Raw genomic sequence first — 285073 nt, 5'->3', positions numbered from 1 at the left:
GACCGAAATATCGCCGGCTGCGCTTTGTGAAAAGCAACTTCGACGATTAGTCGAAAGTTCGACGCGCTGCTCGCGTCGCGGAAGCGCGTCATTTAGATCGCTTTGTTTAATCGGCGATATCCCCTCAAGACTCGCGATATGGATAACTTTAATACCTCTCGAGTGGAATCGATGATATTGGTGGATACGTGCGGCGGCGCACTTTATCGACAGAAAGAGAGACGCGAGGTAATCATCTGGTCGACTCGATACACCGACGTGTAGATTCGTGTCGCCTCTCTTTTTCCCGGGGCGAAGTGTACCAATACGTAGACTACAACGCGTCGATCGCTCCGCTCGTTCGAGCATTCGCTGACACGGAGTTGATAATACGAACATTTTCTCCAGCGCGCGATAAATCCCGCCGTACACTGCGATGTCGCACCGCGCTGAATAAAAGTCGCGAGAGAGTCAAAGCTCGAGCTCGCTTCCGGCAGACAATCGTAGACATCGCTCGATGCAAGAAATGGAGGAACTATCCATTAGCGCGTAAAACACTAGGGCAATTTTTCGATCAACCCTCCATCCCCAGCCCCCGCATATTGCTGACGCAAAACGGTCAAACACAGCCGCATGGAAAAAGAAAAGAGAGCGAGAGAGAAAGAGGTCATATCGAGCCGCGGAAAAAAATATCGCGAAATTTCATGCCTCGTAAACGAATCAGTTTCGTCGTCGCAGCCGACGACGTCGTACGGCATCGATGCGCGCGACCCGATACGAAGCCCGATACGACGCGCAGGCCAATCGCAGTCTGCGTCCGTTAATTAGCGCAGGTGGATACGAGTGCGGAATATTTAAGCGTACGGTTTCCACGGTGTGTTGCAGCTGCTCAGGCGAAAATCCTGGGGCCGGAAGACGTCTATGTGAAGAAGGGTAGCACGATAAGCCTCACGTGCACCGTTAATGTGCAAAGTACACCGCCCAGCAGCGTTTCCTGGCATCACGGAGCAGCCGTGGTGGATTTCGACAGTCCCAGGTACAAGCCGCGAGAATCGAGTTCTCAGCTTTCATCCTCTCCCTCCCTCCCTCCCTCCCTCCCTTCTCCCCGTCTCCTCGCCTCTCCTTCTTTCCGAGCAACGAGTACACACGTTTCCGTTCGATCGCGAACGCGCTCCGTTCCCGTTGCCGGAATAGCGTATAACTGAATCCGGGGGATCCCCGGCCGAGGGTTGTTTCGCAAGCTCCCCCGCGCGCCTCGGCGAACGCACGTTCCGTGCAAGAGCGAAGAGGCTGATTTTTCGGGTCGCCGCTCGCGGCATGGCCGATCGAGCGGAAAGCGTCCCGGTATCTCACCTTTAATCCGTCCGTAGCCCGACCGTAGTTCGTGCAAAGAGAAGCGTCGGGAGTCAAAAAAAGCGAGCCGCCACCCTTGATCCGGCAATTTCGCCCGGCATTAGTTCGAATATAACTTTGCGCGCGGAACGAAAATAGCTTACGTTCGCTTACTCTCGCGTTTCTTCCCCTCCCGCCCCTTCGCTCTCTTCTCTCGCTCTCTCTCTCTCCCCCCCCCCTCCTCTCTCTCTCTCTCTCTCTCTCTCTCTCTCTCTGTTTTGTTTTTTCTCTCTGCGCGGTGATGGCATCGCCAAAGATTAATACAATGTCACTCGTAGTTAGTTGCGTCAGCGTCATAAATAAAAATATCGCGCGAGACGAGTTTGTTTTAAGCGCGACGCGAGCGCGATCGTAATTTCTCGCGTCTTCGACGCGCAGGCCATACATCAATTTTACGGAGAGGCACCTGGTGCGAATACGCTATTTTTTCTTTTTTGTTTACATCCGCGCTCGCGTGCGCCGGAGCGTCAGCAAACAAGAGCGGCGCGTCGATCGCGACGTTGTAACGCACGTCGCGCTCGTTACGGCCGCTTTGTTTCCGCCTAAGCCTCGTCTGCAGAGGGAGAGGAAGAGAGAAAGAAAGAGAGAGAGAGAGAGAGAGAGAGAGAGAGAGAGAGAGAGAGAGAGAGAAAGAGAATTAATGATAAAGTAGCAACGTGTGTGACGAGAACGGCGCCAAAGTATCTACGATAATTCAGTGTTCACCGCAGGGGCGGGGTTTCCCTGGAGACGGAGAAAACGGAAAGCGGCACGACGAGCAGACTACTGGTGACACAAGCCAGATTGACCGACAGCGGAAATTACACCTGCATCCCTAGCAACGCGAACCCAGCGAGCGTAATGGTCCACGTGCTGAATGGTAAGCGATTCTTTTTTGCGTGCACGCTGCGGCTCGGACTTATCCGGGGCGTCCCATCATCCCTCGCCCGCCGACGTGCAGCCGGCGGGCGAAGCATCCGGATATTCGGTTACTCGGACGGGGGAGGGGGAGGGGGAGGCACAAGGGTGCACCGCTCTAATGACATATCGCGATGGAAACGTCCGAGTATCCGCGGTATGAAAATTTTCAGATAACCCCCGCGCCGTCGCCGCGCCGTGCCGAGAACTTCCATATATCACATGTATTATCTGCCGAGCCGGTCTGCCGGCCGCGTCGCGATAATTTACGAAATTCTCAACGAACAAACGCGCGGAAGCTCGCGCGGCGCGGCCGGCGACGACGAGGCGAGATCGTTTGTCCCTGCTTCGTTGTTTTGTTCAACTTTCCGGCGCGTCTCGCGCGTCGAATAAGCCGTCGCGTCGCCCGAGTTTGTCGCGGTCTCTCCCCCCGCGCCGGTCGCGCGGCCGCTTCGCGTGACCGACGCGAGGTGGCGGGTCGGCGCGAGCGGAATTACCGCCGGCGATTGAACGGACGTCTGAGATATCGGGAGTTTAGGTTCGCTTTAAAGATCAATTAGTTCCTATTCAGTAAACACGAGACACACCGCTCTCGCAAACGCCGGACTCCGCTCTCCGCTCTCCGCTGGTGGAGCGAAGTCGCCGGCAAGTTCTCTCGCGCGGCAGTTGACGCGTTCTAATACGACTCACTTATGCAAACGAAGCGCGGCCGTTTTATCCGGCGGCTACGACGCGGAGCTGTATCGGTTAAACATTATTGAATAGCCCACGGTAATTGCTTCTCGCCGTCGTCGCGGTGTCGTCGAGATTGCCGTCGAGCGCACCGCGTCGCGCGCAGGTACGACGGTATAGTTTGCAGTTCCTTTGATTTATTTGCATAAATTGCGCGTCGAGTCTTCCCCGCGCTCGCGACGACTGCGACGACGAGTAGCGCGGGCGCGCCGATACTAGTGGATTTTTCTTCCCCTCTCTCTCTCTCTCTCTCTCTCTCTCTCTCTCTCTCCCCCCCTCTCTTTTCTCTCCTTTTTTTCGCGACGAAGGAGTGCGCGCGCGAGAGTTGATTCGAGCCGCTGCGTCAGGTGCACGCTCTTCGATAAACGTCGCGTGCACACGCGCACTCGAGAGACACCGCATAACCGGAAAAATCGCCGAGCGCACCGACGTATAAACACTTCCATGTCGGCGTGTAATGCCGTATTTTCACGTCCACCGCATCGCGCGATTCGATTAGAATCCGCGGCTGACCGCGTGTTTTCGATTAAACAGCGATCTCGGAAGCCCTGCGCGCGTGCAGCTCGCGCTTTGGCTACCGTGCGACCCAAGGGGGAGAGGGAGGAAATATAAAAGGGGAAAGAATGCAGAGAGCCGATATATTAAAATACTACTGTCGGCGGCTGTCGCACAACATCGCGAGTTCGTTACTCGACGAGGGACGAGAGTCAACTCTCTCGCAAATCGAGTGCGATTCTGTGTCTCGGTGATTTATGCAGTTTACTCTCATTTTTATCTTTTATCAAGGAAGGTAGACGGATATTATGACTGTTTTTAATTCATTTTCACATCCCGATCCATCTGCTTTACTCGAGGAGATACATATTTGGGGTACATTACAGCACTCGTAATTATGCAGTAATTAGTTGATGTATTATTCTTGTATGGCAACTCGGCTCCCCCCCCTCTCTCTCTCTCTAATTCATTTGTTGCACAATATTAATACGAAGGATAACAAGCTTCTCGCGCTTCGTCCACAAAACAAATGCACGTCGCTCCTGCTGCAGGAAAAAGGAGAAATCTGAAAAAGCGTCTTCATGTCGATGAAGGAGCATCTTGGCTAATGCATGTACAACAGATTTTCACATACACACACACGCGCACATCTTCTCGCAAACCAAAGAAATTCGATATGCGGATCTTTTCTACGCAATTACGCTCTTCTCTTTGTCGATCAGTGTGCGCTCGTGTTGGCTAAGACCGGTCCTTAACGACCTCATCCGTCCTTAAGAGCCCCGTTAAAGCCGTTCTTTATTCGCGTTTGATCGATCATCATACACTTGTAAACACTCAAGTAGCCTCCTTAGAACGCCCCACATTCCATTATATCGTCGGGCAGAGCCGGGCGCGGCGGGTCTTGAATTTGGCCAAAACGCTGCTTCCTTCCGCAAGCGGACGATGGAATTTCGAAATTCCGCGCGTCATCCTTCTTATTGTCAGACAAGGCAAGCAGGGAACGATAGAGAGATGGAGAGCGAGCGGGGGAGGGGGAGGCGCTTCTTTCGGGAAGAAATCTCTTCGATGAAGAAATCTGTTGAAGCTCGGCGCCCCCCTGACGGGGGCGGCGAATTGTTCCGGCGGCTTCGCGACCGCGCCGCCTGACAAATTTCGCGTCGATAAACGCTCGCGCGCGCGGCACACAAGTTCAGTTCAGAGACAGGAAGCCGGCGAGCTCCTGAAGTGTGACATTCGAAAGGGACGGGGAGCGCGCGTTCATTCATCAAGTATCGAAATCCGCCGTCATAAAGTTTGACAGGCTCGTATATTGGAGTCGCGCGCGGCAAGTACTCGGCCCGGCGCGGCGCGCACGCATACTCTCGCTTTTGATCTATTGTCAGCCGGCAGCGCTCGCGATAACACATGTAATATCTTGTTTGGCAAGTTCACCAATCCGAGCTGTCAATCATTGCGAGCCCGCGCCGGCCTGGCACGCGTCTCTCGCGAAACTCGCGCCGCAACTGCAGCTGTTCCAAGTCAACCGCCCGCCTCCCTCGCCATCGCCATCGCCATCGGTATAATCGACATCGATTTTTAACAAAGACACCGGACGCCATTGTCGGCGTTTTTCCACGAGGGCAAAGTTCCGGGCGATCGCGCCCGGAAAATAGCAAAAAACAGCGATCCGTGCGCATCGCACGTATATATGGGGTGTCTGGAAATTCGAGGCACTCTCTTGCCGTGTACACAACAGGTGTACACACGACCTCCTCGAAAACGACTGAGACTTGTTGACTGTTTCTCAGCGACGAGCAGGAGGAAGACGCGCCTCCTCCCTTTGATATCTCGAGATTTCACGCTTAGATGACTGAAATATCAAAGAGACGGACTTGTATTTCCGCGCACGTATTTTTCCGTATGAACGCGCCTACGTATATATATATATATATATATATATATATATATATATATATATATATATATATCTCTCGGTGCGGCGCGCTCTCGTCGTTCGACGACAAAAGGCCGCGTTGTCGCGGTTGTCAACGTTCCGCGATCCTCGTCTCGACACGTTCGAGACGAGACGCTGCCGTCGCGCACATCCTGGAGTGATGACGCGAGTGAATTTATCGCGTCTCGTTTCCGCTGCGCTCTCCGAGCCTGATTGGATTAATGTTTTCGGTTTCAAGCAGCCCGCCGGGCCGGGCCGGCCAGCGAAAATCAACAAACGTCCCCTCTCGGCGAGCCCCGGACGGCGGAAGAACGGCCGCCACGTGCGCTCGCGCGCTCGCACGGCAATCGAATTGCAGAACTTAACAAGCTTTCTTCAACGTTTCTGCCTCGCTCGCCACGCTTGGCTCGCGCGCGCGCGCAAGCTCTCGTCCTGGTCCACCCGGCCTCGCTCGGCGGCCCGTACACGCGCTCGCCACCCCTTCGAGCCATCGAGACATCGATCGCGCGCCCACCACTTTCATGCGGAAACGCCCGATGAGAGCGCGAGCGAGCGGGCGGACGCGCGCGCTGCGCGGCCGCTTCCGGTGGCGGATGAAAATTAATGCGGCGCAGTTCGTCTGCATAATTAATTTACAAGGCGCACCGGTCGGCGGTCGGCGCATTGGCCATCGACGTTATTTCAAACACAGCTGATTACTCTGCAAAATTGACCGCAAATTTCAATTATTTCCCGATAAACCCGTACGCGCGACCCCGGGGCTATCCGTTCCCCGGCACGTACTATCTGCGCATTAACGCAATTACGCGTGTTGACCGTGTCGCCGCCGCCGCCGTCGTGGTGCGTCGGGCCGGTGTCATTTTTCGATAACCGACCTAGGTAAACGGCCTGGCACGGCGATGGCAGCGGTAACTTTGCCGAATGAGATTTTCAATTTGCCCGTAAATTGCGGCCTTTTCGGCCGCCGCGCCGGCCGAGCCGAAACGCGGCGGATCCGTGATTATCTTTATCGCCGGTGGACGTTGCGAGCGAGCGCGCGCGTCATTGTTGTGCGCGAAATCGTTGTTTCGTCGGGGCTGCCCCCGACGACGACGATGACGACGGAGCGGTTGTTATTGTCAAACAGAGCGATATTTCGCTCGGACTCGAGCGTTTTACAACCCCCGGCTGGCGCGCGCCGCACCCCGTCGCGTGAAACGCGCGTCCCCGCCGCGCCGGCCGGCAGTGTCGTTAAGTGGAAGTCGTCTTTATGAATCTATCGCGGCCAATTGCACCGCGTAAGCCTGTCAAGCGGACGTCGCGAATAATGTTGCTGGGAATATTACTCTCTTCGAGGAAAGAATGCATTCCCTCTCTCCTGCGGGCGTTTCTTAATCCACGATGTTTCACGGAAAACTTTTTCTTACGCCAGAGCTCGCATGCACACACGTACAGGGTGTTTATGAAAAAAGGTTCCGGATTTTAAGAGCAGGTGATACTCACAAAATGAGAAGGAAATGAGTCCTAATGAACATGGGTCAAAAAATTAATATTGACGCAGTTGTAGACAATTGTTTATATTTTAATTGAAGCAAGTGTCCTCCTCCTATTTTTACACTACTATTTTTACACTACTATTTCTATACTACGTCTTCGTAGTATAGAATTACGAACCCTTTAAAAAATTCCCGATTTTGTTCCAACCATTTGACAGGCATTTTGTATTCTCTGATGTCGCTTATCCATGTCGCTTATCGTATTACGAATTTTTTAGGGGTTTCTTTAAACACTTTTACTCTTCATCGATAAATGACGTAGACAAATTACATGAGAGAATACAAAAGGGCCAGAAGCGAGTAGGTCGCTTGCTTAAATCAATTAAAATAAACAGTTGTTCACAATTCGAACAATATTAATTTCTCGACCCATGTTTATCAGAACCTGTTTCCTCCGTTTTGCGAATACTATCTGCCGTTAAAGTTCTGAATCCTCTTTTTTTCTCTGCGGTGAAAAGTCGCGGAGCAGAGGAACGAGCAAGCAGGTTCACGTCGAGATTTTTTTGATATAATAAAGGGTCTAGCAGAGAGAAAGAGAGAGAGAGAGAGAGAGAGAGAGAGAGAGAGTTTGGTTTACGAAATATTCACGCTATAAATTTAAAACACGTTGCACAGTTTCCCGGAACTACTACTCACGTCATAATGCACGTTGTTCCACGTTGCTGTTTGTAACCACGTATGAATACTTTGAAGGTTCATTTTAGAGGAAAATGCGTGAGAGCGCCTGCTTCATTGCATTTTATTTTCCCGGTTATTTTATCCACGAGCCGGAGCCGCGGGATTGCCGTTAGGCCAGAAAGTTCCTGCTTAGCGTTTAACGCGTTATACGAGCGATTAACCTACATTGTGAATCTAATTAGGGCCGCGCAATTAAACTCCTGCGTTATGTAGCTACTCTAAGATAACATTCAATGTAACGAGTCCGACGTAGTTTATTTCGGATTAGCTGCCGGAATAACGGAATTTGTTTCGACGCTCGCCCGCCTTAATTTTCCGCGCTGCCACAAGACGTTTAGCAAGGGGACGCTCCGGTGAAACTCTTTCAGTCTCTCCTGCGTGTCTCGAAAATCTTTCCCAGATACTGCCATTTCCCTCTGGAGTTCGTTCCGTATTCGCGTCGAAATGCAAGTTGAATAACAAATTCTTCTCCATCACACCCGAGTAAAAGTGCGTATTCGATAATTAGTCCGCTGTAATTAATCAGTCGTTGCGGTAGGAATGAACTGCTTAACTGCAACTTTCACTCTTGATTCGCATACCTGAGGAATCTGTAATATTTTTTTTTTCCTTTTGCCACCTCATTGGAGCTCTCTTGGACGAGCAAGCCTTAAACCGATATTAAACGCGTGCTACTTATTTGTCTCCGAGACGGAAAATTTGCATATTACTCCCCGGCGAGATGTCTCGCGTGTCTCTCACGGTAGATGCTACGTTCGACGTATAATTAAGGACCTTAAATCTCTGGAGAAGAGAGACTCCCCCAAATAACCGAGGGAAGATTGACTAAATGCGGTTTGCACATTTCTGCTGCAGGCGAGCATCCGGCGGCGATGCAGCATGGCGGCAGCTGCGGAGTGGCCCCGACCATTCTACTCGCTAGCATCACCCTCATAGTCGCGAATCTGCTAAGGTGAGCAGCCGTGTTGTGAGCCGCGCATCCTAAAGAGAAAATTAATCAAAAAGAAAGTCAAACGTTACAGCAGCCTCGATCGGGACGGAGCCTGAAGTGAAAGCGCGTGCGCGCGACGACCTGCTGTCGCGAATGTCGGCGCTGACCGCGTTTGGAAAATCAAAAAAAAAAAAGAGAAGGAAAAAAAGAGCGAAAAAGAAAAAGCGGAAAAAATCGCTCGGTCGACCGCGCGCGATAGATCGGTTTCGCGTCGCGCGTTGTTGCTGTCGTCACACGCTGTGCGTCGAGTTCGTCGAGTGGTCGGAAGTGACGACGATGACGACGACGACGACGACGACGACGAGAGAAAATCACAGTGCGGACCAAGTGCAGTGGACCAAACTCTCTGTGAGGGACGCAGTGACGTGGCGGACGATCCTTAGCACGTACGTTTTTAACAGACTAAGAGAGGGGGAAAAGAGAAGGGGAGGCGAAAAAGGCGAGGAATAAGAGGAAAATAGAAATCCTCCTCAGACTGTCCTCTCCCGTTTGCAAGAAAAACCGCCGTGCAAGATGCGCCTCGGCGCGTGAAACATCCAGAGGATTATTCGCGACATTCTCGACGCGATTCCGAGGAGTGTCGTCGCCCGGACGAGGTTCTCCCGCCCTCTTGCGCTTTTTCTATTATTAAATCGGCGTGTTAAATGTCGTCTCAACGAATCGGCTCAACGAAATACACCGCGAACGGACGAACGGCGGAGGAGAGCCGCGATTTCGTTGCGAGAGCTCTTCGGACTCGCCGGCTAATGAGAATAATTATTACAATTACGAATATCTGGCGTTCGTAACGATCCAACGATCGGCGAGACTAGTCGCGTGCTGATTATCAACTGGAGGAAATAATAGCTGAGATTACTGTACATAAAGCGAGTGATGCGAGAGAGAACGTGCAGGAGGGCTCGCCGTGTGACCCCTTGTTGTACAGTACAATGCACGTGCGAGGATTGTCACGTGACCAATCAATCGTTTCCCGTTGTTTGGTCCGGGCAACATTGTACATAGCTTGTATCATTGATTATTTGTATGTACGACGTGGACTCGAGACGCGAATTCTAACTCACTCACTCTGCGCGAGCCCGATGTTGACGTGCGCGCGCGCGCGCGCGCGCGACGAGGTATTTTCTGTACATTTTCTCAATTGCACGCGTGCTCGTAATTTTGGCCAGATTCGATTTGTTCGGTTGTTGATTTGACTCGTACGAAATTCTATGCGCAGATACAATACGTTCTCGTCGTCAGGAACGTTTGTGGATAGTATACGGTAATATTGTTGTTCCGCGGGAGAACGACGATCACGAGATGACTGACGATTTTTTAGGTGTGATAGTAGATAAATCTATTCTCGATATGTTTCTGTTTGCTTATTGCGAACGATGATTCTGAATGCCGAACGAGTGCTCGCTAGAGAGCAAGAGAGATGGAGAGAGAGAGAGAGAGAGAGAGAGAGAGAGAGAGAGAGAGAGAGAGAGAGAGGAGATCGAGAGGTGTCTTACTCGTACGATAAACAAAAAAACGCTGCTTTTACACAGGATCAAATGTTTCTCCTGCAAGTATTTCGTTCCACCCCAGATATTCGCTCGAGCTCAACACCGAGTAATTTCTATTGAAAGATCAAAACTCGTCGGAACAAATTCCTTCCTCGATCGAGGTGTAATCGTAATCAAAAACGGACATCAACGATCAACGGGCAATGGACGTTAGATTAAAGTGTACTGAAGATGGAACTCTTGCGTATGGATAAGCGAGTATGGGAAAAAATACGTACGTATATTTAAATAGATGAGTAACAAGCGTTCGTTATGTACTAAGATAATATTATATGTCGACATGCGGAAAGTATGACTCGAGAAAGAGACCGAGTTGTAAGTATATAAAAGTTACAAGAGGTTCCTTTGCAAAACCACTACGTAAGGGGAGAGTCGCCTTTTTTCGCCGCGAGTCCTTCAAATATCATCCTTTCGCAAAATGTTGATGAATCGTTATTGTTGTTCCGTGTTTAAGTCTCACGATGTATCACTTGCAAAATTCTCGACATCGTGAAACGTGAAACTTTTGTTTGTTGCACGTTTAAAATATTTGTTTATATTTTCCCTCAAAATATCAGCGTGGATATTTTGAATATCCACGAGAGAATTTTTTTCAGGGAAATGACAAAAGAGAGAGAGAGAGAGATAGAGAGAAAGAGAGAGAGAGAGAGAGAGAGAGAGAGAGAGAGAGATAGAGAGAGAGAGAGAGAGAGAGAGAGAGAGAGAGAGAGAGAGAGAGAGAGAGAGAGAGAGAGAGAGAGAGAGAGAAAGAGGACTTGCTGCACACGTTTTGCAAGTGAACCGAACAAATATGTGTACATAGCCGTCGTGACGCATTGTTAAAATTCAAAAGTTTAGGTCGACGTTTAGTTTCGGCGATTAATTCTAAGTTGCACGGCGACCTTTGGGCTTCGGTGTCGATTCGATCGCGAGTCCTGTATTTTCTTCCGGACTTCCGGACTTTACTTCTACGAACGGTAGAAAGAACACTGCCTGATCTTATTCGTCTCTCCGCTCATTTCACGAGATCGACGAAAACTTCGATCGCTGAAACAGTCTGAATCAATTTTTCTTCCCGTGATTTTTCCGGTCCAAACCTCCTTCTCGTCTCGAGACGAGAAATTACGAGAGAGAAAGCAAGACCCTAGATCTGATCACGTAGTAATCCATTGCACGTAAATATAGGGACATAGCGGTAAATCATTAGGCGGTAGGTTTATTACGACATATAATGTAACACGAATAAAGAAATATATCATAATGATTAACATATTAAGATACGATTTATCTTAGAATTCATAGATTTTTTATAACGTTGTAGCTCGGAAGACACAAGTTAGGATCTATCTGCTGTTGGAAATCGTCGAGCGTTTCTGGAACTTTAGACTGTGACGGAGTTAAAAAAATCGGCGGAGAAATGTCGCGCTACCATATTGTTTTGCGTGCACTTTGCGTCATCGGTGATTTATGTTGATGCGAGTTGATGCGAATTATACAAGTGTGGGAGAGACCGATCGGCGCGCGATCGAGGCGCGGTGGAGAAAGGACAGTTGATTTTTCCTTTTCATGGACCGCAGGAATCGCAGGTATCCGACGATCGGTACGTCCAACGCAATCAGAATGTTTAATCAAATTCGATTCAACCAAAATTTATTCATTCGCGATATTTCCCGTTTCGGCGTTTTTCGACACACGAATTCCGCCGTAATTTCTCGCAGCAAATGTGGCTCAATTATAAGATTTAATAATGCATTCCTGTGCGTGTACGAAGGGCGATCAAACAGAAAAATATCGAGAGAGAGAAGTATACCTATTCGTGAAACCATAGATAATCGATATCTCGCGATTCGCATATTTACGGAATGTTGCACATTAAATAGGTAAGACTAGACCGCATTGTACATAAAATTCATAATCGATAATGTATCATGTTATAGGAGAACTTAAGGATAAATCAAAAAGAGAGCAAGTTTAAAGAAGGAAAAGGGGGAAGCGAGAGAAAGAGAGAGAAAGAGGCGATATAGAATATTATATTGTAAAAATATTCATCGACGTGAATACACTGTTTCAATAAATGTAATGATGATATAAAACAGACAGACCCATGCTTTGCTTCTCTCCCGCTCGACGTCATTTTCGGACGAGATTTATGCCCACAATATCACGTATTTCGGAGGTTTCGCGTAATACTGCCGCGATTTTCCCGCCTGTCGGAATTTTCGCCAAGGCTAGAAACTATTGGTGCACAAATTTTTTATCGGCCACGGGGCGGATAGAAAGTAGAATGGGCACGCGCTAAACTACAGGCTGGACAGTCTGAATTTCTCGCTTAAATAAAAGGAGCAACTTCTGCAAAAACAAATGCGGTCGGCAATAATGTTGTCAGCCACAGGCACTTGTTTTTTTTTATTTTGTTTTTTTTTTTTAGAATTTGCTGTTTCTACCCAAGCGAGAATTTTGAACCATTCGCCGCAACGAGAGCTGTATTTACTCCAGCCCCTGACTCCTTCCATTTGTATTAAAATGTATTATAAAAATATCGTACACGTGCAGTGTGTGCTCTAGCATTATTCAATGAAATCGTCTAACGCGTACGTTACACAACGGGACGTGAAATATATATTTGGAATTTTTCTAAATCAACCCATTCAGCTGATTGATGTGCGGAGCGACGTCGTTATTAGAAAAAAGAAGAAGAGAAACAAAATAAAAAATGTCACTCGATTTGACACCGATTGCGCGCGTTTAGGTATTTAGAAAACAAAAATAGCCCGTGACATCATAATGCCCATTCACCGGTATGGTTGCGATGATGCCTGGTTTTTCGTTATATTCGGAAACGGTTGTTTCAATTAGTACACGTGATCCATACGTTCCGACGTTTCCTGATATGTGCGCGCGCTGGCTGTAGTCTACCGCGTCCTAGTTTTGCATATAGCAGCGAAAATATAGCAGCGCCGAGGAAAAAGATGTTCATACGCATGTACTATTAAAACGTGATAAGCACCTCTTATTTGTACCGCGCGAAGCGCGTACACGCTTCGACATTCGTCACGGAAAAATTAACGGAATATCGCGGAAATATTTATAACGCGCACACACGTACACACACACACACACACACACACACAAAGCTCATCCTTAATTTCTTTAATAGCTTTTAAACTAATTGCGCCTGCGCGCACCATATTGCCACGCTAATGCAACATCACGCATTATAATTACGTGCGATTAAAATTAAACTGCGAATACCAGGCCACTCTGAAATATTTGGACATTAATTGCGTGACGCGCGCGACGTAATAATGTAGAAACCATCGCGCAAATGAGAAAAAGAGTCGTCGGGCCGAAAGTCGGGGGCCGTCTCTCTCTCTCTCCGTGTCTGCGCGCAATTGTCGCCTGAATTAAACAAGAGGTAGGAAAAAAAAAAAGGAGCGCGCGACGTATCCTCTATTTTTAACGGATGCGGTCAAAACGTGGAATCGCAAGCGGCGAACAGCCATCGGCCGACTTCCGCGGGCGTTCGAGGGAGAAAAAGAGAAAGCGAGCGGCGAATTCGAATATTGTCCCGCAATTTTTCTTCCCCGGTGCACGTGTGCGACGTTTCGCGCCGCGCCGCGCGCGCTCGGACGGGGAGGACAAACTCCGCAGGAGCATAGTTAAACGCGATACGTGCGCGGTAAGCCCCAGCCATCTACTACGTGTACACCCGGCTGTTTCCAACTTTGCCGCCGCGACAATTAACGAACGGGCCGAGCGGCGAACTGTCGCGCAATTCGCTGCCGCCGTCGCCGCAGCGGCGGCCGTCAAAACGAGACACTATGAGAATTTCCGAAATCGAACGGGCGGGACAGCGGCGGCCGGCTGGATCGACAGAAGCCGAAATTGGCGAAGGAGGAAAATGGCGCTTGGTAAGCGTATCTTGTCGGGAGAGGGAGGAAAAAAAAGGAAGGGAAAAAAAATGAACGCTCGCTCGCGAGGGAAGCGAATATTCGACGCGTGCGCGCTCGTCGGTGTCCTCTCTCTCTTTTTATTTCGTTTTTCTTTTCTCTTTTCCTTTTTTCTACGTACACAGCGCCCGCACGCCGTGGGGCGGGACTGTGTGAGTGCCGTGTCAGAATTTGGATACGCGTCTGTCCTGTTTGACGTTTCATACGCGAAGACGATCGCGATCGATAGTGTCTCTCTGCGAAACGAGGCACGTTGTGCGCGAATGGACGCTTCCCAGCGACCTTTTCGCTTACTGTCGGACTATTAAAACCCTTTCGCATCGATGGTCGCGATGTCGCTTGCGACGATCGCAAAACTCGCGGCGCGGATTCGCTTGATTCGGGAAAAGCTGAATGGCACAAGGAACTTTGCACTAATTTTGACCGAGGCCTTCAAACGAGCCTTCAGGTTCCGTCAGCCTGCCACGGTGCTTTGTGCTTGCGGTTTGCGCACGTTGAACGTTCTGGCTTCTCACCGCCGCGTAGCGTGTGCAATTTTATAAATCTCCCCTTACCTCGCGCGCGTTAGAGTGAAAATGTCGCGTAATGCGAAAGTCGTACGACACGCTGTTCCTCGGAAACTGCTTCAGCCGGCAGTTTACAGTGAAAATTTCAGCTCGCGTTCGCCCCGATACAAAAGCAGTATTTTACACGGTGCGTTTTTATTTCCGGCATTTATAGTGTCCCATAAAGCCGTGCAAAGGCATACATCACCATAACCCGCACACACGTGAGCATAAACGGCTTTTCCTGACAAAGACAAACTACCGAGCGTATTACTATGGAAAGAACAAGGACGCATAACGCCGGATACGCGTTTCTTCTTCGGCAATGCGCCATTACGGTCCACGTCCACGTCAGGCCGGGCTTTTAGATTTGCATTCACACGGGACTCCATGCCGCGCCGGCTAATTTCCGGTCGACTCGCGCGCGCGCACCAAAAATTTGTTCCGCCGCTGAAAAAAGGTATGCATATATAAGGTGTTTGAAAAAAAGGTTCGGGACTTTAAGAGCAGTACTCATATAAAATGGAAAAAAAAAGGTCGTTCTCATGACATCTGACAGTATTAACTTCTCGACCCGTGTTTGTTAGAGCTTTTCTCCTCCATTCTATTATCTGCCCTTAAAGTCCTGAGCTCTTTTTTCAAAACACCTTTATATATGGTATATTTGCCATCTTGTGCAGCCGTTAAAGCGCGATCCCGTTTCATTGTAACGAATAACCCGGGCCTTCACCATCTCGTTGACCCCGCGCGCAACCGTGTACAGAAAGCCGGGGCCGGCTCTCGGCTATCGAAAAACAATTAAACGAATAAAATATCGTTCGACAGTTCGACAAACACAATTCGACGGAAGGCTGATATTTTATCAGCTATTCGAGCAGCCAGCCGGAATTTCGTATACTCTGCGAGAGGGACGTAACACGCTACGAATTAAGAATTCGCCGTTTCGTCGGGCGTCCATTCGAACGCGACTGATGAGCTCATTTTACATGCTCGAGACAGCTGGATCGTTGGGTGTGACTTGAGAAAAATGTTCTTTTAATTGTACACTCGTTAATCTTAACAAAAAATGCAAAAAAAAATTAAAGAGAGTCTGGAAGAAAAGTATACAAGATTTATATTATCTTATATGACATTTTTTTTCTTCTTTATTTTATGCTTTTGTATTAACTCGCTCTAGAGGAGATATTAATAATGACAGTATTAGCATGTTTCATACATGGAAACTAAAACTTTAGAGAATGCCTGAAGCTTGCCGGTCGATTGTAATTATTCGCGTTATCAGCACGTGAGTTGGGCGCTTCTGATGAAGTCCCGGAAGTAGTAAACATTAGTTAATACATCAGGTTTACCCAGAACGCAGGATGTGACCCAAGAGAGGACACCAGAGAACTCGCCGTTGACGATAAGAGGACCGCCGCTGTCGCCCTAAGAAATCGTATAATTTTTGATTAGTGATTCGTTCGAAATTCCTTACTCCTCCTCCCTAATGAGGACACATATACGTAGGCAGTCTGAAAAGTTCTCAACCTGACACATACATGGCATTAGAAACCGTCAAACTATAATTGTATTGGAAAGTGGCATCCCTGATATAAACCCATGTAAAATTTTATTCGATCTGTCAAGTCATTCGAGTAGTAGCACCAGTTGAAAAAGTTTTGTGCAAGATGGGTGCTAACAATTGACCAAAAACGCATTCGAATGCGTATTTCTTCTTCAAGCGTGTTTGGCACATTTTAGTCGTTTTAAGCAAAATAAAATGAATTTCAAGCGTCGTTTCATAACTATTGATGAAACTTGAATCCATCACTATACACCAGAGCGAAAACAACCTTCCAGAATCACACTTTAATAATGGTATCGAATTATCGGAAAGACGTTGGAATAAATGTATTGAAGTTTCAGGAGATTATATTGAAAAATAAAACATATTTCACGGCAAAATAATTTTCTTTCATTGTTAGGCCGAGAACTTTTCAGACTGCCCTCGTACGTGTGCGTAATTATTTTCAGATGCAACGAGCGTAAGACAAGGTAAGATACTCACATCACAGGCTTCTGTCCCAATTCTGTCCAGAGTACACACATGTTTTGTATTGGTTGGTGGATTATTGTGACTGTTCAAGCATTGTTCCTGGCTCAGAACATTCACATCGACATATTTAAGCATCAGTGCGGAGCGTAAATTTACACCGATCCTTCCGCATCCGTTTATCGTACCGTAATATTTACTAGTAGTGTGATCCTTACTCGCTAGAGGAATCGGACTCTGATAGTTGTTTGGTTTGACCGGCGTCTTCCACTACAGAGACAAATATCTTCGATCGTTACACACGCCCATTACATCTTCGTACTTCACTAAAACTGGATACTAAAATCAGAAGTAGACATACTGTGATCACAGCGACATCGTTCTTCCAGCTGGTTTTTATTGTATTATCGTACTCGGGGTGCAAACGCATGCATCTGATCTCGTGTCTCTCGCCGTCCACTAGCGGGACGATGGTCCCGGTAACGACAACCTGCGTACCGAACAATTTAGACGAATCAAACAGAAGAATCAAAATGAATTGATAGATGGCGATGCGAAATGCTAGAATGGAGAATTGTCTGTACCGCCGTTTGACATTTCCACATTACACGTGTATTTCTCAATCCAGCGAATAATTTCTGGTAGCAACTGCCATGTACGTACCATTTTTTTGTTATCGTTTTCATCCATGAGACAATGAGCAGCAGTGACGACATGGTACTCGCTGATAAGATAACCCCCGCAAACAATAAAATCGTCAACTTTAAGACCGACTTGGCGCTTAAATTGACCGTACGAGGCATATTTGTCACCCACGATGGCTTCGGGATCGTCGCCATAGCCTCTGTGTTGGTAAAAATTAAATTAAATTAAAAATTTAATTATTTATTATTTTGTCTGAAAATGTGTCGCACTCGATAAAATAAAAAAGATATCTACATATTATTTCACATATATATATTTTTTTACGAGATATATCCTGAAAATATATGTGCATGGGAAAATTTACATATTTTAATTTATTTCAATATATTAATACTTCTTTGCAATTATTTATACTTTGTCCGAAAATATGTCACATTCGATAAAAGATATCTACACACTACTTTATATACTTTATATATTTTTTTATTTTATATATTTTTATATTTTTTATAAGATATATTCTTAAAATACGTGTACGTGGAAAAATTTACATATTTCGATTTATTTCAATATTAATATTTTCCTCTCCCATTTAAAATTTCATAAAATACAGAAGATGACACACGCCAAATTACTTATACGTAAATATTATTGATTTTTTATCGAGTTTTCTTTACTCACGTCTTGCGATGATGCCAACGACGAGCAAAATAGTCAATTTCATCATCTCGACCGTCGTAATAGAAGAATCGGATACAGAACAAATTACAAACTAGGTACTGGAACTGCAGCTACTCTACGTCCTTTTTTATAGATACGCGGTACCTGTGCTTAACCTTGTACAACAACTGTTTTTGTTTGCATCCTGTTGCACTGCACATATTATCTATTTTCTTCATTCAATTGCTGACAACAGTAGCAGGCCTTATATTTGCTCGATGCTTCAACTGCCTCTTCAAGGAAGAAACGTTACCTCATAATTCGAAGTATTATATATTTCTTTCTCGTCAGTAAATGAATATCATATTGCTTAGTCATACGTCTGTTTTAATTCTACCGTAAATGACTAAGGATTTTATTCATCTGCATAAATTATTTCGTTTCATAAGAAAGAAAAATAAAATTTAATCTTTAATAATGCATAAAACTAATACATAAGACATAAAGTCAAAGTTTGTTTCGTAGTTTATAATAGCAGTAGTAAATCAAAACGTATATTATTTCGTTATCAGTCTGACTTTCAAAATGCCTGAGAGAGTATAATATTATAATTATAAATGCAATGGTAAATATCACTCTCTGCTTTCTTCTGCTTCATTACACGGAGAGACACTCCGAAACGAACACAAAGGAAGAAATGAGTAATCGTAAATGAAACGTTATACCAAGCGTCTTCTGTATCCACTTAAATAAAAATTGTATTGAAGGACATGCTTTTTACTGCAAATTAGCATTATTATAACATAATAAATCAAGAAACCATTTCCGACTACCGAAAAACGATTAAACGAATAAAATATCGTTCGACAAACATAATTCGACGGAAGGCTGATATTTTATCAGCTATTCGAACAACCCGCCGGAATTTCAGGTACTCTGCGAGAAGGACGTAACACGCTACGAATTAAGGATTCGCCGTTTCGTCGAGCGTCCATTTGACTGATGAGCTCATTTTACGTAGGCAGTCTGAAAAGTTCTCGGCCTAACAATGAAAGAAAATTATTTTGCCGTGAAATATGTTTTATTTTTCAATATAATCTCCTGAAACTTCAATACATTTATTCCAACGTCTTTCCGATAATTCGATACCATTATTAAAGTGTGATTCCGGAAGGTTCTTTTCGCTCTGGTGTATAGTGATGGATTCAAGTTTCATCAATAGTTATGAAACGACGCTTGAAATTCATTTTATTTTGCTTAAAACGATTAAAATGTGCCAAACACGCTTGAAGAAGAAATACGCATTCGAATGCGTTTTTGGTCAATTGTTAGCACCCATCTTGCACAAAACTTTTTCAACTGGTGCTACTACTCGAATGACTTGACAGATCGAATAAAATTTTACATAGGTTTATATCAGGGATGCCACTTTCCAATACAATTATAGTTTGACAGTTTCTAATGCCATCTATGTGTCAGGCCGAGAACTTTTCAGACTGCCCTCGTACATGCTCGAGAGAGCGGGATCGCTGGATATGACTTGGGAAAAATATTCTTTTAATTGTATATTCGTTAACCTTACTGGGAAAAAAAAATTAAAGAGTATCTTAAAGGATGCACAATATTTATTTTGTATGACACTTTTTTTCTTTATTTTACGCTTTTGTATTAACTCTCTCCAGGGGAGATGAAAATAATGACAGTACTAGCATGTTTCATGTGTGAAACCTAAAACTTTAGAAAATACCTGAAGCTTTGCCGATTGATTTAATTATTCGCGTTATCAGCACGTGAGTGGCTTCTGGGCGCTTCTGATGAAGTCCAGGTAGTGCAAAACATTAGTAAACACATCAGGTCTACCCAGAGCGCAAGGTATAACCCAAGAGACGACACCAGACAACTGGCCCTTGACGAGAAGAGGACCGCCGCTGTCGCCCTAAGAAATTGTACAGTTTTTGATTAGTGATTCGTTCAAAATTCATTAATCCTCCATAATGAGGACACATATATGTGTATGTAATTATTTTTAGATGCAACAAGCGTAAGATAAGACACTCACTTGGCAGGCCCCTCTCCCAATCTTGTTCGAAGTACACATTTGTGTTGGATTGGTTCGTGGGTTTTTGTGACTGTTTAAGCACTGCTTCTGGCTCAAAATTTCCGTATCGATATATTTAAGCACCGCTGAGGAGGGTAAATTTATATCGGTCTTTCCCCATCCAGGTACTATACCGCGATATTCGCCAGTGGTGTAATCTTCAGTCGCTAAAGGAACCGGACCTTGGAGCTTGTTTGCTTTGACCGGCGTCTTCAGCTAGAGAGACAAGTATTTTTGATCGTTACACACACGCATTACTTCGTATTTAACTAGAACTGGGTACTAGAATTAGAAGTAGACTTACTGTGAGCACAGCGATATCGTTCTTCCAACCGCTTTCTTTTGTATTCTCGTACTCGGGGTGCAAACGCATGCATCTGATTTCGTGTCTCTCGCCTCTCAGTGCCGGGGCGGTGGTCCCAGTAACGACAATCTGCGTTGTCCGAACAATTTAGACGAATCAAACAGAAGAATCAGAATGAATTGGTAGATGGCGACATGAAATGCAGGAATGGAGAACTGTCTGTATCGCCGTTTGATATTACACGTGTTTCTCGATCTAGCGAATAATTTTCGGTAGCAACTGTCATGTACGCACCATTTCTTTGTTATATTCTTCATCCATGAGACAATGAGCAGCAGTGACGACATGGTACTCGCTGATAAGACAACCTCCGCAAATATGATATCCGTCTACTTCAAGGGAGACTTGACACTTAAATTGACCATCGGAGGCATAGTTGCCACCCACGATAGCTTCAGGTTCGTCGCCACACGCCTCTGTGTTGGTAAAAATTACATTCCGCAATTATTTATTACTTTGTCTAACAATTTGCCGCACTCGATAAAATACCTAAAAGATATCTATATATTACTTTACATATATATATATATATATAATACCTAAAAGATATCTATATATTACTTTACACATATCTATATATTACTTTACACATATATATATATAGATTTTTATTACGAGATATATCCTGAAAATATGTGTGCGTAGAGAAATTTATAGATTTCAATTTATTTCAATATATTAATACTTTTCCGCAATTATTTATATTCTGTCCGAAAATGTACACTCGATAAAATATCTAAAAAATATCTACATACTACTTTACTATTTTATATATTTTTTTATTTTATATATTTTTATATTTTTCACAAGATAGATTCTTAAAATATGTGCACGTAGAAAAATTTCAATTTATTTCAATATATATATATATATATATATATATTTATTAATATTTTTCTCTCCCATTTTAAATTTCATAAAATACAGGAGGTGACACACGTTGAATTATTTATATGTAAGTGTTATTGATTTTTTATTATTGAATTTCCTTTACTCACGTCTTGCGATGACGCCGACGACGAGCAGAATAGTCAATTTCATCATCTTGACCGTCGTAATGCAGGAATCGGATCCAGAACAAATTGCAAACTGGATATTATAGCTACTTTGCGTTCTCTTTTATACGCGGTACCTGTGTTTAACCTTGTACAACAGCTGGCTTTGTTTACACAATGTTACACTACACATATTACTTATTTTACTCATTCAATTGCTGATAACAGTTGTAGGCCTTATATTTGCTCGATGCTTCGACCGCCGAGAAAAAGATATAATTATCGTCTCACAATTTGAAGTACAGTATATTCCTTTTCTGTCAGTAAGTGAATATAATATTGCTTAGTCTTACATCTGTTTTACCGTAAATGACCAAAGATTTTATTCATCTATATAAATTATATTTCATAAATATTTGCATAAATATTGCATAAATTATTTCGTTAAAGAAGAATAAAATTTAACTTTTAATTATGCATAAAACTAATAGGACATAAAGTCACGTTTGTTTCGTAATTTCGTAATAGCGGTATTAAATAAAAACGTATATTACTTCGTTATCAATCTGACTTTCAAAGTACCTGAGAGAATATAACATTATCATTAGAAATGCAGGTAAATATCATTCTTTGCTTTCTTTTGCTGGATTACATGGAGAGATATTCCGAAACGGAAATAAATGAGCAAATGTGTAGTTATAAATGACACCACCACCAAAGCGTCCTTAACATCTATTTCAATAATGATTCTATATCAATCAAATATATATAATAGAGATATCGATGATGGTATTGACACGCGCGTGGTAACTGAAAACTTTGGAAAATATTTGATGTATAGATTGCCGGTCGATTATTCGAGTTATGGGCACTTGGCTTGACACTCCTCGATGAATTTGAGATAATGGAAAACATTAGTTAATACATCAGATACACCCATAGCACAGGGCGTGACCCAAGAGACGATACCACAGAGCTCGTCGTTGACGATGAGAGGACCGCCGCTGTCGCCCTAATAGAAATTGCACATTTTGAATCAATGACTCGCTCAATTCATCTCTTCTTCCCGATGAGGATACGTAAACGTGAGTATAATCATTTTCGGATGAACCGAGCCCAAGATAAGGTGAGACACTTACCTGGCAGGCACCTTTCCCAAACTTCTCCAGGGTGCATACTTGTTTCGGATTGGTTTTCGGTGGATTTCTGTGGCCGTTCAAGCAGCGCTCCAAGCTCAAAACGTTCACTTCGACCCACCTAAGTACCGGCGAAGGGGCTGAAGTTACATCGGTCCTTCCCCATCCACTTATTAGACCGCGATGTTTACCAGTGGTATAATCCATACTCGCTAGCTTAATCGGGCCTTGGTAAATGTTTGTTCTGACCGGCGCTTTCAACTAGAGAGACAAGTATTTTCGATCGTTGCACACGCGCATTACACCTTCGTACTTAACTAGAACTGGGTACTAGAATTAGAAGTGGACTTACAGTGAGCACAGCAATATCGTTCATCCAGCCCTCTTCTTTCTTACCAGTGTAGTCAGGATGCAAACGAATGCACTTGACTCCGTGTCTGTCGCCACCTTTCCCCGTGTTAATGGTTCCCGTTACAACAGTCTGCGTACCGAACAGTTCGAACAAATTAAAAATAGAAAAATAATAAGAAAATATAGAAAAATATATATATTATGTAATATAATGATATATAATAAGATATGATTAGATCGGTGTGCATACAGATTTTAAAGACCTTTTCATATTCAAAATTCTGTTGGATATTAGCAGAGTCTGTTTTGATTATATAATTTTTGTAAATAATAGGATCAGAATGAGTTAGAAAACATCGATGCCAACGGTCGAAAAGCAAAAACGTACTGCGTCGCCAATTTTTATATATTATATTTGTATTTTTAAATTGTATCTATGAAAATATCAATAATTGAATCATTTAGCAGCCGGTAGTAACTGCAATTATTTACGTACCAAACCAATCCTATGATCAGGTTTCTCAAGACAATGGGCAGCAGTAACGACATGGGTTTCAGAGATGAGACATCCCCCGCAAATATGTTGGTCAAATACCTGGAGAGAAACTTGACATTTAAATTGACCGGGTGTGGCCACGTTACCTCCTACGATAGCTTCCGGTTCATCGCTATATGCCCCTGTAGATGATAAAGTCCGTAATAAATTATTTTTACTCCGTCTGGGAACATTTAATTTGTCTGGGAAAATTTAATAGATAAAAAAATATCTGATCATTCTTTTATACAAGTACCTCCATTTATGTTATATTTGCATAATTTTACACATATGTAGTGATTAATTGTTGGATGCTATCTCTCAAAGACGTGCCGCGTGAAAATCACATATTTTATTGTAATTGACTACGTGAATTTCAGTGCCTTCTTTCTCTCCGTCATTCCGTAAGACAAGTGATACAAATATACATTGATTAACTTTGTTCCTACACAAGTTATCGATTTTTGATTATCGAATGTTGTTTACTCACGTCTGGCGATAACGCCAACGACGAGCAGAATAGCTAACTTCATCATCATCGTCGTAATTCAGGAATCGGATCCAAAATAAATTGCAAACTGGATACTGTGGCCACTCCGCGTGGCTCTTTTATATGCAGAACCTGTGCTTAACCTTGTACAACAGCTGGCTTTGTTTGCACCGTGTTATACACTGCACGTATATTGCCTATTTTACTCATTCAATTGCCGATAACATCTGTACGCCTTATATTTGCTCGATGCCCCAACCGTCGAAAGAAAGATGTGACTGTTACCTCACAATTTAAAACATATATTTCTTTCCTGTCACTAAATAAATATCATATTACATATCGCTCAGTCATACGTCTCTATTTTAATTCCACTTTAAATGAGCGACGACTTTATCCATCCGCATAAATTATTTCGTTTCGCGCGAAAGAAGAATAAAATTTAGTTCTTCGTAATGCACGAAACAGAATACAGAATAAAATATTGAGTTTCGTAATATATAATAGCAGTATTAAATTCAAACGCACATTATTCCGTTATCAGTCTGACCTTCGAAATGCCTGAGAGAGTATAATATTATCATTATAAACGCAAATATGGTAAATATCACTTTCTGCTTTCTTCTGTTTCATTACACGGAGGGACACTCCGAAACGAACACAAAGGAACACATGAATAATCGTAAATGAAACGTTACGCAAAACGTCTTCTGTCTTCTACTTAAATAATAATTGTATCGAAGGATATGCTTTTTACTGCAAATTAGCATTATTACAACATAATAAACCAAGAAACCATTTCCGATTATCGAAAATCAAATTAAACGGATAAGATATTGTTCAACAGTTCGTAAAATTTAATTGACCAAACGATTGATATTTCATTAAACATTCGATCTACCCTTTAGCATTTTATTTGCGAGACATGTGCGCAGAATAAAGAGATTTAATTTATTAAAAAAATGTTCAATTATTCGTCAAAATTAATACAGTCACCTATAAAGTAACACTCCTTATACACCATGCACTATGTACCAATTAGTTTTCCACACTTTGTAATATGATTGCAAACAAGCTTATACGACAAATCGGCCAAATTTAACAAGTCATAGCATTGATCGGAATGTATAATAATTTACAATTTTAGAACATCACACCGCGGAAACGCTGGTGGCCAAACGTGATTTATCAAAAGAAGCTCTACACTAGCCATTGGTCTTTATAAAAAAAAGTAGAGTCGGAAAAAGAAGCATGCCTAAAATTAATTTTGTTTATTTATTATGATATTTTTTATTGTTTATCTCATGCTTTTATATTAATCATAGGAAAGATATTCATCATAAATGTACCATGTCTTACACATGGTAATTGAAAATTAAAAAGAATGTCTGGAATATAAGTTGCCAGTCGATTGTAATTAGTTGAATTGTCAGCACATCATTTGACTTTCTTTAATGAAGTCCCGATAATCGTAAACACTCGTGTATACATCAGGTGAATCCCCACCGCACCGTTTGGACCAAGAGACGATGCCACAGAGCTGGCCGTTGGCCACAAGAGGACCACCGCTGTCACCCTAAGAAATTGCATATTTTTAATTAGTGGCTCGCTCAATTGTTTCTCTTTCCCAATGGGAATATTCATTTTCAGATGCGTATACTCATTTTCAGATATACGTAGTAAAGTAAAGCGTAAAATAAGGTAAAACACTTACACTGCAGAAAGCTTTGTCAACTTCCGCCTTAGTGCACATATGTCCCTTAGAGGTTTGTGGATATGTATGTTCCTTCATACAGTGTGCCGTTTCCAAAATCTTCATTTCGACACATCTAAGTCTGAATATAGGTATATTCCACCTTTCATTGATCAATCCCCATCCACATACTGTACCCCTATAATTGCCAGTGGCGTAATTCATATTCGCTAGAGGAATTGGAGCTTGATTCGCGTTTATTATGATCGGCTTCACCAACTAGAGAGACAAGTACTTGAAAACATTGCCTACGCACTTTACTTTGCACTTATCCAGAGTTAGATTCTAGAACTAAAAGTAGAACTAAAAGCTTACAGTGATCACAGCGATATCATATTTGTAGGCACCCATTGGATCACCATTGTACTTAGGATGTATACGAATGCATTTGATCTTGTGGGTCTGGCCGCTTATCATCCAGTTGATGGTTCCTGTTACAACAGTCTGTGGGCCGAATAGTTTGGACGAATTAAATAGTAGAAATACAATAAACATATATATAATACAATGATATAATAAAATCTACTGTAACAAAAAAAGTATCATAGTAAAATTGTATTACTTATATTATAGTATAAACTAAGAACAAAATTTTATTACGGTATAAGATTTGTGTACAGACTTTTTTCTTTTTTAAGACATTTCATAGTTTCTATTTCGTTGAATATCGGCAGTCTTATATTTTAATTGTACCATTTTTTTTTAATAACTGTGTCACAATTAATTAGAAGATAAACGTGTGAATTGATGAAATGGAAAAGTTCCGCGTCGCGTTAATTCTTATATATTATATTTGGAACATATATCTATGAAAAAATCGTTAATCAAGTGGATCGATTTTCGATTTCAATGTCAATGTACATACCATGTCATTAACGGAGTGGAGACCTTCAACACAATGAGCAGCGGTAAGAACATGGGTATCGCTAATAAGACTTCCCCCGCACATATGACCACCATTCGTTTGAAGAGAAGCTATATATTTAATTTGACCGAGCACAGCGTAATCGCCACCCACGATAGCTTCCGGTTCATCCCCGTATGTCTCTATAGGTAATAATCAAGTCTATTTTTTTTCGGTTAGAGGTGTTTTATTCGGTAAAATAGAGAGAAGATATCTATTAATCTTTTTATGTAAGTTCTTCCATATATGTTACATTTACATAATTTCATACATGTATAATAATTAATATCTGTAATTATAGAATAATATCTGTCAGAAATGTGTCTCATGAAAGTCACGTATTTTAATTTAGCACACATATTAATATTTTCTTTTTCTTTATCGTTTAGAAGTCCGTAAAACAAATAATATAAAAATACGTTGGATAACTTTCTTCACACAAATTATTGATTTTCGATCATCGAGTTTTATTTACTCACGTTTAGCAATAGCGGCAACGACGAGGAGAATAGCTAACTTCATCATTTCGACCGTCGTAGTTCAAGAAACGCGTCCAGAAAAAGTTGCAAACTGGACACTGTAAGCTATTCGGCGTTCCCTTTTATACGCAGTATCTGTGTTTGACTTTGGCCAACAGCTGGCTTTTTGTTTGCATCATAGTTCATCGCAAGTATTATGTATTTTATACATTCAATTGTTAATAACACTTGTAGACCGTATATTTTCCCGATGCCACAGCCGTCAATATAAAGACGTAATTATCGTCTTGCAATTTGATGTATATTTTTTTCCCGTCAGTAGATAGATATATTATATAGCTCCGCATAGCATCAGTCGAAAGGTAATTTTAGAATATCACACTGCGGAAACGCTGGTGACAAAACGTGATTTATCAAAAGAGCTCTATGTTGATCGTCGGTTTTTATAAAGTTTTTAAACAGTGGAGTCAACAAAAAACATGTCCAAAATTCAAATTTATTTATTATGATATTTTTTATTATTTATCTCATGTTTTTATATTAATTATAGGAAAGATATTGATCATAAATGTACCATGTCTCACACGTGGTAATTGAAAATTAAAAAAAATATAAGTTGTCAATCGATCGCGATTAGTTGGATTATCAGCACATGTCTTGACTTTCCTTAATGAAGTCCAGATGATAGTAAACATTCGTGTATACATCAGGTAAATCCCCACCGCACCACTCGGTCCAAGAAACGATACCACAGAGCTGGCCGTTGACAATAAGAGGACCACCGCTGTCACCCTAAGAAATTGCATATTTTTAATCAGTGGCTTGCTCAGTTTCTCTTTTCCAATGAGAATACGCATACGTGCGCGTATTCATTTTCAGATGCACATAAAGGATAGCGTAACGTAAGGTAAGACACTTACACTGCAGAAACCTTTATTAACGTTCGCCTGAGTGCATATATGTTCCTTATAGATTGGTGCATATGTTTGTTCCTTCATGCAGTGCTCCGTGCTCAAAATATCCATTTCGACCTTTCTAAGTCTCACTGGAGACTCTCTCGACAATTCCTTAAGATATCCCCATCCGCATACTATAGCCTTATAGCCACCAGTTTTCCCATAATCCATATCCGCTAGAGGAATCGGAGCTTGATGCGCGTTCATTTTGATCGGCGACTTCAACTAAAGAGACAAGTACTTTAAACTGTTGTCCACGCGCATTACATCTTCGCATTTAACTAGAACTAGATTCTAGAACTACAAATATGCTTACAGTTATCATAGCGATGTCATTTGGCAAGCCATCCTTTTCGTCGCCAGTATAGCCAGAGTGCATACGAATGCACTTGACCTTGTGTTTTTCGCCTTTTCTCAAGTTGATGGTTCCGGTTACAACAGTCTATGGGCCGAATAATTTGGACAAATTAAAATAATTTTAAGTAAAAATCTAATAAAGAAACATGTATAATATAATGATATAATAAAATATAATATAATAAAAAATGTGTATTATAATAAAAACATATTACTTGTATCATAGTATAAATTAAAAACAAAAGTTTATTACGATATAAGATTTGTGTACAGACTTTTTAAGACCTCTCATAGTCTTTATTTCGTTGAATATCGACAGTGCTATATTTTAATTGCATCATTTTTTTAAATAACAATGTCACAATTAATTAGGATTCACATTAAACATGTGAATTGATGAAAAGGAGAAGTTCCACGTCGCATTAACTTTTGTATATTATATTTGGGATATATATATCTATGAAAAAAATCGATAATCGAGTGAATCGATTTCCGATTTCAATGTCAATGTACACACCATGTCATCAACGGAATAGAGATCTTCAACACAATGAGCAGCAGTAACAACATGGATATCGCTGATAAGACTTCCCCCGCATATATGAAGACCACGTACTCGAAGAGAAACTATAAATTTAAATTCACCGGGCGTGGCGAAATTGCCACCCACGATGGCTTCCGGTTCGTCGCCGTATGCCTCTGTAGATAATAATCAAGTCTATTTATCAAGTCTAAGTTATTTTTTTTTATTTCGTTTAGAGATGTCTTATTCGGTAAAATAGACGGGAGATATTTATTCTTTTTTTTATGTAAGTTTTTCCATATATGTTACATTTATATAATTTTAGATATGTATAATAAATTCACATGTGTATAACAATTAATATAATAATTAATATCCGTAATTATAGAATAGTATCTATCAGAAATGTGTCTCATGAAAATCACATATTTTAATTTAGACGATGTATTAATATTTTCTTTTTTCATTTATAGGTTCGTAAGACAAGGAATATAAAGATACACTAAAAAATTTTGTCTCTGCATAAGTTATTAATTTTTTATTATCGAGATTTATTTACTCACGTCTGGTAATAACGCCAATGACGAGCAGAATGGCTAACTTCATCATGTCGATCGTCCTAATACAGGAATCGGATTCCGATGAAATTACAAAATGGATGCTGTAGACTACTCAGCGCTCCTTTTATACGCAGTTTCTCTGTTTCACTTTGGACAACAGCTGGCTCTTTGTGTGCACCATAGTTCACCGCAAGTATATTGCAAGCATTATGTATTTTTACACATTCAGTTGTTAATAACACTTGTAGACCGTATATTTGCTCGAAGCCTCAGGCGTCGATACAGAGACAGAGTTAACGTCTCACAATTTAAAATATATTTTTTTCCCGTCAGTAGATAGATAGATATATTATATAGCTTCTTACAGCATGAGTCAAAACATAGTTTTGGAATATCCCACCGCGTAAACGCTGGTCGCCAAACATGATTTATCAAAAATAACTCTATACTGATCATTAGTCTTTATAAAAACAGTGGAGTCGGTAAAAGAAACACGCACACAATTTATTCTGCTTATTCATTATTATTTTTATTGTTTATCTTATGCTTTTATATTTAATTAGAGAAAAGATATTAATGATAATTGTACCATATATCACACGTGGTGATGAAAATCTTAAAAGAGTGTCTGGTATATAAGTTACCAGTCGATTGTAATTAATTATATCATCGGCATATGTTTTGACTTTCCTTAATGAAATCCAGATAATAGTAAATATTCGTGTATACATCAGGTAAACTTCCACCGCACGACTTGGACCAAGAGACAATACCACAGAGCTGGCCGTTGACCATAAGAGGACTACCGCTGTCACCCTAAGAAATTGCATATTTTTGATCAGTGACTCGTTCAGTTTCTCTTTCCCAATGAGAATACGCATACGTGCGAGTACTGATTTTCAAATGCACGTAAAGTAAAACATAAAGTAAGGTAAGACACTCACAGTGCAGAAACCTTTATTAACGTTCGCCCGAGTGCATATATGTTTGTTATTGGTTTGTGCATGTGTTTGTTCCTTCATGCAATCCTCCGTGCTCAAAACATTCATTTCGACCGATCTAAGTTTCAGTGTAGAGTCAATCAAATCTTTCAAGGTTTCGCCGATTAATCCCCATCCACATACTATACCCTTATAATCGCCAGTGGCATAATCCATATTCGCTAGAGGAATCGGAGCTTGGTATGGGTTTGTTTTGATCGTCTTTTTCAACTAGAGGGACAAATACTTTAAAACGTTGCCTACGCGCGTTATAACTTCGCATTTAGCGGATTCTAAAAGAACCAGAAGTGAACTTACAGTGATCACAGCGATATCATTCCTCCATGCATGTTTTTTTCGACCAGAGTAGTCAGGATGTGGACGAACGCACTTGATCTCATGTCTCTCGCCGCCTCTTAACAAGTCGGTGGTTCCCGATACAACACTCTGTGTGTCGAATAGTTTGGACGAATTAAACAGTAGAAATGTAATAAGTAAATATATATAATAATATAATGATATAATAAAATATAATGTAACAAAAGAAATATATTACAGTAAAATTGTATTACTTGTATTATAGTATAAAAAAAATGAAATTTTATTACAAGATCCGTATACAGATCTTGTAATACTAAATCTAACTTTTAAAGATCTTTTATATTTCCGGTTTCATTGGATATTGGCAGTGCTATATTTTTATTGTATCATTTTTTAAATAACAATCACAATTAATTAGAAGATAATCGTGTGAATTGATGAAAAAGAGAAATTTCGTCGCGCTAATTTTTATATATTATATTTGAAATATGTATCTATGAAAAAGTCGATAAGCGTGTGAATCGATTTTCGATTCCAGTGTCAATATACGTACCATGTTTTTAACGTTATTGGGATCTGCAACACAATGAGCAGCGGTAATGATATGAGTATCGCTAATAAGACTTCCTCCGCATATATGCGCATCATTTACTTGAATAGAAACTGGAAATTTAAATTGACCTGGCCTGGCTAAGTTGCCACCCACGATGGCTTCTGGTTCATCGCCGTATGTCTCTGTAAGTAATAATCATGTCCATGATTATTTTTTTTCTATTTTGTTTAGAGATGTTTTAAGCGGCAAAATAGACAGAAGATATTTATTTACTTTTTTTTACGTATGTTCTTCCATACATGTTACATTTACATAATTTCATAAATGTATAATAATTAATATCCATAATTATAGAATAATATCTGTGAGAAATGTGTTTCATGAAATTCAGGTATTTTAATTTAGTCCACGTATTAATATTTTCTTTTTCTTCATCGTTTAGAAGTTTAGAAGTTTGTACGACAAGTAATATAAAGATATACTGAAAAACTTTGTCTCTACATAAGTTGTTAATTGTTTATTACCGAGATTTGTTTACTTACGTCTGGCAATAACGCCAATAACGAGCAGTAAAGTTAATTTCATCATCTCCTTCGTCGTAATTCAAGAGACGCATCCAGAAAGAATTGCAAACTGGATACTGTAGACTATTCAGCGTTCCCTTTTATACGCAATACCTGTGTTTGACTTTGGACAGCAGCTGGTTTTTTGTTTGCACCATAGTAAACCGCAAGTATACATTACATATTTTACAATTCAATTGATAATAACACTTGTACACCGTGTATTTGCTTGATGCTTCAGCTGTCGATAAAAAGATGTAATTATCGCCTCACAATTTGAAGTATATTTTTTTCGCGTCAGTAGATAAATATATTACTTAGTCATATATCTGCTTTAATTCTACGTTAAATGGGGACGATTTAATATATATTATACTTATTTGTACAGATTTGTTCGTTTTGACGGGAAAGAAAGTAAAAATTATTTCTCGATTTACGCGATTTCGCGTAAAAGTAACACATAAAGCGTAAGTCACGTTCGTTCCATAATATTAAGTTAAAATGCATATAATTCTGCTAACAGTGTAATCTTCTGAAAAAGTAATGTTATCATTATAAACGCAATGTAAAATATCATTCTTTGCGCGGTGGAACATCATTTTATCAATTAGTCCTAAATGTTTTATCGAAATCAAAAGTGAAGAAATGTGTATTATGTTGTGCATCATAGCAATAATTCTGTATGTCCGGTTTCCGGTTATTGAAAAACAATTAACCGGATAAAATACCGTTCAACAGTTTGTATTCAGGTATAATTGAGCAGATGGGTGATATTTTATCATCTACGTGGGTAACCCTTTAGTATTTTATATTTGGGAGACATGCGTGTAAAATAATGAGATATAATTTATTAAGTCTCAAGCATCCAGTTATTCGTTAAAAACAATAGTCACCTACAAATTAACACTCTTTATACACGATGCATTTGCACCAACTAATTGTCCACACTTCGTAACATGATCACAAGCTAGCTTATATGACATTAGTCAACATAGCTTCTTGTAGCAGACAAAAGAAGGTCGACAAGAGAAATACGCATAAAATTTATTCTGCATGATATCTTTATTGTTTTATGTCTTATGCTTTTATATCAAGTCATATATTATGGCAAAGATATTGATGATAAATGTGCTATGCCTCATGTATGGTAATTGAGAACTTAAAAAATGTTTGGAATATAAGTTGCTAGTCGATTGTGATTATTTGAATCAATACAGGTCTTAGCTTTCCTTGATGAACGGCAGATAATGGTAAATATTCGTGAATACATCAGATATACCCATAGCGCAAGGCACGCCCCAAGAAACGACTCCACAGAGCTGGCCATTGACAATAAGCGGACCACCGCTGTCACCCTGAGAAATTGCATATATTTAATTAGTGGCTCGCTCAATTTCTCTTTTTCTCAATGAAAAACACGCATACGTGCGCATCATTTTTTTTTCAGATGCACCGAGCGTAGGATAAAATAAAACACTCACATTGCAAATGCCTTTCCCACTCTTCTCTAGAGCGCATATATGACGTACAGTGGTTTGAGGATCTGTATGTTCGCTCATGCAGCGCTCCGTGCTCAAAACGTTCGTCTCCATCCATTGTAGATACAATGAAGCTGATCGCGAATTTTCGCTAGTCTTTCCCCATCCACTCACTGTACCGCGATAATTACCAGTGGCGTAATCCAAATCCGCTAGAGGAATCGGACCTTGGTACGCGTTTACTTCGATCGGCCATTTCAACTAGAGTGACAAGGACTTGAAAGCATTGCCTACGCGCATTATATCTTCGCACTTAACCAGAGCTGGATTCTAAAGCAAGAAAACTAAACTTACAGTGATTATAGCGATATCATTCGCCAAAGCATCTTCTTCGTTACCAGTGTAGCCAGGATGCGGACGAATGTACTTGATTTTGTGTCTCTCGCCGCCTTTCCAATTGATGGTTCCCGTTACAACAGTCTGTGAGCCGAATAGTTTAGTTGAATTAAACAGTAGAAATGTATAATAATAAGGGCACGTCACATAATATATATAAAATAATGATATAATAAGATACAATGTAACAAGAAATGTACTATAGCAATAAGATAAGAATAAAATTTTACTCTTTCCCAAATCGCCAATTCTTATATATTATATTTGAAACATGTATCTGTGAAAAAATCGATAATCGAGCGGATCTTTTCAATGACAATGAAAAATTACGTACCATAGTATTGACATAATCGGGATCATCAACACAATGAGCAGCGGTAACGACATGGGTCTTATTGATAAGACATCCCCCGCACATATGAAAATCATCTACTTGAAGAGAAACTTGACATCGAAATTGACCAGGCATGGCGTCTTTCCCACCCACGATAGCTTCCGGTTCATCGCCGTATGCTTCTGTAGATAGCAATAAAATTCGCAATTATTTCTTTTTATTTCATCTGAGGATGTTTTATTCGGTGAAATGGATGGAAGATATCTATTTATTTTTTGCATGAGTAATGTGTGACATTTACTTAATTTTACATATGTATAATAATTAATACGCACATTATAGGATAATATAACTTCGTGCTTCAGCATAAGTCATTGCTTTGTGATCATCGAGTTTTATTTACTCACGTTTAGCAACAGTGGCAACGACGAGCAGAATGGCTAACTTCATCATCTTGATCATCGTAATTCAGGTGTCCAGAAGAAATTGCAAACTGGATGCTATAGATTACTCGGCGTTCCTTTTTATACGTGGCACTTGTGTTTGATCTTGGACAACAGCTGGCTTTTTGTTTGCATCATGGTACATCGCAAGTATGCATTAGATATTTTACACATTCAATATTGTTAATTAACACCTGCAGGCCTTATATTTGCTCGATGTTTCATCGTCGATGGAACTGTAAAGTACCTGTCATCACAATCTCACAATTCGAAGTATATTTCTTTTCTGTCAAATATTACTTAGTTACATGTTTGCTTCAATTTTACGTTAAATAAGGGATAATATAATGTACATTTAATATATTTGTACAAATTATTTTTTTTATGGAGAAAGAAAAGAATTACTCCTCAATGCGTAAATCTAATGTATAAAATATAAAGTCACATTTGTGTTTCATAATTTATAATTGTAGTATTGAACTAAAATGTACATATATCATTTTATTATCAATCTGATCTTCAAAATTCCTGAAAAAAATAATATTTTCATTATAAATAAACGATAAATATTATATTTTGCTTCCTTCTACTTGATTCCACGGATAAATGCTGTGAAACAAACGAAGGAAAAAACAGGTAAAGGAATAAACAAAATTAATTGATTTATTGCTCAATATTTATAGAACGAATTTGATACAATATTTAATTTTTTGATATATTTACTGTTTTAAGGGATCGTGATACTTTCTTCGTCATTATTTACTCCGCCATCCAAGAGAAGGGGCGAGTATCAGTTGTTTTATTAATCAGTCCTAAATTTATTGGAACCGAAACGAAGGAAATGTGCGTGCCGCGATCTGCCCGTAAAAATAGTGTGACTTAAATCGCGAGGTCGCTGTTTAAGTAAATTGTTTAGAAGTGATAATCGAGTAACATCGATTACTCAAACGACGCGCAAAGGATGAATTTCAACGACCGGCTGATTAATACTGTTAAAAGTCAATCAAACCGATCCGTTCGTGCGACGTACAAATCGAAGTGAATCGGATTGTCTCGACGAAACACATCCCGAATGCAAATCAACGCAAACTCCAATGCAAATTTGTTGAAGCTGTATACCATTAAAATGTGCATATATTTCAATTAAATTTGTACGCCCGCCGGTGAGCGACCGAGCAATTTATAATCGCCAAATTGTTTTCTACGGACTCCATAGAGCAACACGTGTCTTAATTAAATGCGTATTTCTCACGTTTCCGTTATGAATATAATATCCGCGAATATGAATGCATATAATATTGTATAAACGCGTGTTATATTCTCGCGTGTGCGCGCGCGCGAATGTGTGAGCGCAAAATTCCGACGCGACAGGGAGGGACACTTGAATGGTCGCGAGTGCGTAGAATCATCTCGAGAGCTTAAAGGCATGTCGCGAAGACGCAATTAACGCGCATATTTTCTACGACCGAGAAATATGCCGGACGCGCAGTAAAATATTATTTCCGGCGTAGCTGCGTGCGATCGTGAGCGCGCCCTGCTCCGCCGATGTCTTTGTATTATTGCGTCCTAATTTAGCAGGATCGATATTCAACTTAATTGCGCGGCACAGAGAGTATTGCGTATCGCAACCGTCGGCGGATTGTCGTCGGCGACATTCATGAGATAACTCGTCGATCTCCTCGGGTGTTCAGTCTTCAGATCGCGACTAAGAGACTCGACGTTTGCCGATTTGGTAATTAATTACGCAACGCTACTGTCCGGCATGAAACGCATTTGTGCGTCAGTGAAAAAGATCCACTTTCATCTTCATCGCGCAGATTGACGCGCAGAGCGAAGCCCGACGGGAAGCGTAGGTTCACCTCGCCCTTGGCATTTCATAAAAATGTACTCCGCAAAGTGATCGCTCGGCTGAGAAGAGCGTGCGGCCTGAAAAAAATTCCCTCGTTAACTCATTAACGTCGCCGCTGGCGATTTAATCGCGCCGCGACGATGTCTGTACATTCAGGATTACGCGCGCGACACTTTTGTCATGATAATAGGCCAACGTCGCGGGAAAAGGCGTCCAACTGTTGCCATTTCGTGCACTAACGAGCTCGAGCTCATTATGTGACACCGGAGGTGTCTTAAGTCAAATCCACGGCGCCTCGCGGTAACTTTCCGTCCTGCCGAAGGCAGGAACAAACCGATGTAGCGAGGCCGTTTGACGTAGAATCCTGACGTGCATACGCGTGCGCGTGTGCGTACGTAGCATGTGTAATCAGCTGTATGTGTAATGTCGCGTTAGCTCGCACGTTCCATTCACGCGCGTCGATCGCGCGACGCGCGGAAGAAACGACGCGCGATTTTATTAGCGCCGCGAGTGAAAAACCACTCGTCCCGCGAGCTCATTGTTACCGATATGAACTTTGTATCGCCCCGGTGTGTGAATTTAACGCGCGCATCCACATATCACGGGGAACGGAAGCTGTGAGCCGGCTCATTAATCATTATCACACACGCGCGCGCGCGCGCTTCCTCGCAGCCTTTTAATCAGCACGAAGGTCCCGAAATGCCGCGAGTCACGGCGCGGCAAAAATCACACCGCATTTTATCGGCGCGCCCTGTAAAAGCCCGCATTTTCAGCCCGAATGTATCCCCCTCGCAATAAACTTGACGTACGTAAACATTTTAACTGGCCCAGCTTTTCGGGGCAATTTGCGTGAAAAGGGACGCTAAAAGCGAGGTTGAACGCGCGCTATTGGGAGGCTACATTCGTTTGGTCGGCCGTTGTTTATTCGAAGCAACAAAGTTGAACCGCCCGTTGACAAAGCAAGATCGCAAACACTTTTTACGGCGGAAAGCGGCCCCTTTTTTGTTTCGGTCACGCGCAGGGGCGGGTCCGCGGAAATTAGCCGCCGTTTGTCTATCCGACTATCGAAATCTTTCGACAAGGCGCGCGTTGAACGCACGAACGCGCGACGAATTAAAAAAAAACCGAAGGCGGGAGGGGGAGGGGGGAGAAGCAGGAACGAGGAAGCAAGAAAAAGCAAAAAGGGGTGGGAAAAGTAATAAAAGAAAAATGATGCGTGAAATGTGCAACGCGCGCAGGGCGCGCGGAAAAGTCGGAGAAAGATCGGTTGCGTTTTCGAGCGAGCCCGGCTCGGCTCGAGCCGAGCGCGTATAAAATTCCGCGCGCGTTACGCGTCGCCGCGCGGGGCGTGTGTGTCCAATCGAAGCTGCTTCACTGCGAAATTTCGCGTATTATTCCCGTCGCGCCGAATTTTCCGCGCTCGCTCGTTCGCTCGCGGGATCCGGCCGTATCGACATGTCTCGCGCTTTCAATAGCGCCCCATACGACTCAATTAATACGCGCGCGCGCGTCGATCGTTGAGAGCTCGTCTCTCCATCCCGCTCTAATTTTGTGTCAAGCAGCAGAGATCGTGTTCCCTCGAAGAGAGTCACAGAGCGACGCGCAACGCGAGACTCTTCGGCTGCGTGTCGCAACAAGACGCCGGATTCGAGCCGCAGCGGCTTTCGTCGAACATCCGACGCAATCGAGATCGAGTTCACGACGATAGACGGTCGCGTGAGACCGCGAGAATATTGAGAACGCGAGGCCTCAAGTTCGCACCTCTTATGGATGAATTTCATCCGACATTCGGGCAACAAATGTCCAATCCGCTCGGAACAGCCGGGACAAGCCGGCGGATCGTCCCAAGCTAGTTCATAACGGACCTCTCGATACTCGATACTCGTCGAGATATTTAATAAAAGAGACACGAGGGAGAGACAGAGAGAGAGAGAGAGGGAGCGAGAGAGAGAGAGAGAGAGAGAGAGAGAGAGAGCAATCACGATCGGGCTGATCTTTAATTTGAGCGCGGCTGAAAGACGGGGAAGTGGAAGATACGTGAAATTTATCGTCAGCGGCCGATGCCCGCTAACGAATGTGTCCCAGAAGGCTGGAACGGCTGGACAATGCAGTTTTCCAATTTTCATCCCCCCACCCGGCCGGCCGGCCGGCCAGTCGAGCCCCTGTTCGACCTGGCCTCGGCCAGCTCTCCCCGCACCCCCGCCCTTTATCATCCGCTCAGCCGAACAATCATAAAGCATGTTGATTCACGGTCCCGCCGTAAATTTAGTGTTATTTTATTCTTGCTTCGGCGTCGCTTAAGCGCCACTTTTAACGATCCCCGCGACGGCGCGCGCGACGCGCTCCAATTGCATCGAGTCGCGCGGCTCGTTAGACGCACGCGACTCGTTCATTTTTCTACGGTTGTCCATCGCGCGCGATCAGGAATGCGTCCCTCTCGGCAGCCGCCGATTTAATTGCACATCGTGCGATTTAATTAATCTACCCAGCTACCCCGGCGAGTTTCTCTTTGCACAGCACGGATTAATTGCCTTGCCTCTGCGGCAAGGGGCGCTTGAATTAAATAGGATATTGACACTCCGTGTTGCGGACATCATACGTACGTGTATGTGTGTGTGTGCGTGCGATAAAAGCACGCGTACAAGGACGAATCAATCAAGTCCCTGCAAATTGTCAGCTCTTAACGTCCTTCTCGAGAGAACACTCGTCTATTTGGTCCTTGACAGCGCTGCGTATTGTTACGTTTATGTTTACGCGTCGAGGATCGACTTGTCATTGGAGGGGAATGAGGTGAAATGTATTTCGCTGATTGTATTTTAAGGAGCGCCTCGAAGTTACTCCGTCTCACAGTTGGACTCTCTTTCGACGAGAGAGGAGAGTCGCGCGTCAGCGGTCCGTAAAAGCGCTAGAAAAGTTTCAGGACACGCAAATACTATAATTTGGATCTGGATACACGTCGGGCGTTACGCTGACCGTAGTCGGCCGAGTTTTACAGCTCGTGCTGTTCCCCGTGCCGGTGAAGTGACAGTTATATACGGTTACATACCGGGAGAAAAGCTGAACTAGTATTCGTCCCGGCGAGACGGCGGGCAAGTGGAAGGGATGGCTGAGACAGGACGACAGGAGCCACGGCCGGGAAGAGTTACTACCACTGCTACTACCGATGCTCCTGTCCGAACTTGAAAAATAATTCAGCACGAGGTAATGTCCTGAATATCAAATGCGCATAGGGCGCGCCAATTTCAAAACAGCCGCAACTCCCGCAGGGAAGCGGGCGCAGCCGGTCGCGCGGCATTTTCATTTATAAATTCGGGACACTTCGCATTTAAGTCAAATTACAATCCTTCCGCGAGAGAGAGCCGCGCGGAAAACATCCGGCGGAAGCCGAAAATAAAACCGAATATCCGGAGGGAAGGTAAATAAATATGAGGAAAATTTCCTCCGTCGATTCTCGCGCGTCATGCGCGAACTTGTTTTGCCGCTTTTTGCAGAAATTTTTTTGCGAAATTCGGAAACCGAAACGATTTCTTGTAACATTCCTCGAAATTGGAAATATATTCCTCGGCTTTTCGCCGAGTCTTTCTAAATTTTCATGCATTTTTTCTCCGGGACGGGATGTACCTGTATGACAATTTCGAAAGTTGTTCCCGCTGCGCTCCTGCGGGATTTCCGGGCGAAATTAAAGTAGCAGCGATCATTAAGTCGACACAACGCGGCAAGTAATATTCAGCAGTAGCGGCAGCGGAGGACACGCTCCGGCGTACGCCGTCACGTTCAGTGGTAAAGGAAGCGTATAGGTACGGGCTGAAGTTCAGTAGTAAATGGCGCGTTCTCCCTTTACGACGTCCATAGACACTATTCAACCATAAAATTGTCAGATACTAGTATCAAGTTAAGCATAAAATGTAACTCTCTCGCTTGGCAAAGCCTCGGCAGTAGTAAACGTCGAAAGATAGGCGAATTTTATCATATCTCAGCTGAATCATTTCAAAATTCGAACACGCACACACACACACACACACACACACACACGTGCATGCGTCATCGGCTGGCAGACGCGTATCCTCGGCGATTCTTCCTCGTCCTTCCGCGATCATTCAGATCACACGCAAGCGATCAAATACGCAAGCTTACCTGTCGCGCGATGTGACTCTTCGCTCATCCCATCTGTAATTCATAACACATCAAGAGAACATAACGTCGCGAGAGAAGGAGAATGGAAGAGGGAGCTAACGGCGCGGCAAAAACGGTGGAATTGCGAATTTAGGAAGAATTATGTTCTGAGAATTCGCGATGCGTGCGACGCGAGAAATTGCCGTTCGTCAACGCAGCACGTTCGCCCCCGCACCTGACAAATTCGCGCTTGCGTGTAATTTTCTTTTACATATTGGAACAAGCTTGAATAAGCAAGCAACATCTTACTTGATATTTATAAGAGAGCCGACGCATAATTCAACGGCGCCTGTGTCACATGAATTCACCCCATATCGACGTGCAGGCCGCCGAGTAAAAGAATTGATTATACACGCACACGCGTGTCATCCCCCGCGTTATAATCGCACGTGTGCGCGGGCACGGGGGCGCAGTCATAAATTCTCGGTGACGCGCGCGGCACCGCAAAATATCGCGCGTGTATCGAGACACGCCGTGAAATGCATAACGTGCGCGCGCGCACATTTTGTAATTAAAGTATATACAAAATATGCCTCGTCACGCCGCGTGTAATTTTAAACGCACGAGCATTTCGCACGGCGATTATGCGCCTAAATACATACAGACACGTGCGTGCGTACACACGGCGCGCTCTGCCACGCAATGGCCCGATGAGAGCTTTTTTCTTCTGAGCGCACACACGCGGGACACGCGGACGAGAGTAAATAGCCTGCGACGCGCGCACCGCGTAGATACACTCAACCGCGACTGGAATGTTTCATGAAATTCACGGTATATTCTTCGCGTGCGCCATCGGCATCGACGGAAGGATGTGCAGCGCGCGATACGCGATATCAAATTAGCCGCGCGTGCGCACGCGGCCGCTTTAATCCCATTGACTTTGAAAGAGCCGCGCGCTCAAAGAAACACCGTGAATTACGTGAGGGCGCAGCGAAAAGAACGTTCCGGGACATTGAGATCAAATGGAGTATCGCGGGTCATTTAATGAATTATTTGCGCGGGCGCGCGAGCGAGCGAGCTTAAATTTACGAGACGGCGCACGTGAAATTTTCCGCGAGACTCTCGCCTTTATTTCCATCGGCGTTTCAATTAAACTCCCGCGAGCCGCTCGTCATCTTCTTGCGCGCACTCGTGGGACCGAAAACGAGTGCACGTGAAACGCCCTGTAATTTATGTAACAGTTGTCGCTAATTAGTTTGAGCGTTGGAAATCGCCACCGCTGCAGCGGGGCTGCGGTGTGTTTTTATCGTCGATCTCATTTGAGCTCGATCGATTTGAGCGCGATCAATTTAAGTGCATTCCTAATTTGGGAAATCTGTGTTCGAGTGTCCTCTTATCAAACTCTTTGTTCCGGGAAATTGAAAATGAAGAAGTTGGTGATTCCTTTATTATATTTCACACGTACCGATTGGAGACTTAATTATGTGGACTTTTATATTCCGTGAGTGAACACATTTTTTTGTGTGTCTTTATTTATTTATTTATTTATTTATTTATAAAAGATAAACGAGTATTACCTCTTGGTACACAAGCTAGTAAAGGTCGAATATTGATTAACATTAAACGTGCGCATAGATCAATTCAGTTTCAGATTACAATGTTGATAGAAAATTACAAAAATTACGGGAAAATTATATGGGAAGAGCAGGAATATTATCGTCGACAAAATTTCCGTGAGGGATCTCAATAATTATTTGCAGGTATATGAATTCTATTAAGGCGATTGAATTTACCATAATTTGTACGATAATGCTGGGTATGATAAACATTGCAGAAGCGAAGCGATCCTGGAGATACATGAAGTTTAATCTCATTAAGGATAGCAGGATAGCGCTTAATACAAGAGTGCAACATTTTAAGTGAGAATCCAGGAGTTCACGTCGCCTCTCCAAAGTTAGCAAGTTGTGTCGCAACAATTCTGATCTGTCAAATCATAACACGCCAGAGGAATATGATCATTCATGCAGTACTTGGCTAGACGAAGAGATCGGTATCCTCTCTATTAGAAATTTGTGCGATAAAAGGCGATACGGAACAATATTCTATAATAAATGCGGGCGCCCGAGTGCAGCATACAAAGTATTAAAAATTGTCGAATTGTTGAAACATTTGAAAGCTCAGTGATCAAACAAAGCCGAGTGATCCGAGGGCAATGGCGACAGCTGTTCCGCTTCATTTTTTTATTTCAGTCAGTTTCTCCATCGCGATACAGCTCGCTTCGAAACATTTCACAATTCTACAGACTACCGTTTACACTTAACTACACGCTCTTAAGATGCTTGAGAGAATTAAATTAAGTTCCGCAACTTGACATTTTGTACGCCCGCACGGAGAGAGATGCGCGAACTACCGGAATTCGAGTGTCGAGTCTCGCAAAATTCGAATTCGATTCGTGCCTGAATCCTTCGTCGATCGAGTTCGAACTGTTCGACGATTCGAGTCGCGGGCGCTTGCATGCTGATCGCGCAGCCTCGACCGAAAGCCCAGATTGCTAATTATCTTGTCAATTAGATATCAAGTCTCGACGACTCGACCCGGGTGGAATTTCGTCAATTCGATGCGACTCGACTGGACTCGCGGGGAAAATCCTCGACTAGCGCATCTCCGTCCGCGCGATACACGCCGAAAGTGATTCTTATCGTAAACGGTCGCGCTGAAAATCCGTGCGTTACGGATTTAGTAAGCACGTCGCGCCTGGAATATACACGACTTATCAATATGCCCTTAATGGCTACAAGAGTTCATCTTACGATGTAAATCGGCTTGGTCGCGTTTTAGGTATTTTAGGTTTTACGTCTCAGCGGCGTGGAAACGGCAAGAAGTAAGCGTGAAATACTGTCGGGGGTGTGCGCTAGAGCAAGAAAGTTTGGCTGCTGCGCGCGAGTATTAGAAGCCACGAAAGCGGAAGCAGAAGTCCGGGCCAGTGCCTGACGTTACTTCCGGCAGAGACGTATCCGGCGTCACGTTGCATGGCTTCCATGCGTTCCCCTGTAACAGAACGGCGAAGAAGAAAAGAAAGGGAAATGTCAAGTGTCAGAGTGGCAACGCTCGTTTCGACTCTCGGCCGCTCCGGCCCGAGCTGGCGCCGCACCTTTAATCGTTAATGCACGGATATTTGCAGTGTTGAATTAACGACGGCTTCACGTGACACCGTCTAATGAGGAGATAGAAGCGTCGTATCGATAGAAATCGCGAGAGGGAGAGACAGAGAGAGAGAGAGAGAGAGAGAGAGAGAGAGAGGGAGGGAGGGAGAGAGAGGGAGGGAGAGAGAGAGAGGGAGAGAGGGAGAGAGAGAGAGCAGACGTTGAAAAATTGCGGTATTCGGATATTGAATCTGGATATCGCGCGGCGGAAATCTTGATACTTTTTGAGAATAATGACACTGGCCACTCGTAAATCAACGTCGCTCCAAGATTACGGGATTATGGGTTCTCTCGCGTTACAAGGGATCCATTAATTATTGCCTTGTTTGAAGGATGTCGATACAGACTTCCGCGTCGTTTCCTCACTCCCCGGCGTTTAGACGCGGCGCGATGTCTCCCGAGGCACGAATCGGATCGAGAGACTACAACGGCAGCCGCCGTTGCTGCGAAATTTTCCGACAAACGGCGATTTCGTAGTCGCGCGGAAGCGCGATGTTGCCGAACAAACTCGCGCGCGGATATTAATCGCGATGGATAGCCGGCGGCGTAATTAAAAGTTTTTGTCACCGGCCTTTCGCTCTTATCTCGCCCGCGCGCCCGCGAACAGTTTCTTTTTTTCCGCCTCGATACGATAATCCTCTCTCTCTCTCTCTCTCTCTCTCTCTCTCTCTCTCTCTCTTTCTCTCGGTCGTTTCTGCGCGATCGTTCAAACCGCTGGCACATTGCGCGCAATGCAAATGATACATACTCGGCACTAAAGAACACGCGCCGCGCGAACAAGCGCGTTGCAAGCGCGTTGCAAGCGCGCTGCTAGCGCGCGGCGACGGTAACGGTTTTGCCAAGATTCATTCCGCAATATTTCCAGCGAGGCGCAAACAACGCTGACCGTAGTACACGCCGCGGGCGTGTGAAGACCCAGGGAGTAGTAAATATTTCAATCGAGCTGCCATCGCGTGCATAAATTATTGCCGCCGCCACTGGTGGAGCGGCAGACCTCGGCGGGGTTCAAGGCTCGAGAAGAAAAAGCGTTTCGCTCTTTGATCTCGCGGAATTCATTTTGCGCTCCTCATTTACGCATCGGGACGCCCCTATACTCGATCGCGTCGCTGCCCGGCGTGGAAAGTAGTTAAAGTCTTAATGACGGGGAAACCTCAATTCCGAGACCACATCGACCCTTTGAAGCTTAGATCTCAATCGCGCGCGGCTCCATCTTTATGGTTCTCCACGACCATTAACGGGAGCGAAATCTCAACTTTTCAGTGGAACCGGTAACAGGTACTTTATTTGCTGAAATTACGCTTTTAACGACTCCTTCTCTCTCTCTCTCTCTCTCTCTCTCTCTCTCTCTCTCTCTCTCTCTCTCTCTCTCTCTCTCTCTCTCTCTCTTTCTTTTTCTCTCTTTTTCTCTACCTCCGCGTTTCGTTTTCACTCTCTCCTTTTCCGATTACGCAACGCTGATCCTTCAATAACAGGCTTTATAGCGCACGAAAACTTACCCGACCATGTTACCTCTCGACCTTTCGTTCCAGAGGGAGAATATCGATAAGCGTACGTGTGTGATGCTCGAGAGCACACGCAAAAATGCAGGGAATAAGATTTATTTTCTAACTTACACGTCTCGCGCTACGAATGTCTGTAAAGTCATCGTGGAATTACGAGAAAAAGTGGAATTTCTCAATTGCGAATAATTCATATTGCATGAAATACGTGCAAAAGTTCGGCCCGCGATTGGCTCTCGTCGTTCTCTTATACCGCTCGATTGCTCGCAAGCTGTTCCTCAACCGAGGCAGCGCAATATTATTGCGACTTGATTCGAGCGGGCCGTAATAGTAATAGGCCACGTGCGGGCCAGCCAGTGGCGAGATTCCATCTCGGTAAACTGCGTGCATTCAGTAGCATGAAGTATCGATACGCTCGGCCACACCGCATGAGCACCGCGTCATCAATATTCCGCAAACGTCGCCGGCCGGGGACTACCGTACTTACTAATGACAAATTAATTATCAATTTCTTCATACGCGTAACACGTGCGCATCGTCAGATGTAAACTCGCCGTCCCTTCAATCGCGACGCGCGTTTAATTGGCCGGAGAGATTCATGATTGAATTTATTCATCTTATCGAAATGCGTTAACTACGTCAACCGCGCGCCGTCTCTCTCTCTCTCTCTCTCTCTCTCTCTCTCTCTCTCTCTCTCTCTCTCTCTCTCTCTCTCTCTCTCTCTCTCTTTCTTTCTTAAACGTCGCTCTGCCCCCGCATTTATGCCATTTTATATTCGTCGAATATTGTTTGCAAGCAAATTTATCTGATTGCAGAAGTTCCGCAAAAGTTCAGGAGGATGATAGAGTAGAGATGAGGAGAAAAAAGGAGAAAGAGAGAGAGAGAGAGAGAGAGAGAGAGAGAGAGAGAGAGAGAGAGAGAGTTTACTAGGTTAATAATAATCCTCGGATTATTATTTTATTCTTCGAAAATACTTTTTGTTCACTTAGCGCACCTCGAGTGGAAAATTAAGTGCGTACAAAAGAAAAACTGAGATCCAACTATGAGAGGAAAAGAAAACACGGTTTGCGAGCAATTTTTGCGAGCTTCTGCAATCAGATAAATTTGCTTGCGAACAATATTCGACGGATATAAAAAGGAATAATGATGGCTGACACGACTGAGCCTACCAGAGAAAAGGAGAGAGAGAGAGAGAGAGAGAGAGAGAGAGAGAGAGAGAGAGAGAGAGAGAGAGAGAGAGAGAGAGAGAAGTAGCGTTAACTAATCGCTAAATAAGAGTCGACTCATTATCCTCGCAGACACCTCGCGGCGGCAACCTGTTGAAAATTTCACTCGTTCCGCGCGATCGCGTTTCACGTCGCGCGATCGACGCGCGTGCATAACGCGCCGGGCTAATTATCAACACGCACACACTTGGGCGCGGATCGCTATCGACCCGCGCTATCGCCGTGGCCGTATCAATGGCAATCTCCAGAATCCGCGCGGCAATGTGTCGCCAAAGCATGCCTGCGTATAGCCGAATATGCCCTGATGCCGAGGTATTCGTACGAAAGCCGCGTCATTAACCGTCATGAATCGCGCGTGCGATAGAGAGGCGACCAATAGCACCGCCACCATCACCACTGGCCATCCGTGTTAGCGTCTGGGAATGCGACACGTGTGTTACGGTGTGTTACACGTGGCACGCATACTCTTGCAAGCGTGAGCAAGGCGCTCGCAAGCGGAAGCGAAATCCGCGTCCCGCGGCGGCGACGATCCGCACCGCCGTGGTTTCTGATCGCGTGCGTGCCTGCCGGCACTTGACGGTCAATATCTACTTAGCACCTGCTGCATGGACAATGCGGAATGGATTTGACACGTGCCCTCGACCGCCGTTCCGGCCTGTGACGCGCCGGCGACGCCCGACGCGTTGATTTCTCCGCCGGAGGCTCCGAAACTCCCGGACGACGGAGGGAGGGTTTTTGTTGGCCGAGAAAGTTTCGGAAATTTTCGTACTTGTTGTACGGAGAAAGTTACACGTCACGGATTCCATGGGTTTTAATTTACAGTCAATGTTTGATAAGAGCCTGTCCGGTGTAACTCGAAAGCAATTTATTGCAATGACTTGGAGAAAAGTGTACGCACCACTTGATTACAACTGTGGCGCTTTATTATTAGTTTTTGTTATTATTAGTAATTTTTCATTATTATTTTTAGTAATTTGTCCAGCTGCCTCCGTTATCAATAATATTGCATCTTTCGACTAATTTCGTGGCACACATCAAGGTAAGAATCTCCAAAATCAATCGAATTTGTCAAGCCAACTTCTCGATCTTCTAAATATTTCTTTCCTCCACGAAACTTAAGCTCCATCAGTGCCGCGAGCTGAAATAAAAGATCCCGAGGAGATTATCTAAAAGATATCTAAAAATCCGAGAAACCCGAGGCGCGTAACTTTCTCAACACAGTCGCCAAATTTTCCGCCACCTCATCGTCGAGATCCGCGGCGAATTCAGCTTCGCTCCGAATACGACGCCGGCTTTTCATTACCCTCGCCGAGCGTTTCCGCGGCGTGTTTAAGTTCTCCGAAAGTGGAAGGAAGAAAAATAACGGCCGTCGATATAATATAAAATAACACGAGCTTAATTATAAGCCGAGAGAACTGATACTCTCGGCTTTAGCCCGAGCGCGGAATGAAAAATTAATTTTCAATCTGCGATACCGGCCGGCGCGGGCGGTATGAGGATCGCGCGGTGTAAGGGTCGCAAATAATTTCCCTCGTGAGTCAATAATTTTTTCGGTATTACTCGGCGACTCGGAGCAGAGTCGGCTCGGCAAAGGCCGAGTATTAGCGGGCGCGCTTGATTACGCGCGCTTGTGCGGCATCCGCAATGCCCGTTTTCGCGCTGTGTACAATTATTCCGGCTTGCACAAGCGACGTCCGTTTACCTCAGCGTATCCGCGCGATTACCGTTCTCTCTGCACGGCTCTCCCTCCTTTCCTCTTTTTCGTGCGGCGAGTGTATAAGCACGTAATAAGCGCGACGACGCTTCCGCGAACACGCCTGCATTATAGCCGCGTGAAGTCGCAATGATATACGAGCGCTGCAAGTTCACGAGTAACTTGCACTTTAGCTCATCCGCCGCTTTTAGCAGCTCCTTAAACACCGCCTCGGGAACTGTCCGCCGGCCGCTCTGAGACTAACGTCCGAGGCTGCCTGAAAGAATGCTAAGTTTCGGGGAAATGGGGATTTCCGGTTTTAATGGATTTACGATTCACCGTCCCTCCTTCGCTTGAACTTGGCGCGTAGCGAAAATTATTGTTTTCGGCCGTCGAGGTTGCCATTGTCCGACAGCGGGGAAATTGAAAGATTATGTATGAATCTCTGGTTGGAATTTCGGTTAATTCCGGCCATTTATTTCACACCGATTTCAACATCGGTTCGAAGAGATCGTTTCTGAAGAAATATCCTGTATATACATTTTTTTAATTTTATACATATCGAGTACGAAATTTAATAACATCGTACATTATATTAAGGGACGACGGCGCGAGGGCGGGGAGAGAGCGCGAGATAAGAAGCAGCAGGAGCGAGATCCAGGAGAGCGGAGAGTTTGGAGCCGGTATAAACGACAGTCTAGGGAACCGTTAGGTATTAAACTCCCTGCAAACTTCCGCAGTCCGTCGTGCTCGATATATATTTAAAATATCCTGGAAGTACCCATGAATCGTCCAGACTGAGCCGGTGACGTAGCGAGGCACCGGGGATTCGCAGGGTGTCGGAAAGTGATATCATAACTCGCTGCAGCGAGGCGGCACGTCCTGCGATTTGCGGGGCGATATTTAACGTCTGTTTACGTCTCCGTCGTTTCTTCAACGTCGCCACTCGATCGTCGGCTCTTCGATGTTCCTCGAGCGATCTCTCACGCGAGTGCAGAACACGCGACATCCAGTCAGCGAGCACAATCGAATCGATCGCGATGAGAAACGTTCGAGCGAGACTGACAGGCGCGGACGAATACACGCGTATAAAAAATACGTCTTACTTAAAACGCCCTCGAAAGTCCACAGTCGGTCTCAAGGAGCGGTGAGAATGGAACGAGCCCGAAGACAACCAAGAGGAGAGAAGAAAAAAGGAAACAAAAAGAGCCGCGCCTGAATCGAGATAGTGAAATTAAAAGAGGTCAAGAGAGAGAGAGAGAGAGAGAGAGAGAGAGAGAGAGAGAGAGAGAGAGAGAGAGAGAGAGAGAGAGAGAGAGAGAGAGAGAGGGAAGAAGGGGGAGAGAAAAAGAAGAAGGAACTTTCGACGGAACCCTCGACCACCCTTGGCACTCTCCGTCTGCCGCAATTCTGAGCTGGATAGCCGCCGCGAAGCAACGAACGAACGAACGAACGAACGAACGAACGAACGAACGAACGAACGAGAGAGGAATATCCCGCCGCGAGGTGCAAGCCGCGCGAAAACTCGGCGATGTGCAATTAGGAAAATTGAATTCCGGCGTAATTAACTTTCTTAATTAATGGAATCGCGGAATTGTATCTTTAATCTGGCCGATCATAAGTGCCGTTGGCAGGCGCGGGAACGTCGGGCCAGTAACTGACAGGAGAGGAGGAGACAGAGACAGACAGACAGAGAGAGAGAAAGAGAGAGAGAGAGAGAGAGAGAGAGAGAGAGAGAGGGAGGGAGGGAGGGAGAGAGAAAGAGAGAAATAGAGGCAGAGTCAAGGGGATGAAGCGTTCAGGACTCTTGGAGCAAGAGAGGAGCTACAAAGAGGGTGCCGGCGAAGGGGTAACGGGGGGTGAGATAAGAGGGGATGCAGGTGGAACGGGAAGAAGCACACAAGACTGCCGGCGCAGGAGAGACGGAGTGGGGAGGGGCGGGCGTCGACTGCGACAAGGATGGGAAGTCGCTGTAAGTTTTGATATATGCGCGACGTTATTTACGATCGCATAAGAATTAGCCGAGACGGCCGCCAAAGCCGCGTCCGACATCGGCGAAGACCGGCGCAAAAAGCACGGCTGATGCCGCGGACTGGCACCGCGCTCCGGGCGTTTTTGCGACGCACATTGGCTTCCTCAAAAGTCGTTAAATCCCGCGCCGCTTGCGACAAATCGCGCGCAAATGGCGCTTCTTACCGGTCGCGCGAATGTTCGGTGGAAACGTTCACGGATACTTAAGGCGCGCGCGCGCGAGAACGAGAGGACGAAGGGCCGCGCGCATTTGGTGCGGCGGCTCTCGTGATTTAGTGAGGTCGGTAAGTTAAGGGACGAAATCTGTGTGTGAGTGCCGTCGCGCGCGCAATCGGAGTGCCGGCGTTCGATGGGGAATTAAGAGGAGGAATGAATCCGCGCGCGGATTCGGAACATTCTCGGCGCGAGTTTGCCGCTAATTCGCGACTGCCGGCAAGGTCAAAATGACCTCCTCGGGTCCTCCTTGTAATATCTCTGAGAAGAATCACTCGAATTTATGAGATTTCATACCTTGTAGTTGTCATGGACTCTTCCTGGTTGAGTGAAAAACGAGCAAAGATTTTTACTCCTGCCTAGGACATTTTTTTCGAAAACCTCTCCGCCTCTCTCTCTCTCTCTCTCTCTCTCTCTCTCTGTCTCTTCCTCTCTCTGTCTCTCTGACCGGTCCAGTAGAAATGGGTCGCGTTAATCGTCGGTAGTTCTAGTGTTAATACGACGGAATCTCCTCCTATCTTCCTCTTTCTCTCTTTTTTCTTCTTTCTCCTCCATCGCGCTGAAAAAGTTCTTGTCGAGATTAAATTGTTCTTGTACGCTATAAAGCGCGTAAGAGGAAATATCGCAGGGAGATTATCCCGGCCGTGTTCTACAAGTGAACTGAGAAACGTACTTTCCACTTTACCCTCTTATCCGAGACAATGCATTAGGGCGAAATTATCATTTCCTTCCTCTTTTCTTGCGCGCGCACGCGCGCGCGCGCGTTGGCCATCAATTTTACCTGGCGGATAAATGTTGGATCGCCTTCCCCGAGGAAGAGTTAAATAAGACATTAAGGCGGATCGCTTTCCGCCCCCTCTTGTTTACGAGCTCCGAAAAAGGCCCGCGCCCTCGCGCAGCGCCGGTCATCTTTAATTAATTATCCGCCGCTAATCCGTTCCGGCGTTTTGATTAACGCCCGGCGGCCGCTGATTATTTCACGGGATGACCTCTTTCCGGCTGTCCGCGTTCGACGTGAATTTCGAGCTGCTTCCTACGAATTCCCCGGCGAAACGAGACACCGCCGTATTTCGGGAACGCGTAGCGCCAAATCGTTAATCGAATCAATGCCGTTCCAATAAAATCCAATAAAACGCCCCGCCCGCGTCGTCGACTCTCGCCGCGCGGATTTCCAAGTTCTCGCCGGCAATGCGAAGCTTTTTATCGGTCTTAACCCGACCCTCTCTCCAATCTCGAGAGTGGCAATAGTTATGAGCTCGGTTCCCGATTATCGGGTCGGGTGCCAATAATTAATTGCAGAATCACCGATTATTAGAGCCCCGCGCGCCCCTGCGGCATTCCCGAGACAGCTGGGGAGAAAAGTTTCCTTCCGCTCTCCGGCTCGTCCATCCGCAGGATTGAATATAAACTTTCGGCACGACCTCGGCCGGATCGACGTCGATCTGTGTGTCGAGAGAATCGTGGGTGCGATAAACCCTAAACTCTTGCGACGAATCTCGCAAAAGTTTCCGCAAAAGCGGAGGAAATATTCAGAAAATAACGTCGCGACGTTTCGCTGCTCTGATTCTCGATCTACAATCGGCCACGAAGGATCACGGGTTAAGCTCCGAGGGAAGAATCGCGGTAGATTTCGTTTACCGGATCGTGTAACGAGTAAATCCGGAGTTTTCGGGTGAAGCGACGCGATTACGTTCGCGTGCCTTCATAATACGCGAAACAATGCGCAGGCAGACCGGCGGAGAGAACGCACGTTGGCTCGCAAAATTAGAACGACACGAAGAGAGCATCGTTTCGTGTTCGCCTCAGAGAAATCCGCCCTCTCCCCCCCCCCCCCCAGAGAAGGATTACTTCGTCCCTGATATTACATTCCTCTCGCTCATCGGCGAGTCGTCGATTCGCTTAATCAATCACGGTCACGCGGGATTACGCTCGCGAGGCGCGAGTGCGCGCTCGAACGTGGTGTTTCCGCTCCGTCGCTCTTTCGCGCGCGCGCGCTCATAAAAATGAGCGCTGTCTCGTTTAATCCTATCGCAGCGGCGCACTTCCTTGGCGGCGCAGCTCGTCCGTGCCGATAAACTGCGCGAATTCGCAATCTGCGAAACTGGGAAACGAGTGGCCGGACTTCTGATTTATCGTCAGCTCTCTCTCTCTCTCTCTCTCTCTCTCGGCCGCTCTCGCGCAACTGCGTATCGCGCCCGCCGCGGTTGATGCATCGCGCTCGCGTATGAGCGAAGTGCTATTGCAAAGTGACTCACAATCAGGCGGAAATTCAGTTCCGCGATACGCAGTGCGAGTGAATCGAACTCGGCCCTCTGTCCGCCGCCAATTTTTCCGCGCGCGTCCACGATACGCGAGTTTGCATATTGCGCGCGTCGTCATGATCGTTGCCGCTTCGCGCCGACTTTGCGCGGACTTTGCAGCGCGCAGCGCGCGCCGCGAGCCGCGAGTCCCGCCGATTGTCGCGCTTCATTGGTATCGTTTCTGTCGCATCGCGAAGTAATCCGGCGCGCACTTGCGCGCAAATAGTCGGCTTAGCAAACAGCGACGCAACGTGCAGATATACAATTTATACGCCGGCGCTGCCCGCTCCGGCGCGGCGAATTAATTCCACATTCTCGTCGGAGATTTACTCCGACGTATATGAGGAAGCTGCACGGAGTCGTAACTTTACAGTATTTACAGTGTGTTTACGACCGCATAAATAATAATAAAGGATTTCGCGCGGGGCCACGTCGAGTGTGCTATTACGGTTTCGCGTTTGCGCGCGCGTTCGCACTTTTGTATTATGATATTATTAAACGGCGATAAAAACGCACTTCTTCCCCCAGTGCCGAAATGAAATCACGAAGCGCTCTTACGAAATGAGTCGCGTTCTCTGCGTCAACGACCTTCTGCAATGCGGTATTGCACCCGCCTGGTATACAAGTTTCCCGGATTTCCCCGGATACAACATGGATTCCGGAAATTGGAATTTCCAAAACTTCTCCGCCAATATTGATTTCTCGATCGCAACACCAATCAGCCACCCCATTCTTATCCCAAACATGTATGTCCTTTGTGTTTGATAGAATCGAAACGGAAATACTGTGGAAAGTATGGCGCTTCCTTTTCCAGCCGGTACTCGCAGGAGTGTGATGTTTAAAAAGTGCAACGTAGGGAATAAATTCCACTTGCTCTGCCTAATGATTTCTCAAAAAGAAAGAAAAAGAAAAAAATTCTTTCTACGTAATGTGATCTAAACAGAGAGAGAGTCTTATGTTTAAAACAAAAATACAATATATACATTATTTTACTCAAAATATTTCTAATTTATTTCAGAAAGTGCCTGAGAGCGAAATAATAGAAATAGTCATTTGTTCTGCTTAATGATTACCCCAAAAAATTTTTCTTTCTGTGCGATGGGATCTAAAAGCTTCATGTGTCTAAAACTTATTATATTTAATATATACATTACTTCACCCAAAGTATTTCTAATTTATTTCAGAAAGTGCTCGGGAGCGAAACGCTCGAAACAGTCGAGGCGCTGAGAAGCCTCTCAAGTATTGATTTATATTTGCAAAATGTCCGCGACTGTTCAAAGCGTTTCACGCACGCATTTCGTCGAGCAATAATTCTCGAAAAAACGCAACGTACTAGTGGGAGGGAGAGGAGGAGGGAGGGGAGGATTAGAATGAGCGCGCGCGAAAACCAGATGAAATGACATTATTACTTCACACTCGGGCAGCATCCGAGGTAAGGCGCGGGGGGAGGGAGGGGGTTCTCCTGATCCTCTTCCATTATATGTGTGTGCCAGTCCGCGATATTCACTTCCATATCGCCGCGCGCGCGCGCGCATGCGATATTTACGTCGATATACGCTCGTAAAAATCGGGCGATGCACTTCGCTTAGTTACGCGCGGACGGCGTTTCCTTCGGGCGCGGCGTAAACCGCGTAAATCCGCAATCTACGAGGCCGCGAGTCGCCTAAGTTCTGATTTATAGTCGCACGGGGCGCGTTTCGCGCGGATAGACACGGGGACAGATAGCGAAGGGCGCACACGCGCGTGCAGCAGCTCGCCCGGGGAAAAATGCGACGACGCCGGCGACGCCGCGCGCGCGCGCGCCGTCCTCGGCTGGCACGGCGCTTCCTCGCAATAACCTCCGAAGGGAAATTCACGATAATAGAGACTACCACGTGAATTTCGCATTCAAGTGTCCCCGCGATTCTCCCCGGTCTTCGTTTTCCCGGAGCAGCTCCGCTGCCGCTACTCCTCCGCGGGTTCTCATCCTTCTCCGTGTCGCGCTTCCAGCCTTCGTACTTCCAGCCGGCACGTTCTCGTACACTTTTCATTTCCTCGCCGAAGTCTTCATAATTTTTCTACCTTCATCTTGTCGCATTTCCCAACTTCTCTCGTCGTTATTTCCCCGTCGCCGACCGGCCGGCCCCGGCCGGCCGTCGAGTGCTCGCGCTCGCTCACGAGAGACTCGAAAGCGCAAACTTGCACACTTAGGCGGAGCGCTTCGCGAAAGGCTGCGAGGACTACGTCTGAAAAGGATGGCCCATGCCACAAAGGCATCCGATCTTTCTTTGGCTCGACTCCTATCGGAGAAAGCTAGACGAAGCTGGCGTGACTGAGGCCAGCGGAAGGCGAGTGTAGAACTGTCCTTTATATGCCTTGTCTTGAAACCTCTCATAAAAAGTCTACGTACATAAGTCTACGGTCGAAACACAATCTCTGTGCTCTGTGCTAAAGAGGCGAGAAAAAAAATCGATGGTTTGAGAGACCGGGAGAAAAAAGAGTTGGGGAGAAGCTATTCTCTCTCTCTCTTTCTCTCTCTCTCTCTCTCTCTCTCTCTCGTCTTGTTCCTCTCGCGCTATCGATTGTGCTTCAAATAGTAGTGTGCTTCGCTTATTCTCTCCTCCTCGTATCTCTAATTCCGCACTCATTCCCTCGATCTTCAAGAGAAGAGCGAAGAAAAAAGCGAAATGGAACGTGCGACGAAGGTTAAGCGGGGAAAAGGAGGGAGGAAACGCGAGGAATCTCCGTTTATACATCTCCGCTTTGCCCCGCAAGTTTCTTCCTTTCTCTCAAACTCTACTTCTTCTTCGTCACCGTCGTTCTACCTGTGAACCGCAATTTCTCTCCTTCCGCGATTCGTTCGTTCCTCGTCCTCCTCGGACGCGTTTTCCCTCCTGCCGCCGTCTCTCGCCCCGGAGTACACGCGGTCTTCCGTCTTTTCCAACCCGCTCTTTCGCCCCCCTCCCCCCCCCCGCCGTCCCACCATCCTCCCTGCCGCTTCCGCTCCTTTTCATCCTTGCCGTGGCGACCGAGGGGCTGAGCTAGACAAATAGCTCCAGCGTGAAATACCGCCGCCTCTTTAAAACTTTAAAGTGTTTCGAGTAATCCTAAGGCACGACTTTACATCATGGTTGTACCCCGCGGAGGATACACGCAGCAGCGCAGGAGGAAATGGAATATCGGTGCGCGCCCGTGGAGGACTTCCGGCTACGCCCGTGGCACATCCGACGACAGCGAGATTTCCCGGAAGAACGCGCGAAACGCGTGAGTGTGCGCTGTTGTTATATCGTTATGTAACGCGAAATGTCCGACACGCTTCTATTTCACTTTCCGTTGTCTTACAATGCCGGTGCTCTGACCCGTTCTACCCCGCCCGACATCGTCATTTCGGGGTGTCGTTTGCCATCGTCCAACGATGCCGTCGAAAACTCGGCGATTTTCACAACGCGCGAGGAAGAATCCGACAATCGACGATTAATCGTGTCGATTATCGACGGACAATCTTTCCCAGCCGCGCGTTATATTCTCATACACGTAATTATTCTTACAGACGCAGTTGCTGTTGCTTCCTCGTCGCGATAGACCAATAGAAGCGGTGAAAGGCCGAGACTAACCTTCCTCAACGACCAAGGTGACAGTGGCTGATCGACCCTCCGTCGGCCTGCATGAGTAGTTCCCGACGTCATCCTGCGTCACCGCCGCCAAAGTCAACACAGACACCGTACGTGCCGCACCCCTTTCGGTCTCCACGTTGATCCCTCCGCGCGCTGCCTGGATCAAGAGTAAGCGAGTGAACTCGGCGATGAGGTGAGTAAGAGGAAATTTTATATATCCGAGAGAGACGGCGGGGAGGCAAATCTCGCTCTTTTCTCCCAAGACCAATTTACGACCGCGTTTCCCCGATGCAGCCAGCGAGCCAGCGAGAGAGAACGATACACACAATAAGGAGACACGCGTGGAATCGATGAACCGTCTCGTAGCTCGGGTTATTCTGTGCGTTCATGCCCGTATTATCAACACTCCGCCGTGTTACGAGCGTGTCTGTTCCGCGTCACGGCATCGAGGAGTGACAAAAGTGCTGAGGAGCACCTTCTCAAGTGGATTTTCCCTCAGCTGACTTGAAACTGCGGAAAATAAATGGTGTCTTGTCCGTCGGGACACAGCTAAAGTTTCAAAAAAATATTTTCGAATCGCGAGCCTCCCGCTGGAGGGTTTCCCCGGCGTGTCCGTTTTTCGAAATTTTCTTATAAGATAAGAGCGTACGCATTTTTTACATTCAGATTCGAAGAAGAAAAAGCGAGACGGAAAAACAAGGCTGCTTCGTGCTTGCGGTTTCCTTGAAATTTTGGGAAATTTTCAAGTTACAGGAAACCTCTTTAAGACTCGCGGAGAGACTGCCAAAAATCCGCCGAGAGAGGGGTCGAAGGGATTCCGGAGAAAGATTTTGGTTGGATGGCTTTTGTTAGGCTGGAGAAAACCCCTGCTGGAGAAAAATCGAACATCCGCGCGTCTCCGGAGATATCGCCTAACGAAAGCGACAAATGACGAGGAGAGGAGCCTCGAGCGGACGGATATCTGTGTTTGGAGAAACACAGCGCGACTCGCGCGCGCGTGTCGAGGCCGACGGGATAAGGCCGCGTGAAGCCGACAAAACCGCGTCTACCCGGCGGAATCGATCAGCAGCCTCGAGCCATCGCCGTGGTCGTTGGCGTATCGCGCGGAAGAAACAGCCGACGCAGAGGCTACCACGCAAACAAAAATGTGGAAGACGCGCTAGGCCGCGGGGAGGGGGAGGGGGAGGGTGATATGACCCATATCTCTCCGTCGCGTCGGGGCCGATGATATACGAGCCCCTTTTTCCCCGTCCTTCCGATTCCTGGTCGTCAAACAGAAATTTCATTAGAGCGCCCCGCGTATCCAGCTGAGGCTGCATTACCTGGAATGTTAGGAGTTTGTTATCCCGAAGCCATTGTACACCCCTGATGGGACGGGTCTGATACGGCGACAATATGACGCATCTCAGGGTGATCGTCGAACCCGCCGGCACCCTTTGCTCCCGGGGACCCATTATGTCCGCCACCGGCGCGGTACTCTCATAACCTGGAAGTCATGTACGGACAAATATCATGCGGTGGCCGAAGCAATTGAATGACCGTGTCGTGACGAGATTACGCGCACATCCCCGGCGCCGGGGGTGGCCGCCCGCGCTGCTGCTGCTGCGCAACCTACTTACCTACCAACCTACCTACCTACCTGCCTACCTACCACCCTCCCCGGCTCGCCGCCGGCCGAGGTCCGGGATTTCCCGGCCGTGTCAGAGCCGAAAAATTCCAGCGAGATCTCTTCCGAGTTCCTCGGACGGGGAGCGCGAATTTTTCGCGCCGACGCGACGCGCGCGACCTTGACGCGGCGTGAAAGAATCATGCTTTTTGTCGTGATTATTATTTTTATCATGTTGCTAAGTTATTACTAGATTGCAGACCCGAAGAACGATTTGATCGGCACGTTTCTCTCAGAGCACTGCCGGACGTGTTTACCCCTTTATATCCTGAATTCATTTACCCGAGGCTTCGTTACATTTTTGTGCAATTAAATTAGGCCTTTAGCATAAGAAATTACAAACATAAGGAATAGGGAAATACATTTTACAACCATTCAATGATTAAATTTTATTTTATCTTGCGAGTTTAACCGACAGGAATGCAGAGTAAGACACGGAGAAAAAGTTCGGAAACATGAGCGGCACTTTGAAGTTCCGTCAGGATATAAAGGGGATTAAAACAGTTGATTAATAAAAGTATTTTTGTACACTGGAATTTACGGCGTACTATCAGCAGCAGCGTGCGAGACCAGAAAAGATAATATCTTTAGCTACTTACGCACTTACACACACACACACACACACACACACACACACACGCACGCACGCACACACGCACGCACGCACGCACGCGCGCACGCACGCGCGCACACATTAGTATAATTCGCAAGGAAACTTCCCCTCGAGTGGCAAACGAGGGCCGCGAGGACGTTACGCGTCGGCGAGCGGCGAACAAACGGCGACGCAGAAGAACGCAAAGGACCTCCTGCAACTTTTTAATTGACAGCGTCATAGAGAGCGTAACGTATCGCGAATACCCACTAATTGACGCAATCCGTCCTCGGTTTTAATATCCCGACCAGCCGGATTAACGCACTAGACCTTCCCCCCGGCGGGAAGAAACGTGGGGCTGGGGGGGAGGAGAGGGCGGGGGCAGAGGTGGGCGCTTTGGCGCTCGCGCGCGCCATCAAGGGCACTCGACGAATGTTATGCAATGATTTTAATTAATGCCAGCGTTATATCCACTTTCATTGCGCCGGCGCTCCGCCGCCGACGCGGCACAAAGTAGAGTACGCTGAAGTGGCAAAAAACGTGTAGTAACACGTAGCTCGCACGTAGATGCACTGTCACAAGCTTGTACATTTTAATTTAGAAAGCAAGGACAAGCACTCGTTTAATGCGCGAGCCATGCACCGGACGCGCGGCCGTTGTGCGCGCGCCGCGCATCGACCTTCACAAAGTGTACCGTAAAATTAGCCCGCCTTGAAAACTCTCTTCGGTTCCCTATTACACATACGATAAATTGCGAGAGAGCCTCCCGTTACAGATCCCTCGCGCGCTCGCTCGACATAACGAAGCTCGACATTCTCCTTTTATGACGCGTCGTATCTGCACACGGCGGCTGCCCTTCGTCTTTACCCGCGGATATTGCGCGGTTCTCACCCTACTGGCGAGCGCGGCGATGCACCCCGAAGATGCGGGGGTTGCAGCGGAGATACGGCGTGCGCGCGGTAACAGCGCGTGATAAAGTCGCAAACGAAGAGTCATGCGCGAGATGCGTCTTGTTTTCATTACGGACGCGAAAAGGAAAAAGGGAGAGATGAAGGATCGCGCGCGCGCGAGGAAACGTATGGAATGCCAGTTGTCGTGTGTAGGAGAGCGGGAGGGAGGGAGGGAGAGCGCAGGACGAGATATTGTCCGAGATTGTGACTCGCCATGTGATGACTTTGATCATGACCGCTCTCGAGGCGGGCGTTCTCGCGGAATAGATTAATAATTCGCCGTCGTGCCTTCAAAGGGCACAAGAAAAGTGGCCGAAAGTGAGAAGCCCCCGGCTTCGCTGTATAAAAATATCGAGACACGTATACATTATTCAGCACGAAGACCGCGGTCGAGACTCATTTAACGGGCCACTCGTATCCCCTTGGAACTCTGAACTCTCGCTGGTCGACGAAGAAAAGGATACGAAGAAGCCGCGGTGGGACCGCGGGATTAAGGATAATCCTATTAGACTTAAATGAATCCGGCGACGACTGCGTTCCCTCTAGCGAAATATTATGTTATGCTGTTATTACTGTAAACTCGCCCGCAGCCGACGTTTCTTTCCCGTGCGCGCGCGCGCGCGGTTCTGCTCCTTTTGTTGCCAGGAAACTTTGTGGATAAATTCTCTCCCGTGATCCGCGCGCGCGCGCGCGAACATTCGTCGAGTTCTTGAGCAATCCTTGAGCGTGGATTCGACGTTCCGCTATGTGCGAATATACCCAAGCGTTAAAATGCGATTTCGGCTTCTGCCGGGCTCTGCCTGATTTTCCATACACGCTCTTCCTGACGCCGCGCCGTCGGTTCGCCGCGAGATTCGATGTTACGGCCGAGTTGGGAAAAGCTCGCAACAGCTGCTAATTGCGAGACGAAAAATCGCGCCTCACTGTCGGAACGAACAAAGCGCAGCGGCACTTAGTCCCGATTTGTGATCCGCGGCTCTGCACACAATCAGCTTCCTCCGGCGATACTTTAAATTTCCAAAATGCCGCTGACGTGTCGCGTGTCGTATTGCGAGCAAAAGCGATCTCGATTAAGATCCGCGCCGAGGACAAAAATTTATCGCGCCATTACGTCGCATTATTATTCGCGCGCACTTCCTTCCTCTCGCCTTTCTCTCTCTCTCTCTCTCTCTCTCTCTCTTTCGTTCTCATTGTCTCCTTCTCTCTCGCTGCCCTTATTTATTCGTTGTGAAACTTCGACAATAAAGTCGGCAGCGATCTGTGTGACCATCTTTAAGTCCCGCATATACCGCGAGCGAGAACGAGAGGAAAGTTAGCGCGAGTGTATATTTATTAGCCGAGTGAAACTGCGTGGAGGGCGTTCTGGGCGGAAGCACGTCGCGATACGAAAATATTCGCAGAGTCGGAACTTGGCCATTAGGTTGATGGAGCTGTGAGGCGGCTGAGGAAATATTTAACTGTGTAATATCGCGGGTAATAATTAAGTTCATCGCGCTGGCGCTGCTCCAGTTCGAACGTGAAAATCAAAGACGCTCGGGGTGAATTTCGAGGAGAGACGGCCGAGAGGAGTCCGCTGTGTGTCAGCGGTGGAAATGGAGATCCAGTGTTTACGTAACCGGGGATGCTCGTGGATGAGGCGAGATACGGCTCCTCGTAATCTGTCGTCCTAACGTAAATAAAAAGCAAGCGCGAATTCAGGAACGTCAAATACGTCAAGGTTGGAGGACGACGTAGCTGAAATAAAACGACGTTCCTTAAAAGAATTATGAAGCGGCTGAAGAAAGTTCGCAAGAAGAATCGACGACGGATCACGAGCGTCAAAGCCAGGGCGATGTCGCACTTATCCTTAAATGATTGATGTCGCCCGGTTACCACGCGGAAAAAAAATAGGAAGTCGCTTCTAATGATTTTTTAAAAGGTGTTTGGTGTACCGGGACGAGACACGTCTTTCTCAATCGTGACAAGAACATATCGCAGTGTATTAGTTTATTTATGAAAGATCTGACACGCGCGGTATGTCGGGGCTAGACTTATCGCTTCCCGCAATTTTCACGCTGATATCCTACGCAGCGACCGTCGTTTCTGTTACAATTATCATATTTCTCGCCTCCGGGCATCCGTTGGACGAGATAAATAAACTCCACGTAATATCGTCGCGATACCGACACTCGCGTGGTCCGGCGGTGGAAGGTGATTAATTTTCCACTTATATAAATGAAATTCACTCCTCGAGCTAATTTGTTTTCCTTCGTCGTCGTGCGAAAAAGAACTGCCGTCTTGAGGCATCGAGAATTCACAGGACGCGAATAAAAAGCGAGAAGAACTAAAGTGAAACACTTCGGGACTCGTACGCGAGCACGCGATATGTAAATACGGCGATAAACTTCCATATAATACACCCGTTGGAGTTTTTATAGATGATTACAACGTGCGAGAGAAACAACGCTGTTTGCAATTCCGGCCGGATGTTCGCTGTCGGCCATCTGTAGCGATAAACGGGCGGCGTTCACAAATTTCGAACGTATGTTGTAATATCGCTCGTAAAGGTTCAACGTGATTTCTCGCCTATAATATCGGTCGTCCCGCAGAGAGGTCGCGTTCGATAATTTCCGATATGGGCAGTTTTAGGTGCTCTTTCGGGTCTCCGACTTACATCCTGAAATAAACCGCGGTCTCCGTAAGAGGAAAAAGCGCGCACAAGATGGATACGTCACACCGTAGGAGATAGAATGCGATGTGAGAGAAATGACGACGATAAATGTACAGCGGCGATACGCTCGGCGACACAAAGTGTCGAACGACACGAGCGATTTGACAACGGCGACTTGGACAACAATGATTTGATAAATTGGCAACCGATAAATCCCGAGGCACTCTCGGAGAGCCTCGATGCGTTCGGCCGGCATTAATCATGTCACATCGCAAAACAGAAGTAATGGCGACAGTGAAAGCTTACATTTGTAATGATTGTATTACAAGAAAACGCGCTTTCCTAGCCTGATAATTATCAGTAAGCTTAGCGCGTTGTAGTCCGCGGCTGATTAATCGAGCTTTTTCCGACTGATGCAATCTTAACGACGATTCAACCAGTGCTTTCGGTTCCGCTACTTTCCGAGCGATAAAACAAAGCGGAAATTGCCGGTCGCCGGCGCGATGAAAGTTATATTTTTAAATCCACCCCTGCCTCTCCACCGCGCAACCGGATCGATCTTTGCACTCGAGGGCATCCCGCGCATTCATGTCGTCGAACATTTTTATCGCAAGATAACGTTCTCGCGCAGGACTCGCACGACGATATCGGCGCGACGGTCGGTGGACTCGAGATGAGAAAGGAGGAAAAAGAAGAAAAAAGAACGGGTCTTATTTCGCGAGCGCGATTCGCGTAAGTTCGGGCGAAGTTTTGATTGCATAATTGTACGCTCGCCCGAGTTTCCGTGTCGATCAAGAAATTCATAAAACAATTTGCATGATATCATTTCGAGCCGCGCGATACAGGCGCCTCATTTTACGCACGCCGTGCACATCCGATTCGGCTAATGCTGATTATGCGGGAAATTAATTATGCAAGTCCGCGCAAAATATTATCGCTGATATCACAGACGTCGTAAAATAAGTTCGGCGTCGGCGAAATTAGAATCACAACAAAATGCAAATGCGCAAACGCGTCCGTATAAATTTTTCATTAATTTCCATTGTCCCATAATACGAGATTCGATGATAATAATAAAAGAAAAATGTCTCTTTCCCTCTCTCTTGTAAAGCGAAATTTCACAAATCCGGCAAATAAATAAATAAAAGGGAGAGTTCATTTTCATGTGAAAATAAAAGTTACGCGTATGCACTTTTATCGTTTCTCTGCAATTCAGCGGGCTTTTATCCGCCCGCTGGAAATCTTCGCCGCCGCTATTGCCGACGCAATATTGTGTTTAGCATTAGCAGAGAGAAGCGCATTCTCGTCGTGTCTTTAAATATACGACCGATTCGATCAGCGTGTGGACTGGAACGTCACGTTTACACGCGCGCGCGCGCGGGGGACAAAAATACACGTCACGTTCGTGATATAACACTTACTTATGCGCGTCTGTTGAGAATGCGGCTCGTCATATCCCTCCGGTTTGTCCGGATCTGAAAATAAAAGAGCTTTTAACGCCGAAGGCAGCCGCGTATCGTCGCGAGGCGAGGTAGGGGGAGGGCACAATTGCGAATTCTAACGCGGGAATAAAAGTGTCGCGCTGGAATACGGCAAATCCGTCCGTGGTTCGCATCGCGCGATCTCAAGGATATCCGGCGGCGAGGAAGATATCTTCCAGCAATCGCGATTGCCCGAAGATAATTCATGTGTAACTAGGGGATGAGTATGAAATCCATACAGCGGAATGATTAATTGTCCGTTCGTCAGCTAGCTGTAGGAGATTGTAACGAGATATCGCCCAAGACAGCTCATTACGACGTACGCGGATATAATTGTGAAGCAGCCGCGAAATGCGTTTCGTGGTATTATTCTGGTGTAATTTCTTTTTATTGCGCTACATTCAATGCCGAATATTATGAAAAATGAGTATCGTTCCGCTGTTTCAGACCCGACCTAAAGATATATGCATTTCGCAGATTTTCAGCGCGTTTCAAAACGCACGCGTTACCGGGAAAGAGGGGGCGCACATTTTATCCTGATTAAAATCGTACTGAAATCTAAATCCGCGTCAAAGATGCGCGATTCGCTGTGAAAAATATCGAACCGCGCGGAAATATCGATTTATCATTGTGAAATAAACTGTAGAGTATATTTCGTTGTAGCGGCGATACGATTCCTTTAAATTCGACGCCGCATATTATGAAAAATGAGTCTCATTTCGTTAGGTTCGCGAGGTCCGATCTGAAAATATGTGTGCATATTTCGCGGATTTGTAGCACGCTTTACACACGTGTAAAATATACGCGGTGTGCGAGAGCCGTGCGCTCTGTACTAATTAAGACTGTATTTAAATCTGAATTTTCCCAGCTGCAGCTGCGTGATCGGCGCGGAAGGCAAAAATGTCGGATTTCGCCTGGCGTGAAGCTCGCAAAATGTAAAGTGGAACGACAATCACCTCGCACCGAGAGCTGCACTGCATACATGATCTTCGGCTCCGTATTGACCTGGCACTCGTACTTGCCAGAATCCGTCTTCCTGGCGTTGTCCAGCCTGAGAGTCCAGGCGTCGCTGCCCGGCGTGTGCTGGGCTCCGAATCGCGCGTCCGAGCTGAACGCAAAATTTCCCGAAGTAAGGATATGCAGGTCCTTGCTCCTCATCCAGGAGACCTGAAGTCAAAAGCGCGAGTTATTGGATTACCGGACGAGGAGTTCCTCGCGAACTCGGATCCATGCGCATCCTCGAGGCTCTCCCATTTTTCCGCGACGGCCGATCTTAATCCGATAGACACCCTTGAGCCGTCCGGACCGACGGATACGCGTGTGTGCGCGCTCGTTTGCACCACGAACGGTTTTCGCGCGTTCCTTCGTCGAGATAACGATCATCTGCAAGGAGAAATCTCTTCTCGATAATTCGCAATCGGCTAACGACGAGTCAGCGCGACAGCTTCGAACGAACGCCCGCGAGTGTGCCGCGAGGCGCGTTTCCGCGTGACGTTTCCTCAATCGAGCGCGAAAATACTCGAAAGCGAAGCGCAGCGCTTAGACGCTACTACCGTGACGCCGGTACAAAGTGCGTAGGTAATTGCACACACGCACACACACTCGCGATAACGTCGGCGAGCGTAAAGCTGTGTCATTTATCAGGCTGGCATCATTTGGCCGATGCGCTCGACCGCGCGCGCGCGCGCGCGAGCGCGTCTTAAAATCCGAGGAGGCCCGCGCGGAACGCGCACCCATCGCGCGTAAATCAAGAGGAGCGAGAGAGGGAGAGGGAGAGAGAGACATCCTCGGGCCGACTTATTCGCCTCCGTTCTCGCGGCGCCTCGCGACCGCGTTACTCGAACACGTAACATGTCGTAATACATAATAATACATTACGACGCGATAATAATAAAGTTAATGGAGCGGAAGGGAGAACATGCGGCACAGAGGATGGTAATGTGACGATGGCTGTAATGGCGCTAATGGATGTTCGATTAGTCGAGCGGCACGCAATTATTATTAATTATCATCGATACCGTACCAGTAATAGGATATTAGCTGCGACGAGTATTCCTGCCTCCTCTCTCACTCTCACCCTCACACATTCTTTCTCTCCCTTTCTCTTCCTCTCCCTTGTTCTTCGACTCTCTCCCTTCCTCGTTTAGAAGCGTTTCCCCATCAAGTCTCAATTAAGATAAAAGCGAATAACGAACGCGCGACGTTCGTTCTTTTACGCAAGGATTGCACGTGTCGCAAAAGGAAGAAGGAAAACGCGGCATTATCGCTATCAGTTTTGCATGTTTGCCGATAAAAATCCCTCTCCCTCAACCCCTCCCGACTCTGGCAATCTGTGAATTATTACGATATAATAAGCTTCGTTTCTTGCGCGCATTCTTTCTGTGACACGACGGTTTTTACAGCCCTGTTTTTGTGTCATTTTTAAACAGGGCAATGCGACCGTGCGCTGAGCGCGCGCAGGACTCAAAGGATGTATCCGTTTTAAGCCAGCCGAGCGCTACGTAATTCTCTCTGATTACCCATTCTCTTTCTCGCATTTTTCCCTCGTTGTATTAACGTGAAAGTCTCGCGCAACTCACTTCGGGCACATTACCGGCATTAATGAATTTCAGAAAGGATCAACCCTCCAAGTCTCATCTATCGACATTCGCGAGCACGTCGCGCGCGTGTATATTCGCGCCGCGTCGGCGCAGCGACTGCCACGATTCAAGCGCAGGATAACCAAAGCATTATAAAAAAATGGCCGGGGGACTTGTGATTTCACGAAGAAAGCACATCCAAATTTACATAACTGCATTTTTTACTTCCTCCAAGGGGGGGAGGAAGGACGCTTGACAAAACACTGAAAGAAACAGGTCGACACACTTTGTAGGTGATTCGATTTCCTATCGCACCAAGACGCCTCTGCTTATCACCGCTCGCGCGATTGTCCAGCGCGTTCGAGACTTCCGTTTCTCCGATTTTTATTATCGGTCCTTTCCCACCCCCTCAAAGTCCAGCGGGACGCCTTCGGTTTTACGAGCGGGATGTTCGCCCAATGACGAGCCGAAATTTTTGCAGCGAGTGCAGCGTCGCGGACGAAAGGTGCAATCCGATGAATATGGTTACCGGACAGTGTGTGCCGCGCGGCTTATCCGATTCTCATATTTTTCGACACTCGGCCGGCCAAACGGTCGGATATTAGATATCCGGTTATCGGCTGGTAGTCATTTCCGGTCTATATCCAGTTACCATTTTCCCATTGGCCATTCCGCGAGATGCCTCGGCGTGTATTAGCTTCGTCGAGGAACGCCCGGGAATAAATGATGGGCCCCCCGCAGTCCCCTTTCTCCCTCCCTTCCCCTTGCCGCGGGCCAACCCCTATGATTTGTTGCGCCGCGCCTCGTCGCGGCGAAAAAAACCCATCGATTTGCGCGCGGCCGCAAAAACGTGAGACGTCCGCCGCCGACGCGGCTTAGAGCGGCTTTTAATAACGTGTATCGCAAGCAGCGCCGGGGATTCCCCGAACGCACCGCGCCAATTTCTGTTTAACCCTCTTGTCTCCTCGAGCTCTTCCGGAAAGAAACCGCCCGCGAGAGTCTGAAAAAGCTGCGACGCGCGAGCGTATCGCGCGTGTCCGGTCTTTCTATTTTCTTAGTGAGCGTTGTTGCGTTCTTTTAGCGAACAGAACTGCGTGCGATCGATCGAATGTTGGCCGCTTCGACATCTTCTTAGGTAAAAAGTAACTTAAATCTTGCAATGCAGCCGCGGTTAAATAACGCTCGTTTCAACGAACGGATGCGAGATGACACTCGCGACCGATCCGCAGAATAAAACTCGAACATTTTCCTCTTGCTTTAACGATCGGTAAATAACGTCGGCATAATTCCGAGTATTTTCGCAGGGATGGTCAGTAAATAACATCAGCAAATAACGTCAAACTTTAGGCGAAGAGAGGACGATTGAAAAGGTCACGTTGGCTTGACGATGATTTGCTGATTATTAGAGTGACAGAGGAAAATGTACTCAGATTGTTTTCTCTCTCTCTCTCTCTCTCTCTCTCTCTCTCTCTCTCGATCGATCGATCGATCGATCGATCGACCGCTCGTGTCACGTTTGTGGTTATCTTTGGCTCTGTTGTGCGTCTTGCAGGCTGGATTTCGGCTGGAATTTCGCATTCTTTCGCTTCTGACGTCATCGATCCGCGATCCGCGATCCGCGAATAGCCGGAAACCTCAAGCGCGGCTTTAAGACGCGTCTTTTATCCTTTTTTATTTTTATTTCCTCTTCACTTTTTATCGAGCTCTCTCCCCCGCGCGACGGTATTAAATCATGCGGATTTCTTTGATTCATGACGACTAGCAGTGCCGTCGAAATACAATCGAGAACGTCCCATCGACGTGACATCGAGACTGCGAGGAGTCCAATAATCTGGACGACAAAAAAAGGCAATGGCGCGGAGTCTCGAATATTCCGTCGGCGTGGCGGAGGGAACCCGAGATTTATCGTCGTTATTAAAACAAGCGCGGTGATACACGAGCGATCTCTGGTCGAGCGAACGTGGACATTATTCAAAAGGAACAAAAGAAGTCTAGATTAATCGGTAATTAAATCGACGGCGCGGGATACCGCGGTCTACTGATACGCACGCGCTGCCGCACGACTTGCCCGCTTCTCTCCCGATTTTATCGGCTCGATTCGCCGCTTGATGTATTTGATTATCGGCTGTCGCTCGCTTTTAATAAAACATCTCGCTTTACATCTCATGAGCGGTAATCCAACGCCAGCTCGCGCTGGATCGTCATTATAAATCTCGCGAAGCGAGCCCGAAGTCTCGGGAAAGTCGTCATAAGCGCGCGATGCGCGCGAAGGAATGGCCGCGCGTAAAAGTCAAATTGATTGATGCCGCTCGAGGACAGTCGGAGCGCAAACGGCACTCAGGTTTGCGCATTTTGTACCTTTAGTGTTCCGCCGTTATTCGCTCATGAGAGTAGAAGAGGCACAAATAAACATTTCTCTCTCTCTCTCTCTCTCTCTCTCTCTCTCTCCCTCTCCCTCTCCCTCTCTCCCTCTCTCTCTCTCTCTCTCTCTCTCTCTCTCTCTCTCTCTCTCTCTCTCTCTCCCTCTCTCTCAGAAACACGTAACTTGCGAAACCGCAATTGCCATTTTTAATTTTACGATAATCCAAGCTACTCGCTGGTACCCACCGACTGTCGCTCTCTCCACCTTTCATTTTTGCGCTGAAGACGGCAAGAATCGACCGAGCTTCATTCTCGGTCTCGTCACCTGCGAATTCGACCGAAAGGCGACCGGTTTAACGCATGCACCGCCCGCGGCAACAATCTCGGCCAGTGCTAAGATTCTTCCGCTCCGCGAATGTCGGCAGTGAGAGCTAATTCACGAATTCGCACATATCGCTAAATATTTATTTTATTAGGGAGGTAAATTTCATGCTTCCAGAATGGCGGGAGGGGGGGAGGGGGACGGGAAAGCATACAGACACGGCGCGCAATTTAATTTAATAACAGCACATAATTAATTATACAACGTTACATTAGGCAATCAATTACCGTGCAACTCGGACGTCTCAACGCATATCCGGAATGTTACGTCAAAAACGGCAAATCGCTCTTCATCGCGTCCGAGGGTCGGAAAAATCGTATCAACGTTCCCGCGAGCGCGCACGCGCGCTCCTCCAGCGGAATTTCTCGCTGAGCTCCGATAAACCAAGAGAAACGACGGCCGGTATCGCGCGCGACCGGCCATAATAATCTCATTTAAATCTCGACCGGACTTTCCGCGGAAGGCCGAGGGCGGACATCCGCGCGAGCCGCGGAAAGGGGAGGACCTCCGCCCTTTTCCTTCCCCCCTCTCTCTCTCTCCCTCTCTCTCGGCGTAATGCGCCGCGGAGGGAAAGGTGGATGGCGGTCGGTCGGTTTGGCAATAACATTAGAGCGAGAGGGGCCTGCCATGCGGCACAAAACACGTTATACGGTGTGTTGCAGCGGGGGTGGTGTATCATGGCATTTGGTCGCACGCCAGTGTGCCTGAATATACCTCCAGGATGGTCCAAAATAGAACTGGCTTTGAGGTCGCGAAAGAGGAAGAAGCGGAAAAGATGACGGCGTCGGCGGCGCGGCGACCGGGAGAGCGAGAAGGAGGGGGAAAGCGACACGAGGAAGAGGACGACGATAGCGAGGAAGAGGAGAAGAGAGAAAAGGAGGGGGCAGCAGCGATGGTGCGCAAGGGGGAGCCCGGCTCGAGAGGGATGGAGTCGCCGCGGCTGTTAAGGAACGTCTTGGATACGGCGGAGGAGCAGGGGAGGAGGGAGACAAAGGACGGCAATAGAGAGCCGACATAACCGCTTTCATCTGCTGCGTCGGCACCATCCGGTATAAAAATGCAACGGCTCCTGGTCGTTCCAACATTTCGCCGTACCTTATGAGCATCCCGTCGGCCGGAATTTTCTGCAGGATGGCGGCACCTTATGCACGCCGTTTCACCAGCACATTCGGTTACTTTCGTGCGGTGAGAAGCCGCCGAGCGAACTTTGCTCGTTGTTCTCGCGCGCCCATCTCGCGGAGATAGCGGAGAAGCGTTTCTCGATTGAAACTCGACTCGGACGAGGCGGAGGAGACCTTCGCCGCAAGCGTGTCCGTTTCCTCGCGTTTTATCCGCCTCCCTCCTCGAGTGTCTCTTCTCGCGACTCTGATCTCTCCCCGACAGGCTCGGGTTGTAGGGACACGACCGGATGAGGGTGAAGCCGAAGCAAGTAACGAATCTTCTTTTTTTAGTCAACGTCCCTTTGACAAATTTTGGATTTTTCGAGGACTCGTGCCGAATTCCATCATTTTTCAGCCTCAACGGAAGGATTTACCGGCGAATGCTTGACATGCTGATAAGTCCCCCCTCTTTCACCAGGAGAAAATCCTGATTGAGGAATCACCCGGATCGTCCGCGGGACTCCAAATCTCGAAGAGCGACGACTCCGCAATGACAGCTGACAAAGAAGAATCTATCAGCGTGCCGGAGGTGCGTCGGGTGATCCTTCCGTCGAACGCACAGGGGGTGGAAGGAGCAACCAGCAACTCATCAGCGAAAGTTGGTACCTTTGGCGTTCGCTCTTCGCGATTCACAGCTCTTCCGAGCATACGTATCTATTCGCGTTCACAGCTAAAGCGCTTGCAAAATTCGGGGGCTCGTTAAGCAACGAACGAACAAACGGTAATTGTTCGGTTCAGGTCCAGAGTCAACTCCAATCACCACGATCTTGACATATAATGCTGAAGTCATCTCATCGAGTAACCTATTGCAAGCCGTCGTTAATTGTTCGATAAAGAAACAGTTATTAACGAAAGAATAATTTCATAAATAGAGCTTATTTTTCCGGCATACGGTATATATTAAAAAAAAAGAAAGCGAGGGAGTTCTTAATGACCTCGACAACATACATCGAGATGATTGGAGCTCTCTGACTTCTCTAAACTAAATGACTAGCCAAACAAACACTGAAAGGACAAGGAGGACTGGAAATAGCGGGCTTTGAATTATTATCAGGTCGAATCTGATCGATCGTTACTCCGCGACCCGCCGTGCGCGATGCACGAGTCTTTCTCCTTCGTCTTTCGTTGGAGAGAGTCCAGGGGAATTTCCCTTCCTTTTTTTTCTCTCTCTCTCTCTCTCTCTCTCTCTCTCTTTCTCTCCCTCGTCTTTTCGTCGTATTAAACCTCCTCCGTCATCTTCGGGATGTGAATACATGTAATCGATAAATTGATTTCAATTTCGGTGCGGGCGCAACAATACGCTTCCTTTTTTTCCTCGTTTACCCGTTGGTTTCACTGTCGTCTGCTGTAATCCCGATAGAAAATCTCGCTACCGGAGCTTTATTACATTATCGATTTGTTTGTTGGGATATTGCGTTCGCGTACGAGCGAGCGTTTCGCCGCGCGATCGATCTTGTTTGTTCATACATTGCGATTTTTGAACGTCCCCTCGTCCGTGACGGACGTTTCGTCGCGTGCGACTCCCCTCTCTTTCTCTCTCTCTCTCTCTCTCCCTCTCTCTGATTTCGTAGTGAAATGAAAACTCGTACCCACCTACATTTATCCAAATTCTTTCCCAGTCGTCGTGGCTGATAATTCATGGGAGGAAAGGGTGCTAACGGGAGACTGTTTGTCTAAGGGGAGGTCCCCGCATTTCCGCGAATACGCCGAGAGCTCTCGGCTCGTCGCTAGTCGCAGCACAGTTCTCAGCCCCGAGACCGTCCGACATCGTTTGCTCTGTCGTTTACCCGACGAATCACGACGCGATAGTCGTGGATGCGCCTCTCCGCTCTCAGTTAAGCGGCGAAAGTTCGTCGACGGAAGCGCACAATGAATTAGGACGGTCCCGCGCTCGCCCGAATCGAGGAAGTCCGAGGCGGGAAGTCGAGCGAAAAGAACGCTGAGGACGGGATCGGGAAGAAGCCGGCCCTCGTTGGCGCCAAAAGAAAGTCCTCGACGGCGCCGTCGAATCACGACGTTCCCCAGGTAAATTATTTATCTGCCGTTACCCTCCGCATCCCGATCATGGGAATCGCGATTCGCCCGACGCGTTTTTCAGTCCGATAGAGTCGACTCAGCACGTTCGGCGGCGAATTTACATCCAGCTCGGCTCGGAGCCGCTCCGGCGAATGTAGCCGGAAGAGATCGGCGACCTCCGCTCCATCTCCGGCTACTCTCCAGCTCCAGGATCCGCCACCCACCGAGTGGCGAGTGGAGTGGCATCGTTAACACGCTGATTGCCACGATGATTGCCGGTGGACGCCTTGATGCTCGCGACTACTCTCCAAAGTACAATCAGTGTATTCTTCACTAAAACGCGCTGCCGCTTATAACTGCTGCTTCGCTTGCGAATATAATATTTGAAGTTTCGATGTAGACCGACAACAGTGTCTGCTTTTGCCAATAAACTTCTCCCCTCGCGCTGAGAAAGATTTTTTTCCAAAATCTAGGAAATCTAATTTTCTCAGCTCCTTTCTATTCAAGCGAAAGAATTTAGATCCAAATCACGGCGGAAACCTAACCCTCACTGTGGATATTTCTGTGTTCCTCATATTTCTTCCCTGCCGATGTGTGTAAGCGATTACGTTCAATAGGTGAATGAGTGTGCAGCGTTGCGATATTATACTGCGCCAGTTATTAACGATCCCCGAATTCTGTACGATCGTCAGCGGCTTATTTAGGACTGCCTCCCCCCCTCCTCCTCGTCGGTTCGCCCTCGCGCGGAGATTTCACAGCGCTATCCGCCTGTGTGACCTAATAATTTGCTGCAAGCACACCCCGGCCGAAAATCCGCTAATTACATCGGCGGCTTCAGCGTGCTTGGGCGCGGCCTTCCTCGACGATCGAAAAGTTGAAAAATTTACGTAACCCGTACGTGCCTTGCCGCGTAATCCTCTTCGACACTCGGACCATGTGCCATTTCCGTTCGGCAGCACAATTTTTACGCCGGCGTCGGCCAGTGAAGTTTCTACTTTTTCCGATAAACGAAATCGGATTAAAAAACGGACGGTGTGCATTTTTCCTATCTGCGCGCGAGTGAAAAAAAAAAATGTTGCCGCGCGGAAGTAATGTTTGCCGGCTCGAGAGGCTCGGCCGGCGCAAAATTGTACGGCCGCAAGGACGACGACAAGGCGGAGGACGGCCGCCTCGTCCCACGGGGAATGACGGCGTCCGTCCGGGGAGCGCCGATCCTCTGCAGAAAGCAAGTTTCGTCGAACCGTAACTTTTTTAATTCATTTGCGAGCCCCGCGAACTGCGCGGCGATCGAATCATTCATTTTGCCGGATCGTTGTTGCTCCACTCTCCGCGCGTGTTTATTTAGATTAATCTCGAAAGTGGGCACACCGCCGCTGCCTGCGACATTAAGATGCAAAAAATCGCGCGCACAGCCTCGTGCGATTCCGCGGCTCTCGTCGGTTTTAATGTTCTTCATGTGAGAGAAAGAGAAATCCTCTTGATCCTTCAGCGAGCGGCTGTATCTTCTAAAGTGCGAGTGTATTCTTCATTGAAATGCTGTATTTACAAGCGGTGTGACTCAGTCACCTCGTGTAACAGCGCGCAATCAGCGAAATCTCGTTGAAAGGATACACACGCATTTTGTATGTGCAAAGTAACGGCGGAAGTAACGATTACACTCGTTAGCGTCAGCCGAAAAACGTAATTGCATCGCGCCCCGTGGCCGCTGCTAATGACAGAGATAACGTCGTCGCGAGCAAATCGCAGTTGAAAAAGAAAGCAACGGTGATGGCGTCGCAAGTCACTTGCCGTTACTTCCGCCAAGTCCGACTCTATGCGTACACGCAGAAAAATATTCTGCAGCGACAACTAGAAATTTTCCGTCACACGAGGATCCATTACAGTAACAGAAAGTTCTGTTTCGCCAAGCGGAGAATCGTCCACATTAACAACTGCGATTTCGATTGAAGGAACTGGAATTTTCCATCTTGAAAATGTAGTTACCGCGGCAGAGTATTCGGCTACACTCACCGAAGGCGTGAAACTCTCGTGTACGTAAAGAGAGATGAAATCTCAGTTACAGCGACCGCAAGATTCGTTTGAGGAACGTTCAATAACGCTGCCAATGATGCGATTTTCAACCCGAGCTTCAACCGAAACTTGCACCCTCGACAACATTAAAATGTTCAGTTCAGGTGAGCGAATATATCTCTGGGACAGCAGAAACGGAATTTCCTTTGCGTTGCAAGCGAATTTTCCGTTGACTGCTGAAAAACAGAAGGTTCCGGTTGTCGCAACTGAAATTTAGTCACATCAACCAAATAGTTTTCTCTCTCTCTCTCTCTCTCTCTCTCTGCCTATATATTTATAATAATAATAAGTATATTATATAAGTATATAAGTATATAAGTATATTTATAATATAATAAAGTGCTCGGAATATATATATATATATATATAATATTAGCTTAATTTATATATTGTATTTAATATATTATCAACTTATTATAATAAAGAAATCTCAAAAGTCCGCGCGCGTTCTCGCCGACCGAAAGGTTCTTCAGGTTGCTCGGGCGAGGCGATTTTTAAGCGTCAGCCTCGCCGCCAACGACGTCATAGATATTCCGCATACGATTCTGATCTCGATTGACCTAAACTAATCGACAACCAACAATGGTCTCGGGTCAGCGAGCTTCTATCGATTAGCTTTATTGCGTTACACGTTGCGCCAGCCACGGCCGTAATGCCGTTCGATTGCCCACGTGCTTCTGACACTCGGCGTAAATTAAAATCCGGTATGTTCCGGTCCGCTCGCTCCGACAACTCGGAGATGTAAGAGAACTGGGTCAGAGAGGGACAAAAACTCGGCGCGCTCTGTCTTCTTCGCGTCCGCGGGAGGTGCGATCGATGTGCCGTGTGCGTGTAACCGACCAATCGACGTTCGAACACTCCTTTTTTCATCGATACTGACTTTTATTTGCAGCCCGTGTTATAGCGCCGCCGTGAAATTAATGGAATCTGGATCTCTTCCAAAGAGCTATATATATAACTTCCCTCCCCTCTCTCTCTCTCTCTCTCTCTTTCTCTCTCTCTCTACATATATATTTTTTTTAATATGGTCGAGAGATCAAAAGCCAGATGACGAAAATGGAATAAATAGATATCTCTCCTCTTCAGGGATGCTTCCATTAAACGCATTCATTCGAAGAGAGAGGAAGAGAGAGAGAGAGAGAGAGAGAGAGAGTCACTCGCACCTTATGACATTTGTTAGTCATCGTTCGAGTGTCGGGTGGATAAATTTCTCGCGTAGCGGATCAACGTTTGTTAACACCACGGCGTCGGCGATTGCCGCGAAAGATTTACAGACAAACATGCTCCCGTTAATTTATAATATATTCTGCGGAATTGAGCGAATACGCAGAAGAACTCTCGCCCGCCGCTCCGTCGCCTGTCCGTAGGAGTGTCGCCAATTTTAGGATGTAGGCCAAGGAGTTTCTTTCTTTCCTTTTGTGCCCCATGCGACTCTCCTCCTCCCACCCCCGCGCGGGACTTTTGAAAGTGCCTATACCCGAGCGGTCCAATTATTTTTCGCCATTATTCGTACACCTCCTCTCGACGCGGACGTTCGACGTCCTTAGAGTTCGCTTGCCTGCTTATATAACCGCAGGAAGAGCGGCCGCGCGGCAGAGCTGGACGAAGGCTGGAAATTCGTCGCGGCTTGCTTTGTCGCGCGTTTCCTATTGTGCGACGCGAAAGAACGGCCGAACTGGGGTGCGCGCTATACATCGGGCCATGCTCTCGGCCTGCTAATGTCATTAGTCGCGATTGGTCGTATTCAGCGACGACACCGGAAACGCGGACGAGCCGCGGTCCAAGGTGTAACCGTGGTAACAACGACGATGCCGCTAATTTCGTAACGACGAAGCAGTGTGGCCCCGAAAATGCCTAAATGCGACGAGCGGACCCTTCTCGTTCAGGGCTCAGACTCGGGGCGAGATCGCGACCCGAGCACCAATTAGTTTCCCGGACGAACTGGACGACTCCTCGCCGCCGAAGGGGCAGGGAGGACGCGGATTTTGAAAAAATTTCGCAGGGGCGCGCGAGCTTCGGTGAGCAATCGCGTGTAGCAGCGAAGATTAAACTGAAAGTCGAGCATACGAGCGACGAGAAGGGGTTCGTGTTTAAAGGGTTGTCCTCGGCTAGCGGAAAGAATTTATCGCCAACTGCGCGAAGAGAACATGAAACTCTCTATCTGCGCGTTCTCGCGATCCGAGAATACGAGCGAAACGCGAGTCTCCGAGAACCTCTCTCCCTGTTCTCTCTGTTTCTCTCTTTGCCTGCTCGCTGCGTGGCGACGAGAGCGTGGCAAGAGCAACTTGTCCGGGCGAAGAAAGAAGATATGAGAATAGCAAAGAGAGAGCCGCTTTGGTAACGTCGTGGGTAGCGCACGATGCAACCTCGTCTTAGCCGTGCACGGGGCGGGGGGGAGGAAGGGGGACAGGAGTCCCCGGCGGTCGACGTTGTTTCTTAGCAAACTAACTTCATTAGAACATCAAAGATGTCTGGGCGTGGCGTGGCAGAGGGAGAGATGGTAGCCCAGCTCGACGGTGACTTCGCGGACTCTGCGGGATCAAAACAAAAAGGACAAGGGGGAGAGAGAGAGAGAGAGAGAGAGAGAGAGAGAGACTCGAGTGATGGGAGGTAGCGAGAAAATAATCAAACGCGGAAAGCCGTGCGCGACGAAAGTGCGCGGGATCGTGTGTACGAGTTCTCTCCTTTCTCTCTTTCTCTCTTCCTACATTCTAGTCTAATTGCGGCGAGCGATTTGAACCTCGCACGCCGCACACGGCCCACTCGTGCCATGCGCCGCGGGGCGCGCCGCTCAAACGTTCGTAATTCAATTAAGACTCGGGCTTGAAGAAGCCACGGCGAGCGGGAGAAAAAGGAGGACCGAGGAAACTTACGAGACCGAGCGGGCGGCAAGAAACAAATTGCAGAGATCGAGACGGGAAATTTGCGAAGAAGCGAGAGAAGAAGTCCGACGCGCGAGGAGACGAAGTCTCGCGAAAGCAGCGGAGCACGAGAAGGAGGAGGCAATTTCGAAGCGGCGAGAGGAGAGCAGCACTCTTTCGCAGGTCGCTTGCTCGGGCTCGCGAAGAGGAGAGGGATGAGAGGGCAAAAGAAACCGAGGAAAGAGAAGAGTCACACGACGGCAGAGGCGACGCGCGAATAATTACGGTGAGCGTGAGAGAGAGAGAGAGAGAGAGGGAGAGAGAGAGAGAGAGAGAGAGAGAGAGAGAGAGAGAGAGAGACAGAGAGAGAGACAGAGAGAGAGTGACAGAGAGACAGAGAGACAGGGGGAGAGAGAGCGAGAGAGAGAGAGAGAGAGAGAGAGAGAGAGAGAGAGAGAGAGAGAGAGAGAGAGAGAGAGAGAGAGAGAGAGAGAGAGAGAGAGAGAGAGAGAGCACACACGACGACGACGACGACGCGAGACACGCGTGCTCGGCGTACGATAATACCGGCGGTTCGCATCTGCGATGCGACTCGCGCACAAAGAGGCATAAAGCGAAGCGAAGAGTTCGCTTCCGCGAGGAACACGCTAGTCAGGCCAGGGTGGTTTTAGCGGCTGAACAGAGCAGTGTCGGTGTACGGCTCCTGGTCGGTCAGATGGAGGACAGAGGGGAGTCTCTCTCGCGCGCGCACCCCGAGCGAGCGTTCTACATTTTGCATACTGATGAGAGAGAGAGAGAGAGAGAGAGCACTTGCGCGACCGTCGAGCGATACGCGTGCCTTTCCTCTTCCGGTCGCCTTCTTGTCATTTCCCCGGGTTCCGCTCGCAGAGTCCAAGATGGACTCTAACGTTCCACATCTCGCTCCATGCCACTCGCCATTCGTGGACGTGTCGGAAAAGTGGCGGCGATTTCGATTAGCGTGCGATTTCGCTCGATACGCGCTGATACTGGGCTTTCGCAAACGTAATCCGTTGCAGCTGGCTTACTTCCGTCCTCTTGTACGTCCGACTCGTTCATACATTTGAGTGTAGAGACTGTGAACAGTCCACGCGACGCTGCAAAGATCACATCTGCAGAGGATGGCCTGTGCCGTCCGATCTTTATGTAGCTTCTGGTATAGAAAAATTCAAGACTTTGAAAGCTGATAGTACTCACAAAATGGGGGAAAAAGTTCTGAACAAGAATCGAAAAATTATTGTTGTCGGACTTATGAACGGTGATTTATGTCAATTAAGGCAAGTGACCTGGTCGCTCCTGGTGCTTGCGAAAGTTTTACAAAAGATTTCCTACGTGCTCCTCCTATTTCCACACACGTTTCACATTTTCGTAGAATTGCAAACTCTTTGAAAAATTCCCGACATTGTTTTAGCTACTTGATTTTGTATTCTTTGACGTAATTCCTCTAATATTTAAACAGGTCCTCCGGTGAAAGATAGATTGAACTGGGTGGTGGTCCCCTCGTTGTCTTTAATTCTCTGGACCTATTTTTTTTTACTTTAAGTTACTTGAGTCTGTGGACTTGTTTTGTTTATCCATAATCCATTAATCTAGCCGATCAATTAACCGATTTTTCTTATGAAAATCATCTGACGGACCCAACTGCACTGTGACTTTAACGGCCCGCATTGTCGCGATTTTCTCTCTGTCTCTCTCTCTCTCTCTCTCTCTCTCTCTCTCTCTCTCTCTCTCTCTCTCTCTCTCTCTCTCTCTCTCTCTCTCTCTCTCTCCCTTGTTAGTATAACCATACGGACACGAGGACATGGCTTCACGGAATCTCCGTCGGGAACGAGGAAGTCGTCAGACACGAGGGAGCGACGTCGAGTGACAGCGAGGAGATTTCGGTATACATATCGCGACGACACATCTCCTCTTCGCGCGCGCAGAAACGGCTGCGCCGGAAAGCCGCGCGCGCGCGCTGTTTACGTAATCTCTGTGCGGAGTCGTGACTGTAAAAATATCGAGGTGGATCGCCGCGGAAAATAAAAGTAAAAATGTCGGAGGGTATAAAACGCGTTGCAGACGCTCACGCGGGCGAGCGAGCGGACGGACGAACGAACGAACGAACGAACGGAACGGTCGCGCGCTGCGTTGGAACGCTTCCAATCGCTCGCGAACAGCCGCGTGTAAATCCGAATTTGCCAGAGACCATTATCCCACGCGGAAGAGGAGGAGGATTCGCCAGTTCGCAAGCGATGAGGCATGCATTAGGTCAAAAATCCTCGGCTTTCGGATATAATTCTCCCCGCGCACCGTCGTCGCCTCCCTGTCAACCCTCCGCGAAACGTCCTGACTAAAACGCCATAAATCTCTGTCCGGCGGAAATACTTATGCTTTCGGAGGAAATCATCGCTCCCAGCTCTCCGGGTTGAATAATACATGCCTGCACGTACATGTATATACTACTGTAAATATACATTCAGGGGGTATGTATACAAGGTGACCCACTTTAAATGCCTCAGGAAAAAAAAAATATATATATATATATGTATACATATTGCATTGTGTTCATTAAAATTGTATATTATATTATCTCATATTACATCATATTCTAATATATTGTAAATATTGTAATATATTTATATCTTGTATTATATACACATAATTATTTTGTACATGTACATTAAAAAATAAAAATTTAATATTCAGTATAACCTTTCTCTCTTATTTTATTAAATCCTCCTTAAATGTGTTTTTCTAAACTTGCTACTTTGATAGTATGAAAATTAAAAAATAGAAAATCTGCAATTTTTTAATTTCCCGCCCAAAAACCCGGGATACCTCTTCGGTTATCATGTATTCCTGATACCAAAGTCCGAAAACTGAGAAAAAGAGAAATTTTAAATTTTCCGCCAGGAATCCGAGATACCTCTTCGGTTATCATGTATTCCTGATACAAAAGTTCGAAAACTGAGAAAATGAGAAATTTTAAATTTTCCGCCAGGAATCCGGGACACCTCTTCGATCGTCATGTGTTCCTGATACAAAAATTCGAAAACTGAGAAAACGAGAAATTTTAAATTTTCCGCGAGAAATCCGGGATACCTCTTCGGTCATCATGTGTTCTTGATACAAAAGTCCGAAAACTGAGAGAACGAGAAATTTTTAATTTTCCGCCAGGAATCCGGGATACCTCTTCGGTTGTCATGTGTTCCTGATACAAAAGTTCGAAAACTGAGAAAATGAGAAATTTTAAATTTTCCGCGAGAAATCCGGGATACCTCTTCGATCGTCATGTGTTCCTGATACAAAAGTTCGAAAACTGAGAAAACGAGAAATTTAAAATTTTCCGCCATGAATCCGGGATACCTCTTCGGTTATCATGTATTCCTGATACAAAAGTTGGAAAACTGAGAAAATGAGAAATTTTAAATTTTCCGCGAGAAATCCGGGATACCTCTTCGGTTATCATGTATTCCTGATACAAAACTCCGAAAACTGAGAAAACGAGTAATTTTTAATTTCCCGCCAGAAATCCGGGATACCTCTTCGGTCATCGTGTATTCCTGATACAAAAGTTTGAAAACTGAGAAAACGAGAAATTTTAAATTTTCCGCGAGAAATCCGGGATACCTCTTCGGTCATCATGTGTTCTTGATACAAAAGTCCGAAAACTGAGAGAACGAGAAATTTTAAATTTTCCGCGAGAAATCCGGGATACTTCTTCGATCATCATGTGTTCCTGATACAAAAGTCCCAAAACTGAGAAAACGAGAAATTTCAAATTTTCCGCCAGGAATCCGGGATACCTCTTCGGTTGTCATGTGTTCCTGATACAAAAGTTCGAAAACTGAGAAAATGAGAAATTTTAAATTTTCCGCGAGAAATCCGGGATACCTCTTCGATCGTCATGTGTTCCTGATACAAAAGTTCGAAAACTGAGAAAACGAGAAATTTAAAATTTTCCGCCATGAATCCGGGATACCTCTTCGGTTATCATGTATTCCTGATACAAAAGTTGGAAAACTGAGAAAATGAGAAATTTTAAATTTTCCGCGAGAAATCCGGGATACCTCTTCGATCATTATGTGTTCCTGATACAAAAGTCCGAAAACTGAGAAAACGAGAAATTTTAAATCTTCCGCCAGGAATCCGGGATACCTCTTCGGTTATCATGTATTCCTGATACAAAACTCCGAAAACTGAGAAAACGAGTAATTTTTAATTTCCCGCCAGAAATCCGGGATACCTCTTCGGTCATCGTGTATTCCTGATACAAAAGTTTGAAAACTGAGAAAACGAGAAATTTTAAATTTTCCGCGAGAAATCCGGGATACTTCTTCGATCATCATGTGTTCCTGATACAAAAGTTCGAAAACTGAGAAAACGAGAAATTTAAAATTTTCCGCCAGGAATCCGGGATATCTCTTCGGTTATCATGTATTCCTGATACAAATCTGCTGAAATTTGAATCTTGAATTTTCCGTTTTACGGAAATTTTACATTTTGGTATCAGGAGAATATAATGAGCGAGGAGCTACCCCGAATTTATGGCGGGAAATTTGAAGGACTTTAGATATTTTGGATATAAGGAACGCGTAATAAGTGTATAGGATAAATAATAAAACACTAAGTTCATATTTAAACGCTTTTTTTATTGTTAATTCTTAGTACATTTTATTGTAATATTATATAATATGTAAAATATATTTTGTATACAATACGATATGTCGCAGTGTAACACAATGATATAAAACAATACAAACGCATTAATATATAACACGCATAATATGATATATATAATATATATATAGAGATTAAAATTTTTAACGCATATAAATCGATAAAAAATATTGGATTTATACAGAGTGTTCCATTTTAAATGGCCCAGGCAAATATCTCGAGCAATATAAAAGATACGGAAAAATGTTTCAAACAAAAGTATGTATGGTCCAAGGTTTCTGACTTTTGTTAATTTGATGATTTTGAAATTTTCAAAAGTCGCTAAGCGGAAAATTGGCAAGTACGAACTCTTTGATCAAAGTCTCAGCCGAGATGGCTGAAACCATCGACGGTCGACTCTTGGTAACGGCGGGAAGTGATACCGAATACCGGCGCGCAAAGAGGAAGAGGAAATGATTCCATTAACATACACGTTGGTAATCCAATGCCGAGTCGCAAAAAATACGCCGACTCAAACTCCACTTTAATTAAAATCATTTTTCTCCGGTATCGATTTAACGTCGGACTTTTTCTCGCTGGCTTCGTCGACGCGTCATGTTCAATGCTTCAATCAAGAGTACCACGACCGCTGCTGGCGAATTTACAGAAGCGGCACGGATCCCGATTAAATCCGATTAACTGTCCCATTTCGCTCATTCCACGAACACATCTTTCCGTATTTAACGCGTAATGCGTGATCGAACGCGCCCTAAGCTCTCTCTCACATTTCAGATGTAGCCTACTTTGGATATTCTTCCACCCCTCTCTCTCTCTCTCTCTCTCTCTCATCAACATTCGCATCAACTCTCATCTACATTTTATCATCGACTGAGGTAGGTGTAATTAAGGCGTCCAAAACAAATACTCATTAAAATATATGCCGCTTCGTCTTCAACTCCCATCGGCGCGGGATACGCATTAAATTGAAATAAAACTCTATCGAAAACACTCTGGCACCGTTGAGCCTGCAGTGTTTGTCGCGAGTTCGAAAGAGGCTGTAGATTAAAAAAGGCAAAAAACTTTCCTCTGGTTTAAAAAACGGATATCGACCGCTCGGTGGTTCCAACGACCTATAAATGCTTTTAATGTCAGATATCCGATTGAACGACAAAACTATGCGAGCCCGAAAAATTCCGCGTGCTCCAAATAATTGAAGAACGAGCGAGCGTTTCATATCGTTGATGCGTGACATCGTGTTAAAAAAAAAAAAGAGAGAGAGAGAGAGAGAGAGAGAGAGAGAGAGAGAGAGAGAAGAAAAAAGAAAAAAATCGCTCTCAACGTGGCAACTCCTGGCGCGACGCGATAGCAATTACGTTTGGAAAAACAACGATCATAGGGACGAGGAGGGAGGGGGAGAAACAAATTGAAAGAGGAAGGAAGCATTCACGCTTTGGCGCCGTTAATGCTTTTAGCTCGAACGGGATTAAGAGCGGCGTGAAAGAATCTCGATTGTGAGATTTTTAATCTCCGTGCTTCCCGAGCGTTTCTGATCGAGCGAGTCGCAATATTTTGTAATTCTTATCGGGTAATTTTGCGATCAGTCACTGTATTATAGCGCCGGCCTGTACGGGCCGACGCTCAACTTCAAAACGAAAATTGTATACTCTAATCATTTGCCTGTTTACCGACGTAAATTTGGGAAAATGAAAGCAACATCGCTGGTATTTCGGTGATCGATCCAAATCGATATATAATAAACTAATAATATTGTGGGCAATGTCAAATTAATTAAAACATGTTTACTCCGCAACGAGCAACGGATACCATTCAATCTGCATATTTATCCCGGCAGGAGAATTGTGAAGCATCGAAGATTTTAATTAATGTACGAAGCGCGGCTAATTCTTGAAACATAAAATATTATCGAAACGATAATTAATTAACTAATTATTGCCGTGCCAATTTGACGGTAAAAATATCGAGCGGCAGGCTGCGACACCGAAAAACGTCCGAATGGCTTCAATAAATTCAACAATTATTTAAAGATCGCGGATTTTAATTAATACGTTCATATTTTTTAATTAATCAGCTATTATAAACACATTTCATATTTCATGCAATTCCATCGCCACCGAGTCCCCCCTCCCCCTTCATCGAATTCCTCATTAACTCTACGTGAAATACCTCTCCGAGCAGCGTCTCGCTCTGCCAAAATGATCATCTCCGTTGCTGCCTTCATGATCGAGTCGGTCGTCTTCGCTCCCTCGTCTGGACGCACTCCCTCAAGTCTTAATAAATGTCCATATTAATTGTAGCGCAGTAGACTTTTCATGCCGTTGTGATGTACCCAGATACGTCGGCCGCGAGGATCCTCAGGGCGGCGTTAATTATTAGGGTCCAAATTCCCGGGCTAAGTCCGATAAACCTGACTTAGGGCAACTTCAGCTGACGTTTAAAATTTAAGCGAAGCTTCAAACACAGCTTAGTCCAGGGCTGTTTGGTACACGTAATTTACTAGTAACTCGGCTACTTTAACACTTAACGTGCTATCGAATCCGAGGAGTACGATAACGGATTACTCGTGTTGCCGAGCGCCTACATAATTCAGGAAACATCGGGGTCTAGACGACTCATCAACTATGTAATGATTCGCAGCTAGACAGCGCGATAATTTGCAAATTAGTTCAGCGACAGCGCGAGCACGCGCTGGGAGGCGACGCGCATACCTCCGTTCGAGATATTCCGATGCGTGAAAAACTTTCGTTGAATCCTCCGACGCATCCAGCGAGCGTTATGCAAAGCCGGCGCAGTTTAATCGCTGCGAACGATGCTGCGAATTTTTAAGTTCCGCCGCCGGGCGGCCGGCCTCTTTTGCATGAGAACAACAACATTTGTACGCAAATTTATACGAAATTAAAGCGCAAGGAGAATAAAAAATGAGGGGAAGAAACAGCCGCGGCAACAAAACGAGCGCGAGCGCGCAAAGCAGTCGTGTCGATGTTGTGACAGACGCGCGCGCTGTTCGCTGAAAAATCGTGGCGATTCCTTCGGGCTAAGCGTGACGGCTTAATTAACGCGTTTTGCCGCCCTGGAGAGCACGGCCTAGATGTCACAAACGAGGACATTAGGGCGGGGGGGGGGGGGGAGCTCGCGCGAAACCGACAGATTCTTCGTCTCGACGATAACAATGCCGTCAGCTAATCCGCTTTAATTATATAATACTCTCGCGTGCAAACGCGAGTCCCGCGATAGATTTCCTAACTTTCGGCGGTGTCAGTGCTTTTATCCCGCTTAAGCAAATCTGCGAGTTCCCAGCTGTCTGTGTACGTATAGCTGCAGCGCCAGCCAACAACGAACGCCTACAGCGTGCGCTCGCGTAAGAAACGCTCTCTCCTTTCCCGCGCGTCCGTCCGCGGAAATCCGTCCGCTGTCATTAGTACGTCACGCCGTATGTATAATTCTACAATTATTTATGCATTCCGAAGGGATTATCGCGAGGTGTATTAATGTCTATACGCGCTCCGGCGCGTGTCTCCACAGTCGAGCTGAAATATTCATCGAAAGCCGCGCGCGATATCTCGGAATCGAAAATCAAAGTGGTGCGCATTTTTCAGCGAAAAATTCCGAACTTGAGCCGGCAGGAGCTGCGACGGAAAAACGTCAGATTGCTCGCGGGCAGATTTCGCAATGAAATTCCGCCGCCTCAGAGAACAGAGATCGGTGAGATACAGTCTGTTTGATAAGAGCGTGTCAGGCTCAATTCCAACGACTTGGAAAAATACACATGTACTATTTAATTAGAACCGCAATGCTTTATTATTAATAATTTTTCCAGTTGCCTCCATTATCAATAATGGCATGACATCTCTCTCCACTAATTTTATGGCTAATTATATTCTTGAGGTAAAGGTCAACTTCAAAAGTCAATCGAATTTGCCGTTTAACTTCTTGACCTTCTGCACTTCTTTTTTTCTCATGAAGCTTAAGCTTTTTCTCATCAATGTTCCCCCAAACGTTCCCGATGGATATTTACATGCAGTGTCTGTGACGGCCAATTCAGTCTGTCAATGTCATTTTCTTGTTTCCGCGCGGTAGAAAAACAATTTCGATGTTTCAGGCCATTCCCCTCTTGTAGTAGCCATTTTTCGTTTTTCCCTTTAAATCGCTTTCGGGCAGATCGTGATAAAGTCCTCTCGTAAATTTCGACCATTTTGGCAGCGTTCAAGTTGTCAGTGAAGGTACGCAAAGTGCCAAATCCTTGCTTTGAGAAGCAGTTCCAAAGCAGTGCACCTCCTTTTTCGGCCTCCTTTTTCATCTCCAAGTAGCGATTCATCCACTTGTTTACATACTCCTCAGACCTTCTCGCGTATTTAGCAGCCGCTTGGCGTGACATTTTCGCTCCTCTCGGACGTGTGCAGATAAACACGACCCTGAATCGCGATGCGTATGCGACACTCACAGCGAGATATGTATGTCTTCCTATTACGAAAGTTGAACGACGTCTGAACTTCCTCTTAGAGAGGAAGAGTTCCTCTACCAACTCTCGTCGAAATTTCTCGTTTAATGCTTTTCATGTGAAAACTCTGCCGGACTCTGTCTTATGAGACAGACTGTATAAAACGAAGCGGCAAAGAGAGGGAGCGAGCGCTTCCTTTGAAAATCTTTGAAAATTAATGAATATCTCAACTCATTATTATCGTTCAAGTGCTCCTCTCATCGACTCGATCGGGAAGAATCTTACCTGAAGCTGACGGCGAAGTCCCGTAAATACTTTGACATTCCCCTCCAAGCCCATTTTATTTCTTGCCTCGCTATTCAGACCGCTCATGTTTTCGTACGCTCATGTTTCCGTCCGTATCCGCGCTTGTCATTTCGGCGTCCTTGGACATCCTTTCGAAGATGCCGCGCGACAATCGTGTGTGTCCGTAAAACTCGACCTGTCCGGCCCGTTATTTACTACGGAGTGCGCCGGCGGATACCTCGATTTATCGTCATTGTCCGCGTATGACACGCAGACGGGGGGCGTTCCTGCGAGAGAGGTGTATTTTCCCGCGGCTTCGTGCGCTTTACCCTTTTCTGCAAGTTGTCGAAAGGGCGTGCTTTTGAAGCGTCCGACGTGCGCGGCAGTAGGGCAGCGACCTTTCGTCGTCGCCGGCCACGGTGGAAGAGTTTATCGCGTATAACGTGCTACGCACCGGATATTCGATGTAAAAGTACTTCTCCCAAGGCTCGTTTGCCCGGCGTCGAAGTTCCAAACGAGTTGCCTTTGAAATCTAACTCGCGCTCCACTCGCCAGGGCAACTCGCACACGTTACGTATGCCCGCTCCGCTGCGAAGCTGCAGACGCGCGCGACTGCCGGCGGATTTTTCGAGCGGGCAAGTTTGTTAGAGATGTTCGGCGCGCTTATTGGTGGTAGTTAGGCTTCGGTCTGGTAATTGGTCGGTGCGCGAGACATGAGTGCGATCTAATTTATAACCGCGGGGAACGGTGTGGTCCAGCAAATTCAACCCCGTCGAGTGGCGGGCGCGGGCAGCGTGTGATATAAATAATAATCGTTCGGATCTTTCAGGTGGAATGAAACGATGGTATCTTTGCGTCCTTATAATTTTACGAAACAATGCGCGCGAATATGAATAGGCAGAGGACCGTGAATCAACACGGCGGCGGGGCAGGGGATGCGCATTGTTTCGTAAAATTATAGCGACATAAAAATGTAATCGTTTCATGTGTTCTGAAAAATCCGAGAAATTACTTACATCACACACGAGCCAATATATTTTTTTCTCGCAAATGCGAACAAAATTTACGTCGCGCGGCCACGTGGAAGAAATTTTCCGGCCGCCCGGCCCGCGCCGGTTCGTCGGAGCGAACGGCGAACGCTGCGAATCGGACCGAGCTTTTTTCCACCGACTGAAAAATTCATCTTCAACTTCTCAATGCGGTTTCATAGCGATCCACAAGATTTATACCGGCGCGTTTATGTCGGCCCCACAGCGCGTGTCCCAAGTGACACTTGCGCCGCGCCGAAAATTCTCCAAGGCACTCTGTGAAAACGGGAAACCTAAACCAAATGGGCGTGGATGTAAAAAGAAAGGAGGAAGAGAAGAAAAAACGGGGGGAGCAGCGCGCGGCGGGAGGAGACAAAGGAAGGCTGCGAGGGAAATTCATTTCACTTTCCCCGGATGCTCGCTTCCTTTTTTATTCACCCCCGAGAAATCCAGGATCATTTGAAATCAACCCACGGCCCTGTCCTCCCACGTCCTTCGTGCTATATCGTGAGGAAAGAAATCTCGGTAGTGGACAGCCGCATCCCCGCCTAACAGGAGCTCATCGTCCGCTCTCCCTCACCCTCCCTTGCTCCTCTTCTCCTTCCTCTTTCTCTTCCTCCAGCCGCTCGCCCATCCCCCCGCCCCCCATCTTCCCAGCCACCCTTTTCCATCTCGACGTGCGCGCCAACCCCGACACCGCTGATCGAGTTTTCATCCCCGGCTTCCTGCTTCCTCCTCCGTCGCGATGGCAGGGAGGCCGCTAGTCCGCCACCCTTGGAAGTTCCAGCAGCTGATTTTTATTCGTACCACACCGGCTTCGTTTATAACTTCGTTCCTTTCACGCGGTCGTCGCGATACGCTATCGACCCGGCGATGTACCTGCGGCATTTTACTTTACTCTCCCGTGTGGAAGCTGAGTAAAGTGAGTTCGATCGTCTCTCGCTCCTCTTTTCTTTCCTGCCTTCTTCTCTGCTCTCCTCTTCTCCTCTGCTTCCTCTCTTCCTCTCTTCGTTTCTTTCCTCCTCTCCCGCGCCGGACACAATCGCAACTTTAGGAACGGTTCGACCGCGGGATTGGCGGAACAAATCGTGACGATGAGCAGCGCGAGAAGTTCCTACGTGATCCGATTATTAGTTATTCGCGCCGGTCTCGCAGCGTGCCGGCTGATGCACGGCTACCGTGTCATACAACGGCGACCATCATTCTTTCTCTCGACGCGTCGAGCGCGTCATACTTGCTTGCAAAACGTTCCACACAATGCGCGATGTAACGAGATGCTCATCGCGCTCGAGAGAGCGACTACTGACGCGGTAAATTGATGATAAGCGAAGAAATGACAGCGTACGAGATATCAGAGACGTCACGCAGCTGTCACGGAGAGGAAAAAAGCCAGGTAATCTTATTAGACCTCCCTCTAATTGGATAAGAGTGTGTGAAGAAGCAGCTTTGCCGTCACGTCGGCTCTTGCTTCATAAACAATCGCTGCGCAGACCGTCTAAACCGTCTCCGTTGGTGGACATTTAACTTCCTACCTGCCATGTAAGATAAATGTAAGTGTTGAAATTTCTGAGAAAGAGCGCAGAGCGCTTGAAGACGGAAGCTGGTAGACGAGAGAACAACAGTAACGGATGAAAATTTCAACTTTGCGGCAGAGCAGACGATAATTAACATCGGGGATGACGATTAACGGAATTACGACTACGAGAATCAAGCAAAGTGTCGCCGTACGCCTGCGCTCCAATTTTACTTTCCAATCGCCATCATCGCAATTTGACGCAAAGCGTCAAATTTTATACAGCCGTCATAATTACAATTAATTAATTATAAGCGTCATAATTATAATTAAGACCAAGGGCACCAAGTGTCAGATTCCAGCAACTTGAAGGGAACCACGACCCTGTGTGTGGAGACAAGGCAAGAATAAACCTAAAGAATTGCGTCGACTTGATTCCTGGCCACAATCGCCGCAATTGCGGCGTGGATCTCATTCAATCAGACATCATCATTAATGCATTCGCATTTCGCATTTCGAATGTCTAATCTCTCGTCGAAGAAGAAGGGAACGAAGTCCCAGGGTGGCGCTGGCTCGGCTAAGGAAGAACAGGCCCCGCGTGTATCGGCCTGAGCGTTGCTCGACGGGAAGCCCCGTAAAGTCGCGGCGGAAGAAGGCGCGTAAGTTTTAATCCATTCACCCTCTCGCGGGATCGTTTTCTCCTCGTTTGCGGAGGCACTTGGTATCTCGCGCGACAAAAGGATCGCCGTACAGCACAGTTTCCTACCCGCTGCTCCTGCACATTATACCGTCGCGGCGGCGGCGACGGCGGCGGCGGCGGCGGCGGCGGCGGCGGCGGCGATGGCGTCGCAGTAGTTATACGCGATTCATTGTTATACGCCGTTACTTGGCAAGCAAGAAAGGGTCGCCCGGAGATTCCAGGCAGTCGACGTCGAGCGTCGTCCGCCTACAATTCGACGCGCATGCGGGCGTCGTCGAGGATCGGAATTACCATAACGACATACATATATGTAAGAGAATCGTCGGGATCCCAGCAAGATCCTTTTACTGCCCGGAATCGTGAATTTCGCCTGACCTTGAGGAGACCGAGAGAAGGCATCGGATTTGGCCAAGGTATATATATATGTGTACACGGTGGCTGTTATGCTGCAAGTTACTGCGCGCTTGCGAGCAACTGGAGGGTTTATAAATTGTTTAGGTGCGCGCTGTTTCTCGAATATTATCCCGCGTATGGAATCCCCGCGTGCAGAATCGTGCTCCTCTTTCTCTACCGCGGAAGTCTAACACTTCCAGTGTTCCTCTTAATGATGATGTCTGATTGAATGAGATCCACGCCGCAATTGCGGCGATTGTGGCCAGGAATCAAGTCGACGCAATTCTTTAGGTTTATTCTTGCCTTGTCTCCACACACAGGGTCGTGGTTCCCTTCAAGTTGCTGGAATCTGACACTTGGTGCCCTTGGTCTTAATTATAATTATGACGCTTATAATTAATTAATTGTAATTATGACGGCTGTATAAAATTTGACGCTTTGCGTCAAATTGCGATGATGGCGATTGGAAAGTAAAATTGGAGCGCAGGCGTACGGCGACACTTTGCTTGATTCTCGTAGTCGTAATTCCGTTAATCGTCATCCCCGATGTTAATTATCGTCTGCTCTGCCGCAAAGTTGAAATTTTCATCCGTTACTGTTGTTCTCTCGTCTACCAGCTTCCGTCTTCAAGCGCTCTGCGCTCTTTCTCAGAAATTTCAACACTTACATTTATCTTACATGGCAGGTAGGAAGTTAAATGTCCACCAACCATGACTACTGGACGGACGTGTCCAGATGATCGGAATTCAGGAGGGCGATCCTGTCAAAGAGGCCGCGGAGAGTCGCGGCGCGATTGAACGTCAAGAGTTTCCGTGGAAAATTCGTAAAAGGTTCAGCGCGAGGATCACTTCGCCGACGGGATAAATCGGAAGCTAATTTTCACCGCGTGTCGCGCGCTCGGCTCCCCTCGGATTACTTTCCGATGAGGAAACAGAAAGATTAAATCAACAACGGTTATTTATTTATACGGACGGTTTACGTCCAAGGAAAGAAGTTAGCCGGAAGACAGTGCGCGGTTAGAAGGAATACACTCGCCAATTTCTCTTTTTGACCCGCAATTTTTCACTTCGCTCCCATCATCCACGTTGATAAGTTTTCCCGGGAAGACCGTAAAATAAAATGGATGGAACCGAGAGCTCTCCGGGCGTTACCGTCCGGTTTTTTCCTCGCTTGGCCCGCGCAAGCCAGCGGAAGCAACGGTGGGCTTGCGGAAAAAATGCACGAGGAATTCGGCGGTTTGTCAAAGGCGCTCGGGGAGTTTCGAGGCAGGATAATTAAAATGCATGTAGCGGAATGTACACGGTCGGCGGGGCGGTTTTTATGTCTTCTCCAGGTCCCCCTTTATCCGTCTTATCTCCGGTCGCGTGCAAAGCGAGAAAAAAGGAAAGACGGGGCGGAGGAGGGGGAGCGGAAGTTTTATGGAAGCAATTAAACGCACGGTAAGCACTGATTAAAATACCGGCAGGAGATATTTGATACGAAAGCGGAGGAGCGGCCACGGGGAAAAACGAGGGAGAGCTCGCGCGCGATTTATACGGTCCGATTTTTACCCCGTATTACGCGCGCGGTCCATTCTCGAATAGAGAGAAAGAGAGAGAGAGAGAGAGAGAGAGTCTACGCGCTCTCGGCGGACCGCAAGGAGACCGCAAGAAATTCTCGATTCCAAGCAGGATCCTCCCAAGGATTGTAACAATGCTCGTACATATATGCATGCGCCGCGACCAGGTTCTGCCGACCTCGAATGTGCGTACTGACGCTGTCCGCCGTTTCGCTTTCGGAGATCGGCGACCGGGCTTCATTATGCGCTCGTAATTCTCCACGAGAGATCCAATATCAAAGGAGACTCCTGTATCCGTATATCTTTTACGCTCTTTACATTATCTCGAAGCTAAGCTCAATTCGCCAGGCAAGTTGGCGATTCTTCTCACGCGGTCAAGTGGAACGTTAATTGTCCGACTAGGTGGTTGACTGTAACTACTGGAGAAACGTGTAGCTGTCGAAATATCGCGAGGAATGATACTATTTCTTATTATAACACCGAAGAAAATATCAATCAATCAAAGTTCTCCAGCCGCGTATACGCGAGCAACTTTTTCCCTCCTCCGCTATTCTGAATCACACAAAATATGACTTTATACTCTTGTTTCCAAGTATTGATATACTGGTGCCAGTTTACGACTCGGTCGGCGATCGTCAATATTTTAGAGGGAGAGAGAGAGAGAGAGAGAGAAAACTAAAATTTATTCTGGAACGGAAACCTGCGGCAGAGAAGCGATACAGTGAATTTTACAGTGAATGTAACAGAGTTTGTCAATATTGACAGATCATTCGTATATTTCTCCACCAGTTAGTTGTTGAAAAAAAAACGCAGCACAAGTAACCAGATTTACTGCGCAAGCGAAAGTTGTAAAAATGAAACATCAGAGACTGTGTGTTACTCGAAGTCGGGTCTATCGACATTTCCCGAGGGCAGTGAGGGCGACGCTTTGGAAAATTAGCTACGGAGAGCTGCGTTTCCCGCGATTCTCTTTTGTCGTTTCGTCGAAACGCGCGGAAAAAAGCGGAATATCCGGATATTCGAAGAGACGCCTAACGCTAACGCTAACACGCCAACGCCAAAATACCACGTGCTCAGTCAATGATCTCTCAAAGTCCCCTCGAAAAGCTGCGCGACTATATCTGAGCGCGAGGAGAGAGCTCGGGGAGGTCCGATAAGAAAATAACATTTCCCGAGCTCGCTATTAATTCAAGGACTAATCTCCGTCACGCTTCTTTCGCCAATAATATATCGTCTCTAATAAAATATCGTTGCTCCAGCAGCCGCGGCTTTCGCATTTCCTGCGTGCACTACTCCCCCTCCCCCTCCCTCCCCCCTCGCCCCCGTTGCATTCGCTCCACGGAAATGTTCGCAGTGATGTACTCTCTGGCGGAAATACGAGTCCAATTGTTGATAAAGCTCCTGCAGCATCGGCCGCATTGTATCTAGCTTCCACTCGCAGTTGGAAGTGCTGTACTTAACGGATCGTGATGCCTGCCTGCCCGCCCGCCTGCCTTTCTTCCAACGGCGACGACACGTCCGTTTAATATACCCTAATCCAATCCGTCGATGAGAAGCTCCGCTAATGAAGCGCGGTTATTTAGTCCGCGAGCGACATGCCGGATCGATCCTCCTTTCAATAATCCCTCAGTACCGAAGATTGTACTCGCCGCTGGAGTATACGGCCGCCCGCGCGGATATTACGTTCACGTCGCTGTTTATGACCTAACTGAATATCAAAATTAAGCTTATGTGGCAGGGCGGATTGCGCGGATTAAGCCGTGTATCAATTCGCTCGCCCGTAATTCCCCCGCGCTGTAATTAAGGGATTATTACCTGGAATGTCAGCGTAGCTCACGCGGCGTTTGGAATGCCTGGTGTCTTAAAAGCGAGCGTGGTCTTGGCGAGAGGCACGTTTGCCTGCGAGTAGCAGATTTTTCAAACGGGGCAAAGATATTGATAACGAGCAGCCGATAAGAACGGTACGATGCACGAACTTACGAGAGAGATCACAATGAGGCCTGAAAAAACAAGTCTGATAACGAGGTGATTCTTTTGCAATTTCTTGCGAAAATCACTCAAACTTTTAACGACGTTTTAACGAAGTTTCAGTTGACGTTGGATCGAACTACAGAGGTAAATCAACGTTTCTTCCTTCGTACTACGTATTTCTTTTTTTCTTTTTTTCTTTTTTTTACCGCTCCGGTAGAAACAGGTCGTTGATCGCCGGTGGTTTCGCGCAGGTGTGGGATTATCGCGGCCCTTATCAGCTTCTCACCGCGTATTTGTCATTTTTCAAACGCGTTCCCCGCGGCCGCAGCGACTCGCAGACGCGCGCGCACGCTCCGATATCTCTTTCGGATTAGGATTATATTCGCGAACTTCAATGGAGTTAGCGGCTTCCAGAGCGGCGAATATCGTCAAGTTTACCCCTCGCGTTTATTAGCCGCGAAATTCGCAAGGCGAGCGGCTCATTCTCGCGCCCGCCCCGCGAGTGTTCGAGCGCGCGACATAACCCGGGCTGCTCGGGGATGCGTTCAACGAATACTAAGCCGCGCTTGGGAACTATAGCTCTTCGTGAGATTAGGAGTGCAGCTAGCCGCATAGTCGATTCTAGAGACACTATAACGACGCGCGGCTGCTAAGATGCCGCGCGCCCCAGCAATGGCACCGAGCGCCGCTCGGTAATGAGCCACTTTGTCGCGCATGAAACACTTTTACATCGTCTCTCTCTCTCTCTCTCTCTCTCTCTCTCTTTTGCGCAGACCGCATCGCATCACGCAATACGACCGGCGCGATCAATCCCTCTTGAGTTTCTCTCGCGTGACGATATTCCTCGCGAGATTACCGCTCTTCGAAACTTTTACACCTTCAAACGCCCCCTCCTCGGCCCCGCAGGATAAAAAATTCTATCAATCCTAGTTGCAACGTCGATATCTTTCCGAAAAGCTCGCCCCGCTCGCGCAGTCGAATTTGTAAAATGTAAAATTATTATTCTATTAGACACAATCGTCTATGCGCGCGTTTGCCGCGCTCTCCCGATGACGAAGAGTATAATAAAGTGACGAAATAAACGTTATCAGACGCGCGCGCTCGATCATCCGCAATTGTTTATCAGTCATGTAAACTCAAATGGAATTGATGTGCGGAGGGGAGGGGGAGGGGGGAGGGGGAGAGAGAGTAGCGACGGAAGGGAGGAGAGGTTTGAATGGCTGCATTGTAAACGGAGAATCTGATCCATTTGAACCGCACAATAGCTATTTTGATGTTCATTTATACGGTGCGGGACATTTGTGCTTGAAACGATCGAAAATTGCGAATCGATAATTGGATCGAGCCCATCACTATCGCTCACGTGTACACACACGCTCGCGCTCGAGTGTGGTGCGGCCCTACTATGTCGATCCGTGCCGTAATTCCGTGCCATGAATTCCACGCTATCTGCATTGTCATCGTGATAAAGGAGAAGAAGAGAGTCGATTGGACGTATATCGATGCGTTTTTTGCCCCTCGGCGTGGTTTTCGCCGAGCGAAAAGCGGTGCGGTTTGTTGCGATCCAATCTAGTGTGAGTGTAATTTGCGATCGTTTATAGTCGCGTGATCTTACGTGTAGCGTGTGTGTATTCTTCTTCGCCTGGCCGATGTCTGCCTCGTTCAGCGCCCATTATGAGCTCGAAACGCTCAAAGTGTCGGGGTAGAATGCAATTTTGCCCGTGTTTGAGCGTGTTCATCTCCCTCACTTGGTGAGGAGAACGCGCTCAGCGCAAAAGTTCCCAATGACGAAAATCTCGACCGGATCCCTATTAATCTCCGATCATCTCTAGCTCTTTGTTGCATTATCGTTAACGTCTCTCATCGCGGAGAAGATCAGCGAAAATCGGAGCCCGAAAACACCAGAATTCTATTAGCGCGCTCGATTCGTTCATTATCGCGTCGCGACTCGGCCGATCCTTTTTCCCTCCGGCCGCACGTCCGCGATTCTCCGTTTCTCACTTCTCACCCAAATCCCCGTGCGACTCGTCATCGTAATGAAATCACTGAAAACACGTACAAGCGGCTCGGGGAACGAGTAAATGAGTCCGGGCTCGATTGTGCCGCGGCATGAACTCGATTTGCATCGTCACGCTGATAGAGGGAGCAAGAACGATGGCGGTTGACTGGGCGCCGCCATCGAGGTATATCGATGCATTCTTTCGGTGACCTGCCAACCGCGAGAGCGCAGGCACGTACCGGATGAACTTTGAGATTTCTACATACAGGCGGGAAGTAGGTCGAAGGAAGTTTTAATCGAGCCATCAGACAGCGGTGCCTTCGAAAGAGACATCCGACACAATTGGTGCGTGCGCGAATGTGCGGTATGAATGCGCGAATGGAATGCGCGCCGACCTACGAAAACACGAAGTCGGACGTTGCTGTGATTTAATTCTGACACATTGGCGACCGCGAAATTCCGCCTGCCGCGCGATGCAAAGCGCCGCGCCGCCGAGAGAGAGAGAGAGAGAGAGAGAGAGAGAGAGAGAGAGAGAGAGAGAGAGAGAGAGCGCCGCCGCCGCGCGATGGATTTTGCTCCCTCGTGCCGCTTACGACGTATTTCTTCCAAGACTTAGCGGCTACTCGCCGCCGCCGCTGCCGCCGCCGCCGCCGCCGCCACATTGATTTATGGCGCAGAAAGTGCGCGCTCAAAATTCCTGCAGAGTGCGCGTAAATAACAAAAAAAAAAAGAAAAGAAAGGAAAAAGAAATATATAAATAATAAATACCCTCAGCGAAAAAATGACGCTTGCAGTATCGCGGATACCGCCGGCCGACTTATTCGCGGGTCAGCTCGTAAGATCCGTGTATTTCCGCGGCTGACATGATTCGATATTTGCAAAAGCGCATTTGCAAAACGGGGTCGGCGATCCGCGCGCCGAGACGCCCCGCTGCGCGATCGCTCTCGCGCGATTTCGCGAAAGTGGATCAGCGCGGCAACTTTTCCGAGACAGCGCAGCGGCGAGAATCGATCCTCGTACCGCCCGAAATCCGGATAATCCGACTATATGACGTCCGTCTACCCGACCGATGATAAACCGCGGCAACGTAGCTATCCAAATCTGCCAAAGGGCACCCGAGGCACAATTTACTCGCTGTCTCGTCGCGATCCGCCGTTAACGCAACATTGATTCGCAATGAGAGAGATCCATCCGTCGACGGAACAATAGCCGGATGTACTGTTAATTCAGGCAAGGCAGAAGCGGAGAAGCCCGGGATACCTGAGCTAACTTTGCCCCCTCAGCGCTAATTAGACCTCCTGCCCGCTCGCTACAATGTTCCGTCCAGATGTTCTTTTTTATGTCGATGGTCTCATCGTTCGGCGATGCGCTCGAGCGCGTGAGCGTCGCTCGAGCGAGAGGATATTCTCGCCTTCACGAATTGCGCCGGCCAGGGTCTCTCTCTCTCTCTCTCTCTCTCTCTCTCTCTCTCTCTCTCTCTCTCTCTCTCTCCCTCTTTCTCTCTCGTGTGTAGCGCTCCTCTCGGAAATCTTTTTCTTCTTTTTTTTCCCGGCACGCCGAGATCTCGCGGGAATAAAATTAAATAGAGGAGGAAATCCAGACGCCGTCCGTGAGGCCGTAGCAGCCGGGAGCGAATATCGCGGTGAACGTTTTCACCGATAGCCCTCGCTCGCTCGGTCCGTAACGCGCAATAACATCAAGTCCGAGTAATTTTGCGAACGAGTAAGTAGTCGATATGTTCTCCACGGTCCGTCAATTACCGAAAGTTCGAGTATTGCCGGACCGTAGGAAGTCGGAAATACGATATAACTTTATCCCGGTCCTTTCGACAATCTCGCCGGAAATGGCGCAGTGGACGTCGGGGGTCGTAGCCGAGCGCCGCGCCGTGGTCGCGCGGCTCGGTCAGGGTTGGACCGTAAGACGGGGATGGGGAGGTGGAGAAGAAGGGGCGAGACGCACGTCCAGGACGTATATCTCGATGGAACAATGCGATACAATACGCGAACGAGACGCGACTCGAGCCCGTTTCCTCCGTTCGATGAACAGATCCCCCGTTCTGCGATTCGATTCGCGTACTCGAATCACACACGCGAGGCGGAGGCTCGGTCAGAAAGAAAAGAGACACGCCAGGCTCATCGTTGCACTTTCAATAGCCTCTTTACCGAGCGGTTCCTCGTACGAGGAAGATCGCCGGATAGGAACAGAATTTGCTTCCACCGACGTCAAATTTATCGAATGCGATCTGTATGGAATTCGCGCGCTTCGGCATTTCACGTCTGCCGTGCCAAGCGCCGTTGCGCGCGAATCTAGGGAGAGAGAGTGTGTGTGTGTGTGTGTGAGTAGAACGCTGTCTCGAAGGGTGAGATAATGCGCCCGCACGACAGTCTGACGACTGCCTGCTGAGATACAATGACAGAATGACAGAAGGACGTGATGTGTACGCACGGAAGAGACTTGCTGACTTGAACGTTGGAAACGCAAAATTCCCCCGCGAATTAACGTGCCGATTTTTAGCTCTCCGTGATGTGAAAAAAATGTCGGCTCGGCTCACTCGGTTCGGTGTCATGTTCCTCGTGGATTTGTTCCCGACGTTTCGTCAACGTCCCACTTCGCTTCTTCAAAGTGAAGAGCGACCCGGAAAGCACACACTTTCAGATCGTCTCTCCTTCCAGAGAAGTGAAGTGGAATCCTTGCGAAACGTCTCCGCGGAGACAAACCCAGACAGTACAAGACGTCCTCAGGATGATTCTGAATATGTCCAGGATGTCCAGGGATATTTTCAGCCTTTAAATATCTCGAAGTCTAATATTTAGCTTCTCATCTTCTCTTCCTCAAGACATCCAAAGTATGTTCAAGGATATTCGAAATGTCCGCCCTGGAGGGTATCCTTGGGATTTCCGGAGGACGTCATTGTACTGTCTGGAAATCCACGAAGAACGCGACGTTCGCGGCATCGGAAAAAGCGAATTAAGCAATGAACGTACCAAGATGTGCGATCAAAAAGGAATCACACCTTTCTTCAATATTTAAACTTTTCAGCAGTAATTGCTCGAGATCCCTCTGTAGCCGCGCGGTCGATTCGAGAGTTACACGCGGCGCGTTATAAAAATGTGCAATATGTAAGGACGAAATGTACAGCAGAGTGCGCGATAACGTGCCTCGCTTATACCGTAACCGCTATTCGGCCCCGCGATATCGCTGCCACAATCTCACGGCGATTCGCACATTCGCGCTCGAAGTCGTTTTAATAATCGATTATCGGGTCGGAGGCGCGTAATGACGCCTCCACCACGAGCTTCTTGTTTCGCGGACTCATTTCCTCGTTAAATGGCGAACTCTTGTAAATGTTGGAATGCCGTTCGCCACGGTTGCGTTCACTCGCGGCGAGACCGCGGATAGCTGAAAACTCGAAACGGCCGCAATGCCCGCGGCTGATGGAGCAGTTGGCGATGGAGGTTCCATCGAAGTTCTTCGATCATCGCAATTATACTTAAATAGAGCCCGTGGAGACGACAAATTGCTACGCGCGTCCTCCGCAGAGTTCGATGTTTCGAACTCGTTTTGATAAAGTTACCTCACGTGGCCCCATCGAGTTTCGCGCAATAGATTCGATTTCTATGAAATTTGTATGAGAGAGAGAGAGAGAGAGAGAGAGAGGGCTCGCTATTTAATTAAATCTTCTTAATAAAGCGAAGCGCGCGACGGGGAAACAACATTTCGAGGCTGATGGAGCAGAGTAGAAGGGGGTAGAGGGAAGCGTCCTTGGTCGATGCTCTCACCCGTTGCGAATTTCGATTACAAGCTGATGTACGCGCATCAAAGAAAATGCATGGGAGCGAAAAACTACGCGGTATCACCCGAAGTAGTCGAGTCCGCTGCGAGTTTCGCGCAAGTTCAGCGAAGCCAAGTTCGTAAAAACCCAAAGACCGCTCTCTTTAACGTGGGAACAAGAGGAACGAGCGGTGTGTGCTCAGCTCCACGTCGAAGACAGATTTCCTTCGCAGTTTCATTTCGTGTCGGCATATAAAAAAATATCGACAAACAATACTGCGTTTTATCGCTCTTCCACTTTTTTCCTCCGAGCAGAAACAAACGGAGGAAGAGGAGGCGGAGGCGGAGGAGGAGGGGCGGGACAATCGCGCGCGAATCAAAGAAAAAGATCGTCGCGTAACAAGAGTGCGCAATATGTTACATGTCACGACTTCGTTGCACTTCAGAAAATTACAACCGGAGCTCTCGCAGATTAAAAGTATGATTAAAGATGACACGGATATAAAAAAAAAAAAAAGGAACGAAAAAAAAGAAAAGGCCAGGGATATAAAAACAGGATACACGCGTGTCGCGCGAGGACGGAATATCTCCGTGATGTTTACACGTCGCGAGGCCCGCGACGTTAAGAGACACAGAGAGGACGGGTGGGCGGAGAGGAGCCGGGGGTGGGAGGGGGGGAGAACAGAGGGAAAGTGGAAAAGAGAGAGGAGCGCTAAAGCGAGTAATAAATTTAATGCTAAGTATACAGGACCTTGCGCGGATCCGCGAAGCGTTCGTACTTCGTTGTTTGAGGAGGTACAAGCTCGTCGGCGTATTATAGCGAAAGGCATAATATATGACTTTCGAGAACTCCTCCCGAAGGAGTTTACCTTTCGGCGGAAGATAATTACCTTTAGAGCCGGCAGCCGCGGATTTACGTATGATCTCCCTCTCGACCGGTGTTATTGCGGTGTCTCTCCGGCCGAAGAAGAGGAAGAAGGTGGGAGCCGACCGAGCGCGTGTGACGTGTCGCGCTTTACGCCAGCGGGTGTACCCGGACTGATACGCCATTATTTTTACAGCTCTTTTCCACTCAATTTTTCCACTCCGCGCTTCCATTACGCGAAATTATCCAGAAACGGCCGCGGAGTGGCTGAGCGCGGAGAAATCAGCGCGGCGAGGCGCGGGGGACGTATTAATCAAAGATAAGTAACGCGGTAAAGAGAGAGCGAGCCTTGAGCGAAAGAATGACGAAGGTCAGGTCGGGGGCGGGGGAGTGAGGAACGGTGAAGATAGCGCGGCGACGTTCCGCCGCGCCGGACCGAATGCGAAAAGCGCGCGACTGTGTCGTCGAATGAGGAAAAATTTCCGCCAACGGCATTCCCACAATCGTCGATGCCTGTCCGCGGTAATCCTCATTCTCGTGCGGCAAGTTCGCTTTAACACCCCGAGATGAGGCCGAGGAGGAAAAGGGCAGCCGCGCGATGTTTTGAGTGGCATGCGGGTGAAGTACCGTTCTCTGTGCACGTACACTGATTTTCAAAGCGATTTGAGCAATTTTTTCTTTTCGTTTTCCCTCTGATTCAGGATGTCCGGGACGCGGCAGATGTTCAATGAGAGAACTTAACTTCTGGAGATTTTTCGAAACCAACTTGGTCTCTACTCATTCGACCATCGGCCGCGTTCCGACTGCATGAAAAAAAAATGAAAAAGAAAGTATTCCAACTGTTTGGAAATTCGATGCACGCGATCGCGTCGTCGAAAAGATGGACCCTCTTTTTTAATCTGTAATTTGAGACACTGATAGATTATCATTGACTGTGTGAACGCATTCCCAGTTTCTGCCGATTTCTTTTATGCGTGCGGTTGACGTCTTGTGTCTTAGTTTATTTGTTCAATTTATTTTCATATTCACTTTTCACGTAAATTCGCCTTCGTGCATTTACTTATTTGTTTTATTCTATGTCCTCTATATTTAATGTTCAATCTAATCTCCTGCCTGTGTGCGTTTTATCTGCGATTATTTTCATATTACACATTGAACATTTTAAATTAAGATGGGAACACAAGTTGTAAATAATAGCGATAAATACATCTTAAATTAAAGTTGACTGTATTCTTTTTTTACATTATTTTAGAATTCGCTCTTAAATACCGCGTTACTTGTGGAATGACCCAATGCGTGAACACGTTACATTTTACGCCATCTCGAAAGTCGAGATAATATCGATATTTTTAATAAGAACCCCTTCTTCGTGATATAATCTGTCCAATTCTAATATCGCACTTTCCTATCATTTCGAATCTTTCTCGTCCGACACGTAGCCTACTGCGAGAGAAATGAGTTTCTGAACTTCAGATAAGAAAAATACGAGAGGAAATGATCAACATAGTAAAAGGGACTTTTTCTTGGGCGAGCCATTGGTTCTCGAATGAGAAAAATTTCTGTCACAAGGCTCTTTACAACGTCGAGTCCTTCTCGACAGTTATTTTCTTCAAGTGTCGTCCTTCGAACGCTCCTACATAAGCGTAAGGAACCATCGGGCCGGGAAAAAAATCGACCCGACACTTCTCCGAAGAGATTAAAGGATCTTAGAACAATTTTCTTTTTTTCTTTCAAAAGGAGATTCTGAACGAAGTGGAAAACTAATCTAAGACAAGTAACGCAGTAATGCGATTCTTCGGAGCAGAAGTCAGAAAGATGCAGAGGCAATAAAGATAGCGCAGCGAACTTTCCTGAAGAAGACTGAAAACGTGCCCTCGCCTTCGAATGAGAAAAATTTCAGTTAGGAACGCTTTAACTCTCCGGCCGCCATTTTCCCCCGACGTGTAACGATCGCCTCTGGCGCCTTTCGTGAATTCGACCCCTTTTTGCATCTCAACATCTTCCGTGATTTATTCTTGGATTTGCACGCTGGACTAGGTTATACGTCGCTATCTCATCGGCGCCCCTTAAGCCCGAAATGTTGTTTCCCTTTATTTTCTTATTATTAATCGATCGGTCACACGTCAGCTCTGTTTATCTCGCCTTCACATCAGAGCTGTAAATCATATTTGGAGCTTCGATTTCTCGATCGCTCGAAATCTCTAAAATTTGAATACATCAAATGTTGCTATCTCGTGACTTGACATTACTTGGACGTTTCTCGAAATAACTAGCGCGGATATAACCGGCGAGGGAAATTACGGCTGATGCAACCGAATCATCCAGTGTTCCACGCCGTTCCCGGGGAACGCATTAAGAATCAACAGCGAAATAACGCGCGAGCGCGGCTCGTAAAGATGCCGTCCCATAAAAGGTGATGCAATTTTATGCACGAGTCGTGCGCGCGCGCGCGCGCGCGCGAGTACGTCGCCGGCTGGAAAAGTTTTATTTATAGCACCGAGAAGCGATGGGGTCATCATGTACGGATCGGCGAGACGCGCGAATCAGCATGTATCCTTGTAACGTAGCGGAGCGAGAAGTTGCACGATCGATCGCCGATGAAGACGCGAGAAAGTACGAAATCCGGGACAAAATTCTCTCCGCGGAGAAACTTCCCTCTGGCAACTGTCTAATCTGTACTTGCCCTCCTCTCCCTTTTTCCGACGAGACGTCCTTTAGTTCCCGCTTGCATCGATCTTCTCCCGAGGAGCTTTGTGCATCTGGTCATAAGGATATCGGCGCAGGAACGGCGATGCACCACGATTTATTTATGTCATGAAAGTCACAAGGCATATCGAAGTTGGAGGATCGATGTGGCGTGAGGACGCGGAAGAACGCGTTCGCGAGAGCGAAGAAAGGAGAGGAAGCGGGGAACAGTTCAGCGCGGTACACTCAACTACCGGGCAGGATTTATCCTTTAAGGACGTCTGGGACATTCGATGTCACGCTATGCTGATGGATGGCGGTGAAAGTGGTGCTTCTTGTTAATGGCGCTAACCGAAGGTTGAAAAGAGCTTTCGCGGCTAAAACACGAAGTCTCCTCGCAAACAAACCAACCGTGTCGCCCGCGCGCGCCACGTCAATACCCATAATTGCATTCCAATAAAAGCAGCCGAAGCGTCTCGCGTTCGTGAAAATTCCTCTCTCGCTCTCCCGGAGGAGCGACGTTCCCGAGGAAAAGGGGAAAAAGACGACGGCGCATTTGGGAAATCAGAGAAATTCGTCCTCCGATAACCGCCCCTCGCAAATCAATCCGCCTCGCTCCCCCGCTCCGTCGCGAGGATGATAACACATGTAATTAGGATCGTTGTAAAACTGATTCCAGCCACCCGCGCGCTGATGGACGAGCGGCGATCGTACGAGGGTCGTGATCCAATAATCTTGCTGGAAACTTCCGCCAACTACGTTCTCGCAGGCAGAACCGTATCAACCCGGGGATAGCGGCATGTCGATAAGAAAGTTACGGTATAAGTCCTATTTATCAATAATTGCCGCCTAACCTTAACGAGCTTATGAAATCACATCGGGGAGAAGAGAGAAGGAGAAAGAACGAGAGAGAGAGAGAGAGAGAGAGAGAGAAAAGTATCAAGGAGTCCGGGAAGAAAAAAAGTCGAGAATAAACTTTTACTAGGAACACGAAAATCTATCTCCCCATTCATTAGCGCGACCTATTATCGCGAGAAAAAGTATATACAATTAAAGGCGGAGAGAAAAGTTGGCTGCTGGAAATGGAGCTGACCAAACGAATGCTGAGACGAACGTCCGACCCGATATACGCTACGGGATTCCTACGGGAGCGAAAATCTGCGACGCGCGTCTGTGGTTGCTTACTAAATAAAAAGTGTTTTTCATCTATCTCAGGTATTGACTCCGTAGATTGCGAGCGCGGAGAGCTCTGATAAAGCGAGAAAGAGCAAGGCGCGTCGAGGAGCGCGCCGGCCGGATTGAGACATAAAGTCGCGTCGCAAACAAGCCGGCCGGCTTCGCCGCAGCCCACGGCCACGTTAATTCCCAAAGTTGCATTCTAATAAAAGTAATCGAGAAGTTGCTAGCGTGAGGATAAAATAATGTCATGAAGGTAACGCCAGCCAACGGCAGTCAGCCAGCCAGCGTGTTAGCCCCGCAAGGCGCAAGGAGCTCGGAGGATCGCGCAATTCGAAAGTGAAAAAGGACGAAGGATCACCGTGCTGGCTGAACTTTGCGGGAGGGAAATAAGAAGAGAGAAGGTAGAATCTGCAATTGAAGGCGGTGTGGGTTAGCTTTGAAAGTCCCGAGTGTCCTTATTCTCCTTCGCCTCGCTCTCCTCCTCTTTTCTTCCAACCTCCTTCCCTCACCCTCTTTCTCCCACTCTCTACCCTCTCTCTTTCTCTCTTTCTCTCTTTCTCTTTCTCTCTCCTTCCCTCTTCCTGTTCTTCATCATCGAATTCGCCCGGAACGTGTTGTTCTACGTTGTGCTCGAGTTTCAATCGAACGCTCGAGCGAATTCGCGTCATGTTTTATCGCACTCGTTCCTTTAACCCTTCAACAAGCAGTATCGGGTCGGAACGTAGCCGGGGATAAAGCGATTTATTCGTGTTCTTAAAGGGGCAACCATCTGTAAAATATCGGCGCGCGCACCGTTGTTAAATAATCCCATCGGCAGTTACTGGGTATAAAAAAAAAAAATCGACCGGTCTTTGCGTGGAAAATAGCGGACGGGCATTTTTCACCGAATCTACCGTGCTGAATCGCGAGCAAAAAAAAACGAATTGCGAAAAAATATGGAAATTTTTAAATTTACATTTTTATGAAAATACCCGAATTTGTATATCTATATATTTATTTATTATTTTATATATTTACGACTTCATGTGTTGTTCGCGACAACATTTTTTCCACCGTCAAGCGAGGTCGTTTTTCGGCGCTGTTCTTGAATTCGCCCTTTTGGAGACCATGAAATTGCATCTCGCAGTGGCTGCGAAGAACGTGCGAAGAATCTCCTTGAAGATACATTATACACGGCATTATGTCACGCTCCCAGCATTCCGCGTAGAATGTTAAATCCTAACGCCGCGATCTTAACTTGCGAGTGAATTCGTGCTTTTCCTCTCTCTCTCTCTCTCTCTCTCTCTCCCCCTCCTTCCCTCCCTCCCTCTCTCTCTCTCTCTCTTCCCCATCGGCGCAACCGAAGTTTTCAGCAAACGCGCGCACTAATTACGAGGAGAGGGGAAAGGAGGAACGAAGCAGTCACCGCAGATTAAAGAAACAATAAATCTTTAATCTTGTCTACCTCGCGATATAGCGCATTCGGGTCCAATTCCTTCTCTGATCATTATTGCCGGAGTTAATTACAGCCTGCGAGATTTACAACGATCGAGATTGCCTTCTTCCCTAATAATACGTCACGTGCGTCCTCCTTATTTCTCTCCCCGTCTCTGACCGGCAGAAGTAGCGCGCACTCGAGGAGAGTCTTCGCTTTTATTTTCAGAATTTTAATCTCGACAGGAGGGAGCAGCCGCGCGCGCGGACAAAGAAGAACTCGTCGATGGAGAGGCGAAAAATGAATTTGAAGATGACCCACCTCGCGAGAGTCGGGTGTCAGAGGAAACCTAACGAAGACAATACTCCACCCACAAATCTAATCCCTAATCAAGAGTTTCGCGGAACGAGAAGTTTGCGAGAAGCCGGCGAGAGAGGTGCGGTTTGTTCGAAGTCGGAAGAAACGCGGTAAGAGCGCGGAAATCGAGCTGGAAATGCAGGTGCGGGGTGAGGCTGGGATATCGGTAAGCAGAAAATGCGCTGGACTCGTTAAGCGCGAGCGAAAGAGGTAATGTCATTTCTGGAGACATTAATCGTCGTCGCATTGTGTCGTCGGGAGAGGTAAATCGCGCGCTCTCGGCGAGAACGAATGCGCATCCTTCGACACGCGTTTCGAGAAACTTTACGGACGCGCTGAGCTTGCTTCGCTCGTCGAGACGCCAGGAGAGATGTGACAACGGCGGCAAATTTATAATGAAACTAACCAAGGCGAAGCGCATTTTGCGCGGCCCCGCTTCATGAAAATTTATTTCTGTCAGACGCTATCAACTTCGCAGGAATTTTACGGAAACCTCTTTCGCAATCTTTATAAATATTATTGCTTATGAATCAACTTTATGCGCCTCGTATTCTTAAGTATGCCCCGAAATTTTATCATTACGAGCACTTGAGAAACTCCTGAAATTATATTATTATCAAGACTAAAAGTCTTGCGCCATTCGCCTCTGAAATGCTCAGAGGGAAAGCGGAGAGGGAGAGGGTAAAGAGAGCCGCAATTTATTTGGCGACCGTGGGAGGCCGCGGCACAGCACACACCGTCGGTGTTATCGACGCTGAAAATTTTCAACGGTAAATTAATTTTTCTCCTCGCCCTCTCTTTCTCTCCTCTCTCTCTCTCTCTCTCTCTCTCTCGCGCGCGCGCGCACGCGCGCTCAGAAACAATTAGATTTATTAAGTCGGCCCTGTTTACACGGGGCTCGAGGCGCGTGATTTATTGGAGTGAGCTCTTCACGAATACGACAGCGAACGGACGTGGAGCTTGGATGGGAGGGAGGGAAGGAGAGGGTGCTTGTTACGAAGATTATGAGGTGAATTCCGCTCTCTCCTTTCGGCTCCTCAATAGCGCGCGCCCGAGTGGATGCGCCCTTCCGGCGGCCCTCCTCCCTCCCTCCCCCCGGCCGCGCGTCACTCCTTTAATCAACTTCAATAAGCCTACTACCGTAAGTAGGCTAATCTCAGTTTCAGGGGGCACTAAGAGGGGGTGTTTTATTGCCGAAATTTCGGCTAAGATCTCCGAGGCTGAAATACGCCGCCGGCACGACGGAGGCGGCGACCTCCGGGTGCGAGCGCTCGGATGTTCCTCTTTAATTAATATTGTAACATGCAAATTAACAGTCGTCGGGCGGCCCGCGAGTCGTAAAGCATACCGCACAGCCCGGGTTATCGTTCGGTTAATTTTCGACGACGTCGAACTGCCGTCGGCTGCCGTCGTATCACGCCGACTTTCGTCGCTCCCAGCTACATCGCGTTTTAACGCTCATTAACATGCCCCGCATCGCGTATTTACATCATCATAACGCGCTCTTATCCCGCTCGCAGCCCCGCTCTCCTCCCGCCCGATAAAACCGCCGGGTAAAAAGAGGAGACCGGCGATGAACGAATCGTACGCTTCGACGGGGGGCGAAGAGAGCACCGATTTTTCTGGTTCTTACGAGGCAAGAATTCAGCTGTGAGAACCGGAAATTCCGCTCGTGCCTTCGCGGCCGGTTCGCTCAGTTCGCCGGCATTAACTCGCATCGATTTCGCTAAGTCGAGCCGCGCCTTGTCGTTTCGCTTTTACACATGCCATTGCGCTGGTGAAAACGCTGGAGAAAGAGAGCACGCTCGAACACATCGCGCTTAATCACGTAATTTAGCCGAGACACGACAACTCGGCGAATTGATTGACTCGCTATATGCGCCCTTAACCGGCCGCCCTAGCCGGGCGAACCCTGCCGACCCTCCGCGCCCTGGGCCGGCCGACGAGCACTTTCGCCGATCGGAAAACCGTTATTTTCACTGGCGCTTTCATAGCTCGCGCGCGGTCGTAGCGCACACCGATGCCGTTTGATGAAATTTTTACGCATTCGAGGGCGGTTGGCGCGACGGGGGGGGATGAGTTGGCGCTCACGGTCGCGGTGTTAAAGTTAATCGGGGATGAGAACAGTTCAATAGCGGGTTGGCGCGCGCGCGCGCGTATGGACGCGAGTTTTTCAGCCGAAACACCGAGCAGCGCGCGCGCTCGTTGCCGCGAGGAAGGGTTGATACGATTAAATGAAACTAACTCACCAACCCCGCCGACGCCTCGCGCCCTTCCGGCGTCAAGCCTGCCGCTCGTTCGTCCGCCCGTCCGCGTTACTCGCCTGGAGCTCTGAACGTGCGCGCGCGATCCAATATTCGCTTAAAAAACAAAAAAAAAGAAGGGAAAGAATCCGAGAGGAACCGATGCCGTTCCATTGCTTAAAATGTCCCCGGTGCGTCGATGAATAAATTAAAGCGACGATCGTGCGGCCGCGCGCGCGCGGTTATTGTGGATTTCAGGGGGACAATTGGCGATGGTGCGTTTTGACGATTATGAAATTTCGAGCGTAGCGACGTCCGCACGCTCGATCTCGGCCCGGCGAATTCGGTTTGTTTGGGCGCGAGCGAGAGAGAGAGAGAGAGAGGAAGCGTCCGGTCTCGCGCATACGCCGCTCGGAATCGTCGTTAAATACATTTGCATCTCATTATGAGGCAAGCGCGCGTGTTTCTACAAACTGTCGACAACTGTTTTTTTCCGCGCTGATCGATGGCGCGTACGGTGCGCGCATTGGCAAGAAACCACCGCGCCAAATGGGCTTTATTAATTTGTCGCTTTTTTGTGTCGGAGCATTCTCTCTCTCTCTCTCTCTCTCTCTTGTCGCGCGATGCCGCATGGATACACGACGAAAAAGAAAAGGAAAAGAGAGACGCGACAGCGAGGCGAGTCCAGTCAATCGCCGAGAGAGAAAAAGAGAGAAAGAGAGAGAGAGAGAGAGAGAGAGAGAGGGAGAGAGAAAGGAAGAGAGAGAGAGAGAAAGAGAGACGTTCGATCGAAGTGAAATTAGGCGGACGGTAATAAAGGCAACTGAAGAGAGGGGGAGGGAGAAGTGGACGCTCACCCGGGGCTAAAAAGGGAGAGACGGTCATAATCGCGGCTAGCTTAAGCCCGTTATTTATAAACGGGGCGTGCGGCGAGCACAAAAGCGCGGGCGAAGTATAGGAAGCTTTCGATTTGACGGTGAGTCGAAAAATTCTAGGAGCGCCGAAATTGAAACACAGCGCGGCCGGGCCGAGCGCGGTTTAATCTACTCGCAGATACGACGGCCAAATCCGCGCGTTGGATTCCCGCGCGCGCTCGGTGTCGCGCAAAGTAACATTTTTCGGCTGCGAAATTCCACTGACTACCGTAAACTCGGCGCGGCTGAGACGCGAAACGAGGCGTGAAATCGGCCTAAGCTACTTACGACAGCGCGACTTAAGCCCGTTTTGAATTCCATCCTCGGCTGCTGCCGGGCGCGTCGCTGGGAGAGGGCGAAAAAAAAGAGAGAAAATAGAATGAGAGAGAGAGAGAGAGAGAGAGAGAGAGAGCAAAAATTTCGACGCGATCCCCGCTCGTCGCCGTCGACGTCGCCGTCGTCGCCACCGCGCTCTAGTGCTGGTAATAGCGGCAATGGTAGTAGTAGCGATGTAGTAGTAGTAGTAACGGCTCTCATAATGGCTGACTTAAATCCGTTTTAGATTTCGGCGCTCGGATGCGTCGCCACGAGGGGGGTCCGGCTAAAAAATCCTACGACTACCGCGAGCGCGAGCGCGCGCTATTTCGCTCAAAAGCGGATTAAGCTCGTTTTTGAGTGCAGCTTACATCGGTTCAGCATTCCACGGTTTATCGGCTTTCGCGAGGGGATGCGTGCGACGCCGCGGAAAGTATATACTGCGGCCGATATAGCTCGCGGCGGTAACGCCGCAGGGCGTATACGATCCTGCGTTCTTCCGTTGATTAAGCGCTAATGAGAATGCTTGCACTTCAACGTTGGCTCTCCGGCGAGCTGATCGACGCTGCTCTGTCTTTGGCGTTTGCGATATGTGCGAGCGTTCGCGAAGCCGCGAACGACGCGATGAAATCCAACCGGCAACGCCGGTTCACGCGAAAAACGGAAGAAGCCTGTGCCTGTATGTGTGTACCTTTAATTAGATTTCACTCCCGATGCTGCGCCGGCAAATATCTCAGCGCTTGATACTTTAACGCGATGGGAAAAGAAAGAGAGAAGATCCGGCGCAGTTGAAAACGACCGAAAGCTTGCGCCTTTGTCCGCGCTCGCCTTGGCTCGCCAAGGCGCGCCGAAGGAATAAGGGTTAAAAGCGCACGGGGGTGGCTGGCGCGCGATTAAGCGACAAGCGCAACGAGGTTATCTGCCTGGCTAAGCTCGAAATCTCCCTCATAAAAGTGGTAAGAACCGCTGTTTGGGAAACAATGGTGGCTAACATCGGAGACTTTCTCTGTCCCTCCCACTCTCTTTCTCTCCCTCTCTCCCGGTGCGTCGGCGAAAGTTCGTCCCCGCGAGGCTAGGCGGCAAGGGGTCTCTCTCCCGAGCGAGCGGAGGGTTAAAAGAGAAGCAAAAGGGCGGGCGCAGGGAAGGGGACGAGGGGCAGCTCGGCTCGGAGGCGAAACGCGAAGGGCGGCTTTCGGCTCTAACCCCTGCGAAAGCCGTCCAATAAATATCACCGCTCGTTATTAGCGTTTTAATTCAGCCCACCGACGGTAACTTAATCCGCGCTTCTGGCGCCGCGGAATCGGAAAAACGTCGGCCCGCCCGCCGCTGCCGCCGGCTCGCGGTGAAATTCGTACCATAAATAATGAAATAATACCGCGTCATCGTTTGTAACGTAGCGCAGCGCACCCCCGCGCACCCGCCGCTGCACCCGCTCGCTCATCAATTACCGGTCGCTGCAACGGCGACTTCGGCCGCGTCACCATTATCACGCGTCTGTTCCTTTTTTCCTGTCTTCTCTCCCGTGCCTCCTCCATTCTCCCCGTCACCCTCTCCCTCTCTTTGATGTCTTTTTGACGCCAGGTGCCCGGCTGCCTAATTAAATCACCGTCAATCTGAATACAACCGCGCCAGGAGTCACAAGCGGACGGCGCGCAGATAAAATCGTAAAATACTGTAAAGGAGGTCTCTCAGGCCCGTTGTAAAATGATCTCCCCCCTTTCTTTTGTCTCCTTTCAAGCCTCGGGAATACGTCGTCGTCGTCGTATTTCGTGTGCTCGCCCGCGTAGGTTTTACGTTGCATTTTACGAAACGCCGCCCAGAGTTGCCGACAATTTCGCGCGGATTTTATCGAATGCCGAAGCGTGTGGCAACTTGTTAATTATTATCCATCATTTCTTTTCCTTTCTCATTCGATATTCGAGCGCTCGTTGTCGGTCGACACACGTTGTCGAATTTTCTCGTCTCCGATTTATCTCGAGAATGAGATTTTCGCAGACACAGAGAGGATGCTGAACTGTTAATCTCGGAGAAGGCGCAATCGCAAATGTATGTCCGATGCGTGCAGCCGTCCGCTTCGTGGAAATTTGCATTTCGCCGCACGCGGGGAGACGCGACAAACGCGACTCTTAACGTACTCGAAAAAGCCTCCCTTCACCGAACGGTCCTCCGGCGAAACGACGCCGGCGGCCCCTCGACGCACCGCGGCGTGCAGACGCGAGGACTTCAGGGACGTCGATTAAATGTCACGACGTTGACTCGGGATTAAATCAATTCTACGGAAAGTTGCGACGCCTATGCTCGCAAGAGTGTCGCCGTCGACGCGCCCGTCGGAGGAACCTCGTGTCATTTTCTCCGCCGTGATCGCAGGCGCTTTTTGCGAACGGCAGGAGAAAAGGACGAGGGCGCGGGCGAGGCGGGTAAGGGCGTCGTTTGTCACGACGACGAGACGTCCCCGGTGAAACTTCCGGAAGAAAACAATTAGATGACCTCTCGACGCCGCGCCGTCTACCGAGCTACGGCGAATGATTTTATCGACATCCCTTCTCCCGCACGGCCGAATGCCAGACCGAGGTGAGATACGGGACAGGTGGTGCGGACGCGTACGATCGAAGGCTACATTTTCCAAAACGCGTCAATTAATCTGCGCTAGCGAGAGGGAAAGAGAGAGAGAGAGAGAGAGAGAGAGAGAGAGAGAGAAGAAGGAAAGGAAGGAGGAAGACGTTTGTCGCGCTGCGTCCTGACACATCCTGCTTACGTCGCACAAAGCTATATCGGAAATAATAGCGCCGGTAGGAAGGAGGCACGAATATATCGATTAAACACGGGAGGGAAGCAAAGTGCGCGCGGGGGGGAATACTCTTGTCCTGCGCTTACGTAAATTGACTCTCTGGCAGTGTTCGCAGGTAAAACGGCAGCCATCTCGAGAACGTCATGTCCAATTCCCTCTCATATTATTTCCCATTTTTCTACACCATTTTACTTTCTCTCTCTGTCTTTTCTTTCCGTTCCCACCCCCTTTCTCCCGCGCTGTCTTTTTCTTTCACTCTTCGCGTCCTCTTCTTCGTTCGTCCCACGCGAACCCCTTCCCCTCCTCCTTTGTCTCTCTCTCTCTCTCTCTCTCTCTCTCTCTCTCTCTCTCTCTCTCTCTCTCTCTCATTGAACCACGTCGGAATCAGTCTTCGTTCCATTGAACACCATCGAAAAAAGCATCGAGACGCGCCCGACAATTTTCCACTCTGAAAAAGGCTTTCTCGAGCCCGGGCGAAAAAACGAAGAACCGCGGGATGCTCTATTCACGACGGCTTTCACGCAGCGAATATGAATATCCTACATCTGCGCGAAATATCGACAACCCTTGACAGGGGTAGTCGGAACCGCGGCCGGTAGTATCGTGGCAATCGCGCAATTATCTCGCAACCTTCTGCCCTCGAAACTCGCACCTCTAAGACATTGCTATTTTATACGCGATGGTGTGTCTTGGGATATGATGCGCCTTCACGATCAACGTGACCCGCATTTTCCGCGGGCAAGATTGGTATTAAATTAAGAAAATTAATTTGCAATTTGCTTCGCTCCGCACTTCGTTTGACATCGCGATGGAGACACACCGTTTCCTCGCGAGCAGCGTCGGCATTTCCGTGCTAACTTTAACTTCGAGTATAATAGAATGTAATGTGATGAACATTATCGCGCAGGAATGTGCGATCCACATTGACCCACATTTCGATATTAAAATCGCGATAGATGCGAAATGCGTTTACACGTGTCGATCGAATCGCGGAATGCACGATGCGGCTTTCAATTTGCACGCCAGGCGAAGGCAAAATAAATCCCGCGATCTACTTGCGACTGTAAACTGTACGAAACGCACATTCCAGTCGTTCTCACATTCTATTGATACACAGTCAAGTGGAGCCGCTAAATCTCCGAGTGTGGTCGCGCGGTAAACTTAGCGCGCAATTCGAGGCTTGTTAGCGCGACGTCGCTTCGCAGGATGTGAAGGACCGCGTTTTCATCCGCACAACTAACTCGCGATGGGTGCTTGTAATTTTAAACGCGACGCGCGTTCGCCGGCCGGCCGCGCGTTATTTTCATAAACGACTTTTAAAACATACGCCGCGCGCCCACCGCGCCGCGGTCATATTTTTATTCGCAATCCGACACCACGTCTGTTTTTTCGGACGTTAATTACAGCAGGGAGCATACTGTCTGTCGGTGACGCTGTTGTGTGTAACGACTGCTCGTAAAAAAAGAGAGAAGGGAAAAAAAATGAAGTCCGCGGGCATGCTTCCTCCGACGCCGACGCGGCGCGGCCGGTGCAGGCGCGCGTTGCCGCTGCCGTCGCATTGTTTTACTCCTGTAATTTCGCATCTTTTGCCTCCCTTTCTTCCGCGCACAAAGATACCGCTCCGAAAGATACGAAAGAGTATCACTGGATTCCCGCCGAGTCCAACGTCACGCTCTCAACAAGTAACGCGATTGTGGAAATCGTGAGATTTACAATTTCTTGCAGCAACTTTTGCTTTACTGTGAAAGCGACAGAATTGTACAAAATTATGTATACGTATATACGTGTGTATGTGTACATCAATTACATTCCGCCGCCTTTGATTCGCGCAGCCGCCAGGACATTCGCGCGAATCAGCCTGGCACCTTTGAGATTTATTTGGCGCTTACGCGGGCGGCCGCGGTGAAGCTGACGTGGATCGTTTCTAAAAGGCGGGAACTTCTTTTCAGAAACGTCGCGGGTAACCGGACAGTTTCACATTCGCGATAAAAGTTTCGTAAACGGCGACGACGTAACCGTCCGACGTCGGCAAACGGAAAGGAACTCCACGCTACATTTCCACCAGTTTCGGTGCCGACTTTGGTGTGTCGGGGAGTTGTTACAAACGTAGTTTGCGAGCGGTGCCTTCTCTCTCCCCCTTCCCCCTCTATCGTTTGCAGCTGCGGCGAGAGCTGCGCCATTGTACAACCTTGGGAGCAATGTTACACTTCATGTTAAGTGGAGATGTGGGAATAATAATTTACGCTTGTCATTGCGGATTTGTCGTCACCTCCTTTTCGCGCGCGTTAAAGGAGGCTCTCGCGCGCGCATCCTGACGACGCTGTGTCCTCTACACGAGCGAGCTGAAACTTTCGCCAAGTTCCCCGCTTATTAATACAGCCTTAAAACATTCAACGAACCTGGGACACAAAGTGGAGAAACTCGCGGGATCTCCGGGTGCACTTAAGATTATTCCCGCAGCGGAAGGAATTAATTTTTTTTTTCCGCGTCGTCGTCGCAACTTTCGCGTGGAGAACGGGTGCCGGCGGTGATTATCCGAAATTTCGCAAAATACGAGCCACCAAATCGAAATACCGCATTGATCGACTGTCCCAATCGGTGATGGATGGACCGAGCGTGAAACAATTCGGAATCAATGCCTGCGTATCTATGATGCGGACGCGATTCGGAACGCGGAACTCCATTTGTCTCGTTTTATTCCGATCAACACGTGTGACTTGCGAACAATTATTTTCTATCTTGACTAATATGGAAACGCGTGTTTCGCTTTACGCGCGTGAAAAATATACGTGAAAAAGGAAAAGAGCGAAAATTGCGCCGTATGCTCGTGAACAATAGCGGAAGCCACTTTTCCGCGATACAGATACGCGCGAGTAATTGGAGGTGAAATCGATCGAACCGCGTCCTCTGTCCGCTGTCGCGGACAGGACGGACAATGGTAATCCGTAACGAGTATGGGGGTGACTTAATATTAACCCCCAAATATACAAATAAAATAGGACTCGATATAGTTAGGCAGAAACAAATTATGCAACATATTTCCTGCATCCGTAAAATATATAATTACGTTCCTGAAAGATTTGTTTTGTAGAGGCGCCAAAAATGAATACAATAATCGGCGTATACCATTCTCGGTGTCTCGGAGAGACATCAACGTTAAAATGACGTGCGAAACGAATAACGTCTCCAAGCTTGTTTCTCTTGTATGTCAAGTGGTTAAGGGAAGCAACTCTTAACATTAATGAACAGTGTTCGAGAAACGCTGAAAATGCATTGAAATACCTGATTCTGGAAAAATGTCGCGTACGATATTCGATAAACGTCACCAAAATATCACATCTCTCGGTAAATTTGTATTCTCGAAATATCACGAAACACTCGTACGCGTTAAGTATATCGTATGTTCGCTATCGAGTGGATCAGACCATGCGGAAATGAATATCTCATACAAAGTTTAGGTAAAAAGCGACATCTAAAAAATTGTTAAGCAAAAATAGCACGTTATGTATCGCATAATTTCGAAAATAAGGCCCCGAGAATCGTTGGAACCACGAGCCGATCGCTTGCCACGCGCGGCCGCGTGTCTATTTTCGACGTTAATTTCGATTCTCTAAAGGCGACTCGCTCGTCCATGTAATTACGGTAATTACCGAATTATATGATCGACTGCTAATTCAATGATGTAATTTCGCGGTCAAACGGCTTGCACGTTATGATCCGCAAATCCGCCATCGGATACAGAATCGAATCTTCGTTCGCCTCGGATAGAGCGCGAGTCTCGCGCCGCAGTCACACGCCGTGTTCCGGCACACACAAACTACCCTCTGCACCCTTTACCCCCCATCCCTCACCCTCCGCGCTCCTCATCGTACGGCCGTCGCATCGACGTCACTCCACCATCGATCTCTCCCGGTTTCGCGTTTCTTTTTCCCTTCCTCGAGCGCCGCGCGCACTCCTTGTATTTAGTAGCACGTGAAACGGCAAAAAGTTTCCCCCGAACGCAAAATGGTCTCTCACCTTTGAAATACCTGGCAACATTCCACCCCCTCTTGCCCCCCCTCCCATCCCGGGAACCATTCGACAAGCACTGTTTTTCCTCCCCCTCTGCGCCCTGCGTTTTTCACCCTCGCGCGCGCGCGCGCGCGCACATGCCATCCTTCTCCTTTTCTTCGTCGCGGCGACACAATGGGGAAGGGAACATTTGTTTAGAAAACGCCCTGGCAGCCGACACTGTAATCTTAATGAAAAAGCTCTCCTCCTTGCGACGAACGACTGAAAGACCGCTCGTAATTAAAATCCCCGCCGAATTTCTTAAGCGAACTCGAGTATTAGCCATTCGGACGCGACCCGGTGTAATGGACATATTGTTGCACAATTGCGACGCTTTGCTCGCATTTTCCTCCCTTATTACGCGAATAGTATCGGTGAGACCGCGCAGGGATTTACGGCTAGTGCCGTTTGTCAATATCACCCGGGCACACGTCAACGTTGCATTAAACGTACAATTGCACGCGCGCTCATTCTCTCCCCTCCCCCCCTCGCACTACTTTGCCCGATTTTCAATATTTCACGTGAGCTAAGTGTCCCAATTAGTGATCAGGAGTAGCTGGTTCGCGAAAATAAATTAATAAATTAATATTCACAGTGTAATTAATAAAATTCACAATAAATTGATAACAACGCACGTGTTGAGCCAAGTTGATTTTGTCAGAAAACTTGAACGCGGCGCGATCGTTACACAAATTGGGACACTGTCACTAATTAGGACATCTGCCCGAGGGAAGTCGTAATTCTTTGTTGTCAGTGCGCATGTAATATCATTTATCACAGATAGGAGAAAGTCGCCGATAATGTATCGGCTCTTAAATTGTAACATCTTTATATTTCATAGAATTCGAAGGCCTAGCGTCATCTGCATGTTAAGTTTTGCTCACTTTTATACAAAAGATATTTTGAAAGTTTGATTGCCTATGTTGTAATGATACAATTTGGGAATTTCCAAGGAAAATTACATCTGTGACTATTATTCTTAAAATCTATAGAAAACAGCTTATTTTTCCCTTTTGTGTTATCTACATTTATATTTTGTTTTTATTGGGAATCCAGTTTTTGTTTAATAGTTGTTTATTTCCCAATTAAGTTTTGAAATCGAAAATATTTTATTTCCGTAATTTTAATTTCAAGAATGCAATAGATAAATTCCTCAATTTTTAGCTACATGATCAAAGAATGATTTTATAAATATGAAAAGTCAACTTTTATATAAAAATAAATATCATTTAAATAATTATTTTAATAAGTAATTTTAATATTTATTTTTATAATTAAAAAAAATGTTTTCAGTCTTTCATATACACAGTGACTTTAATTAATTTCTTAGTTTCTAAAAATTTCTAAAAAAGATTTATTTTTACAATTTTTATTTACTTTTTAATTAAAAAAATTGTTTTTTATTCTTTTATACAAACGTAGGTAATTTCAATTAAATACGTATATTTGTTTAAATTATTTGTATTTTATTTTTATCCCCTCATAGTTTTTAAATTAATCACAGTACAATAAAGGACACATGATAATTTAAACAACTAACTGCCAAAATTAGACAATTTGCAGAGGTTATAAAAAAGACGTATTTGCAGAAGATGTGCAAAAAATCTCAAAAAGTTATAGAATATCACAAACAGATCAAAGATAACTTCCAATTAGTCCTTATCCCATTCATACTAAGTATTTGCAAATTACGAGAAAGAAAATCGAAAATTGATCCAATATAGGCAACCTTCCTCTGTAACGCAATTCGCGCTTTTTTCTCTTATACTTGTTTCTTTAATCGTCTCGCGAAAAGTTTACAGCCGCGTCGACGGGAGGGCAGAAATTACTCTGTGCACCCGGCAACACGCGAAATTCTCTGTTTCCACAATTACGTCCATCCGCGTGTAAATATCATCGATTCGATGACGGCTCGACTATCAATCACACTTTTGCGTTACTTCGCAACGCCGTTATCAAAGATGACGCGATTCACCGCGCGGCAGGTTTCTGTGCGGCTGTGACGTCAGCGCTATCTCTGATTTATCGCGCATTTTTGTTCGTCCCGTTGTCGAGTTATGTTATTAACGTAAATGTTATTAATATTGTCGCCGCGCGACTGTAAAAAGCTCCTCTCTCTCTCTCTCTCTCTCTCTCGCCCTCGCTCTCTTTCATACCCGCAATACACAAACTGTAAACACAATCATGCATCAAGTTCGCGCAACAACTGTTCGATGCAATTCCGAGGTTGTACGGGCAATTATTCAAAACGCGCGATGTTTTATGAAAGCGCCGAAACATTTTCAATTTTATAGGTAATAATCTCTCACGGGGGGATGAGTAGGGGCGGGGGCGGGAAACGATAAGCGATACTTCGCGCGAATGTAGATTTATCGCGCTTTTGCATAATGGCATTCACGTTACGTGCTTTATGCTAATTCGCAACGTTGACAACGCTCAGACACGTTATCGCGCTTTTTGCAAGCTCGCAATAATTATTATTAATCCATAGCGAGGCGAATAATTTGTTCAATCTACAACCGCCGAATCATCTCGCGCATCGTGTACGCATTACGATATCGCGTGCGAACCTCTGAAAAATGCATCACGCGGAAGCCTGCAATAGTAATTTTTGCAATTCCATCCAATTGGATCGTATAATTTATGTATACTTATAAATTTTAAAACGAACATGTGCCACTTTTACGAATTAAACAATAAATCTGAAATATCTCGTTAACTACTCATTTCTTGATCTTCGTACCCTGTTATTTTTTCATGCAGATTTTACTTGAAATAAAAATGCGATTGCATTCTTCTAGAATGTATCATCGCACCAAAAAAAAAAGAGACTTCGTAAAAACATATCTCATTAAACCGTGCAATCTTCCGTTGCAACATTTTTTCCACTGTCCAAAGTGCATTAACTGTTAATACACTGTCCACTGTGCATTAACTGTTACGGTTCTGTGAAACGTCCTGTATGTACGCATACGTGTTTTGTATAGCGTGATTTCGAAAAATCGTGGAAGAAGCAGCGAGCTTCGATAATTATCAGCGATTATTTCTATCCATTCAGCAAATTTCACCGACATCGCGCGACGCACCCAAAGGCGAACGATAAACCTGTCGAACATTATGAGTATAACGTAAATAGCGAAGAATCCGCTTCCGGCCATCCATCATGCGGCGGATATTTTGGATCGTCGAGAATCTATACGAACGAGTTACGAGACACCTTTGGGAGATTCCACCCAGCCAGCGCTCCAACACGCTTGATTTTATGCTGATGGTGGACATTAGCATCGGAGCCATTAACTCAGACAATTTCTGACAACAGGTAATGCTCGAAACGCTTAAAGTCAAGGTGCTCGCGCACGCGCGGGCTCGACACTCCTGATATTCGGGATAGTTATTACGAGGAAGTGTGAATTTCAGGAATTTCATTTGTTGCCCCACGGCTTTTTTCGATCTGTCGCGCGTCGAGAACGTCGCAAGTTACGACCGACTTCGTCAGTCCGCGACGCAGATTCTTCAAAGTGCCCCACACCATCCGTGTTATCCATTAAAGCCGATCTCACGGGGAAGGATCAACGAACGAAGCCAATTCGCGATGTTTGCTCTTGCGCCTAATATCCGATTACGGATATTAGGCGGTAAACCCGTGGAAGATGCGCTAAACGAAATTCGAGGGAAAATGAGAAATGATTTTCATCGCGACTCTTTCTCAAACGGTCGCGTTTCGTGACGGGAAAAAATCGCGAAACCCACACAAAATTGCGATCATTTTCGGTGTCGATTTTTTCTGATTCGAGAAAATTAGCAATACGCGTAGAGAGAATCACAATTACCGACGTCATAGTAAAACTTTTCGAGAAAACGGTGTTCTCCTTCAACTTTAATTCCTGTCTCGGCGTTTCTCGGATCCTTCCCTCGCGCGGAAGAATCGCGAGATTCGTAGCTTCCGCTCGTATTTATCGCCGTTCGGGGGCTGAGTAAAGGGTTAAAATTGTCGAGGAACTTGTAAGAAAGAGATACACACCATCGGCGCGATCGCTAACTTGACTTGCATTGCCATTCCGAGCCATCTCGATACTTCCGCTCGAAGGAGGTATTGCAAACTGATATTTTGATAGGGATCAAACGGCGATTTCTTTACGCGGCGGCGAGCAAGTATATACATTGACTCCGTATCGAATTGAATATCGAGCTATGCGTTATCGTCGCGCTCGCGGAGTGGAAGTTGTCGGGAGAGATGCATGCGCGACCGATCGCGCCCCATCGCATGCGCTTTTCTCGCATGGTCCCGCACCTTTCCTCCAGGATTCGCCTTTGATTAAATATCGATCAGGGCGTCAACGGTCAGGGGAAACGCGCCGATAAATGAGCATCCAATCTACTGTGTTAAACCGTCGGCTTCTCGAGAAATCGATGGGTGCGAGAGATATTGCAATAGCGGAAGAAAGATTGCACGTACACTGTTTGCAAATAACGACGATAACAATAATAACAGTGCGACAATGGCGTCAATGAAATTGCGACGGCAAAATAATTATATATTCGTCGATTTTATCTACAATTATTATTCTCATGGTATTTTTACAACCAATGTAGCTTCCTCCACTCCAAATTAGGCGCCTGCAAAGCAGGCGTAAAACGAAAAGCAAAATAATGATTACAACAATGATTTCGGGGTAAGTGGTTCAATAAATTTTTATACTTGTCTGTTTTATAATTGTCCGGTAATACGCGCGTTAAATACATTAAAATCTTTTTGCACTTTTCATTCGATTGAACATCGACAAAGTGATTTTCAAGTGAATTATTTTTTGATACAAAGACAGCTTACGTAAAGGAGGGGCATTGTGTTACCGGTGGCAATCAATATTGCAAATAGCCTCTTTCCTATTCCGAATGCTCGTTTCTAAATGGCTGAGGTTTGCCGAGCTAATGAGGATCCGAGAATAATGATTCCGTTCGTGCGATCCGTTTCTTCGCTCGTAATTTCCCGACAATGTTAATTGATAATCTGACCGTAATGAAGAGACCCATGAAATTTCGTTACGACCCAGCCGATTCCTATCTGACACGCGACCCGACTCTCGCTAAAATAAATGCGACTAATCTCCCGCAATTATTTTGTTCTTAAACTCAGCTCGATTTTCCGACTCAACTCGCGGAAATTTGCCGTAATCGACGCGTCGCCACTGACTATCCGTGCGTAGATCGATATTTAATTAAAAGAGGATCGCCGGGGAAAAAAAGGAAACAGGTAAGCGGAAGGAAGAAAAATGCGGAAAAGATTGGAAAAACCTGCTGGACGTGGGCTAAAAATGCATCCGGCCGTGCTCCGAGGAAATGCACGCCGAACAATTCTGTATCTCAGCTATTAAAGAAATCTATACATGTGTATGTATGTATGTGTGTGTGTGTATACATACATATATATATATATCTATCCGTTTCCAATAAAATCTATGTTAGACACAAGTACGCTCTCGAAATATTGCAGCTTGAATCGCGTTTGATTGAACGATCAATTTCACGTTGAAATTTTCACGGTCGGGTAGTAAACATCAGAGTGAAATAGCCCTCCCGCTTTTGACAACAAGAATCCCGGGTATTTCCTATTCCAATTAAAAAAGAAAGCAAATAGTAAAAAATTGCTAGTCAAATAATTCAACCGATGACGCTCATCTCTCGAGATGCGAGCAATTGTTATCGAAATATCATCATACACGTGTATGCGCGAAAGGCGCGATGTATTATACGAACGTAACTAGTCGGCAATTTAGGAGCGTTACATCTCGCTCTCTCTCTCTCTCTCTCCATCGATTCTCCAATTATTAATAACATAAATTCGACAGGAGTGAAATTTCGCGCTGTCGACGAAACGGAGGGAGAATAAGCAATCGCCACGGAGCAGTCGCGTTAACATTCGCTTTATCGGAACATAAATCAAGCGTCGTAAAAGCGTCGGCGGGCGGACAATTACGCTCATCAATTCCGGATGTTTCTTTTCTCCAGCGAGGCTGGAAAAAACTAGACGAAGCCCCACTGCAAAAACCGCATCCATCCACCAGTTGCATACGCTTACAGGCGCTCGCTCGATAACAATAAAGCCCGCGTAGGGCGGGAAAGAAAGCCGGCCGCGAGCGGAGGGGAAATTCGGAAAAGCGAGAAAGTGGGTCGCGAAAATTGGACGGGCGTGTCGAAAAATTGCGTTCGTGGGGAAAAATGCATCATGCGAGCAGCGCGACGTTCGCTTGCCAGGGATGATTCCCGGTTGGTGCCAAGTGCCCTTTAATCTAACGGGTGTCTGCGTGTGAAGTACGATCGACGAGTACGATCGGATGCCGAGCGACGACGAAGCTTCGCATTCCTCGCGATGATCACGCGGCATTGCCCCCCGCCGTCTGCGTCTGACGGTCGATGACCGAACCATCCGCGAATTTTATACGCAGACTTCGATGGTGCCCTTCTTTCGCGGTCTTCTCTCTTGTTGCCGTGAAACGGCGCCCTGTCTTGCCGGCTCCAGCTGAGACCGCAGCTCCTTGCGGCGGACACAAGAATTCCCGAAAGATTCTATTTGCGCGTGTTCCACGAAGCGAAGAATTTCGGGAAGCAAGTTATAAAGTGTTCGTACTTCGATGTAAGCGCTTTAGGAATTTCCAGTTTTCCCTTTGCATTCCTCGCTCGCGAATTCGCGAGTTTTCCACTCGTCCCTTACTTCCGCCGTGTGATCGCGCTTTGCTCCCCTCCCCTCCCCTCTCTCTCTCTCTCTCTCTCTCTCTCTCTCTCTCTCTCTCTCTCTCTCTTTCTCTCGACGTTTCGTTCTAATATTTTTAATAGTTGCTCAACTTGCCGAGCTTTGTGTCGTTTTAAATAGGTCGCCAGTTAATTTTCTCGTCTTCTCTTGAGAATAACTCGCTCAGCTGAGAGTTACGAGAGGGTACGAGAGAAAGGGAGAAAGAGAGCAAGAGAAAGAGAGAAAAAGTCCTCGCAAACAAAGAAACACTCGTAAATCCGAACACATCAATTTGAATGCTTGAGTACATAAAGCGACTCGCATCAACGAATTCAGGTCGGCGATATTTCATTATAAATTCGCACGCGGCACGGCGCAATGGAAAATTTGCGCGATACGACAAATGCCCGCAGCTGGAACGGGATAACTGAAAGAGACAGACAGACAGACAGACAGACAGAGAGAGAGAGAGAGAGAGAGAGGGATAGAGAAAGAGGGTGGGGGGGAGAGAGACAAACGCGTTGCTGAAGAAAAGCTTCGCTAAGGCGATCATACGTCTTCGTTAAATCTATGCTGTGCTTAGTCAACGCCGCGAGATACGCATCGGGGGAGATTTCGTCTTCGAAGGGAACACCGATGTCTATGTCCCCGCGGCTCCCCGTGATAGATCGTCGTAGACACGCCATCGCTATGACGCGCCGGCTCGCCCTGTGCGTCTACATTTACGTGCGAGGGGGAGAGGGTGGATGCTCTAATCGCGGCCGCGATATTTATTGGCGGCCTGCTATTACGGAAGCGACAATTTGTCATGCCGCTGTATTAATTACACAGCTCCTCCCTTGTATAGATAAGGGCGCTGGAGGGGCTATAACGTTGTTAGCGTCGTGAGGCAACCTGTTTGAATCGAAAGCGTCTCCGGTAAATTTTCAGATTAATTGCCGTCCGCGCGAGGCCGGTCCGATGTTTGTTCGCAATTAACATCGATATACGCGCACGTGTTCGCGCTCGAGCCGGCGTGATACTCGTCAATTGTTCAAGGCCGATATACATATATATATATATAAATATATGTATTATGCATATTGATAAACGAAATTCGCGTACCTGAAATAGTTTCATTTATTGCAAACTACGACCATCTCTCTTCGTTCCTTCGCGCACGAACGCATTGAAAAATACGGACTCGATTTAACACCAGGGCGCGCGTTTTAATATTACGTCATTTGGACAATTTCAATAATTCCGTAAGCATGTGCGCGAGAATTTAATTCCCTTTATGCGGATTGAAATGTTTAATTATAAAATTACGCGCAATGTGCGTAATAACCGGCACGGTCGCCGTGAGAAAGTCGTTTCCCGTCGATGCCGTCGATGGTCGTAATTTTACGCAGCTCGTTGTAAGAGAGAGAGAGAGAGAGAGAGAGAGAGAGAGAGAGAGAGAGAGAGAGAGAGAGAGAGAGAGAGAGAGAGAGCGAGAGAGAGAGAGAGAGAGCGGAGCTTTCTATAATCAGATACACGCGGAGGCAAAAGCATCGGAGCGGCGTTGAATTATTACGGCGAACTTTACGATTTCATTTGCATACTCCGAGCGCGCCTCGCGCCATTGTCGCTGACAAGGACTGGCGCGCGAGCCAGACAACAGTCCTGATTTCGAATTTTTATTGGCAATTCCGTAACATCCTTAGAGTGTAACTTTTAATGCTGGCAGTAAAAGCTGGCGGGAGTGTGTAAGACGCGCGGGCCGTATTTGCTCGACGTGATGTCAGCTGTCGCGTACACGTTGTTTCGTTTCATCGAGATAAACAGCCTGCGTTATATCGATGCAGCCGTTAAGTTTATCGCTCCCGTGGAAACACGGCACGCTGTAATTATGTGTACATACACGTCTTTCTTTCACCGCGCGACATCCGCGAGCTGTCTCGCAGCTCTCGCAGCTTTAACGCGCTCGTACGTGAGTCGTTTCACGTTTCCCGTCGTCGAAATTCCATTGAATCGACACGGCGCCGACAGATAAATCTCGTTTACACCCTTTAAACGAATAAAGATCGCCGTGGACGATTTTTCGTCGGACGCGCATTGTCCCAAAGAGTCGGAATCTCGAAATTCAGGAACGAGAACACGATCTCCCGAAAGCTCTCCCGAGCAAAGCGCGCAATCGTTCCGATGAGCGAGCATTATCCCGCAAGCAGCGGATCGATTAATATCCAACCGCTTTGATTACATACTTTCACCCGAACTAATGGATTCTGATATACAGCCGCGACGATTGCCTGCATATTTGCAGATAAAAAATTGCAGATCTCGCGTCCCGACGCTTTTCGGGGAATGGTCTTCTCGCTTTATAAATTTTAATACATTCTCTTCCGGGGACAATACGTGCCCAGCCAATTTTCCGCCCGAGATTAATACCACTAAAATTCGCGAATTTCGCGATAGAAGGGGAATAAGTAAGATGTGAAGAGACTTACTACTTTGTCGCCCAAGTTTCGCACGCGGCACGGCAGATACGCGGTGTGCCCTACGAACGCACTGACGTTCGCCGCTGTCGCCTCGAAAACCGGCAAATCTTCCGCCGGGTCATTATTGGCGTCGTTTACACGTCGCTGCGCACCTTCCCTGGATGTTTCGCGCACGTGCGCTGGAGCTAAAACGAGACAGAGAGAGGAGGGGAGAAAAAAGGTGAGAAAGGGAAAGAGCGCGTTTTTGCGCTCGGCAGCGCTCGCCGCGCTGCGAAAACGAGCCGCGAGAAAGAAGTACGCGCGCGCGCGCGGAGAGGAGAGCGAATAAATTTCTAACTCGATCGCGTGTAGCGGCACGACGATAAATACGATTTGAAAAGAGCACGCCCGCCTTCTCTCTCTCTCTCTCTCTCTCTCTCTCTCTCTCTCTCTCTCGTCGCGTGTTTGCGATTTAATCACGCCTGTGTATCGTCGAGCACACGCGGCGCGGAAAGACGCGGTGCGCGCGGCGGCACGGAGCTTGTTCCGTCTTCCATGAAACTTGTACGCGAATTCTGGACAGAGGAAACCAGCGCTCGCTCACACTGACGTCTCCCGCGAGAGCGCAACTCCGAATTCGCTGCAAGCGACTCCGTTCTCTCTCTCTCTCTCTCTCTCTCTCTCTCTCTCTCTCTCTCTCTCTCTCTCCCTCTCTCTCTCTCCCTCTCTCTCTCTCCCTCCTTCTCTCTTTGGATGTACTACTTACAAGATACCAGAATCCAAGTGCATTATAACTGGCAAGTAGCGAACTGGCGCCAAGCGAGCAAACTCAGCTCATTTCTTAAGCATAATACGCTCTTCGACGTTTCGGCGGAATATCTTATGGAACATCGCTGTGCACTTTGCTTCATTGTATATGCTCGTTTGTACCTCCCATAGAACGTCTGCCCACCTTCGCGGCTCTTTCCCGACCCAGCCTGCCCCCGCCTGCTCGCCGCGCGGCCCTTTGCTCGTCATACGCTATGAAGAATAATCCCACGTACTTTAACAACAACAATGCGCGCGCCCGTCTCCGTAATGGCGAAAGACATTACAAGAGTGCGGCGTAAATGGCGTGTCTTTTATCGAGTATGCGAATGCGATCCGCTCTCACATTTTTATTCGCGAAATTTCCCCGTCAGTGTTTGGCTATAAAAGATAATGAAAAATGGAACGGAGGCACAGAGAGGGGGGGCGAAAGGGGAGGGGGAAGGGCGGACGGACGAAAGCTGGTTTATATTTAATCGATAACGCGATTTGATTGGCTTACCTGTAGAATATATTGATCGACTTTACAATAAAAGAGATTGTGTGTTTCGGTATTTGCAAAACTTGTTTTGACAAATTGGATCAGAGGGGCTTATGCACTCTTTTATCACGGGGCATTTCCGCGTGCGCGTTTGTGCGCTTTAATTCTCTCGACGTGTAACTACATATTTCAGGCATGCTCGAGGAAATGGGACTAGATATTTATATCGCGCCTGCAAAGCGGAGGGAAAAAAGGGCCCTTTCTTGCCTTTGTGCTGTCCTCTTGTTCTCGCGCTTCCGTTTCTTCCGTTTCCATCTTTACACGCGGGCGACCGCTTACACCGCGCCGAGAGAGATGCGCGCGAGGAGCGTGCAAATTAATATCTTCTGTGTTTATCGCGCGCTAATGTCGAGGAATTAAAACCTTCCGTAGGTAGTTACACAACGCAATTTGCGGGGCGATCGTGCGCGAGTTATAAAGTGACTTCTCCTTAAGTCTGATTCACATATTCGCATAAATTTGCTTCACGTATGCGAACGGCGGTGGGATAAATTCGATTCGCATACATTCCCATCTCGCGGCGCATCAAATTTATTTCAGATATGCGTGTCACGTAAGCCAGCTGACACGTGCTGCGGGGCTCCGGCGAAAGCCAAACTTTCAAACGATTTCGGTCTTGGGGAATTATGAAGTGCGCATTATCCGAGAATTGACGTGACCGCGAACGTTATTACGCAATTATCACGCGAGCATTGGAGTCTAATGGAATTTGCGGGGTACAGTTGCGAATATACGCGAACAAAAGTTGTCCTTTTCGCTGTCTTTCACTCGAGTCGCACGGAAATTTCTGCAAAGTCTCTTCTCCGTAATCTCGTTAAATTTTTACCCGGTGTCGCGCGACGCAAGCAAGCACTCCCGATTGAATATCGTCTTTCTAAAAATCGAAGATCGGAAGCGCAGAAACCGGACCTCGTGGATGTGCAGACGCGAAGTGCTACATTTGTGTCTCCGGTTCTCGAGTGGAAGATCATAACGCTCACTTGTGCTTTCTTAAAATTTTCATGGAATAACGCGACCTCAATTTCGACTCGCTGTCGAAGTTTAAAGCTTGATATAATATGTGGCGGGTGTATAGAAAAAGTTATTCTCTCGCGCCCGTCATTGTTTCGTCGTTAATGGCCGTCGTGGCTTTTCGATTTTTGATTGTCCTTGTCGGTTATCTAAACACGTGTTACATGAACTCTTCGAGCTTCCCGTACGGAACATCATTCAAATAGCTGCCGGTCTATAGTCGGATCGTTCTCTCGTTAGTATACCTTCGGAACGGTTAGATACTCTCCATCATCATCAATCATCATCAGACCGAACGACGACTCATTGGCGGTTGACAGGGATTGATCCGAAAGGAAAGTTCGTAATAGAAGCTGGCTGGTTGGCTGACTGCAGGCCTGCTCTAATACATAGAAGAAAATCGCGCGACGTAAACGGCACTCAACTCCTGCTCTCTCTCTCGAGAATTAATTCCGGGTAATTATTTGTTTTTTCCTCTTTTGTTAGTCTCCTCTCTCTCTCTCTCTCTCTCTCTCTCTCATTCATTTCAATCTGTCGTTATTATATCTCGCCGATACCGCGCGCTCGTTCATTCGATGCCGCTGCAACGTCCCGGCTCGCCGGTGAAAAAATACACGTCCTCGCGTCGCGTGACCCAAAAAGACAAACGCCTGCCAATCATCGCATATCGCCCTCTTTTTGACCCTCGAGCGCGTGCAATCTGATAAATTTAATTGGATGAACCTGCGTGCGCCACGAGGGTAAATCCGTGGCGCGCATGGAGAGGATTGCGAGGGGCTCGAAACGCGGGCGGCTATCGAATTATCAAACGAATCTGCCCAGAACAACCCGCTGACATCGTAACTCGCCGGGCGGACCGTTTCGCATAAACAATGCCCCGGCCCAAAAGCCTAGCGGTATCCTCTTTCAATCTCGCCGCATATGATGGCCCGTTCTCGCGCGATCTTTACCCACCCTTAGTGACGTATTCGAGGCTCTCGCTCGCGAAAGCTGATCGCTTCGAGTATTATGATACAGCGCGCGCATGTGCGATAAATAAGCACGATAGCGCTTGTAGTGGAGACGGGAAAAGAGAAACAAGAACGGGACTGCATTTCGCGGAAAATGAGTCGTAAACTCGCCGCATATCGCAACGCTCGATCGCACGCGCTTAACGATCGCGCCGAGTTTGAAGCGTGCGATATGCGCACGAACGTGCGACGACACATCGATGAGAGCCGCAATTCAGAAGATAATATTGACGTAATTTATATGAACATCTTCGTTTAGTTTGCTCGAAAGTCAAGAGTAAATATTAGTTTGGTTCGCTACCATCGCTACCTCTCTCTCTCTCTCTCTCTCTCTCTCTCCCTCTACGTCCCTCTTCTGGTGCGCAGATAACGCCCGTATACATACCCACTCCACTAGCGTTATACAAATGACCAACACTCCAGCACTTTACGCCAACGCCCCGGTAACACGGGGTAAGTCCTGCCCCACCGTCCCTGATAACTCTGGATTAATTGACAAAATGCCACCGTCGCAAATAAGGATGATGTACATTACCTGAAAATCGTCCCGCCCCGCTATTATCATCGTACGCGCCATTTCCGGCGCGTCCCGCCAGCGCGTATAAATCGAAATAAGAGGAGAGGATTAAATTAACTTTTTTAAATACGACTCTCCCGGGAAGCGTACTAGCCGCGAATATAAGATGGCGCTCCGCAAGCGCGCAGTTTCCGCGACGTGAGTAATTCGAAGCGGGACGTTTCGCAAGTATCGATGTGAAAAACAAAATGAAAACGCGTTGGACGTATTTTAATTTCGATAATAAATTACGCGGTCCTAATAATTCTAATAATTGCTGCGGCAGACTTTAATGTTGCTTAACGTCCCAAGTGTCCCAAGATTGCAACCATCGATAAGTTTTGCGTAACGACGTACATTCCAAGAGTTGGATTTGAGGAGCGTTGAGTATCGGAGAGCCTTTTGTAGTAGAAGTAAAACCGAAGCGGAATAAATCATCTCTAGATCGTCCTGCGCGCGAGCACGCTTTCGTCTTCGGATCTTTCGTTCTTCTCCTACGTCCGGCTACAATCGTCCGTTTCCATTGACAGCGCGCCATCGCAGGCGCCACCTCTGCAAGCACTCTTGCAACCCCCTACGCGGCCACCAGCGAGCGAGATTCTACCCTCGCGCTCGCTACTTTTTATCTCCGGGGGTTTTTTGCCCACAGTCTCCAGGTAATATTATAAACCGCGCGCGTAAATGTGCCGTAAACCAAGATTGCCGCTTCCGTCCATCGCCGTCGTCGTTTTTGCGGCGGAGATGTTTCACTCCCCCAGATTGTCGCAGGGGTAGGTGGGGTGGTCGGGCATTTAAAAGAACCGGAAAAGGACGCGAAAGTGCCCACGTGTGAGCCGAGTCCTCGTTTTCATCGGCACTAAAAGCGTCTGGTCATGCCAGACGGTTATGTCGCACGCGATGGCTGTAAATTCAAACACCTGCCCGGGGAGAATTCGTGGGGGTGAGGTGGGAGAGGGAGAGAGGGATGCGCGCTCATAATTAAACGCTCTAAACGCGTCCGTGCTTTTTATGCGCCTCGTATTTATGAATCGCGCTCCGGGTTCGACTATATTGTAATTTAATGACTGGCGCTTCAATGAGCAAAACAAGCGCTGATAAGGGTTCGGTGTGTTCTCTCGCGGAAACGCATTGTGTCATCGCAGCGAACAGTTTTACGCTGCTTAATAGGCGAAAGCGCGTAACGTACGGCGCGTATCGAAACTTCGCTCGTACGCGATCAATACTGAAACGGACAGTTAATTCTTTCGCGACTCGGCTTTATGCGCCGGTACGAAGTCCATTCTCTCTTTCCGCGAGATCAAAAGACACGGAATGTGTGTGCGTGTGTATGTGTGTGTTTCAACAACTGTGACTGATGAAATATCTTGCGTGAGATAAAACTCGATCACGAGACAGAGTGTACGAGAGCGCGTTGACAAGAAGCGTCAACTTAAGCCGGAGACACACACACAACCGGAGACAAATTTAAACAGCGAGACGTAAACAATAAGCAAGTCCAATCAAAATCACAACCGAGAACGTAAAAAGACCGCTTAAATATCAAATGAGATCGTTCGATCGAGAGAAAGCGAATCGACGCGATCCCTCATCGCGCTTTGCTGTTTCCTTTTATCTCATCGAAAGGTCGCCGAAAGGACAAAAAAGTGCGTGTCAACTCTCTCGTGTGAAACCACAATTACTATAGAAGAGTAACACACATAACGCTCCGCAAATTGCTACGTGTTAAATCTACTTCCTCCCATCCACACCTCGCCGAGAGTTCCTATTTCGCGTGTTCGAGGGACCGACATTTTTATTTCTCAGGAGCATTATCTCGGTTTCCCTCCGACATTTCTTCCTGACGCACGGCCGGTTTCTTGACGCGCGACGCAAATGACACGCGTGAAGTTTCACGCCCACGTGCGCAAACGAAAATAAATTTCGATTCGACCGGCGATTAACGCGGCGCGTTTTATCTCGGAGAACAGCCGCGCGCACCTTTGTACATGCCGTCTGAGAGACAATTCCGACACATTTTGCCCGTGTGAAAAAGTCAGCGTCGCACAATTTAAAAACCATTCTTCCGCGATTCAACTGGTCCCCCGTTTTTGAATACTTATATTTTAAAATTATTACGTTATGTTTTTGTGTTACGTCATGTTTTTAAATACGCTTATATTAAGAATGCCGTCGGCCGTCCGAATTTAATGCCATTCTGGAAAGGGATTAAAAGGGAGATTCAAACAGCGAAAAGATTTTCTTTCCGCCGCTCGTTTTAATAAGGCCTCTCTCTCTCTCCCTCTCTATCTTTCTCTCTCTCTCTCTCTCTCTCTCTTTCTCTCTCTCTCTCTCTCTTGCTCTCTTTCTCTCTTTCTCTCTTTCTCTTTTTCTCTTTCTCTTCCTCTCTAGCATGTATATTTGAAATTAATGGGACGTTATATGTAAAGCAAAAGTTATACGCTGCGTATGAATAATAGCGTAGATCGCATTATACGAGCAAAATTCCAGAAATTGCATCGTGATGATATTCAAGCATTTTCGCGCACTGATGTAAGGCACTTCACAAACCCGGTTTGTAGGTATTAGACAGAAATGGCGATTATGTGTATTTAAATGTAACTATCTCTATATCTACCTCTTGATGCGCGACTATTATCCTTTCAAATGTTGCAGCGAAGTACGTTACGAGGGAAGTTGCGAATGCTCGTGCATATACATAGAGACACACATACACGCGCATGTAAATGCGCAAACATACATGAACAGCACCTAACACCAATTAACAGTTATCTATAATGCCAGAAACTCTCCATTTACCGTTCCTATCCTCCTCCGTCGGAATGTGAGAAATCCGTGCTCGTTATCGCGCTGAAAAACGCGATTCAAGCCCAAAAGATTCTCACCGCCCCGCATTATTCCGACATTCGCCCACGTCGGGAATTTTATAAGCATCGCGGAGATATTTTTATTTAAATACGTGTAAACTGAAAGTCGCGGGACGCACAGGGGCTTAAAACCGCTTCCGCGCCTCAACGACGCGATCATGCGAGCGAGAGAGAGAGAGAGAGAGAGAGAGAGAGAGAGAGAGAGAGAGAGAGAGAGAGAGAGAGAGAGAGAGAGACACAGAGAGAGAGAGAGAGAGAGAGAGAGAGAGAGAGAGACACAGAGAGAGAGAGAGAGAGAGAGAGAGAGGGAGAGACACAGAGAGAGAGAGAGAGAGAGAGAGAGAGAATTGTAACTTACATATATTACCCTCATTATCTCTCTGCAATACAGTTAGAACGAAGCAATGAGTACTGCAGCATCCGGTATTTCATGTCCAACTGTATCATAATAACGCGTACATTCAGACGAACGTAAGTGCGAGCGGGCCGCTCTCCATGTTTCATCCCCAAATGCGCTTAGATAAACACGCACGCAAACAGCGCACTCGGCGGGGAACAAATCTCCGGTTACAGCGACGAACGAACAAGAGAAAGGGATGGCAGGGAGGAGAGGAGAGCAAAAAGAGCCGTGCCCGGAAAAAAGGACAAAGAGACGAGACAAAACTAGCAGACAAGACGAAAGAAAGAGAAAGGAGCAGAAGGAAGCGGGGGAAACAAGAGAACTGCGTAGCTCCGGAATTATCCAGTGACACGTTGACACAGTGGCGCATTCTGTGCTACGCAGCCCTTCCGCCCACGCACACAGGCCGCCGCCACTCGAAGGTCCGCCTACGATGTGGCGACTGGCAGCATGACCGCAGTTTACGAGCATTGCGGCGAAAATATACGATCCTCCGGGCGGTCTAGCGCGACCGTAAACTTTCGTCCTCATTGTTTCGGGCGCGGGAAAGGCAGAAAAGGCTGGCGCGCCGCGCCGCGTCGCGCCGCTGAAGGGACGCGGGCGCCGCCCGATATACGCGACGCGCGAGATTAACGAGGAGATTATTTCATAGTTTCACGGGCAGGCCCGTGAAATGATACGGAACGCTCAGGCGAATTCGACGACAGCGTTCGGCCAGCGTGTAATTTACAGCGCGCCGCGGCGGAAGAGAAATCTGCTGAAGAATGGCCCGACGCGGTTGACGGACGCCGGCCGAGCCCGAGGGAGAGGACGAGTTAAATTTGTTTGGGTCCATCTCGTGGGGATCGTAAGAAGCAACGAAAAGAATAAACACGACACTCTCTCGCTCTACACAGGGTGTTTGGGAAAAAGGGCTCAGAACTTTACTCGCAGAATGTGGAAGAAAAAAGTCCTGATTAACATGGGTCGGAAAATGAACATTGTCGGAGTTGCGAAGAATTATTTCTTTTGATTAAAGCAATATTAATTTAAAAAATATTAAAGCAAGCTACTTATTCGCTTCTGATGCAGGGCCATCAGATTAGAGAATACAAAAGCACCGGAGGAAGCGCGAGTAAGTCGCTTGCTCGAATTAAAATAAATAATTGTTCATAATTCCGACAATATTAAATTTTCGACCCATGTTTACTAGGACCCTTTTCCCCCATTCTGTGAGTATCGTCTGCCCTTTGGTCCTGAACCCTTTTTTGTATACACTCTGTGTATGTGTGTGTGATCTAATATACATATGTGAAAGGCAAATAAAGTTATGTAAGTAAATATATATGCGAGTCATAAATATGTATACACGAACACAGGGTGTTACCGCGAGTCGGTTACCATTCCGAGCAAGTCCTGGGCTTCCAGTGCAGAAAGTCCGTGCAAAAAGAACTGTAAACGTATCTTACATGCGAAGAAGAAGGGTAATTTCATGGAAACATAACTTCGTATCTCCGCGGTATATGTTCAAATCAAAGAGACCCGAGCTGTGCAATCTTTCCTGTATAATTCCGCGGAAAAGGAGTTGCAAATACCTCGAATCAGCAATCGACTCGCGCGGGTCACCTCGCGCGTACGCGAACGGCAAGGCAGAAATGTGCGTGGCAAGCAGCGAGTACGTGTGCGCGATCCGAGGTATCGCATGTATAATTTATGACACGAGTTACTGAAGTTTAATTCTCGCACGTCAAGCTCGCAGCCCTCTGCTGTGGAATTGTTCGCGCAAGGAGTCGCAGTATACTCGTAGAAGTCATTGAAATATGCGTGAGCGCATATTCGGAAATAATCAATGGCCCACTCTTGTGATATATTAAGAAGGGACTTCGAAAGATGTTACACGAACTGAGTTTACCTACCCAACACACAGACACACACACACACACACACACATACAAGCGCGTGCGCGCGCGCGCACGCACGCACACACACGTTCAGCGTACGGACACACGTATTTGGACACTTCAAACAGGCGTGGTGGTAATGGATGCACTCTGCGTAGTACTCGCTATCAGGTACCATTTCGGCAGAAGTGCTATAACGACGCTTAAAGCGGAAGTACTCTCAACGTTCTCAGCGCGATATAAACGCAAGAGCGCGGTTTTTAATTGGAAAAATGACTGATTTTATTTCGAATCAGTCAGCGAGTACAGCGACTTGCAATTCGCCGATACCGACGTTGTCGGTACTCTCGTGAAGTCGGGATAATCAGCCAACTAACACACTAAACTACCAAAGCGGGTCGAGAGATGAGCGTGTATTCTGTAATTCCTCGTGAAAATTATTCACGGTCATTTGCAACGGTGCGCTTAATAAATAAAATGAACTAACGATAAATAAACAGAAATTTAACGGATAAAGAAACAAATCAACATTTTATCCCGTGCGCTGCGTATTTCTTAAAAAATCTGTCTTTTGACCGCTCCGCGACCGTAGAAAAGGGTCGTTAATTGTCAATAGTTGCAGAGTCGTGCTTCTCGCGCGCCGGTCGACTCGCATTTCGTGTTACATCGTGTGGTAAAAAGAAAAGGAAGGTACGCTGAAATAATTTCTCGATGCGTTTACCTCTCGTAGCGGCGCGCAAACGAGACGCGAAACAGAAGCGAGACCAAGCAGACGACTGGAAGTCGTGGAGAGACACGCGGCCGGTTAATTCCGGTCAATAAAAAGGCGGCGATATTTTCATATAAAAGTTCCGCGGGGATGCTTTCGCGCAATAACGTCTCTCGGTCGGATTTGTCGAGACGTTCGAGAGCTCGTCGCCAGGCAGCCGGCTTTAAGCTCTCCGCGTGCCGTTTCCGTTGGCGGAGGCGTCGACGGCTCAAGACTGTTTCCAATTTGACGTCGGGCGAATATAATTTTTCTTGCCTCGCCGGCACGTCGGCAACTTCGGGAAACCGTTTACGGGCTTAAGCCGCCCCAGTTAGAGATAGAGTTCTTTCGCACAGGCGCGAACTTCCGGCCGCTTCTTCCCGACTCCCCGTCTGAATTTGTTTCGCGCCGCGAGACGAGGGGGGATTTATTTTGAGCCATCAATGACGCGTCGAGACGAAACAATCGAGAGTGCGATTCGCCTCTTATTCAGCCCCGAAGTCGCTGAGAGAAATGTCACGTACATGAACACGATTGTAGACGCGGAAAGGTTGTCGGCTATTCTTTACGTGAGTTTGAAAATCCATCCGTTGTGTCTGATGGAGGAGTTTTCCGACGGGAGAAGTCTCCCATTGGACAAGTGGTGGATACATGTTCCGAAACTTAGACGAAATATAACGAATAATTCTGCCGTTTGGCCGCACGATTGTGTTCGAAGGCGGCTTGAACGCTCTCTAAGAAGTGCTTGCTGAACAAATTCGCGCGAATTAAATTTTCTCATCATCCGGCGCGTTTTCATGCGTGCGTTGAAAAAAAAAATTGTTCAAGCCGTTTTGGAAGCCAGTGTATCGTTACAGGGCACGATTTCAAGCACCTGCACGTTTGTCTGTGTCGCACATTTGCCCGTCACGCCCGTTTTTCGCGGGTACGCCAGAGAGGAAGTCAAAGTCGACAAAATAGCAACGATTACGATTCTGCAATAATGGCTCAATAAGCGAGGTTCCCTCTCGCGGACCGGCGTGTGCAAATGGAGTCGGCTTCATATATACCGTCGGTTTCATATAAGAGATATAATGCCGTAAAAAGTCATGGCGCAAAATATTCCGAGAACCATGGATGGCTGCGCGAAGGGCGCATGGGAAAAGGATACGCGTGACCCCATTTGTCGAGATCACAATGCGTGAATCCACTTTTTCCCGCATATAACGCCATCACCTCTGAATTGGCTCGCTGAGAAATGTCCCACAGAGTTTTCCGCCCTTCAGTGATCGAGGAAAGATATTCCCGGACCTCGAAATAAATCCATATACGTAAGAGGCCCGGATTAACTTCACCGATACGTACTCGCGAAGTGTGAGAGTAATTATCGTTACATCGCGATAACGTAAACGAAACTCATTATTACGCTCGAGTCGGTGTCCATTGATTGGAGGGAAACGCGAACGAAAAATTACACGGATCGCTTAAAATCAGTTCTTTCACGGAACAATCGATCGACTTCTCCCCTCGTCGCTGCGCGACGCTAACCTGCTAATTTAAGTTATTACGTGAAAATGTGCAAAAAAGCACATCTATGCGACTCGCCCGGCGCGACTCGCTCGTTAAAGGGGAGCGATTCGAAAACGTGGAAATCCGCCGATTAACCGAAGAAACGATCCGGGGATGGGGGGCAGGACCGAGACCCAAATTACCTCGCCAAGAGCGATCTCGTAGCTGTGCAAACACGTGACGTAACGTGGCAAAACCGACGAATTTCGTCGGACACGAGAAATTTCATTTCATCAAGCGGCGAACACACGCAGAGATTGCGCGAATTACGCGGTGCTTATAATCCGTAACACGGCCGCGGCCGCAATGAGAGATATCGCACAAGTGCGTGGCGGATACGCGCGCGCAAATGCACGTGCCAAACACGTGGTGTACTCCGGTAAAAGCATCACGATATCTCTCGGAAACCTTCCTCTTTGGATGATCCACCGGGATGAACGCGACTTCGTGCCAACTCTTAAGGTCTACGACTGTTGAAATGCCTGCAGTGCTCTCCTGCTCTTTTTCAGCTAAGAATATGTGTTCTTTTCTCTCTCTCTCTCTCTCTCTCTCTCTCTCTCTCTCTCTCTTTCCCTCCCTCCCCCCTTTTTATCACCGGGAAACCTGCTTTCTCTTTGCCGGATTATGCTATATCACTCGCGCTCGCTGCTGTTATCCAACCAAATGAAAGTACGAGACGAGCGAAAAAAAGCAACGAATTTTTAAGAAAATACATTACTCAAGCGCAAAAATGTTTATTTATTTCTCTGGATTTTCTTCGACGCGTATTAAAAATATAAAATTAATCTGTGTGTAATTTCGAGTAATTTTTAGGAAAAAATTACAATCTGCTTATTGTTCAAGAGAACATCTTCATTTAATTAGATATCCCGCATGTTTGCTCGGAATTTAGACACAAGCCTCCCGAGAGTGCGACAGCGAGAAGGAAAGGCTCTTTTTATCACGGGTACTCCATTTCAAAAAGTGACGCATGAAGGTTCAAATAAATGAGCTTAAAGAAAAACGGTAGAGAGGAGAGAGCCCATTTAGCAGGGCGCTTGCCGAAATTTACCAATTCAAGAGACATATAAAGAAAAAAAGAGAAAAAAAGATACAGGACGAGGGAGCGGATAAGATTGACGTGTCGCTTTAACGTCACGAAGCGAGATCGTGGATGACCCTAGGAAGATGCGCAAGGGGGAAGGAGCCGCCAAGAGGACGTTCGACTTGCTAATAAAACTAAACTGGAGCCGGTCTCAGTCGGCTTTTCAGGCGCGACGTTTAAGAGGAGAAGCGGAAGTGGCAAAAGAAGGAACGAGTGTTTCTAGGCGACGATGGCGGCGGCGACGAAACGAAAGAAGAAAAAAGTGAAGGAACCTTCGGAGAAATTCCTCCGCGGCGGTTTACCCTTCCGCAGGACTCGTGTGACGTTCACGCCCACGTGTGTGGGCGGAATGACACGTGCGAGGTACGAGTGTTTATTTTGCGATCGAGTCCAGGGGAAGTATATATTTATGTCTGTGTGTGTGTGTGTGTGTATATAAAAAAGAGAAATCGGTGTGCTTTGATGCGTTCTAATTGCAAAAATCCGAGGATACGCTTCGCGAGGCGCTTTCAGCGTTTCAACATGATCGCATGATTATTTCTCGTAATCGGCATCTTGTAGATACGAGAAATACCGTGTCGGGCGCAGTCCGGCCGCAAAATTCGCTGTGAATCTCCGAATTACATCGCGCGATAAGATTAAGGCGCGTATCACCTTGTACACCTTTGCCTCTGCGTTCGTGCGAACCGCATGGTGAGAGAAGTTACGATAACGTTTGCCTGAGCATTAAAAACGTAGGAGAAAAGAACGCGACGACGCGGGCAGGAGTAAAGGGGTGACGGTGAAGATAGGTGACGGGGGAGGGGAGGGGGAGGAGGAAAACAAGATAAAGGTGGGAAAAAGGACGACGTGCGGCAGGGTGCGATGGGAAAAGTGAAGCGGGTCGCGCGGAGAAACTTGAAAAATGCGGCGAAGGCGAGACCTCTTTCAGCTTGGTACGTTCTGACGTACGTGCCGTGATCGCGCTTCCAAAGGGGAGAAATCATTCGTGCGCGCACAGTCGCGAAGACCAATTCCTATTAATCAGATCGGCCAACGCGATATCACGATAAGCAATCCGCGGTGGATTAAATCCAAGCAAAAAATATTCTCTCCCCCTTTTTCTCTCTCTCTCTCTCTCTCTCTCTCTCGTTGATGTTAAAAGTTAAATTGGGACAATGGGAATTTGATTCGCATCGGAACCTCTCGTCCGGGAAGAAAGTACTCGGAGCTTTTGACATTATAATCACACGGTGAAAGCATGTTCTAATCATGGAGAAGCAGTTTTCAAGTGAGTGTTGTAATAATGTTAGTGTGTGACGTTTTGTAAAGATCCTGTGAGAAAGAGATGTGAGGACAAATAAAAATGCGAGGGCTCCCAAGATGTACATTCAGTAGAAGAAAAATTAAAATATATACATGTATTTTTAAATCGTATTTAGTTATTTTCTGTCGACTTTCGCAGCGCTGAAGAGGAGACCCGAATGTTTGGCAGCGAAACGCTCGCAGCGAAAATGCAAATATTTTTGAGCTATTGTAAAATATTTTCGCCCCGTCTATTTTCCTCTGTTGATTCCAACGTGAGCTCTATCTGGGCGATAACAATCATCCTCGATATTTTACCGAAACGCTGAAGCTACTCTCTTAAATGTATTATTGGTGCGGGACGCAGTAAAGTAAAGTTCAGCTTTCGTACGGCTCGTGGGTTCCGGGACGCCAAAATGCTTTCCCCGACAATGAAACGGAATCCGGAAGCTCTTTTTCGACACTTCTCGACGCATCAATTTTCGAAGTTACGCGCCGATCGAACTTTCATGGAAACATGCCGGAATTTCGGATTGCGCGGAGCGACGCGACGGATAATGGCCGAAGAAAGTATTACACCTCGCGCCGGTCGTCGCTCCTCCAACCTCAATTTTCTCTTATCCACGGTTTGGACGGTTTATTGAAAAAGCCGAGCGCACGAGTGCGGCGTCAAAGTTCGCAATCCGCTCGGAGTGCAGCGTCCAACCGGAGCGACAAATCGGAAGCTGAATCTCATCTCCGCTCCGCTCGCGTTTCGCAGAATATCTTCGCGAGCTTCCTCCCCTGTCGCTTTTAATATTAAGCAAAAGCGTCACTGGGACTTTGATTCGCGATTTGTAAAGCGGAACTTTCGCACCGTGAAAGTTTTTCAGCCCTCGGCTGAAAAACCCACTACACTCGACGATTATTTGTCTTCCTCTTTAATTTTCCGCCCGGGTTCGGCCGTTTCTCGCCACGTGGAGCAATATCCTTTGCGGTTCAGCGCAAAATTCTGCGCGATTATCCGAGCCGCCGATCGCTTGACCATTATACCGGGATGCAATATATTGTCCGCGCAAAATAATATTTCCAAGTAATAAACGCGCTAGAAACACGTGTCGACTCGTACACTGAGAGAAAAGTATATGATATTTGGAACTACTATACTAATGATATAGTAACTAAATTATAGTCCGAAATATTATATTTATAGTAAGTATTACCATAATATCGGTAATAATTACGATGCAGGCATAGTATAACCAATCATATAATATTTTCACTAAGAATTATAGTAAGTTAAACTAAAATTATTGTATGGATACAAATATAAAATGGTAGGTAAAGTAACTCTTTTATATAGTCAATATTACCAGAATATTTGTTAAATGATGACAGATGTAACTACATGAATATTAAATCTCACTATATTTGTGAATGAGAAATTACCATATATGTGGTAAAAGTAACTAAACAATTATTTAAGACAATCATTGACTATATATTCGTGTTTATTCTACTATATTTTGCAGGTTCCACGAACTATAAATATATGGTTGACGCCAAAATGAACTGTAAAATATAGTGAGATTATAGTTAATTCAACTATATTTTTCTATCAGTATAGTTGCAAGCAAGATTATCGGGATTTGTACAGGGTGTTCGAAAGCAAATGGTATCTCTGTCACCCCCCTCCTTTTGTTAACTTTTGAAAAACTCGACGGTGCTTCCTTCAAACGATAAAATACACATAGTAGCATCGGACGTAGGATCGACGACAATTGGCGAGTTTAAGAGAGATGCTTCTACCGCTGTCTCTCGTTGGTGCAATTGTTTGCCCGCGACACAAGGAGCTATTAGCGACAATTGTTCTCTTAGGGTATAACGCGGATTTCAGGGCCATCATCCGTGATCGGGTTGAGACGCGACAAACGCTTTAGCACGTTAACACGCGATTCATATACCATTTTCGCTTGATTTTCGCGTTTTCTACCCTCCGTCATTCTACGTATTCAACGTTAACAAACTGGAAAGTTAAAAATAATAATTTCTTTCTTGCAAAATTAAGACACCGATAATCTGTTCTCTGGGAGGCTAAAGTTCGAACGCATATAATTAACTTTCCGAAGGAGGGGAGTAATATAAAAGCGAGAACTGTCGAACTGAGCGACGGATAAAAAAATCCGTCGCACGAAAAAACGGCGTTTCAAAGGTAGAATAACAAATAAACGTTCCGACGAACATGTCGCGACGAGCGTGTAAATGTCGATCGTCGTTATGCGACGCGTCTCAAAAAAATATACACACACAACGTCGGCGCGCTACTGTGTCGCGTCGTGTAGCTTACGATGCAGAAACGGACCATAATACGTCAAATTAGTCGTAAAGCGAGACGCGTCGACGAGGTTTATTTGTGAGTCTTTGTAGGATTAGTTTGTGAAGTCCAGAAAGCGGAAGTCGCAAAAACGAAAAAAGATCCCGTGCGGCGCGGCGGCGAACGAACGGATGAACGAACGAGCAAACGAACGGCCGGGCGAGCCAGCAAGAGCCGCGTGACAAATTCACATGCGGAATAAATTATATATATCCGACTTTATATACACGGCTATATTTTACATTCAACAAACCCGTCGTATTTCTTCTATCTTTCGCGTCAAGCATCTCGTAAAAAGTTTCCTGAACAAAAATTAATCGATTTTTCTCTCCTCTTCTCTCCTTCTCTCTCTCTCTCTCTCTCTCTCCTGCTTGAATATAATCTTAATTAATCTTATCAATCTCAATCTTAATTGATCTTTATATCAAAGGGACGCTAAAGTGGACGATAAACTCGAAAAATATGTCGAGATAGAAACGATCGTCAACAAAACGCCATGTCTGATAAGCTACCCTGTCCGTTTAATTTAATTTAATTAAACAGCATCTCTCTCACCCCTTAAATTTCAATCACGTGACAATCACGGGCGATCCCGTTTGATAACGAACAACGTTTATTACGTTCCTTTTCTCTTCTTCGAAAAGCGCAATTTCTTCTCGCGCAAACGGCACGTTAAATGAACTCGCTTTTTAACGATCCGGCAAACGCGAAGTAATCGTCGCTTTGATACCTCCGGCCATCGGCCGTCTCAGTGCTTCGTTTTTCCATCGGGAGCACTTTTACAATGCGTCCATACATAATTACGCGTCATTAGACATAAATAATGGCGGGATCTCGGGCAAATACTCGTGTGGAAAAACGCGGCCGACGCCGACGGGGTCCCGCGGCTGGAATGTCTCTTACTGGGTCATTTTTCACGTTCGTGCGAGCGCCACGGCAGCGCGAATGCATAAAACGACAACAAGAACTCGCACCGTGGCAACGTACACGTCCGACTCTATACCCGCCCGCCCGGCCGATGTGGAGAAGAAACCATGGCAAATGCTTTCCGGAAACCCATTGGCCCGTCAGCGCGCGCCGCGCGTATCAAGGCTGAAATTGTCGAAGAAACGAAAATAAAGACGGAACTCGCGCGGTCTCGCAGGCGAAGCCGTAAGATGGATCGATGGGGGGATTTATTGCTTCGCGGACTTCTCAAGACTCCAGGAAACACAGGGTGGGCCGAAACGGGCGGCGTTAATCGTCACGATCGTAGCGCCGCGGGCTACGTCCTCGTTAAACGGCCAGCTGCGATTAAGCTGCGTTTCGCTCGAAAAACATTCCGTAAAAAACATTATTTCTTAATTTGCACTTTGGGACGAGTATTCCCTCTCTCCTTCTCCTCGCTGTAACCCCTTTGTCCAACGAGAGGACAAATTTTCCATATTTCGCGCTCCATATTCGAGCGCCGCGAGTATCGCGCGCCAACGATATTTTTCTTCCTTGTAGTTTCATGAATAATTAAATCGGAGCTTTAATCACTTTCGCAATTGTAACGGCGATACACGGCACACACCGATTCGTGCACGCGCTCTCTCACGAAACTCTCTCGCATATTCCATGAACAATACTGGCAAAATTATGGCACTATGTCATCGTAGACCGCATGGCATATGCCCGGCAAGCCGGAATTCGTACACGTAATAGAACAGAAGGTCGTATCGTATTCCGTGTAGCGCGATTTTAACATCAAACACCGGAATTTTATTGCGGCGTTCTATCACCGGCGTTCGATCTCGGCGCGGCGTCGAGAGGCGGGAGCGAGTGCACGGGACGATGAAAAAAAGAGAGAGAGAGAGAGAGAGAGAGAGAGAGAGAAAGAAACCTCAAAAGACTTTACTTATCCCTGATACTACTAATCATTTCGCCCTTTGTCCGGGGAAGAATAGAGCACGATGAATGGCACGATCGTTCCCTTATTACGGCGGGTAAACTTTCCACACGACGGTAGCCTCTCTCCGAATATCGAATATCTTCCGCGATATATCCTCAATTTTCACGATTAGCATATTCATGCTCATCGAGCGATAATTGTCTCCACGCGGTCTCCCTCTTAAATCGCGCACTTTCGGATGCATCGCGCGCAGCGAGTTTAATGACGAGCTTCATCGCCGTCACGAGCGTTCGTGACAAGCCCCGGTGCTTACCGGGGGGGGGGGGGGGAACACCGCGGGCCCGATTCATCCGCGACAATTTCCCGTCGTTCGCACCATGAGCCACTCTCGCCGCATCTCGCTAAAGCTTCCCCCCCCCTCCCCCGCCGTCTCGGTAAGCGCCTCTAAAATGCCCATCACACGTCCTTCCCAGCGCGGAGAATTCGCGAATTCCATCATCCGCGCCGATCAAATTCGAGTCACGCGCGCACACGCGAGAGACGCACACACGCGCGCGCGCGCCGATCTAACGTCCCGTAATTAATCTATAAATACCTCGGCACACGGCGGTGTCGCAGGGTGGAAAGGGGACCTCGTCGACGAGCGATGAGCCTGGGAAAGGGCTTGCCAGCCAGCCAGCCAGCCAGCGAGCCAGCTCTCGCTGGCAACGCGGCGGCACTAGACCGATGCCGGGATTGTAACCCGTTAACTCGACTGTGCTACAGTGATTTAGTGGTACCTCGCGTGAACGTGTCGCGCGCGCGGATGCGGATCTGCTGCGACAAACGAATGTTTTCCTGTTTATGTCGGTGAAGTTCGGTCGGTGAATCCCCGATGAATCGACTGCGCGGGACTCCCGCTCTCTTTTTCCCGGCGCCCTCGCTTTTTGCCCGGCCGCGCCGCGCCGCGCCGCGCCGCGCGCGTCTCTATGGATGTCCGGCGTCATTCCAGCTCCAGTTTCCATCGACACCTCGGCAGTCGGATTTTCACGGCGGGCGCGATTAATACCGTCGCGGGGCGATTTTCATTTTCCTTCGGGCTGCTCTCGCACGCGCACGCACGTACGCGATGTACGATACTTGATTTGCTCGAGCGTTCTCGAGCGTTCTGTCAGACCGGTGCAGAGGATTCGTTCTGTTAAGCCTTATCTCTCCTAATCCCTCCCACTTATTTCGCCAGTAGCAATTTTTATATCAATATTACGTACTTACTATGTTAATTACATATCTCAACGTATGATTACTCTGTCAGTAAACGCGACACATGAAAATACGTCGCGCTCTCGCGACTTGGCCGTTAAGGAAACGTGGAATTCTCGTAAAAAATTTAGGTATTGAAAGAAAAATGATGATAATGATGGCGATGATGATGATAATAATAATAACTATTCAGTAAACAGAAAGCCATTATGAAATGACTGAAAAAATGCCGATACCGTTCGCCGTAGAAATGTGATTAACCCTTCGAAATTGCACAATTTCGTTCTCCGTTTTACTTGACAGACAGACGACAAACCCCTTGCACCGTCCTAACGTAAATTAATTTCCGCGCGAACTCCAAGATAATCGGTTGCCCCGGCCGGGAACGCTCGACTGACGAGACACTGTCCGATTCTCATATCGATAATTTCGCCCGTTTAAGCGCGTCGTTCTCTATCGCGCGACATCAATATTCCTCAACAACAAGTAATATCGCGCATCGGCACACGTCCATCACCGTATCGCGATGCAAATCACGCGCAAGCGCCATCGATCTATATCAAAGAACATGTACAGCCTAACGTAGACGCGCAAAAAAAGCTCCGCTCGCAAGCGGAAGTCAAAGAGTCTCGGCTGGGCAAAAAGGACTCTCCGCGCGGAGAGACGAAAATTTAATATGAAGGCATCTCGTCCAAGTGATTTTAATATCGCGCAGGCGGACGAGCTCCCAACTCTCTATCTCCCATTTTCTTTCTCCCTCCCTCTCTCGCTCTCTCTCTCTCTCTCTCTCTCTCTCTCTCTCTCTCTCTCTCTCTCTCTCTCTCTCTCTCTCTCTCTCTCTCTCTCTCTCTCTCTCTCTCTCTCTCTAGATGGATAGATAGTCGGCGGACGTATGCATACGCGTGGATATACAGACACTACCTCTCCTCTCTATCTGGCTTTGTTAATAAAGTCAGTGGCATTAGAGAGAGTCTCCAACTTGTCCCACTATTTTTCGCACACATGCGTGCATTCGTGCGTGTGCGACCAATACACAAGCACGCACGAAAACTAAAGCAGCTGGCTACCCCAGCCGGGTATTGCCTGAAAGATTTGCTCCGCGAGATTGGCTCGAGATAAAATAACACGAGGCGAGGAAGTGCAACAACGTTGCTTTACTCTGTTTAATTTAACGTGTAAATCTGCGGAAATAATATTGCGGCGGCGGTCGTGCACGTCCGAAGTTGGCGTTCTCGTTGTTATCGGAAGGTATTACGGTGTAATGCGCGAGATTCGTTCAGCAGGCGTTACTCGCGCGGAAGGCCGATGTTTTCGCGGCATTATAAACCGCTTGTGCAATTACAGTCGCCGACGATATGAACGGAAGTGACCCCTCCCGCCGAGGAAATTTTAAACGATCAATCTTCCCCTCCTCTCCCCTCCTCCCAGAAGTGTACCATTCTGCTTTCGCCAATTCTGATCTCGCGATTAGCTCAAACATCGCATTATCCGGCGCGCATTGTCACGGGACTGTGCCGGATTAGCGGACTATGCCAATTATATCGCGGAAAGCTGAAACGCCACGATGACTCTCGGGTGATAAACTTTCCGGCATCAGCGCCACGGAAATTCCCCAAACATTCCCAAGTATTACATAGCTTCCGATCAGATTACCCAAACTTGTTCCAGACACCTGCATCGTATTACGATATCAATCGGGCATCCCCTTTCGCAGCAAATCTACAAATTATAACAATATTACAAAAATCGGGACAAATACGAGAAAGATTTCTCAATTAGAACCTCTTTTTTTGGGGGGGGGGGGAACCGAAACACACACACACATACACACACACACACACATCCTAATCAGATCCCAAAAAATTGTCCACGTGACCGACTTTCGCGAGACAGCCGTAGCGACATCGGTCTCTCGCCGAGACGAAAGTTAAAAGACGCAGAACGGTCGCGATCCTCGGCGAAGATGACGCGAATTTTCGAATACACTCCGAGACGTTTCTAATTAGAGCGGCTCATCCGCGCGTCTGGCTGCAGGCAGCCGAATTTTGCCGGGCTAACAGTCGGCGAGGCCGGCCAGTCGGCGCGGAGGAAGAAGGAGGTTAAACCGCAATCCGCCCGGCAGCGCGGCGGTGAATCATTCTATGAGCATAAATTAGCGCCCCGTCACAACGCCGGTTAATTAATTAAGGTAAATTGTCCTAAGCGTAAGTAACTGCCGGCGCCTAGGCCACTCCTCAGCCGTCCCTCGTGCGCCGGCTTCACCGCGATCCTCTTTATGGGTAACCGCGCGATGCGTTTCCGCCGGGCCGAGAGCGCAAGGGAGTTTTGTTTTCGGTTGTCTGGACGTTGCGACGACCGCGTTTCACTACGCCTGGCAACCCGACCGCTCGATAGCCCGTCGCCGGGAACGCCGCAGCGGTTAGCAAACTTTTGCCGGCCGCTCGTCCCTTTTCGGGATCACGCCTGTGCCTCGCGCGCCAGGTCCACGCTTTTAAGCGGCGAGTTGCGCTCTTCTCGAGGTGTCATGGCCGCGGTAGCCCTCCGCTTATACGCGCGTAAATTCCATCGCATCAGCCAAATTGACGCAATTTTTGCGTTACGAGCCGAGGGATTATCAACATCTCAGAGGAGACCTCGCCAAGAAAAATCGTCCCATATCGCATCATGCCAATTCATAAATAATTATTACCTCGAATTTTATAAATAATTATAAACAATTAATTTAAATATTAAAGTTATAAACAACTGTTATTTATAAATTATTATTTACAGACAATTATTACACCTCCCGAAAGTGATCGTGGTTGTTCTGCAAAAGGGTAGACTCTTCGCTCAGTTTGATGAGCTTTACTTATTTGCGAATAGAAATAGGAATTACGTCAGACGCGCCACATAAATTAAACGAAAGCAGAGAGAAAGAGAGAGAGAGAGAGAGAGAGAGAGAGAGAGAGAGAGAGAGAGAGAGAGAGAGGTGGGAGAGAGACAGAGAAAGAAAGGAGTGGAGAATATGTAGAAGCTCCGAAATTATTAGATTTCCGTCTGGAATAACATAGACAATGGCACCGTGTCGGGTAACAGAGATGACTTTAGAAATAGGGGAAAAGACAACGATCTTGCGCGAATTAATGTATTATTCAGTTGTCTTTGCATTTTCCTTCCGCGCTAACACGAGGATAAATAGAGTTACACAGCTCGCGCCTCTATTGATAGACACGTGGTTCGTTTCCACTAGACGGGTTACGGAGCGCTGTTTGTTTTCGGTTCTCCCTTTCGGCGATACGTAGCTGGTGGCATTGTCTCTGGGAAAATCGAGCAATGGCGAATCGAATTTTCCGCCGCGCGTTACGATAAATGCGTCAAACAACCTCTTCCCCTAGGCGCTTCCCCTGCGCCTTTGACATTTTTACATCCGCATGATTATTTGACGAATTTTGTCATTATATTCACTCATTCGTGAGTCGCGCGCACTTTTCAGAGCGAACGACGATTTTGACGCGTCGAAAGTAAATACGTTCGATCGAAGAGACCGAACAAATTGGTCGCATGAGGCGAATATAATTTGCAGTTTATTTTCGTGCCAAGTACCGAGTTTAGAGCATCAATTGTAGACGTTGAGCTGGCGCGAATGTCAGTTAAACATTATCTGGGTTCGGTGTTCCCGTCGCCACGTGGAAACCAACACGGGGCTCGAATGTTTAGACCGCTAAACCAGATGTTTAGTTTGCAGGGAACTTCAAATGTGCTACTCGGTTCAAGAAACCAATTAATGCGTCGCCCGTGTTCCCCTGAGGGTAAGTGAACTTCGCTCGAAAGTACTTGACCGGACTATCGCTCTCTCTCTCTCTCTCACTCTCTCTCTCTCTCTCTCGTACGCGCGCACGGGTTTCAGCGAAATTTCTCGCACGTACATTTCACAAATTTGTACGTCTCGATAACTCGCGATCTAAAAAACTTTCTCTCACGTATTTGAGGTAAAATACACAATAAGGTGCATGTAACACATATATTGCCATGTTAATAATTTATCAAACGGCAACAGCAGGAAACGTAACTGTTGCCTTCCCCATTGGCGAATTCAAAAGAGAGAAAGAGAGGGAAACGTGATTCCCCGAAATTAGCCGGGATATAATATGTCAGTATTTAACATTCTTCCGAGATTGCGACGAGCCGCACAACTCGCACGCTCACGGCGCACGCTCGCTCGCGCATGTGTGTGTTTATTTTTAAAAGACACCGTCAAGAGAGCGTTCGCTCTCTCCTCCTCCATAGCTCCCACAGCTCGAGCAGCAAACTGTCAAATTCGCGACAAAGCCAAGTGGGGCACAATGGGTGAGGATTTGAGGGAAAATAGAACGGGAGATGTATGTGTGTATAGAAGAGAGAGAGAGAGAGAGAGAGAGAGAGAGAGAGAGAGAGAGAGAGAGAGAGAGAGAGAGAGAGAAAGAGAGAGGAGAACACCGACACGAAGTGCCACGCTCACGGCGCGCGAGCGTTACTTGCGAATTTAATTCTAGCTTTACAAATCCCGAGCATGCTGTAGACAATTACGAGATAACTGTTAATACGACTTGCAATTTGCACTAGGGCCGGCGCAGCGGCTCGTTTAAACTCTCGTGTGCTTAATTAGTTCCTATTTTGCCTGCGAAGCGTTACGAGATGCGCACATCTCGACGCGAGCGAGCGCGCTCGCTCGCGTCGAGTGCGTCTGAGGACGTCCTTTAATAATACTGTCGCGTTTCGTCGCAAGGGTCATTTCTCGCGATTTATATTTCTGGTCGCGGAACGTCCAGGTCCCCCCGGGAGCCGTGGAGCCGGAAGAAAAAGAGTCTGTCGCCTTGGAGCGCGAAGTTCGGATCGAAAGTTTCGAAATCGCGTCGCGGCGTTAATACCGAATTGTGCAGCAGCGGCGTACCAAATGGCCGAATTAGAGACGCGTTTACCGGTGCACGGTGCAGCTCGCTCGGCTCTGCGGCGTCTATTTTTGATGGAAGCAACGCTCAAATTGTCCTCGAGGCTCTAAATGTATCTTCGCGGTAGTTAACCCCTCCGGCACGTGTGTATTACACGCATCATGTCGCGGATTTTGTCGCCGCGCCGGATTTTATCGCGCGCGGCCGAATTTTGCGTGTAAATCAAATGACCCAGTTCGAAGACGGAGAAAATGCAACCGAACACTCCGCCGCGCGCATTCGACGGCGCGGCGCGCCGGATTGTTTATGCGGTACGAAGTGTTATTGCTTATTACGTTCCCCGTCGCCCGGTGACTTTCTCATTATAAAGTTGAGGCCACGGGGCGGACGTCACGCGAACGACATTAAACTAATCTTTAAAAGATGGAGACGACGGCGGCTGCCTAGGCGGGCGGCAAAGATTTGTGGGAAAAGTTTTGCAAAATTGAGACCACGCGAGGCTTGATGAGCGCCGTGATTTATGTCCTTCATTTCTCAGGTGAGACCGCGAGACGTTATATTAAAGGAACGACTGCAGAAAAGTTTCCCTCTCGCGTCCTGCATCCATGAGCGCGCGCGCGCGCGCATAGAAATCATATCGTCGTTACACCTGGCATTGTTGACGACGGTACGTGATGACGCGATTTGTGAGTTCTCTTTTAACTCTTTTAACGAACAACGAAAGATCGGGCTGTCTCGTTCTTTCGTCGCGATCGACCGCGAGAGAGGAGAGTCTTCGCAACGTGCATGTGTATAGAGAAAAGAAACACAGCTTAGAGATTACACCGTATGATATCTCGAAGCGAACAAACGCTATTTTTATTCTTAACGTTAACGTTAAACCGTATTAGTCTGAAGTATATTAAGGCTGGTGCCAAAGATTTGTCATCTCTCCAATTTCAATTCAATTCTCTCGCGAATATTACATCATTTTAATTGAATTTTATATAATATTAATTGATATTATTTAAAATATATAATGTAAACTAACATTATTGAAATTACATACTAATTATTAATCGTCAAGTCTTTGTCGTAAATCCTTAGAGACTGGATAATTTTTCATCGTCGATTTTATTCGACCAACGCAACGAACCTTTCGCGCCAGCGTAATACATAAAATTCAAACTAGAACTGCCGAGACCGATTGACAACTTATTTCTCTTCAGAGTGGTCGAAACGACCGTTATTCGAAAAATAGAAACGAATAGAATGCGGGTGAAAAAATGTGATCACTTATTTGTCTGTCTTTCGTTCAACAACGTCAAAATTAAAACCGGTCACTTTTCACCGTTCTAGTAGCGTCAAATCGGCCTCGACTCCTAATCGAGCGCAAGTTCGTGTATGCGCTTAAAGTTCTAGTTTCTCGCAAAACGAGACGAAATCTCGTCGATACCAACCAGTGAAAATAGCGGCCGGCAGCAACGTGTAGATACTCAAGTACAGCAGCAACGCTCCTCGAGCTTGACGCGTCTTCTGGCAGTAGTCCAGCCTTTTCTCGCTCGGTAGGCCACCACCGATTCTTGGCCCCTTCATCGTGCCGCATAGTTTTCGTTCCAACCACGTAAACGTGCGCGTTACATCCGGATTAAAGCGCGAGAAGTTTAATAATGCCTCACGTGCTTCCTTCCTTCCTTCCTTCCTTCCTTCCTTCCTTCCTTCCTTCCTACCTTGCTCCCTTCCTTTCTTCCTTCGTAGCTTTGGGCTCTCGCACACGTGACGCGAGATTTCGTAACGATCTTAACGCGCGTGCCGCGGATGCGAACTGCATTCATTAATAGCCGGCGATTGTATCAGAGACGCGACGGCCTGCATTGCGCCACGCGCTCGGTTTACCAAACGACGCGCACGAAATGACTTTTGTTTTTTAACGACTCGCTTCGTTATCACGGCACTCTCGTTCCCTCCCCACGGCACGTAGGAATTACGTTTGCAAATGGATTCACTGAAAGCTCGATCATCGAAGTTGCATTACGTGTCTTCGCGCGCGTATTACGTAGTTTCACTTAACACGCGAAAGTAGTTTCAGCTTCTTCTTCCTCGCCGCCGCACTCCTACGGTAATGTCCCGCGCCTCGGCATCGGAGTACGCGGCGGCGATTACACCAGCAATTTCTCCTTGCCGGAAATTACAGTTCAACGCAGCCGTATTTTCAAATTTCTTCGAGAAACCTCTCGCCCGTAAACTTCACGTTCGAGCTTTGGCGATTCCAGCGATCGATTCCAATGTGTTCTCCTTCCAACTCGTATTCACGTATTTCTCGTCCTTTGTTTCGTTGATCTTCATCAAAGGACATCACGATCTTTCACCTCAAGTTCTCTGCTTTCTGTTAATGACGTGAAAATTGAGTTTCCGCGAGCATCGCTTTCACCGCGAAAGTCGTTGAATGTGGTCGAGAGACACTCCGCCACGGCGTGTTCAACATCAACAAAATGTGGGTCGAAGAGCGGAATGCTAAACGCGTGCCTTATCGCAACGGAGGACTTAAATCTGACAATGTGAACGCTACGACGAGACTACGACGAGAAAAGCGAGAGAAAGAGAGGAGAGGAGGAAGGGAGAGAAAGTGACAAAGATGCGTAAATGTACATGGCGCAAGTTGCCGTGCACTTTTCGCCGCGATAACTAATTAACGAGCTTCCGTCTTTCGCTATAGCGCCTCGAACCGCATCATTAATGCTAAATTTAACGCGCTGTCACTCAGCCAGAGAAGTAAGACCCGGCGGCATGATAAATGGCGGCATCCGTTTATGCGATTTCAGCATGTCCCCGCAGCATTTGACGCTAAGATTCAGCCGCGATGCATTATGCGCCCGCGCGAATGTACATTACGTTTGTCATAAATTTTGACAGTTAATTCTCGCGATTATTCGCGTTCCGCGCAATAAAATGGATCAGCGCGACGTTAAATGGCGGTGAAACGGTCGTCTTAATTTCTGCGCCACGCCATCATTATGAATAGATAACAGAGAGTAATTTATATAGCGACAGGAGGGTCGCAATAATTTTGCAATTATTCCGCTTCTCTCTGACGCTTATATCGTTTTGTTCGCGCTCATGATAACGTAGTCAACGCGGAAATGCCGGACGAATTTGCAATTCATAGAAGAATTCTGAACTTTACTTTTCCTCTTTCGTTTTCGTTTTCGAGGAAGACGCGCGCACACAGATGGAATCAGAAATGCTCCCAAGAACTACCGTAAGTTTCCATCCGCCTTCCAGGCCACGATGAAACCAATTATTTCAAACGGCTAAATTAATTTATGATGGTTGAAGATTAAGGAGGAAAAGAGGAGAGAGAGAGAAAGAGACAGAGAGAGAGAGAGAGAGAGAGAGAGAGAGAGAGAGAGAGAGATTCCGGCGCGCACTATCTCGTTGGATGTGTCTCTATGTGGTTTAAATTCTTCATGATAAGGAGTCGACGGACGTACGACATTTCACTTTGTGAAAGAAATTGATTAAACTTAACTTAAATGAAATGGGTGAATCAACTCTGTCTTTCTCTCTATCTCTCTCTCTCTCTCTCTCTCTGTCTCTCGAGCACGTCTCTTCCCGATTGTAAATGAATATTTATCGCACAATATTTTTGTAACGCGACTGTGTGTGTTGTACTCTAATTGAGTGATATTTATTATATCTCGTTTTAATTATCACGAATGAATTGCATTTCTATCTGAACAAAATTACAATTTGGTCGATTGGTCGCGTCACTAGACACACTGCATGTACGGGGTGTTCACCCCCCTCCTAAGGGGGATTTTTTTCTGATTTGAGATTGGTAAAAACAAATAGTACTTAGCCCCCTTCTCCGTCAATCAACCCCCTAGAGTTAAACACGTTAATGTGTACGTTAATACATATACATTGGTAGTTTGATTGCAATTCACTCAGTTACTGAGAAAAAGTGAAAGAGACAGAGTCGATAATAGAGACAAACATACGACGTAATATCGCGATGTGTACTTGGATATTTACTTGGGTATTCGCAAAGCGATCTCGTCGTTGCGCGTCACACACGTGATTTTTCCGTAACTGTGACATCAAACGCGCAGCAGGATCAATCGCCAACCACAACCGCGATAATGCTAACGTAGTGATAAATTGTCGCAAGCGAGAGCGGAAGAGAGAGAGGGAGCATTAAAGTTCTGTTCGATTTTAATTAAAACGTGTAGCCGCTTCTGTAGTGAGTAACAGTGTTGCTGAATTTTATTCAGCATGTAGGTTAATTGGGGGCAGATGGATCGGGAAAGCGGCGCGTTTCGCCTCTGACCATGCTTCAAAACATCCTCGTTAATTTCCATCTAAAGGTTTCGATCCTGTGTTCCGCTAATGAGCGCATTTCGGGTTAAAGACTCATTGACATTGACTGCCGGCGCGAAGAATGATAGAGTCGCGCGACATGATCTGAAAATCGATCCCGTCCGGATTGAAACACGCAGCCGGATAATGATATTCCGCTGTTAATTAATTTGTCGATGGGCTTTGCATCGGTACGTCAACGTCACCGTCGTCGTCATCGTCGTCGTCGTCGTCGTCGTCGTCGTCGTCGTCTTCTTCTTCTTCTTCTTCCAGGCGTCTCTACGTGTCGGAGGATTCAGGGGATTATTATTCGCCGCGATACGGAAGAGAGAGAGAGAGAGAGAGAGAGAGAGAGAGAGAGAGAGAGAGAGAGAGAGCTTCTTCCATCGACAAAGTTAAATTAAACGTGTAGGATGCGCTCGTCGAGGCATACGCCGCGACACGGTAGAATCCATTTTGCGCGCGATCGTCATGAAAGAAAAGCACGGTCAGTCTTGTGCGACGTCTGAATTGATAAAAAATAACACTGATACAAAAGTGCAACCGCGGAAGAAACAAACCGGCCGACGCGTTTACTGTCGCCGATTAAAGCGCAAATATTTGCATTAACGCGCGGTATTGTTCCAATATTTGTTCTCGTGCATGGTCAGTTTTTCCCCGACGTGGCAACGTTACACGCGTCGTTTGCCCGGCGCCGAGTGTAAATAAGCCGCGCGGAGATTTGTATAAAATTAATAAAAGTAATTGGTGCAGTTTTGCGAGCGGAAGATTTATTTGATGTTGTTCACGCGTTGTTACGTCGCGTCGCACCTTTCGGGATCCCGAGATAGGCCTGAGAAATCCGTTAAAGCGGATTAAAAGCTTTCAGCTGAGCTATTTTTCGAATTATTACCCGCGCGTCTTCTCAATCGCACTCGTAAGTAACGCGTTGAGCGAACGGAGACAGCGAGAGAGATTCGGAGTTAAAATAATATCAACTTTAATCGGAAAAACGGTACAATGGTCCAGAGAAATCGCTTAAATATTGGTTCACGATGGAATGAACGAATTTGTTAGCGATGAAAATGCTGAGGGCTATGTTGCACAGTGAGATCCGCAACACCCGAAGTGTAACATTTAATTTTGACCGTTTTAATGAAAAACTCGGCAACACGGAGGCACATATAGAAAGTACTCGGGTTTAAAAATATTGCGACACGATTTTACAAGGGACGTGTCGAACCATGAAATGCGCATAAAATGATGGGCCCAATAAAGCATGAAAAATTTGCACGGAAGAGCAGTAACGTTATTGTGGACGCGCGGGAACCGACGGTGGCGAATAATCATTGTCTCCCGACCCCGTAGTTAAAATTAATTTCGTTCATAATGTCAATCAACGTATAAAATAGGGATTATAAATACATTTCAACGATGCAAAAGAATAAAGGACGCGAATAAATTCGTTGGCGACTCCGGCGGGATTTGCCGACGTGTAATTAGTGACCGAGTAACCTCATCGTGAAAATAAATTAATATAATAAAGGTACACGAGGTAAAGATAAGAGCTAAATACACAGAATTTATTTTATTGAAAATTTTGAACGCTCAGGGTTTCAGTTATGTTACATTTTTCTAATTCATGGAAAGATTTTAATTTATATTTATGACACTTTTTTCTCAGAAATGACCGAGATACCATTCGGTGACGTGATGGTTTAATTTTATCTTTCCGTTGGCAGTCTAGTTTTGAAGAAATAAAAAAATAATTACACAGATCTGACACACACACACAGATATTTGATATTAATTATCAACTACTGAGATGTCGGGGCGATCAATTGCTTAAAATGTCACGATTAAGCAATATATACGCTTGTAATCGTGTAATATTCCAACATTTCTCTACTATGGTTTTTAATTTCACTAGGAACTTGCCATGACCGACGATGTGTAGAATTTAGAGCAAAAACGCATGTTTAGAGTGAGCGCCGTAATATCTGATTTATTCACGAGGACGCGTATGCAATTGTCACAAATTGTGGGACACTGTCACTAATTAGAACATTCACTATGTATACGGCCGACTAATTGAAATGAAAAATTAACCTCCCCCTCGCGCGCGCGCGCGCTAACGCTCGCGCCATCTTCGTTATTTTCCGCCAATTCACCCCGAGACTCGCGCGCCCGGCGCGCAAATTCGACTCGGCTTCGGGTTTTGTGCGCCATGTGTATATGAATATCGTCGGGTCAATTTTAAGATGCACCGCGATGCAGACACAAAGGGTAGAGACGCCGGCCCCGCGGACAATGACAATGCTGATGCAAGACAGCAGGCGCAAATTATCCCTGGGAGGTATTATTAATTAATGCCCTTGTTAAGCTACGGAGCTTGATGGGGAACGAAGGAAGAAGCGGGAGATGCGGGCGGCAGATAGCGAGAGCGAGTATGTCGCACAGGTGCACAGGGTCGGGCATAAAACTAGGAGGAGAACACGTAAACCGCTGTCTGTGTGCGCGCGCGAGCGCGACACACGTAGGTGGTATGTGCCGGCGCACACGTAGCGCACCGCGCGAATGTACGACATGCAGCGTACGAGCACGCTGGGAATAACGAAATTTTCAGGACGAGACGAATTAAAATTCAAACACTTATATGACGTCGCCGAGCTAGGAACGGCCCGTGCGAACGAAAAGGGGAAAAACAGCGTGGGGTAATTCTCGCAGAAACCTACGGCACGCCGTAGGGGCGAGGAGGAATTTCGGAAAAAACGTAACACGCGCTCCCCTAACGCTCCCCTCCCGCCGCTCGACGCTCCGGGAAAATGGCGGATTCGGAAAAACGGAAAACCGTGACGTGTCTCGCAAACGTCGGCTGATTAAGACCCGCGGCACTTTCCTTCGATGAGTTTCCCCAACACATTCCGTGTCCAATAGGAAAATGGATCTCCTGACGATTCCTGAGGAACAAATTGTCCCCCGTTGGACGTGGCGCGCGGCGATAAAACTCGTCGAAGAAAAGCATTGTAACCTTTAATCAGCCGACCGTACGCACGTACGTCGCGAGTCCCTCTGCTCTTCCCTCTTCCCTTTTCCCCCATCCCTCTCTCTATCGCTCCTTCTTTCTTTCCCTCTCTCTCTCTCTCTCTCTCTCTCTCTCTCTCGTGTTACCTCGCTCGTCGTCGACGTAACGGAGTGTATAAAACCCCTCCGTCCCGCATACATAATTGCCAAAGTTAATTAGGGTTTCGCAGATGAAAGAGAGAAAGCGAAAGGCGCCGGCGATGAGACTTGAAATTGCGGGCGAGGAAGATGGGACGTGTCGGCCTGGCGCGTTTAAAGGATATATTAGTTCTCCAGGAGCGCGCGCGCGCGCGGAGCTCGAAACGGCGCTAAAACGTCGCGGGCGACCTGTTCGTGGTGAATGCGCCAGCGAAAAAAGGCACGGCGATTTGCGGGCGGTTCTAGTGGAGTAATTTTAGCAGCGACAGTTCAGGTGACTCTTTCTCTCTGCCTCTTTTTCCAACTCTCTCTCTCTCTCTCTCCCGCTCTTTTTTTCCCGCTTTCTCTCGTTCTCCCTCTTTCTCGAGGAGACGAAACTTTTTCGACATCCGCCCTGTGTTCGGCGTATCCTTCGCGATGGGAAAGGGATTGGCGCGGCTTTGCGATTTAGAGGACCGACGCTGTCGTCGACGCTATTGGTTTGCCTGTTTTGCTTCATAGCGTCGAAATTTACGCAGGATCGGGCTTCGTGTTTGCACACTTCCTTTCACGGATGCTTTCAGCTCTCGCGCGGACAGACTATGGGCACGTCCTTCTGCAAATTTGACGCTTCAACAGAGAGAAAGAGGGAGGGAGGGAGGGAGGGGGGAGGGAGGGAGAGAGAGAAAGAGAGAGAGAGAGAGAGAGAGAGAGAGAGAGAGAGAGAGAGAGAGAGAAAGAGAGAGAGAGAGAGAGAGAGAGAGAGAGAGAGAGAGAGAGAAGGGGAGAAACAGAGAAGAGCTATACTGACATCTGCACGAGTGTGGAATAATTAAATAATGCACAGGGTGAGGTTTAACGCGCCACAAATTCACGACACGTTTCAGGCGAAACGTTGGAGCGTTGATCACACTTTACTCGCGGTATCCCAGAGCCTCGCAGAAGAACCGTCCTCCGTTTAATTTATATCTAGTTATCGAGATCACCTCTCGCCGCTCAACTGTCCTCGAACTTGTTTGGATATTCATCGAGAGTCGCGAAAGCGCTCCGCTCAATGATATGCGCCACGTAGTGCGGCAGTAATTTGCGTAACGCGCCTTTATAAAAACGCTATTTCTAGAATAAACAATGTGTCTCTCGTCCCCGCCCCTCGGACTGTCGCGGCGCGCTCTCGACTATCATCCCCCGACTATCCTCCCTCTCAGGTCCTCTCATGCAATTGGTTTTTCGTGTTCCAAGCACTTCGCTCTGTCCTCGAAATCCTAATTTCTCGTTTTTCACTCGCTAACTCCTCACTCCCGCGCCATCCGATGGAATGAGCGGTTCTCTCCGCTTGGTGCGATGCCCACGGAACCTCGCTATTGCGTTTCGCTTGATTTCCAGCTTCGCTGACGAAGGAGTACGGAAAATGGGGACAGATTGTGGAATCTGTGTAAACAAGTCGGAGGTATGCGTACCGGCGACAAGTTTTATTTGCTTCTATTCTGATCCTCGCGCCCGGACGTTCTGATCTTCTTCTGTGTATTTAAAATTTCAAAGTGGGTCGCTCGCGCGTGCGCACGCGTGCGAGCGCCTGTCATTTCATTATTCTGAATTTAATTATAGTCGCAGAAATATTCTTTATCTCTGTCACCGTTTCTCCCTATTTGTTTGATGAGTTGACCAGATTCCCTCTACGTTTTAATAAACTCAAGAAACATTTCATCCCAGCGATAACGCTGGAAACGGACGTAAAACCTTTGCAAATAATTATGGCTGCTCGAGCAAGAGATCAAGAGCAAGAAATGCCTTAAAGACCTTCAAAAGGAGCCTTTTTTTTAAATATCCAGATATCTTTTGGAACTTTGTGCAGTATGAGTCCTTTCTCAAGATATTTCTCGCATTTTTTAACCCTTAAAAGCTATCATCAAAAGAAATCACGTTAATGCATTAATCACGTGAGATTTCACCCCAGTACATATTTTTATTTTATTTTATTTATATTTTAGAAATTAAAAAAGTCAAACAAATGGAATGAAATATTTCATTATTATTGAATTATTATTAAATGGAATGAAAAATAAATATTAAAAGAGAAGTCATTGTGTGCAGCGGATATAATTTAATATTTAATAAGATGAAAAATGGGGTGAAATTTCCCTCCAGGATATATTTCTTATTTTCAAACATCAAATAAGTCAAATGCAGTTAAATATTTCATTAGTATTGAATATTGGATGGAAAATGGGGAAGTTATTGTTAGCAGCGGACAATTTGACATTTAACCAGATGAAAACTCGCATGGACTGAAACTCCACACCTATGACAGCCTTTAAGGGTTAAATAAAAAATACAGAATAAAAAAATTACATAACGTAGCATTGTCGTCATGATATACTCTTTTATAATTCCCGATCGATATAGGGAGATGCCCTCCGTCGATATTCCGCGGCAAACAAAGACAACTTCCGGCGGCTACTTGTGTTGTAGCACGTATTACTAACAGTTTTCGTTTCATCAAACTTCACCTCGCTCATCTCTCGGCAAACAGATCACATGACTGCAAGCAACACTCCCACTCGTTCGCTCGTCAAAATTTCCGGACGCGGCACTAACCGAAAATCGACACCTCGCGGATCAGCCAGGTGACGCGTGACGCGCGACGCGCTGAGCGCGCTATCACTGTGATTTCTTTCATTCGCATCTGAAGAAACAATCGCGGCGACAGAGACGCGCACGTGATGACTGGAGCAGCGTACGAGGCGTACTAAATTCTCAAGCTCGGCCCACAGCGTGCGCCGCACGCTCTCTAACAATAAACTTAGGTAGGCCTACGAATGTACTACACGACGACCACGGCGGATGACGGACGACAACAACGACGACGACGAGTAAAATGCACACACGCGTGTGTCAGCCGCGCTGTGCGTGACGCAACAGTCGCACACACTGTGGGTGCGTGAGGCACACTAAGCGCGCGTCGGTGCGACGCGCGGAGTACTAGAGACGATCCCACTCGAGACTTTCGTCGGTGTGAGTGGTCCACACGGTGGTGGCCGGTGTGAATTGTCGCGTGTAGAACACAAGAGTGTGTGCGACACGTGTGAGGGAGTGAAATCGCCGAGATTGGAGGGCCCCGGTTGCTTAGTCGCGCTAGTGGTGGTGGTGATGGTGGCGGTGCACGGCGTGTTGTAGAAACGAGCAAGTACTTGCGTCCCTCATGAATTCGGGGGGCTCATGCGAAGATACGCACGTCACGCGCGCGCGCGCGCGCGCGTGTGTGTGTGTGTGTGGTGTGGAACTCGATAATCCGTGTATGTGTACGCGGGAAGCCCGCATTGTAGGCTCCATTCGCGGTGCCGAAATGTGATATAGCGAATCGCGCTAATGTCGTAAGGGGAGCACGGGAAGTAACGGGTTAAGTGATACGCGCGCGTCGCTGTGTGAGAGCTAATACGATTATTGCGTACGTGTTGTGCCGACTGGCATTTCCCGAAAATACGTAACTGCGCTTTGATTCTACTCGAACGCCCGCGGCAGGGCGTGTACATGTCCCTCTCGCTCTCCCGGTGAGAGGAGCGAAAATTCAGAGGGATGCTTCGTCGCGAAAGAGCTAATGGACTGACTCTATCTTGCCGAGCCGAGATCGCTCGCGAAAGACGCCGATGCGCGAGATTTGCATGAAATTAGGAACGTTAGCTCATTAAGCGAGTGTAAAGGCCATCACACACAAACGAACTTAAGCAGTAAGACGTAAGCAGTAAGCAAATCGACCAATCACAATCGAAATTTAAAGACGCCATTTTAAAACTTACGAGAATAATTGATTGTGATTGGTCAGTTTCTTTACTGCTTACGTCTTACTGCTTACGTTCATTTGTGTGCGATGGCCTTAAGAGTGTCGAGAACGATCGAAACGGGGCGAAGCGGCAAGGAGACGGGCGTGATTCTCGAAATTGACTGATACGCTGAAAACGGCATGAAAAGTCGCACTCTGAGGACGCGTAGGAGGACGCGGGGAGGAGAGATTCGGCGTGCGCGCGCGCGCGCGTGCATCGGTCAATTTAGAGGATGGATTGCAGATCAAACTCGTGGCATCCGGGACGCGCGAATGTTACACATCTCGTAGTCCGTTCGGAAACGGAGGAATACGTGCGTGCGCGCAATCGATATAAGCGATTATAATTAGCTACGCACGCCCGGCTGTTTACGTGCCACAAACACGAGAGGAAAACGATACAAGCGCGTTAAGCACGCGTCACATTATTCCGGTGTGACGGTGTGCGCGCGCGCGCGAGCATCGCAATTATCCACGATACATCAATTTATAGATGTAATCGCGATACAGAATGTGAGATAAACGCGCGCGCGATCGACTAAATAAATGTGTTCGTGACGTTCTAGACGTGACGGTAACTCGCGCGTTAATTAAAGCTCGTATCTTACTTTCGTATTGCCGGACGTCGCCGTCGCCGTCGCCGTCGCCGTCGCGTCGTATAGCGAGTTGTTCGATCTTATCGTCGTTAAACCGAATGAAAATTAGCATCGAGCAAATCGCAATTACGCGCGATTAATAATCGTCTCGATCGATTACTTCCATTTGACCGATCGTGCGGCGATTAATAATTAATTTCGCACACTCGATCGATTAAATTGCTCACAATTACCTCAATCGACTGAGACTATTAATCGGTCAACGCTCAACACACCGCCGTGTGTTGCGCTTGTTATCAGCGGCGCGGCATCATTGAAAAACGATGATTGAAAAATCGCGATGCAACAAGGGGGTTCTGCTCCCGAGAAGCGAAGAACCGGAAGTGTATTTGGCGAAGGTGCCGAGAGCGCGAGCGGCTGAACGAGCAATCGCTCGTTGAATCCGGCATTGTCCCGCTTAATCATATAAATCGCTCGTAACGGACGGCTAGTCGATGCGAGGCAAGTAGCGTTAAAGGGTTAAGGGCCGAAATCTGCGCACAGTGAAGTCCGTTTATCGGGCAACACGTAGCGACGGTATACGTGCGCGTAGCGGGGAATTCGCGCGTCTGTTCATCGACGGCGACCCGCGCAAAAGCGCAGCATCCGAGCGTGCATATCTCGCGCGCGCGATCGATCGTTCCGGCGTTGCACGCCGGTAACCACGAATGCATACAGAATTTGCGATCCATTGCGTTGAACGTGTGCTCCCCTTCTAATACAGGCAATCATAGCGGCGCACTCGTATATTCCGCGCCGCGCGGACGGCGCGGCGCGGCGCGGGATTTTGCGTCGGTATGCGAGCGTGCGCGAGGAGACGCGAAATTTCCGCGCTTGGCGGCCGGGGGAAGGATTTTATTAAGCGACCCGCCGAGATTCACCAAGTTCCCGCACGTGGGTGAATTTAAATTTCCATTACGGTTTCTTGATCACGAAAGAGGACTCGTCCTCGTCGTCGCACGTCTCGCCGTTTTGTAGGTATATTAACCTCATCACCCGAGTTTACTTACAGCTTTTCCCACTTTACCCGTCCCGCCAACTCGCTCGCTCGAGTTCTGCTCTCGCAAACGATCGTTAAAACTGTTTCTTCTGATTACCCGAATATTTGTCTAACATCCCGCGCGTGTGTCCTGGCTCTAAATTTCATGTGCTACCGGTTGCGACAAGTTTCGAATAAAATGAAAAACAGCGGAGTGTCAACAATTACAGCGTCCTGCTGACCGCGACAATTGAGACAATTACTCGCCTGCGTCGTAGAAATTGATAATCAATGTCAGATGTCTATGAGTGTCAAAACTGTACAATTATTCCTTCTTCGAAACTAGACTGTCGCGTCACTAAATGCTACTTCAGTATAATTTCGGAGAAAATATACATAAATTGGAATTTTTTATAAATTAGAAAAATATAACGTAATTTAATGGTTGCTAATTGAGACCTTCGTCTTAGTCATCTCTTGAGTTGACAATTTCCCGCTTCGTCGGTCAGAGTTGCAGTGCAAAGTATGGTGCACTGATGGCACAACGCCCCGACGATGTGTTTGTCAACACCGTTGCACGACAAACAGTGATACTTTTGGCACGCGACATTACCCGTTAGTACACGCATCATAACGACATCTATGACTTTATGTTCGGCCCGTTTCGCGACAATCCATAAAGTCCATTAATTCCTGCGATCCGTCTCGAAAGGCCAGCACGATGTTCCCCGTGTCCTTTACGCACGCTACCCGCGAAATCGCCCCCGCCCTTTTCCAGCTCAGCCGAAAACCACGAATGAGTGTTGGAACCTGCGACTCACAGCCCGACACGTTTGCACTCTCACCGGCGCGCAAACGTGTCCTCGCAAACACAATGCGAGGACTGGTGCCGATGGCTAGAGCCACAGTTAAACGTCGTCGCCGTCGTCGCACAGCGAGGCGAATAAGGTAAATCGTGGGACGTAGCTAAAATAAAAATGAAACTTTAAATTTCAACGCATTATCATCAAGGATCATCAATGATAAAAAGACTTTCCCGTTCACCATGGCAAATAATCGTTGATGTTAACAATGAAAAAATATAAAAATATAAAAATATAAAAGGATAAAAAAATATAAAAAGAAAAAATAAAAAGAAATGAGAAATTGACAACATATAAATATAAAATATATCAACAAAGTATAAACAAAATATATAATAAAAAGAATCTCAATGTGTCCCAGGATTGCTATGTGTCGTCCCCCCTCCCCCCCACTATGTGTCGTGGTCGTCGGGACGGGAGAGGAGAAGATCGACGTTTCTGTGTGTGCGCGAGTACGTGAAACGCACTGCGATGGGTGCTAGAAATATTATGCGGATAAAATATTCATGGTTATCGGAACTCGCGATCGAGACCGGCTTTATTTTCCGCGATGAATAGAAATGGTGCCACCCTCGCTGGCCTGCGAGACACAAATTCTTCTTTCCCCTCTTCAACGACGGCGGCAAGAAAAGGACGTCGTACGGGTTTGGTCTGGTATTATTAGCCTTCTTTATGTGTGGGTATGTGTGCGTGTCGGAATAATTATCCGAATATTTATCGTGATCTTGCACGGTAAGAGGTTGTTGATAATAATAATTATAACTGATAACAACCACGCGATATTAGATATCCAATGCTTGTCCGATACTCGGTTTAAATTGGCAATTCTTTTTTTTATCGTTTAGATATATATGTCTCGGTAAATAAATAATTAATCAGGACAAGACGATGAAGAGTTAACTTTTCCCGGCGCAACGCGCTTGGACTTATAAATGCATAAATTATTATATAATCAATTTCGTCGCGAGCTCTCTCTCCTTTCTCGCGCAACGCCACAAACCCTCTCAGATGATTTGTGGAACTTAATAACGGCATGTCGGGCTTTAATTGCCATTTTTGTGCGTGGCCAGATCCACGGCCGAAACGACTGGCGAGATTTGATTAAATTCCTAATTTGCGTGAGTGAAATTAACTTGGCCACAGAAAATATAAGTTTGTGGAATTAATTATCAAGGGCTCGGAACTCATTAAGGAACTATTGAAATTTTCATTAGAGTACAACTTATATATTTTACGGCGATATAATCCCTCCTGCGTTCGAAATTAAATCAAGTGATACTCCAAGAAGTTAAATATGCCGAAATGAAAACAATCGTAAAGTATAAATGTAATTTCAGTACGGAGCACGCGCGAAAGAGAGAAGATATAATATTTAGAATCTGGCAAGTTACATTAAACGTCTTCGTTGTTGGTTTAAATTTAATAGAGAATGACATTATACATCATATGTTCTCTATTATCGCAAACAGAAAAGCGAAATCTGCGAGAAATATGAAGACTTTTTGACACTGACGTGGTCTTTCCAAGCGAATAATCTCCGAAAATTATCGCTCGTCAAGCGATGAGCGGAAAGAGATGAATTTTATATAACTCATTGAAAAGGACGTTATTGCTAATGTATTATCATATGGCCATATGTAATTCTTGAATTAAATACGACAAAATATACGTGAATATGAAATATTTATGAAATCAACTGCTGAGATAATTATAAAAGGCGCAGATGTAAAGGGATATTTTAAAAAATATTCGGCCGTAAAAATCAAACGGGTGTTTCGTAGAGCGACTCTGCTTTTATAATTGATCGAAAATGAAATGTAATTAAATTGCGCCTACGTTATGCGCCGAGTACGATGTAAGCCGGATGTGCTCGCAAAATAATTGGAAATATAATTGGACAAAGATACCACAGGGGCGATAGCGCGACTACTACGTGCATTTTCCCTTTCTACTTTTATAAATCAGCTCCCCCCCACCCCTCTCTCTCTCTCTCTCTCTCTCTCTCTCTCTCTCCTATTTTATACATATAAATCCAAAAATATACCACAGATTAAAATTCAATCATCCAAATATTGATAACGCAGTCATACAATAAATCCTAACTCGCACGATCGATCGCCTCTCAGGCGCCAAATTAAATTCAATTAATCTCATATAAATCTATCGCGCATACGTGCGTGCGTGCGTGCGGTTAGCCGAAAATCAGTGTCTCGTAATTAACCCGACGTCGCTCCTCCGTCGAAAATAATTGGCTATATAATTGACCAGAAGTCTAGGCACATACGCGTAGCCGATTCGCGCGGGTCGATGGGGAACTAAATAAACCGCGAATTTACTCGTCAATCGTATCCCCCTTTTCTCACGCTCGACGACCTACAAAGAATTTACACAATGCATCACGTTCCGAGATACGGCGGAGGCGCTCTGTGAACCTGCAGACTGAACTAGTAGCTACAGTTGAGGGGGGGAGAGAGAGAGAGAGAGAGAGAGAGAGAGAGAGAGAGAATTTACTACACTCACGCCACCGCCTGATTCCGCCCTCATGGAATCCCTCCTCTATAATCGCCGTATATATATAACGCGAGCCCCTTTTGTCCGACGTTAATTTACGCATTCCACGATATAGAGCCTGATAAGAGACGATGAAAAATAGCGCACGACGTGTGCCGATGAATAACCACTGTCTTACGCCGGCCCGATGTGCCCGTGTCTTAAGATAATATCGCTCTTTACGGAGGTCCTTAAGTTAATTACGTAATGGTGGATGGCAGTTAAATTTTGTAAAAAGCGCCAGCACATGCAAATCGGTGGCGCAATAATGGCGAACCGGCGGATAAAACATGGCCTCTGTACCTCTCGCAGCGTGTGCGCTCGCGCGCGCGCGTCTCTTCTCACTATTTCTATTTATAATCCTATTCTCTTTATAAGCGCACAAGTGCGAGACCATCACGGTTGGTCCCAAATTATCCTCGTTATCGTGATATAATTAGTTTCTTCCTCTCTCTCTTCCCATCTCTCTCTCTCTCTCTCTCTCTCTCTCACACACACACACACACACACACACACACTCTCTTCGCTACGTTGTCGCGCCAGAAATTTAACCAGTCCCGGTATAATACTTTGATAATCGGAATGACATGTTTTGCACGCTTGGCTGCTCTTCATTAGTCATGTAATAAACGTGCCGTCTAACACCACGGTTATTACGTTATCGGATTAAGCGGGGTAATTAGATCTCGGAAATAAAGTGAAACACGGAATAAAGGAGGAGCGCGAATATTTGCGAGCTCGGGAGTTTTAGCGCGGGAGGCGACGACGCCGTGGATGGTTCGCGATCGCGCATATTCTTCTTAATGTAAAGTCAAATATGTTGCCTAACGCGCATACCGCGCAGCGATTATTAACCAGTCATGTTAATTCACGTTCGATCATTAAACTTCCGCCGATATATAGATATGCCGCTGCCGTACGTGAATGCTAATCGTTCCGCTGAAACGCGTTGCGCGCCCCAACATCACTGAGCGTTTGCATTAGCCAAACGCGCTATTTCCGCCCGAAAAGTCGTTGTTTAGCGAAAGTGTTTGTTACGCCCGTTTAACCGTGCATCGGCGATTACAGCGAGACGGAGAGTGCGGTTTATTACAGCGGACGAGTAGTTGCGTTAGGCGCACAATTAAGGTGAATGTGCCAATTAGCGAGCGAGTTCATCGCGAAAATAAATTAATAAATTAAAAATACGCATCTCTTGAGCTAAGTTGATTTTGTTGGAGAGCTTCAACGTTTGGGGGGCTTTAATAGTGTAATAAGCGAGTAAACCACTTGCTTCAATTAAAATAAATAATTACTCTCATAACTCTCATAATATTAATTTTCAACCCATGTTTATTAGGAGACCTTTCTCCTCCATTTCGTGAGTACTAAAAGTCTGTCCTTAAAGCCATGAACCGTTCTTTTAATCATCCTCTATATTTTTCACTTATGAAAAAAAATTTCAATTTATCTGTGATGTTTTCTAAAAAATGACTAAAGTTCCACTTACACAGTGACATGGAACACTTTATCAGCGATCGACTTAAAAGTTTTCCTTTTTTTTCACATATTAATAAATTTTATAATTTTATTAATTTTACTAATTTTATTAATTTTAAATAAAATTTTATTTAAATTTAATATAATTCATTTAAATCTAATATAAATTTTAAATTAAATTTTATTGATTTTAAATGAAATTTTAATAAATTAAAAGATTTTAACAAGTTGAAAAATTTTAATAAATTTTTTTCACGCATTAACAAAGGTGAGTAGTAATTAACCTAAAATATACCCTACAAATGATACAAAACAAGGGACGAGATGTCAATGCAATATTCACAAGCCTGAAATTCCTCATAGAAACAAGTAGTGTTTTGTGTGTCACTTATAAAGTCACACAAGATTCTCCTCAAGCGAATTTCCAGCGCGCTTCGTCCTCGCGCGGCGCGGCGCGGCGCGGCGTCTCATCCTTTCAGCGAGTCGTTGTGCAGTAGCGTCAATGTCGGAAACGTCGTGCGCACTAAAGCCTCCATACTCACGGCCGCCCGGAGTCGCGCAGAGAGCTATTACAACATCAGGGTGGTCGCGTTGAGCCTTTGATTACGCGCGCGCGCGTTCTGAGAGTTTGAATCCACGAGGAAGCGCGTAAGGTGATATTCCTGAATGGAACGGCCGGAAGTCGCGGGCCCGGTCGCATCACCGAGGAGGGCTACGCAACGCTCCGTGCACGCGCTTCGTGAGAGAACGCACGCGTTGCACCGGCCGGTTGTGCCGGTTCGCTCGCGCGGGATTCCGCGCGTCCGGCCAGGTAATGAAATACAGTAACACAATATCCGCGCGATATACACGGCGCGGTGTGCCGTTACACGACGAGAGTACCCGGACGTAATGCGCGGCCAAGGGTATCGCGTGGCATCTGGATTAATTCGACTTCGCGGAAGCTTGCGGCCGTCGCGCGCTTGCGACACTGCGCGGGTTTCTTCGCGTGTGGGTCGCTGGGAAATTAATCATCGCTCCGTCGCGACGGAAATTGCCCGCTAACGGGCTAGCAGCTTTTTCACTTGAGTAAATCGATCTCGTTAGTGCGCGCTGGATTCGGCGGCCCCTTTCCCTCACCTCCCGCGCCGTCATGGCCGCGCGGCCAGAGGCCCCGCATGTTTTAATGAGTAGCCGGCTTTGCCCGCGCGCAATTTATTCATTTGATCGGGAACGCTTTCTTCGATGTCGGCTTCGACCTCCTTGACTTCCGTTTCGCTCACGAGACCGTCCTCGCGCCCTCCCCCGTCCCTCCGCACCGTTCCTGACTCGTCGAACGATCGTCTCGCGTAAATATGTCGTTCGTCCGGAATATTTGTGAACTTGGGACTGTATTATTAATTACCGTGTCGAAGTATTTGGAAATGAATTTGAGATGCTCTCAAATGCAAGATCCGACTCTATGAATCTACCTGTAATAAAAGTATCAAAAGTAATAAAAGTATCGCGCGTTCGACTCTGGACGTTCTTACGTATTATTTTGCTCTTGAAATTTCAATGTTTAAACTTTCAACGTATTTTACATTGAAAATTTTAGTAGATTTAGACACGTGTCTCGATACTGATCTCTTGTCTTTTGCTTTCATCCGCTTTCTTTTTTTTAAATCGCACATCGGCCGATGCGTCCGCGTCGTCGCGCGGATTCATAGAGCGTTCGAGCGACATTCACTTGCACACGAACGGCTGGCCATACGGAAGCGCCATAAAGCTAATGATCCTTAAGTGATCCGTAGCACGACGACATGATGACTGTTGTGCCAGGGAGGATGGGATTACAAACGAATGGAATGGGATGGAACATCCCATCATTATCCAATGATCCACATCTCTTTACCGACAACGCAAAACACACGCTTCTGCGCGAGGGCGCGCACGAAAAGTGTCGCGGAGCGAGTTGAATTTACAGCGCAGAGCGCGAGATTGTTATCGCCGTTATATCACGCGTTCATTAAACCCGTGTCGTTTCTCTTTTTCCACCACGCGATATTTACCGCTTTGCGTGCGCGAACGATCGCATGCGCCGCATTTACATCGAAAACTCGGATTTTCCGGGCGCCGCGTCGGCCGGACTGATCCGCGGCTAAAGATAAAAGCTGCGTGGGAAAAGAATGCGGGCGACGACGAAGACGAAGGAGGAGAGGACAGTTATAGCGATCCGAAAAAAGACCATATGCGTTCGATGTCACGTGAAGAGAGAGAGAGAGAGAGAGAGAGAGAGAGAGAGAGAGAGAGAGAGAGAGAGAGAGAGAGAGAGGGAGAGGGAGAGGGAGAGGAAGAGAGGGAGAGGGAGAGGGGAAGGGGGAGGGGGAGAGAGAGAGAGAGAGAGAGAGAGACGCCGCGCGTTTTGCATCTCACGTGTCACCGTACTTGGCGACGGAAAAAGAAATTACCGACTCGAGATTTAATGCTTCTATAACGTCAACATAATTAATCAGAGGTACCATAAATCAAACTTGGGATTCATGGAAGTATTTATAATCACAAGCCGCGAGACGCGACACGGATACCAACGCATACATACGATGGAGTCGTGTCGCATCGATTCGGTTCATTTGCTTTCTCCGCTGAGAAAAAAAATGTGGTATAAAAATTTTTTGCCGAGCAAAGTATCGAGCGCATTGATCGTTTAAGATCTTGCATGACTTCATAAGAGCCTGAAATTCGTTTTTTCTCCGAATGATTCGGCAAGGCGGCGACAGGCTAATTACAAGCGCGTCTCGCGAGAGCGAATGTGTATCAAAAGCGCCAAAAGGGATCCTTTCGTAGAGCCTCTGACGCCGCTACAGTGGCCGACGCATCTCCCTAAAACGAATGCGACCAACGAGTCGGTCAAAGCTTTGTTAAACCGCACTGAACGCTCCGGCGTGTTAACGTATCAGTATGTTTGACGTCTAAACCACGAGACACCGCAAGATCGTACCGACCATCCATCAAGCTCTATTCCCGTTCTACAGGATGACCACCTGTATCTCGCTAAACAAGATTTACTCCGCTATAGATCATCCGGCATGATCGAGTGGCTCGTCCGTGTACTCGACGAAAGAAACAATTAGTCGTCGGATGATGATCCGAACAGGCCGGGCTGGGCGAGCGGGCCGGCGAAAGAAATTGATCACGTAGGATGGCCTCTTCGCCGGCTTAGCACCACTTTTCGGGGCATCGCGATGCCGATTTATTAATCCTACCTTAAATTGAGAGCAACAATCGTGCGACATCTGATCGATCAATAGGACGAATCTGCGCCGTGAGTGGCGGCTTCCCGCGGGCTCGGCTCTAGAGACCCTCCCGCAGGAAGGAATAATCAATGAGTCCGATGACGTGCGGTATTTTGTCCTTTATAAAGGAGAAAGAGAGAGGGGGGAAAGAGAGAGAGAGAGAGAGAGAGAGAGAGAGAGAGAGAGAGAGAGAGAGAGAGAGAGAGAGAGATCTGTAGCTCGAATATATTTTTACTGGGAAGCTGCATGAAAAATGTGTGAAGTAGCTGAACTTTCAGATATATATGTGTGGCATCTCGCGAGAATGGTGAAACTATTTAGGGTACTATAATATAGGGTGTTCAGAAAACAGAGTTCACAGAACTTTAAGGGCAAATAGTGTTTACAAAATGGCAGAAAAATGCTTTAATAAAGTGGGTCGGAAAATTAATATTATCGGAGTTATGAGAAAAATTATTTATTTTAAATTAAAGTAAGCGACTCTTATTCGTTTCTCGTGCCTTTGTATTTGCCTATGATATAATTTGCCTATGTTATTTATCGGTGAAGAGAGTACCATGCTTTAAAGGAATCCCCAAAAAAAGGTTTCCTCGCTTTGGCTCGGAATGTAAACAAACATCTATTTTCTTTCCACTGATTCCCATTGACGTTTCACCCACCAAGCAATTGTTAGTCACATATCTTCGTAAACAGTAAACAGTTGCAGAGAACTATGTCATGAAGCTTTCATAGTATGGTAAGAACGACATCGTGTTACTCTAATCGAGAAATGACAGAAATGTATTTTATGTATGGTGGCCCACCAGAAGCGAGTAAGTCGCTTCTTTTAATTAAAATAGATAATTGTTGATAACTCCGACAATACCTATTTTTTGATCCATGTTTATCAGGACCTTTTCGTTCTATTTTGTGAGTACTATTTACCCTTAAAGTCCTGAATTCTTTTTTTTAACACCTTGTATGTATCTACATTTTCTGCTGTTTCTAATAGCTTTTATCTTTGCACTGTTAAGACTACTGCTCAATCTCGTGAAGCCAAATTAAATATGTAAAAATATTAGTAAAATATTTTCAATAGACATGGCCGATTCTATTCCAGGCGCGCGTATTCGTTCGTATTCGCACACTCACACGCGTGTTTTTAACGTTGTAAAAGTATCGAAACTGCAACAGCGCGTCCCCTGAAGGGCCCAGAAGTTTGCCCAGAATTAATAGCGAGAGGCTTATCGAGTGTCGCAACCCGAACAACGTACATAATCAATTTATTACATACCGACGCTATAAATTTCTGCGAGAGCGGCGTTAAATCTCCCTCTAAGAAATCCCGCGTAACTTCATCAATTTCGAGAGCGACGCGTCGCCGCTCCGAGTCACGATCTTAAACAGCGCCGCGACGAGAGCATTTGTACAAATCATACTCAACGCCAAACGGATCTTTCCCCCCCTCCCGCCCCTCTCGCCATAATGAGCGCCCGTAATGATCGTCTTTAAGATTCCCGAAGTGCGAGAGACGCGGCGTCTCTCCTCTTAAAGGTTAGACGTAAAATATCAACGTCAAGGCTCACGGGCGCAGCGACGGCTCGATCACACCAGCCGAGTCTCGCCGAGTCACCGCACTTTCATAATTCAAAATTCCAGGCGACTCCAGTCGTCGTCCGGAGTCATGTGCCCGAATTGGGGCCCAGCGATAATTTATGAGCCGCAACCGCCGTCGAAGCGGGTCGTTCAATTTTTGAACGGGCCTGTGGTCGCGTGTAATATCGGTGGATTATATCGCTGGCCGTCTCTCCGCGCGAAAGTTAGCGACTTCGAAAATATCGATTCTCAGTAAGTAATACGTCTCTCACAGAGAGTCGCGCGCGAAAGGAAGATCGAACGTGTCTGGGCGCGCGAGTGCGCGCGCATCGTCGGTAATGCAGGAGAGGTTAACTCGACAAAAACATGAAACGTGACGCTTACCTTTCGGATGGCGGGACGCTGCAACTGCTCGAGATGATTCTATCGTGGCTACAATCGCACCAACGGAACGCCGTTTGCCGTGCACCTCGATCCCTCGTGATTGATCTTGGAGAAGATCGGAAGAAATACGCTCACGTCTCCCGGTGTACCTGGTCCCACGTCGAAGGTCGAAATGGACGATTCGTCACCGCGCGCTTATACATATTACGGTTACAGAGGTCACGTGACTTAATACTTTGCGCACTGTACACAACTACACTCGTGTTTTCATGCCCGAACGCTTCTTAACCAATCACGAGTTAACTCTTGTTTACACCTGCACTTGTCTACACCCGCACTAGTTTATGGAGTTCTAACCCTGAAAGCAAGCACACATTCAAGATTTACTGCAATTAATATAATCTATGGAACAAAATGAGATACAAAAACATTTTTACCTAGAAATAGCTGGAGAATAAATAGCTGATAATTTAACTAAACGCAACGCGGAATCTGACAGATATCTCTAGAAGAGTTTCGTATTAAGATTCGCCTCCGAGACTTTCGGGAAAATTAAAGAGCTATATTTTAGAAAAAATAGTAATTAGCGGGAAAAAATCTCACTCGGCAAAATGTTAAAAAATAAATAAACGTTGAAAAGGTCACCTTATCACCTTTTCTCCATCTATTTCATTTATTTATCGTTCTCTATGTCGTAAAATTATTCCATTGTATTTATATAATTCCTTTTTAACATTCAAATCTCTTTTCTAAGTGGAACAATTCAACTGCACTTTTCCTGCAATTATATTAATGTATTAAATACTCGTTACAAATAGAATACACAGCAGTTTCTTTCTTCGTTCTTCTCCGTCGGTCTCGACTGGCTTTCGATTTGATCTCGCAAAGTGGCAAATCGATCGAAGAATGACCACCTCTGACCGACATGGAGAAATTTATGTAACTTTCGTGACATTTACTTGAATTTATCATTATCATTATCATTATCATTATCATTATCATTATCATTATCGTCTGATTGTCACAGCCGCCCCGCGGTGTTGCGAGTGATCGCTATCTCGTAATTCGTCCCGCGTGCTACCGGCTACGCGCAATGCATCCTTAAGGTGCACCGCAATTTTTTAACTCCAAAGCGTCTTAGCGTCTTAACGTGGCGAAGGCGGAGGAAGATGGATGAAAATGAAGTTTCCTTCCCTGCGACTCGCAACCGCAAGAAGTGGCTCTAAAGCATCATTATACGACACGACGTGATACGTACCGCGCGACACACAATGCTTCTTTATTATGCACGTCCACATGTTCTTAAGCGCGACACGACACGAGCGTAAATAAGTCTTAGGTTTTTCATCGCCCGTCCTCGCTTCTCCTCCCCGGCCCGGCAGAATGCCGGGCGAGCATTCGTAACGACCGCGGACACGGCCGCTACATAAGTCAATTTTATGTGAGCGAAAACGGATGTCCCCTCCCCCACGCCGAAAGAAATTAGTCGAGCTAACGTGTTCCCTCCCGAATCCACGAAATCGAGAGATGATTTATCGGTTTGACTTAATGCCTTTCCTCGAAAACCGTCAGGGAGATAGCTTCTAGGATCTATTCGACGTATAGCTCGAACTCCAAGAACAAGCCATGAAAACGTTCTTTCCGCGTACCTGAAGTAGCAAAAGCTTTAAAGCGAGGCATTCAGGAGTGATATACCTTCCTGCAAGAGTCGGAAACGCGGTGACGCGGTTGCGTGCGGAAAAATTCACAATGAGTCCAGTTGCAAAAGTAACGTGTCAGACTTCTCCTTGAGCGTTCAACTCTTCGTTCAACTATCGCTCTCATTCTCTTCGGTAAACTTGTAAAACATTACAAGGTAGATAATCGGTTAAACAATCTGGCCAATCTCTCATCCGTCGCAAGGACTTTCTTACCTGCGATGCCGTTCACGACGACGAGCCCTGGAATTATATGCGCCGCCCGAAATTATTGTCGTTTCTAAGGAAATAATCGCTGGATTAACGGACAATCGTCGCACGATTATTCGCATTTTAAGAGCAATGATTCCAAACGAAAAGAGTCGTTCCACATATCGCAGCCAATTATGGTTCTGATCGATATGGGCTCGTACATGTCGCTATAATGGCTTTTGCTAACGACTTTCTGATCCAACTACGACATCGGTCCACGAGTCGCGCCGCTTTCTTTCTTTGTTATCGCATTTCAGAGACCTCCGCGATGTTGTGGCCCACATTCGGCGGATCGTGTGGGTATCCCGACAATTTATATAAAGTACGAAGGAGGAGAAAGAGTGAAAAAGGATGGGAACGGTCCCCGCAGTGCTCACGCGAATAAACGGACGTCCGCTGCTAAGTCCGCAATGCTTTCATTTATAGATCTTGCCGTGAACTACTTACGCCCTATCTTATTTCATCTCGCTAATTATATTATCGGAGCACCGGGAAGCGCTGCTAATGCCTCCACCTGCTGAGGAAATGAAGTCTCCTGCCGCGGAGTCTCGCATTCACCACGCAGATTCGAAGAAGATGACTCGAGCGTACGTTGGACAAGGATTCGGCTGACGAGAGAAAACGACTTCCGAGTGAATGAATTTTCAACACTGTCTTCTTCCTTTCTCTCTTTCGTAACCCGCACGTTCACCACATTGTGACCTAATTCGTGAGGCACAATAACGCTCGAGTGGACGCAAACATTCGTCACTGGCCGCCATACTTTGAAGTGGAAGCGCGGCTAATCAACGCGAGGACCACGCTCCTTTCTGGAAGCCGGTAAGCTCCCGGATCACTGCCAAATCACGCATCAACGGCACAAATCGCCGGGAACACTTTTGTCCGGCGAAATTGCCGTCATTGTCACGGACATCGTCTTGATTCGGTCCGCAGCAACAGCTCTTCGAGCTCCCACGAGCGCCGCGCGAGGGTCAAGAAGAACATGCTCGGGCGAACCTCATCAATACGAATGCCGGCAATAACGAAGACTTCTTCGTCGAGTAACCGGATCGTCCCCTTCGGATCAATATAATCGATATCTACGTGATCCACCATGGTCCACCTGCTCTCCGTCGCTAAGAATAGAATGAAACTTTCCCCCTCCCCCTCCCCCCCGAATACTTCGTAGGCCGGCGGCTCTAAATCCACATCGTCGCCGTGAAAGACGAAACACAATTCGTCTTTCTCGTTGACGTCTCCGCAATGAAATTGGGTTCGCTGCTCGAGACTTTTTAATTCGATGGACCGACACCCTCTTCGACATCACTATGGTCGGCTCATCGATGTACTCAACAGGTAATTTGACAGTGCGTACGTATATGTATCGCGTTTATACGTTAAAAAAAGCTAACAATGCCACAATATATCGGTCACAGAATCTACACTAAATCTACGCTAAATCCTCAAACAAAGTAAGGAATCTCATGTGATTATAATTGACATCCTATTTCCTATTTTACTCGTGGATTTAGAAAAAGAATGGACTGCAATTTAGTCAGTTTGCTTAAGTTTTTACTGTTTTTCTAATACATGCTCTCGGTCTCAGAGAGCACCGTGAGAGACCAGCGATGAGTGGATTAACGAGAGATGACTGCAGTCGAATTTCACAGCGAGGAAATTGACGTCTATATTTCGGCCCGCCACATTAGCACGCATAATTTTGCACAGGCGATCGCGCTCAAGTGGAGAGACTTCGTCGTACCCGCCGCATCAATTGCAAATCGCTGGAACAATGGACCCATGGATAGCCGATTGATCGAATATCGCGCGCAAGTATGCGGATTGGTCCCATCGCTAGCCATCGCGGAGGAAGAACCACTCGGTCGCTCCATATACGAAGGAATCCAGCGAATTGGGAGGCTATTGAGTGCGGCAAAGTGGACGAATGTAATGTACAGCCCACACACGCCTTTCACGAGTGCCCATACCAGAAGGGTCGTTCACGAATACCCAACCCTTTATCGTTATTGCACGTCCGGGGTAGCTCGCGCGCGCGGATGGCTTGTAGGTGGCACGTTTGCCCGCGTGTTTCCCGGCTGTTCGTCATTTTTAGTGGTCGTCCCTCGGTCGGTGAGGTATTAAATTATATTTCAACGGTGTGATTAACGGTCCCGGGATGTATTATTAAAGCGTAGAACTCGGCGGAACGTGGAACCCTTGCTGGACAAGACGACCGGCTCTCCGCTCCGCTGCTTCTCTGCGCGATATTCCTTTCCGCGCGGGTCGTGTAACCTCTTGTCCCTCGGGAGATCGGCCAGCGGATGATGAAGTATCTCGCACGATGAAAAGCGGACGAAAAATCACATGCTTGATGAACACAGGTAGCTTCCTGAAAGTAATAATTAATATTGCACTTATGAGGAAGATTGTGGCACGCTGATGATAAGTGGTTGCGCACTATCGAGTGTGACAAATGGAAAATTTAGGCTGTTTTACGCACAATGGTTAGGAAAGACAATCGCAAGAATCCACGTTGGAAGCCAGCGTCGGTATTTCCGTTGAATAAACAGCCTCGATGGGACGTAGATCACACGAAACGAGAGTAGGTGCTCCCGAGATGGGTATTCTTTCTTAATTCTTTTCGAAAAGTGCGATGGATACATTTCGCGTTTCTCTCTGACGTGATTTACGGTAATTGATCAACGGCGATGAGCGGTTATTAAATTCGCGTTCCCCCGCGCAAACGGGGAGGTATATCTTTCACGGAAATACGGTTATTGCTCTGCTGCTGCTGCTGCATAGGCAAAAGAATCAATAGTTTTGTACCGTTTTACGGAGGTGATTTACGGCAATATGTGAAGGCAGTACGAACTTTAGTTGCAAAAGTAAGTATAATCGTTTTCTTCTTTTTTTTCTAGCACCATCTTGATAATATTTTCCTTTTTATATCTTTTTTTTTATATTTGCATGTTGAAGCTACGTTAAATACTTCCGCTCGTCTGAAACTTTTATCTCTATCGTGTTAAATAATTCAGGGAGCACAGGAAGAAAGAATGAAAGATTATATATATATATATCGATTGTCCATTTTTCTCTCGGCTAATGCACTTCCCAACTTGATGGAAATTTTCTACCAGAACATGCGGATATTAACGGAGCACGTTTCATGGCGAAAAATATCGGCTGACACGCGTTGAAATCGATATATGGTTATCAAATGTGTCTAATTAATCTACCTAAAAAGAAAAAAGACTTCGCTCAACAGCAATATTATACATTTATAAATACAACATTAATGTAAAATCGTATTTATGCGCATACAACATTTCAATATAAATTAAACATCAGATTCCCTCTATACAGAAGAAAATTAATATGACGAAACATACGAAATCCGTTTGGATTCAGGGTTTGACATATTTTCCTCATATCATACAAATGTTGTTTTTGTCAAAGTGACATTACATTGAAATTATACGTAAAGCGTGGGCGAATAATTTTACGAACTGCGCAACGGAATCAAAGCTGTGAAAACGACGAAAAGAGTAAACTCGACGATAAGCAAAAGAACGGTATTAATTTTTAATTTCAAACTGAATCGTGTGTGACTCGATAAAAAGTAAACAATCCCGTAATTACCTGCTCGTTAAAAACATGTGCGAGCCACGAAAAGTAAATAACATAAAAACGAGTGAAAATTGATAAAATTACTATGAATAACTACTAAATTACTATAAATAAGTAAAAATATGCGAGAGAAAAGATAATATTTGCAAAGCAATATCCCACAATGAGCGTCGCACATTATTTAAATTCGTTTATTCGTTAAACGTGATATTTCATTAATGTCCGATAAAACTATTATCACATTCTTCTCTTCCTTCTCGTGTCTTCCCTTTTGTCTTTGTCATTTTACATTTTACGTGTTCTGTCACCAACGAATAAACATGGTGCTAATGATGTAGAGAGTAACGATATCCCCGACAGCCGATTCGACCGTAACGGTCGGCATTGAGCTTTCTATAATTTCACCTGGAGGGCCGCAGCGCCTTCTGCGCTTGACAACTTATATAGAATTGTGCTTACAAGAAATGCGGTGTACGCGTATGACTTAAACTCCGACGATTTACCCCGTTGAATTGGACAGAGCGAAAATTTCCGTCTCGCGGAATTTCAAGTACCGAGAATAGACGTCCGCCCCCGAGCGAGCGACTCCGCGGTTATTGTTGGTGCAAGGTTGAAGAATTTCAATGGAGGACGGCTCGCGTCTCGTTACGGATTCATCGTTCACTTTTTGTCCAGATGGCATTCCCCCGTGAAGCAGGTACATCGTTAGCACCGGCAAATCGAAACGAATGATCGTATCCTGTAGCTTCGTGCAAAAATAACGCTGAAAGCGCGAGCGTTATGAAAATGGATCATTTTTTAACAGGATACGCCATAAAAAGGCCGTCGTATATTATAGAATAAAGCATACATATATTATCCTAATGAGGAGAGGGAAAATGAGGAGAGGAGGAGCAGATACTCGCTCTTCTTCGTCTCTGTCTGTCGTTCAATTAGCGACAGTATCAATCTGACATTGCGCGATCGCTTGGTATCGCAAATAATGTTTGCAAATAATGCGAGAGACATGCGGAGGCCGAAAGGCCGAGAAATGAACTGCGAGAGATAAATTTAAACGAAGCCGCTTTGAAGATCCGCGAGATCACAAGAGTTATGCTCACGACGTTAGAGTACAAAACGGATGAGGCAAGTTTTGATCGTGTGCAGACCAATTATACGTCCGCATATATATCTGGTTGCGCGCACAGTAACGCTAATTACACTGTTTCTCTCTACCAGCGTGTATCCAGCCAGTAATTTATAACTCAGAAACAGGTCGTAAAGGGAATCGTTACTAATGACATCGTAAAACCAATACAGATGTCATATATTTAATGTACATTATCCCCACTCGGAGCGTCGTGTTCCGTGCTTCGATTTAAATCAAACCCCTACGGGTAAAATCAAACGGGAGAAGAAATAGTGCCGGCGACGAGAATCGACAAATAAAAAGATGAATTACGCGGCGGCGGCGGTGGCGGCGGCGGCGACGGCGACGTATCCCAAATCGGATATTGTTAAAACGTTGATTAAAGCGCACGCTTTATCCCCGAACAGTCGACTTTGGCTTGCAGTGTTTTGTAAAGCACTCAATGTAAAGCATTTCATTCGCGTGAAAAAGATGAATTGCGCAAGCAGCTCGATTCGCGGCTGAAAGAGGAGGGGGGAAATGGATGTCCGTGTGAATTGTGCAGCCGACAACGACTCTTCGTAAAAGCGATTCTTCGCGCCACGCGAAGGTCCACGAGCTCCGTTATTATCGCGGCATCATGGTAAATATCTCCTGCCGCGTCAAAGTCCGCGATAATGATATCGCCATGTTAATTGCCATAATACATGCCCGCTCGATCTTCCTCGCGCCGGACGCATTTTCCCGCGCGAACGAAAACTCCACGGATAAATCGAATAATCGGCCGGGCCGCGCGTGTCTCTCGTCGCAATCACTTTCGTAAGTAATCGCATTCGAATCGAAACATTCGCGCCGCGCGATGAAATTGCCGCGTGAGATCGTAAAGAAGTCGAGCGAGCCGAGCGAGAGTAGAAAATATCATTCCGCCGTGTGTACGTACACCCGCCGATTTCCGTTTGCTTCGCCGCTGTTTGAACGGGCGAGAAAAAAGAGAGAGGAGAGAAACCCGATCTCGAATCGTAATTCAAACACTCTCCGGAAGCACGGAATATTCATTCGAGTGTGCTCATTCGGCAACATTTACTCCCGCAGTGTCCCCGGCGCTGAAATCCGCTCGCAGCGGACCGCCATCCTTCTTGCATTGCTTCCGCCGAAAATTAGGAGCAGAAAAGGTTTCCGATGTTGCGGAAGAAGTTTCGCCGCAGAGCCCCGCGCGAAACCGCGCTGCGGAATTATGGAACGGATAGACGTTGGGACACGGGGATCGATTAATGGAGACCAGCCGCCGCGATGCGGTTTGGCGAAAAGTAACCGAAACTGCGACCGACCCTCAGAGCGCGGCGCGAGAACGGTTTCCGGCTCAAATGGAATTTCAAGCGTTTAACTGACAGCTGACGAATCTGCGGCACTGATGGTGTTTTAGCAGACAACCGCCAGCCGCATGCTAGAGGTGACATTTTTATCGAAAAGGATAAAGCTCGGGGGATTCTAATTTCCTTTCGATCACGATCTATCTATTTATGAGCGTCAAAGAGCCAAGTTAGAATCCGGAATTGTGAGGAAAATGTTCGATGCTGTATTTTTTACGAAATATCTGTGATGGTGGAATATAATATAAAAGAAGGATCTATAAGTAAAATGAATATTTCAATATTGTGCATTTTAAGACGCACATACATGTATAATTTTATATATATATATATATATATAGCTCTTTTTGAATTGCAGTATTTTACATATCTGATAACTAGCCTTGCAGGAAAATCGCTGCCATAGTCGCGCTCTCAGGTTCCTCTCGGATGAAACTTTATATTCTCTCAAGAGATAACAGTTCTTAGAATATATATTATTATTGTATAAATTATGAGCTTAGCATTTTATTATTATAAATTGTAAGTTTATAATTGTTAGTTTAACACGACAAAGTAAACTTTGTACGTAAAAATGTAATAACTTTTTTCTGAACAAACGTGATGATTGCAACTGCTGGGAAGAATTAAGAATGGTTTGAGTTTCAGCTTAATTTTATGGAAGTCGATAAAATGTGGTTCGAATCTTGGAAAATTTTACAGAATGTTTACCTTGTGACTGGCGAGGTAAAATTGTGATTTGAATCACGACTAAAATCTGCTTCATAACCAAGACTCGAACCATCCCAACCAATCTCGATAAAATTTAGCCGAGGGTAAATCAAGCGTTTTTTCTGAATTTTTAGAATTACATTCGATAATGTTCGTCAATTTACGTGAAATGGCACAATTTTCAAACGTTTCCCTCTGCTGAAACTGCTCCAAATTAACTGTTAATTTTTTTCAATTTTTTGCGACATTTTTATTCTCATTTTTATTTTCAGTGGAAGGAAAAATTCGAATGAGACGCCGTCTTATATAACGCGAAGAGTATCATTAAATGCAATTTCATTTATGAGATAATGCTAAAGACTGTCAGTCCTGGGTGAATTTTCAATTGGCCTCGAGGGCCTCGAGGGGCCTGGAGGTAATTCAAGAGTCATGACAATATCAACCGTTTCAGCTACACCGAGGATAACACAAACATTTGTATCTTTGTCTTGTAGAATTTATTTTTCAACTCTGAAGCAGAGAGAAGGGGAGAGAGGTAGTGTCCCTGGGAGTTTATAATTAACGTATATGTGTGTAAACATGAATCGAACTCGTTAAAAATACTCCGGTTTTATTTTTAATTAATTTTATTCGGAGGACATTTTCCTCCGAGGCAGAAATACGAAATTTTCCGGTGTAGATCGAGCGCCGGATACTTAATTATTTTATTGCGGACGAACAATTAATCCCAATTGGAATTGCATTCGGTAATATTCGAGGCAAATAGAATAAGACCACTCCTGAATTTTTCCACCCACCACAAATGCTTGAAAAAAATTAGCCTAATGGTTTTAAATTAAAGAAACAAATTTTTTTTTCAAACCCACAAATAGGCAATGGTGAGCAAGTATCGCACGATTTAATTTGTTGCACTCAGTTGATTACGTTTCTTACATAAATTACCGAGACACGGCAATATTGGAGCTGATGGTCACTGGTGGCCATGGCACACCACGGCAACAGAATCCCGACACCGTTAACAACATGTTAACGAGTGAAAAACCACCGCGTGGTGGTCGAGGCCAAATTACATTCATCCGCGGGTTCCTGAATCTCTCGGCCGGTCTCGCCGGCCAAGACCGCCGCCGCCGCCGCCGCCGCCGAGGCGGCGGCGATGGAGGCGGAGACGGGCGTTCGTTCGTTAACCGGAAATCGAGGCTCAAATCCAATATAGATCGATCAGTAAATAGACCGTGAGCCGGCACGAGAGCGTCGCTGGCTCGCGCTCGTAGTATTTGCAGCCAGCAAGCCCGCGGATCTTTGCCTTCTGGCAAAGCCTATCGTGACACCGTTTCGGCCGCATTGCGCCGGGCAACGGCCGGCCGGGCTCGCCCGCTTATTCCGCGTCGTTTGACCGGCGATTCCAGCCGTCTCTCGCGCGCCGTTTCGGCCGCAGTGAGTCCTTGGCCGCGTGCGTGCACACCACCCCGTGCACCCTTCTCTGCGACACGCAGCCGTGCCCCCGACTCGCTTGGAACTTGTACCTTCGCTGAGCCACGGCCACCCCCGGCGCGCCGGCAAGTAATACGCACACTGTTGGCCCACCTCGTCATATCGAGACACGACTTGTGCCTTGCTGAACACTTGAGACGATAGACACAGACACACACGTTGGTCTTCTCATGAGACTTCGAGGCTGCGGAAGAATCCTCTTCGACGACTTCCGCCATTGAGCAAGCCGCGCGAATACTTGGGGTCCGGACGCTCGGATGCGCCCTTGTTAAGGGCTACCGATCCTTTGTAACTTTTGGCTCTTTGTTTACTCTATCATTTGGGCTCTCAGTTGGAATCGTTTGTAATTGATTTGTTATCGCTTGTTAAGACTTGAACGTCGGCTCCTGCCCGCCCTGATTTCTTCTTTCTTTGTTCATGTTGACTGCTGTGTTCGGTGGCTTTTCCTAAGGGCTAAAGGAGACCGCTTGTCACGCGTCTAGTTTGAGCATTCATTGCGAGGAAAACACCGTGAAAGAAGGTCAGCCGGAACAACTCGAAGGGAATTAAAGGGACCCAGTTTCAGGACTGTTTATATGACGATTTTAACTGAACTAAACCTTTTTAACAAAACTTTCGTGTTCTTACAATCACCTTTCCTGTTTCCTGTGTGTGAAATAGCCCAAAACTCAGTCCGATAAGACGAGCATAAAGCTGAGCTCGGGACACATTTCGGGTCGTATTTATCGTCTGATTGGTTGAATCTTCAATCGAAGGTAGGATTACGAGAGGGATATATGTACAAAATTATTTTGCACTGTTTGCTAAATCTAGCGATCCGAATCCCTACGTCCGACTCGATTTTCTCCTATTTGCCTCGAGTGTAGTTTGCGCGACGGGATTTACGTAACTCTCGGACACGGTTCTCTCCGCAGCATACCAGCGCAGTGGGAGAGGGCCGCTTTGTAGGATTCCTTTCCTACCGTGCCTTTCAGAACAAATATACACAAAACGCATGACCAACATGACCTTTGGATCAACTTGACCCGGTCACCCCTACATAGCCCGGGTTCGTGGGGTGACCAGACACGGTTGCGAGGAAGAGTTCGTGCCGGTCGTCGTCGGTGGCGATTGTTCGCACGGGCGAACTTCTTGCAGAAAAAAAGGGAAGAGAGCGAAAACCGTTCGGTTGATCTCGCGGCTGAACTGATTCGGCGCTTGTGTGAATACGTTCGATCGGCGCACACCAGAGTCACGGAAGTTCCATGCACGATGATGCTCCGAGGAAGGTCCTTATCGTTTGATTCGCGGAAATGTTAGATTGATTTCGAAAGAGATTCACGATAACCCAGAGTCACGAACGAAATTGCAATCGGAAACTCGCGTTTCCGCTAGCGGAATCACAAGCAGTTCCGTGATAGCTCCTCACAGGAGTCGAGACCGATGCAATTCCGACGAGTTCGAGCCCCTCGATGATGCGACAGCTCCGACGGGAGGTCGCAACAATTTCGATCCGGTGCGCGGAATTTACGAGCGAATTCTCGATCGTAAATCTCCCTGTCTCACCCCATCCGCCGCGTCAAGAAGCGGAGTTAGCACGATGACTGCCGCTTAGGAGTGACACCTAGGGTGCCTAGGGTGCCATTCAGAGATAACGCTTAAAACCATAATGATCTTGCTTTACTCCTGGCTTAGTTAAGCCTTCGATAGTCTGGCCTGTTCATGGACTAAGCTCTGTTATTCAGAGACATTTTTCTTCTAACTTTAGTGTCCGGACTACATCAAGTCTTTTAACGCGTCAAATAATCGTATTTATGACTCGTCAGGAAATTTACAAAAAAACAAAGTTCTACGGAAAAAAAAAAAAAAAAAAAACATAAACGAATATTATTTGAATATTATCTGACGACGTTTGATTTCGCCTCACCTCGCTAGCCGATTAAAGTTCACTCGTCGACTCGAATCCTACATTTGCGATTTATGATGGCACTTATTTATAAACGGTTACCTTGGCAGCTCGCGCAATCCCGAGAATCGTTGACCTCTCTTTCTAAATCGTGCATATTCTCGTGATTTATCGCGACGGTATATTTATCGTTTACCGTTGCATCGGTAAACAACGCAGAAATAGCGCTGCAAATATCCTGTGCTTGTAAAAATCCTGTATCCGGCATCCGTGTTGTCCGTTCACGTTGCCAGTATCCCGATATATCTGAAAACACTACGCAGTTTAAGTACGTAAGCAAAATTCGAGAGACTTCGAGCAAATTTCGTTCCTCACCGAGCGAAGAAACTTGACTTGCGTCATAAAATGTTCAAATTAACGAACAAAAATTCCTGATAATTTGAGGTCGATCTACTTACTCGTGAGACAATGACAAAATTTTGTGGGGAAAATTGTTGATGGCTGATAACCGCTTACTTTTGCCGATCGATGGTATTATTTGCAGCTTAAAATGAAAAGACCGAGACGTGTTTTCTTAGATGTGAAAACTCCGAACTTTACACTCGCTCTTTTTTCCTGTCCATTCTATTCACGGGTCGGTTGCGTAAACCTCACGAAAGCTTTCTCGCGTAGTCAAACCTACCGAATGTGATTTTAGATGTAGAGCGACATGGCAATCAGCATAAAATTCACAAAATTCGACAACACGCCATGGGGCTTTCGATTAGCGGGCGGGAGCGATTTTCCACAGCCGCTTACTGTTATCAGAGTAAGTCTTTTTATCTTCATCTCACTTATCAGCATTTGTCGGTATCGATGAAATGTGATTACGACGAAAACGATACGATCATTATTCTTACACAGCCAGAAGTTAAGTAATTTTGTCGATCAACGTAACTCTGTTTTATTGCGTATCTAAATTGTTGTCGTATCTTTTTGATAGAATTTGTGTAAAAAATTAATTAAGCAGAATTGAGAGAGATCGAGGATAGTATATAATTGGGATCTATGAGAGGGTCAAAGCATAAAATGCAGAAATAATCTACAGGTCACGGAAGGCAGCCTGGCCGAATGTATGGGTTTAAAGGTCGGCGACGTCGTTGTAAGATTAAACGACCAGCCGATCAGCTGCTTAACTCACGGACAGGCGCATGAGGCGCTCTTGCACGCTGGCAACAACTTCGTTCTGGGTGTGCAAAGGTAAGATGTGAAGCATTGGAATGCATTTGTTTCTTTTTTTCTATCATCAGAATCGTTAGTGCAAAATTTAAAAAAAAAATTGAAATATTTAATGTTTCAAGCAAAATTATTAAAAATTGTTCAGCACTGGAGGGCAGAGTATTTCCTACACGATCAAACAGATGCGTAAGCTACGTTTTCGGACAATTGCACTCTCACACATGTTTCTAAAAAGCATTGTTTATAACAACAAACAATTAATTAATTGTTTTTCTATGTCAAACAGGATGAAAGCACGTGTGTCAAATTTGCGCACAAATTTCTCTTTCGCATATTAATCCTCCGGCACGATTTGCTGCAGAGCGCCAAGTGTTGCTCTTTCGCGGCGAGTTTCACTCGGATTGAAAAAAAAAAATAACAAAAGCTTCTAAACATTTATTATAGCTTTTAAACGAAAGAAGATAAAATACTCAAGCAACGACTGTTAATCTTCAGATATCGGACCGCAACTCGCTTAACGAAACTCGCGTGACTCGAGGATTCGAGGACGACAACGTTATACACGTGTATTATATATTTCGAATCGATCGATTGAAACGTGAAGCGAGATTGCCGATTGGCAACATCCTGCCGACACGATTGGCTCTTAAAACAAAGATTATCGTTATTATAACCTTCCGCTCTTAATAGACCGCGAGGATTGCTCAACGAGCCTCACACGACGGTAATACGAGTGACAGCTCTATTTTCGGTCGATCGATTCAAATGCATCGACAGCTGCTGCCTCATCGCCGTCGGCGCGTATCTTCGTTGCGAAAGACACCTCGTGACGATGTTCATCTCCGCGATGAAGGTACCCCGCTGACAAGGCGAGAGACGGGGCGGGCGAACGTGAGGGCGGAAGTGCAAGGCGGCGCGTGGCTGTCGCGTCACGACTCGATCGCGATCGTCGTGCGTGTCGGGTTTATCAGGCGGAGGATGCGATCTCGTGTATATTTCACACTCGGGGAATTTGCGCGGCGCAATACGCGGCCTGGCGGCGAATTTAGCGAGAGGAGAGCGCCCGACCGCGCCTAATGATGCGCGCACGCTCGCGTCATTCATCGCCGGGCCCTCATATATTCGACTAATAACGCCGCGACGCGGCTTTAAGGGGCGAGAATATCCACCGTCGCCGTGTGAGCTCTGCGTATGTGGCAATGTATTGCGAAAACCTATAAATAGGTGACCCAGAATGAAAGATGTTTATCATTGGTCGGCGGTTTTATCGCTTGGGCCGTTTCTCCCCCGTCGTTGCACGTCGTTTCTTCGCACTCTTCTCCTTCTCCCTGCTCCTCTCCTCTCTCTCTCTCTCTCTCTCTCTCTCTCTCTCTCTCTCTCTCTCTCTCTCTCTCTCTCTCTCTCTCTCTCTCTCTCGTTCTCTCTCTCTCTCTCTCGTTCTCTCTCTTTCTCTCTCTCGTTCTCTCTCTCTCTCTCTCTCTCTCTCTCTCGTTCTCCATCTTCCTCTCGCAATTGGGCTCGGACTCGGTGGAGCGCGTCTCGCATCCTAAAAGCAAATCGCGCACTCGGTGCACCCGTGTCCGCGCATAATTCGAGCAGCCGAGAGTGCATAATTTGAGCCGAGCCGGTCGGCGCATTCGCCGCTGCCGCTGCCGCCGCCGCAGCCGCCGCCGCCGCCGCCGTCACAGTCGCCACAGCCGTCGCGTACACGCCGGAGAAAGTCCTATTTTCTTCTTGGTCGCTGTGTGTTGCTTGCGCAGAGAGGAAGAGGCACGAAAGGCCGCCGAGGCGATATCGGAAGAGAACATCGTTCCATATAAAATCGCGGTGAGTATCCACGAGACGAAAGGTGAACAGCGAGGTAGTCATGCTCTTTTCATCGCCGAGCGGGATTTCGCGGCACTTTTTTGCGACACTCGAACTTTTCGCGCGCACCTCGCCAAGGTATCCAGATAGAGCCGAAAATCGCAACGTCGAAGACGTCGTGACGAGAAAATTCGAGTCGAACGATAATTCTGCTAGAAATCGATCGGACGCGTACAGGAAGATTGCGCGAAGATGAGAAGAGTTTTAATATTCCGTTAGTAGCGTGCAACTTGATGGACTCGTGCGACGGTGAAGAAAGTAAGAATGAGCGAAAAGTAAATTTCTATTGTTATCTTCTCGGCATTCTCTCTCGGCACGTCGTGCCGATTTTCTGTTCCACCTGGCTTCCACCCGGCCGGTGTTTACTCCGAGAGCGCGATTACTTTTGCGGACGTTTTCGAGAGTCTGCAGGGAAAGACAAGGGGAAAAAGGATGATATATTCTTTCCCACCGAGCCGAACCCGAGACTTGATTTTTTATTTATCGTTGACTCGGTTAGTCTTTAGTATGTCCCTGAGAATATTCGGCAATTCTCACGCAATGCTCACGAGGAATTCCGGTGAATTCCTCGTGATTATGAATACGTTCAGGAGTGAAAGATCCTTTGCCACTTGGCTAGGTGAAGCCTCCTCGTCCACGTTGGGGGAAATCTTTGGTCTGAAATTTGCATGACATTTGGAGAAATATGGTGAACCAGAGAAAGTGGCGGCGATGATGACGTCGAGCCTGCTTATTAGCTTGCAGACTTACCGCCGCTCTTCCCAGAACAAATCTTGAAGGAGGAGACAGTGATCGAGCGATACGAAGAGGAGACCGTCGAGCAAATCGCGTCCGCCGAAGACGAGGTCAGGCAAGAGGAAGAGAAGCTCGCGGAGGAGAAACCGGTGGACGCCGACAGTGAAATCGTGCCGAACAAAAATCTCACGGATGACGAGATCGCGCAGCTGATCCTCGAGGAGGAGGAGCTTCTGTCCGATCAGGGATTATTGGGGTACATTTTCACGATCGCCTTTATTCGTCACGGCCACCAGTGAAATTACACGGAACGAGATCGTCAGTGTACTTTCCCTTCACCGTTTTTTTCATTCACCAAATCTGCCGGCGACGATTTTCCCGGCGATTATAATCGAAAGCATCCCGAGCAGCAGTCGGTGTCTCCAGTGAACTCGGTCGCATCCTTCAGGAATTCTAGGAAATATTTCCGGAATAAAGAGGGCGGCAGGCTTTACGTTGAACTTTTAAAAGCCCAAAACCGCACGAAATTAAGAATCTCGAATTGATACTATTTTAAAGGTCTATTTTAAATAATTAACCGTGTGACTTCTGAATTTTAGTCCAACATGAAATCTACCGTATCTATCTTTTTATTCCAGAAATATTACCAGAATTTCCAGAGAATATCTCGACTTGCCAATCGTTTTATTCTCTCAGCTATTCGTTCTTTTTCTTTTCTATCGAGTTAGTGTTCCTATTCCGGATGCAAGCGAACATTAGATGTGCTTTTTTAATTTCAAACTCAATTTCTCCGTGACGATTTAACTTTCCGCACGCTCCATCTCATCGACAGGGTGAACTTCAAGAAGCTCCGCCCGCGCGCCTCGATCTTGAAGGGCTCCAAGGTGCTGGAAGAGCTGCAGAACATCTCGACAGCCGAGCCTGAGCGGGTGCAAGAGTTGAAGCACACCTCCACCTTCCTGCGGAAACCGCAACGACCGGTACCGAAGCCAAAGAGCCAGCCAACCGAAGAGGACGACGGCGAGACCTACAGGGTCGTGATCAAGAAGCAGGACAAGAAGACGGTGATCGCGCGTCTCGTGGAGAAGGGCCTGCTGCCGTCAGGATCGGGGATTCCCAAGACACCCGAGCCACCGTACGAGGTAAACATGCATGAAACGAAGAGCGATCTCAAGGAGGATTGTCCTGAAATCGACCCGAATCCCTCGCGTTCCACCTTGTCCTCCGACACCACCGGCGACTTGTTGTCTCCGCATTTCGATACCAACGAGATGCGTCCACTCGAAGCTCAGATGATACATGCCGCGTCCGCCAGTTCGGAGCTCCCTCATGTGGGACCGAGTCCCCATCGAGCATCCATCGGCGAGCTCGCTCAGAAGCCTGTGAGGAGATCGAGTATGTGTGCGCGAGCGCACTACGCCGAAAGGATTCTCCTCGAAAAGGTCAATATCTTCGGCGAACAGCCGCTCTCGGAGCCACCGCGGGCGAAGAAGAGCCGCGTCGTGTCGAAGCGCAAAGCCCGGATGAGGGGCAAGTACCTGGCGACGTATTTGAAGCGCGAAAGCGCCCGTCTCATCTCCCTGCTGACGACATTATTCCAGTTCCTGCGGAAAGCAGACGTTTCAGAGCCGAGCGAAGCGTCGAGGATGCGCCGGCGACGCTCGAGCGTGAAGGGCTACTACCTGGAGCACGTGCTCCAGAAAAACGTCGCTCCCATGCTCCAGTGCGTCAAGGAAACCTGCCTCGTGGCACCTGCCGATCACTATCAGGAGATCGACAGCGCACAGAAAGACGAGCCGAAATCTACCAGGAACTTCAAGGTCCATGAGCTATTCGTCGAGTACATTCGTAAGGTCTACGGATGGCTAGAGAATGGCTCGTCTTCGCGGAAAGAATCTGCTGTGGTCACTTTTGACGACTCGGACGAATGGAAGGAAAATCGCAGTGCCTGCGTCGTCAAGTTTGCCGAAAAAAATCCTTCCTCCACCACTAACGCTTCCGATAGTCCAATCGTAATCGAAGAAATAACTGACGAGAGTGAACGCGACGTTCCCGAATGCGAAGACTTTATCGAGGGTTCCAGCTCTTCACAAATCATAGATACAGTTCCCGAAGAGGAACACGCGCTCTCGCAATTCCTGCAGTCGACCGAAGACTACATCTCCGCCGAGGTGTTTCACCGCGGCCACAGGAGACTTTCCAAGCCTCGGAAATCCATAGACGTCATCCCTAAAGAAGACAAGGATGGTTTGTCCAAGATCCTGCAGTCGACCGAGGACTACATCTCCAGCGAGGTGTTTCATCGCGGCCACAGGAGACTTTCCAAGCCTCGGAAATCCATAGACGTCATCCCTAAAGAAGACAAGGATGGTTTGTCCAAGATCCTGCAGTCGACCGAGGACTACCTCTCCAGCGAGGTGTTTCACCGCGGCCACAGGAGACTTTCCAAGCCTCGGAAATCCATAGACGTCATCCCTAAAGAAGACAAGGATGGTTTGTCCAAGATCCTGCAGTCGACCGAGGACTATCTCTCCAGCGAGGTGTTTCACCGCGGCCACAGGAGGCTCTCCAGGACCCGTAAGTCCATAGACGTTATTCCTAAAGAAGACAAGGATGGTTTCTCCAAACTTCTGCAGTCGACCGAGGATTACATTTCTAGCGAGGTGTTCCATCGCGGCAGCAGGAGGCTCTCCAGACCCCGCAAGTCCATAGACGTCATCCCTAAAGAAGACAAGGATGGTTTCTCCGAACTTCTGCAGTCGACCGAGGATTACATTTCCAGCGAGGTGTTCCATCGCGGCAGCAGGAGGCTCTCCAGGAGACTGTCCAAGGACTCGGATCTGGAGAACGGCGCATTGTCGGATCTTCTTCGCTCGACCGGCGACTACGTCTCCAACGAGGTGTTCCATCGTAGAAGCAGGAGGTTGTCCAGGGCGTCCAAGAAGGACCTGCCGTGCACGGGACCTATCTGGTGGGACGGGCTGAAGGGTATGCGTCTGAGCCTACCATGGTTCTCACTCAGGGTCACCGACGAGAAGAGCACGGAGCACGCTGATGTCTGCACGGAGAAGATCGACCCCGAGATTGAGCACGACAGTCGCAGGCTGTCGTTCGTGCCGACAATCCTCTATCAGGGTATCACGAATCGCATCGGCGTCGACTTCACGAGGCTGGTGGCTTACGCCTTCGTGCCCTGCACCTCGATCGTTCTGCTCTACTTGTACAAGTAGCCGTCTACCGTGCGACGACGTCCGTGCCTGATCTGAACGATTGAGCGGTACCCAAACGGACGTTACCGATGCAATGAGGCGTTAGTCTGTCTAATCTTGGAGCTTAGCGCACGATATCTACATGAGCACGGCTGTATTCAGGCTGAAACGAGCATCTTGGAACTCTGATTGCGCCAGACCTCTTATTGTAATCGCGGCCTTGACATGTACACTAATCGGCAGCGTAGTCTTAACTTGAGGCAATGACGGAGCTCTTCATTCTTAACCGATTCGATTCCAAGGAGCAGAAATTCGGTTCCCTTCGACCAGAACGCGTTTGCTCCGTTCATTGTCGTGTTGATTCGAGCAGTACTTTTTCATCGTGTATTAAAGTACTAATTTTTACTTCGCAAATATTTTATAGTTTATCGGTGTTGTTCAGTAATATTTGTCAGAGGTTTAAATACTGTAGTTTCTTTATTAGGCTTGCTTATAATTGTGCTGCGTGTTGTGGCCATTTTGCCGGTTGGTGTATGTGTGTATCACCACATGTGGATCATCCGTCGACGTGCCAATGAGTGTCTCATGTGTAATACGCGCTCGAACTTCACCCTCTGTGTAACCACGTGTAGCATGCTCTTTCTCTCTCTTTCTCTGTTTCTTCGTTACTAGAATGAATTAGCCAGAGTGACTTTGTCGTACAGAAGTAGTCTGCGCAAATGTAATTAACTCCTTCACGTAATTGACCTCCCAATGATGTGAAATGTGATTAAAGATAGTAGATTACTGAGTTGTTGAAACTGATTATTTGTACTCGAACCTCTCTCCTTATATGTCGATATATGTTGACAACTTAACGTTGAGAATTCAGTACAGTGACCACTTTCAACCTGGGACCTTCAGTTTCGCCCGAAACAAAAAAAAAAGACAAAAAAAATGATTTTCTTCGAAGAAAAATTATTCCGGAAAGGTAAGTACATGTTTAACATTCTTCAATGCTTTTCTATTGGAATATCTGTTACCAGTTAAATCCCAATCATTCCAAATAAAAGAAAAACATTTTAGCGACAGGAGTGACAGGATTCAGGCAGTATGTTCCTCGATACGGAATCCTATCATAATTTTTACTATAAAATTCTTCCCGTGTACGAAACAGCTAAGCAGTGCTAAAAAAGAGTCCAAACATTTCCATAAGTTTTTAACCCTTAAAAGCTACTGTCAAATATCTAGCTAATTTAAAAGCTAATTTTTCTTGTTATTCTTTACAGCAAAATATATTTGCGAGAATTGATCTGTTTTATCATAATGTTATCGTTACTGATAAAATGAATAAATACCTATAAAAACCTATAAAATTACTATTGTCAATGTGGTTTTTTAATAGGATCAAAAATCCGCATGGGGTGAGATTTCACCTATGGTAGCGTTTAAGGGTTAATTTCGATTGATTGGCTCTCGTTAGATTTCGCAAGAGCTTCTCGCAAAGAGTTTCTTCTCCACGCTTTCCCGCCGCTGAAACTGTCGCGTCTCTTCTGATCCAGACCAGCAGCCCGATCGCGACACCGGAACCCACGTGCACAGCGGAACTGGAAACAAAGCCCGACTCGCGTCCCGCGTCGAAGGCCGAGGGAGAAAAGAAGAGCGAGCTCGACGAGAGCAAAACGAACGAGAGATCCGAGGGCGCGAGTAACGAAGAGGAAGATCGCGGTGCCGAGCATCACACGGCGGAGGAGACTGCCGTCGGGGAGGATTCGAGCATTTCCGGCAGACAGACGACGGATTCGTCGACTGACGCGGTCGACAACGAGAAGATCAAGAAGCTGGTGACCACTGAGATCAACCTTGAAAAGCAGCTGGAGAACGTGCAGCGGCAGTTGCTCGCTCTCAAGCGGCTACCGAGCGAGATCGAGAATCACCTGAGAATCGTGTCTGATCAACTGCACATGATTATGGAACTGAGTGGTGTACGATCCCTTGGCAACAGAAACGGCCAACAACGCCGCGATGACTCGTCAGGTGACCGAAATTCGTTGTAGTCGAAATAGCCAGCGCCAGGGTGGACCTTGACGAGTATCAGGTTCTCTCTCTCTCTCTCTCTCTCTCTCGTTCTCTCTCTCTCTCTCTCTCTCTCTCTCGTTCTCTCTCTCTCTCTCTTTCTCTCTCTCTCTCTCTCTCTCTCTCTTTCTATCTCGGAGAGACCGGCATATTTTCGAGTTTCGTCGTTACGCGATTCTGAACGGTTGCCAATTCAGGCGCGCAAGTCGATCTCTCTTCCTCTCTCTCTCTCTCTCTCTCTCTCTCTCTCTCTCTCTCTCTCTCTTTCTCTTTTCCGTAGGTTGAAATTAAATCGCTCAACCGAGTAATTGATGAGCCGAGGGTTTATTTCGCGAGGAATACTCTGACCGACGTTGTGACGAAGAACGAGATCTTTCGAGGCAGGAAAAAGTTGAGAGAAGATTGATTTTTGTTGAGGAAAGTTGTTGAGAAAAAAATAATCAGTAGAATAATTATTGAGTTGAATTCATGACATTCATTTCGTTGCATCAATTTCAGTATTATTTTTTTAATAATCAGGAAGATTATTTAATATAAAAATAACCATCGATACTTTTTAAGTACTTTCAATAAATCTTTGCTTTGGATTTCTCACACAACTGTCTCCTTTTTTATGAAAATTGCAGTATGACTTATATTCGGATCGATTTTAAATTCTGTATGTTATTGTTATTATATACTTTTGTTATTATATACTTGATTAAGTATATGGGAAAAAATTTTCCGCTCTTACAAAAAAAAAACAGGAAAAAATAAGATTGATATAAATATTGATTTAAATGACGTTTAAATTTCTAATAGATTTTGAATCAGACTTCGATGTTGTTTTTCTTCTCTCGTATAATCTTTCGACTTGTTCTACATAGAAGAGGACAACACGCCGCGGAGGAACAATGAGGAGTCGAGGGAGCAGGAAGAGGATACCGATGAAGCGGACGAGGAGTTTACAGAGACTTACGACTACATCGAGGAAATTGCATGTTTGGAACGGAAGACGTCGTCGAGGTCGACGCCTCAAGTGATTGAGCCCAGCGACGACGAAGGGGAAATGGAGGACGAGGAGGAGGTCGAAACGAAGGAAATGGATGGGACGATTTCTGTGAAGAGCGAGGATGAGGAGGGAAGTAGGATAAAGAAATTCATCGTGTCTTACGAGACCAAACTGCTGAAATCGCCGAGTCCAGCACCGTCGCACGGTAAATGTCAACGATGCTTTACGTTTATACGCTGACCTCTGGCCCTATGCCGGTCTTGAAATATTCTCAGACGCAGTAATTGCTTGCCGGATAGGCGAGCGACGAGATATACGTAATACCACATGCTAAAGTCTCGTCGCGATAATAAAGGACATTTGGCGACGTTGAAGTTCCGAAGGTCCTCGCAGCACGCGCGCGCGACATGGACGCGACATGTCGAACATTGTAAAATATATATTGATACTACGTTGTAGGTAGTTTCGAAGCAGATCTGAAACTGTCGCCAAAAGACCAAGTAATACAGGAATTGCAGGTATAAGCCCGGATAACCGGAATGACGCATCTTGTGTTCCACCCGGAATGAAATAACTATCGTCCCGTTTCGCCTCCCGTTTACTTGTGTTACTCGTAACACCGAAAATTAGTAGAAGTTGCGGAATCGGAATGCGTGTACAGATTTCTGTAGCCGTGCTGAAAAGCCTCATATAAATGTCTACAGACCCTCTTGTTTGACCCTTGCGATTACTCTTCGTCGTCCCCTTTGACTTTCGGAGTTTGTGTTTGTAAATTCGTCCATTTTCTTCGGAATCGTATCGAGAATACCTTCTCTCGCGATTAATAAGGGTTCCTTTTCTCGAATAATACGAAATCAATTCTTATTTTATTAGACGAGTACACGTCGTTGATGACTAATATTATACATAGAACTAAAAAATTTCCTCGAATTTCCCAGCACAATTTGCCAAAAGAATTGTAAACATATATGTTATCAGTAGAGAAACGTTACGTTAAAATTTTTCCAAATCAGTAACCAACGTTCCACTGTCTTAAATGGATCCTTTGGTATGCATATAGAAAAAACCCGCCATTACATTTTGTAATTTTGCGATCGATGCATGACGGGAGCGATCGAGGCCAGACAAAGTCGTTGAGTAGTCACGATTCACATTTCAGCAAAGAATACACAAGAAAGGCCGAAAGCACTCGCAGGAACTCTGGCCCCAGGCTAAGCAGCTCGAACTCACGCGTGGCCGTAGATGGAGATGCCCGAATGATTTCTTCAACGACGAAATGATCGCGGAAGTGTTATCCTCGCAGGCGGAAGTTATTCGCGGCAGAGCGTTGGGGTAAGAACGATCTCGCGATTCGAGCCGAAAGGGAGCCTCGAACCGACTAAATCAAATGCGCGTTCGCGAATAAAAGTCCTAAGAGAACGCTAGGATTCCTCAGCGGAGGGATTTCAGTTGAATTAATCGACCGGTTGCGTAGGGTGAACTTCAAGAAGTACGAGAAGACGAACCTGCCGAATTTTGACCACCTGATGAACTCGAGCGTTTACAAGATGATTCATAAAATGGAGCGAGAACCAAAGAGGGGCATACCCGCCAGACCCGCTAAGGTCAACGCAGCGGAGGACATAATGGAGAGAGTCGTAAGCGTCCCTTTGTCTCGTTTCTCGCGTCATCTTTAACGAACGTCGAATGAAATCGGCCGAACGATTCAATCGGGAAAGGAAATTTAATTCTGCTCTTCAATTAATCCCGAGAAAATCTTGAATTTAGGGGAACTATGTGACCTTGATCTTGATTAGTATTACGAAGGTCACTCTTTTGAATAATTTTCAGAAGATTTTAGCCGTCGTTCATTGTTTATTAAAAACTTAATATTATTAATTATTATATATATATATATATTGCAATATTATTAACTATAGAGCCTATTTTTTAATGTACACTGTGTCGGAAAAACAAGCTCTATTTATAAAATTTCTTTTGTTAACTTTTTAACAAATAATAAACAACGGCTAAACTCTTCTGCAAGTCATTCAGAAGAGAGTGACCTTTATAAGACAAGATCACAGAAAGCGTCTGGGTCTCCCAATATAAAGGTTTACCCGACCTTGTAATCAATGTTCCACGACACTGTTTCAGAAATCACCGGCATTGAGCGTTGTAGATGACAGAAGCACTCGGAGTATCAGTCACTAAACAATCGCAATCATATAGAAGATCACAATGTGTATAATGTCATAGTTATACATGAAATCTATGTGCCTGAATACGATATAGGAGAACACAATTGTACCCGGTGTACCGATTGCGCCCGAAAAATATTGTCGCACGATCATCGAAATTGTGGTTGTAAAATATCTGCAAGCACTATGTGCGTGTATGTGTGTACGTCGAAATTGCGCGCATCAATAAAATACTCCTTATAAGAAGAAACGAGAAATCCATTTTCGAACTTTGTGACGAGTACTTCGTTGCTGCCGGATATCCAAAAACTGTCTGTCCATCTATAAACATGAACACGCACGAACAAAGTAACCGATAGTGAAGTGAAATTAGAGTTGGGAAAGTTTCCACACATGTCTGAAAGACTTCTAAAAGAATAAGAGCTCTGAAGGTCTCCTCTTCCGACTCGTTGCCATTCACAAGAAAAACTAAGATTATACACACACATATACATATGAAATTGTACATTCGGGGAAAATTGTATCTCGGGACATCAACACGATATTTGAATTTCGACTTATCGGGAACTTGTCCAAGTTCCCGAATTTCTCAAGATTCGGATTTTCCGAGACAACTCATGCCCGTCTCCCGCACAGCGCTATGCACCGCTGTGCATTTCCGCCGCTCCTGCGGCGCAGGAGACGAGCGAGCCGATCACCGAGGAGCTCCTCAAGTGCGCGCGATGATCGAAGTCGACCTAGAAAGGTGACTTTCCGAGTAAACGACCGCAAGCACCGCGCTCACTCGGAAATCCGCGGCTGGACTTCGCGGATGAGTCGGGAGTCATACTTTCTCCTTTCCGGGGTTCCCGGGGGCCCCTCTGCCATCCTCCGCGTCTCGTATGCGTACGACTGGCTGAGTCACGTCTGCCTTCCCGGCCGGTGAACTTACTTCATATTCTGCCTCTCCCCTCGACCCTCTCTCGCGCTGACTCACTCCCTCTCTCTCTCTCTCTCTCTCTCTCTCTCTCTCTCTCTCTCCTCCTCTCTCAGGCTCTCGCTCCTTGCGCTTAGGGTCCCCGATCGTGACGTCGGCCTCGAGCAATTTATGTAAAGCATTCTAGGCATGATTCACGAACTAGTTCGCGCCCTCGTGACCGCCACCGGCGCAGAATGCAGCCGCTGCGCTCGGCAGCGCGGAGAGCTCGAGCGCATCCGCCGATGCGCGCACAGCCTGTCGCTCCTTTTTTTCCAGATTCGTCGCGGGTTCCAGATTACACGCCAATTGATCGTACGTGGACACTCGGGGAAATGCATTCGCGGAGAATGACAGGCCGCAATGTTCGAAGCCAGAAGGCAGAGGAACGAGCGAAGAAACGGAGGGATAAACAAGAGGAGTGAAGAGAATAATGTATTCGCGCGCCATATTGTATTCGAGAGATAGCGAATTGGAATCAATAATTCCCGCGCGGAACGTGTAAAAAAAAAAGTGCGCGTTACTGCCCATGAATAGTGAATGAGAATGATTCGACGGTGTCAATTCAAGCTGGTAACCTGCCGGCTGCGATCAATTTCGAGGCAGTTCTATATTTAATATGCAAATTCCCCGCAGACTTTTGTGCGTGTTTTATTGGGATTTCGGCTGTGTGGAACGGAGGAGCGCACGCACAACAAATCCACGCTTAAAACTGTCGAATCGATTTTCTCAGCTCAGAACGGCCGGATATTCTTTTAAAGTCACTCACGCAAAAACGTTTCAGTGTGTCGAGATATTCAAAGTGTGAAAATAGTTTCGCTGAATCAAGGTGTGCGAATAAGTCGGAGCGCGACCGCGTGGCAGGCTCGAAAGCATCTTACAAGGAACGAATGTTAATCCTGAGACAGACGCCGCATTGGATCGTGTCAACAAAGGTCAAAGGTATCGTTTCTTCCGCGTGCCTCGCACGAAGGACACTTCGCGGATTACTATCTTTTTACCTCCGCCGCGCGCGCCAGGAAATCGAGGGAGTCGCGAGATTCTTTCGCCGACATAATTCACGCATGTCGTCGAGGCGCGTCAATTTCGCTAAATTCATGTCTCTGATTGCCGAGACCTAACGACACGAGGCATGCGACAGCACGCCGGGATTTCTTTAATGAGTTTCCATTCATGACCTCGCACGACCTATCAACAACGATGACTTAAGCCCACTCCGCTGCCACATCGGAAAGGGACGTGTTCCAGGCAGAAAAAACGTACCTGCATCTCTCCGCATTTGAGAGATCATTGTTATGTGCCAACACGTTTTAACACATACAGGGTGTCTGACAAATAACAATGTAACGCTTGCGCGCAGGCAAGCCAAGAACTCGATAGCCATGCAGACAACTTGATTAACAATCTCACAGAATTGATTTATTCGCGACATCCTCCTATCTAGTGACGAGTATTCGTAGCTTGCTACATCTTCAGATATAAATTAGTTTGTGTCAACAACTCCGGTGGGGCCTCAAAAGACTTCTAAATAGCTTCTCAGTATGCTCCGAACGATCGATAAGTATACATCTCAAGTGTTCGCAGAGAATTTCGTTATTTCTGCAAAGATACTCTTGTACGTTGCTTTTACGTTAAGAATTGCAGAAAACATATCAGCAATAATCAATTCCATCTAAATATCGATATGTTCGTATCGTATTTACCGGAGGCAACTGACGAATATTTCATCTCTCGTTGTAATAATTTTTTCTGTCCAAATATTTGTCACGTTTGCAAGAAACAGGAAATTACTATAAAATTTACGTGTGATCAATGTAAAATGATCTCTTACTGCGGCGAGAAGCACAAACAGATGCATTATACACAACATATGGAATTCTGCGCAGTCATACAAAAGTTGTTAAAAAGTTACCCTTACTTTTGGGCCACTTTGGAACTAAACCTAGAGGACTGGATCCAATCGAGGAAAGAACTGGTACATTTAACCAAGCAAGAATTATCACGTGCTCTAAAGCCATATGAAGAACAAATGATCACGTTGGCGAAATCGTGTAATATTTGTCGTCGACAAGAGGATCTCATTTCTTGTTGGCGGTGTTTTTCGGCCAACTACTGTCCTCATCATATAGACGATATTCAAAAACACAATTGCCAAGAACTACGTTTATGTTATCATATTGATTATAGCACGACATTCTCTTTAGAAAAACTGGAGCGTTTGCTTTTGTTTCCTAAGCAAGATGAAACCATTTTTGATATGGAATCATTTATCGTAAAGTATTTATCAAACAAATCGAAATATTTATGGGGAATGTTTGGTGATTTTCCTCATTTCTATTCTGATTTTGTATCAGGACCGTTGACACTGTATTACGGTATGCAAAATGTAAAATTATTGAATCTTCTGCGCCCACGCAATCGCTATTGCGTTATTCATATAATGGCTGCAAACTATATTGATAAAAAATATTTACCAGCTTGGGAATTTATTTTGCATCTTTATCCCGTGATAAGTGATCTAAGGATTGTTTTAATAGGACCGGAATTAGATGTCGAGAAAGAAAATATTAACACTTGCTCTGCATGCAATATTAAATATCTAAAATTAAGTTTCGAAACACATTCTATGTTGTATCACCAATATGTGAACAGTCAGTGGTATAAGCAACCAAATCTAATTGTAGCGTTTCAAGCAGATCTTAGCATATGGGGGTCATTGTCGGAATCAATATTCAAATTACGGGAGCAAAACTGTCCGTTTCTTTTAACCGCCAAATCAAAACTTAAAGCTGACGAGAACATAAATAAAATAGAAGAAATTCTAAGTTCACCTTTAAATTTTATATATCATGACAGCAATAAATTTAGTTCCTACAAACCGTACAGAGACTATACAGAGAACGGTGGTGTGTCTCACCGTAATAAATATTTGTCTATCTTCTTAAATTTACATTTGTTGTTATCCTAAAAAATAATGTTTCTGTAGGATTGTAATGTGTCTTTCGTAACGACAATGCGAATGAAATAAAAGATTACGTATACTTGTTAAGCAATGTACAAGTTGCTTTAAAGGATATATTAGAAATGTTTGCAATAAATAACATGTTTTAAAATAATTGAAGTTAAATTTTTCTTCACCCCAACGCAATTGAACGCGCTGATAGAAAATGTTTTAAGGTCGAGACGTGTTTCGATCATGTGTATTGTCGTCTGACGCCGAATATTCATAGCTCGTCACATCTTCAGATTCAAATTAGTTTGTATCAACAACTCCGGTGACACCTCGAAAAACTTGTAAATAGCTTCTCAGCATGCTCCGAACAATCGATAAGTATACATCTCAAGTGTTCGCAGAGAATTTAGTTATTTCTGTAAAGATATTATGTGATATTATTGTCGCTTCTACACGTTATTTTTACTTTACATTACGCAAAAAACATATCAGCAATAATCAATTCCATCTAAATATCAATATGTTCGTATCGTATTTACCGGAGGCAACAGACGAATATTTCGTCTCTCGTTGTAATAATTTTTTCTGTCCGTATGTTTGTCATGTTTGCAAGAGAATGTTATTATAAATCTGACATGTGATCAATGTAAAATGATCTCTTACTGCGGCGAGAAGCACAGACAGATGCATTATACACATCATATGGAATTCTGCGCAGTCATACAAAAGTTTTTAAAAAGTTACCCTTACTTTTGAGCCACTTTAGAACTAAACCTAGAGGACTGGATCCAATCGAGGAAAGAACTGGTACATTTAACCAAGCAAGAATTATCACGTGCTCTAAAGCCATATGAAGAACAAATGATCACGTTGGCGAAATCGTGTAATATTTGTCGTCGACAAGAGGATCTCATTTCTTGTTGGCGGTGTTTTTCGGCCAACTACTGTCCTCATCATATAGACGATATTCAAAAACACAATTGCCAAGAACTACGTTTATGTTATCATATTGATTATAGCACAACATTCTCTTTAGAAAAACTGGAGTGTTTTGTTTCCTTTTGCTTTTGTTTCCTAAGCAAGATGAAACTATTTTTTATATGGAATCATTTATTGTAAAGTATTTATCAAACAAATCGAAATATTTATGGGGAAAGTTTGGGTGGTTTTCCTCATTTCTATTCTGATTTTATATCAGGACCATTGACACTGTATTACGGTATGCAAAATGTAAAATCAATGAATCTTCTGCGCCTACGCAATCGCTATTGCATTATTCATATAATAGCTGCAAACTATATTGATAAAAAATATTTACTAGCTTTTTTTTGTACCTTTGTCCCGTGATAAATGATTTAAGAATTGTTTTAATAGGACCGGAATTAGATGTCGAGAAAGAAAATATTAACACTTGCTCTGCATGCAATATTAAATATCTAAAATTAAGTTTCGAAACACATTCTATGTTATATCACCAATATGTGGATAGTCAGTGGTATAAGCAACTAAATCTAATTGTAGCGTTTCAAGCAGATCTTAGCACATGGGGGTCATTGGCGGTCATTTGCAATGTTCAAATTACGGGAGCAAGACTGTCCGTTTCTTTTAACCGCCAAATCAAAACTCAAAGCCGACGAGAACATAAATAAAATAGAAGGAATTCTAAGTTCATCTTTAAGTTTTATATATCATGACAACAATAAATTTGGTTCCTATAAACCGTACAGAGACTATACAGAGAACGGCGGCGTATTAAATATTTGTCTATCTTTTTGAATTTATATAATCTGTTATTACCTTGAAAAGTGAAGTTCCTGTATAGGATTGTAATATATCTTTCGTAACGACAGTGCGAATGAAATAAAAGATTACGTATACTTGTTAAGCAATATACAAGTTGCCCTCAAGGATATATTAGAAATGTTTTCAATAAAGAATGTGTTTTGGAAGAATAGGAGTTATATTTTTTCACAACCACGCAGTTAAACACGCGAATACAAATTGTTTTAATATCAAGACGTGTTTCAATCATGTTCTGTCGTCATCTATTGGATAATTAGTTTAAAAATTCCAAATCGGTTTTTTCTCGATATTATTGATAATGAGTACTCATAACTCGTTATATCCTCAGATAGAAATTAGTTTGTGTCAACAGTTCGGGAGACGAGTAGAAATGTTTGTAAATAGCTTTTCCGTATGCTTTGTACGTTCGACAAGTATATGTTGCAAGCGCGCGCAGAAAATTTCGTTATGTCTGCAAGGATACCGCACGTTATTTCTACATTGTTATTACAGATATATCAGCAATCATCCCACCCAAAATATCGGCATATCGGCCTTCATCTACACGATCGCACAAATGGCAAATCGTTTTCTAGCCCCGCTCTTTCGCGAAGTGTTGATTGCACTTTCGATTCCGTTATCGTTATAATAACGATATTGTTCGAATATTTTTTCGGTGCTTATTTTCCGCCACTCAAATCTTTTCTCATACGACTTAAAGGATGTCGTCGCACTCGCGTCCACCTTGTGACACTGTCGAAGTAAAAATGTTTGGTGGAATGCGATCGAAGGAGATCGTACGGAATCGATACAAAGCGCTGTACATACAAGGAGAGTATCGAGAGACCACGAGGGATGGACAAGGCACGCAGGCGTGCTATCAATTAATTAAACTCCCGGGCGATATCCTTGTGCCTTCTCCGGCGACTAACTACCGCACGACTGAACGTGTCCACACGGAGCATCCGGCGTATCGTGCCAGGTGCTCTTTACAGTGGCGGTGGAAGTCGAGGGTGGAGGGTGCAGCAATAAGATACGGCACAGGTGAGAGAAGGAGAACGGCGGCGACGGCAGAAAAGAGGACGGGACGAAATGTCAGGAATGTCGCGTAGGCTCCTCGGTGACCACAACAAAGGAGCACGCACGCGTTTACGTCTCTTCTGCCTTTCGCCGCTAATTACGTCCTTGCTACCTGTATCCCGTCCGTCTGGCTTTGTTCGACGTCGCTCGATTACCTCCGGAGCAACCAAGTCTGCGGACACACCGCCGCGCCGCGCCGGTTCGAGATTTCGAAATATGCCTAATCTGCTACATTATACGATACGGAAAGAAAGAAAGGGAAAGAGATCCAGAGAGAAAGAAAGAGAAGAGAGAAGTGTTTCTTAAACATTTTAAGATTAATCCTTAAAAATATAAGATACATGCTAATTAAAACCTTACATACATACGAATATGTAAATATAGGCAGAGAAAGAAAATACGAAAAAAAATAATTTAAAAATATAGACAGAGAAATAAATGTATAAGTAGACGGAGAAAATAAATAATTAAAAAAGAAAGGCAGAAAAAGAAAAGAAATGGGAAAAAGATACTTAAAAAAAAATTTTGTATACAAGATACCTTGTCTACAGTATGCGATTAACGTATCATGCACAGATAATTAGCATATTATTCCGTTAAATAAAATTTCCGAAATCTTGAAAGAGAAAGCGAGAGAGAGAACGCGAAGTTGCGTGTTATTCCCACTGCACACACACTGGAAAAGAAAATCTATATTTTTTTGTTCCAAAGCGGCAAAGCGGCGGTAGCAGCTCATCCACACAGGTTATCAGTATCAGCAACATTGCGTTAACATTGCACACACACACATACACGCACACTATGCAGCAACATCCAGTCACAAGTACCAAACATCCCCCTCCCGGCCGGCAGCTTGCTCAAAGATTGGCACGTGCAGAGGTGCGAATGCGACACATCGATGCAATTAAAATTCATCCGGTGGTCCCAATGGGATTTCGTCACATCCCGGTGCCGGTATGCGCCGAGGGTTATTCGAGGGAGATTCCGCCGAGAACACAATAAATTTGTCTCTCTCTTCCTCTCCCTCTCTCCATCCCCGCCACCTGCCTCCTACCACGGTCGTGGCATTTCCCTCCTCCCTCCCGCCGCGTCTCCCTCCGTTCCATCCCTTTCCGCGCGCTCATACTACTCCTCCTCTGCGTCTCGAATCGCGTGACGAGGCCTCGCTGCCCGACTGACCGTCCTCGGCGCCTCTTATACCTTTACTCCGGTTTGCGCGTTCTTCAGGAACGTACGTGCCCGCCACGTTCCGCTCGGTGAGAACGCGACACATACCCCCCTTCTGTGCGAAGTAGCCCACGTAAAGCCGCGGGAAACTACCTCGAGACGGTCGTCGCCGTCGCCGTCGCCGTCGTCGTCTGTGGGCCAACGTCGCGGTGGTGCAACGTGCGAAGTAACGTCTCTCTCCTCTCGCGAGCTGGAAACTAGCTCTGCCGCTTCTCGCGATTCAATCAATCGTGTTCGCCGAGATCTCCGTTTGCCGGCTCGCGCGCTTTCGCCCCGCTACACTTGAGCGGAGAGAGTTCAGGCTGCAGTGATATGGCACAGCTGATCAGCGTCAAGCTGTCCAGGTTCGACGGCTCCCCATGGGGCTTCCGTCTGCAGGGTGGCAAGGATTTCGGCACGCCGCTCATCGTGCAGAAGGTGAGTCCCTCCGCGCCGCCTCAGCGTCAATTCTGTCTCCACGCCGCGAGATCTTCCGGTAATGTTATCCGTTTATCTCCGGCGACTTTATTCGTTTCGATAAGAATTCGGCAGGTTCGCGAACACGCGCGGTTCCTCCGCGCGAACTTTCGAATTTCCCCTCGAGAACGGCGTTATCGCTCTCTCGTCAACGTTTCATCTATCGATGTAAAGTAGTAGTGTTTCAATCGTGCCTTTCCCGAAAATATCAGCGCGCGATCTGTCTTGGAGAAATCGTCCTGTCAGCTCCAGCGGAAACGGCACGTGACGGCGGCGAGCGTCCTTAAAAGTTTTCACAACGTCCTCGCACGTCCGAAACGTTATTGTCATCGCACAGATTTCGTGTAAGCACAACTTGTCGGCCCAAATACGCACAGTAATAGATAAATTTATCGCCTCGCGTTATCGAGAACGCGTATCGCGGCAAATTCCTCGCACATGACACTTCCGCCCGGAACAGTCGCCTCCGCAAATCTCCATTTTCGCCGACTCGTAAAATCGCCGCCGAAGAATCAAGCGGTTCAACGACTGCCCATGGCCACCTCGGAGTGTTTTAATGTAAAAAAAAGAAGAAACTATGGCGCTAGAGGAATACTCGGGGAATTGCCTCGCGCATCGGTCGTGAAATGAGGCTATTCATTGTCGCGATAAATAGACTGCGCTCGCGCGATTTCCAACGCGTGGCGGCGGCAGGCGGCAGGTGCCTCGTTTATCAAATAACGCCGCGCGGAAATACGTCGTGACGGCGAGACCGAGACTCTCGAAATGTGCATTCTCGTCTCGATAATGAGCTCAGCCGATATGGACAATTCTTTCTGTCTCTCTAATGACTTTGTTGGAATTCCTTAACGACTCTCCGCGTCATTTCCTCTGAATGCAAGATTCGGCAGCCTATTCTAAACGCTAGATACACTTTCCCGATTCCCAAAAGCCGAATAAACGTCACACGTGACGCTCGTGCGAGAAGAATGAAATCTGGGATCATGAGGACGTACTTATAACGTGCCCACAAGCGTCTGGAAAAAAGGGGCCCCCAGAATTTGTCGATTCAAGAGTATCGTAGAAGAGCGGAGGCTCGATCTGAAGGAGCGCTTTCAGAGAGGCGCTCGAGGCGGATCTTGGGTTGACTGAGGCGGAGAAACGGTAGTAAAAATATTTCTTGCGGCCGTTTATATATAGCGATGTTTTATATGGCTATTTTCATCTACGGTTCCTAGCCGTACGCTTCCACGACGCCTCTCTCGATAGTCGAACAGTTCGACAGAGAGAACGAATAGCGCGATATCATGACGGTGAAATTGTCACGAGACTCGTTTCAATCCGCTCGATTACCTTGTCGCTCGCATCTTCCGGTCGCGTGCCAATCACGGGAGGCCAATCAATTGTCGCAACTAATCGAACGGAATGAATTTTCATTGAGCACGAGAGTCAATCGGTATTCTCCTCTCGTCTGACAGTCGTCGACGCAACAAAAATGTTTCGCGGTTGCAAATGCGTGACGATCTCCTGTTATTCAAATTTCATGAAAATCTCTCTCTCTCTCTCTCTTCCCTCTCGAACTAGTGACCGCAGAGTTTACATGTGTATTTGTATCCAAGTTGCTCGTTATATCGACATGTGTGAACGACACAACTTGAGCCCACGGATCTGGGCTACGCGGAAGCGGATAACGATAACGAGCTCCGAGCAAGAGTGAGATGAAAGTGAAACGCAAACGAGATCCCGCAGCTCGTCCTCGGAAATGAAATCTATATCAAAGGCTGAAGTTGATACTCGACACACACACGGAGAGAAAAAGAGAGAGAGAGAGAGAGAGAGAGAACGCGCACGTGCCAGTCTCTTTCGCAATGTACAAATCTAAGCGCCAAAATTACTAGCTAAGGAAAAAACGGCTAGTAGGAAGATTGAGGTCTCTTCTTATTTTATGCACAGTAAAATATCTGTTAAATACAAAAAATATAAATGCATCGCGTAATATTATATCTCAAAAGCGATCCGAATATATCCGACACCAAAAAATGCAAAATCAGAACAGCTGTCTGAAGTTTCGATGACGATTTCTAAATTTAAAAAAAATGAGTGATATTCGTCTTGAAAAAGAAAAGAGGATAAATTCCAAAGGCCGAATAATCGAAATTGAACTTACTGAAAAACTAATTATTATCATCGCCTTTCCTCCGATTTATCCTTCGCTCTTCATTTCGTGTTATCGACATTTCAACCGAACCGAGACGAAAGGTTTTTCAAGAGTTTTCCAAATTCTGGCCTGAGACAGGCGGGAGAGAAAACATCTCAACGAAATATGAAGCTTTCCTCGCGATATGAATGCCATTTCCTCGTCGCTTTTCACAACGGCCGAGCAGCAGCGGCCATGGGCGGGCCACGAGCGGGCATGTTTTGTTATTACGATTTATAAAGACGCAACTGGGCTTACATAAGCCGGTGGCAAACGCCAAATTATTTCACGCGCATCGGCAGAAAACGTTGCCAACTACGTGCGAAACGCCCAACTCACCGCAGCCATCGCCATCGCCTCCACCGCCTCCGCCTCCGCCGCCGCCACCGTCGCCGCCGTCGTCGTCGCCGTATTTTGGCGATGCTTGACGCTGTAACACGAGAAGCTTTTGGCGAACGAAGAGAGAGAGCGAGAGAGCGAGAGCGAGCGAGCGAGAGAGAAAGAGAGAGAGAGAGAGAGAGAGAGCAAGAGCGAGCGAGATGTCCCGCGCGATTTTTCTTCGCGCTTTCTTCGTGTGCCTCGCGTTCGCAAACAAGCGCGTACGTGCGATTACGTGTCATTATAAAGGCATAAACTATTAAAAGACGCACGTCGTCAGCGAGTGCCAATGTCGTCGTGCGGCGACGGCGACATTGCGCGAAACTGTCACAAAATTCGCGTAATGTTGTCCCGAAGTCGCACGTAATTCTCCGCGCGAACATTCCGTCGTCGATGACAACGGGAAACGTGTCGTCACGGCTGTCCCGTCTGTTGCTTTCACGCTCTCAAAAGTTCGAATTATTATTCGAGTTATCTTTCTTGGGCCACGTCTCGTGTTAACGCAATGTTTACTTTACGAATATATATGTCTGATACTTATATTTATTTTCAAGAAAAGGTCATGAGAGAGAGAGAGAGAGAGAGAGAGAGAGAGAGAGAGAGAGATGCGTCTCTAACGTACACAGAAGTGTCTCTCCTAAAGATCTCCACAAAAATAGACGCTATTTTTCCTACGTTTGGAAAACTAGAAATTCCCGTCGCGACCATCTTTCGAGGCTGGTGACGTCAGAAGCGAGATAATATCCAGGCATCCCGAATCTCTGCGAAGTACGTGCGGCGAGAAATAAATGTAGGCGAGATATGACATTTGCGACCGACTGAGCGATTTTGCAAAATGCTCCGAAAACTGTTTCGAGAGCACGTACTTTCTCATTTCTCACATTTGGCACTTTCTCACTGCTGGCATCACCAAAAGAAAGAGTGACGCGACTTTCGATTATATCTGAATGTGGCGACACAGGATTTTCCGTGCATTTTCGAGCGTACGTTGCGCATCGACTCACTCTCCGCGAAACGCGTTTAAATGGAAGGCCATTGCAGTTCGAATATCAAAGACGACAGATTCCTTCTCGGGTTTCCTTGGATTCTCATGGCGTTCTCCGATGATTTCGCGAATCTTAATCGCGAGACGTCTCGATAAGACGCGCAAAAGTTGCGTCGAAACTATTTTAAACAATCGGAATTATTCGGGAGGAGAAGGAGGCGAACAGAATTCGGATAATTTTCTTTAAATGTCGGAAAAACGCGAGTGCGGACTTCGCTATCGAGTCATCCGAGTCTCTGCGAACGAGTCGGAGGATCGGAGAGACGATCGGAGAGTCTTTCAGTGAGGAAAGGTCGTGAGGAGGGCGTTTTGACACTGTCGGACTCATATTTCTCTCCTTTCTGAGAAAGCCGGGGGCGGCCGGACGCCGTATTTGCGACCTCGTAAAATAAACGGAGCACGTGGTGCTACGAAGAAGGCCAAGTTCGAAGCGCCGATTGCGGATAAGCTGTCCAGCAGCCGTCGGCGAAGCCGTGGGACCCGCCTGTACCCTTTAACCTCGCGGACTTTTAACCGGGCGTGTATTGTCCTCTCGAGCTGTCGATGAAAGATTGTCAACTGACAGCACGACGAGCCGCAATACAAAGAGAAATATTTATGCTGCCGTCATCAAAGTTCCCAGAGGATTTGTGCAATCTGTCGTCGACGATAAAAACGTACGATAAAAATGAGAGATTAGTAAAAAATTAATAAAAGATTAATGGAAGATCAAGCAACTGTTAATAAAGAATCAATAAGAGATTTATTCAAGCGAGAAGAAACGAGCTGGCGATGAGTCATTTTTTCCTCCGATATTTTCAACATGGATTCGGTTTCGTGAAAGAGATATTTCGCATCTGAAGCATTACTGCTCGCGCGGTGGCACTCTCTAGCGCGAAATAAATAATTTTATTTGAGATTACGCAGCGCATGCCTCATGCTAAATCTAAAAGATACCTGGACTTGAATCGTGCGTGAACTTTGTGCGACAGACTGGAGATTTAAAAATCAGGAAAGTGCGCGCACGGAGGAAATGAGCAATGTCCGATAGCAAGCGAGCGGGCGAGAGAGAGAGAGAGAGAGAGGGGGGAGGGAGAGAGAGAGAGAGAGAGAGAGAGAGAGAGAGAGAGAGAGAGAGAGAGAGAGAGAGAGAGAGAGATCCGGCGGCGTCGCTGGTAATCCGAGGCAAATTATTTGGGCGTTCTATTTCTAGAAGGTGCCTTTGCGAAACCCGCGAGCCGGGTTGGGCCTCGCTCGCGAGACGACGGAGGCGCCGATTCCGACGACGACGAAGACGAAGACTAAGACGACGAAGACGACGGAGACGTCGTCCCGTTCGGACGCATTCGACGGATAAATAATGCGCGGTCGCGGACATCTGCTGCGATCCCACAGAAGAAATCAAGCGATTCCTGTCGGCCCCGGAAAAATATTTAGACACGCGTCCGAAGGCGTAGGAAAAATCTTAACGACGAGGTGTTTAGCGGACTTTATGATCTACGGCAAAATTTGCGAACGGTCCGTCCGTCATCGCGACGATAAATATTTCCACGGGCCGGCCGCAGTCGCGGATAAAGTGACAAAAATACCGCTTCTGCCTGCGACAAAGGAATGGCGAGCAAATATCGGCAGGTTCAAATTCTTCCGACGGTATCTTAGACGTAAAGTTCTCTCCAACGCAAAATCCTCCGGAGAAAAAATTTCGACGGAATGAAAACGTAAAACAAATCGTTTCGCAATTCCATTTGATTCCATCTGCCACCGCATTTCACGACCGGCTCATATCAAATGTAAATTGCAAATTAATATCCCGATTGCCGCAAAATTCGCAATAAATAAAATAAATAAAAAAGATAAAGTCATTTCAGTCAACCAAGATCTCTCAGTGACACGCCTTAATTTATTTATTCATCAAAGTATCGTGACGTTTCACGAGGCGTGTCGCTGAGAGATTTCGGTTGACTTAAATGATCTTTTTTTTTTAATTTTATTTGTCTTATCTTTATTTTATCTTTTCTTCCGTCTACTAACTAAATTTGTTTGAAATCTCTGCCGTCTGGCGTCTTATTTCTCTCTCTCTCTCTCTCTGTCATTAACTCCGGAATCTCATTATCATCCGACCACGCCGAAAGCAAAGTCGACCTCCGGCACGTCAAACACGCTCTCGGTGGGTCCTTAAATCGTCGTGGCGCGCCTTTTCCCCGCGAATTATTCTCTCGGCGAGATTTCATATCTACGAGAGCTTTCCGCTCGGTGCATCGCTGCGCTCGTCAGCGTCGGCGTCGGCGTCGGAGCGTGGGCGCGTTCGCGTTACGCGATATTTCGCTGGCGAAACGGCGCATACGTGTCGCGTTATCACGGTCGGGGAAGGACTCGGCATAAATGATGACTGTCGTTAACCGATCGCGGCCGTCGGCCGTGCGACGATAAGAATTTTCCCGGGCGGGAAAAGAGTCACCGGTCAGGTGAAAGACTCCGCGTGTAGGGAGGGGGTGCAGGGGGAGAGGAGAGACAGGAAAGAGAGAAAAGAGGGAAACGAGAGCACTCGGCCTTGACTCGCGTTGCGCGGAATTTTCCACCTTGATCAACGCGCAGCAGCGCGAACGCGCGTTCGAGCCTCGATGATCGCGCGCCGTTCGCGCTAATTAAGCCGGACTCTGTGCCGGCGTTATGCGTGTAACGGAATTTTAACGAAGTCGCTAAGCTAGCACCTTGCCCCGCTCGCTCGCGCGCCGTGATAGCGTTGCTCGCTCGTTCGTTAGGTCGCGCCGCGCGTTAGTCGCGCTGAGTTACAACAGCGTGTCGCGGCGTGTACTCTCTTCGTGAACTTTCTTTCGTTGCAAAACAACGGCTAGAACGATGAATTAACCAACGAGGTCGTACGAGATAGCGGAGCTCTACGAAGCTCTCGTGAACTCTGTGCGCGAGCAGCGAATAAAAATGGCTCGAGTTAATTATCGTTGACTAAAGTTACAAGGTTCTTTTTTTCTCCTTCTCTCTCTCTCTCTCTCTCTCTTTCTCTCTCCGTCTCTCGAGATTAAATCGGAAGATTCATAAATAAATAATGTCGCTCTCCACTAATGGTGGACACGAGATGTATGCGCGGCGGCACTGATGGCATCGTTGGTGACCCGCCAAATTCCGTCAAATCGCGGACCTTGCGTGTCGGAAACATGTTCTTTCTTTCACGTGCAGACAATTTATCTACACTGAAAGAGGGGAACTGAGGACTCGAAGTTAGGTGAGAATTAGGCGTGTCGAGTAAACCGCGACACACACCGAGCTGGGATCGTGAGAAAATTCAGACTACAAATTCTAGCCAGCGGTAAAAGTTGTCGACGAGACCGAAACGGAGTCGTTATGTACGACACGAATGTTTCTTCAACTATTAAAACTGGGTGGTTCACCTAAACCGCATAATGACTCCACCTCTGACAGAGAAGGTTAGCTGAGTCAGACGACAAATATGTCCGATAATGCGCTGAATCAGCTTTATGATCGATTCGTTAAACGAAATTTTCCTCTTGTTCTGCGCGAGGGAGAAATCGAAATCCTGCTGGAATCCGACAAACCCTGATAGACGTACTTATTTATAACTTCGTCTCGCTTCTCTGTTAACGTTTGCCCCAACCGCCGCGTACATCGTTCTCCCCGGAGAGGAAAGTTTGTCTTCGATAGAAAAGTTTGCTCATCCAGCGCCGATCGACTCTTATCGGTCGCGCTTATCGGACAAGCATGGAAAATGGTTTCTAACGGCTCGAGCATTCGGCCTATCACACACGACTCGGTCGTCTAAAATTATGCCTTCGGACAAACCGCTAGCTCTGTTTACGCGTACATGCTGAGCGGAATCGCGGCGCGATTTGTTTGCGGATCGCGAGGCGAGGGTGGATCTCTCCCTCTTCCTCACACACGAGCGGATGCTCGTGGCTGTCGTGTTGGCGTACCGGGTGGGCGCATCGTAATTCGGCCGAACGACGTCGAAGCAGCGTCGGACGGGCCGTCGTGAAACGTCGGATCTGGATTTCCGCGAAGCGCGGCATTTGTCGCGTTAAATGAGAACTGAAATGGAGAAAATCGAGCGGCCAGTGATCCGAGGGTGACGAACGGACAGGCGCTCGCGAGCCGATTTGTTTACATTGCGGAAAGCCACGCATGATACAGCGCGAGAGAGATAGATGGAAAAAGAACAAGAGGGAGAAGGGCAGTTCGATGACCTGCAGGATGGAAGAATCGAGAAGCGATATGAAAGACGAGAATCTCATGCTTGAACGAAAAGTGTCAGACTTTTGGCCGGCCATGCGGGCCATACGGGCCGGCTGATGATTCGGAATGAGAACCGAAAAGGAAAAGGAAAAGGAAAAGGAAAAAGAGAAGAAAACGGAGGAAACAGGCGGCGGTGGAGGTAAGGACGACGGATTCGCGTTACGTGGGTGTCTTGGCTCGACTCTTGTGAAGATATTCGCGTTGCGAGATTTGAGGATTGCAAGGGGACGACATTGCACACGGTACGACGATGATTCAAGTGCAAACAGAAAATTCCGAGCAGCCGCGATATAGACGAAGATGTCATCAACAGAGGGGGGATGATGATCGTAATAATAATAATAATAATACCAGTAATAATAATAATAACTTTAAATTAAGTTAATAACAATTAATCAGCAATCAAAGCTGATCATAACAACTTCAAACTCATCAACCTCTTGTAAGCATCGATAAATGAATTGAACGTATATCGCAATTTCGAACGAGCGAGATTGCAAGGTAATTAAATGAAATCGCGCCTGAAACCGCTTCATATGCCCCTTCGACATACACGAGCTGACTTATCTTTATAATCGGATGCTTGGCTTATCTTCTTGCGAGAAACTAATTCACAAGCCCATAATTTTAGCGACGCCCGTCGCGACACGCGCGAGATAAAGACAGTATGGATTCCATGAGAGATCGGGACACGTGGTGTATGTCGGCGCGCACGGCAGCGGAAGAACGAGAGCAGGAAAAAGTCACAGCGTCTCCCGAGAGAGAAAGAGAAAGAGAGAGAGAGAGAGAGAGAGAGAGAGAGAGAGAGAGAGAGACGCCGCGGTGAGAAATAAAAGCGATATTTTTATATCCACAGAAGTAAGCTCGGTGGCGCGCGTTCGCCACCGGGCCCCTCGGTCTCTATTAATATCCCCAGACCGGGCTCTCTCTCTCTCTCTCTCTCTCTCTCTCTCTCTCTCTCTCATTCTCTTCTCTCTGTGTTCCTAGCAAACTGTCTTTGCTGTCGCGAAGAAAATGAGCTTCCTGCTGGCAGAAAAAGCAAAACAAATTGTTGTAGCTGGTCGTAGCTGCGAGGCGAAAGAATCCCACCGCGAAGCAATGCCGTTGAATGTGAACCCAAAATTGCGTCGTTAAGTTTTATTGTCCCCTTTTAAGATTAATGTGATAATAAGTGAGAAGGAATTAATCTTGATGACTGACGGTGGCTTTAAGTGCATAATAAGAAAGCGGGAATGAATTTAAATTATTTAACGTAACATTGATAAAATGTGTTTGTCGTGAACGCACATAGATGAGTAGCGAAAAGCGGTAAAGAAAAATAAATAATCAATCGATCAGCCATCATAAAGGGATAGATCATAAAGGGAGGGAGAGGGGGGAAGAGTAATCAAATTGCGCGAATAGGCGGAAAACTGGCGGGTGGTGAAATCGTATCTCGATGACGAGGCCGGAGATTTCGGTGCGCCGTCGCAATCGGCGTCGATTCAATTTCGAGAATGAGGAGAGGATAGTGGGAGGCGGTCGTGGGAAAGCTGCCAAAAGTCGGAGCAGAAATCAGTCTTCTCCCGTTTGTTTGTCGCGGCCTACACCGCCTCGCGAATCCATTGGTAACGCGACACCCCCATCACAGCGGTTGTGTCACGATTACGACGGTGGACAGTCCAACCGCGCGCGGACTATATATACATTCGCGTAGTACGCGCGAATTCGCGTCGCGGTGAAAAGTGGAGCGCGCGCCGCAGTCCGCGTACATCTCCGCCGCGCCGTTCGTATAAACACCCGGCCGATTTTCGTCGATACTCCTACGGGAATGCGAAGGCAATGTCTACGGGCTCTCCGAGGGTGAACTTCCTCCGCCACTTGCACATTCGATCCCCGAGAAATTCTCTCGGGCCGAGCGATCGTTCCGCGCGAATGTGTGCGCCTGCTCGCGAAATTCCCTTGCCCCCGATTTTTCAACAAGCGATTTGCCGATGATAACAATTTTCCGATATCGTCGCAAGCGCGATACTGGCTCACGCGAGATAAAGACTACTTTATCTGTCGCGCGGAGGACGTTTATAAAGACTTTATCTGTCGTATAGAGTAGTCTTCAAATATGTCGGATGTCGGATGTCGGATGAATTCCCTGCACCTCTTGTCCGAGTGTTCACCTCGAATTGATAAAACGCGATGACACATACGAACACTGTGTGCATCATTTTATCTCCTCAAGCAGACAGACGCGCGGTTGCTTGCGAAACGGTTTACACTCTAGTAAGCGGTAATTATATTCGACAGCAATTTTATTCGTCTTGCGCATCGCCACATGTAAAAGTGTCGTGTCTCTTACGATACACCGTTGTTTATCACACGGATTGACGAGAAAGAGAAATAGAAATACAAACAAGAAATTATTAGAATTTACTCAAGACGATGTCGTGTCCTTCTCCCGTCGTGAGAGACCATGACAGTCCAGCAGGGATGAAATCACCGTCGTGATTAACTTATGCTTGAGTTTGCGCTAAGTACACCCATGACAAATCATTCATCATTTTTATGGCCAGTTTTTGACATGAGATCATCACCTCGCCAGCATTCCCGGTGCTATCGGGATTCATTCATCACGTATGATTCATCCGCGAACGTCGGAACGTGCTCTCACGTCGACGTCGTCCCTCTCGCACGCTGCTCGGCCGCGTATACAAATATTAGCTTAAATGCCCGAAGAATCTCTACGATACGATACGATGAGTCCAGCAAGAGAGAGAGAGAGAGAGAATATCTAAAAGCGCTTCTGATATCTTTTTTCTTCGTCGAGCAACTCAGCCGCGTTTACGCGCAAACAAGCACTCGCGCAGCGGTACTCGCAAAAAGCGATCTTACGCGCTCCGCTTCGCGAGATAACTGCGAGCGCTTCAGCTCGTAGCAGTAACACTGTTATCCCGTTAGAACCGCGACGTGCTCCTCGAGTCATACGAATATAATCGCATTCTTGAAAAAAAAAAAAATTACCATTTCGGAAATGATATTTTCTAGTTAAAATTAGATTTTCTCGGTATATATTCTCAGCGTATTAATGAGGACAAAAGTGCAAGTGCGACTCGCGTCATCTGGAATTCATACCGGACGATCCCTTGGAGCTCCTTCCAGACATCTTCCGGCATACGTGTCACCGCGCCGGACTCATACGCACCTCTCCGAGAATCAAATCCACTTTCACGCACACACACTCGTTGACCTCCGATTCCTCGATTTCGTTTGCTGGCATTCCGATACGCCAGACGCGATCGCGACGATTCCGCGAGCGAGTCGTTTCGAGGGAAACGAGATGTTTCCTTATCGACGCGCATCCGCGATCGGCGCGCGGATTAACATTCACCCTCACAATCAAGTTTGAGCTTTGAACAAATCCAGTCTTAGAACGATAATGCTTCTACGAAAGAGTAATTCTGATACCGATGAGTAATGTTTTTTGGATCGATTTTTTCTTAAAGACTAATGCCACGAAGCAGAATTCAGTCGTTCGGATTTGACGCGAAGAAATCTCCGAGGAAACAACACCTGCTTCAAGGCGTCAAGAAAGTAATTCGGTTGGTGCTTTCGATGATGCAAGCGTAACGTTTCTCCCCGTGCGTTGATGTCATCGATATTCAGCGATTCACAGACAGAGCTTCGCGATTTCGCACGCGTATGCGTCCACGCGTGTACTGTTATCCCTCGTGGCAATAATAACGGACAGTTTGGTTGACAAGATAAGAGCTGGTCGACCGTGCGTGCACCGATCATTTCGATCTGACGTCATTGTCTATTTCTCCCACCACAGCGAGACCGCGACGGTATTTAACTCATGGCTTCGTTTCAACATTGATTTCACTGTTGCCGCATCGACGTGCCCGATCTCGATGCTCAATGACTCACTGAGCGGTGTTAGGCGTTAATCGAGTCGATCGAGAGATCTTAATTGACCAAAACGATCGACAAGTCGAGAACCCAAATTTATTCAATCGGTCGGTGAAATTAATTATTAATCGGTTAATTAATTAATAATACGGGATATTCACAAGCACCTCCTCTGACAGGTTTTCTCTGAACTGATTTGGTAAATAATATATTAGTTTAATCAATTTCAAATCAAGGTAATCGATCGAGATAACATAACGACTTACTCTATGTTAATTTGAGTAATTGTTCACAACAGCCCGATAACGTCCAACACCGTCGCACAGTGACGTACGCCCGCTCGACATTACGACATTCGCGTTGACCGCGGAAAATTGACGAACGTCAATTCGGACGAACGTCGTTGAACGAAAGTTCCACAGTCTAATTAGATACCGCTGCTGGATTTGCCATTCGGTTCGCTCGCTTTTACACCTCCTCGCGCGACGTCGAGCCAAATTGTGAAAACTTACAACGCGCCTGCCTCTCTCGGCGTTCCAGCGTTGCACCTCCGGACGCAACGCGACGCACGCCACAAAGGAAAGCCGAGGCGCGCGGAAGAAAAAAGAACGCGAGAGGCGCATCTCGCGTTTCTGCACGTTTTGCCGGCATAAAATGCAACTGGTTCGCGCGAATGTGCGTCTCGCCGGCGCGCCGGAGGTTTTTGAAGGTATCGCACGTATGAACGGGGCTTAAGTCCTCCTCCTAAGTTTAAGCGAGCTGAGAGCGAGAGAGCGAGCGAGAGAGAGAGAGAGAGAAAGAGAGAGAGAGAGAGAGGGAGAGAGAGAGAGAGAGAGAGAGAGAAAAGAACACAGATGCATTCCAACATGGAAGGTGGGATGGATCCGTCTCTGATAACCCGCCCATTGGAATGCGTACCTCGTACACCTTGGTGTATTCTCCCTCTCGGTTTCACTGCATTTGAGTGCATCTACCTACACGCACGTATGCACGCACGTGTGCGCGCTCACACACACGCGCGGAAACGCGCGCGACGCGCATATTCGGCGGTTATTTTTAGAACAATTCTGACAGGCGGACGTGCACGGCGGCGGCGGCGGCGGCGGCGGCGGCGCTTCGGTGCAATAACTGCCATCCGGGGACTTATTCGTTCAGATATCCGCGTCTTAAATCTCGCTTTAGACACGGAGCGCATCTCGAGTTTCCAGCCCGGGACGTTTTCGACGTTAAAACGCGAAAGGGTTATTCTCGGTGCGTGTTAATCGCGCCTTCTCGCACGACTCTCGTCGGCTTTCCGTTCGTCCCGCGCCTTTTTCACGTCGAACGGTCTCGCACATTTCTCCGATGTCAAATTCATCCGCCGCTTTCACTATCACACTTCTCGACGTCGTTTACGTTGTTCCTCGCTTTTTTATGCTCGGCACACCTGGAGGCAGCGGAAGAGGACAGGAGAACGCGAGAGCGGACGAGGAAGAGACTTTCGCGCGTGAGGCCGCTGGTAATTTCTTGCGCGACTTGCTCTCTAAATTTCTTAGAGGGGAGATCGCGGGCAAAATGAGTAAAAAATTTACTCGACTCGAGGCACTAGCGAGAAACTAGCACTGGGAGTCACAAAAGTTGGGTCTAATAAGGTTGAATGCATTCCGACTTCGCTCCGGTCCACAGAGATTCATCTCACGACAATGTCTCGTAGTTTGCGTTTATTCCGATGCCTCGGTGCTTCACCTCGCCAGTGCGACTGTATTATGCGTGTGTTGTCGAGAGAGACGCAGACCCGCGACCCGCGACCCGCGGCGCGCGACCTCGTATTCATCTGTCAATTCCGAGAGCAAAAATATTCACTCAACGATTCGAGAGCGAGGAATTCACTTCGTCTGCAAGTGAAAAGCCGTTCGACCGACTCGCTCGTCAGTCCACTTCTCGAGCGGAGTTTCACTCCTCCGGGACTTACGGCGAGCGTATTAACGCGCGCGAGAAACGATCCTCGCATCTCGAAACGTATGCAATCCTTCGCACGCTCGCCGTGCCATTCATCAGCTTTGAGATCGACGCTGCCTTAATTATTCGCCGAACGAGAACGATCGCTGCGACCTGCCGCACCTGGTGCACCTCGAGATGCCTCGTTCACTCTCTCTCTCTCTCTCTCTCTCTCTCTCTCTCTCTCTCTCTCTCTCTCTCTCTCGCTCTCTCTCTCTCTCTCTCGCTACCTCTCGGCTGCCGCCGCCGCCGCCGCAGTTCGGTTCCGAGTGTACGTGCCGTGTAACGACCGTGCGTGTTCGGCGGGCCTATTTTTAGACCGGTCCAAGACTATTTTTAGAAGCGGCCTGTCCATCAGGCTTAACCCTGACTTACGTCCGCGTCCCTACGATCTTCGTGGACGCCGGCGTAAGGGACGCCTCGCGTGAGGACCGCCCGAAGATGCGCCATCAGGTGCGCGCGCTCGCCCGGAAACGCGTGACGTGCAAAACAGCTCCCGCGCGCAAAAACGACGGAAGCGCATCGCGCAAATCGTGCATTGCTCTGAGGAATCCGAATCTGGGAAGTTGGAAATTGGAACTTCCGAAAACTCGCAATCAAAAGGGCAATCGTAAGACGGAACTTTCCGCTAAAAACCGAAAGACACAGCAATCTCGTAATTTTCAACAGTCGACGAGGACTCGGAGGACGTTGATTCCGGCCTGAAGTAATGTTTTCTCGATAATAATTCAGATCCCTCGAAATCGCTTGTAAATCTCCGACGAGTATGTGACACAGTTACGCGTTCTCTCTTTCTCTCTCTCTCTCTCTCTCTCTCTCTCTCTCTCTCTCATCCCCCATCCATTTGTTTGTTGATTAAACAGTTCAGTCGCGATTTCGTTAATCGCGCGTGCTGTCGCGACATGACAAGTCTTGGCTATCGTACGACGAGGATTCAATTGAAAATTGCCGCACTTAGCGGTGCATAACGCACGCGGAATATCGCGCGTGGTAAATCCGCTCGACGAGCGGGTCATTTCGATATCGCGAGCCTGTACCGTCGTGTGGACCGTCGGAATTTATCGGAATCGAAGACGCACCGAACAGTAAAACTAGGTATTACGCTCAGGACGATGACGCAAGCTTGTGAGCTTCTATTTGCGGTAACCACACACGCGCAGATTAGACTGCTCTCAAGCTCGCGCGTTCCGATTTCGCGCGTGTGACGTCGCACCGGCTAGTCGAGAAGAACGGAAACGGCACGGTGTCGAATAGCGGATTGTCGGACTCCCATACGGAGAACATTCTTGTTCAATAAATTCGTATGTATATTTGTTCTACTTAACGCGCTCTCTCTCTCTCCCTCCCCTCCACCCCCCCCCCCTCTCTCTCTCTCTCTCTCTCTCTCTCTCTCTCTCTCTCTCTCTCTCTCTCTACTAGCGTCACACATATGTGACGACGATACTACTGTCCCTTTCAATGTTCACCCAAAAGAGCCACGTCTCTTTCGACACAGAAAAGAATAATTCACCGCACTAATTTTTCCAATATATTAGTATTAATTCTTTTCTTATAATATACCATAATATATACATATCATATTGCTTCGCGCATTTGAGCCGAAGCCTAAGCTTATATTTTCCAAATTTGTAATTCTAAATTTATATCTACGTTAATATCTTCTAGAAAAATTCTTCCAGTTAGATATTTCCCGCGTGTTCTTCACGTTTCTAAATCACACGAACGTGCATATTTTTCTTGCTCACGTTGCGCGAAATTAATGAACACTTCCGTGTGAAAGTGCGAAAAAGTATGACAACGCGTCTCTCAATCTTTTGAATCGAAATAATTCAATCTTTCTGCTACTTGCACGGCAGACAAAATGTATACCTCGAATTGGTTTCATTTCCCTACACATTCTCTTTCTCCCTCTCTTTCTCTCTCTCTAATTTCTTGGAATGAAATTTCATTCCGAACGTGTTGCTTTAATTCCAAACAAACTGGCTTTCGTCTATTTCTAATTGCGAAAGAGTCAAAACAAAGAGATTTGTAATCTCGGATATTTTTATCTTCTGTGAAAAAGAGCACATCTCTCTCTCTCTCTTTCTCTCTCTCTCTCTCTCTCTCTCTCTCTCTCTCTTTCATGCAACAGCTTCTGCAAATTAGCAGAAGATTGCACTTCCACAATTACAGCCGCACGAAACCCGTTAATTAACATTCACCAAGCTGTTCACCGTGATAACGATCTCGTCGGCATCGCGGAATTCATATGAGAATTAATGAAAACTCACCAACACGAGTATACGGTTTTACGAGAATGCAAGAGTACAATTATTGGTTTGTATTATATCACGCAATGAAATATTTTCGAGTAATTACCATAATTCTGCGATAAAAAAAATGCGGATGATATATCAAAGCAAATATATAAAATAAATTTTGATCGTAATTTCTACATGATCCAAGAAGAAACAAAAATTCGGTTGCACTTTTTGTTGCATTTAAAATATTGTTGCAATTTTTACAATATTTTTTTCACGTACGTAAAAAATTGTGAAAATAATCGTTGTGTTTTCGAATAATTTATAGAATGCACAACACATCACCGATCATATTTCTTTCTTCTTCTCTCTCTCACTCTCTCTCTCTCTCTCTCTCTCTCTCTCTCTCTCCCCCTCTCTCCCTCTCTCCCTCTCTCCCTCTCTCTCTCTCTCTCTCTCTCTCTCTCTCTCTCTTTCTCTCTCTATCTCCGTAAGCAGAGCGACCCACTTTTCGTAAAGAAGACGAACGAAATAAGATCTATTCCATCCGGATGTTTTACGGGAGGACGAGTGTTCCTGTCGCGCGCGGAGTCGACTCGCAATAAAAATAACGGCGATATATTACGGGACGTATTTATAGAGTAGTCTCTCCGCCCCTCCTTCCCGCCCCCCGGCGTGCAATCGCCTACGATTGGATCGAAGCCCATTAATTATTTCCGAAGCTGCCAGCACCGTCAAGAAGAAATCGGGTCCGATTCTCGATAACGAGCCGCCGTACGCCTTCTCTCGTTGTTCGATCATCATATCCGTCTTGCAATGACAGAATAATGCGTCTGCCATATCCGATAATTCACCAGTTGAACGGTCGCGTTTATTGTTCTCACAACCGTTGACGTTGGGCGAAATTGCAAAGCAAAGTTTATGCAACGGGGGAGTACATCGAATTCACCGTTCAATGTCGAGTAAAAATATTCATTCGACGACTCACAGCGAAAAATTCGCTTCGTCGATAAAAATCACGCGTGATTCGGCTGTCACTAAACTTTTTGAGAGAAATTTCACTCGAGGAAGTTTAGAGAGTAAAAAAAAGAGTTAAGTTTTCTATGACAGTGGAACTCATCGAATTCACTCTTCAATTTTGTGTCGCTGTCACTCCGCCTCTCGAGTAGAATTTCGTTCCAAGAAATTTAGAAAGCAGTAATAAAGATCGAATGAAAAGATATAAAATTTTGTATAGCGACACCCCCGTCCCTCACAATACAACGACGTCTGATTAACTCGGATTGATCCTCCGCTAATCGTCGTCGCGATCGCATCGCTCGGCGCACACAGCTCCTTTTGTCGATTTCACTCTCGCCGTCTCTCATCGTCATCATTGCACTCGAGCTCGTAATTAACTCGATAAGAACGCACGCCGGCGAAAGATCGGGCAAGAAGGAGCCCTTGATTTTTCATTTGCCGCCGCTTCTGTTTCCCCTTAACGTTCCTCACTCCCTTTCGTTGGCCGTCCTCTCGTCGTCGCCGACGACGACAACGACGACGACGACGACGACGACGACGACGACGACGACGACGACGACGACAACGACGAAGACGTGTCTCTACGTGAATGAATGCACAGTGTCCGACATTCGAGGCGTAATGACGCGCGTGCACTTAAATATAGTGGCTGGAGTCTGGACTGGAGAGAGGAGAGGAGAGGAGAGGAGAGGAGAGGAGAGGAGAGGAGAGGAGAGGAGAGAGAAGAGCTCCGGTCCGGCGGCGTGTCTTGTAAAAATAGACACCGAGACTCGACGAGCACCTCGAACGCCGTCGCTGCGCGCCGATCGATCCCTCGATTTCCTCTTCGCCAGCGCCGTAGATCAACAGCGCGCTTCTTCGTTAACACTTAGTATTAATTAATTGGACGGAGCGTTCTCTTCGCAGAACCGCGGCCGTGAATGAATTAATTTGAGAAATGCGGCAAATGTCGGTACACACGAGCAAATGACAATAAGAGTCCGCTGCATATCTGAGGATCGACGATTCGCTTCGGTGGTGTGACAATCTTTCGATTCAATCTCGGATGTTGGTGAACAATTTAGGTCGGACCACGCGTGGACAATTTTCGAAAGCCAAGTCGACCGGCGAGTTGAAAAATGATAATTTCTCGGGATATAATTACGGGATAAAGTAAAAATTCCTGGCGAAGATTGCGTGTGATGTAATTATCGAGTAAAAATGTTGCATATTCATATAAAAACAACAAATATATGGAAATGTATAAAATTATGCAAAATTACGATACGACGATCGAGTTAAAAATATATTATTATAACAAAAACATGAGATGACACTGATGATGAGTTTCAACAATTGTTCATACACGATTTTTACGCCCAAATTGTGCAACGCCCCCGCTTGTTCGACCTAGATTCTACCCCACGCAATTCTGAGTCAGTCTGCTTTTGTTGCAGGTTAATAGCGGCTCCCCGGCGGAAGCTGCTGGTCTTAAAGCTGGCGATGCCGTTATCAAAGTCAACACCACCGATATGTACAACTTGAGGCACAAGGACGCGCAAGATGTCATAGTCAAGGCCGGGAATAATTTCGAACTCACCGTGCAAAGGTGACGCATAGCAATATAACATAATGCACAAGCGGATAATTTTGGCGGCGATATTTAAAAATATTGCTGCTGCAACAAGCTCAGAAGCAGCTTAGAGTAGAGTAGAGAAGTCGATGAATCGCTCATCATCGGTCGAACATCAACAAAAGCATATCTAGCGAATATTTAAAGACTTTTAAATACTTTTTATTAGGATATTTGTCTGAATATTGAAGGGAGTGGCACCTTAAATTTTGCTTGAAAATTTTGATGACTTTCTCGTGAAAAAGCGCCGCGCTTACTCTCTCGTTAATTTTGTGAAGGAATAATTCAATTTATACAGCAGCAGCAGCTGTGTGTGTGTGCGTCACACAAGTTAATATTAATATACCTTATAAATGTAAATAAATTAATCAATTTAAATATACCCATCCGATATAGCAGTTAATTAATATGATATAAAATAAGGAAAGCGCTAAGGAAAGCGAGAAAGGGAAACAATGTACCTCGCCTAGTCTTGATTCATCGTCAGCGAGACGAAGGTCGCGATAAAATTCCAAGCCGAGTAAACAAGAACGAACGAAACAAACGCGGTAAAGTCTACTTTCGCAAATTGCCCGATTTGTTTGCTCGCCGGATGGGCGGGCGTCAGTTGACTTTACTCCCGCGGTTAGCGGCGCGTCGAGGGTTTTACCGTAGAGCTGTCTCGACAATGTCAGACCGCAAACGCGGCAAGTAGTTCATAACCGTAGCCGAATTCCGGTCTTTTAACGGATCATATATTATAATACGCAGAGGCGGCAGTACCTGGAAACCGCACGTGACGCCGGCGACCGCAAGCCTTCCGTCTCCGATGCACATCGCCTCCGCGGCCAACATCGCGCCCGTCACAAAGACCTCTTTGGCAGCGAAGAAACAAGACGGACCCCTCATCGGCAGCGGACACAATTTCAGCCCCAAGCCATTCGTTAGTACCGACCGTTAATATATACGCGTCTCTGCTCCGGAACGAAAAAAAAAAGAAGGAAAAAGAAAGGAGGAACACGAAAACGAAAAGAAAGAAAGTAAAAGAGAGAAAGAGAGAGGAGGAAAGCAGGCGCCATTATTTATTTCTTTAACCGCGGAACGTAATAATTTTCAGCTGAACGGCACCGGCGACGGTCCAATTAAGTCGATCGTGAACAAACAGTACAACAGCCCCGTAGGAATCTACAGCGAGGAGACGATCGCGGAGACACTGTCCGCCCAGGCCGAGGTCCTTGCCGGAGGTGTCCTTGGGTAAAATCACGAAACCGCATATAGCCGCGGATGGAGGACGGGCAAGGGGCAAGGGACGAGGGGAGGGGGGGGAGGAGGGAGAGAAAGATAACCGATGAGACGGGATTGAAGACACTGCTCTGCTCCTTAACACTTTGACTTTCGCGGGCCACGCATTTCACGGAAATGCAATCCGCGACTGCTGCAGAAACAATTCTTTTCTTCTTGAGGAAAATCCGTCGCACGTACGTCTGACACGTTCGCGCAGTCAATGTGTTAAGGTGCAAAGTTATCGAGCGAAATCGGCAGCCAAATCTCGCGGTTATCGCCGGGGTGCGATGCTGCTCCGTGTCGTGACTCGTCGATGCGAGCGATCATTGTTCCATTCAAATGTGTGACAAGATTCGCGCGTTCGTAATTGATCGTGATCGATCTCGTCAATAATCTCGCGTCGACGAGCGTGCGACAGGACACACTTTGCTCACGCGACGCGAATATTGCAGGGTGAATTTCAAGAAGAACGAGAAGAACTACAATTCCGAGAACAGCGAGGTCTTCAAAATGGTCCAAGAAGCGGACAAGGAACCAAAGACTCCAGAGCCTGGTTAGTAAAATTCGACGACACTTTTTAACTCCGTTTCCGGAAGAGTTCAGGATTATTAATACGCGCCCACTCTCTTTTGTTTCCCACTCTCTAAAAACGTCCGTACATAAACGTACGAGATCACCGAAGAGCGTGCACCGAATTCGCGTTCACTTTCGTGCATTCTTTTACCTTCTGTTTATCTTCTGTTGAGGCTGGTAGTCTATTTCATTACAACCTCAACAATCGCCAATGATAACCGCTCAATCTTGCAACGCCAAATTTCCATTTTGTTTACGCGATTCCGACTGGCGTGAATCTCAATTATCATGGCGGTGATTAAATTAGAAAGTATTATGTTAGTATGACAATTATATTAAAAATATAACAACGACGATATTTTCGAGCATTCATAACGCGCGCAAAATTTGAAAGAAAACAGTCGCAGAGCCGCGATGAAGAACGATACGAAACACTTATGCTGTTGTCTATCGCTGCGGTCTTCGGTGATCGATCGGCTGGACCGAGAGGCGTCAGCCGGCCTGTTGCATGTCGATACGATAACTTGTTTGCGAAATAGCGGAGCCCATTTCGGTGAGCGGCGTGATAACGCCGTCCTCGCCCGCCCTGGCAGGACTGAGGCCGGTCCAGGCGCCAGAAACGAAGCCGCAGCAGCCGTCGACGCCGCAAACGAGCCTTCCACCAGGACAGAACATCTGTGCCGAATGCGAGAGGCTCATCGTGTAAGTGAAGTCGTGGGACACGCGTCCTGGTCGCTCTCGATTTTTCAGCGGATAGGCAGGCGAGGCGAGGCGAGGCGAGGCGAGGCGAGGCGAGACGATACCCGACGACAGTCATGATTCCGTTCCACGACGGGGCTCGTGCTTTCGACCGGATACGTCGCGCGGATTTCCGATTCTCCGGACTCACGTCATCTCGAGATATTGCAAGATCTTCCCGCGGGAAGATTTGCGTAAACCCGAGAAAACCCGAGAAAGTTCTCTCTCTCTCTCTATCTACTTTCTTCTCCTGCAATTGTAATTGTACGCGTATTGTATAGCGGCTGATGGCTGCTCTCGGATAGTTCCCCCTCCCCCCTCAATAAAAATAAATTCCCCGTGATTCAAGAAACCGGAGATCCGCGTGCGCGCGTTTATATCGGCGGACACACGATTGCCGAAGAAATATCGCTTCATCGAGCGGTCACGTCTCTCCCGGTGCTGCCGTTGTCATGGCGCTTTTTCTCTTACTTCCATGTCGTAGTTTCTTCAAGGACAGAGTTTTACTCCTCGGTGAGCCACGCGGTTGGCGGAAGGGCCACTTCGCCGAGGTCACCCACGCCTCGGTTTTATGCTATGCGCGGTGGTGGTGGTGGTGGTGGTGGTGGTGGAGGTGGTGCACCTGCCGGTAGCAAGCCGGCCACGTCGAATTCCGACGTGCCGAAGCCTCAGGAAGCACAGCAGAAGCAGGGGTCTGCTGCCGCGGGGTCGTCGACGCCGGGCGGGGTCGTTTGTAACAACTGCGACCGGGTGATCGTGTAACTATTTAAGCGAGAAAAGACTCCACCCTTGCACGAGACGGCCGCTCCGCGGGTTTCGTTTTGGCGACGATTTCGAGGCGCTGCCGTTCGCCCATTGAGAACGAGAGACGTGCTGACTCTGAGAGATTGCTCGCTCAGCTTTCCAGCGAGCAGCCCCTCGCCTCGTGCGCCGTGAATCGAGCCGGGATTGTTGAAATATAGTGTGTGTGTGTATTTATGTACAATTCGCGATATCCTGTTGTTCTCAGTCGGCGAATTCCGCGCCTCATGCGATCGTCAAAGGTTCCCGAACACGACGCCGTTCTGAATTGCTCGATTGTCGTACGCTGTCTCGTATCATCTTGAACACTCCGATTCGAAGACAAGCGTGCACGTCATTTAATTATTATTAATTAAAGATACATTTAATTTTGAAGATACATTATCGTAGAGGAAAATTAGCGGGGCGAGAGGGGAAAAAATGACATCGCGATATTGCGGCGCGGGAAATAATAAATCGAGTTACGCGAGGTGTGAAGAAACGAGGCCGCGAACGAGGCGCGGCAATTTTTAGCGCAAGTTTTTGTTAGCGTCAATTGGAGAAATCAGATTAAGCGAGGTGCACGCTTATCCTTTTGATGGACCCGGACTCGGAGCGCGCCTTTCTCTGTCGCCTCTTTCTCATGAGAATCGCTTCCTCAGGAGGAACGAACACCGGCTGGAGTCTCGTTGTGCATTTTGATCTCGCTGTTATCTCTGGACAAGTTGATCATTTGTGATCATTGGAGAGCTTGTGGCTTACAACCTACTGGAAGTCGTATCCGAGCGAGACGAAAGTTTCCTTCTCCTCTCGCTCGCTCGCAGCTTCAGCGCACTAGCCCTACTTAAGTGTCTCTTTACTCTCTTGCACTCTTTAATAGCACCTTTTCCAACGCATTCACAGCACAACTGAATGACCACAATAACGTGACATACGCTTTCGATGTTGTGATGATTATATTTTTGTGGAACTTTTATCTTGTTTTCTCGATTTTTCCCTTTTTACTCTTATGCGCAGTCGTGTTTTTTTTTTCTTTCTTTCTTTCAGCGACTTTTTCTTTTCTCTTGTTTTCTTCTGTTTTTGTTCACCACCTCCACGACTTTTTGCCGCGGTCGGGCAGACACGAGAAAAACGTTTTTGAATTTTTTCGCGCGGGTTGCCGGTCGACACTCACGTCAGATGCTACCGATCGTTTTTTCTCTTTTTTCATTTTCATAAATTTCGCAAAGAAATCGCATCGAAGTGTCGCCTGTTTTTCGTCCCGGCCGAAGAAGAACGGAGCCGATTTACGATCTCGAGCGTAGAATATTACACGGGGAGGACTTGCCGACGCACACACGCTATTGTGCGAGCATTACAATTACACATGCACATTGTACAACTCACATTGTATTGGCCAGCTGATTTTGATCTCAGTCATAAAACGCAACAGAGTATTTTTGGCAAGGTGTTTTCCGAGAGAAACTCACTTCGCTAGCGGAGATTAATGTTCTAAGCACATTCCTTGTAGCTTTGCCCGCGCGTCTCATCTCGCTCTCTCATTCGTCGGATATAATTCCCATGGAGATCATAATACGAAATAATAGTTATGCCCCCGGCCTCCTTCGTCGAGGTGTCGTGTTACCTCTCTTTCTCTTCTTGTGCTCGAGTGCATACAGTACACAGTTGAAAACTCGTGGCACATCCGATGCGACGTCATCATCTCGCCTTTACTGTTACGCTCAAAGAAAGTTAATTACCGTAGCGCTGAGAGAGCGGAGGAGAACGATACCGTCGTTAATGTGTCTATTTATTTTCGCGGCGCAGCGGTGTGTTCGTCAGGATCAAGGACAAGAACCTCCACGTAGAGTGCTTCAAGTGCTCGACCTGCGGCACGTCCCTGAAGAACGTCGGCTATTACAACATCAACAATAAATTGTACTGCGACATCCACGCGAAACTCGTCGCCAGGCAAAACGCACCGGCTGGTCTCGTACCAATCACCGTTCCACCGTAAGTTGCACCGTCTCTTACGATATGTGGCGCAACGTTGAAAGAATACTACCGCACTTTTTATATGAGATACACCTATCGCTCTTTTATCGTGTTCTTCCAATAACAGACCGTCGGTGGAGTCTATCTTGCTAAAGAACGCGATGAACTTTTTAATAGCAAAGATTTTAATTCCCTCCTCTCAAGCCAGAAATACAAAATATACAAATAATGTCAAGTGGATGAAAGAAACAATACTTATTACTTCAGGCTTGAGCGGACAATAAAATCGAAAGATAGATTTCCCAAATTCGTTGAGTCGGTCGTGATATATATTTCTTTCTCGAGTATTTCTCTCGACGAGCCTGAATTCGTGGAGTCATCAATGACAAGGTATCCTCTCTTTGCGATTTGACAGAGGTGGCAAAGCACCGGCCGGCACCATTTCCGCGGCGCTGGCGAGTGTGGGTGCACCTTTATCGCCGCCCCTTAGCAATCACGGATCGTCGCCTCAGCCATTCTCCGTAAGTTGCTTCATCATAATTTGATTCTCTTTACGAGGCATGCTACGGCGGGATTTTTCCGCACACGCATTTTCTTGCCTGTTTTGGTATGGCTTATAAAGCGAGTATTTTGCATTGAGCGTGGCTTTGCTGCATTCGCGCGCGATTTCACAGCGCTTCTTACGGTCGCCAGCCGGACGAAGGTCGCGACGAAATTTCTCGCATTAACGATTCCTTTTTTAAGTCATACCGGGGATACAATGGACGTGTGATGCGACGATCGTCTTCTGGAAAGACGGCGTCGGCGTCGCGTCGAATTCGCCACGAAGCCGATGACCCTCGCGACAAAGCGAACAACCGTCGTTCGCGAACTCGAATATCTTGCTGGGTGGAACTGGGATGTCTCGTAAGTCGCGCCCGCTATTTACATAGCGCGATTTCCTTGTGTCATGTAAATCTGTCATTTTTTTCGTCGAACGAGACTGTCGAACGAAAACTAAACTTTGGAAGACTATGTGGACAACAAAATTGTTTTAAGCCCATTAATTTCAATTTTATTTCACACACAACAGAATTTTAATCTGAGATTTAACTGCAAACATGTGTTACGTTGAAAATGAAAAATGTCATTATAAATGATGACTCTCCTCGACATTCTCACCAAGAAAAAAATCTTCATGACGAACGCTGTCAATAGCTCTTGTAAGTAACAGACACAATTTACGAGACACTCAACTCCGTTACTCTTCGCTTCAAACAGAAATAAATATACCGATGTATCTTATCATCCAGACGCATGAGACATTTTTCTCGTCACGGATTTGATTTCTCGATCGCGATGCATTTACGAAAATCGCGCTACGGCTTACGAACAATCGTTTCCCGACGATGAGACGCGTGTCTCTCTTGAGAAGTTAACAAGTGTGGCCCTCGCTTGGCAACTAATCGCTTTTCCAGGCGTGCAATCGTACGAGCCCCGATTCTGGATTCCAACATACTCGACGACTGACCACGAACACGAACGGATGCATCCGCAATGGCGACTGCAACGGGGAATCAAAAACGTTCACGAGCACAATCACCATCCAAACAGGTGGCACAGAGGTTGGCAATGTGCTCGGAATCTCGATCTCTTTGTACCCGCGCTAACGCTAAAGCACCGCTAACTTCAGCGTGTGTCTTTCCTTTCGTGATAATCCTGACACATGAAACGCTCGACATATGCGACAAGCCGCGAGTCATATTGTCTCGAAAAATCCAAATTTCGAAATTTGAAAAATATAGTCTCTACTCGTGGTGAGAAAGATCATAATTTCGAAGAGGAAAAGTAGTCGCACACTATGTACAAATTTCCACATGCGAATAACGACTTTCTACACATGTAAATAATGATAATTTTAGAATATTTCAGGAGATCGTCTCGAATATTCGTATTTCGAGATTATAATCTTTCGGAGAATCTCGTCCCGAATTTTTTCGATCTTCAGTTTCTTTCCCGAAGATCAACGTGTAGAGACGCTGTAGACGCGGTGCATACCTCGCATACACTGGCTGACACGCGAGAGGAAAAGAACGCAATTCGCGAATGAATGTCCGCTAACAGCTGACACAAGGCGCAAGGATCGCACGAAAGTCACCTACGCTGAATCAGGCGTGAATTTCGAAACCGGTTGATCGGTCACCGGCTAGTCGTCATTCCACCGCGGTGTCCTTGCGACCGTCAGCTTCCTCGTCGACACTGTAGGTCGACCACCCACTTGTGTCTTAATCCTCCTCTCAATCTCTCACGATCGATTATTTCGACCCGATGACTAATCGGCCTGTCGCAATCGGGAGCGGTTCCCGTGGATTTTTTCGTCCCCTCCCTGGCCATCCACCTACCCCGTCGCACCCTCCCGCTCGTTTTAATTGCCCGAGCCACGTGACCACGTTGTGTCGTTTTGTGCATTGCAGCCCACCCGTCTTGGCACCCCGCCCGTCGATTCGCCCAGCTTGCGATCAGTCCAGGTAAAGTCCCAGCGCGACTCGTAACGCTCGTCGTCCTTCTTCGACTCTTCGATCACCCTCTGAGATCGTCAGTATCGCGAGCGTGATATCCGCGAAAGCCGCGACGCGAAACTCACGCGAGAGACAGTCATTGGAAACGTGAATCGAGATACACGTAAACGGTAAAAAGTGAACCGCCTCGCGCGATTGTGTGCACATGAGAGCCGTCGTCGAGCTCGCGCGATGCGTTAATTCATTTCAGCGGGTCCTTGAGAACGAATAACAGCGAGACAACGTAGCCGCCAAGCGACGACTGCTCTCGGCCGTGCTCTCGGCTCGGAAAGTCGTTGATCTTGTACAATCGACTGAGCTCTCGCGAGTTAATCAGCGATGCTCGCTCGCTTCGATGCACGCTCGACCTATTTGCATCAAAAGCGGATATACACCCGTTCACTTCAAATCGCGATCTTTCTTACCGTAGGTGGATCAGATCGCAAAAATGCAATTTGCTTTTCATTACGTTTGACGTTTGATGATCGACATTACGTTGTCGATCTGAGGGATAAAAGACATTCGTTGGTTCACGGGCATATTTTTCCAATTTCTCAACGACGCAAATGGATCAACACATTGACCGAGTCGGACGCGAGTTACCTCGCGTAGATTTCTCCTCTGCGGGTTTTGTTGAGTGACAAGTATGATGAATTAGCATACTCAAACAGCATACTGATTAGAAGGTGCGACGTCGGGAACGTGAAATTGCCCGGAGTCATTCCGGCAATGAACTTGTTGATGAAGTCTAAAGTATAAATCGCCGATAAATTTTGCCAGCCAATCTACTGATCTTTCAGCAATTCGCTCAGCGATGTGTGCAATAAACAATGCTGAATTAACAAGACGTACGGTTTGCTTGTTTAGAGAGATTATACCGTTCCTTCGCTGTGAACGCTGTGATAATTAATCGTCTTAAAGAAGTTCTCGTGCTGATAATTGAGCTCGCATAATGCGCGCTCGCTCGCGTATGACCTTCCAGGCAGAATGGAAATAATACCTTCGAGCCTGACGTTCCTTGAGACTTTGCGCGCAATACGGCTCGCTGATTAACTTATCGCGCTTTTGCATTAGCGAGCGTTATCAGGACAACGAAATCGCCCACACGGTTTCGATTACACACGTTGCGCAGACGAGCAGCACGTTTCACGTTTCCCATCGATTCTCTCTCGCGGATATCGTTTCATTAGTCCAAAAACGAAATTAATTACACATCGATGTCGAATGGAAAAACTTTCGATAAAAAAAGATTGTCGCTTGACGCATCAAAAGAACAAGGATAAAGTGCATGTTGCAACGGCATGTTGCAAGGGACGATTAAAGGTGGAAATTTGTGAATTCGCAGGCACCAACGAGCAATAGTCTCATCGGTCCTAAGCCCTTCGGTGGATCGGCTGGCTTCTCATCGAATCTGTCCTCGAGCCCGGCGTTAAATTCCGGGAGTAACACCTTGCCGCGTCCTCAGAGCCAGACTGTGACAGGTAAGTAAGCGTCTCGTATCGCCGAGGATAAGCTTCACGGTGAAATCTCGATGGGTGAAGAATTGATGCGAAGGCGCGAGGAGAACTCGCTTGACTCGCGAGACGGATGTTCAATAACACGTCCAAATCGCGCGAAACCTGCGCGATATTACACACATCATACGCGCATAGATACATTTGCCCGGTTTGCGTAATGCAGTCACACACGGAGACTCGCAACAGGAATTCGCTTATGACTTATGACACGCAGTCGATCTCGAGGTACCGAGAGAGTCACATCGAAATCCCTACCTCTTTGCAATCTCACACGACGAGGTATTCGAATCGTGAGCGACGGGTTACAGAGTCTCCCCCAGTTCGCAAGTACATCATCTTCTTTCTTCACGTATATTTTTTATGTCACGTCACGGTCACACTTGCGGGGATCGCGTCGATTTGAGGCATCGTTGTCGGAAACGTCGGAAGAAGAGGCAATCTCGCGATCGACCGAGACTGCAATCGCGCGATCTCGTTTCGTGTGCCCTTGGCTTAACTCTGCCTTCGATTCTTGCAAATAGGTCGGTACTCTACCCTGCCAAAGCCAAAAAGTTCGCCCTTCAGAGGTACGACGAATAGATTAGAGCCAGTTGACCGAGTTTCAAGCTTTGGCTGATACGCCGCGCACTCTTGGCTTACGTCCTCACATTTTATCGCACTTTCTCCCCCGCACCGCTGCTCATATCGATCGATTGATCGTTGGTTCTCGTTAATCCGTGTCATGATGTTGACCTCTTGTATAGAAAGAGAAAGGAAGGTTTAGGAGACTCTCCCTCTTGCTCTCTCTCTCTCTCTCTCTCTTTTTCTCTCTCTCTCTCTCTCTCTCTCTCTCTTCCTCTCTCTTTCTTTCTCTTTCTCTCCAGATTCTCTCCCGGATTGTGATTGTCGTAAAGTTTCGTCCTCGGCTTCTTATCGTTCGTCGTTATCTCGACGACGACGGCGAACTCTGAGAGCTATGACAGTTCGTAGCGACCTTCCTGCGCGCTTTCACCCCCTTTTACTCTTGTACCTTTACAAGCTCGCGCGATGTACTCGGAGAATTGTCAAATTGTAATCAAATTGTAATCTTGTCTCGAAATATCCCGAGTATATCGCAAGAGAAAGTGCCCGGATCAGAAATCGTTCGTGACAGAATTAAAAATCCGATATCCAAAGTTATCACGATTAAACTACGCATAATAAAACGGAATATAAAAAAAAAAAACATTAATACTTTCCTTCGTAATTTTTTTCGAATTTTAACAGTCTGTATCATTTCGTCCCACTTTGCCCTTGCTATAAGAAAAAGCTGCAATGTAAATTTCATCGTAGAGGAAAATTTTCTATTCCGTCTTATTCATTCCGGCGAAGAAAAATATTCCGTAATATATATATATATCTCTCTCTCTTTTGTCTTTTGCATTATATACTATCTGAAAAAAGAAAAAAAGGAAACGGCCTATTGGAACTTCACTCGCAACATCTCGTTCTCTAGACGTTGCATACCGGCATGTTCACACCCGCAAGGTCTCGCCACGCGCGCGCTATCGTTATCGTCATCTCTTTCCCGCGCGTATAATCTTTCTTTTATCTTTTTTCAGCCGGTCCGTCTTTCAACCCGAAACCCCGACCTTTCTCCCTCACTTTCGCATGAATCGATAGCTCTCGATGCCGCCGTCGTCGTCTTCACGCTGGCAACCGAATGGCCCAAACACAATCCAGATGACGAAAGCGCCAGAAAACGCATAGAGCGATTTTTTCGTTGCTGTTCACGATTTCTTTCGCGTCACGTAGAAAATTTTTTTAGCGCGTCGCGATCATTAGGTACGCATTCGCTGTTTTCCTCGGAGTGGGATGAATGTGTCTTTCTTTTTCTGTTTCTTTCTCTCCTTTTTTTCTAGCAACTTTGATACTTACGTACTTCTGGACCTGTCTTACGCGATAACGCGATAACGCGACCGGTAGCGAGTGAGTTACTTCTCGCACCCCGAGAATATCGCTTGTTTTTGCGCTTTCTCTCTTTCAAGAGACACGAGAAAGAACATCGTGAGTCAGCGCACGGACACAATGACACTTCTGAGGTGTTGCCCGGTGACAGCTTGTGTATCGTCATCAGCCCAGAATGTTGGATAAATAAATACAAATATTAAGTGAAGCACAACAAGCCCTTCGTCGTTGAACGAGCGCACGTCTATACCTCCACACTTGTTTCTGGTTTTCTTTTTTTTTTCTTTCATTGCACTACCTCTCTTCTTCGACGCTCTCACATAGAGTCATGGACGACTTAATAGCGATTTTTTTCTTCGCTTTGCATCGGTGCCAGTACCTGAGTGCCGATGCTAATGCGCGCTCTGTCATCGTAAAATCCTTTTGCTACTTACGACCGATTTGGTATCGATCATTCATAACAACTCGCACAGAATCGCAGTTCTCACGCTGCTCTAGATTGTCGACAGTGGCTAGTTAATCGAGAGAGTGCGGCTAATTAATGAATTAGAAGAGCCTTCGAATTCTCGCGAAGACTACGAGAGTTTATTTAATATCTCGCTTCTTTTTTCTTAATTTAGCGCACCGGGCTGTGCCCGTGGTCTCTTTTGAAAAATTTTGAGCAGAAAAAAAATATTCTGATTAAAATATCTTCAACGATATACGTATTCTTCTCACCTTCCTTCTACCTGTCCACTTTATCACTTGTTCAAACATGATTTGAGGGAATCTCTAATTTTCCGTCACTTAATAAAATAATGACACGAACTCGAAGGATGGAGAGAAATCGAAGAGATCACGAGCGCATGCGCGGTTCATCGTGCTTCTTACTCACTGCAGTTTTCTTTGTTCTTTTTTGTTTGTTCTTTCTAACGTATCCCCCCCCCGACGTCACTCACGCTCCCGAACGCATGTATTAAATGCACTTTTCGTGTGTCGTGCACCCTCGTTTTCTTTGCTCCACGATCTCGGCGAGCTACCCGCCCCTCCGTCGGATCTATCAACTATTTCGTCACGTCCTCTGTTCCCCGTCCCAGAAACCTCCAGCGAAACTTACGAAAGGTCCTGCTACTCTGAAGTCGTTGAGGACACGAGAGACCAGTCCCGTCCCAGCTCCGTAAAATCCCGAAGTCTTGTGTGGCCACCCCCGAAATCCATCGAAGACATCACCTATCCCACCGCCAGTCCTCTCTACATCAACCCCAACTCCGTCCTCGACCGAAGGTGCCACCAAGCCAGAGAGAAGCGCGCTAGTATCGAAGCTTACGAGCGAGCCCTGAGTTGGAGAACCGAGAGACGAAGCGAGAGCACCGACCGAGAGGTCGAAAGAGCGACAAGAGAAGGTGCTCGTCAGCGCGAGTACTCGGCAATGGATCGGTTAAGTTGTCCTGGGCCGATGTACCGGCGTGTCGAGCTAGTGGACACCAACAGGACCACTCGCTCGGACGTCACGTCGAGGCCCAGCTCGACCGACAGCGTTCGTAGATCGCTCACGCCCACTAAAATCGTCCAGCCGATCCCGAAACCGTGGACCGCGACCGTCACTAGCGGCGGCACTAACCTGTACGAGCAAAGTTACGCGCAACAGGAACAGCAGCAGCCCAAGATCTGCAAGAAGCTGATGCAGCGCGAGGTCTGCCATCGAGAACGGATATCGAGTGGTAAGGAACAACGGGAGGAGCATCGAGCTTACCGAGCGGAAATCTGCCGAAGGGAGCAAACGATCTGCCCGAAACCGCCGTTGCCCACGCCCAGGCAAGAACCAGCCGAAACGGTTAAGGAAGTTGATACTGAAGTCACTGATCTCAGGGAAGACGAAATGGACGAGCCGGAAGTTTGCTCGACGGGGATTCAAGGCGAACATGATTTCATCACCGAAACGGCCGAGGAGATCGTCGACGGTATGCACGTGAAGAAATCGGCGACCTTCGAGAAGACTGTAGAGAAGGTGTCGCCGGAGAAACCAGATACTAGGATGATCGAAGAAGAGGACGAAACGGAGTCGGAATACTTCACGAGGAGAACCGAGAAGCATATCAATCGAGAGGTGGAGAACACGGCAGAGGAACGGACAGTGGAAGAATCCGCTGAGACGGTTACGTCGGTCATCGATGCTCAACAGATGCTGGAGAAGGTGAAGCAGGAGGAGGAAGAAAGGAAGAGGGAAGAGGAGGAAGAGGAACGCAGGAAGAAAGAAGAAGAAAAGAGAAAACGAGAAGAAGAGGAAAGAAGACGCCGCGAAGAAGAGGAGAAACGAAGACAAGAAGAAGAGGAGAAGGCCAAGAAACATGTAACCTTCAATGAGGCGGAGGAAGAAATCGAAAAGGTGCGAGAACAACCGCTCGGCAGAACTGTCGTTCGAGAGGAACGCATCACCGAGACGGACACCACTCCTGGACGCTGCAAGGTGACGAAAGAGACTTACGAAGAAATCACAGAGGAGGTGCTAGTTCAGGAACGCGTGAGGAGGAAAGGTGTGGGCGACGATGAGCGCAGGAAGAGTCTGCGAGAGCAGGTGGAGGTTCATCAAAGTCTCAGGGATCAACAAGCACCAGAGAGACGAGTGGTCGCGAGATACAGCCACCAACCTCAGCAAGAGACCATGGAGACGTGCAAGAAGAAAGTCCAGTTCCTAAAGGAAACTGAAACCGGGCCGAAACCTCTAGCGGACATGCCCGTGAAGAACTCCACGCCCAAGGAGTGGAAGTCTGAGATGGTGAACGCCCTGACAACTGTATCCGATCGGTCCTACACGCCGCTCAGTGCCACCAGCAGCATGAAGGAGCTCTACACCGAAGAGACTATCTACCTGGACCACAGATGTCGACCCAAACCGCCGCCGCCCAAGGAAGAGATTCGACCGATTTCGCCGTTCCAACAAGCTCTAACGATAGCACCCGAGAGATCCTATACCCCTCTGAGTCGGGAAATCGGACCAGAAGATCGGCAGATCGCAAGTAGGTCGCAGACTCCGAGTATTCAAATGCAAAATAGCCACTGTCCGCCATTGGACATTCTGTATGGCGATACGAAAAGGGACTCTTACACGCGAGAACAAGTGTGCATGAAGGAAGTCAAAGAATATTCCGGACCGCGACCCTTGCCCACCCCACCGCCTGACCATCGCTTAAGAGACTCTTCAGCGTCGCCGGCGAGGTCTCGACCACAAACACCTAGCAGTAAGTCTTTCACAGCGGGTCTAAAGAAACCGGACACTATACCAGCCTATCAGAGAAACCTGGTGGCGATGAAGAAAGGTCCAGTGGAGAGCCAGCCGTTCATTCCTAGCAGAACACCCACTCCAACACCTCGTAGGTCCATATCACCGGCGCAGGGGCCACCTGAGCCACCTGCTTGCTACGTGAAAGCTCAAGCTCCGAGAGTTCGAGAAGATCCACCGCCGTCGAAACGTGGATCGATACATTTCCCGTCGCGCAAAACTATATCCTACAATGTGGAGGAAGACACCGACAGCGGTCACAGAAAACAAGAGTATTCCGCCTCAAGGACTGTCAACTACGACGAGAAAGAAACCAATAGCCTCGACGGAGGTCCAACGGATGCGCTCTACGCCCAATTCCAAGAGACACGATGCATGACGAGCGAGGAGACCAGCGAGCAACAAAACACCGCGTCCTATGTAAAGAAAGCTCTTCAGGTGGTCGAAGATTACGAGAAATGCGAACGGAAGGAAGTAGTGCCAACGTCGCCGCCACAGAGTCCAGGGAACATCTGCACCATCGACAAAGTGAGTCAAACCAAGCCCACTTTGCCGTGCCCTATACCATCGCGAACCAGTCTAGCACCCGTCAAACCGATCTACAGCAGCTCTACGGAAGTGCGTCACATGCGCTACGAGACACCCTCCCCAAAGCCTTGCCCAGAAACTGGAGTGACTGTTCTGCCTTGCAAGGCTCATTCCGATCGGGGCACGAAGGCTGGAGTCGTCGTGGTGCCTTGTGATGGCAGCTCGCAGTCCACCTGCCCGAAATCCGGGGTCTGCGTAGTGCCCACGAAAGATCGATCAGGCGTCTGTGTGTCGCCCTGCTTCGGCATACAAACCGGCATGTGCGGCCAACCGGCCGGCACATGCGGTCGCGACTCCGCCTGCGATTACATACCAAACAACTGCCCTGACTCCGGAATCTGTGTGGCACCTTGCGCCGACGGTTCAGTGTGCGTGGCACCTTGCACCAAGCCCGGTCCATCCCCAAGTCAGCTGAGGGCGAACCTCCCTTTCCCCCAAATCCCGTTTCCCGATGAAGACCCTGCGTTACCAGCACCCCCTCAGTGCTCCCGGGGCTTCAAACCTCGCACTAATCTGAGCGGTCAGCTTGCGCGACTCACCGCCAAGAGCGGTTCTACCAACAGCAGCCTGCCCACAATACAGCTTTACAAGCCACAAGCCCCATCTCAAGTCCCAGCTCCGACCCAAACCCACAGCTATACCGAGACTTCTTACCACCACACCCAGAGCTACCGGGAGACCCACTGTGGCTCCGACGATCGTTGCCGTGATCAGAACCGCTGTCAGACCCAAAACCGTTGTCAGACCCAGAACCACTGCCAGGACCAGATCCATTGCCCCTCTAGTAAGACCCAGAGTTTAGTAGACCCACCAAATTTGTCGTCCCACCCGGATCTAGGTGCCGGAGTCGGCGGCCTCGGTGGTGCGGGCTCGTCCAAGAGCGGATCGTTCGCCGGTAGCAGCGCGCCCAAACGCGGACGAGGGATCCTCAATCAGGCGGTCGCTGCGGGATCGCGTATACCGCTGTGCGCTCATTGCAACTCATACGTCAGGTACTCATAGGTCACGATTGCGCCGAGCGGCGACGAGATGCCTGCGCAATCTCTGTGTCGTGTTCGCCCTCTTCTCGTTGAATGTGTGTTTTTCTTTTCGCTTGTATTTCAGCGCACTTCGCTCGCACTTGTACCCACTTTGTGTGTGTGGGTAGTGCTGTTTGTTTCTGGTTTTCAGCTGCCACTTTTTTGGTCGTTCCGAGAATTGGGGCACCGATCGTGATTCATTTGGGAGGTTCCGTACAGAGAATTAGCTTTGATGCTATACATTGTCTCGATGTGCTTAAATCAGCTTTTCTTAAAATACGACATGGCTTATGTCTGAATGATGGACGCACCCTACTTTTATCCACATGATCAGTATGATGAAATGCCAATTTCCAAATCATATCACCTGACTTTAGACAGAGCAGAACCTCATATTTTGAAAATATCGAACTATTTCTCCGAATATTTCGCGAGCAAACGTTTTACACTATGCGTCAGGTGATTGAGAAATTATTTCCATTTCTTCTTCCTCAATAATATTATTGTTTTGCAATTTGAAGCATACGTTTGAGTTTCCCCTATATTTTCGCTTACAAAAATAATATTATACATAGAAGTTTATCGCATTCGTTTATATAGATGTTAATCGTTGCCTAACTGTAACCTAATTAACTACTGATTTCCATGGCATGTTGTTGACAGCTAACGAAGAAAACACTAATCACAAGTCGAATGGTTTCACCATTAAGCCTGTGTGCTGTAAAGGCGACAAAGAGTGCATAAGGTTCGTATAAAAGTTCCGCTTAGTCCACGGAACGTCCGTTAACGCCTACGTTTTATTTTTTGTTCTCGAATATGAAACCTAATCATTGCTTGCTCAGCTATCGTTACTGCTTTGCAAAAGAAAAGAAAGAAAGAAAAAGACAAGAGCGGATCACGCATTGTTCGTAGCCAGGATATAATTGTTCTTTCAAGCTGTCGCTCTCTGTCCGAGATTGTTTTCGTGATAATCGCATAATCAATCGCGTTGTGACGCACAGAGGGCCCTTCATCACCGCTCTGGGCCAGATCTGGTGCCCCGATCACTTCGTCTGCGTCAACGCCCAATGCCGCCGTCCGCTTCAGGACATCGGCTTCGTGGAGGAGAAGGGACAGCTCTACTGCGAGTACTGTTTCGAGAAATTCATCGCGCCCACGTGCAACAAGTGCAACAACAAAATCAAGGGCGTGAGTATCGCCGTGTACAGCTGTCATCGACGTGACGCGACGCGACGCGAGACGTGATGATGTTTACAAATTCAAATGAATTGTCCCTTCGATCTTCGTTTCAGGATTGCCTGAACGCGATTGGAAAGCACTTCCACCCTGAATGCTTTAACTGCGCCTACTGCGGCAAACTCTTCGGCAACAGTCCGTTCTTCCTCGAGGAAGGATTGCCCTATTGCGAAGCTGGTTAGTATCATCACGATAACGAAGTAATGATGCAATATGAAGTGTACCAACACAGATACACATTGTCAAAATATTTTTACTTATTTGCGCAGCGATTTTTTGCTGAAAATGGATCGAATCACGAGAAGTCGTGAATTTTTATACGTTTCGTTGCATTTGATCTACAGAAAAAGAATTCGATGATACAGACATGTTTTTCCAATTTCTTAATGATCGATTCCTGAATTCTGAATTCAAATAGATTAAACAATGTAAGAAACGCGTTCTGATCTCTAAATTTCCTCGAGTGAAATTCCACTCTGGTAAATTGATACATTCAATTTTTATTTTCACCAAAGTAACTCAAGTAGACTGTATAAGGTTTCCTTTCTACAGCACAATCCACCCTCTCTCTCATCTTCGTTTACTTTGTCATTCAATTGCTACAAAAATTAACTTATCACGGTTTCATTCTAAATACAGACTGGAACGAGCTGTTTACCACGAAATGCTTCGCGTGCGGATTTCCAGTCGAGGCTGGTGATCGCTGGGTGGAAGCCCTGAATAACAACTACCACAGCCAATGCTTCAACTGCACGGTGAGTAAAGAACGAAACGCCAGTATTTTGCGTTTGAACTTCCGTTCGTCTTGCAGAGGCGATTTGACGATTTTCATAATCTATGAGGACCTATTATATCTCTCTTCCCCACTCATAAAAAACGTAGAATTGATACTAAATAACTGTGACTTTTTATCGACGCATCAGATGTGCAAGAAGAATCTAGAGGGCCAAAGCTTCTACGCGAAAGGCGGCCGCCCATTCTGCAAAAATCACGCGCGTTAAGATCCGCTCTCGAACGTCGCGGATGATCGACGGGGCGACGGAAGGGCAAGAGCAGATAGCGAGAAAGAAAACATTCGAGCGAAGGACGTTCAAGAAGGGCAAGAAGAGCGTACGGTGTTAATGCACGAATCACTTTTATCGCGACCACATTTTCTTCTTTACTGTATCTCCGGCCGAGATCACTCCACTAACCCTTTGTCTCAAACCCGCGAACAACCCACATCGTACGAAACTACGAAGAGCATAAGATCAATCGGGACGATTTTCATGCCTGAGCAAGTGCAATGAAGAAAATATATAAGGAAAGTAAAAAGAAAGATATTCTTTTGTTAAATCATGATAAGTTACGGAGTTTATGAAGTCATGAAAAATATTTATTTAGAAAATAATATAAAAGTCAGATAAAAAATACAGATAAAAGTTTTCTTGAAAACTAGGTAAAAAAAATTACATAGAATCACTAGTCATATTGAAGATTAGATAAAAGTTATATGAGATTATATAAAGACAAAATCCTAAAAAAAGAATTTGGACGATCGAAAGGTGTTCCGTAATAATATCTCTCGTGTGTTTTCACACTCATTAGCCCGATTGATTCTATGCGATGTTTACTTTTTGTCGAGATACGAACAATTTTGCCGCGCGTCGTCCAGCTATGAGATATTAATTAATATTTATTATCTAGCTTTTAATTAAGAATACATGGCGCAGGAGGCCATCGGTCATCCTCGACCGCGCACCAAACATTTCTAACTCTGAAGAGCTCACATTACCACTCTCCGTTTCCGATTTGCGAAAATTCAGCCATGTGCGTCGACTTTTACACCAGCATCGAAAGGAAAAAATAATCCAGTGTAATTTTGTCGCGTGAGAAATATCTTTCAAACGAAAAAAAGACGTTTCGTCAGCTTTCGTTTCGTCAGCTACGCGGCTCGTGCTATAAATTCACTCGCGCTCTTCGAAGTTAAGCGACTATTTTTCTTTTCTTTCTTTCGCCGAGGCGCATCGTATCCTCGACATCGCGACGATATTCCGTTTACGAGCGTTCAACCATCGTAGAATATTGAATATCGTGCATCGCGCAACGTCGACCGTTGCGAGCGAGCGAGCAGCGCGATTAATTACGTCGGGGACGTTCGACGACGACGACGACGACGACGACGACGACGACCACGTCGACGTCGACGTCGACGTCGACGTCGACGTACCTCTGCACTTTGCGGTTCCCGCTTAATCGCAGAGAACGGCAGTCTAATCGCGATCCTCGCGAGGTTAGCGAATACCTCGTAAAATCGCTCGTGGCAGGAAACCCCCGTAACGATACACAACAAACGCTGCGCTACGGCGTAGTCGCCGCGATCGAAATCACGCAAAGGTCACCCGAGCAATTAGTTTATTACGTGGACTATTCGCATATTTCTACGTGCTTCCAAGGTGCATCAGGACGCAACACGCACTGTGAACGTTTCAGAAACGGCGTCGACGTCCCCGTCCGGACGAGATCGTTGATCGATGGTGGGTCGTGGCGAAAAACAAGAAAAGGGAAACAGAGAGAAAAAGACGCGAATGGACGAATAGGTGGATGCGGGGATAAAATCGGAAGAAAAGTACGAATGGCGAGCGAGGGTGCGATGAGGAGAGAATTGCATGGAAGAAAGATCTCAGTTCGTGTAACTGAATGAGGACCAGACGAGGGAACTCGGTGACGAGAAACGATGTTTCTATTACCGCACGGAGAAACATGTGATTGGTGGCATTACTGCGACAGTGAACGAGCCAGACACATTTTACGGTCGGAGAAAACAAGATTTAGTTGACGAGGAAGCTCTTTTCTCCGTGCGCGATTTAAGATATTTGTACTCGATCGAGATGACTAAGAGTAATCAATTAAGAATGAATAGAAATTTGCTGCAGATGTAGAAGCTTTCTCCGTCTCTACAACCGAGTTCTTCAGACCTGGTCCCCGACAATCCAGTTACACTAACGGAGTTGTTTCTCTCCGTGCGTGTAATTCGCGTGGTTTTCTCGGACAATAAAAATTATGCGCGACTAGGAAATGTATCGAACTTTCACGTGAGTCTACGATGTGACTCCATCGCGGCGATCGACGGTAGTAATTAAGACGAGCTCTAGTTCGAGTAATGTCGCTCAATTGACCGATACTTTCGACGTTTGTTGATTGCTCTTACGAGATTTAACCCGCCTGCCGTATCAAAGTTCCTTTGGAACGATTCGATAGCCGCAACAATTTCGTTTCAACGAGCGGTCGTGTGGGCTTCACGCCAACGCGTAATATAATTCTTCCTTAGCTTTTATACATGGCGGAAAGACCAATATTTTCGCTCGGAGCAATTCTCCCGACACAACTGAGACGAGGAACGTCGCAGTAACGTTTGTTTGAAGGTATACTAGTCAAACACTCGAAGGAACGATCACCCGATGCTCTTGTATTCATCTTACGAATACTACTCGCATTAACAGCGAGCGAGTATCGCTTAATTTATAATTGGGAGGGAGGGAGGGAGGGTAGCGAGTGATTTTCTATTAATTTATGAGAGCCGACATTCTGTGCGCGATTCTCAGATGCGGACTAACAAGTATTCGTCGAAGACACTTAATAGCTGTACTAAATCGACCGGAATCAGACGTATATTCTTAGCGCATGCAAACCTCGCCGTAAGTCATCCGCAAGTCCGCCGTACCCTGAAATCGGCCGATTAAAGCCAAGCCTGATAACAGGTTCAGCATGCATCGGGCTTTTATTTAATCGGCCGGATCGATCCGCTAGTTGCGGAGGAACGAAAGGCTGAGATTCGCACGGTAACAATGTCCCCGGCGTGATTGCACGAGGAGAAACAATAGCGATTCGTGTAACCGTGAAAGAGCAGGGACCAGACGAAAACTCAACATGACGAGAAACGGTAACTCCGTTACCGCGACCGTAAACGAACGTTCGGCCGCCTGAAAAGCTGCTTGAGATGATTAAGTAGAAACCTATAAGAATCTTCAATGAGTCCTCGTCTGCTCGTCCCGAGCAACAGAAATTCTCAGTTACACGAGTCGAGCTTACTTCTCCGCGTACCAGAGACGGATTCACATTCTCCAATTCGCGGAAACGCTCACGCTTTCAAATTCTCCAATTTTGAAAATTCGTTTTCAAATTTCCGAGATCTCCGACGTCCCGCAAGTTCTTGACAAGTCCAATTTGCACAGCCCCACCACACGGGAGTAATCAAACTCCTGAGAAGTCTTAGATTTAATTCGACATTCGATATTACCTAGAGCCAAGCGGGGGTGGGCATTCTCATTTCAGCTTTAATGAACTCTTCTTCGGGGCACGAGGACGCGCGGGGAGCGAACGTCGGTCTGGGGACTCCATTTGACGAAGAAAGAGCGACCGAACACAAACGAGACGAACGTACGATTGCCATATTACGTTACTTCTAGACGAGGTTACCGATTTCTGTGCCATCTGCGCGAGCTTCTGTCACTGCATAATCGTTGCTTTTTTTTCGAGTGAGTGTGAGCGACTGAAAGATGAGAGAGAGAGAGAGAGAGAGAGAGAGAGAGAGAGAGAGAGAGAGAGAATGAGCAAGAGTGAGTGAGAGAAAGAGGAATTTCACGTACGAGAAATTTCGACAGAACTCGTCGACTTGTGGAAGGTAATATATAATAATAATATCCTACATATAAATATAGCACATAAGAGAGTGTTTTGAGCTGCGTTTGCGACGATTCGCCGTATAAAAGTACTAAACAGCAAAACGAGAGAAAGAGTAAAGCTGCAAAGTGCTGTGCGAAAGAGACTTGACTTCGAACAGAACGACGACGAACGATCGGACGATCGATTACCGCCGTTCGATCTTTGAGAATCGTACAGCCGGCGCGGACCACGAAATTGTAACGTTGATTTTCTCGGCCAAGTACCGGCCGTGCATCGCACAAGCCTCTGTATGCGCGTGTTACGTGTTGCTTACAAAATAAAACGAAGTATTCACTCGAATCATTCTCTCTACTTCAACATCTGAACTCCCCCTGCCCCTCCAACTCCTCCCCCTCCTCCCGCTCTCTTCGTCTTGCGTCGGCATCGTCGAGGTGTCTCCAGAAGCGATAGACTTCTATTGATCGCCGAATTATCATATAAATACATGGATTATCATAAATAACATCGACTGCCATATTATCATAAATACGTGACACTCGCGAGTCCCCTCGCCAAAATAATATGAAACGGAAGAATTTTCTATTCGGATATATTTCATCTTCCATTTTGGGCTTTGCATACACTCTCTCTTCCGTATATACTATCTCGTATATCTGCTTATTATGTTTATCAAACACTGCAAGCGTGCGTTACCGTGTGCCGTTTACGTGATCCCATTTATCGTTTGCAAGCGACCCCTCGAACTCTCTACCGGCTTAACCTAACCTAACCTAACCTAACCTAACCTAAGCTCCGCGCGGTTACGATCCATGTCAATTAGAAAAGCCTAGCTGAACTCCAGGATATAATGGTGAAATATCGCACTTTCGTTCGGGATATCGAATTATCCCTCACAGCCGTAAATAAAGGCGTGCAACTGCCTTCGTTTATTCTCAATCAGAAATCAACGCGATTTTCACGACTTCGTCAATAAATACGTTATAAAGCGTAACGCTTCGCAAGTATTTGTAACTGTACACTCACCGCTTCGCCTCGACATCCAGCGACGTCTCCAGCCGGCTCCATCGATGAATTAACTACTGCATCCCGGATAATCAGGATCGTGTCGCTCGTCCAGTATCCATCGTCCGCTTCATATCAGCACACCACACTCACAATCGCGATCACTTCAACGGCGTTTTAGGCTTCACGAGAGCTACGCGACGAACTTTGGCGCTTCGAAACTAACTCGCGAATCACGTCGAAGAATCGAGAATCCAACGTCGCTGGCGCTTTCGACGGGCACTTCGTTTCGCGGGCGACCCATGCGAAGGACTTTGCGAAGGACGAAGTTCTCACACGCTATTTATACCTTTTAAGAGAAACAACAAACACGCGTCTTCCCGCGCGCCCGCGCCGTCCCGGAAGCCATCTTCGCTCGTCGATCGACGTGAAGGCTGATGCGCGTTAATTGATAATAATCGATATCGAACGGTGCAACTTTTCGATAGCGAGCGCGATCGCGACGATATAAATTCAATTGAATAATAATGAATTGGAGAACTTAGAATATTTTACGCGGTGTTGCTTTTATTCGCTTTGAGCAAGCTTCTTAATTCGAGCCAGCGAATTCGGTGATAAAAACTTCTTCTAGATGCTCAATTTTTATTCGCTTTACGTCTGTATCAAGATGAGCAAAGAGCAGCGTCATGGAAAAGGGATGTTTCCATGTCTTTATAGGTAGAATAGAGTATTTCACGGAGCTGAAGCGTCCTGAAAATTTATTATCGATCGTAATGAGCAATCGAGAACTCTACTTCACCGTGATCAAATATGTCGAGTTCTCTTCGAAGGTTCGTCTGGGTCGTGGGAAAGCGCGACGATACGCGTACGAAAGCACTCGCTACTCGAGCTATCCTGCAGAATCTCCGAGGCTCGTCGAAACGAGGTGGAACAGTTTCCAAGGTTTCCTTATCAGACCGAGCGAAGTTTTCGCGGCTGTATCTCGCGTGCGCGCCGACGTGTACAATAAAAATCCGGCGAATCCGTCCATAAAAGTACAAATACGGGCGTCGCGGGAATATTTACGAGTGCTATTTACAGCTACTGGCTCGCAGCCTGCCTCGATGAATGGGAGTATCGATCGTGCGAGCGGATTTCACACTCGGGACCGACGAATCCATGCAGAAGGTGCACCCAAGGAGATGCACCCACGTATCCCAACGTCCGCGACGTCGTCCTCGCGCGATCGTCGATCTCGAGGGGCGCAATAGGAATACGTTCGACGAGAACAATCGGACTGATTAGAGTCTCTTTAACGTGAAATAGCCACACTGTGCAACGCGCTTCTCTCATCGATTTATCATTAGCGTGACCTTGCGGTACCTGGTTACCTCCAAAGACAGATCGCGAGACGTTCTTCCGTTTCTCTTCAGAATGTTTTGTGTAGTCTTGACTTATTGGATAGATGCTCGCTTTTAATATTTCAGTCTGGCCTCTCGAAAACTGTTCACCTTTTCTCATGTAAAATTGGCCCCCTTATGGGAAATTTAAAGCAATTGACCGTTTAATCGTTCAAAAATAAAAAGTTAAAAATAAAAATTTGATATTAGAACCTGGTTTTGAGCCACATTTTTTGCCACATTTGTTCCTAACGTTTCATAAACATTTCAATCTGCTTCGTCGCAGGCTTGGGTGACTGTTCTTCGCTGAGAAACGCCACGAAAGTGGCGAAAATATGAACGTATCGGCTCACGACGGTGTAAGTTTCGCTAAATCGCAACAGCCAAGTTCTTACGTGATTAGTCCAGTTCGAATATATACACGTCTGAGATTCTCCAGCCCCGGCCGCAACTTTCGAGCGATCTTCAGCACGATATGCAGCCTCTCTCGCAATTTTGCGGAAAATTACTCGTTCGCGCGATACACTCGTCCGTAACTGGAAACCTTGCCTATATCTTCGCTCTTCTGCTCCGACTCTAAATATAACGCCAAGTATTCCAGCGCCCAACTACTCCTTTACACGGTCGCTCGCGAATTAAGAGAAAAAAAGAAAGAAAAAACAAAAGTACATACAGCGAGGAATTTAATTTAACGCGAGACATTTGACATTTGACGTCGTCGTGGCGACGTCAGTTACGTTTGCTCGAACTCTCTCCTCTTCTCTTTTCCACCTTCTTTTTCCCTCCCTCTCCCTTTCTCTCTCTCTCTCTCTCTCTCTCTCTCTCTCTCTCTCTCTCTCTCTCTCTCTCTCTCTCTCTCTCTTCCCCTCCCTCCCTCTCGTCAATTCTTCTACATCGAGAGGTACATTCAGTATTCATTTCTTTCTTCATATACAAGCATTTAATATAATATTCAATAATCCGCAGTCGTGTCCTTCGCACATCGTCAGGACATCGCGTCTGATTGATCGCCGAGCATGTCGCACATCCTTACGCGGCAACGAGAGGCGTTCCGAGAAAGCAGAGTAATCAGACATTCTAATGAGACATAATTGCCGGGGCTGAAATATTTTTTCACGAACTTGCCAATTAGCGGCCCGCGTGTGTCTGCGCGTCGCGTGACGTTCTCGAGAAATGTTTTCTTCTCTCCGGCGGAATCCTCGTAAATATCAATTACAATTATACGCCATTATAAAAGTGCGTCGCGTCGGCCTTCGTATAAAAGAGCACGAAGTCGTCGGTGGAAAGCTCAATCCCGCTCGCGAGCTTGAAACCTCCGTTAGAACATCCGCGATCGTTAAAGGTAAGGTAAGAGGTAAGGTTAAACAATGACTCAGTTTCATACATATATTTACATATTTATATCCTTTATATATTTATACAAAATAAAGTATTTCATATCATTCATATATTCCGCCTCAGTTTTATATCCTTCGGCTTCATATGCACTGCTTATATTTTAAGAACTGAAGAAGCTACCATTGAGAAACACTTTACTGGGTTACTACTCTCTAGTAAGTTCAGCTTTAGCGACAGCAGAAAGCGTAATAAAATGGAAGAAAAAAATTTCATGTGGTAAAAAGTATTCTTTCCGTGTGTTGTGGGTTTCATTTTATATTTAACATTCTCACACCTACACACAAGTATACTCCCAGAATCTCAGCTCGCTAGCTCGTAGGAGCCCCTCGGAACTACAGCCCTTCGTTTAACTACATTACAAGCGTTTCAGTTCCGAGGACCCGGAGAGCGCTTCATTGTGTGGGCTGCCACATAGAGACACAGCTGACGGAGAAGGACGAGCCGGCGCGCGTCGCGTGCTTCTAATAACCTTCTATAAATTCGTATTATCTAAACTCCCTCGGACCCTACCAATAGGCCGCCTCTGATCGCCTATCCGGCACTCTTCCGACGTCCTTGCCGGGTCGCGCGGCAGCGGCGGCCGCGCGGGAAGCGCATAAAAGCTGCAAGCAACCCGGGCCGCGCGAACACACCGGCAGGTAACCTGCGCACCTGCGAACGAGTCAAAGCGATTGCGTAGACCGGAACGTGGCCGCGCACCAGTGAGAATCGAGATCCCGCCTTGTCCGGATCCGCTATCAAGGCGGCAAAACTTCGCGAGCGAGAAAATAAAAGAAAGCCAAAGAGAAAGAGAGAAGGAAGGGAGGAACTTCGATGTATCGAAAGCACGGATGACTCTCAATGCGATTGGAGTCGAAGTAACGTAATCGCCGGCGATGTCGTCCCTGCCGAGCACGATCGTAAGGTGAGTCGCGAGTTCGAAAAAATTGCCGCCGGATCGATTTGTCACGAGCGACATTTATAATTCGGCATTTACAACGGCACGATGTCGATTATCCTTGCACGGTAAATAAATATCTTCCGCGCTGTCTTCACACGTAATCGTATTAACATTTGCGAGAGAGCAGTCACGAGGAATTATATAATCTTCAGTTGAGTAAACGAAATCGAGTTGAAAGTGAGTTGAAGCGGAGCCGAAGTTGAACATTTTGTAAGTTTGTGTAAATTCCTTGAGCTCTTCAAGCGACTTCGTCTGAGGTTTAATCGAAAAGCGTTTACGACGCTGAGAATGATTTCTCGTCGCTCGATATGTACGAGTTCGCGAATAACAGGCCATTAATTGCCCGCTCGCAGGTAACTGGGACGCTCAATGGACGGAAACGGTGTTGCACAATTGGAAGCTTTCGGCTGTTTCGCAGATATGTTCAGGTAATACAGTGTGCGAGGTGTTTCCGAGGTCACAAGCTGAAGTGGATTCACACTTTGCCGGCCGTGTGAAGATCGGGATTGTCGACAAATGTGTGTTACCTGCAAAAATATGATCGCGGGGATTGCTGAGACGTGCTGGCTTTCTCTTTTGTTCTCGCTTGCACGAAGGATCCGACAAACGTAGATGGGATTTACGCGCGCTTCACATTTGAAATTCGACCCTTCACACCGAACTGTCGGATGTGATACACCTGCACGACGCGGCTCTCGACACGCAGGCGTGTCGCCAACGTGTCAACAAAAACACGTCGTGTTTGACACACCTTCGGCAAATTAAGTAATTATTCCAGGCGTGATTTTTTCATCGACCTCGTTCTCTCTCTTATTCAATCATCTTAATGTATTTTAATATATTTACGCGAGAACGGAATGAAATGAAAGAGCAAAGTCCAGCCAGCTTTGCCAGCTTCTCATTGCGTAAAATATCTGAACTTCGGCGTCGGCGAAGTTTCATTGTCCATCGCGTTATTTGTTGTCAAAATGATGAGATCGTGCTCTCTATTCAGCTTTTATTGGTAATAAGCAAGGTATTGCGTAATATTGTTGATTTTTCCGTAACGACTTATTCGCGTTTTGCGATGAGAAAATATGAAGCATTATATTTTCCGACAAGAAGAGCATGAATTCAGTGAGTGGCTTTTGGCAGCATTGCGAGGCAATGCAAAATCGAACAAGTCGCGTGGTCAGCTCTCGTCGAAGTGACGAAATACAAAACTGCATTCGATTGATATGGTTTTCTTTTGTTCTCAGTGCATGTCGCATGCCGATACTCGTCTGAAGTGTAATGTGACATCGGCGCAAGCCAACTGGAGGCTCGCGATTTATCGTATATCAAGGTAGTACGATGCTTCGGCATGGCAGTGAAGTGCGTGGAAGGCCCTTTTGTCTTCAGGCTAAATGAGAACAGCACCGGGCCGCTTCTACTTGTACAGGTACGACCGGTCGGACAGAAATTTCATTTTCTATCCGAGAATTTGCGTCCGTTTTCGCAAAATCGCCGATCTCGTCGTTCTCTCTCGTGCAAATTCATTAAAATGTCCTTAAGAATTTCGAAAAATCATTGGCCATATCTTGGGTTGGCTAAAAGGTAATGTCAAAATTTTCTCGGTAAAGAAAAAAATAATCTCCAAATCAACATAAGCACTAAAAAAATTTAACCAAATGTAATGAACTTTTTTTCAAATTACACGTTAAAATCTCAGCTTTTAGATTATACGTGCGTTTTATGAGACAGTTTATGAGACAGAATAGTCGTTTGTTTGAAAAACAGCAGAAACGATCTTTCACGGAAAAATCCGACATTACTTATTGGTGAACCCATTATTTTCCCTGCGAGATCTGGCTCTCCTCGCCTTTATCCTCCTTTACTAACCGCATCTGCTGAGAGGGCCTTTATGTCAGATTGCTGCGAGAGAGAAACGACGAGGACCTTTCGCACATGACCTGGCACATTCATCCACCCGTCACTCTTTGCTTTTCACACGAACAATCGCCGCACATCCCCGCACACTCGCCAACGGCGGCACGGTGTGCAACGCGAATGATTCCCCGAGAGATCGATTCGATTCGACGCGAAGGGTCGTCGGCTCCGATAAGGAAACGCTCACGTGTATACACATTCAACTCCTACGTACACATGTCGAACAGTTCTGACAGCCCTGCCGCCCTCTTCCCTCGCCCTCTCACCCCTGCGCCCGCACCTTTCGGCTTCGCGACTTTTGTGTCCCCTGGAATTTGTTCGCCATACACGGTGTTACAAACTTAGACGCGGCCTTGAACCAAATACTTTTCAAGGTACGACGCGATACATACGTGCATACCCGCAGCGAACAACACAGACGAATGCAACGCGCCTCTGCGTGCATTCGCCGCTTTTAGACGCGACGATGAGGTAAGTGCGACATGCAACGGTAAGAGAAAAAAAGGAGGGAAAGGGAGAAGAAGCGGAGGAGAGGAAGAGGGAGAGCGAGCTTTTTGAGTCGCGAGGCTGCGCCGTTTCTTGCAATTTTTCACGCCATTTCATCGTTCGGCTTCTCAATGGCCGCTCGTTATGTGCGCGCCGTTGTACCTAAACTGTAAACGAAAGAAAAATAATTAACGAACCTGTAAAGTTCCGCTAATGGGAGTGTAAAGTGCTGTTCGCAACTTCCGGTTCCTGATTTTAGCGATCGCTATACCTCGCGGTGTGAACTTCGAGCGGTGAACTTCTCTACCCGGATGAAATCTCGCGGGAAGGCGTCGCCAGCCGCAAATCTGTGATGTTCGATAATTTCGTCTGTGATCGCGTCTCGGAAGACAGAATTTCAACGGAATAATAAGAAGCCTGGAAGACTCAAATGAAAGGGGAGAATTCACTTCTCCAGTCATTCGCCCGCGATTTCAACGAGGAAAAATCTACTCTCCTCGTTAAGAATGATCGCGAATTCGCGAGTTGTTTCCACGAGCTGTTTCGCGCATGATACATCGCGAAACAGTTCCGCCGAAACGGAACAATGTGCAGAAGACTCGGTCCGCTTCGCATGATGGAGTCGACCGCGGCACGAGAACTCCGCGTTTCGAATTTGCAATAATCTGGGCGCGATGGCGGGTTCGACGTAATTAACCTCCGTGTTTATACCTCGACTCTTCGCGCAGCCCTTTATGCAACGGCTGTTCTCGGCAATTTCGACAGGGACCCATCGCGATCGTCGTGAAATCGTTGTCTACTCGTTATTTCTTTCTCCCCCGTTTCCCGCTTTGCACGTCCGAGAAGCCCGCAAGCGCTTGAATGTCAAGCGTCACATGGGGACGCGACGCTCTGCGAAATTGCCTGGCTCGTGACAGACATCATTTATTAAGCCAATTGCTCGCTTACCCCCTCTAATCGTTAACTGCAGCCGAACGGAATGGAGAACGAAAAAAATTGGGTTGTTCGCGGAAGGACAGCTGAAAAAATGGAAGTTTGCCAGTGACAGGGGGGAGGAGAGGTGTAAAATTCGCGAGTCAGCGAGTGTTTGCATAGACATGCCTAAAATAAGCCCGCGCAAGACTCCGAGAACGGCTGCGGGGCCGACATGCACAACGCGCGATTAGTCGAAATCACGATAACGACGTATCTTGACTTATCTAAATAATGACAGAATTTCTCTTCGCGCGCCACGAGAGGAAATCTGCATAAGCGCCATGTGTCCAGGAAAACTTCGCGAATTCGAGTCTCTCATCGGAAGACAATGATTAGATTACGAGAGAGGCGAGTGCATTTAGTCACTAAACAAATATAAACGAATACGACGAAGGCAAAAATGTATCTGAAATTTAGGTGCATGATAATGGCAAAATCCAAGATTTAAATAACAAATAGACATTTTAATTAGATGAAATTTTAAATGGATATTTTAACAGATAGATAAAAAAAATTGCTAGTTAATCGAAAACAGTTGGCTGTATAATAACCTTTATATTAAAAAAAAATTAGTCCAGTAACTGAGCGTCAAGATGTTCGCGCAAGTTTTGTCGATGTGACGCGTCGCAGGTAACATCGCGATCTAATCATGATTAGACGTCGCGACGATAACTTTATCGATGTCGTATTAGCGTGCGCGGATGCATGTATTCCCGATCGTATTCCCGAATTAGCCGCTCTCCTCGGGGGAGGGACTTTCCTCATTTATTCGTGCTCGCATAATTAAAGCGGCGTGTTAAAGCGGGCCGATTTCATTGCAATCGGAGGCCTTGACTCGCTTCTGATTTCGCGCGCATGCTCTCTCGCACAGTCATTCCTAATGTTCTAATAATACGACAATAATCAAGTCGCGCTATTTTCGTGCACTTTCGCGCCCGCGGAAGTTCCGGAACTTCGAATTGCGTAGTGCGATGTAATTCTGTATGCCTTCCCCTCGGAATGGCCGAGGATGGTCCCGACGAGTCCTGACCCGGACGAGGATCCGGATGAATCGGACTCGACAAACGCACACGGTATTAAATCAATGTTAGAAAAAAAATCGCGCCACCTAATTTCACCACTCTTATTTAATTTCAACACATAATTAGCTCATGCAGCTTGGTACTTTCTCCTCTTAATGTGTGCGAAAACGAGAAAATCTGCGCGAACGTTCACTTGTGGCCGCTACACACACGGACTCGAAAACTTTCCTTTTCGCGCATCACACGGGGGTAACCCGTGTTTGCCGATCGGTGTGTTAAAGCTTCGTCGTTTTATATCACCGCGAGTAACGGGAAGGAGAGCAAGGGATGGAACGAAAGGAGGGAAGAGATTGCCTCCGTTGCCGTCTGGCAACGAGAAAAATACTCGAGCTCTCACACGTATCGACATTTGAGACGGGTTATATAAATAGTACTTTGGCCCTCGGAATAGCCCGAGCAATATCAACCGCCCTTTCGCTTATCGCGAATATTTTCTACAGGTTTGCACGGAACGCGGATGGCGGGAGTACGCCGGCGAAAATAATGTATTCAAAGATCGATGGAACTTATGGTGGCGGTCCGGCGGTTTCCCCACGTCGCATTACAGGCCATTACTCCCCTGGCAGGTAATAAGGCAGTCCGCCCAAAAATCTCGAATTATCCGCTCGAAATGTAAACAAGCCCGACGCCCAGGAGGGAGAGAGACCCCTCCCGAATACTATACGATCGTCGCCGAAATTTCGGTTCCCTCCTTGTCGGCTAATTCCAACATTAAGTCCGCTAATTTTCCATAACTCCGTCGTTGAGAAATTAAAAGTTGAAAATTTCCAATCGCGATTTTCATGTCACATGTATAAATGAAAACGCGAACGCGTACAACGGTCCAAGTTCTGAGAGAGTGGGCAGTTTTTTATAATATCAAAAACCAGTTCACGGATGAAAAAAGAATTCTAACAAAATTCGCTAATTCCTTTATCTCTTGATTATTCGTTAACTTAAGCGACGAAAGTAATTAGTGAGAATATAATATGTCGGGCTTTGTGTGTTCTTCGCTCGTAGTTTGTCAATCGGATACCGAAAGGAAATTCCATCTGCCGGAAGGATAAACTGATACGCCACTTGAAGTGCATGAAGAAAGTCCACGGTTCGATCTATGACTTCAGGTAATATGCGTGACAGATTAGAATTGATATTGGGCTTGTCTGCTAATAATATGATATTAATTAGTCCCGCGGGATACAACTTGCCCTCCGAATACACGAAATTGGCCGAAGAATGTAGTCGTTGCGAAAAGGACGATAAGATTTGGATCTGCAAGCCGGTCGGCCAGAGTCAAGGGAGAGGGATTTTCTTGTTTCGTGTAAGTGTAAACATATACACGATATAATACGCGATCCAAAAACTACCCCTTAAATGCCTGAATCTCTCATATTAACAAGATAAAATTGCACAATGATCTCTTCAAAATATTCCGAGGAAGAAAAAGGAGACAAAAAGGTTCCGGAAAAAGATAAGAGACTGAGTAGTTTCATATGAGGTTTTACATATTTTATTTAGATATTTTAATAATTAAATAATATAATATACTGAAATATAAACTATACAATAAACAAAAAAACTTGAGAAACACATTGAACGCGAGCGTTGAAAAATACTACGAGACACGTTCGAATGAAATTCCACCAAGAAAGAGATTAACATCTTCATCAGTCCCCATTATCCTGCGAAATGTACGACAAGCGAATTCGTACAAATCGCCTGAATGTGTCTTTTTAGAAATTAAGCGATCTGTCGTATGATAACGCCGCGGTTGTGCAAAGATATATTGAAAATCCTCTGCTGATCGGCGGTTACAAATTCGATCTTCGCCTGTACGTGTGCGTGCCGTCGTATCGCCCGTTGACGATCTACCTGTACAAAGAAGGCCTGGCACGTTTCGCCACCGAGAAGTTCTCCCTGGAACGTTTGGACGACCCTTTCCGACACCTCACGAATTTTTCCCTGAACAAACTGGGACCAGGATACTCGGAGAAGAAAGAACGCATCGGTGCCGGTATTTCATACGACGCTAGCGATCTCGTCGCGCTCGGACACATTTTGCTTAAATCGTTTCGCTTCATTCATCACGAATATAAAATCGTCAATTCAATTCTCAAAGATTAATTTTAATCTTAAATAATGCATCGATTGATGTTGCACTGTTTGCATTATTATCCCTTGAGTTACTTTTTTCTTTACCTTTGTTCTGCTTCCTATTGTCATGGAAAATTTATCTCGCTGAGGAACATATGCCTATGTGCTAAATTTTTCAAGACTTCAGTTTTTAGAATACAAATAGCGCGTGTGTGAAAGGAAAAGAAAATGAAATAAGGCAGAATGTCGATATGTTACAAAATAGAAAATTCTGCGCCAATTTTTGCTGTAAAAGTTTTCCTCCGTATAATAGCACGCAAAGGTTGAAGGCAAGCATTTTTCCGAGGATAGAAGGTGGTAAAATTTTTTCATCCCGCTCCTCGCACGTAGGTTGCAAATGGACGTTTCGACAGCTGAGAAGATACTTCGAGCAGTCGGGATATTTCGACTGGATTCTTTGGCAGAGAATCTCGTGTCTGGTGACGCTAACGATACTAAGTCAAGTGGCGAGCATTCCCAGATCCTCGAATTGTTTCGAATTCTTCGGCTTCGATGTATTAATCGACGAAGATCTGAAGCCGTGGCTCTTAGAAGTCGGTATATGCAGACACGACAGCATTCTCGAAATAATCACATAAAATAATTAAATCCCCGCGCATGTTCCGCAGGTGAATCTGAGTCCAGCTTTGAGCAACGATTGCGAAGTCGATTCAGAGGTGAAGAAGCCTCTACTGCACGATCTATTTGATCTATTAGGTCTTCCAGTGTGTAACACCGGACTATCCCTATTCACAATCTGGTCCTCCGGAGATCATCGCATCGAGGACGAGGACGAAGTGTCTTTCAAATTCGGCCGCTCCACGAAAAAAAAGTCGAAACGGGAGACCGACGCTTTTCTAAATCTCTCCCCGGAGACCCGAGCCACGGTACGAAGGAACTTTTTTCACTTGGTAACTGTAGCCTGCCGGCTGATCGCATCAAAAATAACATTCCAAGTTATGAGACGAAGATAAACGACGATGATAAGAGATGTTTGAAAATTTTTAAATGTTATATTAATTATTAAGTATATCAAAGAGTATATCAAATTTAACTTTACGATCTCCTTCCTCTCAGCTGAGACAATCAACGCCGGAAGTTTACCCAACTGCCTGGTCTCGTTACAATCCGCTGTTGATGGACAAGTGCATACGCCGTGGATTTAAGGGAAGTACGATCGAAGATCACGCATCGTCACCAATCTGGGACAACGGTAAAGACTGGAGAGCGCCCTGCGTACGGGAGGGTGGGTGGATTCGTATATGTCCGTTCACTCGATCGAAACATGTCAAAAGTACGGAATACGCGCCGAGACCATCGCCCAGGACGATCGAAAATGAAATCAAGAATATGGTCCTTTGTATACGAAAGTAAACGCTTTCATCTTCTCATTAGGACTTCCTCCTCTTTTGTTACCTGTGCATCACACGTATATGTTTTTCTTCTTTCTGACAGATACTTAAAAGCCGCGAAGAAAGTACAACAAAGGAATGAAAAGTTAAAGGACGAACAGTACAACAACCTTCTGCAAAATGCGCTTGACCTGAACACAGAAGTTTGGCTGCCAGAAAAGTGAATGTCAAGAAGTCTGCATTTTTTCCTTCCCCTTTATTTTAATTCCGTAATTTCCGGATTTACTCGTTGTTTATCATGCTTGTCCGTCATACGACACTGTTTTAAGAAATACTTCAAATAATTACGTACAATGTATAATGTAATACATTGCGTCTCTTTGTTGCAATATTTGTTGTATTTTATACGAGTTACCTCAATGGCAATCTTACTCGAATCCTTGCTTTTCAATAATCCAATTCAACGGCAGATGCCTCTTTTATTTTCAAGTTTCTTCATTTGACAGCAAAGCGGAAGATTTATCTTCAAACTGTACCGAAATTTTGGATGACGCATAAAAACTTTAAGGATCACTTTTTTCGATCATGGAAAAAAATCACTTTATCCTCGATAAAACGATTGTACGACTTAATAGCAGTGAAAGGAGCACGTGAAAGGAGCTTCTTCAAGTGATGGGTTTAATGACAAAGATCTTTAGTTTTTAATTAGAACACGCTATATTCACATTTAGCATTGAATACAGCTGATAGTATTCACAAATAAAATTATTTTATCATTTATCAATCTAGTAGAAAAATCCAATATTTTTTTCCTAAATAATGAAAGATCCTATCATAACTCCCAATGTTTTTTATAGCAATTTATGTCCAAGATTGATGGATGGACGAATAAGTGCCAAAAATATTTCTGATAAAGATTACTTAGACAACCTCGCGGTTTATTCTTTTTTGTAAATATATCTCACATTATATATAAATTATACTTATGTCTCATTTAATTCACTCCTTTCGCTGCTAATCTTCTGTCACGTTCTTCGGCAATTGATAGCTTCACACCCTTATCCCTTGGTAAACTTACGTAAGCCTTTGTTCCCTTACCAATGATGAAGACGTTATTCAACCTAAGTGAACAATTTATATTGTGTAAAAAAATGTCGAAATCGAAGCTGCAATTACATACTACTAATCAGGGTTGGGAAGTAACGTGTTATTTGTAACGCCGTTACTGATATCGTTACTTTTTTGAGTAACGATTAGGTAAATGCCGTTACTTTTTGGTGTCAGTAACGAAAAAGTAACAGCGATATATTTTTTTGTAACGAGTAACAAAACGTCCGTTACTTCAATCGTTTCTTTTTAATTTTTATAAAATTAAACTTAATTGTATTTAATTTCTATGCATTTTTTGTTTTATGCTGAATGTAATGAGAACCAATAAAGATGGACTCACATATTGTCATCCATTGGCCGTAGCTATACAGAAAGGTTTAAAAAAATAGGTAAATTGGTGTAATTTGGTTAATACATATGTTCATCAAACAACATTCATCTGATCAAAAAGAAAAATCAATATGTTCATATTTAATTTTGATTTAACTTTAGGTTTTGTACTACACTCGAAAAAGAAGAATTGATAATTGCCAGCTGTTTGCATCCCAAATTGAGTTGGTTAGCTGAAGATAAGTGAAAACTTGCGCAAACGTATTTAGAAGATTTATAAGGAATTCCTTCAATTAAAAATTTTTTGATGCCTGATAAGCACAATAATAACAATGACTTTTTTAATTTTAAATAGCAAACATCAAATGAGAAATCTGCCTATGATGAATGGCAAAGATTTTTAAAGTCAACAGGCACTAATGTCCAAATATTAAATTCATATCCACTAATTAAGAAACTTTTCATTAAGTACAATACTTAATAACATAAAATAATAAAAATATTTAAATAAATATATATATACATTTCTAATCTAATTCTTATGTCCGATTTATATCTTGTCTTAGCACCTTTCTTATAATCCTGGATTTACAAAAGTAACGGAAAGTAACGAAATAAAATATCGTTACTTTCAAGTAACGGTAACGCGTTATTTTTTAAGATCAGTAACGAGTAACGGTAACGAGTTATTTTTTACCGAAAGTAATGATAACGGTAACGAGTTACTTTTAGAAAGTAACTTTCCCAACCCTGCTACTAATCATGCTTTGCAAAAAAAGACAATGTTGTCTCCTCCTTGGGTAATACGGAAAACCGAAGTAATAACGGTAGTCAGTGACCATAAAGTGAAGGAATTTGATATCGGCCAGTTTTTGACTGTTACACGCAATAAGTAGTACGCATCACAGCTTCGATACGGCCCAGTATTGATAAAAAATAACTCTATAAACTTTAAAATGCAAATCGAAGTGTGAGTTGTTTATGAGAACTCACTGATTAACAGTAACAAAAAAACCTGAAATAATCTGTTTTATGAGATAAAATATACCATGGAAAAAGACGTCACTTATTTCATTGAAGGAAAATCGAAATATCTGATAAATTTTTCAATTCGTAAACACAAGCCTGTCATTTTTCTCGTACGAACCTTGTGGCAAAGGTGTGTCCTTGTGCATCCTTCACGTGACAGATATCAAAAGAACCAGGATGACGTTCGCGGTTGACGACGGTACCAACACGACCCAAGTTTCTTCCAGAAGTAATCATGCACAAATTACCTACAAAGGAAAGTTAAATTTCATATCTTTCTCTTTCTTCTCTGTATGATATGTACAAAATACTCAATATATATTACCAGAATCAAATCTGATAGAATCTAAAATCTTGCCAGTGGCAATATCCAGATGAATAGTATCGTTGACTTTTATGACCGGGTCAGGATAACGAATAGTCCTACCATCGTGCGTTACTAAGAAGGGAATACCCTTAGGGCCAGTTTGAACGCGCTTCACTTTGCACAATTTATACTGTGAATAAACAATGTTATATAGGTAAAACATAATACTTTTATTATATAAAAGAATAAATATGATATTGATGAATTACCTTGGCTTCTTCCGCAGTAATACGATGTGTAGTAAAACGACCCTTCACATCATAGATCAATCGGAAAAATTCGCCAGTCTTTTCAATAGTGATAACATCTGCAACAATTAATCTATTTTTCTTCACGTTGCATTTGTACATAAATTACTAATGCTTTTATGTATTTTATAAGTCATTTTTCATCATAACACTACTGCTTTGATCAAATATCTCATAGCATAAAAACAATATACAAATTGTATAAAATAACAAAAATTTACCCATAAAACCAGCAGGATAATTGGAATCAGTACGAACTTTTCCATCAACTTTGATCAATCGCTGCATCATGATTTTAGTAACTTCACAGTTGGTTAAAGCATATTTTAACCTATTGCGGAGAAAAATAACCAAAGGAAGAGACTCTCTGAGTTTGTGAGGACCAGTGGATGGACGAGGAGCATATACACCCCCCAGTTTATCCAACATCCATGCCTTAGGTGCATTGAGACGCTTGAGATGTTTCTTTGGACCACGAGCCTGAGAGGAAAAATACTTTGTAATATAATATGTAGAGAATATAAAATATATATATATATACATGCACTATACACAGATGATATACGAAAAGTCCTGGATTCTCTAAATATCTCAGAAACCAAACATTCATAAAAAAAATTTAGTCTTTACAAATCTTATTAAATGGATATAAATATTTATAATAACATTTATGGCAAAAAGTAACGTACACAGGCGAGTACGTTAATCCACCTATGTATCCTTTTAAAACAAACGGTATTAACCAATTATATATCACATTAAAAATGCAATATCAAATTACATTTATTAGCTAAATTATTGCAATTTCTATTTTAACAAAATTAATTTGTAAGTAAAAAAATAACTTCATCAATGATCACAATCTAACAAATATATAAAAAGCCGCGAACTTGAATAAAGGAAACAGGTTGGAACGGTACGGCACGTTGAAATATATTGTTTTTCTCGCGATAGAATATATTCAACGTGTGATATATGTACCAACAATTGCACGAAAATTTGCACTGTGAATTTTTTTTGTACGACCAAAAAATCTACATCACATTTGCGCGATGCAAACAGATTCCTCAATTTAAAAATCACAGCAAACTTACCATCTTGGATCTTTACAGAAACAGAACGACGAACTCCTTTATATGCACACACGTGTTAAATATAAAGCCAGCGACACACGGTGCTTGTTTTCGTGCTGAATTGCTTGCTGGATGAAAATACTGCGTTCTGATTGGTACATTTACGAAAATGGATGGAAATGCACCAATCAAAACACAGTATTTTCATCCAGCAAGCAATCCAGCACAAAACAAGCATCGTGTGCCGCTGGCTTAATATGGCGAACTATGCTAGTCGGTATCATAGAACGCAGTTCTTTACAGCGTGACTAGGAATAAAACGATAGCCAATAAACTCCTCGGTCTTATGGTAGAACGACAAAGTGATTGGTTGTCACGTTGCTCCTTACCGCACAGCGTTTGCACATCTTTGTACAGAAGTCATCCATGGTCATGTTCGCGGTACTTTATCGTAACCTCATTTAAAATATATTGTACAGGAGAAAAGTTGAAATATATAATTTATTTTGTTTATAAATTTTATTATTCTGTCGTATCCAAATCAAGGGTTTCCGCAGGATATATTATTCGGATATTTGTACATCAGAAGTCAAAACCAAAAATTTTGGTCAAGATTTTAAGTCGAAAGACCTCAAATACTTTTATTTCTTAATAAACTATACATAAGATTCAGGAAACTCAAATGTGACATCCCGTCCGGTTAGTTGTTTATATACTGAAGCAAAAGTGTCAACCTATTTAAAAGAATAACATGAAATTTAGTTATACGTATGTATATAATCACAACACAATATTTTCTATAAATTTAAGAATAAATTAATATACCTTATGTTCAATATTTGTCTGTTCATTCCTATCAAGATGAACTTTGATCACTTGAGATCCATCTAACTTAACTCTGGTACGCTTGCCAACAATCTCCACAGGATAAACAAGATCTTCCAATAAAGCATCATACACAGCAGTTAATGTTCGGCTAAAAATAATATAATTAGATTAGACTCATCAATTTTTGCATAAACAAATAATTTTAATATTTATCTTTCTTATACCTTCTAGGACGCTTTTGTTTATTCTTGGTGCGAGTTTTTCTTGTTGGTTTAGGCAAAATTTTACGTTCACCAACAAACATTACATGTTTGCCAGAAAACTTCTTCTCCAATTCACGTACCAACCTTGTTTGGATCTTTTGGAAGGCCTTCAATTTTGGCATGGGCACATATATAATAATGGACTGTAAAAGATTAAATTATATATATACATATATATGTATATTAAACTGACTAAAAAAGATTAAAATCCTTAAATGTAAACTGAAATTTACAACTATATAAAAATAAATGAAAATCCTTAAATGTAAACTGAAATTTACAATTAGATAAAAATAAAAGTATGTTACGCTAAGAAACAACAGATACAAGTAACAAAGTACACCCAAGAAATAAATTTTACCTTCTTATTATTCGTTTCCATCTCTCTTGCCTTGGTAATATATAATTCTCTCAACTGCGACTTCAAATCGCTGTTCATTTCCAAATCCAGGAGAGCATTGGAGATGCCCAGCTCGAACTGGTCGGGCTCGGCACCACCACTCTTAATTATCTTTGCGTTTGCTGTAAACATCTAAAGAGATTTTAAGGTTAGAATATTTTTTGTACAAATTGCGTTGATATCCACACGAGGAATGCTTCCAACTATCGTACTGTTAAATTTATGGATATTGAAAAATATTTTCGGATATTGAAGTATTAAATACGGCATTATACTGAGCGTATGACCTATAGATTCTAACAGATGCATTATAATCACACGTTCGCAAGTGTGGGGAAAATATTAAATGTTTTATATATTATAATGTTTCAAATATTGTATATAACATAAAACATTACATTTCTTTAAATATTTTTGATCTGTATTTTCCGATTAAAACTTAAATCTCCAAAGTACAAACCTCGAAAAGCCACAAACACGTGGAAAAGAAGTAACTCCCTCTGAAAAGCAAATTGTATAGATGGTATAACGCGACAGTGAAAATGTATACAAAAATGGCAACCAATAGCTTCAAATGATAGGGCCAGAGCACAAGCTTTTGCATAACACATAATACACAACGCATAAGAGAATCAACTAATCAGAGTTCTTCATTTCTGTCCTGAGGAGGGAAATGAAGAAAACTAATTGGTTTATTCTCTTATGCGTTATGTATTATGTGTTATGCAAAAGCCTGTGCTCTTGCCCTAATCCGGATTAGTAACAACCTTAAGCCAGCGGCACACGGTGCTTGTTTTCGTGCTGGATTGCTTGCTGGATGAAAATACTGCGTTCTGATTGGTGCATTTCCATCCATCTTCGGAAATATACTAATCAGAACGCGGTATTTTCATCCAGCAAGCAATCCAACACGGAAACAAGCACCGTGTGCCGCTGGCTTTAGTGAATTCTTTGATTCCATTGGTATATTCTTTTAGATTTAAAAATATACTCTAATTGGATTCGAAACTGCACTAACTACAGTAGTTACAAGTCGAAATTAGAAGCCGTATAAACGTAGTCTGTGACCCTTGCTGGAAAACGGCCTTAGAACACCGGTGCCATCGACGAAATAATATAAAAATTGACAGCCCTTTGTCAATTTTCATATCAGCCAAGAAGGCCCTAAGTATTTTGCACCCAGGTGCAATAAAATACGATCAAGATTTATTCATAGTCCGTTCTTATGTTGAATTGTTCGGAAAATAATTTCGGTTTTTTCAAATAGGTGGTGTTAGTTGCCTTTTAAGCACTTAACTTCATTTTAAGCTAGAAAATCATTTTACATTTTTACACCATACATTTCAAACTTCATTTGAAAAAAAGTTGTTTTGAAATCTGTCAAGTTGTTTTTGTTTGGCGTCGCATCAAAAATGGAAAACCAACATGAGCATTTTCGTCACATTTTGCTTTTTTATTACTGTAAAGGCAAAAGTGCAGCGGAAGCAAGAAAAGAATTATGTGTGTATATACAGAAGATGTGTTAACTGAACGCCAATGTCAAAATTGGTTTTCGAAATTTCGTTCTGGGAATTTCAACCTCAAAGATGCACCACGTTCTGGAAGGCCAATTGAGGCTGATAACGATCAAATAAAGGCACTGGTGGATGCAAATCATCATTTAACAATACGAGAAATTGCTGAGAGATTGAATTTATCGAATTCGACCGTGCATGAGCATTTGAAACAACTTGGTTTCGTTTCAAAGCTCAATATTTGGGTTCCACACGTTCTCGAAGAAAAATATTTGATTCGTCGCATTACCATCTGCGATTTGCTGTTGAAACGTGAGAAAAACGATCCATTTCTGAAGCGACTCATAACTGAAGATGAAAAATGGATTGTGTACAACAATATTAAACACAAAAGATCAAGGAGCAGACATGATGAACCAGCTCAAAGCACATTGAAAACCGATATCCAACAAAAGAAGGTGATGCTCTCTGTTTGGTGGGATTGGAAGGGAATAGTTTTTTTTGAGCTGCTACCAAACCAAACGATTGATTCAAATGTGTATTGTCATCAATTGGATAAATTGAATGATTCCATCAAGCAGAAGAGAGCAGAATTGGTGAACAGAAAAAGTGTTGTGTTTCATCATGATAACGCCATACCTCACACAAGTTTAATGACTCACCAAAAGCTGTTAGCACTTGGATGGGATTTACTACCGCATCCACCATATTCACCTGATCTGGCACCATCCGATTATCACTTGTTTCAGTCAAATTCTGTAAAATTCTTTGGATGATAAAAATTTCAATTCAAATGAAGGTGTCAAAAATCACTTAATTCAATTTTTTGCTAATAAGGACCAAAAGTTCTATGAGCATGGAATCATGTTATTATCTCAAAGATGGCAAAAGGTGTTGAAACAAAATGGTCAATACTTAACAGAATAAAACTTTCTTTCTATTGAAAATATCACCTTTCATTTTTGTGCAGAAAACTGAAATTACTTTCTGAACAACCCAATATTTAAGATGGTCTTAAATACATCTTCAGTAATTAACATCACTAACTTTGATAACTTCTTAACCAATAAAATGCCCATACAGATGTTATGCAAATAATTTTGCTGGCTATGAAATATTTGAAGATATATTTAAGAGAATTTGTAAATGTTGATTTTCTAAAAGTTTTCTGTACATGTTTAGCCATTTGAGCATTGGAACTTGGAAAAAAATTCAATATTCTGTACTAATCTTCCATCGGCACATAATTTTGGTTTTTATATAATCACATTAACATTAATAAAATTTATTTAATGTAAAATTTTAATATGTACATATAAAAATATATTTATTATTGCTCCAAATAAATTTAATATTTTATAAAAGCAGTATAAAAATATTTTTATTCCAAACAGGTTTGACTTATTTAATCAAATTTTTAGTCATCATTAGGTTGATAACTATTAAAAATCTCTTTTTCGATATTACCAAGTAAGCTAGATGCACCAATTCTAAAATTTGTTTTATTCAACCACGCTGACCCTAATTCCTCTTTAATCAAAACCATCCATTCTAGTGCATCCTGTGCAGTCTTGATACCACCAGCAGGTTTAATGCCAATCTATAAACAAAAATTATTATATATAATCTGATCAATGAGAATAAATATACACATAATTATACACACCATTTTCCCAGTTAAATCTGCAAAATCTTTTACTGCTCTACACATTACAACGCCAACAGGCAAAGTTGCATTAATAGCTTCTTTTCCTGTGGAGGTTTTAATAAAATCAGCACCAGCCATCATAGCCACCATGGATGCTTTGTATACATCCTTCAAGTTAAACAGTTCTCCTGTTGCAAGTATAGCTTTTAACCATATTTTATCTTTATTTTGTTCATCACAAATTTTACGGATAGCTACCAGCTCTTCATACAATTGTTTCCACTCATGACTTAAAGCTAGTGAGCGGTCAATAACAATATCCACTTCATTTGCTCCACTTTTTAAGACACAACGTACTTCTTCTAATCGGGATGCTAAAGGATATTGTCCAGAAGGAAAACCTGCAGCTACTGTAATATAAAAGTAAATATTGCAATCAAAACTGGTATATTTACTGTAAGCTAAATTAAAAGAAATCTTTCTTTTTACACACACGCACGCACACACACACACACATACAACCATACCACTAGCCACTCGGATCTTGTCTAGATAATTTTTACATTCCAATGCAGATATTGCATCTGCTATTCTAGATGGATAAACACAAACAGCTGCTGTGTGAAGTGGTTCAACCCATTTGTCAAATGGTAAGAAGGCTATAGGTCTGGCAGCCTATAATTAGATGTTGATCATTTCTATTCCATTTGATAAATAAATCTCTCATTTACCTTTCTACAAAGTTCCTCCACATTACTGCTAGTATCATCACTATTTAAAGTGGTCAAATCAATGAAAGTTATTGCTTTCAGTAACCAAGCTACTTTATTATTGCCTGTTAACGTGCTCGCTTTGTAACGTATCTGTCGAACAGTCTTATTTATTGTTGGCTCATTAATATGTACTTGCAAGTGCACTAAAAAATAAAATGAGAATAGAAATGAATATGTAAATTTAAAGACGTTCTCATATCGCGATAAAACGTATATCGATTATTTTATTTATTACAAACGTTCAGAAAATGGCAGCGTCATGTTACAGAAGAATCTTGAAGGACAACTTTGAAACTACCAGGCAGGTTATTATCACGTATCATACGAATAACAGCAATCTGTCTCGTTCTCGAATATTTCTCATATTGCGGTTACGCAACATGTCCTCTGATGGAAAGTGATAAGGATGATAGGCGGGAGATATAACTTATAAAACTTATAAAATTGAATGCATAAAACAAAACATTACATTGAATGTTAGGAAAGACGAGAATTAAAATAATAATATTAAAAATACACAAAAGAATCATGAGAAAGATATGGAAATTCTTCAATATCCGTTTCTTTTGGCGACGAAATAAACTTTATTGTGTGTATGCATTTTTATATCGGTTGGACAAAATTGTTAGAGGAATTACGCAAAATATATATAAATTTCTATGTTTATTAATTGGACCAGAAAAACCGATAGATAATCGAAAAACATTTATGATATATTCAATTGTCTGTGTATTGATTGAATATATCAATTTTATAGATGTATATCTTGTCACAATTATTCAATATTATATGATTGCATAATTATATTTGGATACGTATATTTGTATACATATATCATTTGAATTGCGATTCATTGCTATTAAGTTGTTGCAGATGAAATGGCCGTTTTTCAAAATTCAAATTTCCCGGCCGAGTAGTTCAGCTCTTTTCATGCAGCTGTCGTTGCATGCGTGATATTTGAAAAGTATATGCTCCACACGTAAATTCGCACGTCTTACTTTTATCACGTTGTTTATATCGTTGAAAATCGTTGTCTCTTCGACATGGAAAGTAAGAAAATGCGAATAATATTCTTGTACGAATACAAACTTGGTCATAGTGCGGCCGAGGCAACGTGAAACATAAATACTGCTTTTGGGGGCGGTTCTGTAAGTGATCGAACCATTAGACGTTGGTTTGAAAAGTTTCGGTCTGGTGATACAAATTTCGACAATTTGCCTCGCAGCCATGCACTATCAGTGATTGATGACAATGTTTTGAAAGACATGGTTGAAGCAGACTCGCGTTTATCAGTTCGAGATATTGCACACAGCATCAACGTTCACTGTTCCACTGTTTCCTGACACCTAAAGGCCATGGGGAAAGTGAAAAAGCTTGACAAATGGGTACCACATGAACTGACAGAGAGACAAGCTTCGCCGTATGGAAATCAGCTCATCTTTGCTTTCCCGACACAATAATGAAGGAATATTGAATCGAATAGTAACGTGTGATGAAAAGTGGGTTCTTTATGGCAATCGTCGACCGAAACCGAGCCTTCATCCATGTAAAGTTATGGTATCTGTATGATGGTCTGCCAAGGGTATTGTGCATCTTTCGTTTTTGAAAAAGGGTGAAACTATAAATGCTGATAAATATTGCCAAGAAATTGACATTGTGATGGAAAAACTGCATATTCAACAGCCGGCGTTATTAAATAGACGCGGTATGTTATCGCTCCATGATGCTAGACCGTGTATTGCAAAAAAACTGTAAAAACATTAACAGAATACAAATGCGAAGTTCTCCCTCACCCTCCTTATTCTCCTGACCTTTCTCCAACTGATTACCATTTGTTTAAGCATCTGAATAACTTTTTAAGTGAAAAGATATTCCAAACAGAAAGCGACGTGAAAAATGCGTCCAACGAATTTCTTGCATCTCGCTTTTCTAATTTCTCCGTGAAAGGCAATAGTTGCGTTCAGAAAACACAACGGTTACACAACGATTGAGTAATTCGTCAACGTTATTGGTCTGAATCTAAGGATCTAACAGGACCAATAATTACTAAGCGCTCAGTGAGCGCTTTGTTTTCTGAATGCAACCGTTGATGCGCTTGTATCACGTTGGGGGAAGTGTATTGAGGTGGAGGGAGACTATTTTGATTGACGAGATATATATAAAGTGTGTCGAATAAAAATTTAAATTAAAAATTAAAAAATGGCCATTTCATCTGCAACAACCTAATATTTGCTTCATTATCACATTTCCCCAATAATCACTGATGCAAGGCAATAAATCAGAAGCCATGCAAAATCAACATTAATTATTTATTCAACCAAGAAGTGAAGGACAGACAGATGCAAGAAATTTCACGTAATTAGAACTTTACATATATACATAAGTACATACATTTATGTTAGAAATTGGTGTCTATAATTTTAATCTAATAAATAGGAGTAACTTAATATTAAGCCTCAACTACTTCCAAAAAATAATCTATGAAGAAAATAAAATACTGACGAAATATGAAACGTTTTATACTCTGAGTGGAACCGTTGACAAGATGAAACACACCTGACGGAGATTTTAATAACTGTATGTGAGATCTTGTTGTAAAAATCACATCGTCAATACTTGTACGTTACGTGCGAAATAAATTCACATCTAATGTCTATGTATAAATCTATTTAAAGATGTCATTATCTATGGTGCTCCCATTGTTCCCAATACTGTGAAGTCTGCATCTCGGCCAAACGCGACACTGTACGATCGAATGCGAACAGTTCTTCTTCTCCAGTGAAAATATTTGCCTTGTGATCCTCCTGCAGATAATGTAAATTAAATTATCGCGATTGATAAGAGATTCATACGTATCGCTAATATCACTAGCTTTGGCTTACTTACTGAACCATGAGAGATCTTTAAATCATCCATCAGCATCCTCTTCTCGTCAGTGTATTCGGACTCGGCTTCTGGCAAAAATAGTTGCGTATGTGGTACAGTCGCCGACATAACTACTCGTACCTATAAATATTATAAAATATTACATACAAATATCTTACATTATTTACATAACTTCTGTATTAATTTTGAATGCTGGTATATCTTTAAAGATACTTAAAAAAAATCAATGTCTTAAATTAGAAATATAGTGCGCCTCACTCTGTTATCATACAACGTATCAATAAGCGTGATAAATCTCCTGGCTTGAGATTTGAGTCGTAAGTTCAGCTGCGGCATATCTCTTATGATTACTGTGTGAAATATTTGACTCAACTGCAGATAATCGCTCGCTCCAAGAGGCTGTGCCGAAAAAAACGCACTTTATGTATTTCTATAGATACAATTTTCCCATCTGCATATATAATTCAAAAACATTCCGAGCCTGTCTCACCCTGTCGCACAATTCCTCGAACGTAGAGTCGAGCACTTGGCCGCAAGTTTTGCAAAAACTGACGTTGCGTCCTCTAATAGAGATTGTTCGCGGTCGTACAACATCGTTCTCCATAGAGCACAAATATTTGAAGACTTTATCCACGTCATTTGCTGCGTCCTTGCCTTTTCTTGAACCATCAATTATGTAACTCGATTAATCGTGACGTGTTCAATAACAAGACCGTACTTCCTACACACACACTAGGTATTGGGAACTCTGCAAATTTGGCTCTCCACGAAATATTACTCAACAGCTTTTCACATACGGCACGTTTAGATAAATTTTTCAACGTAATGTATAATTTACGAGCAGAAATGTTTTCTTTTGAGCAAAAAAACAAAATGAAAATTATATTAAATTTGTATACTCTGCAGAGACAAGGAACCCAGAGCCCAAAGGAAGATTAATACGGCGCTGCTTTTATCAATATATACGTACATAAAGTATATTTTCTTGTTGCCGGATCCCGATTTTAAACGGTAATCTATCCCAGAATCTAAGTTACTGACAGAGCAATGATTCTTCAGCACTTGAATAAACGGCACGAAGTTTCCCCTCTGTAATCCATTCTTATACAGATTGTCCGGCGACCTATTACTAGTCGCCACTACTATCACACCGTTATCAAAAAGTTCCGTGAACAGCCTTTTTAATATCATGGCATCCGCGATGTCTGTCACCTTCGATATATTTACTTTCATTAAATTTCTACTATCGAGTATTTTCAGTTTTTCTTTACGACGGGCATTAATGTCAACCTGAAATTCATCGAAACATAACAGCCAAGCCTTCTCGGCAATACCGGACGCGACCGGAGGTATTGGATCAAAAGGTTGCAACTTGGTGCTGGTAACATCTCGTACAATGGTCTTTTTCACCTCGTGCACTCTGTTATGAACATCCAGCATAAAGGAGTGAAAGTGAACTCTCTTCTTGTTCTCGATCTGAAGTGAGAAATTTTCACTTCAAAATGCATTATGTTATCAAAGTGACATTATATTTGTTTTATATCACATATGGCAAATTACATTTTGACCTACTACTCTAACGTATGTATAAACAATTGTTATATATCTATTTTAATTTTGGAAATTTTTATATTTTTTTTGTTACTTTTGTAAATGGTTGTACGATTCTAATTTTCCAAATCAATTTGGAAAACAGATTATTATGTCAAGGAATTAAAAATATTAATCTAATTCGCCATATACAGTACTTATTCAAGCAGCAACCCGAGATACCTGGCAACAATTGTAAAATAGGTCCATCAACATTGTTTTACCTCCACCTACTGCTCCATAAATGTACAAGCCTTTTGGCGCGTCCTTCTTCTTGCCACCAAACCATTTCTCCAATATGTTTAATTGTTGTGGCTTGTAATTATGCACTTCTTGATAAACTCCCTGCAAGATCTGTGCCACTTTCATTTGGTGCGCATCTTTCATCAACTCGCCTCTCATAATCTTTTGCTTCAAAATACTGACTGGTCCATTATTCAAATTTATCTCTATATTATGAGCATGACATTTCTGAATGTATATTATAGGCTGAACACGCATTAACATATAAAAAAGATAATTCGTTCTGATGCACTTCTTAACGAGACAGTGATTCATGATTGCGGATATTTCCTGAAAAAAAAAAAAAAAAGGAAAAACCATCTATTAAAAACTGCTTATCGCTTACCACATTACAATCCCAGATTGTGGAAGGTCATTAGGTTGTTCAATTGCAGAAATTAGGCTGCAATAATAGCTAAACTAAGGAAAGAATCCTTTAAGTGACTTACGAAAGCAATTGTTACCATTATCCTAAAATTCTTATCAACGAAATGATCGAATATAAAGATAAGATAACCTTGACAATACGGATACGAGAAATGGCAAATATTACATATGTTCCAAATTAAACATTCACACATACATGTAAAAGAGCTAAGTGTGCCTTGATCTCTAGGATAGAGATATGACGATATATCGCAATGACTCATAAATACATGGCAAAGAAAGATCCGTCTTCCTCCTTGGAGCTGTCAGTTCATGACATATGTGTGACATTTCGCACACTTACTCACTTATCCGCTCTTTTGGCGAGGACGTGCTTTTTGAAACATCTGTCGCTGCGCGCCGTGACGCGTGACATAAAATGATTGCGAATCAGTCGATCCGTTTCAAATTACATCCAATATATCACTTCAATAGCCAATGGAAAGTTCTGTTTTCTAGGGAATCTGGGGGGACAAGTATGATGCAGATTCAGACCAATTTCATGCTAATCATGTCGTAATCTATGGTATAAGCATAAATCACAGCAGGAGTGGGAAAATTTCAACTACAGAAAGTCTCTCCAAGATAAAGACGTAACTCGATATCAGAGTGTCCACAGTATATCCGATAGATTCAGTTTTCGATATCATTTAACACTGGCTGCGTTCAGAATACACAACAGTTGAATAATTCGTCAATGTTATTAGTCTGAATGTAAGGATCTAACAGTAAGGACCAATAGTTACTAAGCGCTCAGTGAGCGCTTTGTTTTCTGAACACAACCACTATTTCTAAAATCTGAGGAAATAATGACAACTCTGTTTAGGAATCTTTGTACACTTCCTATATCGGTTTGAACAGAAAAAAAAAACTGATCTTTCATATATATTTCTCAAATGACCAACAATTACACGAATTGTACTTATTAAAAAGAAATTGATAAAATATATTTTTACAATATAGTCAAGATATATGAAATTATATTGTATATAAAACAATGTGTCTTATAACATAATTATATGGAAAGTATTGTGAGCTTAGTATATTTTCATAATCAACCGTAAGAGACAGCAACTTGTACATATACAGAGTGAATGGATTAAGAAATTGTTATAAAAAGTAGAAGAATCCTCTAACATTTTTAAATTACCACGATTATTTATGTCTCAGTAATGACTGTGGTAATTTACAAAATGACAGAATTTTTTTATTCAGTTTAAAGAGTTCTCTACCTGCACACGAGCGCTTGGCTACTTAAATCCAGACATGTATATATAAATCTTTTTATCTACTTTGTTCACAGTCGTATCTTGAGCACATCCGACAAAACACTTCCGTAGGAAGATTAGGAATGTAGATAAAGAAATGCATGATTATTACCTTGTGACACCCGATTACTCGACTTGCACAATTCTGCAGTGATATTATATTACAAAATCGAAAATTATCCTAAGTAATGTAGAATAAGAATATTCTGTCAAGCTCCCTACATGTTGCTTAGTCATTGTGATAAGATTTTGTGTAGACTGAAGAAGAATACAATGGTGGTCTGCGTTTGTCAAGATTGAACCCTTCTCTAGAGGCATAGTAACGTCTTTCAATAACTTTATCAAAGAACCTACTGAGCTTTACAGAAGAACTAGAGCCAGCTGCTAAAGATCTTATTTGACGGCAGTCCTGTTAAAATAATGATATAATGATTAGACATAGCTCTGTGATCCAAATCACAAATGTAATAAACATATTCAATGAATTGATTTTATATGTTTTAATATTTACCAAAAATATTTCATCAGCACCACATTCCTCTGCGATAGTTGAGGAACGTCTATGTACATTGGATTTTACTTCAGGAATTAAGTCAAGCTTTGTGCCAATCACTAAAATTGGAATCTGGAAACAAACAAATATGTTCAATAGAGATCAATGTTACTTTAGCATCTTGTGTTACATCTTCAAAGATTGAAAGGTTTCATTGAATGTTTTTTCTGACAATTACAAACAATTTCTCAACATAATTTGATCATTAAATATATATTTAGCATGCTAGGGGAAAAAGATGATATAATAATACAATTAATCTATTGAATAAATATAAATTAAAAAACATAAACAGTTGCAAAACTGTTTTCACAGTTAATGTTACTCATATATTTATTATATCTAATATATATCATATACATATGTATAATGTTATATATATATGATGTTGCAATTGAATAATTTGAAAGTTTTTTACATGAGTTAAGCCCACAAACTTTTCAGGATCAAAGTCATCAAATGATTTGGATTTGGAGAAAGTCCCATCTTTGTTTAATACCTCTTCTAGCCATTTCTGCAAGTTCTGCTGTGATTTGCGATTTGTTAAGTCATGGACCAGTATTATACCTACTTATAAAAGACATATATTTGTATTCATCGTCAGATTTTATCATGATTATAAATTTAAGTATGGTATTCCATTTATTAATACAGTCTTGTGTCTATTTCAATATGACATATGCGTACCATTTGTAGGATTGTAAAACACAGATCTTGTGTTTTTGTGATTTTGACTGCCACCAACATCCCATAATTCAATAAAGTATCGTCTCTGATTAGGCGTTCCTTCTCTGTACTCATGTAATTTGACTTCTACTGAGCAACCTACTGTCCAGGAAGGATTGCTGATAGGTTGCTGTTGGCATATCAAATGCGTCAAAGATGTTTTACCAACACCTGTGATAATTCAAATATTGACTCTCCAATACATGTTCATTAATACAAGTAATATTAATAAAGACTCATCATATATTATGGGTGGCTCAATTATAAATAACCTACATACTCTATATAAATATCACAAATTTTATATTTACCAGAATCGCCCACTACGATAATTTTGACTTTATCAATTGCTGCCATCAGGAAGTTAAATTTCATGTGTTTTTTATGAACTATACGTACGGAACTTTCTGAATGTCAGTCTGTTCGTTATAGCTACACTTTTTGAATTGCCTTATAACAAATCTGCTTTCTTCTCTCTTCCATCTTGAGCAACAAACATATATCTACTTCATTTTAAGTGCAGACCGTGCAACTCTAAGTCCACATAACGCTTTGAACATTACGGAGTAGCAGCATTACGAGTAATTCAAATGTGGAATCCAGAAATGGAAAGAAGTGTAGTGTTAAATAACATATCCTCGTTGTAAATGTCAAAAAAATGTATATATATTTATGTTATTTAAATAAAAGTGTTACTTTAATCAGAGAGAAGCCTGAGAGCGGCCACGTCGGAGTTTTTGGCGATATGCATTTTGATGACTGATTTTAACGCCATCTGCGCCCATTTGTAGCCTGGAACTACGTTGACTACTCCCAGTAGAAGCGGAGATATCGACGGAGGAAGGCTGGATATCGACGGAGAAAGGCTGGAAAAATTTAACCTTCGATATCTCCTAAACGGTTAGAGATAAAGGCCTGGTTCTGACACCAAATTAAAGTCCTCTCAAAACCCTACATTTTGCCGTAAGTGACGACTCTCTACTCCCAGTAGAAGCTTAGATATCGACGGAGAAAGCTTGGAAAACTTTAACCTTCGATATCTCCTAAACGGATAGAGATACAGGCTTCCGACAGGTACCAAATTAAAGCCCTTTCAAAACCCTACATTTTGCACTACATGGACGACTCTCTACTCCCAGTAGAAGCGGAGATATCGACGGAGAAAGGTTGGAAAACTTTAACCTTCGATATCTCCTAAACGGTTAGAGATACAGGCTTCAGACAGGTACCAAATTAAAGCCCTTTCAAAACCCTACATTTTGGACTACATGGACGACTCTCTACTCCCAGTAGAAGCGGAGATATCGACGGATGAAGACTGGATATCGACGGAGAAAGGTTGGAAAACTTTAACCTTCGATATCTCCTAAACGGTTAGAGATACAGGCTTCGGACAGGTACCAAATTAAAGCCCTTTCAAAACCCAACATTTTGGACTACATGGACGACACTCTACTCCCAGTAGAAGCGGAGATATCAACGGAATAATGTTAGAAAACTTTAATCTTCGATATCTCCTAAACGGTTAGAGATACAGGCTTCGGACAGGTACCAAAATAAAGTCCTCTCAAAACCCTACATTTTCGACTACAATGACGACTCTCTGCTCCCAGTAGAAGCGGAGATATCAACGGAGAAAGGTTGGAAAACTTTAGTCTTCGATATCTCTTAAACGGTTAGAGATACAGTCCTGGCTCTGGCACCAAAATAAAGTCCTCTCAAAACCCTACATTTTCGACTACATGGACGACTCTCTACTCCCAGTAGAAGCGGAGATATCAATGGAGAAATGTTGGAAAACTTTAATCTTCGTAGTGAAACCAGAGAGGAAGCTGAGAGCGGCCAACACGACGTTTTCGGCGATTTTTAGCTGGAAATGGGCGCCATATGCATCCATTTTGAGAGGAGAACTACGATGCTACATCCACTTTCAAATCTTGGTTGTATAATCTGCATGTGGTGGAAGTCCGTGCTACATCCACTTTCAGGCGGTTTATGTCCGTGCTGCAACCATAGTTACTATCTCTATGCCAGACTATGCCCGAAGGTCTAAAAAGAGCGTAGAGGGTGAGCAGGGAAAATAAAAGTACATATTAAATATTAAATCCTCTACATACATGTTGCCGTATTAAAGTCTCCTGTATAATTATCGATTTGATACGTCTGGAGACGCATGATGTATCGTTGCCCGCGTCCCGTTCCCTTCGTCCTGCTTCTCAATTCGGCATCCCGTCCGCTCCGGACATTCGCTCGTGGCACTGACAGTGACCGTCGGTGAGCATTCGATCCTCTCGGAGGAGCACATGTTAATTAACGCGACGAGACTCCAATTATAAATATCCCGCGAGTCGACGAAATATTTGAACTTTTAAAAAAAGCATCAAAGAAAATCACGTTGATGTTGTTATGGGTGAAATCTCACCCTGGTATATATTTTTTTATTTTCGAAATAAAAAATGTCAAACGAATGCAATTAAATGTTATTTATTATCATTGAATATTAGATGAAAAGTAGAAGACTTATTGTCCGCAGCGGATAATCTAACATTTAATAAGAACGAGACAAAATTCGCATGTCAATAGAGACGGTTTAAATTCGGCGTAATATGATTCTTGGGACAGACGTAAAGTATTACGAAGTTTGAAGCGAATCTCTCACAGGCATGCTTTGAAAATACGAGTTGTTTTCATTTTCAGCTAACGGACGACGCAGGCATCAACACTGATCGGCAAAGTGGGGGGTAACCGTGCCTTCCCGATTGTTTGTTTTCATACGCTTATACATGACTCCGTGATTGCGGAAAGGACATTGCGCCTCGGGCCGACGAACGACGCGCATACCGCGACGCAGAGTACGAGTGTCGGTAGTCGTATCGGTTAATACGCGTTTCTTTGTCCCCGAATCTTACTTGCGCGAGTGTTAGAGCTAGAGTCAGTGTCATCGCCAGTGCTACGATGGAGTATCCGGGGGTGCTGCGACGGAGTAACCAGAAGGAGGACGTCGGATCGAGAAGTCAGGATGCAGAGGACTTGGAGCGCGCCGAGAGACGTGGACAGCGATACATCATATATGGTATTCGAGGTATCTCGAGTCATTATTATTACTCAAGATTTTTCTGATTTTAACGGACCTTATTCGAAGTAAGGACATACCCGAGTCGAAATTAGATCAGCATTCATAGTTTATCATCTGAAAAATAGTTTGAAATTTGATTATTCGTTAAACTAATTTCACGTAACAGTGAGTTCTACTTTTCTTTTCTCATAAAATATGAATGTCTATTCAAGCAAGGTTGCTAAGGCAAGCTAAGGTTTATGAATATAAATTTGTAATTATGTTCTCAATGAAAAATTGCACATAATTTAAAAAACTATGAATAATGATCTTAGAATCTGATATAAATTTTACAAGTATTGATTTTTATTCGCCTAATAATGCTCAGATTGCTGTTTCCCTTTAGAATCTGCTAGAATGTCCGTTTCTCATTCTTGTTTATCTTTCTTATTGTACCGAATTAGAATTAAAATCTCTATTAGTGAAACAGCATTATTAGACATAACCGTTGTCTTTTTGCAGCTTCAGCTCTTTTGAGAGCTACAATTCTCATCATTCTCATTAGAAAAAAGAAAAAAAAAAAAGAGAAGAAAAAAGAAAAAAGAACTTTAAGAATGATGAGAATAAAAAGTGTTTTTCATCTCCCATTTCCTCTAATTCTTATATGATTATTTAATCCTTATATATTTATCTCACGCGCAGTTCTAACAAAGACAGTTCTATTTACGTGTTTATCTTTGTTCTCTTTCTTGCGCTGTTAAGCAAATATATAATCAATATCAACAAAAATTGCTCATTTAAATTAAGAATATAAGGATTAAGTACATATACATTATCGAGATAAACGAGTATTAAACTGCGGAATACGTCGCTGTTGAAGACTCATCATGGGCGAGACTGCGAGAGTAGCCAGATGTAACGTTCAGGTAAGACAAAGCTTGTTCACTATTGCGCATCTAGATATTCTGCAATGATTTTTCAAATTGGATGCAATTTGCAGGATCAATGTAGAATTAATATTTCGACTTGGGAAAGACTCGGGAATGAGAACGAATTGTCATTGCACTTGGACAATCTTCTGACACTGATTTATGGTATTGATCGATATTCGATTTTCAGTACTGATTTACTCTTTCATTCCTCTACAAGAAAACAGAAAATTAATACGAATCGTTCATTTATCCGCGTTAATTTGATGGAAAAATTACGTATTGATCGGTCTTCGGTTTTCGGTACTGATTTATTCTCTTATTTCTTTATAAGAGAAGAAAAATTGATACGGATCGTGCGTTTAACACAGTTAATTTGTTAAATAAATTAAAGGGGTAAGTACCTGAAAAATAAGAACAAATTGTCATTGCACTTGGACAATTCTCTGACACTGATTTACGGTATTAATCGATATTCGATTTTCGGTACTGATTTACTCTTTCATTTCTCTATAAGAAAACAGAAAATTAATACGAATCGTTCATTTATCCGCGTTAATTTGATGGAAAAATTACGTATTGATCGGTCTTCGGTTTTCGGTACTGATTTATACTCTCATTTCTTTATAAGAAAAGAAAAATTGATACGGATCGTGCGTTTAACACAGTTAATTTGTTAAGTAAATTAAAGGGGTAAGTACCTGAAAAATAAGAACAAATGGTCATTGCACTTGGACAATTCTCTGACACTGATTTACGGTATTAATCGATATTCGGTTTTCGGTATTGATTTACTCTTTCATTTCTCTATAAGAAAACAGAAAATTAATACGAATCGTTCATTTATCCGCGTTAATTTGATGGAAAAATTACGTATTGATCGGTCTTCGGTTTTCGGTACTGATTTATTCTCTTATTTCTTTATAAGAGAAGAAAAATTGATACGGATCGTTCGATTAACAGAATTAATTTGTTAAGTAAATTAAAGGGGTAAGTACCTGAAAAATAAGAACAAATTGTCATTGCACTTGGACAATTCTCTGACACTGATTTACGGTATTAATCGATATTCGATTTTCGGTACTGATTTACTCTTTCATTTCTCTATAAGAAAACAGAAAATTAATACGAATCGTTCATTTATCCGCGTTAATTTGATGGAAAAATTACGTATTGATCGGTCTTCGGTTTTCGGTACTGATTTATACTCTCATTTCTTTATAAGAAAAGAAAAATTGATACGGATCGTGCGTTTAACACAGTTAATTTGTTAAGTAAATTAAAGGGGTAAGTACCTGAAAAATAAGAACAAATGGTCATTGCACTTGGACAATTCTCTGACACTGATTTACGGTATTAATCGATATTCGGTTTTCGGTATTGATTTACTCTTTCATTTCTCTATAAGAAAACAGAAAATTAATACGAATCGTTCATTTATCCGCGTTAATTTGATGGAAAAATTACGTATTGATCGGTCTTCGGTTTTCGGTACTGATTTATACTCTCATTTCTTTATAAGAAAAGAAAAATTGATACGGATCGTGCGTTTAACACAGTTAATTTGTTAAGTAAATTAAAGGGGTAAGTACCTGAAAAATAAGAACAAATGGTCATTGCACTTGGACAATTCTCTGACACTGATTTACGGTATTAATCGATATTCGGTTTTCGGTATTGATTTACTCTTTCATTTCTCTATAAGAAAACAGAAAATTAATACGAATCGTTCATTTATCCGCGTTAATTTGATGGAAAAATTACGTATTGATCGGTCTTCGGTTTTCGGTACTGATTTATACTCTCATTTCTTTATAAGAAAAGAAAAATTGATACGGATCGTGCGTTTAACACAGTTAATTTGTTAAGTAAATTAAAGGGGTAAGTACCTGAAAAATAAGAACAAATTGTCATTGCACTTGGACAATTCTCTGACACTGATTTACGGTATTAATCGATATTCGGTTTTCGGTATTGATTTACTCTTTCATTTCTCTATAAGAAAACAGAAAATTAATACGAATCGTTCATTTATCCGAGTTAATTTGTTGAATAAGTTTAGAGGGGTAAGTACCTGGAAAATGAGAACAAATTGTCATTGCACTTGGACAATTTCCTGACACTGATTTACGGTATTAATCGATATGCGATTTTCGGTACTAATTTACTCTTTCATTTCTCTATAAGAAAAAAAAATTCATACGGAGCGTTGTTCAGTTATCCGCGTTAATTTGATGAATAAATTAAATATTGATCGGTCTTCAATTTTCGGTACTGACTGATTCTCTAATTTCTTTATAAGAGAATAAAAATTGATACGAATCGTTCTTTTATCCGACTTAATTTGTTGAATAAATTAGTGGGGTAAGTACCTGCAAGATGAAAACAACTTGTCATTGCACTTGGATAATTTTCTTGACATTGATTTATGATATTAATCAGTCTTCGGTTTTCGGTACTGATTTATTTTCTCATTTTTTATAAGACAAAAAAATTGATACCAATCGTTCGTTTATCCCCGTTAATTTGTTGAATAAGTTTAGACGGGTAAGTACCTGAAAAATGTGAGCAAATTGTCTTTGCACTTGGACAATTTTCTGACACTGATTTACGGTATTAATCGATATTCGATATTCGGTACTGATTTACTCTTTCATTTCTCTAAGAAAACAGAAAATTAACACGAATCGTTCATTTATCCGCGTTAGTTTGATGGAAAAATTACGTATTGATCGATCTTCGGTTTTCGGTACTGATTTATTCTCTCATTTCTTTATAAGAAAAGAAAAATTGATACGGACCGTTCGTTAGCAGAGTTAATTTGTTGATTAAATTAGAGGGGTAAGTACGTGAAAAATAAGAACAAATTGTCATTGCACTTAAACAATTTTCTGACACTGATTTATGGTATTAATCAATATTCAATTTTCGATACTGTTTTACTCTTTCATTTCTGTATAAGAAAAGAAAAAATTGATACGAATCGTTCATTTATCCGCGTTAATTTGCTGAATAAAATAAATATTGATCGTGGACGGGTCGTTCGTTTATGGGATGGGGGGAGAGGGAGAGGGATGGGGATAGGTGGTAGAAAGGCTGCTAGGAGGGTGGAGGGAGAGGGGGATGAGAGAGGTGAAAGAAAGGAGGGGGCGAGAGGGAGGACGAAGTGGATTAAAAGGATGAGAGAGAGAGAGAGCGAGGGAGAAACTGTGAAGGAATGTAATGAATGGAGGAAAGCGAAAATCGGCGTTAGGATATAAGAATTATAGGAGTAAAAGCGGCATAGAAATATATATATATACATATGTATAAGAATAGATGACAAGCGAACAATTAATTATAAGAGATAAGCGAGCGAGTAGATATAAGATATTTGTAAAGTAGTTATAAGGAGGGGCAGGGGATGGGAGTGTGTGTGTGTGTGTGTGGGTGTGTGCGTGTGCAAGAGGATAGGGGCGAGCGTAATAGGAAGTAAGGAGAAGTTGTATTGGAATTTGTAACCCCGCCAGGGGAATCAACAAAGTATACATACAATTAAATATTGATCGGTCTTCAATTTTCGGTACTGATTTATTCTTTCATTTCTTTATAAGAGAAGAAAAATTGATACTAATCATACGTTTATTCAAGTTAATTTGTTGGAACGGAAAAAGTTGGAAAAATTTAACATTCGATATCTCCTAAACGGCTAGAGATACAGGCCTGTTTCTTGCACCAAAATATAGTTCTCTCAAAACCCTACATTTTCCCGTAAATTACGACTATCAACTACTAGTAGAAGCAGAGATATCAACGGTAAAAGGTTGGAAAATTTTAACCTTCGATATCTCCTAAACGGCTAGAGAGAGGCCTGCTTCTGGCACCAAAATAAAGTCCTCTCAAAACCCTACATTTTGCCGCAAATGACGAATCTCTACTCCCAGTAGAAGCGGAGATATCAACGAAAGGCTGGAAAACTTTAACCTTCGATATATCTTAAACGCTTAGAGATACAGGCATGTTTCTGGCACCAAAATAAAGACCTCTCAAAACCCTACATTTTGCCATAAATGACGACTCTCTACTCCCAGTAGAACCGGAGATATCAACGAAAGGTTGGAAAACTTTAACCTTCGATATCTCCTAAACGGTTAGAGATACAGGCTTCGGACTGGTACCAAATTAAAGCCCTTTCAAAACCCTACATTTTGGACTACATGGACGACTCTCAACTCCCAGTGGAAGCGGAGATATCGACGGAGAAAGGTTGGAAAACTTTAACCTTCGATATCTCCTAAACTGTTAGAGATACAGGCTTCGGACTGGTACCAAATGAAAGCCCTTTCAAAACCCTACATTTTGGACTACATGGACAACTCTCTACTCCCAGTAGAAGCGGAGATATCGACGGATGAAGGCTGGATATCGATAGAGAAAGGCTGGAAAACTTTAACCTTCGATATCTCCTAAATGGTTAGAGATACAGGCTTCGGCCTGGTACCAAATTAAAGCCCTTTCAAAACCCTACATTTTGGACTACATGGACGACCCTCTACTCCCAGTAGAAGCGGAGATATCGACGGATGAAGGCTGGATATCGACGGAGAAAGGTTGGAAAACTTTAACCTTCGATATCTCCTAAACGGTTAGAGATACAGGCTTCGGACATGTACCAAACCAAAATAAGACTTTCAAAACCTATACATATTATGGACTACATGCGACATCTCACTACCCAGTAGAAAGCGGAGATATCGAACGATAAGCTGGATATCGACAGAGAAAGGTTGGAAAACTTTAAACCTTTCGATATCTCCTAAAAGGTTAGAGATACAGGCTATCGGACGGTAACCAAATTAAAGCCTTTTCAAAACCCTACATTTGCACTACATGGACGACTCTCTTAACTCCAGTAGAAGCGGACGAGGAGAAGTGATATCGCGAGAGAAAGTTGGAAACTTTAACTCGATATCTCCTAAACGGTTAGAGATCAGGCTTCGGACAGTGTACCAAATTAAAGCACCATTTCAAAACTCTACATTTTGGACTACATGGATCGACACTCTTCACTACTCCCAGTAGAAAGCGGAGTTCAGAAAGAAGAAAGGTTGGAAACCTTAAAAACATTCCGATAAATCAATCCTACAACAGGATTAGAGAAATAATAA

The 285073-nt window shown here is 45.6% G+C and overlaps 16 protein-coding genes across 49 annotated transcripts in view; 5 read left to right on the top strand and 11 right to left on the bottom strand.

The window, feature by feature from the left end:
• Positions 1–10804, top strand: part of LOC105186179 (basement membrane-specific heparan sulfate proteoglycan core protein) — a 249256-nt gene extending 238452 nt beyond the window's left edge. For 6 of the 8 annotated variants that reach the window (XM_025301388.1, XM_025301389.1, XM_025301386.1 and 3 more), the window contains 3 exons: positions 865–1015; positions 2070–2230; positions 8497–10804. In XM_025301388.1, coding sequence (XP_025157173.1) covers positions 865–1015; positions 2070–2230; positions 8497–8597 — 413 coding nt within the window. In that variant the 3' untranslated portion in view covers positions 8598–10804. The remainder of the gene's footprint in view (positions 1–864; positions 1016–2069; positions 2231–8496) is intronic. The other 2 variants (XM_025301391.1, XM_025301393.1) reach the window with 1 other exon arrangement.
• A 5010-nt stretch (positions 10805–15814) lies between these two features.
• Positions 15815–18408, bottom strand: LOC105186398 (chymotrypsin-1-like). The gene is made up of 5 exons (XM_025301381.1): positions 18012–18408; positions 17349–17529; positions 17047–17175; positions 16701–16955; positions 15815–16078 (listed from the first exon to the last, which is right to left on the bottom strand). The coding sequence occupies exons 2-5, from the start codon at positions 17373–17375 to the stop codon at positions 15932–15934; spliced, it is 558 nt and encodes a 185-aa protein (XP_025157166.1). The 5' UTR covers positions 17376–17529; positions 18012–18408; the 3' UTR covers positions 15815–15931.
• Positions 18409–19597: 1189 nt separating this feature from the next.
• On the bottom strand, positions 19598–29602 carry LOC105186392 (serine protease 53). Its single transcript, XM_025301360.1, has 18 exons — positions 29495–29602; positions 28926–29107; positions 28368–28493; positions 28016–28276; positions 27758–27887; positions 26578–26759; positions 26028–26156; positions 25674–25931; positions 25466–25535; positions 23431–23612; positions 22936–23064; positions 22587–22844; positions 22320–22459; positions 22019–22029; positions 20687–20868; positions 20393–20521; positions 20050–20304; positions 19598–19926 (listed from the first exon to the last, which is right to left on the bottom strand). Exons 1-18 carry the CDS (start codon positions 29538–29540, stop codon positions 19774–19776), a joined length of 2823 nt encoding a protein of 940 aa, XP_025157145.1. The 5' UTR covers positions 29541–29602; the 3' UTR covers positions 19598–19773.
• On the bottom strand, positions 21970–27575 carry LOC105186146 (chymotrypsin-1). 3 transcript variants are annotated; one of them, XM_019842869.2, is made up of 6 exons: positions 27096–27575; positions 26749–26759; positions 23431–23601; positions 22936–23064; positions 22587–22844; positions 21970–22459 (listed from the first exon to the last, which is right to left on the bottom strand). In XM_019842869.2, exons 1-6 carry the CDS (start codon positions 27139–27141, stop codon positions 22310–22312), a joined length of 765 nt encoding a protein of 254 aa, XP_019698428.1. In that variant the 5' UTR covers positions 27142–27575; the 3' UTR covers positions 21970–22309. The 3 variants fall into 3 exon arrangements, with proteins under 3 accessions (XP_019698428.1, XP_019698426.1, XP_011144480.1); XM_019842867.2 differs by lacking the exons at positions 26749–26759; positions 27096–27575 and adding an exon at positions 23960–24079 and having other exon boundaries at positions 23431–23612; XM_011146178.2 differs by lacking the exons at positions 21970–22459; positions 22587–22844; positions 22936–23064; positions 23431–23601 and adding exons at positions 24910–25535; positions 25674–25931; positions 26028–26156 and having other exon boundaries at positions 26578–26759; positions 27096–27258.
• Positions 29603–30061: 459 nt separating the features above from the next.
• On the bottom strand, positions 30062–31996 carry LOC105186137 (chymotrypsin-1-like). Its single transcript, XM_011146165.3, has 5 exons — positions 31888–31996; positions 31346–31527; positions 30790–30918; positions 30436–30702; positions 30062–30307 (listed from the first exon to the last, which is right to left on the bottom strand). Exons 1-5 carry the CDS (start codon positions 31931–31933, stop codon positions 30158–30160), a joined length of 774 nt encoding a protein of 257 aa, XP_011144467.1. The 5' UTR covers positions 31934–31996; the 3' UTR covers positions 30062–30157.
• Positions 31997–32941: 945 nt separating this feature from the next.
• LOC105186132 (chymotrypsin-1) lies at positions 32942–34806 on the bottom strand. The gene is made up of 5 exons (XM_011146152.3): positions 34524–34806; positions 34117–34298; positions 33741–33866; positions 33390–33647; positions 32942–33263 (listed from the first exon to the last, which is right to left on the bottom strand). The coding sequence occupies exons 1-5, from the start codon at positions 34576–34578 to the stop codon at positions 33129–33131; spliced, it is 756 nt and encodes a 251-aa protein (XP_011144454.1). The 5' UTR covers positions 34579–34806; the 3' UTR covers positions 32942–33128.
• A 7260-nt stretch (positions 34807–42066) lies between these two features.
• Positions 42067–159958, bottom strand: LOC105186125 (zwei Ig domain protein zig-8). 5 transcript variants are annotated; one of them, XM_025301362.1, is made up of 8 exons: positions 159489–159956; positions 150903–151828; positions 125386–125561; positions 64575–64785; positions 63559–63612; positions 57602–57774; positions 56280–56436; positions 42067–43569 (listed from the first exon to the last, which is right to left on the bottom strand). In XM_025301362.1, the coding sequence occupies exons 2-8, from the start codon at positions 151036–151038 to the stop codon at positions 43433–43435; spliced, it is 1044 nt and encodes a 347-aa protein (XP_025157147.1). In that variant the 5' UTR covers positions 151039–151828; positions 159489–159956; the 3' UTR covers positions 42067–43432. The 5 variants fall into 5 exon arrangements, 3 of the variants coding, with proteins under 3 accessions (XP_025157147.1, XP_025157148.1, XP_011144441.2); XM_025301363.1 differs by lacking the exon at positions 159489–159956 and adding an exon at positions 159331–159349; XM_011146139.3 differs by having other exon boundaries at positions 42068–43569; positions 57602–57765.
• Positions 159959–182544: 22586 nt separating this feature from the next.
• LOC105186101 (uncharacterized) lies at positions 182545–192455 on the top strand. Of its 4 annotated transcripts, XM_025301402.1 has the most exons (7): positions 182545–182817; positions 185335–185445; positions 185725–185876; positions 187616–187682; positions 188459–188712; positions 189289–190893; positions 191017–192455. In XM_025301402.1, the coding sequence occupies exons 2-7, from the start codon at positions 185347–185349 to the stop codon at positions 191684–191686; spliced, it is 2847 nt and encodes a 948-aa protein (XP_025157187.1). In that variant the 5' UTR covers positions 182545–182817; positions 185335–185346; the 3' UTR covers positions 191687–192455. The 4 variants fall into 4 exon arrangements, with proteins under 4 accessions (XP_025157187.1, XP_011144383.2, XP_011144399.2 ...); XM_011146081.3 differs by having other exon boundaries at positions 182546–182817; positions 189289–192455; XM_011146097.3 differs by having other exon boundaries at positions 182546–182821; positions 189289–192455.
• A 2131-nt stretch (positions 192456–194586) lies between these two features.
• Positions 194587–197133, top strand: LOC112588070 (uncharacterized). The gene is made up of 5 exons (XM_025301403.1): positions 194587–194916; positions 195171–195229; positions 195871–196043; positions 196186–196348; positions 196848–197133. Exons 1-5 carry the CDS (start codon positions 194769–194771, stop codon positions 196902–196904), a joined length of 600 nt encoding a protein of 199 aa, XP_025157188.1. The 5' UTR covers positions 194587–194768; the 3' UTR covers positions 196905–197133.
• A 7603-nt stretch (positions 197134–204736) lies between these two features.
• Positions 204737–246333, top strand: LOC105186093 (Z band alternatively spliced PDZ-motif protein 52). 10 transcript variants are annotated; one of them, XM_025301399.1, is made up of 18 exons: positions 204739–205305; positions 223744–223895; positions 224670–224841; positions 225016–225152; positions 225635–225735; positions 226978–227251; positions 229080–229265; positions 229663–229768; positions 230705–230851; positions 231701–231754; positions 233130–233265; positions 236304–239014; positions 239913–240066; positions 240757–240838; positions 241095–241281; positions 241386–241506; positions 241969–242084; positions 242253–246333. In XM_025301399.1, the coding sequence occupies exons 1-18, from the start codon at positions 205201–205203 to the stop codon at positions 242328–242330; spliced, it is 5019 nt and encodes a 1672-aa protein (XP_025157184.1). In that variant the 5' UTR covers positions 204739–205200; the 3' UTR covers positions 242331–246333. The 10 variants fall into 10 exon arrangements, with proteins under 10 accessions (XP_011144369.1, XP_019698328.1, XP_025157184.1 ...); XM_019842775.2 differs by lacking the exons at positions 236304–239014; positions 240757–240838 and adding an exon at positions 233823–233867 and having other exon boundaries at positions 204760–205305; XM_011146067.3 differs by lacking the exon at positions 240757–240838 and having other exon boundaries at positions 204737–205305; positions 236304–240066.
• Positions 246334–249659: 3326 nt separating this feature from the next.
• On the top strand, positions 249660–259370 carry LOC105186082 (probable tubulin polyglutamylase TTLL2). Of its 2 annotated transcripts, XM_025301382.1 has the most exons (13): positions 249660–249729; positions 250144–250677; positions 251067–251141; positions 251310–251478; positions 251952–252133; positions 255605–255730; positions 256164–256267; positions 256332–256464; positions 256881–257157; positions 257628–257830; positions 257906–258163; positions 258354–258646; positions 258732–259370. In XM_025301382.1, exons 5-13 carry the CDS (start codon positions 252056–252058, stop codon positions 258850–258852), a joined length of 1593 nt encoding a protein of 530 aa, XP_025157167.1. In that variant the 5' UTR covers positions 249660–249729; positions 250144–250677; positions 251067–251141; positions 251310–251478; positions 251952–252055; the 3' UTR covers positions 258853–259370. The 2 variants fall into 2 exon arrangements, with proteins under 2 accessions (XP_025157167.1, XP_011144360.1); XM_011146058.3 differs by lacking the exon at positions 251310–251478.
• A 169-nt stretch (positions 259371–259539) lies between these two features.
• On the bottom strand, positions 259540–262930 carry RpS4 (ribosomal protein S4). Its single transcript, XM_011146045.3, has 6 exons — positions 262807–262930; positions 261934–262192; positions 261674–261771; positions 261423–261594; positions 261216–261345; positions 259540–259749 (listed from the first exon to the last, which is right to left on the bottom strand). The coding sequence occupies exons 1-6, from the start codon at positions 262807–262809 to the stop codon at positions 259623–259625; spliced, it is 789 nt and encodes a 262-aa protein (XP_011144347.1). The 5' UTR covers positions 262810–262930; the 3' UTR covers positions 259540–259622.
• Positions 262931–263387: 457 nt separating this feature from the next.
• On the bottom strand, positions 263388–264902 carry RpS7 (ribosomal protein S7). The gene is made up of 5 exons (XM_011146032.2): positions 264737–264902; positions 264238–264408; positions 263838–264019; positions 263611–263761; positions 263388–263519 (listed from the first exon to the last, which is right to left on the bottom strand). The coding sequence occupies exons 1-5, from the start codon at positions 264899–264901 to the stop codon at positions 263442–263444; spliced, it is 747 nt and encodes a 248-aa protein (XP_011144334.2). The 5' UTR covers position 264902; the 3' UTR covers positions 263388–263441.
• Positions 264903–267141: 2239 nt separating this feature from the next.
• Positions 267142–268605, bottom strand: Dera (deoxyribose-phosphate aldolase). Its single transcript, XM_011146019.3, has 5 exons — positions 268451–268605; positions 268170–268354; positions 267966–268113; positions 267457–267848; positions 267142–267390 (listed from the first exon to the last, which is right to left on the bottom strand). The coding sequence occupies exons 1-5, from the start codon at positions 268470–268472 to the stop codon at positions 267208–267210; spliced, it is 930 nt and encodes a 309-aa protein (XP_011144321.1). The 5' UTR covers positions 268473–268605; the 3' UTR covers positions 267142–267207.
• Positions 268606–270506: 1901 nt separating this feature from the next.
• LOC105186050 (putative ATPase N2B) lies at positions 270507–273765 on the bottom strand. Of its 5 annotated transcripts, none has more exons than XM_011146007.3 (8): positions 273419–273765; positions 272871–273260; positions 272388–272573; positions 272068–272309; positions 271588–271756; positions 271356–271496; positions 271098–271217; positions 270507–271015 (listed from the first exon to the last, which is right to left on the bottom strand). In XM_011146007.3, exons 1-8 carry the CDS (start codon positions 273617–273619, stop codon positions 270893–270895), a joined length of 1572 nt encoding a protein of 523 aa, XP_011144309.2. In that variant the 5' UTR covers positions 273620–273765; the 3' UTR covers positions 270507–270892. The 5 variants fall into 5 exon arrangements, with proteins under 5 accessions (XP_011144309.2, XP_019698411.1, XP_019698407.1 ...); XM_019842852.2 differs by having other exon boundaries at positions 272871–273372; positions 273553–273732; XM_019842848.2 differs by having other exon boundaries at positions 272871–273389; positions 273553–273712.
• Positions 273766–274390: 625 nt separating this feature from the next.
• LOC105187461 (rab-like protein 3) lies at positions 274391–276730 on the bottom strand. 4 transcript variants are annotated; one of them, XM_011148474.3, is made up of 5 exons: positions 276254–276730; positions 275904–276113; positions 275716–275786; positions 275175–275288; positions 274391–275072 (listed from the first exon to the last, which is right to left on the bottom strand). In XM_011148474.3, the coding sequence occupies exons 1-5, from the start codon at positions 276315–276317 to the stop codon at positions 274893–274895; spliced, it is 639 nt and encodes a 212-aa protein (XP_011146776.1). In that variant the 5' UTR covers positions 276318–276730; the 3' UTR covers positions 274391–274892. The 4 variants fall into 4 exon arrangements, with proteins under 4 accessions (XP_011146776.1, XP_011146609.1, XP_025157161.1 ...); XM_011148307.3 differs by having other exon boundaries at positions 275635–275786; positions 276254–276729; XM_025301376.1 differs by having other exon boundaries at positions 275716–275783; positions 276254–276723.
• Between the last annotated feature and the right edge of the window lie 8343 nt (positions 276731–285073).

The sequence above is a fragment of the Harpegnathos saltator genome, unplaced genomic scaffold, assembly GCF_003227715.2.
Source record: "Harpegnathos saltator strain DR-91 unplaced genomic scaffold, Hsal_v8.6 scaffold414, whole genome shotgun sequence".
Classification (NCBI taxonomy): domain Eukaryota; kingdom Metazoa; phylum Arthropoda; class Insecta; order Hymenoptera; family Formicidae; genus Harpegnathos; species Harpegnathos saltator.
The sequence above is the reverse complement of the archived record's forward strand: the minus strand, read 5'-3'. Positions and strand labels throughout refer to the sequence as shown.

Excerpts from the sequence above, each read along its gene's own strand:
- LOC105186398 (XM_025301381.1), bottom strand. The coding sequence starts at position 17,375 with ATGGATGAAAACGATAACAAAAAAATG. Across the intron at positions 17,176-17,348 it reads AAAACGATAACAAAAAAATG|GTTGTCGTTACCGGGACCAT; the intron begins GTACGTACATGG and ends TTCGGTACGCAG. Across the intron at positions 16,079-16,700 it reads TTGGGACAGAAGCCTGTGAT|GGCGACAGCGGCGGTCCTCT; the intron begins GTGAGTATCTTA and ends ACGATTTCTTAG.
- LOC105186146 (XM_019842867.2), bottom strand. The coding sequence starts at position 24,008 with ATGATGATGAAGTTAGCTATTCTGCTCGTCGTTGGCGTTATCGCCAGA. Across the intron at positions 23,613-23,959 it reads CGTTGGCGTTATCGCCAGAC|GGGCATATAGCGATGAACCG; the intron begins GTGAGTAAACAA and ends TATCATCTACAG. Across the intron at positions 22,460-22,586 it reads TTGGGAAAGGTGCCTGCCAG|GGCGACAGCGGCGGTCCTCT; the intron begins GTAAGTGTCTCA and ends AATTTCTATTAG.
- LOC105186392 (XM_025301360.1), bottom strand. The coding sequence starts at position 29,540 with ATGATGAAGTTAGCCATTCTGCTCGTCATTGGCGTTATTACCAGAC. Across the intron at positions 29,108-29,494 it reads CATTGGCGTTATTACCAGAC|AGGCATACGGCGACGAACCG; the intron begins GTGAGTAAATAA and ends TATTATCTACAG. Across the intron at positions 22,460-22,586 it reads TTGGGAAAGGTGCCTGCCAG|GGCGACAGCGGCGGTCCTCT; the intron begins GTAAGTGTCTCA and ends AATTTCTATTAG.
- LOC105186137 (XM_011146165.3), bottom strand. The coding sequence starts at position 31,933 with ATGATGAAATTAACTTTACTGCTCGTTATTGGCGTTATTGCCAGAC. Across the intron at positions 30,919-31,345 it reads CCAATAACGTTAAAAACATG|AGTGTTGTATCGGGAACCAC; the intron begins GTACGTATATTG and ends TTCGACACACAG. Across the intron at positions 30,308-30,435 it reads TTAATAAAGGTTTCTGCACT|GGTGACAGCGGTAGTCCTCT; the intron begins GTGAGTGTCTTA and ends GCAATTTCTTAG.
- LOC105186132 (XM_011146152.3), bottom strand. The coding sequence starts at position 34,578 with ATGATCAAGATGATGAAGTTAGCCATTCTGCTCGTCGTTGCCACTGTT. Across the intron at positions 33,867-34,116 it reads CCGATTATGTCAATACTATG|ACTGTTGTAACGGGAACCAT; the intron begins GTACGTAATTTT and ends TTCGGCTCACAG. Across the intron at positions 33,648-33,740 it reads ATGATATCGCTATAATCACT|TTGAAATGGCCGATCGAAGT; the intron begins GTAAGTTTAGTT and ends TTGTCACTCTAG.
- LOC105186125 (XM_025301362.1), bottom strand. The coding sequence starts at position 151,038 with ATGAAGGGGCCAAGAATCGGTGGTGGCCTACCGAGCGAGAAAAGGCTG. Across the intron at positions 64,786-125,385 it reads GAAACTTGGGCGACAAAGTA|GTCTCCTGGATGAGGAGCAA; the intron begins GTAAGTCTCTTC and ends TTTTGACTTCAG. Across the intron at positions 63,613-64,574 it reads AGTGCAGCTCTCGGTGCGAG|ATCCGGACAAACCGGAGGGA; the intron begins GTGATTGTCGTT and ends TTTTATTTTCAG.
- LOC105186101 (XM_011146081.3), top strand. The coding sequence starts at position 185,347 with ATGGCAATCAGCATAAAATTCACAAAATTCGACAACACGCCATGGGGC. Across the intron at positions 185,446-185,724 it reads AGCCGCTTACTGTTATCAGA|GTCACGGAAGGCAGCCTGGC; the intron begins GTAAGTCTTTTT and ends AATAATCTACAG. Across the intron at positions 185,877-187,615 it reads TTCGTTCTGGGTGTGCAAAG|AGAGGAAGAGGCACGAAAGG; the intron begins GTAAGATGTGAA and ends TTGCTTGCGCAG.
- LOC112588070 (XM_025301403.1), top strand. The coding sequence starts at position 194,769 with ATGGAGGACGAGGAGGAGGTCGAAACGAAGGAAATGGATGGGACGATT. Across the intron at positions 195,230-195,870 it reads AAGTAATACAGGAATTGCAG|CAAAGAATACACAAGAAAGG; the intron begins GTATAAGCCCGG and ends TTCACATTTCAG. Across the intron at positions 196,044-196,185 it reads ATTCGCGGCAGAGCGTTGGG|GGTGAACTTCAAGAAGTACG; the intron begins GTAAGAACGATC and ends CCGGTTGCGTAG.
- LOC105186093 (XM_011146067.3), top strand. The coding sequence starts at position 205,201 with ATGGCACAGCTGATCAGCGTCAAGCTGTCCAGGTTCGACGGCTCCCCA. Across the intron at positions 225,736-226,977 it reads ACCAAAGACTCCAGAGCCTG|TTTCTTCAAGGACAGAGTTT; the intron begins GTTAGTAAAATT and ends TCCATGTCGTAG. Across the intron at positions 242,085-242,252 it reads GCCAATGCTTCAACTGCACG|ATGTGCAAGAAGAATCTAGA; the intron begins GTGAGTAAAGAA and ends TCGACGCATCAG.
- LOC105186082 (XM_011146058.3), top strand. The coding sequence starts at position 252,056 with ATGGCAGTGAAGTGCGTGGAAGGCCCTTTTGTCTTCAGGCTAAATGAG. Across the intron at positions 256,268-256,331 it reads GGTTCGATCTATGACTTCAG|TCCCGCGGGATACAACTTGC; the intron begins GTAATATGCGTG and ends GATATTAATTAG. Across the intron at positions 257,158-257,627 it reads GAAAGAACGCATCGGTGCCG|GTTGCAAATGGACGTTTCGA; the intron begins GTATTTCATACG and ends CCTCGCACGTAG.
- RpS4 (XM_011146045.3), bottom strand. Across the intron at positions 261,772-261,933 it reads TTATCCTGCTGGTTTTATGG|ATGTTATCACTATTGAAAAG; the intron begins GTAAATTTTTGT and ends TAATTGTTGCAG. Across the intron at positions 261,595-261,673 it reads TTACTGCGGAAGAAGCCAAG|TATAAATTGTGCAAAGTGAA; the intron begins GTAATTCATCAA and ends GTTTATTCACAG.
- RpS7 (XM_011146032.2), bottom strand. The coding sequence starts at position 264,901 with ATGCGTTGTGTATTATGTGTTATGCAAAAGCTTGTGCTCTGGCCCTAT. Across the intron at positions 264,020-264,237 it reads TGGAAACGAATAATAAGAAG|TCCATTATTATATATGTGCC; the intron begins GTAAAATTTATT and ends AATCTTTTACAG. Across the intron at positions 263,520-263,610 it reads AGACAAATATTGAACATAAG|GTTGACACTTTTGCTTCAGT; the intron begins GTATATTAATTT and ends TCTTTTAAATAG.
- Dera (XM_011146019.3), bottom strand. The coding sequence starts at position 268,472 with ATGACGCTGCCATTTTCTGAAC. Across the intron at positions 268,114-268,169 it reads TGGAGGAACTTTGTAGAAAG|GCTGCCAGACCTATAGCCTT; the intron begins GTAAATGAGAGA and ends ATCTAATTATAG. Across the intron at positions 267,391-267,456 it reads CAGATTTAACTGGGAAAATG|ATTGGCATTAAACCTGCTGG; the intron begins GTGTGTATAATT and ends TTTTGTTTATAG.
- LOC105186050 (XM_011146007.3), bottom strand. The coding sequence starts at position 273,619 with ATGAGTCATTGCGATATATCGTCATATCTCTATCCTAGAGATCAAGGC. Across the intron at positions 271,757-272,067 it reads AACAAGAAAATATACTTTAT|AAAAGGCAAGGACGCAGCAA; the intron begins GTACGTATATAT and ends TGATGGTTCAAG. Across the intron at positions 271,218-271,355 it reads ATACGTTGTATGATAACAGA|GTACGAGTAGTTATGTCGGC; the intron begins GTGAGGCGCACT and ends TAATATTTATAG.
- LOC105187461 (XM_011148307.3), bottom strand. The coding sequence starts at position 276,317 with ATGAAATTTAACTTCCTGATGGCAGCAATTGATAAAGTCAAAATTATC. Across the intron at positions 275,787-275,903 it reads GTTTTACAATCCTACAAATG|TAGGTATAATACTGGTCCAT; the intron begins GTACGCATATGT and ends GTCTTTTATAAG. Across the intron at positions 275,073-275,174 it reads GTGCTGATGAAATATTTTTG|GACTGCCGTCAAATAAGATC; the intron begins GTAAATATTAAA and ends TTATTTTAACAG.